Source organism: Acinonyx jubatus, chromosome B1, assembly GCF_027475565.1.
Source record: "Acinonyx jubatus isolate Ajub_Pintada_27869175 chromosome B1, VMU_Ajub_asm_v1.0, whole genome shotgun sequence".
Taxonomy (NCBI): domain Eukaryota; kingdom Metazoa; phylum Chordata; class Mammalia; order Carnivora; family Felidae; genus Acinonyx; species Acinonyx jubatus.
In genome coordinates, this window is record NC_069382.1 from 51,150,214 (window position 1) to 51,438,571 (window position 288,358).

Below are 288,358 nucleotides of genomic sequence, written 5' to 3' on the forward strand. Positions count from 1 at the left end.
TCAAAACTCCACTTTTATATTCCTTTTAAAATAGGTAACTTTTCAACAGAGTGAAATCACTGTGTGCATGTCGGGTAGTATTAACGGCACCAACTCTGGAACCGGCTGCCTGGTTGTGACCCCAGTTCTTCACTTGCTCTCTGTTTCATCCTGACTAGTTCTTACTTCTCTGTGCCTCAGTTTCCTCCTCAATAAAATGTATCTCCCTGAAAAACTGTAGGAGAGCTAGAGAGAGAGAAAGCCCGTAGGACAGTGCCTGGCAAGCGTAGGTCTTGTGTAAGCATTAGCTATTAGTACCTGTGGGGTGGTAGGGGTTTGTTACTCTTTTCATAAGAAAAATGCATATTGTCCAAGTGGTTTAGTTACCAAGTTGACCCTACTGGAATTCACAAGCCAACAGGAGAGGAAGAGAAAGTTCACTTAGCTTTTTAAACCCCAAACTTGCGCATCTGTGGTCTTGCTGTGTTCCTCGTAGGCCCATTTATTTATTCTGACATTCTGGATTACAAGAATCTTCGGGAGATCGTGGTAAACAACCGCATTACCTGGTTGTTTCATTATAGCGCTTTGCTCAGTGCCATTGGAGAAGCAAACGTATCCTTGGCCAGAGCCGTAAATATCACCGGTAAGTTTCTTGCCCCAAATGATCTGTTTGCCAGTTTTTTCAGTTCACCGGGAAGAGACTTTTCAGACTGTGACCATGTCTGTTCGTTTCAGGATTGCATAACGTCCTGGATGTTGCAGCAGAGCACAATTTGCGATTGTTTGTGCCTAGCACAATTGGAGCTTTTGGACCTACTTCTCCCCGGAATCCAACTCCCGATATCTGTATTCAGAGGCCCAGGACTATCTACGGGGTGTCCAAGGTCCATGCGGAGCTCATGGGAGAAGTAAGCATTGCTTGGCAAGATAACTCCGTGTTGCCTTTTCTGTTCGTTTTTGCCTCAAACACTTGCTGATTCATGCTTGGGGTGACTTTTCCCTGCCCCCACCCCTTCCCAGCCCCCAGAAGTGCTCCTAAACTGATTGTGTTTGCCAAGTGGCAGGTCCTGATAGCTCCAGAAGAACTCCTCAGCCCTTGGCCACATGATAACACTCAGCCCTTCCTAGAGGCCTCTCAAATGGCACCCTCTCCTCCACTGCTGCCTCTCTTCTGTGTACTGGTCCAGTCTTTCAAAAAGCTCCCAGTACTGGCAGTTACTGGAGGTGATTTTAAAACTTTGTGTTCTAGAGAATGTCAAATGACTTTGGGTTTTAGTTTTTTAATTAATCGTTGTCTTTATAACTCTACAGCAAATGTCAATTGGTGTTTGCTCCTTTAGCTGATAAATCAGTTATTGCTCTCCTCTCGCCCTGCCCCCCCACCCCCTGCACTTTCCAGTGCTGCATTGCAGGAACATGCCCGTGGAGAATTGTTCAGGACAATGAGCAGTGACTTGCTTCCAAACAAAGTCAGAAGCCCCTAGTGCGGGCTGATTTATTATTTACCGTGTTAATATGTTACCAGAGTGATGATTTTTTGAAGAGAAAAACCTCGGGATTATTTATTAAAGAAAAATGAGTGACTCTTAGAAATCCTACAGTCTCCTTTCCTTAAGGAATATTTTAGTAGAACTGCATGGAAAGATCTTTCACCAAAAAAAAGCGTTTTTTTGTTTGTTTGTTTGTTTGTTTGTTTTCTTTGCTCTATCTGATTGAAAAGACTGGTTTTAAAGTAGTTTTTCTCTTTTCTCTAGTATTATCATTACCGGTATGGGTTAGATTTCCGATGCCTGAGATACCCTGGAATCATCTCCGCGGACTCCCAGCCTGGTGGAGGAACAACTGGTAAGTGTTGTTTTCTGTTTCTGTCCCATGTGAGAAGGGCTTTCTTAGTGCTGTGAAGAGGTGAGGGACTGGCTGTCTTTTAACTGTGTGCTCACAGATGTCCCACATCCCCTCTGGGAGGTGCATCTGAAGCTCACGGAATCCTCTTGACTTGAACTTGTTAAGGGCAGCTCATGCTGGTGCTGCAAATCCAGCTCAGGATTGGCCACCCACAGTGCTGGAATCAGATCGGGTGTGAGGACATATTTGTCACCCGCGATGTAGGAAGACACCAAATAAGAAATAGCCTCTTTTTTTTTTTTTTTTTTTTTTAATGCAGCCTTTGTTTCTTCAAGGGTTGAGGTGTTTTTTTTTTTCCATTTTTTAATTTTTTTTAATGTTTATTTATTTTTGATAGACAGAGTGTGAGCAGGAGAGGGGCAGAGAGAGAGGGAGACACAGAATCTGAAATAGTACTGACAGCTCAGAGCTTGATGTGGGGCTCGAACTCACAGACCTTGAGATCATGACCTGAGCCGAAGTTGGATGCTTAACTGACTGAGCCACCCAGTCGCCCCAAGAGCTTTGTTTCTTAATGCAGAAAATGGACTGTATGCATTGCATATTTTATTTTATTTTTTATGATTTTTAAAAAATTTTTGCATGCAGTGCAATATTGGTTTCAGGAGTAGATGCATTTTATTTTATTTATTTATTTATTTTTAATTTGTTATTTTTTAAATATTTATATTTATTTTTGAGACAGAGAGAGACAGCATGAACGGGGGAGGGTCAGAGAGAGGGAGACACAGAATCCGAAACAGGCTCCAGGCTCTGAGCTGTCAGCACAGAGCCCGACGCGGGGCTCGAACTCACGGACCGCGAGATCATGACCCGAGCCGAAGTCGGCCGCTTCACCGACTAAGCCACCCAGGCGCCCCAGTAGATGCATTTTAAAAGGAGCTTAAGTATTATTATAATTAATTTGGACTCAAGCATGCATTATATTCAGTAACCCCTATATGAGGGGTCCTGAGATACAATATAAAAGATAAATCTTGACAAAATCTGAGGGATTTTAAAGGAGATTTTGGTTTGGGTTACTTTTGAAAAAGCTTTTGCCTTAATACAGTGCCTCTCCTAGGAATCCCTCAGGATCTTTGGTGTTTTTCAGGGGGTCTCAGTGGTCAAAACTGTTTTCATCTCAGTACTAAGATGTTGTTTGCCCTTCTTTCACTCCCTTCTATGAGGGCATGGAGGACTTTTTTAAAAGGCTGGGTGATGTGTGGTGGCCCAGTGGCCTGGACGCACAAGCAGGCCGCAGACCCCGGCTGTCTCCTTCTAAACCAAGCAGTGGAGAGATTGTCAAATGAGTAAAACATGCCATTTTTTTCCCTAAATTTTCTTTTGTTTGGAAAATATGTTCTTCATATAAAAAATATATATATGAACATGTGATGGGTTTATTGTCATTTTAAAATGTAGTAATATTTTTTTTAATTCTCAGTTAATTTCTCATGTGGTAGGTACTGGTGTAACTCCCACTAATAAGACCTCCTGGAGGGGGGTCCTCAGTGTTGTTTAAGAGCATAAAGAAGTTCTGGGGCACCTGGGTGGTTCAGTCAGTTAAGCGTCCAACTTTGGCTCAGGCCATGATCTCATGGTCTGTGGGTTCAAGCCCCACATCGGGGTCTGTGCTGACCGCTCAGAGCCTGGAGCCTGCTTCGGATTCTGTGTCTCCCTCTCTTTCTCTCTCTCTCTCTCTCTCTCTCTCTGCCCCTCCCCTGCTCATGCTCTGTCTCTCTCTGTCTCAAAAATAAATACAAACATTAAAAAAACATTTTTAAGAGTTGGATGCTCAGGGGCACCTGGGTGGCTCAGTCAGTTGAGCCTCCGACTTCAGCTCAGGTCATGATCTCACAGTCCAGGGGTTTGAGCCCCGTGTCGGACTCTGTGCTGACAGCTTGGAGCCTGGAGCCTGCTTCGGATTCTGTGTCTCCCTGTCTCTGTGCCCCTCCCCTGCTTGCACTCTCTCTCTCAAAAATAAATAAACATTAAAAAAATTTTTTTTTTTTTAAAAGAGCATAAAGAAGCTCTGAGACTAAGGCTTCTGAGAACCACTGCCCTAATGCAAGAGGTTCATTCAGTGTTTTAAGAAGACCCACAGACAGGATTCTCTTTCAGACTATGCAGTCCAGATCTTCCACGATGCTGTAAAGAATGGCAAATTTGAGTGCAACCTGAAATCCAGCACGCGGCTCCCAATGATGTATATTGATGACTGCCTCAGGGCCACCCTGGAAGTCATGGAGGCCCCGGCAGAGTCCCTGTCCATGAGGACCTACAATGTCAATGCCATGAGTTTCACCCCTGAGGACCTGGCCCAGGAGCTTCTCAAGCACATACCAGAATTCCAGATCACGTACAATGTGGATTCTGTTCGACAGGCCATAGGTCGGTACATTGTTGCAAACCCCATGACAACCAAAGTTAAGCTTCAGTCTGGGCTGAGAGTCCCCTGAGGACACAAAACGTGGGGGATAAGGAGGACCTGACACTTGCCGCAGAAGGAGCTGCTGTTAAGCCAACAGTTGCTATAGTTTGGGGAAATCCTACCTAAAGGGGGTGGAATAGTTCTGTTCCAAATAAACAGCTTATCAGCATTTTGCCATTTTATAGTTTAGACGTAAAACAAGCAGACAGTGTAAGAAAATATCCCTGGGGTTTCCAATGCTGGGACTCTGCCACTGTGGCCCTTGAGCACTGTTTGAGTATAAGATTCCTACCTTACAACTTCGTGTCACATTTTCATAGTGTGTCACAATTCACAGTGTCTGACAGGAGGCATGTTAAGAGAAGGTGGCTGTGAATGCACATGATGGCCACTCTGGTCTGCTCAAAGGAAGAATTTCAAAGAGTGAATTTCCTTGGTGTACCTTGTACAGGAGACCTTCATATAAAATGTTCTAGACCTTTTTGCAAATCTAGAGCCTGAGTAACTTAAGTTTCTGTTCCATGTCTTTTCCTAGCGGATAGTTGGCCGATGAATTTTGATGACAGCAATGCTCGGAAAGACTGGGGGTGGAAACATGACTTTGATCTTCCAGAGCTGGTGACGACGATGTTGAACTTCCATGGCTCTGATACCAGAGTTGCCCAAGCTAACTGAGAGAATCATAAGGGAGGACTCCTGTATCCTGGACATCTGTCAAGGGAAAACCATAATGACCCCAAGGTTATATACCCCAAGGAACCTCGATTATTAGGAGTGGAAGGACTAATTGGAGGAAATTTTGGCAGCTCATATTGAATTGCCAGATTGGAGAATCAAGTAGGCTTTTGCATTTTCAAAGTGCTATAGGTTTGGTGATAGGAGTTCTCAATCTTTGCTGTTTGCCTAAACTTGCCCAAACACGCATATCACAGAATGAAGGCTTAAGTCATAATAGTTTCCATTTAGGTTAATTAAGATGAAGTGACCATTTTGGGGAAGGTGGAAGTATGTGATGTTTGTCTTTAATTAAATTTAATTTTCATATCACTCCTAAGACTCCATTATTCTCTTGAGTAGAGACCAAAGATTACATTTTAAAGCCTATCCAAGATGATCTCCTAATTTGTAAGTATACTTTACTATCCCATCAGGACTTTAAAAATGTTTGACATATAATCCCATGTTCATAATATACGTGAGATTTTAATACTTCTTCAACAATTATCACTTTTCATTTATTTTTCTGTAAAAGACATATCTGTAGGAAATTAGGAGTATCAAAGATGATCTAACTAATAATGGGTAGCACCTCCTACTCTGATTACCTTCCCGGTCGTGAGCTAAGTGTTGATTACCAGGACTGTAGTTCTCTCACCTGGCCTTGTCAATCTCCCCGAGGAGCTTCTCTCAATGTTCAATGTCTCAATGTTTCTGGGCCCCATCCCTTCAGATGACTCAACAAATGGGGGTGGGAATTTCGAAAGGCCACTGGTTATTCTATTCCAGCTATGGCCTGCTGGACCAGGTCCAAACACTATTTTCTAAAGAGAACTTTTCTTGTGATAGCCTTTTTGTTACACACTTAGGCTGAGCTTTCAGAAGACCTGCTCTATACCCTCTGAAGCAATTCCTATGTGAATATATACAGGTTGGCTTTTTTCCAGCTACCTCCGGATACCTGTGGAATTACTGGAGAGTGAAATTCCAAGATTAATCATGAGCATAGTGGACAATAGCTGTCATGGACTAAAAAACATTTCTATTATGTGCTTACTGTCAATGTTTTGTATTTGGATTTTTTTTTTTAATGTTCATCTTTGAGAAAGAGAGAGAGAGAGTGTGAGTGGGAAAGGGGCAGAGAGAGAGAGAGGGAGACGCAGAATCCGAAGCAGGCTCCAGGCTCTGAGCTGTCAGTACAGAGCCCAATGTGGGGCTTGAACTCATGAGCCGTGAGATTGTGACCTGAGCCAAAGTCAGATGCTTAATCAACTGAGCCACCCAGGTGCCCCTGTATTTGGTATTTTTAACTGCAGGGTAGAAATGTGAACTTTTTTGGAGGTATAACTGGATTTAAAATCTATTTAACTTTTAACTGGAGAACTTCCAAATAATTGAATTATTGGGGGGCCTGGGTGGCTCAGTCGGTTGAGCGGCCGACTTCGGCTCAGGTCATGATCTCGCAGTCCGTGAGTTCAAGCCCCACATTGGGCTCTGTGCTGACAGTTCAAAGCCTGGAGCCTGTTTCAGATTCTGTGTCTCCCTCTCTCTGACCCTCCCCCATTCATTCTCTGTCTCAAAAATAAATAAACGTTAAAAAAATTTTTTTTAAATAAATAATTAAATTATTTAATAGTTATTTTGATATAGTTTTTTTCCCTACTTAATATAATGAAGCTTATATTGATGTGTATTATTTTCTAAAGCCAAACAGTAATGAGTTCTTTTTTAATGTTTATTTATTTTTGAGAGAGAGAAAGTAGAGGAGGGGCAGAGAGTGAGGGAAAGAGAGAATCTCAAGTAGGCTCTGCACTATCAGATCAGAGCCCCATGTGGGGCTCGAACCCACAAACTGTGAGATCATGTCCTGAGCCGAAGTTGGATGCTTAACTGACTGAGCCACCCAGGTGTCCCGTTTTTTTGTTTTTTGTTTTTGTTTTTTTTTACAACTTTATTGAGATATATTTCATGTGCTGTTGAATTTACTCATGTATAGTTTTGTTTGGGTTTCTTTCCAGTTTTATCGAGAAATAGTTGATGTACATCACTGTATAAGTTTAAGATGTACTGCGTGGTGGTTTGATTGGGAAGTGATTATGACAACAGGTTTAGCTAATAGCCATCATCTCATAGAAATACAATAAAATGAAAGAAAGATAAAAACGAATAAAGAAAAAAAAGTTCTCCTTGTGATGAGCACTCTTAGGATTGACTGTTAACACCTGTCCTATAGCTCATACAGCAGTGGTAACTACAGTCATCACATTACACATTATATCCCGAGTACTTATTTCTCTTATCATTGGAAGTTTGTACCTTTTGACCACTTGCCTCCAATTTCCCCTTCTACCATCTTCTACCTCTGATAACCACAATTCTGACTGATTTCTTTTTCTATGAGACTGGATGGGTTTTTTTCCCCCACTGTCCTAGGCTTTAAGTCTAAAGTTCTCTTTTGGCCAGCAAAAGAGCAGACACAGGATTAAAGTGAGAGATGGCTAATGTCTGGGAAAAGACAAGAGCCCCGAATAAGGGTCCTTGCCCCGTATTTATTCAGATCAGAAGGCTTACAAATGTGATGGACGTGTACAAAGAGACAACCTGGGAACATTAACTTGGGGACGTGAGGGGAAAGGGGATTTTTGAAGATATAGTGTTTGGGGTTTGGGTCAATATAAAACAAAATCTGGGCGCCGGGGAAGTCGGGAGGAAGGTTGTTAATGGCAGACAGGAGGCACCTTGCCTGTTATCTTAGCTAGCCTAGAGGATCTAGAGGATAAGACCGTGGGAATAACCTCAGGGTTAATAAGGCACCTGTTCTTTTGTTAACCATCTCCTCTCTGGGCTGATTTGCCTGCAGCGCAGTGGTCCATAATCCAATTCACCAATTTACCTAACCTGGTCCTATTCTGTGAAAGCAGCTTTTCTGCCACAGTACTAAATTGGGGGTGCTTCTGCCCTGAAAATCTAATCTTGTTCATTTCATATACCTGAATATTGGGTACCTTTGTGCCATTTCTATTTTAGGCCTTTGCCTCTCCCTCTATTTTGGGGGCTCTGCACCCCCTCTCTATTCTGGGGTGCCTTTGCACCTCCCTAATCCTGGCACCTTTGCTCCTCCCTACTCTTGGGGTGTCTTTGCACCCCCCCATTCTTGTGGTGCCAATCTGATTTACCCAAACTCAGGAGTGAGCATTTTATGACTTTGTATTTCTTTATGCCTTGTTAACCCATTGGTGTAAACCTGGGGGATTCCTAAACTTTATCCCCCACACCCCACATGTTAACTGAGGTCATACAGTATTTGTCTCTGTCTGACTTATTTCACTTAGCATAATGCCATCGAGGTCCATCCATGCTGTTGTAAATGGTAGGATTTCCTCATTTTTCATGGCTTAGTAATATTCCATTGTGTATCTATACCATAACTTCTTTATTCATGTAGCCATTGATGGACACTTAGATTGTTTCCATGTCTTGACTCTTGTAAATGATGCTGCTGTGGACATGGGAGTACAAGTGTGTTTTCAAGTTAGTGTTGGCTTTTTTGGATCTATTCTCAGAAATGGAATTGGTTGATCATATGGGAGTTGTACTTTTAATTTTTGGAAGGATCCTCCATACTGTTTTCCATAGTGGCTGCACCAGTTTACAATCCCACCAACAGTGCAACAGTACATAAGGGGTCCGTTTTCTCCACACCCTCGCTGGCATTTGTTATCTCTTATCTTTTGATGATGACCATGCTAAGAGATGTGAGCTGATACCTCAGTGTCGAGTTTAATTTGCACTCCCCTAATGACTAGTGATTGAGCACATTTTCATGTACTTGTTGGCCATCTGTATGTCTTTAAAGAGATGCCTATGTAAGTACTGTGCCCACTTTTGAATTGAGTTATTTGGTTTTTTGCTATTGAGTTGTATGAGTTCCTTATACATGTTGGACATTAACCCCTCATCAGATGTGTGCTCTGCAGATACTTTTCCCATTCTGTAGGTTGTCTTTTCACTTTGTTGATGGCTTCTGTTGCTGTGCAGAGCTTTTTAGTTTGATGTTTTTTATCTTGCTGCATGAGCTTTAGGTGTCCCTGTCACATCCAAAAAAAAGGAAATCATTATCAAGATGCAAGTCAAGGCTTTTCAGGTGGGAGGGGCCAGGAGCTATCCTCAGCCTTGGCTATGGATTAATCCCCCTGCCTGTATGTGTAAGCACAGGACCGTCCCATGTATGGTACTGGCTTTGCTCTGGGAGCAATTGGCTCTGCCCACCTGCTTGTCACTTCAATCACCGCTGGACCACATAGCTTCCAGCTTCTGGTCTGATGGGACTGCAAGACACTCTCCCCAGTGGGCGGGACTGTGATTCAACGCCTTGCCTGGGTGTGGGGAAACCAGGCTCTAAGGCTGGCAAATTTTCTAGTTTCAGGATCTATATCAGGCAGATGTATCTATACCCCGCCAAGGCCCTTAGAGTGCATCCCCAACTTGGTTCTGGAGGTGAGCAGTGCTGCTGGCTGGGGTTACTACTTGGGGACTACAGATATGACCTTGGTCTGCCAAAATCTGTGTGCTGCTGTGTTGCAAGCCCCTCTGCCCTCTGTCACAATCAAATTCCCAGTGGCTGAGCCCTGTAGATTCCCCAGCAATCCCTGTGGTGCAACATTAGAGTAGAGGCTCCTGCAAAGTGACCCACAATGCTGGCGGTAGCTGGTGGTTACCTTTGGGTTCTCTTCCTCCTGGAAGAACCGAGAGGCTCAGGGGAGGCCTCCCTCCATGTGGCGCTGCACTGGCCTGGGGAGGGGGCGGTGAGTTCAACGTGTAGCTGCCCCCCTTACCCTTCTAATGCAGCGTATCTTGGTCTGTGTGATGAGAGGTAGAGGAGAGGTGTGCTACTGCCTCAGCCCTCTGTTCTAGGATTCTCTCAGTGGCCTCTTGTTCTCGAAGAGTCGTTCGTTCTTATGAGGGAGGGTGAGCAAAGTCAGGAACAACCTGTGTTGGCATCTACTGGAGTTTATAGTTCAGTGATTTTTCAGTATCCTCACAGAGTTGTTCAACCATCACTGTAATGTTAGGCCATATCAACATCCCACAAAGAAGGTGCCCATTAGCCCTCTCTACTTTAGGCAAGCATGTCTTTACTTTCCATGTCTGTGGATTTGCCTGTCCTGGACACTTCACATAAGTGGAATCATAAAATATGTGGTCTTTTTTGGAGTGGCTTCCTTAATTTAGCATAAAGTTTTAGCATCCAAGTTCCTCCATGATGTAGCATGTGTCAATACTCCATCCATTTCATTGCTCATAGTACTACATTGTATGGGTCTACTCCATGTTGTCCTTCAGTTGGGAGACGTTTAGCTGGTTTGCATGCTTCAGTTATGGATTAATGCTGTTACAAATATCTGTGTAGATAAGTGTGTTTTGAAGCTCACTTATTATTGTTCACAGTTTGAAAAATAGTTCTTAAGCTCCCCTGATTTACTCTCTATTATCATAAAGGAACAGAAGTGAATTCTTTCCATGAGAAGGGAAGAAGCAACTGACTTGAGGCTGACCTTTGACTTTGAGACCTTAGTCTCCAGTGTTTCCACCAGCTTCCTTGAATGACCTCACAATTGGGACCCTTTGGAGGGATTTGTTCTAGAATGGCTTCCTTCAGTCTTTCTAAATCTATACGTGCACCTTGAGGAAAATCTGAGAGGAGTGTAAAAGAATAATGAATACTTAAAAATATAGGAGTTCTTCTGCACTGGCATTTTGCACTCTAAGACTAAAATTAGAGAGGCACCTGGGTGGCTCAGTCAGCTGAGCATCCAACTTTGACTCAGGTCGTGATCTCATGGTCTGTGAGTTTGAGCCCCACATCCAGCTCACTGCTGTCAGTGCAGAGCCCACTTCAGATCCTTTGTCCCCTCTCTGCCCCTCCCCACTTTCTCTATCTCATAAATAATAATTTTGGGGCGCATGGGTGGCTCAGTCGGTTGAGCGTCTGACTTTAGATTTCAGCTCAGGTCATGATCTCACGGTTTGTGAGTTCGAGCCCCACATCAGGCTCTGCACTGACAGCACAGAGCCTGCTTGGGATTTTCTCTCTGCCCCTCCCCCACTCATTCTCTCCTCTCTCTGTCTCTCAAAATAAACATTTAAAAAAATAAATAATTTAAAATGACTAAAATTAGAGTTGCCCTTTCTGTTTAAACATGCAATATCTGGGGCACATCTTGGGAACCCAGGAGATGACTCAATGTTGTGCTATAAAAGACTCCTTTCTGTTGGGAGAAAAGGTTTTTTATGGTTCATTTGGAAATGATCTGGGGAAGGAAGCCTGGGTGGCTCAGTTGGTTAAGTGTCCTACCCTTGATTTAGGCTCAGGTCACTATTTGTGGGATCGAGCCCCATTTGGGGATTCTCTCTCCTCCTCTCTTTTCTCCTCCCCTGCTTGCATTTGCTCAGGCTCTCTGTCTCTGTCTCTCTCAAAATAAATAAAAACATTAAACGTTTTTTTTAAAAAAAAAAAAAAAAAGGAAATGATCTGAAGAGCTTCTTAGAAGGGGAAAGTGGGGATTTAACTACAAAAATAGTGTTTTGATTTTAAATGAAAAAAGGAAGACTATAAAGGTTGACTTTGCTTGGCTGTCTTAGATCTTGAAGATTTCCCCAGACTACCAACGTGGTTGTTAGTCGTGCTGCCATGTTTTCCATGTGGCATGGCCGCAATGTGCCTTTGTGTCGCTCCACAGACGGCATGGCTCACAGCTGCCATCAGGAAAGTTCAAAATTGAGAAGCAGGCTCTGGGCAGAGAGTATTACTGCTGTTTTGGATATTTCCTGTAGAAGGGGGTGGACGCTAATAGTTTTTTAACTTGCATAGGCCAAGTTGCCGATCTGTTACTGTATTTTATGGTAAGGGCATGAGTCTTCAAAAACAAAACCCTTTTAGATCTTTTAAAAATATTAAGAATTCAAACAATTAAAGATATACAATGAAAAAAAAAGTTGTCTTCTCTAAACCCAATCAATAAGTGATGTTAACAGCATAATGTGTATCTATATTTCCCCCCTGTGCCTCTACAGTATAGTATCAGACAATCAAACTTTTTTTTTCTTTTTTAAACTGTAAAAGGGCTAAGACAACATTGCCAAACTTCTTGGGAAAGAATCGCTTGCAACCTTTGCCACCTAACATACTAGTTTTTTTTTTTTAAATATTTCCATCCAGTCTTCTCATATGTGTTCCAAGTAACTTAAATGTAGTTTTAATAGTTACCACTTAAAAAATAGCTGCTTAATAATCCATTGAATAAAATACCATAATTATGTAACAATTTTACATTTTAATTGCTTTGGAAACTAGAAATACAATTGCTTCTCGGTCTTTTGGCTAAGTGTGGAAACTAGAAATACAATTACTTGGCCAGAGTATGTGAATACTATTTGCCTCTTAATTTTATGTAGTCAAATGCTATTGAGGGACACTTCGGTGGCTCAGTAGTCTAAGCGTCCAACTCTCTTTTTTTTTTTTAACATTTATTCATTTTTGAGAAACAGAGAGAGACAGAGTGTGAATGTGGGAGGGACAGAGAGAGAGGGAGACACAGAATCCAAAGCAGGCTCCAGGCTCTGAGCTGTCAGCACAGAGCCTGATGTGGGGCTCGAACCCACGGAGTGGGAGATCATGACCTGAGCCAAAGTCAGAAGCTCAACTGACTGAGCCACCCAGGCGCCCCTGCGTCCAACTCTTAATTTTGGCTCAGGTCATGATCTCCCAGTTCGTGAGATGGAGCCCTGCATCGGGATTTTCTCTCTCCGTCTATGCCCCTCTCCCACTTGTACTCACTCTCTCTCTCTCAAAATAAATGAACATTTTTTAAAAATGAAAGAAACTGCTATTGAGAAAAAAATTGAATTAATGTATGAAATTAGAAATTCTGCTCTACCATCAACATTCCTTCTTGTGGTACATATTTATTTACCATGATATGGTCTACATTTCTTTAAACGTTTTGCTTTAAAAAAAAAAAAGTTTTATTCTGTAAAAATTTTGGGGAATATAAACTTAGTTTTTTGCTGGAGAATCTTAAGAGTCTAATTGAAAGAGATTTGAACTAATGTAATAAAGATAACAGATCTTGGGTAACTACCTCTAGCTCGGGGTATTGGTTCCATAAGCCACCCATGAGATAATAATCCTGTTTTTAAATCACATTTTATTAAGATAATTTTGGGTACTCACTTTTTTGAAAATAGACATATGTCAGGTTTTGTGGTTCTAATATGTGTGCTTGACCATGAGGGGACTAAATTAAACAGGCAATGCCTCATCTTTCCACTGTGAAGATCCCCCAAAGCCTTTCTGCCCAACTTAAATATATAGCTTTTAGGGTTGCAGATGAGATGATAAAATATATACCTTTAATATTAGTTGTGTGTTTCAAATTTGTTCATCTGTTAAGCAAGAAATGAGATTTTTCCTTGATATATTCACCTTTCATGAATGTTTTTCAAATATCAAATTCACTTTTGACATTAACTCTTGTGTTTTCACAAGTCAAGAGCAAATAATCTTTTGTTCCAATTTGTTTGACATGCAGCGTTGTTTCTGTTTTATTAAAGTAAACTCTACCCCCAACATGGGGCTTGAACTCATGACCCTGAGATCAAGAGTCACATGTTCTACTGACTAAGCCAGTGGGGCGTCCCTACATGCAGCCTTGTTTAATCCATGTGTGATGCTGTGGGTGGAAATTTAATCCCAAACCACAAGTACTCCTCTGCATAATACCATTCAAAATCCATCCTGTGATTGCCACACAGTCACTTACAGTATTGCTTTCAGGGATTTTTAAACACCTAACACTTGAAATTGTAGCTTCATGATCCCAGGGAGCATTCGCAAATACGTTAATTTACCGCCTTCTTTAAAGTCTGTTCCACCAGCACCAGGTAATTAGCATCGCTGAAGGTCGTCTGAGGCTAAAAATAGATTTCCCCAGACAGCATTCTGTTCAGGTTATTGAGGTGCTTAGGGTATTGAAAAGACTTTGTGATGTCTCATTTATAAAGCGACCCTCTCTAAGGGATACTTTTGGAAGAAAAATTTGCCTTATATGGGGACACGTGTAATATATTCTCTATTGATATATTTAAGTCCTTGAGAAAAAAAGATTTAGGAAATTTATTAACAAGAAACAAGCATTTTTATTTTTTCCCAGTTCTTTATTTAAATTTAAGTGTAGGGCTGCCTGGGTAGGGCTCAGTCGGTTGGGCGTCTGACTTCAGCTCAGATCATGATCTCACGGTTTGTGAGTTCGAGCCCCGGGAAGGGCTCTGTGCTGACAGTCCAGAGCCTGGAGCCTGCTTCAAAAATTGTGTCTTCCTTTCTCTCTGCCCCTCCCCCACTCATGCTCTGTCTCTCTCTGTCTCTGTCTGTCTCTCTCTCAAAAATAAACATTAAAAAAAAAATTTAAGTGTACTTCTCATGTAACTTCAGGAATCTATATAGATTATTGAGAAAAGTTTAAGGATAATTTACAGTGTGCAAGAATTCACCAGGGTAAGCTCCCCTCCCCCAAGGATTGTGCTTTCCCAATTTTTTCACACTCAAGGCACTGAGAAAATATATCATTAAAAGCATAATTTTAAAATATCATTAGAATATGCTATTTTTTGTAACACACCATTTTCCACTAAGAAACAAAAAACTTTTCCAACTGAACAGACAATGCTTTTACATTGCTTGGAGTTTTTATTTTATATCTTACTGGAGCACTCTTTTTGTACTAGATACAGATTTTTATCACTTGTGCATACATAAAAAGAGAAATAGTCAAATGCATCTTTGGTATACTTAAGACTTGGGGTCTGACTTTTCTGAATCTCTTTTGACTCAGTGTCTCTTTTTCTAACCAGCATTATTCTCTTTGCCAACAGGAGTATTGATGATAGGGCATTTCTTAAAAGAATTCATAAAAACTAAAAATCATTGGTGCTGTAAATCAGCTTTACAATTACACCAAGTTAGTGTACTTTTGAACCTACTTCAGGAATGTGGCTAAATAGATCTGATTCACCCCAACCTACACCCCTCTGGCTCCCAAGGGTTTGAAAGCTGACACCCACCCTGCAGATTTCTAGACTGTGCTTTTGAAGGTGGCTTGTAGGCGATGCCAACACTATTAACACTGTCACTGGTCAACAGCAGTTATAAGGTGCAGCCTGATTTCAAAGACATTACAGTGTGGAAGACAATGTGAGTCTTAGCACAGGTAGCTATGATGGATAGATATGGTTGCATTTGTACCCACTGGAGTCCAAGGGCAGCCCCCACCCTGCCCTGGGTGTCATTTTGAGGGCTGAAATGAAGAAGGAAGCTCAGCCATTGTTGGCCACTGTTGGCCACTGTTGGGCCAACTACCTGCCTTTGACATTGCTGGTGGGTGGACAGGTAAGGTGGGCACCAGACTTGCTAAGGATGCCACTTCTCTTGAGAGACATTAAAGTTATAATAAAGATGAGCCAATATTTCCATTTCTTTTTTTCCGTTAGTGTCAAAATACTTTTCTTAAAATTATTTAGCACGTTCCTATGAAAGCGAAATTATTTGGTGTCTTGCTGGGGAATACATAATTGTTAAATAATGGATTCCATTCAGTGAAATAGGTAGAACCTATTGCAACAGTTTGAAAATTCCTAGTTTCCTCCTTAAGCCCTAGAGTTGTTGGGGAAAAGGAAATTTGCTAAATATCTGCCATATGCTTTGAAACTAATTTTGCAATGTTTACCAAATTCTGGAAATGAAGTACTATGCTGACATATGTAGTCAGTCTTGAAACAGATGGGATTCTGTTTGAAGGGCAGAAATGAATAATTTTTGAGAATCTGTTTTAATAAAAGACTTAAAAACTGTCCCTGTTAGTGTTGAATTCCTGTCGTGTGGTAATAGTTTATATAATTGTACAGAAACTGTTTCCAACACTTCCCTTCAATAAAGCCAATTTACAATTCCCTGGAAAGACTCCTTCGCACAGATAAACAGTGTTTTTTATTTTGTGTGTGTGTGTTTTTTTTAATGTTTATTTATTTTTGAGACAGAGAGAGAGAGACAGAGCATGAATGGGGGAGGGTCAGAGAGAGGGAGACAGAATCTGAAGCAGGCTCCAGGCTCCGAGCTGTCAGCACAGAGCCTGATGCAGGGCTCAAACTCTCAGACTGTGAGATCATGACCTGAGCCGAAGTCACTGAGCCACCCAGGCACCCCTTTATTTTGTGTTTTAATAGTCTCTTTAGTAAGTGCTTCTGTTTTGCTAGCATTTTTCACAACAAATATCAGGGAACCCAGAATGACTTCATAATTTAAGAAATATATCACTTAACACCTATCCTATTCCCATAGACATTTTAAAATTTTGTTTGGTATTTCTCCCTTTTCACTTAAAAGATGCGTGCATATTTACAATCTTGTTTCCCCTTATTTTATTCACCTGTGTGCCATGTGTTGCTATTGACTCTAGTGAGGGTAAATGCGTATGTAATTTTACTAGATCCCAATATTCTTAAACACTTTTTATCAAAGTATAACATAACATAGTATATGAAGCTTATGTGTCCAGATGGATGCATTTTTATTTTTTTAAATGTTTATTTATTTTTGAGAGAGAGAGAGAGAGCATGCGAGCACGAGTGGGGAAGGGGCAAAGAAAGGGAGAGGGAGACAGAGAATCCCAAGCAGGCTCCATGCTGTCAGCACAGAACCCAATGTGGGGGCTCGAACTCACGAACCATGAGATCATGATCTGAGCCAAAATCAAGAGGCCGACGCATAACTGAGCCACCTTAGCGCCCCCAGACGGATGCATTTTTAAAGATGTGTAAATCTATGCAACCACTACCTAGAATCAAGACATAAAATATATGAGTTCCCAGAACCCCTCCCATATCCCCTCTTTGTCACTACCAATCTTGCCCCAGAGGTAACAACACCCTTACTTCTAACACTACAGATAAGTTTCGTTGTTTTGGACTTACATATAAATAAAAGTGTAGAGTCCTTTTTTTGGTGCCTGGTTTCTTTTGCTCAACACTGTGTTCATGAGATTCATCCATGTCACTATGTATAGACATAATAGTTCATTTCACTGCTGTATAGTTGCAGAATATGACAAAATCAACATAAAAAAATCAATTTTCCCAAAGACAATAGGCTTTTGAGTATTATAGTGATTTGCAATATGCCCCTCTGGGTTTGGACAGAGTGTGCCCTCCATTCCTCCTTTCTGAACCCAACACTGATTATCCTCCTTTTGCAGACCCCGGAGTGGGTCTGGGAGTAGGAGGAGGGACTTTCCTAGGCCTGCTAGACCTGGATACTCCCCCTCGATCCCCGTGGGCTTGGCCCAGCCTATGCACCACTTCTCAGATTCCCTGACACTTGAGCCTCACCCTCTTTCACTTGTTTTTCTTCCCCAAAAATCCAGGGGTGGGGGTTGGTGGGGATGAGTCCTGTCAAGGGGGGGCCCAAGGGAAGGGAGGGCAGAAGGCTCTCAGGAATCCTTTATTCCTATAGTAATAATAATACTAACACTGGGGAATTGGGTGGGAGAAAACCAGGTCATTAAATCCTCCCCACCCCCAGAAAAATCAATTTTAATTCTAATGGACATTTGGGTTATTTCCAGTTGGGGGCTATTATGAATAAGGGTGCCATGAGCTTTCTTGTATGTATCTCTTGGTGAATGTAAGTTTTCAATTCTGTTGAGTGTAGACCTAGGCCCTATATAGCATATGCTGGGTCTAGTGTAAGCTCACTGGGTTGGTGTATCCTACCTAACAGTGCCAACGAACAGGACGTGAGCTCTGCACATCCTTGCTGACATTTAGCATTGGCAGGGTCATTAATTTCAGTTATTCTGGTGAATGACTTAATAAGATCTCATTGTGGTTTTTATTTCTTTCTCTAATTTCTATTGAGATATATATGCACAAGAATGTACAAATTCTATGGGCAGAGGAGCTTGGTTAAATTTTTTTTTTAGAGCTTAATAAAAAATTTTTAATCACTTCAATAGTATTTATTATTTAGAGCAGTTTCAGATTCACAACAAAGTGGAGTGGAAAGTAGAGAATGCCCATATATCCTCTGGTCCCCAACATGTACAACCTCCCCACTATCAACATCCCCCACCAGAGTGGTACATTTGGCACAATCAGTGAACCTACCATATTGACACATCATAATGACCCAAAGTCCATAGTTTACATTAGGGCTCACTCTTAGCATTGCAGGTTCTATGGGTTTGTAAAAGTGTATAATGACAAGCATATAGCATTATGGTCTCATACAGAACAGTTTCACTGCCCTAAGAACCCTCTGTGTTCCACCTACTCATCCCTCCGTCCCGGCAACCACTGATGTGTGTGTGTGTGTGTGTGTGTGTGTGTGTGTGTGTGAGTCCCTGGGTGGCCCCAAATATGACTGATTTTTTTTAAGGTCTCCATAGTTTGGCCTTTCCTAGAATGTCATATAGTTAGACTCATAGGTATGTAGCCTCTGCATATTGGCTTCTTTCATTTAATAACACGCACTTGTTTCTTTCATGTCTTTTCACAGCTTGATAGCTCATTTGTTTTTAGTGGTAAATAATGTTCCATTGTGTAGATGTACCACAGTTTATCCATTCTCCTATTGAAGGACATCTTGGTTGCTTCCAAGCTTTGGCAATTATGAATTGGGATGTTATAAACATCTTTGTGGAGGTTGTCGTGTGGATGTTAAGTTTTCAACTCCTTTGGGTAAATACCAACCAATGAGATTGCTGGGTCGTACAGTAAGAATGTTTAGTATTATAAGACACTGCCAAACTGCTTTCCAAAATGGCTGCACAATTTTGAGTTCCCACCAGCAATGAATGTCACATCTTTGGCCGCATTTGGTGTTGCTAGTGTTTAGAAATGTGGCCATAGTGGGGTTCCCAGTGGCTCAGTTGGTTAAGTGTCCACCTCTTGGTTTCAGCTCAGGTCATGACCTCACAGTTTGTGAGTTCAAGCCCCACATTCAACTCCATGCTGACAGTGTGGAGCCCACTTGGGATTCTCTCTCTCCCTCTCTCTCTCTCTGTCCCTCCCCATTGTCTCTCTCTCTCTGTCTCTCTCTCAAAACAGACCAATAAACTTAAAAAAGATTAAAAAAAAAAACTTGACCATTCTAATAGGTGGTTAGTGGTATTGTCATTTTGCTTTTTCAATTTCCTAATGACATGTGATGTGAATATCTTTTGTATACACTTATTTGCCATCCATAGGTCTTCTTTAGTAAGGTGCCTGTTCAGGTCTTTGCCCATTTTTTAGTTAGATTTTCCATTTTCTTATCACTGAGTTTTAAGTGTCCTTTGTGTATTTGGGATAACAATCTTCTATCAGATGTGTCTTTTGCAAATATTTTCTCCCAGTCTGTGACTTGTTATCTCATTGTCTTGACATTGTCTTTTGCAGAGCAGAAGCCTTTAATTTCAAAGAACTCTTGCCTATCAATTATTTCCTAGAGTTTAAGAAATTTTTACATACACATATCCTATGGAGCCACCACCCAAATCAAGATATACAATATTTCCAGCACCCCAGAGGCTCCCTTCTGCCCCCACTCTCAAAAGTAAACCACTGTTCTAGGATTTCTCATGGTTAGTTTCCTAGATACTCCATTTTTTTTCAATGCAATTTAAATAGTATCTCTAGGGGAACGTGGGTGGCTCAGTCAGTTAAACATCAGACTTTGGCTCAGATCATGATCTCACAGTTTGTGAGTTAGAGCCCCGTATCGGGCTCTGTGCTGACAGCTCAGAGCCTGGAGCCTGCTTCAGATTCTATGTCTCCCTCTCTCTCTGCCCCTCCCCTGCTTGTGCTCTCTCTCTCTCTCTCTCTCAAAGATAAATAAACATTAGGGGTGCCAGGGTGGCTCAGTCGGTTAAGCTTTGGACTTCAGCTCAGGTTCATGAGTTCATGAGTTCAGGTTCATGAGTTTGAGCCTCAGGCTTTGTGCTGACAGCTCAGAGCCTGGAGCCTGCTTCAGATTCTGTGTCTCCCTCTCTCTCTGCTCGTGTTCTGTCTCTCTCTCATTCTTTCAAAAATAAATAAAACATGAAAAATTTTTTAAATAAAAATAAATAAACATTAAAAAATTAAATAGTATTTCTAAAATTTTTTATTTTGTTTTGTTTTTCTTCTGGAAATACAGTTGACTTTTGTGTATTGGCCTGTTGACATTCCTTATTAATTTTTATAGTTTACTTATAGATTCTTCTGGATTTTCTATTTTTAAAAAATCATGTCAGTTGTGAATCTTGACAACTTTCTTTCTTCCTTTCCAATCTTTATGCATTTCTTTATCTTGCATTTTAACACTGGGTACGACTTTGAGCATGAGGTGGAATGAAAGTGATACCTGTAGGTACATTTGTGTGTTCCCGTCTCAGCGGAAGGCTTTCAAGATATCACCATTCAGTATAATATTTGCTGTAGGCTTTTTATAGATATCCTTTATTAGATTAAAGAAAATCCCTTTCTGATTTGCTGTAAGTGTTCTTACTGTGGATTTTATTAAATGCTTTCTGCATCTATTAAAACAATTACATGAGTTTTCTCCTTTATTCTGTTGATATGGCCGATTACATAGATTAATTTTTGAAGGTTAAATCAAATTGCATTCCTAGAGATACTAGTTTTCTCTACATTTTTGGATTTGATTTGCTAATATTTGGTTTAGGATATTTGCACCTATGTTCATGAGGGACATTAGTCTATAATTTTCCTTCTTTGTATGCCCTCATAAGATTTTTGTTATCGAAATCATGCTGGCCTCACAAACATAAGATTACTCTGAAAGGTGTAGAGAAGAGGGCAGACTGACTTGGGAACCTGAGACCAAACAATGACATGGTGCTTAGTTCCCTGGATTTTCTTTTTGCCTTGCATAAGTGTTCCTAAAAAAAGTTAAAAAATACATTCAGATACAATTTAACCAATTTAAATACAACATATCAGAATTTGCTAGAGAAGCTGGCAACCTGGAAATGCCAATGGGTACAGACAAAAGAGGCCCAAGAAAAGCTTGCTCTCTCTAGCCAAAGAATCAGGAAAGAGGCAACCTAACAAGACAGAAAAAATTTAGAAAATAATCACTCTGTTGAATGGAAAAGGCCGCAGAAAAAAATGTGGCCCAGCTCCCACCCACACGAACAAATATCAAGTGGAAAGCCTAGACTTCCGCCCTTGTCAGACTATAAGAGAAACTCAAAAACCGTGTCAACCAACAGGACATAATTGATATTTATTGAACACTCCACCCAACAACAGCAGAATACACATTCTTTTCAAGTGCCCCTGGAGCCTCTAGCAAGATAGACCATATCCTGGTTCATAAAGCAAACCTCAATGTATTCAAAAGGACTGAAATCATATAGAATGTGATCTCTAACCACGATGGAGTCAAAGTAGAAATACATAACAGAAAGATAACAGGAAACTATCTGAACACTTTGAAATGAAACAACACACTCCTAAAAAATCCATGGGTCCACAAGGAAGTTTTAAAGAAATAAGTGATAGGGATTAAGGAGAGCACTTGTGATGAGCACTGGGTGTTGTATGGAAATGCTGAATCGCTATACTGTACACCTGAAACTAACATTATTGTATGTTAACTAACTGGAATTTAAATAAAAATTTAAGAAAATGTTAAGAAAAAGAAGATATAAGTGTTCCTAAAAAAATTTAAAAAATACATTTAGATACAATTTAATGAATTTAAATACAACATATCAGAATTTGTGGGAAGCAGGTGAGGCAGTGCTGAGCAGATTTATAGCACTAAATGCATATATTAGAAAAAAAGAGAAGCCTCAAATCTGTCATCTAAGGAACCACCTCAAGAACTTAGAAGAAGAAAAGCAAAATAAACCCCAAGCCAGCAGGGGGAAGAAAATAAAAATAAGAGCAGAAATCAATGGAATTGAAAACAGAAAAAAAAAAAAAAAAAGAAGAAGAAGAAAGAAAAGAAAACAGAAAGAAAACAAAAAGGTGGTTATTTGAAAAGATTAATAAGGTTGGCAATCCTCCAGGAAGGTAACAAATTAAGAGAGAGAGCAAAGACCCAATCAAGCAGCATCAGGAATGAAACATGCAAGGGGCGCCTGGGTGGCTTAGTCAGTTAAGCCTTGGACTTTGACTCAGGTCATGATCTCCCAGTTTCTGGATCAGAGCCCCTTGCTGGGCTCTATGCTGATGGTTCAGAGCCTAGAGCCTGCTTCAGATTCTGTGTCTCCCTCTTTCTGCCCCTCCCCTGCTCGCACTCTGTCTCTCGCTCTCTCTTTCAAAAATAAATAAGCATTAAAAAAAAAAGGAATGAAACAGAGGATATCACTACAGATCTTGCAGACGTCAAAAGGATACCAAGGAAACACTCCAAATAGCTCTACAAACATCAATTTGGCAAATCAGATGAAATGGACCAATTTCTTGAAAAACACAAACCACCATATCTCAGGCAGCATGTAATAGGTAATTTGGATAACCCTATAATTGTTAAGGAAGTTGAATTCATAGTTGTAAAAATCCCATAAGGACTTCCGGTTTCCGGTTTTGCATGTAAGATGCTGGAAGTCATGACTCTGTCCTCATAACAGAAAAAATCAGCAACTCTTACATCTGTCAGAGAAGTGAGGTCACAGGGCAAACTGCTGTCTCCAAAATCGGAGAAACTGACAGGTGAATATAGAGAATTACAACTCCCCAGAGCAGAAACCGGGAGCACAAACCTTTATGGCATTTGCATGAGGTAGGAAGCTTGCACTGGAATTGATGAGCTCCTGGAGGCTCAGCATGGGTGAGATTGGAAACTCCAGGTAGACTTAGTCATCAAGGGCCCCCTACTCTTGTGAATTTTACTCAGGAGCTTGATTGGGTTCTCACAAGAACATTAGAAAAAATTCCCCTCGTGAGTCTGACAGGAAGAGGGGGAAATGGAACAAATTTGAAATATGCCAGAGCATTCTGTTCTTCCTAACAAGGAGAAACTGGTTAGCCAGAGCCTGGTTCTATCAGTTAACTACCCTGGTTCTAGCCTTCCATATAGTTGAAGGGAAACACCCAGCTCCAGCCCACTCTAGCCAGCGGGTTCCACCTACGGGGGGTAGGCTGTGGGACTAAGAAGCTTTTGTGAAATTCACAGTCCAGAGGTAGGGCTTAGATAAGACTGAGACCTACTCACAGGACTATAGAAAGCTCTTTCCTCCCCCACACCTTACCAGCACTTTCCTGCAGGCCTATTTACAGCATTTCCTTTTACCTAATACTTAATGCTCAGTTACCAAAAAATTACAAGACGTACTAAAAGGTATAAAACACAGTTTAAAGAGCTGGAGTGAGCATCAGAACCAGATTCAGTTATGACGAGGATGTTGGAGTTATCAGATTGGGAATTTAAAATAGCTATGATTCCTATGTTAAGGGTTCTAATGGGTAAAAGAGACAACATACAAGAACAGATGGGTAATGTAAGCACAGAGAGAGAAATTCTAAGAAAGAATAAAAGGGAAATGCTAGAGATCAAAAACATTGTAACAGAAATGAAGAGCGCCTTTAAAGGGCTTATTAGTAGACTGGACATGGTTGAGGGAAAGACAATCTAAGTTTGGGAATATCTCAATAAAAACCTCCAAAACTGAAAATCAAAGAGAAAAAAAGACTGGAAAAAAAAAAAACAAAAAAAACAAAAAAACCAACAACCTCAGAATAGAATATCTAACAATCGTGGAACTACTGTGAAAAGTATAGCACACACATAATGGGTATGCCAGAAGAAGAGAAAAAGGAACAAAAGAAATATTTTACTTTAATTTGTTTTATTTATTTTTAATAGAATTTATTGTCAAATTGGCTTCCATACAACACCCAGTGCTCATCCCAACAAGTGCCCTCCTCAGTGCCCATCACCCACTTTCCCCTCCCTCCCACCCCCCATCAACCCTCAGTTTATTCTCAGTTTTTAAGCGTCTCTTATGGCTTGCCTCCCTCCCTCTCTGTTTGCAACTATTTTTTTCTCCTTCCCTTCCCCCATGGCCTTCTGTTAAGTTTCTCAAGATCCACGTATGAGTGAAAACATATGATATCTGTCCTTCTCTGATCGACTTATTTCAGGCAGCATAATACCTTCCAGTTCCATCCACGTTGCTGCAAATGGCAGGATTTCATTCTTCCTCATTGCCAAGTAGTATTCCATTGTATATATAAACCACATCTTCTTTATCCATTCATCAGTTGATGGACATTTAGGCTCTTTCCATAATTTGGCTATTGTTGAAAGTGCTGCTATAAACATTGGGGTACAAGTGCAACTATGCATCAGCACTCCTGTGTCCCTTGGGTAAATTCCTAGTAGTGCTATTGCTGGGTTGTAGGGTAGCTCTATTTTTAATTTTTTGAGGAACCTCCACACTTTTCCAGAGCAGCTGCACCAGTTTGCATTCCCACCAACAGTGCAAGAAGGTTCCCGTTCAAAAGAAATATTTTAAACAATCATGATTGAGGATTTTCCCCAAATTAATGTCAGAAACCAAACCACAGGGACTCAGAGACTAAGCGGAGTAAAAACTCCCATAAAGGAAATCTTCTGGTACAATCACTGGGGAATTGTGCCGAATGTTAAAAGAAGAATTAACACTAATTCTATACAATCTCTTCTGGAGAATAGAAAAGGAGGGAATACTTTCCAGTTAATTTGATGAAGTTAGTATTATACTGATACCAAAACCAGACAAGATGGCACAGAGAAAGAAAACTACAGACCAATACTTATAATGAATATAGATGCAAAGATCCCTAACAAAATATTAGCAAATAGAATTAAGCAGTATATCAAAAGAATTATACACCATTGCAAGTGTTTATCCCAAGGATACAAGGTTATTTCAATATTCAGAAATCAATGTAATCCATCCTATTAACAAACTAAAAAATTAAAATTACATGATCATATCAATCTATGCAAAAAAAATAACCCAACTTTAACAAAATTCAACACCTATTTATGATAAAATCTCTCCAAAAAAAACCAAAAAGGAGGAATAGAGAGGAATTTCTTCAATGTTACAAAGAATACTTATAAAAATTCTAATATTATTATATTATTAATATAATATTATTATCTGATATTATACTTAATGGTGAAAAATTGAATGCTTTTCCCCTAAAATCAGGAATAAGACGGGACACCTGGGTGTCTGACTCTTGATTTAGGCTCAGGTCATGATCTCACAGTTCATGAGTTTGAGCCCTGCATCAGACTCTGCACTGATGGTGTGGAGCCTGCTTGGGATTCTTTCTCTCCCTTTCTCTCTCTCTCTCTCTCTCTCTCTCTCTCTGCCCCTCTCCTGCTCATATGCTCTCTCTTTCTCTCTCACTCTCTCTCTCAAAATAAAAAAATCAATAAATAAATAGGAATAAGACAAGGAGGACTGCTCTCACCACTACTATTCCACACTCTACTGGAGGTTCTAGCCAGTATGACATAAGTCAGAAAGAAAGAAGCATTTAAAAAAAATGTATAGAATGCACAAGATCCTACTGGAACTAATAAGTGATTTTAGCAAGATTGTGGTATATGAGACTCACGAGCTGCCTTCATCACTCTGCTCCTAGTTTCATCTTCTTCGGACATGGGGCTCGAACCCACGAATCACGAGATCATGACCTGAGTGGAGGCCGGACACTTAACCAACTGACCCACTCAGGCGCCCCTCACCTCTTCTAATCAAAGCTTTGCACTGATAAGCATAATAAATCTGAGCCATACCCCTGATCAGAATTCTTCAGTTAACTTCTTACTGCCCACAGCATAACGTCTCATGCCTGGCTTATGGGACCCTCCAGGTTTCTGCTCCTATCTGCTATCCAGCCTTGTTTATTCCCACTAGCTCCCTTGCATTCAGCTCAAGTAATGCTGACCAATCTGTGGCTTCCCAAACATTTCCTGTTCCTTTGCTTCGGAACCTCTATATCCATTCTCTCTTTTTCCTGAAGCGTCTTTTCCTGCGTGGCCATTCCTACTTCTGCGAGCTCAGTCGCCCTAGGTCAATGCTTCCCTGATTTTCCAAGTCACTAGTTCATTAATTAATTTGTTAACTAATTTATTCATGACTGGAGTGGATACAGTTCATTACATTCTTATCATTCCAACCTCTTCTCTGACTTCCACCGTAGGACACAGAGGACCGTGACGTCAGCACGAGATTATCAAGTTCCTTATCAAACACTTAGGTAAATCTCAGAATGGTAGAACAGTGTGGCTGCAACCCTATCTCTCTTAAATGTTTTCTTGGCAAGGGTTTCTGCGGGGTGCTGGGGATCCTACACTAAAAAAAGAAATGGGCCCTCTTCTGAGTGCCTGAGAGTCTAGTGGAGAGAAACAGGAACAAGTCAAAAGGCGGTTACAAAAAACTATAATAGATACTAAATAATAGTTTTTTTTTAAGTTCACATATGGGGCTCCTGGATGGGTTGAGCGTCCGACTCATGATCCCAGGGTGTTGGGATCGAGCCCACATCGGGCTTCATGCTGGACTTGGAGTCTGCTTAAAATTCTCTCTCTCTCTCTCTCTCTCTCTCTCTCTCTCTCTCTCTCTCCCTCTGCCCCTCTTCCTCTCTCCCCTGCTTGTTTGCTCTCTCTTGGAAAAAAAAAAAAGTTCACATATGATTTATAGGAAGGAGTATATAGTCTTGTGGTTCCAGGGGGATGTTGGTTAGAAGCATTTTCCTCAAGAGGTGAAATGTAACACCCACCCGTGTGGCTCAGTCTGTTGAGTGTCCAACTTTGGCTCAGGTAGTGATCTCACAGTTTGTGAGTTCGAGCCCTGAGTTGGGCTCACTGCTGTCAGTGCAGAGCCTGCTTCAGATGCTCTGTCTCCCTCTCTCTGTCCCTCCCTGATCATGCTTTCTCAAAAATATATAAAAAATTTTTATTTTTATTTTTTTTTAACGTTTATTTATTTTTGAGACAGAGAGAGAGACAGAGCACGAACGGGGGAGGGTTAGACAGAGGGAGACACAGAATCTGAAACAGGCTCCAGGCTCTGAGCTGTCAGCACAGAGTCTGACGCGGGGCTCGAACTCACAGACCACAAGATCATGACCTGAGCCAAAGTCGGCCGCTTAACCAACTGAGCCACCCAGGCGCCCCCATAAAAACATTTTTAAAAAGAGGTGAAACATAATACTTAGCCTCGGTACTGCGAACTTGTACATCTAACTGAATTTTTAACATCTCCAGTTGGACATACAAATGGCATCTCAAACTTGGATTGTCCACAATAGATCTCTTGTTGCTGTCAGGAAAATTTGTGAAAGGACTGGAAATGGGCAAGAAGATTATTAGCACACTCTTCTGGGTTATCTGTGCCTTTAATTACTTTTTAGTTATTTCACAGCTCTGTAAATTAACTGCAAGGAATGCAGATTATTCTTGTCCATAGAAATGCAAATGGATTTTACTTGGAGTTACAATTGGTTTCCTTCATCAAGAAGCCAGTTTAAAAAAAAAAAAAAAAAGAAGCCAGTTTTGCATCTATTAAATTCATTTTGGCATTCTTTATTGTGCATGCACACGTGTGTGTGTGTGTGTGTGTGTGTGTGTGTCCTCTTTTGAGTCACCTGTAACACCTTACTGGTTCCCTCATTCATTAATGAATTAAACACAATCTTTGTGTATTTTATGTTTGTATGAGAGTCATAATTTAATCTTTTTCAAAAAAAAATCTTTCAATCGTATCAAAGGCCATCCACCTAGAGGTACAACGTATCCACGTGACAGAGCAAGGTAAACTGTGTAGCCAGAGAAGGGTACCTCTCTGCTGACATAAGCCTGGACATGTCTTTTCCAGATTTCCACAGGAAATCCAAACAGCGACAGAACTGTAAATGTGGTGATTCTTTGTTTCTTTAGTTTTATTTTTTCACCTCTCTATTGATCTTGTGTTTTCTTTTTATTTCTGGTTTCCATGTGGCCTGTAAACAATTCCCCCAGGTAGCAACAATGAGGGAATTTGATTTTGTGAGTTTTTTGAATCTGTTCTCTAGTGACTAAAAGACAACAGAGAATCTGGTTTGTTCGTCTTTTTCTAGTTTTTCTGTTTGTCTCTTTTTCGCTCAAGTCGGTCAAGAATTCTGTGATCATTGGGAAGAACAGCTCTTTACTATTTTGTACAAGGTTAACTGATACTCTTGTGTTTGTGCAATTTGATCTTGACCTGTAACTGAAATTGTGGAAACAAACAAAAAAACCCTATCAGCTCTCTATATGTTTGTTGTTGTTGTAAATAAGGAAATTGAGTATCTAATACCAATTCAGAAGCATTTTAGAATCCACATTTGTATAATTAAAATTAACCTTTGGCAAATGAGACTAGTTTAATCATTTTTGTTGAAAGTTTATTTTTTTATTAAAAAAATTTTTTTTAACGTTTATTTATTTTTGAGACAGAGAGAGACAGAGCATGAACAGGGTAGGGGCAGAGAGAGAGGGAGATACAGAATATGAAGCAGGCTCCAGGCTCTGAGCTGTCAGCACTGAGCCTGACGCGGGGCTCGAACTCACAAACCGTGAGATCATAACCTGAGCCGAAGTCGGACACTTAACCCACTGAGCCACCCAGGCGTCCCAAAAGTTTATTTTTGAGAGAGAGAGGGAGTAGAGAGAGAGGGGGACAGAGGATCTGAAGCTGACTCTGCACTGACAGCACAGAGCCCGATGCGGGGCTCGAACCCACGAATTGTGAGATCATGACCTGAGCTGAAGTCAGATGCTTAACCGACTGAGCCACCCATGTACCCTTAATCATTTTTATTTAAAAAATAGCATGTCACTTCACTTATTTATCAGGGTGTAGTGCAAGCATACATTTTATTTTAGTTTATCTTTCCCAAATGTAGATAAGCTTACTTATTAAATAATCTAATACTTAATGTTACTTAACAGGATTATTAAATATGTAGATTTGTGTTCAACTACATTCAACCATTATTCTGAAAAACTGTTTCTTCCAACTGCAATTAAGTTTTTGTAGGGGAAAGATAACTTTCCAAGATTTTAAGGCAATCTACAACCTTGGACTGATATTGTTGAATTAGTTTGGTGATAATCATCGGATATCTAGATAATGTCTAAACACAATAAAATACCCAAACATTGATCACTGACATAATTTTAGTTTTATATGCTGTTGCTTCTTATTTTTATGCTATAGAGAGGCTGTATCTTGGGGTCATATTAATGGCTGAGTTCATTTTTGCTGTTTGAAGACGTAAAAGGGACACGTGTGGCTGCAGAACGTTGCATTATGTGTGGTTGTGGGCTTTGCCATTCTGCTCACATGCTTGTGTAAGACAAACAGGTCTCTCTTACCCTCCTTTCTCCCCATCCTTCCCTCACCCCACCCAGTTTCCTCAGTGAAATAGAAGTTTCCTCTGTGCCTTCTATTTCAGATAAAAGTAACCTGATGGTTGGGGCCCTACATGGAGAAATAGGGACAGAGTACTACAGCTATACTTGGCTTTTGTTTTTTCAAGGAAAGAGCATTTTCCTCCCTAAAGCAGTGATTCTCAAACTTCTTGGGAGCCCCTGTTTTCCTCACAGGCATCGCCTCCCCCGCACAATACATCTCTTACACATCTAATCCCATCTTGATATCAGATGCTCAGAGGACCCAGACTACCATGGGCCCTTCTTCCCAAGGAAAGCATTGTTATTATTCACAAGTGTGCTTCCTGTTGAGATGTGAGCCAGCTCTCTGATAGCTGAGTGTTCTCAGTCCCCCCAAAACACATTTACGCATTATTGAACTAGATGCCAGGAAACAGGCGTGCTACATGAACATTGTGTAAAATAGTATTTGAGAGGATTGCTGTGGGAAAGGAATGCAAAAGTGTCGCAGAGCACAGTGCCTGCCACGGAGCAGATGCATGTAAGTTAAGTGTTAGTTCTTTGGAAGCCTGGGCACTCACCAGCCTCCAAGTGGAGCCAGTGAAATTCTGAGGGCAGGATCCAAAAGGGGCATTTCAAGACTTTTGCCTCTCAAGGAACCTGATTCAGCCAGGATGGAAAGGATGCATTCAGAGGCGAGGAGGGCCAGTCTTGTCCAGTCTGATGTGGCAGAGTCTGGGTATATTTCTTCCTGCCCGCCCTTGGCGACAGGTTGCCAGGCTCTATCTGTACAGCCCTCTGCCCCTGGGAACAAGTCCATCCAGTTACTGCCTCACCAAGGGCTCTCATGCTTGGCCATGTGCTGATACTCTCTCTCCGCTGCTGGGGAACAGCTGGCTTGTACTTAACGCCACAGGAGTCAAGATACCAGGATCCCTTAAGAAAGCTGGAGAGGATCACCTGGGTGGCTCAGTCAGTTAAGCGTCCGACTTCAGCTCGGGTCATGATCTCGCAGTTTGTGATTTCGAACCCCGCGTCGGGCTCTGTGCTGACAGCTCAGAGCCTGGAGCCTGCTTTGGATTCTGTGTCTCCCTCTTTCTCTGCCCCACCCCTGCTCGAGCTTTGTCTCTCTCTGTCTCTCAGAAAATGAATAAACATTAAAAAGAAAAGAAAGGTGGAGAAACCTGCTCCCAGCCTCCCATAGCGGCCAGCACCACACAGAGCCTGGGCTGCAGGTGCTGCTGAGGAGGTCTGTATAAAGGAGAATGTGGGTCTTAGGAGTACCCATCCCTTGGTCTAGGGTGTCAGCACAGGAGGCAGCCCTGGAGCATGCAGTGGGGCAAGTGATGAAGGGCCAGGATCGGGTTGCACAGGCAGGGGGACATTCAGGAAAAGGAGAAAGTCCTCGGTGAAGTCCTCCAGGTCTGTCCCCAGAACCAAGGACCTGTGCAAAGGTGTTCTAGGAGCCATCCAGGAGGGGGCAAGGCTCAGGAAACACCCTGATGAACGGCTTAAGGAAAGCAGCTCCAAAAAGGATGTCGTCCTTGCTGGCACTGTGCTCAGGGAGGAAAGAGAAGAGAGGGTGCTCCAAAGTGGGGATCAGTATCGGAGGCAGGAGGCATAAGGGATGGACCCGGAGGAGGTGGGGGCCAGGCAGTAGATGGAGGAAAGGAGACTCAGGAGGATTTGTGGGAGCTCAGGAAGCAGGAAAGGGAGAAGTAGCCCCGGGTGCTCAACCCCAAACAACCTTCCAAGGTCCCCGCCACTCTTGTGGACAAAGTTCCTGATAGAATGAACTCTAGGAGAGCAAGCTGAGCCTGGCGGGAGTGGTGATGGTGGAGGAATGTCTTCATAAAAGTAAAAACCTCCAACAAGGGAAAACATTGTCTCCTCTACTCTCAACACTTCTGACACCAAATAGATGGGTTTTCCACACCAAGTACCTCTGCAGTTCTCTGTGGACCAACCGGGTGTCCTATGATTTAGTTCAATTCTGACACTACCCAGAGTTGGTGTGGACCCCAGAGGTTAAGCACCCACTCCCACAATCCTGCCCTCACTTCAGATGTCAAGTGCAAGTCCAGACCTCAAGGGTCTCTCCCAACCCCATCCTTGGGTTTGATAATTGCTAGCATAGCTCGCAAAACTCAGGAATGCACTTTACTTACTCTTAATGGTTTATTACAAAGGATACAACTCAGAGGCAGCCACATGGAAGGATGCAGCGGACAAGGTATGGGGAAGGGGTGCACGGCTTCCATGCCCTCTCCAGCCATGCCGCCCTCCCGGGACCTCCACATGCTCACCAACCATGAAGCTCTCCAGACTCCTTCAGGTAGGGTGTTTATCGAGGCTTCATTTTGCAGGTATGACTGATTCAATCATTGACTGTTGGTGATCAATTCCAGCTGCAGCCCCTGTCCCCTCCTTGGAAGTTGGGCGGGGCCAAAGGTTCCAACCCTCTGGACACAGGTTGGTTTCCCTGGCCAGCAACCCCATCTTGAGGGGTTTCCCAAAAGCCACGTCATTCACATAAACTCAGGTGGCATTGACAGGGGCATGTTGCAAATAACAAAAGTTGTGTCTTTCATCTTTATCAGTCTAGAGCTATCTCGGGAGCTAAGGACAAAAATAAAATATTATAACCAATAAGATGCTCCCGTCACTCTTGTCACCTAGGAAATTATGAGGGTTTTAGGAACTCTGGCCAAGGTCTGGGGATGAAGGTCTATATATATATATATATATATATATTTGTCATATCACAGTATCATACTGCCCTACCCTGACACCCAGCACAGAGTCCTAGTTCTCCTTGTCTGGCTCTTGTATAAACCCAGTGAGTCACAAGATCTTTGCTCTCAGGAACTTGTCATGGAAGGCCTGATCTTGATCAACAGAGCCTGAGGGTGGAGTCTTCCACCCACACATGGAGCCCTGAAAACCAGACAGGGTATGTGTAGGGACACAAGCCCCCATTTGCCATCTTCAGAGCCTCTCAAAAGCCTTGATATTCAGACTTAAGAGGTTCCTTAGGTGGTCCGTTCAGCCCAGTATTTGTCTCTGAGACTGTAATGGTAGGTGTTCAATGATTGTCTACTGGATTGAATTGAATAGGAGCAAGAAGGAATGTTCTTGGAAAGATTAAGGACAGCCTTGAAGAAAAGGGGTTAGGGATCTTCCTGCAATATCACATTATGACCAGAAGCATTCTGCAGCCAGAAGACCAGAGTCAAGCCTCAGCCCTGTCACTTGTGACCTATGTGAGCGAGCAAGTCATGTAAGCAACCTGGGTTACTTTCCATCATCTGTCAACTCCCCTGGTCGTTGGCATCACAGTTGATGCCTAATAAATGCTAGCTGAATAGAAGAGAAGAAATACATCACTGAGTATTACACAGATGTTAGCTTTATGTAATAATGCCACGAATCGAAAGTTAAGGGGAAAACTGCCAGATCAGAGAAGGATTTGGTAGCCAGAATTCAGGTTGACACAAGTAATCCAAAGTTACATAAAAGCTCTCCAGATGGGTAGGGTTACTCAATCTGGACAACTCAGACTCTACTGAAGTACCTGAACAGGTTTTGCGGGCTGTGCTTCTGCAACCATCAGTAATTCCTGCACATCTCATCTCTATCTTGGGTTCTTCTGAGGATGAAACAAATCCAGGTCCCCTGAAGTCTAGATAGTGGCTTGTAATAACAGGTTTCAGGGAGAAGGTTTAGCTATAGAATGAATGCATAGGATAAAAGGAATTCTCTTCCAGTATAACGTCCAGGACTTTATAAATGCTAAGCTCAAGGCCAACATGGTGACTCCTGAGACACAACGAGAGACCATTTATCCGCGTCCTGGAATCTCTCTGCTTTTGTCAACTGATATGGACACTTCCAATCACTACAACCCAGGTACAGAAAGCCATTTATCTATTTTCTCAGGCCATGGCCATATTGGTTATCTATTGTTGTGTAACAAACTTAGTGGCTAAAACAAGGCATCGTTATTATCTTGTAGTTTCTGTGGGTCAGGAGTCCAGGTAAAGATCTCTGCTTAGGGTCACACAAAGCTGCAAACAAGGTGTTGTCCAGGGCTGGGTTCTCGTTGGGAAGCCTGACTGGGAAGGAATTTGCTTCTGAGCTCAGATGGCTGGCAGAATTCGTTTCCTTGAGATTATATCTCCAAGGGAACTGGCTTTTTGTGAGCTGTTGCTAACGGTCACCCTTAGCTCCCAGAAGGCACTCCCAGCTCCTAGAGACTTCGGGAAGTTTCTTGCCGCATAGGCTTCCCCAACACAGCCACTTATTTCATCCAGCCAGTAAGGAAGAGTCTCTAGAATAAGTCTGCTAGCAAGCTGGAGTCTTACATAATGTAACCTAATTAAGGAAGTGACATTCCTTCATCTTTGCTTGCTTTCTATTGGCTAGAAGCAAGATCTTGCTTACATTCAAGGGGAGAGGTTTTCCCCCAGGAGGCGTGGGTTGTGGGTACCACCTTCTAGTCTGTCCATTACAATGGCCAAGTTTGAAAGCCACAACACGGAGTTCAACATGACGTGTTAAATTACTTACTAAGACCCAAAGAGAAAAGGAAGTAGAGATACTTCACGTTACTCCCAAAGCCTTTCTTGAATTATGTTCTTCTTGGTCTTCTGCTGGAGTCTTCCCTGGCCAGGTGGTCAGGTGAGGACCATCCAAAAATGCGTTGCTAACACCTAACCCCACCATTTTAGGATATGGTATCCTTTCTATATTATTATTTTTTATTATTTCTCAGCCATGTCAGAGAGATGGTCCTTCCCATTGTTAAAAAGAAAGACTTCCTATCTTACCTAACTGCAGTTTTAGCCTCTCCCAAGAGAGAGGAATTTTAAACCCAATACTCCAGAATTTCCTCATCAGCGTGAGTGAGGAGTGAGATCATCTGCTTGATAAGACCCCTGCCCTTCCCCCTAAGGGAAGGTGAGCTCACCTGAAATAATCTTTTCTTCATTTGGCTCTTTACTTTCTTGTCTTCATTTCTGCCTATAAAAGCCTTCCAGTTTGAACTCCTCAGAGCAGCCTTCTGTTTGTTAGGTGGGAGGCTGCTGGGTTCAGGAATGGTTGAATTAAGCCAACTAGACCTTTAAATTTACTCACATCTTTAATGCCCTCTTTCCTGTCACCTCAGGGTTTAACCTTAGCTAAGGCTTCTCCCAGTTTCACTCCCCCTTCTCCAGGCTCTCGGAGACCTTTGCCAGCTTCTTGCCCCACCCTCCAAGTAGCCTTCCCACCCCTTGACGCTGTCTATCAACCAGGTCTCAAACGAGTTGAAAACCAAACTCAGCTGCACATTAGATGCAACACTTTTCAGGCAGAAGATGTTGGCTTTCCTCAGGTTCTCAAAGGTCCCCCTCTACCCCGGAAGGTAGAGAACGTGGTGTTCAGGGATCCTTACCTGTACATTTGGAAGAAAATTCAGACAGCTCATGTTTAGGGGCACGTACGGCTGTCTTCTCCCACCCTCTGGTCGGGGCCTCAGGCCTAGGCTGGACGATCCTCCACAGTCCCAGCTGTTGGCCAGAGAAAAGCAAGGTGGTGGGTCGTGTGCCTGTGCCTGGAGTGGTTCCCAAGCCCCACTTAGCTTATCAGCCACTCTGCCCTTGCCTTGAGGCTCAGACCTTGAGAGCTGATAGCATCCTCCCCTACTGCCAGAGTCAACACGGCCGGGGGCCTGTGAAGCGGGTGGCAGCTCCTGGAGAGGGGGTTGAAGGCCGAGGTGTTGCTAAGGCAGCAGGTGTGTTTGGCCTTCATCTCGGCAGGGCCGTTGGCTTCTCTCCTTATTTTTGATCCTCCAGACCCTACAGCAGATCTAAGGGCAGCATCTCTTTCCAGCCTCGGGCTCTCTTGGGTCTGTTGTCATGGAAGATCACCGTTCTTCTAATCTTGGCCCCATGGACATTTCTCCTCCCTGGCAGGAACCCCGGCAGGGCCCTGTGCTTCCAGACACCTGAGCCACATGTGGGAATGCGGCCTTGGCACCCGGGCAGGAAGCTTTGAACCCATGGTCAGCAAATGTCCCTGGACTGTGACAGGGGCAGGCTGCAGATGAAGAGACGGACATTAGCTGAGCATTGGCAGACTCAGGAGTTCTCTGCGGTGTCAGCACTGCAGAAGCCTTCAGCTGCGTGCACGTCCCACAGCACACGACGGATGGTTGCCAGGAGTCCACACCAGAGACCCTACCCCATGCCGCCAGAAGGAAGAAGCAAGTTCTGACCGCAAAGGCATCTGAGGGGAGTGTAGGCTACACGCCAGCACCGATGGGCGAGTTATCGCGGGAGTGATCTGTGGCAAAATCATAGCTCCGGAACTTAGAGATCTGAGAGGGCCCTGGAGTGGGACTGAATGGGCAGCCTCAGGGAGCGAGGACCAGCAGGTCCCCACCTCTGGTCTGAAAGCAACCCTCCGAAGCCTGAGCCTGTCTGCTGCTTTGGTCGATGACATTGATGACTGTGCCTGCAAATGTGCCTGTGGGCAGACTCTCCCGCTGGCGCTGGGCAGGCCCTGGAGGGGCAGGGTTAGAAATAGGGGCCTCCCGGGATCCAGAGAAGAAGCTCCTGCCCATTGCTGTGTGGCATCTCGTAGCAGGTTGCACAGATGTGGAGAACCAGGGCCTCAGGCCAGGGTACAAGAGAGGGGACAGAGTGATGAACAATTCTGGTGGGGGGTGGTGAGAGAGAGCTCACCATTCTAGCTCACTATTCTCTGTCCCCCGAGGGGGGACAAGAGCAGGCAGGGCTCCCTCTCTGTGGTACGGGGTGGGTTTGTGTTCTGTGGACCGAGCTTGGAACTCAGATCCACCTCCAGGTCACCATAAAGCCCTAAAAATGTGGGCTTTAACCAGTTACCACTAGGACAGATGGCATCAGTAGAATGTGTGGGAAATCAGTGTCCTCAAAGGGAGGGCAAGAATCTCCACCCAGGGCTTCTCAGCTGAGGTGTTGTAAATGCGACACAAATGGGCAGAGATACAGATACCCACGGCCCTCAGGGACCCTTGGGGACCCTCGGGGCAAGCACACCTCAGCTGCGGTGGGTGCATCCATGTGGCATGCGTATTCTCGTCTCCTTTGTGTGCCACAAGGTGGAAACAGTGGGGCGACACTGATCCTAGACTAAGCCGGGAAGCCACACTGCAAAAGGTGCTTCATAGAAGGGCCCCATGGAATCCTTAGGAATGGGACAAGGAGTTGGAGAAAGCCTGGAAGAGACAAGTAAGGATCGTGTTTTGTCTCTTTCTGTGGCATGTAGGGAGAGAATTTACATTAAAAACAACAAGGACAAACATTTGTAAAGGGCTGTCAATATTTTTCTTAGTGGAAGAGGTAACCAAGAGCATTTATTCCCCAGGACGTCAGAGACCTAGTCAGGGTAGATGCTCCCTGAGAGAGAAACTTCGGGAGCAGGGACTTGACCATGCCTCCCAGGGGACTACAGGTCCCAAGTGTGGCCTTCCAGAAAGGCAGCAGAGCTGAGGGAGACGCTGGCATGTGGCCTGAGACGAGCTTGCTCCCTGTCGCCTCTCACATTTATAGTGAAGTTCCCTAGGTCTCAAGTCCTCAGGGAAAGTGGGGAGAGGGCTGGGCTTTGTGTCTGATTGAACTGGCAGAACAGAGGCAGCATGGTGAGGGCACCACCAGACTGAGGGGGATCATCTAGTTACCCTGCCCTTACGTCTTCGTCTGATCCAGCTGTATAACAGAATACCATGGGCTGGGTGGCTTAAACAACACATACTTGTTTTTCACAGTTCTGGAAGCCGAAAGTCCAAGATCAAGGCAAATTCCCTGTCTGGTGAGAGCCCTCTTCCTGGTTCATGGGTGGCCATCTTCTTTCTGTGTCCTCACACAGCAGATGGGGAGAGGGAGCTCTCTGGGATCTCTTTACAGGGATACCAATCCCATTCATGAGGGCTCCACTCCCATGACCTAATTACTTCTGAGAGGCCCCACCTCCTAATACTGTCATATTGTGAGACAGGTTTTTAACAGATGCATTTTGGCGGGGACACATTCAGTCTATAGCACCTTAGCTTACCCACCCTTAAAATGGAAACTCCAGTGACTGCCTGGGTCCCAGTAATATGCACTTTTGCCTCTTCTCCTGTGTTACTACTCACAGCAAGGTGCACCGACCACGACCGTCTGGGATCTTGTTATAAATGCAGACTCTGAGGCCTCACCCCACACCCACCAAGTCAGAATTAGCAAGCTCCCAGGCAAATCAAGGGCATGCGAATGTTTTTGAGAAACGCTGCTTTACCAGATACTAAGTTAGTGATATGGAAAAGCATGGTTTCATGGGGGAAAAATTCTCAGGGAATTTTTCCCAGGGGGAAAAATGGCCCAGGGAGCCACAAGGTCGTGGTTTCAAATCCTGACTCCACTGCTCCCACCCATGTGACCCACTGCAAATTATTCACCTTCTCTGAGCCTCAGTTTCCTCACCTGCAGAATGAGGACAATCATGGCACCAACTTCATGGAGCTAGAGGAGGAATTAGATAGGTTGATGTATGGAAGTACCTGGTACCATAGTAGGTGTCTGGTGGATGAGAATTTTCTTTTTGGGGTTTCTTCTTGGCATGTCCCTCCCTGGTGGGCCTTGAGGAATCAGTGTCTTTAAAAGCACCCAGGTAGGGGCGCTTGGGTGGCTCAGTGAGTTAAGCGACTGACCCTTGATTTCTGCTCAGGTCATAGTCTCACACTTTGTGAGTTCGAGTCCCACGTTGGGCTCCATGCTAACAGTGTGGAACCTGCTTGGGAACTTCTCCCTCTCTCCCTCTCCTTCTGCCCCTCCCCCGAATGTGCTGTCTCTCTCTCTCAAAAATTAATAAATAAATCAAAAAAAAAAAAAAAGAAAAAAAAAGAGGGTTTTTTGGTTTGTCTTTCTCTCTCTCAGAAAAAAAAAAAAAAAGCACCCAGGTAATTCTGATGCGAGCGCAGGTATACTGCTTCATATCACTTACAGAACCTAACCCCTGGAATTGTGCCCGAGAATACCCTTGTACATCTGGATGAGGCTGACTAGCGTTGGGAAAGAGACACGCTCCTGACAGCCATGGCCGAGAGCAATGTGGTGGGGAATCAGATGCGTCAAGGCATGGCCTGCCGCCCATGATTGGCTCATCAAGAAGACAGGGGAGAGACAAGTGCCGGTGGCAGGTTTGGATTAGCCATCTGAGGAGCGTGGCTGGGAAAAAGAAGAGACTTGGAATAGTGGAGAATCAAAGGGATTTTAGAAGGACGAGAACTGAGTTGGTATGGAGCCGGGGGGGGGGGGGTGGCAGGGGGGAGGGTGACTAAATTGGCATTCATTCAACACTTAACATTTTCTTCTGTAGGTCCGCCTTTCTTGAATCACTTTTTTGGGGAAACTGTACAACAGAACGTACATATTAGAAACGTGCGTAAAACAAAAATGTAGTTTAATAATTATAAAGAAAAGTCCTGCAAGGCCACCAACTAGCTCAAGAAGAACCATGCCATTACCCAGAAACTCTCCTTCCAGGAGAGTGCACATATTCATGGTACTTTATTATGATTTTACACAGGGGGGACCCCAGGCACGAGTAGGGTAATACCTCCCTCAGGGTCACACACGGCTGGTAAACAGAATTCAAACCCATGTGCAAGCTCCTGACTGCAGGACGGTGCTAACCGGGCAGGGCTCCAGTGTGGGAGGTGGAGGGCAAGACTGGAGGTCCAGGCCCCAGAAGAGGTGGGCGGCGTGGAATAGGACTTGGGGCCTTGGGTTCTCTCCCTGAGCAGGGAAAGATGAGGGGAGAGGTAAAAAGCAGCTACTTCGGAGTGAAGGGAGCACACCCCCGAGCGTGTCCGTTCTCAGCACGGCTTCTCATTGCTTCCTGACCACAGGTGTGGTCAACCTTCAGTAAAACTCGAGACAGGGCTCCCTGGAACCTTCCTAGTAGTCCAAGAGGAGCTTGGCAAGCAGGGCCGGGAACTGGCCAGCACAGGATCCCCGAATGCAAGATGTCCATGGAGATGACAGAACGGCAAGGAGAAAGATGGAACTACCCCCAGAGAGAAGGTTCCCGGCTGAGCTAGCTCAGTGCCCCCTGGCCCCACGCCTCTCAAGGGAGCGGGACTCTTTCTAGAGAAAAGTGCTCTGCTGGGTTGGCTTGAAGGCTCGTTCTGGTTTTCAAGTGAGATAAGATAGAAAACAAGGCACTGGGTAATGACAGGTCAAGGTAAACCCCTGCCAGAAAGTGTTAGCATTCTGAGACCATGTGATCATTATATAACCCTCGAGTTAGGGTATTTCTGCTTTTCCATAAGCAGCTGGGAATTTCTGAGACCTGTTTATATAGAACTAGGACTTCTCAGAAAGGATACTGTGACAAGTGTCATAACTGCCCTGGTCCTCCAGCTGCCCAGTTCCCACACCTCCCTAGGTGAACTTTATTCTTAGTTTCGTAGGCATCTTTCCAGAGGTTTAAAAATGCAAGTCCAGGGGCGCCTGGGTGGCTCAGTTGGTTGAGCATCTGACTCTTGATGTCAGTTCAGGTCATGATCCCAGGGTCATGGGATGGAGCCCCGCGTCAGGCTCTGAACTGTTAGTGCTGAGCCTGCTTTGGATCCTCTCTCTCCCCCATTGGCCTTCACTCTACTTGTGTTCTCTCACTCTCTCTCAAAAAAAAAAAAAAAAAAAAAAAAAAAACATTCTCTCTCTCTCCCTCTGCCCCTCTCCCCTACTTACACACACACTCTCTCTAAAATGAAAAAAAAAAAAAAATTAAAAAAATGCAAATCCAAGCAAATCAAATACTAGATTCTTACCCACTCCCTGACACACTTTTTTTAAACCTAAAAGTAATCCATTAACATATACTGGTTTGCACCTTTCATTTATTCCTCAATTTAAAAAAAAGTGCAAAAATACACATAACATAAAATTTATCATCTCAACCACGTCGATCTTAACAATAAAATAGCCAGTTATTTTACCAGTGAAACGAGCTTATGTAGGAATAGTAGAGGAATTACACTCTGGGACAAGCAAACTCTGGAGAACCACAGGGAGGCCTGAAGAGGCAAAGGGAAGGTCAGATTTATTGGATTTTAGGAAGACATTAGGGGAAGGTTGCTTTAATCACAAGTTCATAGGGGAAGAACCAGAGTTCCAGGTTGTAGCAGTTTCCGTGGACTGCCGGCAGTGGTGAGTGCCCTGTTGCTGGAGCACGGGGTGGTGGATTTTCCTTTGTTTCCCCCCTTAAAATCAGGAGATAAAATTCCTACGTAAAAATGTCTTCCTTAATCAAGACAGTTACCTTCCTTCTTCCTGCTGGTTGTACAGAATGCGGGAGTGGTATACGCATGACAGTGCCCAGGTCAGGGCTTCCGGAGTCATTTCAAATGAGATTTCCTGTATTTTCACGACCGTGTTGCGACGTACAGTTCAGTGGTATTAGGTACATTCGTATGGTTTGCCACCATCACCACCATCCATCTCCTAGCTCTCTCCATCGTGCAAAACCGAAGCTCGACGCACTAAACGACAGCCCCCCATTCTTCCCTCCCCTCCTCAGCCCATGGTCACCGCCATTCCACTTTCTGTCTGTACGAATTTGACTGCTCTCGGGGCCTCACGTAAGTGGAATCGAACAATATTTGCCCTTCTGTGACTGGCTCATGTCACTTAGCATAATATCCTCAGAGTTCATCCATGCTGTTGCTTGTGTCAGTCTTTCCTTCCCTTTTAAGGCTGGATAATACTCATTTGTATGTATTTTGCTTATCCATTCACCCGTGATGGGCACTTGGGTCGTGTCCACTCAAGTGGGTGACTTGTGCATAATGCTGCTGTGAACATGGGTGTACAGATATCTGCTTGAGTCCCTGCTTTCAATTCTTTTCGTAGATATGCACCTTGCTTTTTTTATCCAACGGCATCTTCCAGATACTTCCTGAACAGCGTAAGACCCGTGTTATACATGAAAAGTCTGAGTCCTGGAGAAAGAAATGTTGTTGACACTGGAGCTGGGCCTCCAGACAGGCCTCCTACCCCCAGACCAGTGTTTTTTCTAGTATGCTGTTTTTTTTCCAGGCATTCTCTTATTTATATTAAAATTAATGCTGGTTCACAAGCTCAGGGCCTAAAAGATACCAATCTCTGAATAAGTGAAAACGAGGAAGTTGGAAACGTTTCCACCTCAGAGCTCTACTCTACTTTGCTGTCTCCCCCCCTCCCCCCCCACACACACACACACAATAGTGAGGCTGGGTAAAAGCGGCTATGAATTCAAACATGACGGACGGGACAGGCACCTCATAATTTATGTGCATTTTATTTCACATTGTAACATAGAGTCAAAGCATAAAATCTCCTCAACTCAGTGTAAAGGGAAGATTTGCTCAATAAACTTTACTGTTGAATGTACTGGCCAATGTTTTTATTATCTTCACGATGTTCCTTCTTTGGGGGAAGAAGGGAGAATCCGCATAGTACCTCACCTCTTGCCGTGGGGATGCTGTGTGATCCATTTTAGTGTCCTTGTCTCCTTGGCAACAGTGGTGTCCAATGATATCTGTTATAGGTTGAATTGGGTCCCCCCTAAAAAATTTTATGTTGAGGTCCTAGTGTACAGCACCTTAGAATGTGACCTTATCTGGAGGTAGGGTCTTTAGATAATCAAATTAAAATACAATCGTAAAGGTGGGCTCGAATCCAACATGAGTGATATCCTTATAAGATGGGGAAAACTGGACAGAGACAGACATGTATCGAAGGAAGATGATGTGGAGACACAGGAAGAAGACGGTCATCTACAAGCCAAGGAGAGGGGCCTGATGCAGACCCTTCCCTCACAGGGAACCAACCCCATTGATATCTTTTTTTTTTTTTTAATGTTCATTTATTTTTGAGGGACAGAGAGAGACAGAGTGTGAGCGGGGGAGGGGCAGAGAGCGAGAGAAGGAGACACAGAATCTGAAGCAGGCTGCAGGTTCTGAGTTGTCAGCACAGAGCCTGACGTGGGGCTCGAACTCACAAGCCGTGAGATCATGACCTGAGCCGGAGTCGGATGCTTAACCAACTGAGCCACCCAGGCGCCCGTCCATTGATATCTTGATCTTGGACTTCTGGTTTCCAGGACTGGGAGACCGTATATTTCTGTTATTCAAGGTCCTTGTTTTGCAGTGCTTTTGCTTTTATTTTCTTTTGAATTTATTATTGGCTGTTCTTGTTTATTTAATTATTTATTCATTTATTTATTTTTAATTTATATCCAAGTTAGTTAGCATAGAGTGCAATAATGATTTCAGGAGTAGATTCCAGTGATTCATCCCCTAGGTATAATACCCAGTGCTCATCCCAACAAGTGTCTTCCTTAATGCCCCTCACCCATTTGGCCCATCCCCCCACCTACAGCCCCTCCAGCAACCCTCAGTTAGATCTCTGTATTTAAGAGTCTCTTATGTTTTGTCCCCCTCCCTGTTTTTATATTATTTTTGCTTCCCTTCCCTTATGTTCATCTGTTTTGTACCCTAAATTCCACACATGAGTGAAGTCATAGGATATTTGTCTTTCTCTGACTGACTTATTTCGCTTAGCATAATACCCTCTAGTTCCATCCACATGGTTGCAAATGGCAAGATTTCATTCTTTCTGTTTGCCAAGTAATACCCCATGGTATGTGTGTGGGTATATTTATATATATACACCACATCTTCTTTATCCATTCACTTGTCAGTGGACATTTGGGCTCTTTCCATGGTTTGCAGTGCTTTTTTAAGGCAGCCTGAGCAAACTAATAATTCCTTTTTTGAAGAAGGCAAGTGGACAATGGAAAGAGAATATTCTTTGTTTGTTAAACTTGCTAAGCTGGAGAAATGTGAACCAGGGTGTTGGAGGTTTCTTTCCCAGATGTGGGAAGAAAAGCTGTCTTCAGAACTGAGCCAGGTAGACAGAGGTAAGAGATGGATGGAGAGGGAAAGGCCTGGAAGCTCTAAGGCCTTTCCTGTCCCTGAGGCCCTGTCCCTGAGCCCTTCCTTCAATCCTACATGCTCTCCAGCACCTTTCCCAGCCCTCTTGGAGTGGCTTGAGGCTGAGAGAAAGTCCTGACCACACTGTGTGGCCAGCATGCTTGCTCTCTGAAGACCACTTTTCTGCTGCCATTTGTAATGGGCCACTTCCCATGGGCCCATTCTTTCCTTGGCGCCTTATATCTTGCCTCAAAGATTTCTCCATGGCTAGTCCATCACTCAGCATTCCAAATCCATAGTCAGCCACACTCTGCCTCCCCGCCCCCACCCCAAACCAGGTCCTCCTCTCCAGCTGCTGGAATGAGGGGCAGAATGTTACCAGCAGCCATGGCCATGCTCATGTAGAGGAGAGGTGTCATTCTACTACCAAGAAAACCAGAAAATTGTTTCCACTTGCCTGACATATGTTCAAGAGCAGGCCTGGGACTGGGGTGAGGTCAATGAAGTACTCTTCTCAGGTGCAGAATTTAAGGAGGAGCCAAAAACCCCTTAAGTGCCAACGTGAATCATATTTTAATGCTGTATTTAAAAAATTGTGGTAAATTAAAAATAAAATAAAATAAAATAAAATAAAATAAAATAAAATAAAAAATTGTGGTAAAAAGTGTATAGTTCAATGGCTTCCAGTACATTTCACGTTGTTGTGCAATCATCACCACCACCATCTGAAGAACATTTTCGTCTTCCTAAACTGAAACTTTGTACCCATTAAACCCAAACAGCCCACTCCCATCCCCTGGAGACCACCATTCTGATTTGTCTCTATGAATGTTACTACTCCAGGAACTTTATATGAGTGAAATCAAACAGTATTTGACTTTTTGTGACTGGTTTGTTTAACTTAGCATAACGTCCTCAAGGTTCATTCATGTTACCGTGTGTGGCACAGTGTCCTTCCTATTTAAGGCTGAATACTATTCCATTGTATGGACATACCACATTTGTTTATTTCCACATCTGTCCATGGACACTTGGTTGCTTCCAGCTTTTGGCCATCATCAATAGCACTGCCATGAACATGGGGGTACAGATATCTGTTTGAGTCCCTGCTTTCTACTCTTTTGGCTACAGACCCAGAAGCAGAGGTGCTGGATCATCTGGTAGTTCTAGTTTTAATTTTTTGAGGAACTGCCACACTGCTTCCCACAGCAGCTGTACCGTATTGCCATCAGCGATGTATGTATTCCAATCTCTCCACCTCTCCAAAACTTGTTTTTTTCTTTTTTAAAATCGCTTTATTAATCCTGGTCATCTCAATCAATGGGTGTGAGGTGGTATCTCATTTTCAGTTTGATTTGCATTTCCCTGATGATTGGTGATGCTGAGTATCTTTTCATGCGTTTATTTGGCCATTTGTATAGCCTCTTTGGAGAAAAGTCTATTCAAGTCTTTTGCTCCTTTTTTTAAATTGGGTTGTTTGTTGTTGAGTTTTAGGAGCTCTTTATATATTGTAGTTATTAATTCCTTATCAGATATGTAATTTGCAAGTATTTTCTCCCATTTTGCATGTCTTTTTTTTTTTTAACGTTTATTTATTTTTTGAGAGAGAGAGACAGAGTGTGAGCGGGGGAGGAGCAGAGAGAGAGGGAGACACAGAACCCGAAGCAGGCTCCAGGCTCTGAGCTGTCAGCACAGAGCTGACGCGGGGCTCGGACCCACAAACCATGAAATCATAACCTGAGCCGAAGTCGGATGCTTACTGACTGAGCCACCCAGCCACCCCTTTGCATGTCTTTTTAATCAGATTAATGGTGTACTTGGATGTACAAAAGTTTTTTTATTTTGGTGAGCCCTAATTTATCTATTCTATTTGTTGTCTGTGCTGTTGGTGTCATAGCCAAGAAATCATTGCTAATGCAACTAGGAAATCAAAATTAATGCAAAAAACCCTGTATGAATCAACTATCGAAATCTAACCAACACAAAAGTCTACCTAGACTCAGCATCACTCCCCCTACTCACCTCACCCAATGTCAGACCTGTCCAATCCCGTTCTTACCTAAAATTTTTTTACTTTGTTTATCATGGGCTTGGGGATATTAATTTTGACCTTTGAAAAATATTGCATTAAAATACCAGTCATCTTGGTTACTGAGTTTTTGGATGCCTCCTAAAATTTTGTGCCTGAAGCAAATTCCTGCCTCATCTCACCATAGTGCCAACCCTGCTCCAGAGACAGCACTTAGCCAAGGCTTCCCAGGGCCATACAGTTATGTTCATACTGGGCCAGTTCTCTTTTAAGACTAGGTGGGGTGGGGTGCCTGGGTGGCTCAGTCGGTTGGCCGTCCGACTTCGGCTCAGGTCGTGATCTCGCGGTCTGTGAGTTCGAGACCTGCGTCGGGCTCTGTGCTGACAGCTGGGAGCCTGGAGCCTGCTTCGGATTCTGTGTCTCCCTCTCTCTCTGCCCCTCCCCCATTCATGCTCTGTCTCTCTCTAAAAAAAAAAAAAATTAAGACGAGGTGGGGCAAGCTGGAAACCTACCTCCACAGAGAAGCCCTGTCCCTAGTTAAATGGACAAGTGTCCATTATGCTACTCATCAAGCACTCCACTAGCGGTGTGCTGGTAATGAAAGGGCGGGCCTACGCCAGCCGACTCCATCTTGTTCTGTGTCCTTCACCTTGACCACACCTCCTCCCCTTGAGTAAACCCCCCCCTCACCTGCCTAACAGGACTTGACCCTCCCCCAGGACCCTTCCCCAGCCAATCGGCTGAGGCCATAGCCATTACCTCACCAACTGCCCCCAGGCCCCAATAAAACCTTTGTCCTTTTGAAACTCGCTCTCTTTCCCTGGTATCTCACCGCTGCGTCGGTGCAGGTAGGGGATTGAGCTCGAGCTAGCTCGAATAAAGGCTCTTTGCTTTTGGCATCGGACTCGGCTCCCTAGTGGTCTTTGGGGATCACGAATTCTGGGCATAACATTTGGGGGCTCGGCCCGGGATCCCCAAGAACCCCGAGGGACCCTGACCCGGAGAGCCTGACTGGCCACGGTTAGTGTCTGTTTGTTCTGTCTTTTCTGTGTGAGCTCATTTCTGGAATTCTGGTAGTGCCGGACGCGGTCTAAGTGGACGCACTGGAGGACCACGGGCCGGGAGTCTCGGAAGACGTTCCGATTCTCCCTTCTGGAGGGACGTGGAATCCCCTCAAAGGTCTGAGACGAGGCGGGTCGCTCCAGCTGGTCGGCGTGAGGCCGTCGTCTTTGGAGGGATGTGGAATCCCCTCATCGGTTTTGGAGGGACGTGGAATCCCCTCATCGGTTTTGGAGGGACATGGAATCCCCTCAAAGGTCTAAGCTAGCTTGCAGTTTTGCTTCCATGGAGTTGGAAGACTTTCTAGGGGCCCTCTGTTTGTCTGTTTTTGTGTTTCTCTGTTTTGTTCTGTGGACTTGCTGGACAGACGTTATGGGACAGACTCAGACTACTCCTCTAAGTATTATGATTGATCACTTTAAGGATGTGAGGGGAAGAGCTAACAACCTCAGTGTGGAAGTCCGAAAGGGTCGGTTGCAGTTTTTTTGTTCTAGCGAGTGGCCAACTTTCAATGTCGGATGGCCACCCGAGGGGACCTTCGACCTCCCTACTATCCACCGAGTCAGGAGTATCATCTCTCAGCCTAAGGCGGGCCATCTTGATCAGCTCCCTTACATTATCACTTGGCAGGACCTTGTAGAAGACCCACCCTCTTGGCTTAAGCCCTTCCTAACCCTGCTCCCTCCGGAGCCAAAACCCATTCTTGCTTTGCAGGAAACAGAGAAGAGGAAAAGTCTTACCCAGCCTTCAGCACCACTCTACCCTGTCCTACAGGGGGGTACAGGGTTAGAAACACTCCTTACACTCTGGGTTTTACTCCCTACGAGATCATGTTTGGCAGGCCACCCCCTGTTATTCCCAGCCTTCGTGCTGAACTTATTGCTGAGTTTAAAGATCAAGAACTTTTTCTTTTCTTGAGCGGGCTCCAGAGGGCGCACGAGGACATGTGGCCGCGCCTCCGTGCCATCTACGAGGCTGGCCCGATCCCGACACCTCATCAGTACAGGCCAGGAGACTGGGTCTACGTCAAGAGGCACCACCGAGAGACTCTCGAGCCGCGCTGGAAGGGACCCTACATCGTGGTGTTGACAACCCCCACCGCTCTCAAGGTAGACGGCATCGCGACCTGGGTCCATCACACCCACGCTCAGCCAGTGGACCCCTCCTCGATCCGGAAGGACGTTGTCATGCGATGGGCCATCAGTCGGGACCAACACAACCCGCTCAAGCTCAAGCTACAGCGCATTTGACCTACCTAATATTGGTAACTCTGTTAACTCTGCTTGTCATTGCTCATGCTGCCGGGAGTCCCCACGCCCCCCAAAACATCACCTGGCAGATCATAGACACCAGCTCGGGGACAATACTTAATCAGACGTCCCAGAGCCACCCCAGGGACACTTGGTTCCCAGAACTTTGCGTAAACCTCCAAACTCTGTTCCCCTTGTCACCATAAATGCAGCCGGTCCCATGATTGGGTCCCTAAGCTACATGACAAGGGGGGAATGAAAGGGCGGGCCTACGCCAGCCGACTCCATCTTGTTCTGTGTCCTTCACCTTGACCACACCTCCTCCCCTTGAGTAACCCCCCCCCCTCACCTGCCTAACAGGACTTGACCCTTCCCCAGGACCCTTCCCCAGCCAATCGGCTGAGGCCATAGCCATTACCTCACCAACTGCCCCCAGGCCCCAATAAAACCTTTGTCCTTTTGAAACTCGCTCTCTTTCCCTGGTATCTCACCGCTGCGTCGGTGCAGGTAGGGGATTGAGCTCGAGCTAGCTCGAATAAAGGCTCTTTGCTTTTGCATCGAACTCGGCTCCCTAGTGGTCTTTGGGGATCACGAATTCTGGGCATAACAGTAAATGTTCAACAACTGGCTTGGGGTGGAATGGGGTGGGCGGCGTGGGCCGGGTTCATAGCGCTTGCAGATTTCCATGGTGTGACCGCTCTCTTCACGGGTGGCTTCAAACCACAAACATGATGTTGCTGAAGGCAGAGTTGGAAAGAAATGGTAAATGGGCAGACTCAAGCTGTGGGAGATGTGGAAGGGGGAGCATGAGGCCAATAGGGGAGAGACGCAGAGCCTCCTCCTGGAATGTTATTATTTGGCTCTGAAATGGCCACACATCAGTCAAAGATTAACCAGGAAAACGCATGTATTGTAAAGGAGATTTAATGCAGATTTAAAAATTGGTTATCCAGGTGATGGAGCGGCTCAAAATGAAGCAGGGCAGTACAAGAACAGGAACGGCAGAAAGGCATTCCATCCCTAGCTGAAGGGACAGAAGGAAGACGTGATGAGGGTCCTCAGAGCCAGGGGCTCAGGTACCCTGGCAGAATCTGAGCCCCAGAGGGACTAAAACAGCTGATGAGATGCAGGTGCTTCTAGAGATGCCCCAGAAGCAGAGATGGAGAGAAAGAAATACTCTGGCTTCTCTCTTCTCCCACCTTTCTGTCCCTACTAGTGCCTCCCATTGGGGTAAACCCAGCTGACAGTGGAGAAGGAGTCTTGCAGGCTTCAGGATGCCCCCTTAATACACAGCAGAGCAGGGAGAGGGTGAGGAACGAATATGAGGGCAATCAGGCACATCCAGGCGCTGGGTACCTAGCATCGGTCCATTGGCACAGTGCCTATTGCAAGGGCAGTGGATACAAATGGCCTGGCCCCGTGCTTTTGAGTACTGTTTGGTGATGAGACAGTTTATGGAGGGAAAGGTTCTTTGGCTTTAACAGCTGAGGACTCTGGAGCTAAATGTGAAACTTACACTATTCCTACAGAGCAGAAATCTTTTCCAATGCATGGACCTACAGATAATGTGCTTAAATTTCCTAACAAGCAGAGGGGATATTTGAAGTGTTTAATAACCTTAAGGGATAATCTGACTTGTTAGTGCTGCAGAGCAGGCTGGAAATCACATTTAGATGTACAAATAGTCACTTACATAGAAACTGTGAAATAGGAGTGGTTACAAGTTTTTTAAGTTTATTTATTTTGAGAGAGAGAGAGAGACAGAGACAGAGACAGAGAGACAGAGAGAGCTCATGTACACGAGCAGGGGAGGGGCAGATAGGGAATCCCAGGCAGTCAGCCCTGTCAGCAGCATGGAGCCTGACACAGGGCTCAATCTCATGAATGGCAAGATCATGACCTGAGCCAAAATCAAGAGTCGGACACTTAACTGACTGAGCCACTCACAGGTGCCCTGGAAAAAAATTTTTTTATAAAAAAATAAAGTAATTATTTACTTACTTAAGTAAATAATATTGTACCAAAACTCAAAACTTTGTTCAGCTATATAAGGAAAATATTTCCAGTATTAAAGCTGATAGACTATTTTGATGAATGATAAAATAATTAACCTGTCAATCTAAATAGAGATAATAAGCGAAGCAGAAGATATAACAAATGAGGAAACAGTGAAGAGGTATGTCATTTTAAGATAAAAGAAGATATCAATTATAAGAGAAATATTATTAATCTTGAATTATATGTAAATGCATTTTTGATGACAAAAGTAAAAGTTGTAATGAATTTAAACTCTCTCAGTGTGGCTGATTAATGTTCACAAAGCTCTGTGAATCGCTGATGAACACGGTTGACAAAATTAAACCAAATCTTTAATATGACAATTCAATAAACATTTTTATGAGCTGTTTGATAATAGAAATATTGAATAAATAGGAATATCAAATAGTATTACATGTGCTAAGAAGTTCTTTAGTGAAGTTGCCATTAGTTTGGTAGAAGCCAAGAGAATAGTCAGCACCAAAAACTAAATTGTCGATGCTAAGAGAAATGTACTTTTTTTTGAGAGAGAGAGAGAGAGAGCATAGAAGTAGGGGAGAGGGGCAGAGGGAGAGAGAGAGAGTTTTAAGCAGGCTCCACGCACAGTGTGGAGCTCCATGCAGACTTGATCCCATGACCCTGGGATCATGAACCTGAGCCGAAATCAAGAGTCGGACATTTAACTGACTGAGCCACCCAGGAGCCCCAAGAAATGTACTTTTTAAGACAAAAACCCACCACCAAATATCAATCTAATGTGGAAGTTGTTGAAAGAGTTTCATGTGATTCCCTAAATTGAATTATAGCTCAGGCAAGAGTGTCATCTGGTAGCCATTAAAAAAAAAAAAAAGGAAATTACTGCAAAAACTTCTAAAAATGAAGACATGATTTGGAAACTACTAAAATGATTTGATGGTTTATTTTCATAATAAGTTATATCTCTTGATAAGCCATTGTGGTATCCATATAATTCAGTTTGTTTAGATATGAAACAGAAAAGTATTTTTGCTGATTTGATTTGCATATGATTTACATGATCATTCTCTCTGTTAAGTACTTTCAGACTGCAGCTGCACGGGAAGCTCCTCTCATTGAGGAGAGGCTGGGGCTGAGTTTCAATTGACAAGTTAGGAGATGGGCTTCAGCTACACACTGCACATGAATACGAGCAAAAACATGAAAGAACTGGGGGTGCCTGGGTGGCTCAGTCGGTTAAGCGTCCTACTTCAGCTCATGATCTCGCAGTTCATGAGTTCTAGCCCGGCGTCGGGCTCTGTGCTGATGGCTCAGAGCCTGGAGCCTGTTTCAGATTCTGTGTCTCCCTCTCTCTCTGACCCTCCCCCGTTCATGCTGTCTCTCCCTGTCTCAAAAATAAATAAACGTTAAAAAAACAAAATAAAACACAAAAGAGCCTACTAGACAGCCTAGTGTGGGCAGGAGAACTTACTCATCGTTTCAGTTACTCGTTCAGTCAATATTTATAGAACACCTACTGCGTGCCAGACACTGTTTTAACTGTAAGGGATACTTCAGGGAGCTAAGAAGGTAAAGATTATGTCTTTCATGGACCTTACATCAAGGCGGAGGACATAATCAAATACGGAGTGACTTAAAAAAGTGAACAGTTTTGGTGTTCGACAGTTATACAAATCTCTGCCACCAGAGGGCACCCCAGCGTGGATCAGGTAGACCCAACTGGAAAAAGCATTTAATGGGTTGGTGTTTGCCGAACTTGGCTGTGAGAAGACAGGCAAAGGTAATTTTGTGTGTCATGAGCAAGGGGTCATATATGCAGGGACCATGTGTGTCCGAGGAAGCCAAAACTCAGGTCTGTGTCATGCTGTCTGTTCCATATGTGTTTCACATGAAGAAAATGTACTGAAGGTTATCAATGTTACATGTTTTGACAGGAAGAAAGTTAGGTGTAGTTCACTTTTTTAATTTTTCAAATGAATGTGTGTGATGTGGCATCAGAGAATGAAAGATGAATGTGTAAAAACTTTAAAAAGGATCGAGGATCTCAAAAGCAAGGGGTGTCCATTCTGTCCTGATGGTACTACCTCTTGGTATGTGAGCTTCTCACCCTGGACAACAAGAATAACAACCTCTGCTCTCCTCCCCCTGCCTTCGGAAGCCTGGCCATAAATAAAGGGAATGGTGCTTATCACAAAGATGTCTCTCTACACCACCTCCTTTCCCAGAGAAATGTTTGTGATTTGAAACGGGTGTTTTAAAATTTGTAGGGGAAGACATAAGAAGACCTGTGGACTGTGTTTGCTTGATTTGGCGGTTATGTTAAAAAACAACCTCAGGGTGCCTGGGTGGCTCAGTAGATTGAGCATCAGACTTTGGCTCAGATCATGATCTTTCAATTCGTGAGTTTGAGCCTCGCATCTGGCTCAGAGCCAGCTTTGAAGCCTCTGTCTCCCTCTCTCTGCCCCTCCCCTGCTCATGCGCTCTCCTCTCAAAAATAAATAAACATTAAACAAAAACCACCCCAAACTGTAAAGTAACATTAGACATTCTCAAGTAGCTTGAGGATGTCAGACTTGAGGCTTACAGCCCTGTACAGGACAGCATTTTGTTCTGGATTCTGCACGCTAGGTCTGATTTAAATTACTCTGTCCTATGGTGGCCACCAGTGCTCTGGCACTTGTCCGATCCTGCCTGTGTTGTACTTCTTGGAAAACAGAAAATCCGGACGTGGACCCTTATCTTCCCCTTGTGTTCTGTGAGTCACTGGGAGTGACTCTGTGGGATTTCAGAAGCAAATAATAGTTGGTGTTAGGGCCACACCCAGGAGAAAACTGTCCTGAGCTGATCAGGAGAGTCTAGCACTGACTTTTGAGCTCTCAGAAGGCAAAGACCACGTCTCATTCATTGTTGACTGCCCAGCTTCTTTCTAATAATGCCTCACTCACAGAATATTTGTTGAACTGAAATACTAAGTAAAGCATAGTTAAACACAACAAGCAGAGTCATAGCCACTCGGTTCTTTGGGAAATAATGGGATGAACAAGAAAATGAACCTTACATCACAGCGCTACTTCTTAGATCTGTTATCACTCTGTTCTGTTAATGATACGTTGTTGCTTCTGATGATTCTAGTCAATTACATAACAACTGAGTTACTTTTTCCAGGGACAAAAGGATGGGCGGCGAAGCGTGAGAGAAAATGGAAAACAAAGTTCCTTGGCACTCGGAATTGAATCCAGGGTCTGCCGTGTTCTGTGTGATCTAGGGAAAGTCATTAATTTCTCCGAGCCTCAGTCTCATTTCCTGTAGTAATGGAGACCACACAGCCTCTTAGCCAAGAGTGGACATGAGGGTTGAATAAGAAGCATTGGTGAAGACGTCTGGCCACAGACCATCCCGTCCAATGCAGCTATGAAAGGCTCATGGTGATGGTGATTGTAACTGTGCATAGGCATGGCCGGCAACTGATAATGGAGAAAAAGCAGAACCTACACAGATGACCACACACAGGATCCTGTCCCTTGTGCCATGGGTATAACTGAGGCCAAGAGAGGGGAAAGGAGTTTCACAGAACTTCACTTGCTTTACGTCTCCTTTCTTCTGGCCCCTGTCTCCAGGACTCCATAAAGTGGTGCTTTTCCTTTTCATGTTATTTGTTAGTGTTTCCTAAACCTTCTTTTTTTCCAGAAAACCTTCTTTTTTTTTTTAAATTAACTTCATTGAGTTATAATTTACTGAGGTATAATTTATTATGCCACCAAACCCCATTTCAATGAGCTCAAACAAATTGATACATTCATACAACCACATCCAAGATACAGGATATTCCTATTACCTCCCAAATCCCCTGTGTCTCATCCCCACTCAACCCCTGCCTCTGCTCCAGGTAACCGCTGATCTGCTTTCTGTCTGCGAGTAATCTCGCAGGATTTCAGAAGGAAATAATAGTTGGTGTTAGGACCACACCCAGGAGAAAACTGTCCTGAGCTGATCAGGAGAGTCTAGCATGGACTTTTGAATTTGTCTTTTGTAAATTCAGTTCAAGTGAAGTCTTTTGTAAATTGAATTTGTCTTTTGTAAATGAAATTATGCAGCGTGTACTCTTTTCTGTTTCACTTCTTCTGTTCAGCATCACTTTTTTTTTTTAAAATATAATTTATTGTCAAATTGGCTAACATACAGTGTGTAAAGTATGGTCTGGGTCAGCATCATCTTTTTGAGATTCATGTATGCTACTGTATCAGTATCTCATTCCTTTGATTGCTGAATACTGTTCGATTGTATAAATATACCACAATTTTTTATCCATTCATTTACTAAAGGGCATTTTAGGTTGTTTCTAGGTTTGTTTTTTGGTTTTTTTTTTTTGCTATTATGAACAAAGATGCTATGAGCATTGATGTACGAGTCTTCGTGTGGAAATCTGTTTTCCTATCTCTTGGGCATATACACTTAGCAGTAGAGTTGCTGGGTCACATGGTAAGTATATGCTCAACAATGTAAGAAATTCCCAAAATGTTTTTTTTTTCCTTAATGTTTATTCATTTTTGAGAGAGAGAGAGTGCAAGAGAGGGAGGGGCAGAGAGAGAGGCGGACAGAGGTTCCAAAGTGGGCTTTGTGCTGACAGCAGTGAGCTGGATGTGGGGCTTGAACTCATGAACCATGAGATCATGACCTGCGCTAAAGGTGAATGCTTCAGCGACTGAGTCACCCAGTCACCCCCCACTCCCCCACGAAAATGTTTTCTAAATGTTTATATTTTTATGTTTATATTTTCTGGATACCAATTCTTTATCAGACACATTTATGAAGAATATGTTCTCCCAGCCCGTGGTTTACCTTTCCATTAACAATACCTTTCAAAGAGCAGAAGTTTTAAATTTTGATGAAGTCATATTAGTTCTTTTTTTTCCTTTTTTTCGGTTTATGCCTTTTGTGTTGTTTTTCTAAATAATCTTTGCTTCCTTGAAGGTCATAGATATTTTCTCTTATGTTTTCTTTTAAAGGTGCTATGCTTTTAGCCTTTGTAGTAGGTCTATGCTTTACTTCAAGTTGATTTTAATGTATATGTGAAGGCTAGGGTTCACTTTTTTTCTGTATGAATAATAGGAGTATCCAGTTGTTCCAGTCCAATTTATTGAAAAGGCTACACTTTCCCCCACTGAATTGCTTTGGCAAGTTGTTGAAAATCAACTAATCATATATGTGGGGGTCAATTTTTGTACTCTCTCTTCTGTCCATTGATCTATATGTCTATCCTTACACTGGTACTACAATGTCTTAATTACTGTTACTGCATAATGTCTTGAAATCAGATAGTGAGGGCCTCTAACTTTGTACTTCTACGTTTATTTTGGTGCTTCTAAGTCCTTTGTATTTCCTTGTAAATTTCAGAATCAACTTGTCGATTTCTACAGGAAAGCCCTCCTGGAATTTTGTCTGGAGTTGTATCATATCTGTAGATACCTGTTAGGGAGATTGAGTCTTCCAGTCCATTAAAATGGTATGTGTCTCCATTTATTCTGGGCCTCTTTGGTTTCTCTTAACAATGTTTTATATTTCTCAGTTATAAATCTTATTTATATTTATATTTGATATATTTATATTTAAATGTATCCCTAATTATTCATGTTTTGGGATGCCTATTAAAACTTTTTCAAGTTCTGATTGCTAATATATAGAAATACAATTGACTTTTGTATATTGACTTTGTAACTTGAGACATTGTTAATCTCATTTATTAGTCCTAATAGCTTTTTGGTAGGTTTTTTGGGGGTTTCTGTATACATGATCATGTACTTTGCACTAAAGACAATTTTACTTTCCACTTTTTCTGCCTTTTATTTCTTTTTCTTTCCTGATTACATAGGCTAGAATTTCCAGTTTAGTGATGAAAAGAAGCTATGAGAGCATTTTTTACCTGTTTCCAAACTGAGGATGAAGGCATTCAGTCTTTTGCCATGAAGTATGAGGTCAGCTCTAGGTTTTTCATATTTCTTCATCCGTTTGAAGAAGTCTTCTATTCTTTTTTTTGTTTTGTTTTGTTTTTTTTAACGTTTATTTATTTTTGAGATAGAGAGAGACAGAGCATGAATGGGGGAGGGTCAGAGAGAGGGAGACACAGAATCTGAAACAGGCTCCAGGCTCTGAGCCATCAGCACAGAGCCTGATGCGGGGCTCAAACTCACAGACCGCGAGATCATGACCTGAGCCAAAGTCGGCCACTTAACCGACTGAGCCACCCAGGCTCCCCAGAAGTCTTCTATTCTTAATTTGCTAAGAGATTTTAGCATAGATGAAAATAGAATTTTTGGGGGCTTCTGGGTGGCTCAGTCAGTTAGGTGTCCAAATCTTGATTACACTCAGGTCATGATCTCACAATGCGTGAGATCGAGCTCCCCTTTGGGCTCCATGCTGATGGCACGGAGCATGCTTGGGATTTTCTCTCTCCTCTCTCTCTGCCCCTCCCCCACCCCTCTCTCCATCACACATATGCACAAGCTCTCTCTCTCTCAAAAATAAGTAAACATTAAAAAGAAAGAAAATAGAAACTTTTCAATTTTTCTCCTACGTCTGTGAAGATGGTCTTTTTTTAAAAAAAATGTTTATTTATTTATTTTGACAGAAAGAGAGAGATAAAGTGTGAGCGGGGAAAGGGCAGAGAGAGAGAGGGAGACAGAGAATCCCAAGCAGGACAGCCTGACATGGGGCTCCAACCCATGAACCATGAGATCATGAACTGAGCCAAAATCAAGAGTGGGAGGCTTAACTGAGCCACACAGGTGCCCCAAAGAAGATCTTTTTTTTTTTTTAATTATCCTGTTATGGTGAACTATATGAATTAATTTTTTTAAATTTTATTTTAGAGAGAGTGTGAGTTGGGGAGAACAAAGGGGGAGAGAGAGAGAGAGAGAGAGAGAGAGAGAGAGAGAGAGAGAGAGAGAATCTTAAGCAGGCTCCGTGCTTAGCATGGAGCCCAGTGCAGGGCTCGATCCCACAACTCTGAGATCGTGACCTGAGCTGAAATCAAGAGTCAGGCTCTCAACTGACTAAGCCACCCAGGTGCCCCTGATTTTTGAATCTTAGTCAACCTTGAATAGCTGGGATAAATCTTATTTTCTGTATATTGCTACATTGAGTTTGCTAGTATTTTTTTAATGAGAGATATTAATCTATACTTTTCTATTTTCTTTTTGTAAGTCTTTGTCCAGTTTTGATTTCAGGATAATGAAGTTCTCATGAAATGAGTAGGAAAATATGTTCTCCTTTATCCTCTGAAAGACTGCATAAAATGGTCTTCTTTTTCTTTCTATTTGAAAGCATTCACTGATGAGACCAATGAGGCCTGGAGTTTTCTTTGTAGGAAGGCTTTTAATTAAGAATTCAATTTCTGTAGTACCTACAGTTACTTAGATTTTGTTTTTGTTTAGTCAGTTTCAATAATCTCTGTGTTTCAAGGAACTTTTCCACTTCATCTAAATTGTCAAATTTAGATTTGAGTTTTTTCATAATGTTCCATTATTATCACTTCCGTAGGAATCTATAGTGCTGCTCCCATTCAGTACTGTTATTTTTATTTTTTTTAGATTTTATTTATTTAAGTAATCCCTACCCCAACATGGGACTCGAATTTACAATCCAGAGATCAAGAGACACATGTTCTACTGACTCACCCAGCCAGGCGCCCCTCCCATTCATTCCTGCTATTGGTAATTTGTGTGTAATCTCCCTCTTTCTCTTTAACTGATCATTTTAGCTAGAGGCTTATCAATCAATTTTACTGATCTTTCCAATTAACTTACTTTCAGTATCATTGATTTTCTCTATGGTTTTTGTTTCTATTTAATTGACTTTTGTGTTAATATTTATTATTTGCCTCCTTCTGCTTATATTATATCGGGTATTTTGCTCTTTTTTCTTTCTTTTAAAAAAATATTTATTAATCTTGAGAGAGAGAGTGTGTGAGCAGGGGAGGGGTAGAGAGAGAAGGAGAGAGAGAATCCCAAGCAGGCTCCATGCTGTCAGCACAGAGCCTGATGTGGACGTCGATCTCACGAACTGTGAGATCATGACCTGAGCTGAAATCAACAGTCACTTAATGGAGTGAGCCACCCAGGCGCCCCTCTTTTTTCTAAGTTCTTAACATAGAAGTTTATAAAATTTATTTTGGAATTTTAGTCCTTTCCAGTATAAATATTTAAAGCAAATTTCCCAAACTCTAATTATTGCATTAATTGGAATATCACAAATTTTGATATATCATCCATTTCTCTTGGCTTGAAATATTTTCTAATTTCCCCTTGATTTGTTTTTTGATTCATGAGATATTTAGTAAAATGCTGCTTAGTTTTCCAATTATTTAGGGATTTTTCAGATAGGTCTAGGGAAGGACAGATCTGCACAGGCTCATTTGATTTGCCGCTCATGCCCTCTGGCTCCTCTAGGACGCGGGATGCTCAAGATGCTTCTTTTCAACAGCTGTCTCTAATATGTTCTAAAATAATGTTTTCTGTCTGATTCCTAAGCCTGATTTTTTCTGAGATTCAGGTGTGAAGTCTTCATACCAAGGAAACTCTGAGGTTGGCCATGCCTAGAAGGCCAAGTCTTGATTTGCCTTATTCGTGGACAAGTGGAAAGAGCACCAGCAGAGGGAGCCAGAGACCCAGACCAGGGGAAGTGACCTCCCACCCTGAATGCCCACTTCGGGCTCAGCTCAATCATAACCGTGGGACAATGCTATTCTTTCTCAGGATCCAGACAGCCAATTTCTGTAAACACTTGAGGTAGATGAGACATAAAGTAATTCTGAGGCTATTCATTTTCCTCACATTTATTGAGGGACCTGACCAGTCTGGGTACTGAGTTAGGTCCCAGGAGTTTATAAAGAGGAAAATTACAGTCTTATTGTGAAGTCAGCATAAGCACAGGAAAAGAACATCAAATGTGTAAAGGGGCAGAGATAAAATCACACACACATATTAATATATATTAATCACTTACCTAGATAGTTGTCAGAAATATTCTGATGTTAAGAGTTATTGTACAGTTTATTTGTGTAAAGTCAAGATGTTCACGGTTAACAACTGGACATTTGGTGACAAACTGCAGGCTGGAACTTGAGCTCATCCGGAAAGAGAATCACACGCCCAAACTCCTCAGGTTATAGAGGATGTTTATGTGGTTTTGATTGCTTATTCCTTCCTTTCAGTCATTTTTCCATTCAGGTTTTGAGAAAAAAGTTATAGGTATAAATTGCATTATTTCTTGAACTTAGGTTAATATTAAGCTTTAGAAAGCCCCTTCCCCACTCCATCCCCTTCTTTTAAACAAACTCTGTTAGTAATGTATCACATGGACTTTGCTGCGGTGCTAGTTTACATTTTGGTATGCTGCCAGGGGCAATGAAGGTGAAAAAATACTGTCTGTTAGAAAGGAAGGTGGCCATCTGGAGACAGGGGTGCAAATCAGAGAGGCATCTTCCCCTGAAAGGTTAAAAAACAACAACAACAACAACAACAACAAAAGCAAGCAAGACCATAAAATCAAAATGAATGGAGACATATCCAACTGAGAACAATCAGTCATGAGGAAACACACTATAAGGAAGGGAAAGGGCTTGTGAATGTAATCATTTTGTTTCTAACTCATGGGAAGAGAGAGAGCGAGAGCGAGAGCAAGAGAGAGAGAGAAAGACAGCAGACAGACTGAAGAAGCAAATTGAATTACTTGAGTCATGGTCTTAGAAAGTTCTCTCTCCTGGAGAGAAAGCCAGATTTTAGCTGCAGGCTGAGAAAGATGGCGGGAGCTTTGGAATCAAGCGAAAGGGGAAACTCTGGAGTAGTCCAGGAGTAGTTTTGAGAGAACAAGAGAGAACAACAAATGGAAAGATGCAAAACTTCCTCGCTTCTCCATTATAATCGGGAAGATGGTCACAATAACTAGGAACTGGAGCTCGAAAAAGTGAGAAGGAAAAGCACCACATGAAACAAGAGATTTCAAAACTTGTAGTGTTTTCAGGTTAATGGCTATTTTATTTTCTTTAAAAAGGATTGCATTCCGGAACGGAGATAAAACATATCATAGCATATCATAACATAGCAGGAAGGAAACCAAAGTGTTGTATATACGCTATCGGTTTCTACCATCTTGCTTCCCTGGAGCTGGTGCGGTGCTTGGCACCAACTGGATATTAAAATATATTAGCAGATTAATTAAATGGTGACAGAGTGCTCCAACTAGAGATTTTGGTTTCTGAGTGGTGGAAATAGCATCCGAACTTGGAATTTTTCAGCAAACATGGAAAGTGATGGCAATTGCAAACACCAAGAAAATAAGCAAATACCAAGGTGAAAATGATTGGTGTTGCTAAAACTTGGGGGCGGGGGGTGGGGGGAGGGGGGGCATACCACATGTAAATAGATTCCTCAGTTTCTCCAGCAGAGGGCACTTTAGGATTTCTTTAACACAGTTGGGTCTGGATGACAAAGGTCCAAAAAACCCGAGTGTTTACAGAAGGAAGAATTTCACAGATTTGTTTTCTCAGACCTCTGGAAGGTTCTGGCAAGGGGACATAGAGATGGAGGGGCTGCAGGGAAGAGAAGGTGTTGGGAAGTCCCGGAGGAGGATGCATTCCCAGCTCTGCACCAGCTGGGCAGCGACCCTAGTCACTTCAGCTCCTGGACCTGCTTCTGCTTCTTCTTTGTCTTTTTTAAAAAAATATATATTTTTAATGTTCATTTTTATTTTGGAAGGAGAGACAGAGTGTGAGCATGGGAGGGGCAGAGAGAGAGGGAGACACAGATTCCAAAGTAGGCTCCAGGCTCTGAGCTGTCAGCACAGAGCCGGACATGGAGCTCGAACTCATGAACTGTGAGATCATAACCTGAGCTGACGTCGGATGCTTAGCTGACTGAACCACCCAGGCGCCCCTGGACCTGCTTCTTTGTATGAGGAAAAGATCACTTTCTGATGGCTAAAGCTCTCTGACCTGACAGCATGTGATATACCCTGATGGGGTTCGTGAGCAAATGGCTAAGAAAGAATTCTTGAGATGTCTTTGGTGCAAAAAGGTGATTTTTATTAAAGTATGGGGACAAGACCCGTGGGCAGAAAGAGCTGCCCTGGGTTGTGAGGAGTGACTGATTATATACTCTTAAGTTAGTGGGGGTTAGGGATAGCGTAAGTCTCTAAGGAATTTGAAAGCAAGGCTTTGGAGGCCTTGAGGGGCTAGCTGCTGTTAACATAAGGTTACTTTTAGTCTTTAATAAAACAAAAACATTAAGTAAGGCAGCCATGAGCTGCTTGAGGAAGGTGTCTCTCAGTGGGATGCAAGCTGTAAGGAGAGTTAACGTAAGCTACATTTCTCTTGCCTTTGTTTCCCTCATCATATCCTACCTCAGCAGGGTGGGGTCGGTATAAGGCCATGGCTTCTTTTACATTTTGTATGATTTAATTCTGGTTGTAAGTTAATCATGAGTTCAAACATGGCAAGTCTGTGTCTCTCCTCTCCCTTCTCCCCTGAGACTCATCACTCCCCAAGGCTGCTCCTTGCCCTCTGCTTTGCCCCCTTGAAGAGGAGGCTGTCAACTCCTCGAAGGCCCAGGCTCCTAGTGTCACAGCCCCTGTGATGAGGCTCCTGGGTGTCCTGCAAGTTCAGCACATCTGTGATTGATGGCATCCAGCCTTCCCCACTGAAGGAGTCAGGCATTTGGTTTTAGAGACGCTTCAGAGATGCTTCCGTACTTCAGAATCTGTAAAGGAGTCAAGATCCCGTTCTTTGGAAGGCTTCTAGGCCCCGACCCAAATTGTCTACTCCTTCCTAGCAATCGCAGTGGGAGCTGGGGAGGACGGTCTTTGTCAGAGCCAAGACTCTTGGCTCACCCTCCCAGAGAGGAGTAGTTGCTGACTTGCCTTTCATCCACTTCCTGAAAGAGACCACTCAGGAGGCTTTTCTAAGGGAGACTCACTGTCTCCTCTGCTAGAAATAGAAGTGGCTGGAAACTTAGAAACTTGCTTTTAGAAAATCTAGTCCCGTCTCCTGGGGCCCCCTGGAACATTTTTATGATGGTTCGTTCAGTCTTGTCTTTCCTTAGAGTTAGCAGAGCTCAGGGAGCAGCCCCCACCCCAACTTCAGGTTGGAGGGGGGAGAAGGGGGTGGAGGATTCAGCAGATGACATTTTGTGTCCCTTTGTCTCCAGCAGGAAGCAGCAGTAGAGAACTCCTTCCTCCCTGTGTCTGGCCCCCAGGCTCCCCAGGGTTTCCAGGTGCCTCGCCCTCCGTGGGCTGAGCTCTGGTCATTTCAGCAGGGCCCCTGAGGAGCTGCGCGGGAGGTGGCCTGTCAAAGGTGGGACAGACAGTCCGAGCAGGCACTGAGATCAGCGGTTTTGCTCAACCTGGGGTGTGGACTCAAATAGGCTGTGGGGTGCCTGGCAATTCCTCTGGCTGCTAGGCCTTGGATCCACGCCTGCTCCCTGAGAGTCAACTTGGAAACTGTGATTTCTGGGCCCTGTTCTAAGGACCTTATGAAAAAGGGGGAGGGGTGGCTCCCCCCTGGGTGGCTCAGTGGGTTAAACATCTTGGTTTTGGCTCAGGTCATGATCTCACGGGTTCGTGATTTTGTGAGTTCGAGCCTCGCGTCAGCTCTGGGCTCTGCACTGACAGTGCAGAGATGCTTGGGATTCTCTCTCTCTCCCTCTCTCCCCTTCTCTCTTCCGCACCCCCCCCCCCACCCCGCTCTCTCTCACTCTCAAAATAAATAAATAAACTTTAAAGTAAAAAAAGGCAGGGGATTCAGTGCAGGAAGAGAAGGTTATTTCATGTTTTCTGACTTGATGTCAACACTGTGCTTTAGAAAATCCTCCCCTCGTTTGCTTTTTCCTTTGCCTTCTTTCTTTCTTGGCCTCCTCTCCCTTTCCTCTCTCCCTTCCTCTTCCACCCTCTGTTTTCTGCTCTGTGGTCAAGGGGAGCAGAGCCCAGAGCCAACTGGAAGGAATGTTGTATCTTTTACCAAAGGACTAAAGTTGCTGGTGCCCACAGAGGGACATTTGCCATAGGACCTACCTGTGTGACCTCTCAGAAGAAAAGCATCCATCCCTGAATCCCATCTGGCCCAGCGCAGGGTCCGGCAGCAGAATAAAGCCAGTACCTGTCTCTGCAGGCTAAGGCCGGATCTCACGCTTGTTTGATGTTGTGCCCCATCGGTAAAAAGTTTTGTGCTTATCCCCCCCCACCGCCGATAGGTTCACCCTTCGTACAATACATCACTGTACAAATGCATTGTGCACATTTCAAGCATATTAAAAACAGAAAGAGACTAAAAACATGGCTGAAGTTGTCCTGTCTTCTCACCCCCTCCTGCGTGTCTGATGCACTCCTGGGGGTCTGCTGGCCCAGGTGTCTGCAGGGCCACAGGCCGATGGGCTTTTGCAGGTCACTCGGGGTGAGGTGGGGAAGAATGGTGGGGTGCTCACTAATAGCTTGTTCCAAAACATTCCGGCTCGCCTCGGCACTGGGCGCACGGTAAGCTTGCACTGCCTCCTCCACTGGAGGCTTGGCTTGGCCACATGATTTGTTCTGGCCAAAGAAATATGAGCAAAGAAATAAGGGCAGAATCACTTCCGGGGGTGGGGGGGGGGGCGGTAAGCTGTAAGAACCAGGGATGTAGGAACAGGGAGGGACAGAGGAAGAGCAAGGGTCTTAGTCTGCTCCAGCTGCACAAAGGCCCACAGCCTTATGGCTTCAACAGCGGGCAGGTATGGTCTCTCAGCGCTGCAGGCTGGAAATCTGGGATCAAGGTGTCCACACGGTTGGTTTCTCCTGAGGCCTCTCTCCTTGACTTGCAGATGGCCACCTTCTCCCTGTGTCCTCACATGGGGGGACATGTCCCTTTGTGTGTGTGTCCTGATGTCCCTTTCCGGTAAGGACACCAGTCCTATGGGATTGGGGCCTATGCTAGTGACCTCATTTTACCTTAATTACCTCTTTAAAGGCCCTATCTCTACATAAATCACATGGGACACAACACAGCCTATGACAGCATTCGAAGCCGTTACTTTCCAGAGGAGGCACCGGCAAAAGAGATGGGCTCTAGAAAAGTCACCACGCAAGCCCTGCAGGAAGCCTTGGAAGGCGCCTGCCAGCTTGCGGAAATCCGGCGCAGTTTCAAGATGGCCTCCGTGAGCCACCTCGCCCAGCGGCGCCTTCCTGACTCTTCCAATCGTTCTGTAGCCCCCAATTCCCAAATCAGGTCCTTCCCTTCCTGGAATGCTGACACTTGCACTTTCCCACCCAAAGCCTGACTGGTACAGATAGGACAGGGCAGAGACCTTCCTTCTGCCCTCCAGCCCGGTGCTACCCATGCTACCCGAACCCAGCCATGGCACCCCCTCCGGGGAGGCTCACAGTGCAGTGGGCGGAGGCCTCCCCTTCGGTGCCTAGGAAGGCGAGTCTCCAGGAGGGAGATGAGGGGGGTGGCTTGTCATTTCCTAACTCAGGTTTCCCTTGGGACTCGGGATGTTCTTCAGCAAGTTAGCCTTTCTCAGTGCTTTAGCCGTCCCAGCGTGGAGAAACGGGTGGGAAGACGAGCGATCGATGAAATGGTTTAGGAAATACACTACATGAAGCCGAACCGGGCCTTGCTGGATTATTTCCCAGGGAAATACCACACAGTCCCGGTGCCTGTCCCTGTCAGTCAGGGACATGTCCACAGTGAACTTATCACCTTGCAGTGAGTGGTGGAGGACTGCTTTCCAGAGCCCTCAAACATTTGAGGTTTCCTTTCCTGAATCAATTTCCTTCAGCGACCGCCTCGCTGTCTCCATCACTGTTTGCTTTGAGCCTGTGAACAGGGTATTTAAAAATAGCCGAGTCTGAAAGCGTCAGTGTGCCTGAGTGGTTCCCATCCGAGAGGGCTTGAGGTGGTGATCGCCCTGACTGGGCTGGCAGGGACGTCTTTGGCCCCACTGCCTTCTTCCTCCAAGGCTCCCACCACAGCCTTCTTCTCTTAGCTGGCAAGAGCACAGGCTGCGTGGCTTTGATATAGAACCAGGACCAGGGAGATGCTTCTGCTCCTGCTGAGAAGCCAGAGGGAATGTCGTCAACACAGTTCAAAACCCCCTTTCCGAACAAGATAGTTAAGATCGGCAGGAGGCTCTGGAAGCCTCTGTTTTGACTGTCGTCACCAGTCCTTGAGACATACACTTAGCTGGGGCCACGGGGCAGCTAATGTAGCATCAGGCTGTGTCCCTGGAGAAGCTGAAGAATACCTGAAATATCACTTCTGCTCTCCCCATACTCTGGTCATCACCTTCCATTCAGTCTCCAGACCTCTAGATGTTGGGGTCCCAGGATGCTGTACTTAATCCCTTTCTTTTATGTCCTCTCTCTCCTCCTTGAAGAATTTATCCAGCTATGGTGCTCTAAAAATCATCCACATACCCAGATCCAGAACCCCCAATTTATGTCTCCAACATTGGCCTTTTCCTGAAGTCAAGGTCCCTTTATCCAACCACCTACTCACTCCCCACTTGGATGTCTAATAGGTGTTTAAATGTACCATGGCTGAGACCTAACTACTGGGGCTGCCCCTCTGCCCCAATCATGCGCCTCTCAAAGTGTTCTACATCTCAGTAAATGGCACCCCCTCCATCCAGCTGCCAGCCAGAGAGCTGTTCTTAATTCCTCTGTTTCCTTCACTCGCCACATCCAAGCTATCAGTGTGTCTGGTTGGCTTTACCTCCAAAGTAAATCCCAAAGTGTGTACCAAAGTAAATCCCAAATCCATCCACCCACCCACCCTTCCTTCCTCCCTCCCTCCCTCTCTTCTTTCCTTCCTTCCTTCCTTCCTTCCTCTCCTCCCACCCTACTACCCTCTCTCCCTCTGTCCCTTCCCTTTCTCTCTTTCTCTTTCTTTGTGTGTCTGCTATAAAAGGAACAAGGTAAAAGAAAGAAAATTTCTTCTCCTTACATAGTATCCTCTTTTGAAATATTTTTATTTCACTTCTTCTAACAGCAATATAGAAACAAATAATCATAAAAAATAAGATTATAAATTGTCCATTGATTATGTAATAGCACTTGGTATTGCTACAGGGAGGAGGTCTGGGGCTGGATCAGGCCAGCTCAAGCCTACCCAGGCTCTCCAGGCCTCTGTGATCTCTGCTGAGTCCATGAAGGCATCACACAGTGCCGTGCACAGTAGTGTCAATGGAAACCGCACGTTTTACACCCAGGGTCCTCGGGGACGACAGAGAGATGGGCAGATAATGAATGAAACTGCAAACAGTATTGTATACACACGGTAAGCCAGAGCATTGTCCTAGGGTGCTGGCGACACAGGGCCTGCAGCTGATTCACAGACATCTCTTGGCCCCCCACAAGGCAGGCTTTTCACAAAACTGAACTGACTTGTTGAGTTATTTGTGTTCCCTGTGAAAATAAGGGAACTAACAGACATTGGATGATGAATAAGGAGATGTACCTGGTCTCTCCCCCTCCACTCTTCCTCTCTGGTCCCCTCCTCTTTCTTGTCCGTCCTTATTCCAAAATAAAATTCTCTTGGGGTGAACTAAGCGAAAGAGCTGAGACCTATTCAAAAAAGTATGCCTTGATCTCGGTTTCCTCTCAGAGAACAAAGCAAGGAAGGGACCATTAGGTTAACCGAACAACTAAATTGCCCAGTTGACGCCAATTCAATTCGGTTGACAAAATCAACAAAATCACTCAGCTTTAGTTGAGTCCAATTTTTTTCAATTACTGTAATGATGGATTTCTAGAAAGAAAAAAGCAATTTGGCATTATTTGCTGAATATGGAATGGGCTTTCCTGCGTAGTTCGAGTATGTGTACCTGTGTGCCCTTCCAGAGTGAGTGGTGAGTGGGGTGTGGGCCAGCCCACTACCCCACCATCCCCAGGACTCCTCTCAGAGAAGCCTGGAAGGAATGCCTCTGGAGGGCTTGGCAGTGTTTGTACATAATCCCTGAGGAGAGACAGTGTGGGGTAGAGAAAATCTCCCTCCTTTCCTGCCTGAGGGGAGCTGGTCTAAAGGGCCAGGCATTCCACTGAGGTCTTTTCTGTGGACCAATCCTCTGGGCCTCAGACTTCCCTCACTGCTTAGAGAGTCAGGCTGAAAACAAATCTTAGCTATGTTGATATACCTTCTTCGAAGGAAGTATAAATCCTCTGGCTCTTTGAAATCACAAGAAAGTGACCATGTTCTTTCCTAATTAGGGAACATTCATTTACATCCTCTCACTGCCCGTCCACAAAAGAAAAACAACCTTCTTCATGTGGGTCAGGGTGTGTGTGTGTGTGTGCACGCTCATGTGTATAAGTGTGCATGGGCCCTGATGAGACTATACAGGAAGATGAAACATGAAAGAACACTTTACTTCAACTATGGAATTGTGATTGGTAATATGTGTTCTGTGGGTCCACTTTCCAGCCATTGCTCTGAGTTTGACCCAAATATTCTGAATGGCAAAGTGAGAGCTACATATGGGGGCTGAAGGAGGTGGAGAGGAGAGGGGTTGGCAGTTTGCAGGTTTGGCAAAGCATTAGGACCATCTTTGGGGTTCAAGTTCATTAATAAATGATCTGTCTAGGCATTATTAATAATGATTAAACCTGTCTATATTCTATAGCTGCTAAATTGCTGTGTAACCTAAGGGAAGTCATCTGCCTTTCCTGGCTTCACTGTACTCCTTTATGAACAAGAAGGCGTGACCAGATGATGTCAAAAGCCAACCCTCCCCTCCCCCCACCCCGCTGGTGGGAGAACACGTGCCACGTGGCATTCTACCAGGTTCGCTTTCCTACCCTGTTGAGGTCTTAGTCCTCACCTTCCTGATCGTCATGCTTGTTGTTAGGGAGAACCTTTTAAAGTCAAATCCGTAACTTCTGGACCTGACCTACCCAACTGGCATCACCATTTGGACAAAAATCAAACAGTTATTAACAAGTTAGCAACAGATTAGTAACAGTCTGATTCAATTAAAATTAGTTATTTAAATCAGGCACAGAATCTCAGAGGAAGCTCAGGGCAAGCTTCTGAGGTCCCTCCAGTCTTTCTGGGGAGGGCAAGAAGGACATAGAGGTGACACCACCAGGAGAATTCGGGTTGTGGGAAATCTGCTGACAGACTTGCCTAGTCCATTTAGCCACGCCCCTGGAGGAGCAGGGTGGTGGCAACAGGGCTCTTTGGAGACTGGGATTGGTGTGTGTGGCCAGGGCAGGCAACAGAGGGCATCTGTGCTTGCCCCCCTCAAGCTGCACGGGCGTGTCCTGGCACACGCTAGAAACAAGTTACATGGCACTGGTAGGGCCGAGGTCTAAGACCGACAGCAGCCTGGCCCAGCCACTCACCGGAGGCACTGGCTGCAGCTGTGGGGCCTGGGTTCCCAAGCTCCACTTCATCATTCCTTCTGGTTTTCCCTTCCTGGTGGGTCCCTGTCAGGGCTGCTGAGTCACCTATTTAGGGTGAATTTGAGCCAGTACTTAGAAGACGGCAACAGGAGATGGGCTCATCTGACATACCTACTCATCTCCTCCCTGGATGCCCAGTGCTCTTGGTGAAGCTTTTGGCAAGAATCACAGCTTTTGGGGGTCCCCTCTGGGATCCCAGATCATAGCACCAGTGATTCTGGGAGACAAGAATGTAGGTCAGTGAGGGGAGGATGGAGACATATTATCCTGGGAGCCAGGTCTCACTGAACATCTGGATGGAGATGAACACCGGGGTCACAGACAGTCAAGGGTTGTTGGGTTCCACAGCAAGCTGGGACCCCTGAGAGAGCACCTGCCAGGAGTTTGGGGGTCCACGGTTCACCAGTCACAGGGAAGCCCTTTCTCTGGGGAGACCCACTCAGGGTGACTCAGCCTCAACTCCTTTCCCGTGTCCCCTCCCCACCTCCCGAACACTCTCTCCTAGCTCCTCTGCCCCCTTCTAGGGCTTCTCAGCACAGAGAGAACCTCCGGGAGTTGATGTTCATCTTGGTGACTCCAATGAGCTTGAGTGGTGTGGAGAGACTGAAGGAGGAGGCGAGCGGGGAGTCACAGAAGAGATCAGACAGCTCGTCCCGTTCCTCCAGCTCATAGGTGGCATCGTTGAGCATCCTCCTGTGCAGGTCACAGGTCTGCTCGATCTTCAGCTTGTTGATGTCACTGCGCAGGCGCATGAGCTGTCTGGCCAGCTGCTGGTCCTGCAGCCGCATCTCCATCTGGAAGGGAGGAAGGGAGCATCAGCAGAGAGCTGGGCTGGGGGTTACAGCTCCACAGTCCCTGACAAACACAGACCCACTGATAGGAGACCTAATTAATAGCTTGCATCATCAGTTGGTCTACCTGGAGATATTAGCACGTTCCCTGCTCTGGGAGGTGAAAAGACATACATAGCAAGATGACAAATGGGGACAGATGGGTTTCCCAAACAGTACTTTGTGTTAGGCTAGATTCAATGTCTAAATCCTGGAATAGATGCATGTCAGTCCTGGCTTAAAGTGCAGTCTCATTGTTTACAGGTACATACGGATGGAGTAAGAGTATAATGGAATGCATGGGAGTGACAAATACCAATTCAGGAGCATGGTTACCTCTGGGTGGGAAGGAAGGAATGTGATGGGGAAAGGCAGATGGGGGCTTCAGCTGTGTTGGTAATGTTCTATACCTTATGTCCGGTGGTGGGTATACTATTATATTATTCTGCAAACCTGTAAACAATTTACAATGCCTGCAGTGTTTCTTAACAAAGTTTCAAAAAAAGCCAGACAAAAACATGCTAATGTTTGTTGAATGTCTTACTATGAACCACATTGTTCTAAGCTCTTCAGGTATGGATTAGTCTGGTCAGGCTGCTCTACAAATTACCATCTCCTGGAAGGCTTAACCAATAGATGTTTATTTTTCATAGTTCTGGAGGTCTGGAAGTCCAAGATCAAGGGGTGGGCTGATTCCGTTATTACTGAGGGCCTCCTGCACAGCTTGCAGACGGTCACCTTCTTGCAATATGCTCACATGATGGAGATAGAAGGCTCTGCTCTCTCTCTCTCTTTTTTTAATGTTTATCTATTTTTCAAGGAGAGAGACAGAGTGTGAGTGGGGGATGGGCAGAGAGAGAGGGAGACACAGAATCTGAAGCAGACTCCAGGCTGTGAGCTGTCAGCACAGAGCCTGAGGTGGGGCTTGAACCCACAAACTGCGAGATCATGACCTGAGCCGAAGTCAGACGCTCAACCGACTGAGCCACCCAGGTGCCCCTCTGCTCTCTCTTTTTATAAGGACATTAATCTCATGATAGGGGGCCCTACTTTTATGCCCTCAAATCTAACCATCTCCTAAAGGCCCATCTCCAAATACCATCACACTGCGGGCAAGGGCTTTAACATATGAATCTGGGGGGTGGGTGTGGGCCCAAAGATTTAGTCTATAAAAAGTATATTAACACGCTACAGTTAATCTTTACTACAACTCTGCTAAGCAATATCACCATCATCATCTGCAATTTAGAAATGAAGAGGCAGAAGCTCACAGAGTCAGTTATTATGTGATCACAAAGGTCATAAATGGCAGAGCTGAGATGAGAAACCCAGACAATCAGACTCCAGAACCCAAACTAATGACAAGGAAGTTCTGCCTTTTCAGGTATTGTTGATATGGAGCTAGTTCTGTGCTCAGTGAACTAATAAAAGGCTCATGATATCTGGTCTAACACCCTTACAGTTTCCAAAATCCATTCACGTGCTGACTTTGTCAGGACAGTACAGCCAGCCCTGAGGGATCAGCCTGGCAGTTTGGATGAGCATTTTACAAGTCTGGAAGGGTGTCAGTGAGTTGCTCAGTCACAGTTATGCCATGGCAGAGATGGGGGCTGGAGCTCACAGGACATCCTCAGGCTCCCAGCACAGAGCACTTTCCATTAACAACCCTGGGACAGGTTATCAGCTGTTCCCACATGACATGATAGTTGATTCCTTCTCACTGTTTACTCTGCCTATAATTGCAAGTGGTTCTTGTTTTAGTATTTTTGTGTCTTCAAGCTCAGCTATGCCTTTTGCCTGGTGCTTGGAACCAAACTGATTTGGAGAAATCAACCATGAGATCCCAGAGGGAACCTTTCCGTTGTTACGCAAGTGAACACAACTGTTTGCACTTGTCCCGTTAAGGTTTGGAACCCAGTGTCCTCCCTGGTGGAAAAGTAAGTGACTTTGCCAGTAAGCATTTTATTGTTCTTTTTTTTTTTTTTGGCTCTCTTTCATTTTTAATGTACTTCTATGGATCCCCTTTCTCTCCATTTCGTAGATGAGAAAAATCAGGATAAAAAGTCTTGCATGGGGATCAGCAAAGTTTTTAATGGCGAAATTGGTATTAAAGTTCATAGCCCCCAGTCTACTAGCTAACCTCTCAATCCTTGGACATAAAAACCCAAATTTATTGCCAACCAGAAATTCTATTGATTTAGAAGAGCACCAAACTAATGATGGCAGGCTCATCACAGGGCAGTTGGTCATTCATTCATTTGTTATGCAGCCCTTAGTCATGCCTGGAACGGGGCCAGGTGTTGTCTAAAACCCTTCTGAAGCAGATGGTGGTCAAGTTTGTCTGAAAGATAGTGTCAGCTCACTCTCATTGCTTCTGGGGTCTTGATTGAACCCCTCCCCCCCCCCCCGCCATTTCTCCTTGGGGGTATTCTGTAATTTGGAGATAGAGCTCTTTGAAAAGATAGGAACTTCATGTTTTAGGTTTGAACTTTGTCACCAGGAGTTGGATCTTAGGTCTGAAAAGATCCTTTAAAGTTGGAGAATTTCAGGCTTGAGCAGGTGTCCGGGAGCATCTGTGAGATGCAGCCCACAGGGGTGCCTAGTAGAGGAAAAGGTCTACTTTTCTATGGCCAATTGATCCAGTCAAAGGTCAGAGAACAATTTAGGACTGAAATCCCATCAGAGTCAGCTGGAAAAAAGGAGTGACAGGAAGGCACATGTCCCGTTCCCTTTGACTGGACAAAGTCCACCTTGGTGGAGTCACTTCACAGACTTATTTAGCTTGGATTCATTCAACTCTGCATAAAGTAAAGAAGAGAAATAAAACCACGCTTTCAACAGGGCTGAGGATTCTGGCCATCGTTGTGCCCAAAGGAACACGAGGGGGACTGGGAACCTGCTGTTTCCCCAGCGGTCCCTGGTTCTGAGGGTGCCTTAGTGTGAGTACCTGCTTTAGGAGTCGCTCAGAGTATATGTTTTGTTATGACCCCTGCATGTAAATCAGCTACTGCATCTGAGGCACAGAGAACCAGCGTGTGTTCCAACACCACAGGGAAAATCGGCGGTGTTGGCCCTATTCGCACTAAGGGATTTTCCAAGGGTGACTCTGTGCCTTAAACATCAATTTGAGGCCCCACTGAAGAGGGAACTCCGTTGGGAATCAGACCAAATCCATACAGAAATGAGCTCCCATGGCTGAAAAAAAAAAAAACCTAAGCAAAATGTGCAGGGCTAAAAGGATTTTTGCCCCCCGAAATTTTTTTCATTGTAATAAAATACGCATAACAAAGTGTTCACCATCTTAATCACTTTGAAGTGTGCAGCTCAGTAGCAGCAGGCACATTCCCATTGACCTGTGGCCATCACCACCATCCTGAGACCTCTTCGTCTTGTAAAACTGAAACTCTGTCCCCATTAAACACTAACATCCCACCCCACTCCCCACCCCCGCTCTACTTTCTGTCTCTATGAATTTGACCGCTCGATGTACCTTATGTAAGTGGAATCATACAGAATTTGTCCTCTTGTGACTGGCTCATTTCACTTAGCATAATGTCCTCAAGGTTCACACGGCTAAGAGGCTTTCTAATAAATGAAACTTTCTCAGAAATGTTTAGGGAACGTCAGGAGAATGGCATATCCTGAGGAGGGTGCCGAACGAGAACTGTGACATGGTTACAGAGCAGGGTCTGGGCTGGGGATGAAGGCCCTCCTTCCTTTTTCTTTCCTGTCTGCCACAGATGCACGTGGGCAGCAGTGACATCATCCCCCATCTCCTGCCACATACTGTCAGGTGCAGGTCATATAGATTATTTCGCTGCATATGCTCACAGCTCTAGATGATAGGTATTTCTATCTGTTTCACGGACGAGGAAACCCAACTCAGGGAAGTTAAGGGACTGTTCAGGATCAGCCAGGCTGGGCAAGGTGCACTCGGATCACCCGGGGGCCCATCAGAGCCCAGAGCTGGTGACCTCCCCATGGTTCCCATTTACCTGGAGGTGGTCTGGGTCCCAGAGGCAGTAGAAGGGTTAGAATCTGGGGTTCGAATCTGGATTCCAGTGGAACCCCCTCCTCACTAGTTGTGTGGGTTTGGGCGAATCACTAACTCTCCTTGAACTTCTGTCTCTTCATCTAGAGAAAAGCGATAATGCCTATTTCAAGGACTATGAGAAGCATATTAGATAATAAGGGATATGCCAAGTAAGCTGAATAGTGCCAGTCAAACAAAGGTAAGAGGTTCACCGTTTAAGCTCTTTCTCTCCAGGCCAAGGTGTAGAATGTGGAAACTGGCCAGAACTTCCCACTTTTAAGACTTTATTAAAGAGACTGAGACACTGGCCCTAAAATCTGGTGCTTGTGACTCAACTATCAGTGTGAGTTTAATGCTCTTCCTGGCAAAGACTCAACTGTAGGACGTGCTGATTTCCAATCCCCCTTCCCAGGGTGGTCTGTTGTTCCTGCAGAATAAAGGCATTTGCTGGATTTTCAGAGGAGCGCCTACAATTCCAGTAATCCTGTAATTAGGGCATAGTACTTGGTGAAAGGGGGAGAAATGTCAGCACATTGTGGTAAAAGGTTGTGTCCCTACCGGGTGAGGAAGCTCACGAAGGAGCTGGTGGACAATCGGTGGCCCTGCTGCAATAGCCAATGAATGTAGGATGGCCAGCCGAGGAAATTCACAGAAGTACCTAATGTGAGAGGGCTCTGCTGTGAGGTCTCTGTAGCCAAGTCTCAGGGGAGTTGGAAGAGGGGCTGACTCCTGCCTCTGGGAGGGGTGGAATAAAAACAAAGGCTGCAGTAAACTCATGTGGAGAACAATATGGCAGTTCCTCCAAAAAGTAAGCATGGAGTTATCACATGATCCAGTAATGCGTCTCGTGGGTATATCCCTGCACGAATTGAAAGCAGGGACTTGAACAGATACTCGTACACTCGTGTCTATAGCAGCATTATTCACAATAGGGGAAGCAACCCGTGTGTCCGTCGACGGGAGGGCAGATAAACAAAATATGGTCTGTCCATACGACAGCCTATTATTCAGCCATAGCAAGAGATGAAATCCGGACACGTGCTACAGCATGAATGAACCTTGAGGATGATATATAAGTGAAAGAAGCCAGACACAAAAGGACAAGTACTTTACAATTCCACTCACATGACAGACCTAAGTAGTCAGACTCACAGAGATAGAAAGCAGAATAGGGTTGCCAGGGGCTGGGTGGGGGGGGGGGGGGCGGATACAAGAATGAGGAGTTAATGTTTAATGGGGACAAAGTTTCAGTTGGGGGAGAAGGAAGCACTTCTGGAGATGGACGGTGCTGATGACCGCGTAACAATGTGACTGTCCCTAATGAGTTGTACAGTTAAAAATGGTTAAAAGGGGGGCGCCTGGGTGGCTCAGTCAGTTGGGTGTCTGACTTGAGCACAGGTCATGATCTCATGGTTCCAGAGTTCAAGCCCCATGTCAGACTCTGAGCTGACAGCGTGGGGCCTGCTTGCAATTCTCTCTCCCTCTCTCTCTGCCCCTTCCCCCACCTGCTCTCTCTCTCAAAGATAAGTAAACATTAATTTTTTTTAATCTTTAAAAAATAAAGCAATGGTTAAAATGGTAATTTTATGTTATATGTTATATTTTACCACAATTAAAGAAACAGAAAAAACTACAGATTTGGGGTGATGATTCTGACTTGATTTGCCCAGGGCCTTCCCGGTTTTTGTCCCCAGAGTCCCATGTCCCAGAAGCCTCCCTGTTCCCCGGCAAACAGGGATGGCTCATCACTCTCCCTTCAGTAAGTGTGGATGTTGCAGGCATTGGTGATGAGGACCTATCCTGGTGGTCAGAGGCTCATCTGTGTGATGGGTTCTTTTTTTTTTTTTTAATTGTTTTTTCAACATTTATTTATTTTTGAGAGACAGAGAGAGACAGAGCATGAGCAGGGGAGGGGAGACACAAGATCAAAAGCAGGCTCCAGGCTCTGAGCTGTCAGCACAGAGCCTGATGTGGGGCTAGAACTCACAAACCGTGAGATCATGACCTGAGCCAAAGTCGGATGCCCAACCGACTGAGCCACCCAGGCACCCTGTGTTCTTTTTTTTTTTTAAGTTTATTTATTTTGAGAGAAGAGAGCCCACACGGGGGAGGGGCAAAGAGAGAGGGAGAGAGAGAAGCCATGCAGGCTCCATGATGTCAGTGTGGAGTGGGGCCCAACACAGGGCTCGATGCCACAAACCGTGAGATCATGACCTGAGCTGAAATCAAGAGTTGGACGCTTAATTGACTGAGCCACCCATGCTTCTCTGTGCGATGCATTCTGTAACTTGAGTGGCACTGGGAACCGAGCAGATCCTGAAGGAAGCGGAGTGGTCTGGGAGGTTAAAGGCCTTTCTGAGGTAGGTTGGAGGAGCAGTGGCCACAGGAAGAGGGGCTCAGACCACCTCTGGGAGGTGGAGAGAGTACAGTATAGCCTTGGTTTGTGAGCATGATTCGTTCCGGAAATGCTTGTAATCTAAAGCACTTGTATATCAAAGCGAATTTCAAGAACCATTGGCTCCATTGTGATCGTGTGACCTGCGGCGTCACATACGACTAGCGTTGCAAGACATCCCACGTTTATCAAGTTAAAATTTATTAGAAATGTTTGCCCGTCTTGCAGAGCACTTGCAGAAAAATTTACCTGCAAACCAAGGTTTTACTGTATTTTGTTCTTTGGCAATGGCCCTTGCAGCCTTTGGGAGAAGCGGCATTTTTGTGGCCATCTGGAGAATTTGCTTCCTTCCTCAGCACACCTTGCCCACTGGCTCTGTGTTCACTTGCTCAGTCTAGAACACTCCTTGATGCTTTGGCATTCCAGGGAAGCGAATGCCTTCGTTCCCAGTTGCCACTGGGATGTGCTCGAATGCTTTCTTGGGCCTGCTATCCACGGGTCTAAAATGTCCTGAACATTTAAGGAGTTTGAAAAAATACAAAAGGCATGTAACTGTCAGGCTATTGGGAGCACAAGAAGCAATTCTTCGGAACATACCACCTTAACCCACAGCAGCCTCTGCTTCCTAACACGAGTGGTCACGCCTGGCCGGTCAGACACAGCCTCCTCCGTCCACACAAGTCGTCCTGGCAGCCCTATCTGTGATCTGTTTCATTTCTATTCTCTAGTCCTTCATTTTCTGGAGGATCCTGCACCTTTGCCCCTGAAAGTTTCTGTTCCCTTAATTTGGAGAAAACAACAAGACGGGGCAGTGGCATGAGACAAGGCCCTATGCACACTTGTAAGCGCATTTGGGGCAGAGGTTTGCAAATCTGTCTCTAAAGCTCACCCCGAGGAAACCCAAGCACCAAGGGCAAACCAGAGGGGATATGACTGAGCTGGATTGAGGACCATTGGGATTAGCACAAATCCAGGAAGACAGAAAGTATCCCAAGGTGATCAAGGGCATTTTGTTTAATCCCCATTTCTGAGGCTCGTATCTAAGCCACCCCAACCCAACAGTTACAATTAGTCTCTGAATGAGGGTGAAGAGAGGCAGAGTATAAAATCCGGGCTATTTTCTCAGCCGTGCATGAAAGGACAGCATGCGCTCTATTCTCCACGAGTCTTAATTCTTGAACCTTAGAAATAGTTTTTGTAAGCTGTCTGGTGATTTTTATATAACTTAGCTGAAAGGTCCAGATTATTGTTTTAATCAGCACTGTGTAGGAACACACTTAGAAGCCGGGAGAAAATATTATGCATTATTTGATCTTGGATTTGGCCTCTGAGAAAGAGCCAGAATAACGTTGTTAGGAAAGAAAGCAAGTGGTGTCGTTGAAATGTGCTGCTGGAGGCAACTTCAGGGTCTGGGAAAATTTTTTTCATTTTTTTTCAAACGCCCCTAGAAACCAAACTGTGCATGGACTGATTTTCAGGCAGAGCTGTTGACTCAAGTGTTTCTCAAAGTTCCCTACTCTGGCGGCAGTGGGCCACCGTTCCCGGCAAGTGGAGGCTGCATTCACAGGCCGCCACACACTCCCCGCGGCTGCTGCCTTTGGGCAGATGCCAAGCTGGACATGAGTTCTCTTGGATGCCACTGGTCTGGGGTGTGAGTGGCCTGAAGGGCACCATGGCTCCCATCCCCTGGGGAAGAATATGACATGTCTGTCTGTCTGGGCTCCTCCGAGGGGCTCTTGTGCTCCCCTTGGAGCCATTGTCTGCTGGGAAGGAAAGTTCGAGCAGACCTCAGAGCCAGCCCAGAGAGCAGGGGGCGCTTCAGGCCCTGCCAGGGACTGTCCATCCTCTGTGGTAAGAGTCAAGCTCTATGTATATGATAAGGTCTTTGGTTTTCAAACTTGAAAGGTCCTAGGCCAAACTGCATGTTTACTCATGAGACCGGCCTTTGGGAAGGACAGAGTGATATACTCTGAACAATTCCCAGATCTGTCCCAAGAGGCTCTGGGTTCTAGCTGGCTTTGGTCTCGATGCTTGCATGACATCAAAATTCACATGTTGAAATCCTCATGCCCAATGTGATGGTATTTGGAGGCGGGGCCTTTGGGATGTGCTTAAGTCATGAGGGGTGAGCCCTCATGAATGGGATTGATGATCTTATGAGAGAGTCCAGAGAGATCCCTCACCTCTTCCACCACGTGAGGACTTGGTGAGAAGTCTGTGACCCAGAAGAGGGTTGTCTCCTGACCCTGCTGGTTCCCTGATCCTCGACTTGCAGCCTCCAGACTGTGAGAATTAGAGGTCTGTTGTTTATAAGCTACCCAGTCTGTGGTATTTTGTTGCAGTGGCACCAAGGGACTATGACACCGTCTTAGATCAGCCCTAAGGAGATGAGTGGCTCTGGGCAGGTGATGCGACCCCTATATGGAAAGGGGATGCTGATTACCTTCCCCTACCTGATAAGACTGCATCCTGGACACGAGGTAGGCCTGGGAACTGTACATCTGAGAAAGGAATGTTGGGAAGGACAAGCCCAGACTCGCATATTCACTACTCACAGTCACCCCGGCTCCTTCCTGCCTCCTCTCCCACTGTCTGTGCTGGGCCCTACACTCAAGAGGCTGATGGACAAGTCTCTCCCCTTCTTCAAACCTTTCAAAGGTACAACCAGCCTTCCTGGCTCCCTTGCTTTCTCCAGCCTCAGCTCTCCCATTCTGAGCCTCTTCCCCTCCACAGCAGCCATGCTAGGTCCTTATTCCCTCTCCTAAAACCACTCTTTCCCCTCCCATCATCCTTCAGGCCCAGTGTTTGCCCCTAAACCCTGCAGGCCTGGTGATATTCCTCACCATGAGTGCCTCCTACCACGGCACCTACACAAGGCATCGATTGTGTTTGTTTACTCATCTGTCTCCCCACCAGGTGGTAAAACAGCAAGGAAAAATGAAGACTGTGTTCATCAGGCCCATCCCAGTGCCTGGTGCATAACTCTGGCACTCAAAAGCCATTTGTTGAATGAATAAATGAATGAATGAATGAATGAATCAATCAATCAATCAATCAATCAATGGGTGATACCTCCTCAGAGCCAGGTTTTGATTTTCTACAGCTGGGACAATCCTAGGGCAACGATTCTTGACTTTCTCACCCGTGCTACCCTCCAGGCCTTGGAGAGGCAGTGAGTAGAATGAACAGTCTTGGCTCGTGGGTTCCAAGTCCTTCACTACTACTCACTAGTGGTGCAACTCTGGCCACGTTGCTCAAGCTGTCTGAGCTTCAATTTCCTTATCTGTGAAATGGGCATAGTAATAATATCCGCTCTGAGAATTCAATGAATAACACATATAGAAGGCACTTTGTATAGGACATGAGGTTCCAGAGGTTTTAAGTTCTACTTTATCCCTTCTTCACGGTCAGAGCTGCAGGGCTCAGCATTTTGTTATTTCCCATATGACACTCATCACTCCTACTGTTATAGGAATCCTTGAGTGCCGAGGCCCTGTATCATTCTTCTTTGCTCCCCAACAGGGCCTGGAGCAGAGCTAGTCACCAAATCATGCCTCCCACACACGTTGCAGGTGATTGCTTGCACCTGACGCCTGTGCTGTTTTTCACATGTAAGCACAGCCCGGTGGGGCTGGTAGGGGAGTCTTAGCATCTCCTTCATCACATGGCTTGTCTGGGTTCCCGGAGCTGGTAATGCCAAAGCACTTCAGGGTTTGAAACGGAGGCTGGGGATCCTTCCAGGCAGGGCGATCTTAGTTTGGCCAGTGTGGGGCCTTCCCCAGCTTCCCAGCCACTGCCCTGGACGGCCAGCGGGGGCCTCGCTGGGCCAGCAGCCGGTCCTAGAACTGTGCCACTCACTCTGGGCTGCAGCGGGGCCTCCAGCCAGACTGCAGGAGGGCTGGCTTCCTCCAACACGCCCTGCTGGGGTGTCTCTGGGTGAGGGAGCTGACAGAGAGGAGACATGCCTGCGGGGACTGTGTTCCTGCTCTTCCACGAGCTCCTTGCATTGCCTTCAGAACTTGTACCTACAGGAAGCACTAACTGTTCCAGGCAGGGATGTCTTCCTGAAGAGACTGCCTGGAGACCAGCTTCGGCCGGGACAGTTGTCAATTGAATGAAGGGTGCTGCTGAGGCACCCTGGCATCCATAGAGAGCCCCGAGGAGACCTATAGATCGCCAGTGTTGGGACTTCTAGACTTTTCCTGGGTTCTGGGCCTCCCGGCTTGAAAACTGATAGAGTGGGAGTTTCACGCCTGATGCCAAGCAAGCTCACGAACCAGACAGAAGCACTGGCTGACCACGAGTGTCGGAGAGCTGCTGTGGGGACAAGAGCCCTGCGGAACTGGGGCTTGTGTGTGTAACCAAGGCTCCCAAGCACCTGTAGTTTCTATCTATAGAATCTCACTGTGCCTTCAAGAGGAAGCGAAGCCACTCTATTCTCTGCCCCACCTTCCAGGCACGATTGAGGCCATTTTGCTCTCCAAAGTCATTTCACACTCCATTACCCTGGAGCCTGCCTCCTTAGGAAGAACAGATGGTTTGGGCCTCATCTGCCTGGGGACCTCACAGCAGCCTGTGGCACTGGGGTGAACTCAGAACCCACCTCAGGAGAGTATTTGCTGTGCCTGGGGAGCGTCTGGAACCCACCTCCCCTGTCACAGTCCAGAGTTAGGGCATGAGGCGGGGGTGCCCCCTCCCCCACATGCCCCAGCGGCTTAGGAAGGTCACAAACTGGTGAGTACGGTGCACTGTGGCCAGCAGTGGCTACAGGGGCTGCCAGCAGAGTGTGAGCTGAGGAGCGGGTAGGTTGGAGAGGGCCGGGCGGGGGCCTGTGAGAGCTGACTGATGGGCACACTCTCTACATATGTCCCTCCCTCACTGAAAGACAAGGGTGATCCGCCCTTTGGCTCCCTCCTGCTCTAGCATTCTGCGGTCCTGTTCTAGCTAGCACTATTAGAACGAGCACTGGTAGAGGAGTTTGCTCCTCCTCGGGCCCTCATGCTCGTGGGCACGCCTGCCCTGCGCGGGGAGCCGTGCGGGAGGCAGAGAAACCAGAACTTCCGACTGGCTTTGGACTCTCCTTCCCCCCTGGCTCCTGAGCTGCCCGCGGGCTCCGGCTGGCCCAGCAGCTGTGGGCCGTGGCTCCTGAGTGCCAGGCCCTTGGTGCAGACCTAGAAACTGTTTCTGCTCCCAAAAGCTCAGCCGCCTTGAGGGAGCCTCTCTGTCACCTTTCCCTGGCTTTTGCCTGCTCACTGGCTGTGTCTGGCTCAGGCTTGTGCCCCGGGACGTGACCAACAACAGCCTTTGGGCAGTGCTCTTTTTTCTTTTTTCTTTTTTTTTTTTGACCTGGTGGCAGCTTGGGGACAGGGGTGGTTCCAGAAGCTTGTAAAATAATACATCCCTCAGAAAGGGGCTGTTCAGCCTGGGCTTGAACAGCCTCTTCTGATCCTACGTGGCCTTTGTATTAGAATAATGAAGACTTCTGGGTGGGGGGGGAATTCTTGGAAAGAGTGCAAGATCAAGTAAGCTTTGGAGGATAATTGGCCAGAGTTCCGGGAGTTGAGAGAATATGTTGAACGAGCATAACACTTCATGAAACACAAAGTGCGTTCGTGCTCATTTGATCACAGGAGGAAATCTGTATTTCCCCTTCAAGGCAGAGGTTCTGAGGTCAGGCAGATCTGGGTTCAAACCCCTGCCCTGCCGGTTGATCTTGGCCAAACTACTTTACCTCAGTTTTCCCATCTGCAAAATGGGGCTGGTGCCTACCTTAAAAGAGCACCGTGCATATGACATGGTGTGATGGATATAAATGTACACATTTAGTACATAGTACCTGACTACTTTAGGAACTCAGTAAGTGCTCACTGCCCTCCCACCCCTGTCCTCCTCATGTTCCCTTTATAACACTCGGCCAGGTAGGTATGTATTATCTCCATTTCACAATGACAAAACCTAGGGTTAGGTTAATTCGTTTTCCTAAAGTCACGCACCTAGGATATAGTAGAACCTGACTGGAAGTCTAGTTTAGTTACACATTTGATGCTCTTCCCACTTCACCTGTGACTGGTTAGGGACCCAGTTGCATTAGAACCCCCCTCAGGCACTTGTCACGCTCCTGACACCACCCTAGCTTTATGGAATCTGAATTTCCATGGAGGGCTGGGAAGGATCTGTAGTTTTAACAAATACCCCGGGGGCCTCTTCCAACCGTTACTACACAGTAATGTATTGTAACTGGGAGGGTGCCCATCAGAGGAATTGGGTTTTAATTACTATAGGAAGAATGTGAATGCGGACTCAGGAGAAGCCTGATGTCAGTCATGCTTAAAGCCAAGCATTCACTCGGGTGCTGACGAAGCTAGGGATCTGTGTATGTCCCTTTGGTTAATTTCACCGTCCAGCATGCCTGGAACACAGTGACCACTCCGCGTGCACCTGAGCTCCCTAAAGCCTGTTGAAACTGTATTTTCTATACCTCTAGTATAGCTCTTGCCACACCGTGTCACTGTGTTTTGGGTCTGTCTCCTCCACAAAGGGGGGCACCTGATAGAGAACCCTGGCCCATTCCCCCTGGCCCCCACCCGCACACAGCCTCTAAGCGCAGGCATTCAGTGGACTCTGGCTATCCTGGATGAAGAGAGGACTGGATGAAAGGAACCCCGCCTGTCCCTTACAGCTGCTATTCTGGATGGGTGCCACCATCAGGCCCCTGCTTCTGGCTCCTGTCTCCCTTTCCTCTCTACTGCAAGACAGTCAAGGGAAGGAAAGAGACAGGACCTGATTCTTGGGCTTCATCTCACTGGTCAACCCCCGTCCAACCCCACCCCATCAGCTCTCACCTTGACAGGGGAATTTCTGGGGATCCAGACCTTACTTTTCTTACCTCAGTCTAGGAGATTCTATGCCTTTTTAGAAAAATCTGTAGATTACAAAGTGAGGAATGTGTACCGATTACACTGGCAAGACAGGAGCTTGGAGCTTTTCTTTCTTTTGCCTTTTATGTTTAAATCTTTTTTCTTCCCAATTATATGTAATATATTCCTTTTTTGGAAACCTCAGAAGCTACAGAAAAGTCCAAAGAATAATATTGGCACCCAGAAGGAAAGATCGTTGATGTTTTGTCCTATTTCCTTTGCTGGTGCCTTTGTTTACAAATACTTTAATAACCACCGAAGGGCCAGTGTGTGGCCAGATTAACAGAACAGAATCTTCTCTTGCAGGCTGTTCGTGCCGGACGGGCTGAAAGCCCCCAGCTACATGGAGAAGACTTAGAATTGGGCAAAGGAACCCTCGGACTAGAAACTTCTTGTGACTCAAACCCCAGCTCAGCCAGCACCTCCCTGGATGGCTGTGAGCAAACGATTATCCTTATCACGGAATGGCCACAGCTGCCCCAGTCCCAGATAAGGGTGATTATGAGGCATTGCTAATAACTCTCTGTAACCCTTTACATGTGTCCTGTTTACACATGTAATAAGCAGGGTTTGAAATATAGACTTTCTGACAACTCCTGGTCCCACTGACTAGAGCACTGAACGTGAGTACCTATATCTGGTACAAGGTGAGTGATCTGGATCCAGATCCAGGAGATGTGGATCTGTGTCTTCATTTGGCCATGCCCTTGCATTATATGACTTTGGGGTTAAGTCCCTTAACCTCTCTGATCTCAGGCTTATCATCTTTCTGAGCCTCCATCTTCTCCTTTGTAAAATGGGAATAGCAAATACCTCCAAGCCTTCTCACAGGATACTGCCTGTAAAAGTGCTTTGGGGACCATAACATGCTCCCTGGATGTTCCCTAGAAGCATTATCGTGGCTTCACTTTCACATTTCTCACTTTGTGTCACCAGAAGATGCTTCGTGAGTTTGAACTGCCATTCGGCTGTATGGCTCAGCAGAAATGGATAACCCCGGCCTTGTCAGCTGTGCCTGGGACACACCAGTCATGTGCTTGCCAAGCAGGCAGCACAGGCAAGAAAGGGTTAGTCAGGAGAGGCTGAAATCAAGCTGTGGCCACGGAGGGCCCAGCTGAGTTCAGGTCCATGACCTCCTGCCACCTGCCACGGCAGGCCCTAGAATTATTAAAACTTGTCAGGTTCCTCTTCCCTTTTTCTAACAACCATAAACACCTTTCTGGGGGGCTTTCTGCAGGGATCAAACACCTGCATGAAGCTGAAAAAAAAAAGATCTGCCAGCGCCCAAGGATTCTTGCCACGAAGACAACCCTTTAGGAAGCTGGAATGTTTTGTTTTGTTTTTAGTTTGGGCACCACACAGGCCAAGAGAAGATTCCTCCCTTTTCTTTCTCTTTCAGGTTGGCAAGGGGAACATTTTAGCAGGGTTGACGAGAACATTTTAGCAGGGTTGACGAGAGAAGGCAGAAGGGAAGGTCCCCTTTCCCCTTGTGCTACAAGCTCTGGGACCAAGCACAGTCGGAGAGGTTTGTGAAATGTTCTGAATTCCAGACTCAGCTAGAGAGCTGAGTCCCACAGCGTCAGGCTCAGGCTCGTCCCAGCTCACCCTTTCCTGAAGGAATGACCCACACTAGGCCACTTGGCCACCTCGCGAGGCCTCCCCAAAGGCAAGACGCCAGAAGCTGGGACTTGCTAGCAACACGAACAGTCTGGAACCAGCAGAGATGCACCACGGCCACTTGACTGGCATCTGAGTCAGTCTCCTGCAAACACAGAGCCTGCCATAGTCAGAAGGCCACAGGGTCCCTGGATACTTGGAAAGCCAAGGGCCAGGCCTTTCTAGCTGGGAGGGGTAACACCAATGGGGTTTGAGGATCTCCACCTTCCTTGTATCCTCCAACACAGGAACCTGAAGGAAATGTGGGTCCTGCCTCCAGATCCCCGGAGCATGTCAAGAATGACTTGTCATTTTCCCTGTGGTGAAATTGGAGAGGAAGAGTGTACCCCCAAAGGAGCTCTTAGGACCCTTTCTTGCCCTGAAAATAAGATTCAGGCAGTCACTCTCTGCCTTTGAGCTGGCCTCGTAGGAGGCTGGGGGTGGACTAGTCTGTCCATCCAGACCCAGCACGGTCTGCCTCTAGAAGAGTCAACATTGACAACAAAGCCTCACTGAGTTTATTAACTGTTCCCGGGACAGCCCTGCGGTGGTCATATGGCTGTTCAGGCCTGCCCTCTCCTGGGCACAAACCACTACTGAGCCAAAACTTCCATCAAATTGAGGGTCTGGCATCATGTAGGGAAATCAGCGGCCTGATTGACTGAATTACAGATTTTTAGTCTGTTACCTTGGCCACATCGAGAGAAAAGACAAATTTGCATAGAAGCCTGACAAACTGGCAGAGAGCCTGCCCAGGTATAGAGAAAACTTAATTCCGGGCTTAAAATAAAACAAAGGTTATTTGAAACCACTTTCACTGGGTTCAGAAAACAGGTTAATTTTTAATGACATCTTCAATGACTTAACAGATGACAAATTAGGAAAACAAATGGCATGGAGATTACTGTTTTGACTAGAATTTTAAAAATGTGAGAATGGGTTTGTTGTTCAGACGCTGAACTCTGCTCAACAGTCCAAGGATTTTACAAGTGGCCTTTGTTACTATTTAATCCCCGAAGATAAGCGGGCAGAAGTGCACGTTCAAGCTGGCTTGCCAGTCTGCATTCGAGCTGCTTTTGACCTCAGACATACAATCTGATGGAATCTGGTTCTCGGACAGCTCAGTGTGGGATGCTGGGACTTCCTTCTCAGAGGCCCTTTTACTGTATGAGCCCCAGGCTATAAAGGTGGTTATGGCAGCAGCACGGCTCAGGGTGCAGGCCTGGGGATCCCTGGGGCTTCCCTCTGAAGTCCCTTCTTGGTCCCTTGGCCTCAGTCTTGCATGCCTCTCAGTCCTTGGATCTCAAAGTGTGGTCCATGGATCAACAGTGTAGCATTTCCTGGGAACTTGTTGGAAATTTGAAATCATGGACCCACATCCCAGACCAATAGGATCAGAATCTTCAGTTTAACAAGAGAGCCAGGCAATCTGCGTGTACATTAGTTTGGGAGTCACTGCTCCAAGAGGTGCTCCAGAGTGATTTCTGGAATACAAATGCACCCCTGTCGTTGCTGATTCAGCATGCCCAATGGGGCCCTTTGCGGGAGGGCCGCCTCTCCTGCCTCACCTCCTGCCTCTCTCCCCATAGCCCTCTACTCTCAGTGGTAAAGGCTGAGTTCACGCTCTGGCTCTGCCACTTACGAGTCATATCATCCTAGGCAGGGCATCTGGCTTCTATGAGCCTCACTTTACTCATCTGTAAAATGGAGACGATAACAGCCATCACACAGGTCTGATGTAATAATGGTAGGAGGACCGGACTCTCATTCAATCTCGTTTCTTCCCCCACCCTCCCCTTCCCATGCATTCTGTTGACTGCTAGCATCTTTGTGAACACACATTTTTAGGAACCACAAAGCAAAATCAATTGCCTTTGGAAGATCCTAGGTAGTATGGTGGCTAAGAAAAGCACGGACAATGCAACCAGTCGGGCCACGGTTCAAATTTCTACTCTCTCGCTTATTGCCACATTTCTCTTTGAGCCTCAGTCATCTCCTCTGTAACACGGGGTTAACAGGAAAGTGATGTGACAATCCAAAGAGGTAAGTAATGCATGTGAAGTGTCTGACACACAATAAACACTCATCTGGTGACAAATCTCAGAATTGTTATTATTATGATTACTGTTACCCACCCCCATTAGCACAGAGAAACGGTGGGGAGGGTGGAAAATACCATGCAAATAAACTGTGTGGCCACTCTTCAAAAAAATATGGAGTTTCCTCAAAGAGTTAATAATAGAACTACTTACAACCTAGGATTGAGTACTATCTACTCAAAGGATACAAAAATACAGGTTTGAAGGGGTACATGCATCCCCATGTTTATAGCAGCACTATCCACAATAGCCAAATTGTGGAAACAGTCCAAGTGTCCACTGACTGATGAATGGATAAAGAACAGACGCTATATACATAGACAATGGAATGTTACTAAGCCGTCAAAAAGAATGAAATTTTGCCATTTGCAATGATGTGAATGGAGCTAGAGAGTATCATGCTAAGCGAAATAAGTCAGTCAGAGGAAGACAAATATCATATGATTTCACTCATGTGTGGAATTTAAGAAACAAAACAAACAAGAAAAGGGAAAGAAGAAGAGAGAAGGCAAACCAAGAAACAGACTCTTAACCTTAGAGAACAAACTGATGGTTACCAGAGAGAAGGGGTTAAATAGGTGATGGGGGTTAAGTAATGCACTTGCTGTGTGTGATGAGTACCGGGAGTTGTATGGAAGTGTTGAATCACTAGATTCTATACCTGAAACTACTATTGTACTGCATGTTAATTAGCTGGAATTTAAATAAAAACTAATACAAGAAAATGGGGTGCCTGGGTGGCTCAGTCAGTTAAGCATCCGACTTCGGCTCAGGTCATGATCTCGCAGTTCGTGAGTTCGAGCCCCACATCGGGCTCTGTGCTGACAGCTCGGGGCCTGGAGCCTGCTTCGGATTCTATGTCTCCCTCTCTTTCACTACCCCTCCCCCGTTCATACTCTGTCTCTCTCTGTCTTTCAAAAATAAACAAACATTAAAAAAATTAAAAAAAAAAAAACGCCTACCACACTGTATATAAAAAAAAAGGAAAAAGAAAATACCACAAATACAAAGCACTATTTAATGCTGATATTCCCTGTACTTCTTTAAGACAGCCTTCGGCAGCCAAGTTAGTCCTGACAATTAGCGCGTCTCTCTCTGCCTACAGAGCATTGCTCTCTACGTTACCCGTGGTTGTCCTTCACCTGGCCCACCTGCCCTCTCTCAGCACAGGCTGGCGAGGGCACTCATGCTACTTGGTTTGCAATGGCTGGGCAAGAAAAAGGAGCACAGCCTGCTCATCTGTAGCAATGCTTTTCGATCAAGGCTGCAGTTTGGAAGCACCCGGGGAGCTTTAAAATCTACTGATGCCTGGGTCCCGCCCCACTGACATTCATTTGATTGATCTGAGGCCTGTCTAGGCTCTGGGACGTTTTGAGCCTTCCCAGGTGATTCTAATATGCAGCTGGGGTTGAGAGACACCTCTCTTATCTAGAGGACAAGGACAAGTTCTAGAGAACTCCCTACTGGTTTACACACAGGGAATTCCTTCTCTAATCTCCGCCCCAAAGGGGGGCCCACAAAGAATCCTAAATTTATTTAGAAAGCAAAAGCCTCCACTCCCAGAAGCCATAAAACCTCAAATGGACCCAAAGCCAAGTAATTGAATCCTTTTGATTGATGGGGATATTTTTGTTCTCTTTATGAAAACAAATTAAAGCAGTTCAGCCTCAGGAATTTAAAGAGCAGTTTCCATGGGCCATTTTGGCCACTGCGTGTCCCTCTTTCCTCACCTGTTAACCGCCCCCCACGCCCCCATGAGTACCCAGCGGCAGTGGAGCGCCCAGAGACGCAGTGTGAATCCACAGGTGGCCTGCCTCCTACACAAGCCAGCTCACACTCCAGTTACTAAGGACAGACACAGCGGAATGGTGTGTTTGAGAAGGAGTTTCATCATTAAAGATTAAAACCAAAAAAAGATTTCCAATTAATCAGACACCTGAGTCCCTGATCCTCGCTTCCCCCTACCCCAATTATTTACTTCACCCCATGAGGAATTCCAGGCCCCAGTGGGGATTTATTTTTCAGGACTTTGCAGAACAAACCAGGCAGGCCTCCGCCTACCCTGTTGACGCAGGAGTTATGAGTGGCTCTGGAAGTCAGTTGGCCTTTGGGTGCTGGCTCACCTGTGGCCAGAGTGGCCTGACGGGACAGGTGTGACCTGGGCCACAGGTGATGAGGAGGCAGAGGAGTTGAGATTATGGGGACAATTAGCATCATGCCTGGACCAGTGATTCTCCCCTGGGCTATGGGTGCAAAGCTGTGAACACCATCCCCTTTCTCACCTGCTCAGAGGTGCCACTGATGGGAGCCTGCTGTGCCCGTGGGCAGAGAAAAGGTCAAGCTGTGAACGCCCCAAACATACCTGTTGCTCATGCGCATTCCCCCAGCCCTACCCTCATCCTGACTTCTGGGCAGATTCCCACTCATCCTGGGGGGGGGGGGGGATGGGGGCAGCCCAGAGTTTTCACTGCAGGCCTGATCAGCCACGCCACCCCCTGGGCAGTTCTTCACACACTGCTCAGTAGGAACAGAGCACCTTGGGCTGAACCTGAGCCACTCACAGCAGCCCCCAGCACGCAGCCCTGCACTCCAGCACAGCGCCCTCAGGAGCCACCAGCCCCAGGCTGGATGGAGGGTGGGAGGGTTTCAGAGAGGAGGGGCATCACACTCCAGGAACACCCTTAGCGGTCCAGGGACGAAAGTATGGGACTCTGCTCCAGGGGGCAATGGAGAAGGTGGGGGTCACAGGGCACACTTGCTTCCTCCATAAGTACCTGTGAGGAGGGGCTGATTGGCACATGGTTACCTCATGTAACTGCACAGTAATGAGGTCTACCCTTGGTAATAGGAAAATGGACAGATATGCAATTGGGAGGGATAGAGATAGGGGGAGAGACAGAGAGAGATGAAGAGAGACACAGAGGAGAGACAGAGAGAGAGAGAGAGAGAGAGGCATCTTTTCTGGGGATTCTTGGAGGGGCACCCACTTACCAGTTCCTTCCTGAGCCAGGCTATCGCTTCGTCGATACTTTCAAAGCCTTCCAGCTTCCCAGCGGGCTGCGGCCCAGCAGCCCGGCTGGCACCCCTGTTACGTGGGGCATGCTGCCCGGGCTCTCTCTGGGGGGACGAGGGCTCCTCCTCTCCACACTCCCCCTGCTCAGCAGCTGGCCTTGGGAAGGGCCACGTCTGCTCCTCTAGCCTGGCCTGCCATTCCAAGTAGGAGGGCCTTCGGGTCTCCAGCCTCAGTTTCTCTGTGAGGGCCTTCAGGCTCCTGAGGTGGTCATCGGGAGGCAGGGCGGCTCCAGGCTCTTCTTCCCCACCTACCATTTCTTCTACTTGGATCTGGGGCACGGACATTCTAGAGTCTGCTGGGGGAGCCAGACATGGGAGGTGGCGGGGGGCGCTGCGGAAATCTTGGTGGGTGGCAAGGCTGGGTCCAGCTCTGGAATGATCTCATCCAGCTGGGGTGAAGGCGCCTGAGGGCATCGCTAGGATGTGAGTAGCTCCCGGAGCCGAGAGGGACTGTGGATGAGCCACGCAGAGTTCCCTCCAGAGCGGCTGTGGAGGTTCAGGATTTAAGATTCTTCCCGGAGTCCCGTGGCTGCCATGCTTCACAAAAGGCAGGAATAGACAAGCGGTAGCAGGAATCTTTGGGGGGCAGATTTGCCAAGAAGATCTGTCAGTTCTGGAGGCACAGGAGGATCAGAGACTGGCAGGGAAGCAGGACTGGGCTCCCTCCACAGGGGAAGGGCAGGAGGTGAGCAGCTGCTGCTGGTGGGAGGCCCTGCAGGAAGGATGAAATGATGTCAGGATGGGTCCCTCCCCTAGCAGGAGGCCTGCCTCATTCCTGAGCTCCTCAGGAGGGGAAATTGAGGCTCAGAGAGGCTAGGTGACAAGGCTGCTGATTACTGGCTCGGGACTAGAAGCGAGGCAACTGCAAAGCCTTAACTCAATGCAGAGAAGTTAATAAGGACTCAACGCTCTGTACAGTGTTTCACCATTTATGAAACGATTCCACCTCCATTATCTCCTGTAATCCTCACCACTAGTCTGTGGTTACTTCTTTTTGTCCCCATTTTACACGCAAGGAACCTGAGTCTCTGAGAGGTTTATGACTCACCAGAGAGCTCCTGGGGATTAGCAAGGACGAAGGTGGGTGGTCGGATTTTGAAGGCTCAGGTCTCTCCTCTGAGCAACGGCTACCTGTGGGTCCCCAGGCAGACCCAGTTGTGCCGCCTCTGGGACCGCTGACCCCGCCCCACCCTGCCTACCACAGCCCCCGTCCACTGGCTTTTTCAGGTCTTACTACACACTCTCAGCTTCTTCCTCCAAGAACAACACCTTACCTCACCTCTTCAGAGGAGGAAGCAAATAAACCTGCAGCAGAGGAGGGAAGACCGACCTCACTCAAGGAGGATTACTAAACCCAGCCAAGCTTGTGACTCACCATTCTAGAAAGATGGGTCTAATATTCACCTGAAATGCCCACACGGCAGAGCCTTATGGACAAGGGTGTGGCTCTCTGATCTGCTTTGGCCTTCCCAACTCTGGAGAGGTGGTCTGAGCTGAGGCTCTTGCCTCCTGTCAGAGCGCACGGTAGGGAAGCAACCAGGCGTCAGAGTCTCCCAGCCATGTCCCTGTGCCCACAAGGTCCAAGCAAGTGGCGATGGGCTCATCAGAGCAGGGCATTTGACTTGGACTGGGGAGAGAAATCTTTGGCTCTCAGGGGAGTTTTAAAATTGTGTGCAGAGGGCATGCAGAGAACGAATGAACTGGCACGGAACGATGTCCAAGACAAAGCTTACATGAAAAAAATACAACGGGACACTTATAGTCTGGAGAGCACACTGTTGGTGTGGAAAAGGAAGGGAAGGGACAGATTTTTTATTGACTTGTGTGCGCCTAAAAAGATCTCTGCAAGGAGAAAAACTAAAACAAAGAGTTCTGATTACTTGTCTGGATGATGGGAACTGGGCAGGGGTTTGTGGGTGGGCAGGCACAGGAGGCGGCAGAGAAGTGGGGAGGGGGAAATAAAAACACAGGCTCAGTCCTCCAGGGGGGACGTGGGGCTTCTTTCCCACCTGGCAATGGAGACACTCGAGGCGCTTGGGTGCCTGGGTGGCTCAGTCAGTTAAGTGTCCGACTTCGGCGCAGGTCATGATCTCACGGTTTGTGAGTTCGAGCCCCGCGTCGGGCTCTCCACTCTCAGCGCAGATCCTGCTTTGGATCCTCTGTCCCCGTCTCTCTCTGACCCTTCCCCACTCATTTCCCACCCCCCAAGATAAACTTTAAAAAGAAGAAGAGAGATTGCTGTCTTTCTGGACTGTTTCTACAATCCCCACCTGCAACGTGATGTGACTTAAGGAAATCTAGCGGCCCTCCCCTTGCTCGGAGCCTGGCCCCCGTTTTGGGACATCCCTGAGGAATGAGGAAAATATTCTACCCCAACTAATGGCGGAGAAACCTAGTTCTCACCTCTAACCACACTGTTGGGAACCCCCGAGGAACTTCCACTAAAATGGATTCCCCAGGCCCCACTCCTAGGGGCTCTGGGGTGGGACTCAGGCATCACATATTTGTAAAGCTCCCTAGGTGATGTGAGTGAGTGGCCAGGGTCGAGAACCACTGGTCTTGAGATAGAAACACTAGGCTAAGGATCAGATGGCCTAGCTGTAGGTTCTGTCAGGCTTGCTCAGCCTCAGTTTCCCCGCCTATAAAATGGGGGTGCTAATAGCCACCTCCAAGGTTTGGGGGATTTGTGGGACTAAGGTTTGTTCACACTTTCTGCAGGTTGAGCGGCTCTGCAAATATGGGGTGTTCTCTAAGGGTGTTTCTGGGCAGCCTCAAGGTCACACAGACTTCTTTAGAATCTCTCTCCAAATCTAAAGACCCATTGGCAGCCCCTCCCAGACACCTCTGCCTCTTTGCAGAGGTACCAGGATCTGTTTTGAGCGGGCCTCTGAGCGGTGCTACCTTATAGGACTTCTCTCCACTGACAGGGGAGCTCTGATTATTTCCAGTGAAGATTTTTGGAGAGGATCTAATTGCAGACAAACCATGAGCAGCGCTCCCCACACCGCAGCTGTGTTAGGAGACCATGTGGATTCCAAGTGCCCCTTTTCTCTCCCCGAGCTGCACACTCACCGCAGAGGGCAGGGGCATCCGTGGCCAGAGGGAGAACCTGTAAGGGAAGGGTCTTCCCTTTGGGGTGGGAAACAGCTAGGACTCGATGACTTTATGTGGCCGCCTCTAAGGGCAGGGGGAGTTTCTCTTAACTCACAGGGAAGGCCCGTGAAGACGGTGTCAGAATGACTTGGAGGAGGCATCAACAGGAACACCAATGCGCTGTGAGTCAGCTAGTGATGATCCTTTGATCCTCTGAGCTTACTCGTGTGCGTGTGCATCCTCTCCCTCAAGCCTCATGATGGCCCCAAGGATCAGAGGGGATCATCCCATTTCACAAATGAGAAAATCAAGGCTGGGAGGGATGGAGTGAGTCACCCATGACCACAGAGAGTCCCAAGCAGTGGCACTTGAGCACAGACTTCTGACTCTGGTCAGCCTCTCCACTCCAGACGGTGTGGGCGTTGGGGTTAGATGCCCCCCCGCCAGGGGCCCAGTTCTGTGATCTTGGGCCCGTCCCTTCACAACCACTCTGTGCTTCTGTGTCCCTGTGTCCTCTTCTAAGAAGCGGGGGTAACCAGGACTGTCTACGTAATTTGCTGAGCTTGGCGCAAAATGAAAATGCAGAGCTCCTTGTTAAAAAAGTACTAAGAATTTGAAGATGGCAACAGGAGAGCATTAACAAGCCCGGGCCCAGTGGGGCTGCCTGGGTTCCTCGCTCATGAAGCCGGCCCTGAGGGTAATAATGTCCACTTCCTCAGTCATTTCAAGGACTAAAGTAACAAATACTGAGCCCTTCATGGTACCTGCTATACAGTAAGCCCTAGACAAAGTTATACTTTAAAAAATATTCTTCTTTTTTTTTTTTAATGCTTATTCATTTTTGAGAGAGAGAGAGACACAGAATGGACACGGGGGAGGGGCAGAGAGAACAGGACACAGAATCCGAAGCAGGCTCCAGGCTCCGAGCTGTCAGCACAGAGCCCAACACGGGGCTCCAGCCCATGAATCATGGAATCATGACCTGAGCTGAAGTCGGACACCTAACCGACTGAGTCACCCAGGCGCCCCCCCCCCCAAAAAAAATATTATACCTAAGATGATGAGAGCTATCAGTGCTACATCAGTCAGATTACCACATAAACCCCTCTGCGCTGCACTGAGCAGTCACCCTGTTGGTCCCTGACCTGCACCCTACATCCTTCCCTGGAAGCCAACTGAGATGAAGTCAGCCGGCCCCACCTCCCCCCAGAGGTTCAGGGCTCCTGCTCAGATTCTCCCCATGCGGTGGTGACTAGCAGGCCTGTGACAGGAAGAAAAACAGCCCAGCTTAGGAAAACACCACTCTGTATCCCCACTCCCTTCCCTCCCTGCTCATATTTTAAACACCCCTGTCCACAGCTCAGGATCCCCAGGGGGTGATCCAGCCTTGACAGTGTGTTATCCACTTGGTAAGAGCAAGGGCAGGGGGCCGAATACCTCAGCCCTGGTCCCAGATCTGCTACCCATAAACCCAGTGCATGGGCTCAGCTCTCTCCTCTAGGCCTCAGTTTCCTTCTCTGTACAAGGGTGCTTCCTACCCCAACCGGCCTTATGAAGATGGTGGGAGGATCAGTTGGATTGTACATGAAAGCTCTCTGCAACCTTTGAAGAGCTGTACCCACCTGAGGATTATTATTATCATTGAGGCATGTGTGGGGTGTGGAGAGGTCTGAGTCAAGGACTCATTCTGGGATCACTACATCCCTGTCGCATATAGCAGGCAGGGACAGAGCCCTAGCCTGCTTCCTATGCCCCCAGCACATCCAGGTGGTGAGGATTTGCTGAAAAAGGATCTGTTCTCCGGTCTCCTGGTCATCAGACGTCCCAGGGAGCGTACCCTCTGGATGCCCTGGTGCCTGAGAGCCCCATATGGAGCTGTCCCTCCCCTCCAGCTGGGCTGCTGCGAGCTGAGCCGGAAGGTCACCCACTCAAGTCACTCCAGGGATGTGGGCACTTAGTGGATGCTGAGCTGGTGGAGAGGTGCCAGCCGAGTGCAGGGGAGCAGAGGCCAGCACTGGACAGCTTTCTGGTCTGAAAGGGCAGTAGGGACAAACCAGGGACTCTGGAGTGCAGGCCCTGGGAGGAAGAAGCCTCTGACACCTGGGCAAACAGGCTTTCTTTACATCTAAACTAAGTCCTTCCTGCTCCGAGGAACACATTTTCTCTCACTCTGAGCTTTGCAAAGGCAGACAGCTCAAGGAGGAGGGAAGCCAGAGGATGCACCCAGAAGAACAAGGCCAGACACTAACCCCACCAGGCCCAGGCGTGCCCTGCCAGGCGGGCCACCCGGCTGCAGGGGAACATGAAACTCCCCGCAGCAGAGGACAGGCCTCGGGGGCGCATCAGCCTTTTTGGGCGGTGACATGCCAGCGCCTGGGGACGTACACAGCACAGGAGGACCGCTGCTCAAACACGCTCCTGGCTCACTCTGGCCCATCGTGGTTGCCACGAAGGAGGCTGTGCCCGCCTTAAGCTAATTCCTGAGCCCCTGGAGGAGCCAGGTGGGTGCAGCTCAGTCATTCAGCCAATTATGACCTGGTCTCGTTATGACCTAATCTGTTTACTTGGACGACTTTCAAACCCACTTCCTAGATGGACTCCGTGGGCAGGGAAGGGTACAGGGACTGCTAACCCACTCTCTCTGTCTCTGTCTCTCTCAAGGGTGAAGGTAGTATGAGCCTGGGTAGTTTGGTGGCTCCCACTCCTTACTGCTCTCCATTCTGAAAAACTCAGAAGCCGCCCTCTCCCTGTCTGGATCCCCAGACTCGTGCCTGGCCCTTCCAGTCCGGGGTTCTTTGCCAGAACTGTTCCGTTTCTTCTCCAACACCCCTGTCCCAGTGAGTACCACGTTCCCTGGCACTCTCGTGGCTTTGTACAAGCCGGTCCCTCAGTCTGGAACACCCTTCCCTCCCTTCTACCCCGCATTGCTCAGGGGTTTTCTTTTTCCGGAAGTCTTACTTGACTTGCCCAAGCTGCGTGTGCCTGGGATGCAAGGAGAGCATGTCGGAGAAACAATTATGTCATCACAACATTAGCGGACACTTACTCAGAGCGGACCACGCCAGGCATTGTTCTAGGAGCTGTACATGTACTAACACATTTAATCATCACAGCAACCCTATAAGGCAAGGATTAGCATGGTCTCCATTCCACAGATGAGGAGACTGAGGCACAGAGAGGTTGAGTAGCTTGCCTGAGGTCACAGGACTAACGAAGGGGAAAGCTGGGATTTAACTGCTGCGGCACAGCTCCGGGCTGGCTCACAACCCAGCCACAGCACTTCTACAGGACACTTTCCTGATGGTTCCTCTACTGGACTCTGAGCTTCATGAGGGTGAGAACCAGGCTTCGTATCCTGGATCACGTAGCACTTGACACCATGCTGCTCTCTCTAAATGTTTATGGAATGGGGACGCCTGGGTGGCTCAGTCAGTTAAGCGTCTGACTTCAGCTCAGGTCATGATCTCACGGTTCGTGGGTTCAAGCCCCGCATCAGGCTCTGTGCTGACAGCTCAGAGCCTGGAGCCTGCTTCGGATTCTGTGTCTCCCTCTCTCTGCCCCTCCCCAACTAGTGCTCTGTCTCTGTCTCTCAAAAAAAAAAATACAATAAAATAAAAATGTTAAAAATAAGTAAATAAATAAATAAAAATAAATGTTTATGGAATGAACCAGCCAAAAGAACAGATTCCTCCCGGCCCCCACCTGGTGCACTGTGGCCTATACTTGCTCAAGTCTGAGCCAGTCTGGATGGGCTCAGAGAAGCAGAGGGGACCTGGTCCTGGTACCCTCACCACCCATCCTATGAGACCTGCCCTGACCTCAGAATCCCAGACACAGGCTGCCAGGCCCTAGGAAGACAGGAATAGCTTTGTCTTGCATCAAACACCAGGACGGGGAGCTGGCACGAAGGGCATTCCAGCATCACAGGTGTAACTGGAGGACCTCTCCTGTGTCCAGCCTCACGAGGTGATTTCTACCCAGGGTCCTTTCCCTCTTCTGGAAAGAGAATTTCTTTGTGTGTTTCCTACGGGATGGGCATGCCCTCTGTCCTGAGTAGGTGGTCACCTGGCTCAATCTGGGCTAATCAGAACTCTCCTAGGTTTCTGTACCAGAATTATCCAGAAACCAGCTGTGTTCCATGCTGACCTGGGGTTGCTGGGGGCCATCTTGCTCACCACAGGGAGAAACTGTGTTTCTGACATTTATAACCAACATAAGCATGCGTTGGACAAAGAATATAAAACAACACAGTGGATATTTGTTGGTATTTGTCTTGTTTGTTTGCCTTATCCTGTTTTCAGGGAGTGCCTCCTTTTGTGCTGGACAGCAGGCAGGTTGGGTACCTCTGCTTCACTGGAAGGGGAGGATCAGATCCTCCCTCCTTCCTGTCCCGTGCCCTGACAGCCAGGTGTGAACCTGTGACTTGAGCCTGGCCAGTCAGATGCCCAGACCCAGGCCTCAGGATCTGGTGTGTGTGAGGCCCAGATGGAAAAATGGTTAGGATTCATTTGTGGCCGCATGAGCCTTGGAGGCAGCTGTGCAGTGCAGATGAGGTAGCATCCTCTTAGCCAGACCATCCCTGCTAAAGGATTGTTGGAGGGTGTGACATATAATAAGAAATATATACAGTGTTTGGTTTCCATCCCCAGTTTCTGATACAGAGCTCCTAAAACCCTTGGAATTTCCTAAGTGATAAGAGCATAAGAATATTTCTTGTTGACATATCTGGGTTTTGTTCTTAGTTCTTGAAGTAGCTCTAGAGCCACAGAGGTGAAAGGGGTGTCTTATTATTCATGACAAGCCCACTTTCAAACCTACCCGAGTTTATGTTAATGAGGCGACTCTTGGAAAGCTCCCCGCCCCCCCCCAGCATGGGGCTGCTTGTCACTCTGTGATGAGAAGGTTGGAAATTTTAGCCCCACCCCTGCCCTGGGCAGGGGAGGGATAGGAGATTGAGCCAATCACAAGCAGCTAGTGATTTAATCAATCATGCATACCTAATGAACCTCCATAAAAACCCTAACTGAAGGGGTTCAAAGAGGGGTTGGTGCGCATATGGAAATTCGGGAGGGGCACACCTGGAGGGGTTCTACACCCCATCCTCACACCTTGCCCTATGTACCTCTCCCTTTGGCAGGTAAATGTAAGCAAATGCTTCCCGGAGTTTTTTGCTAAGCCATTCTAGCAAACTTAGTGAATCAGAGGTGGGGGTTGGGGACAATTCCCAACTTAGAGCCAGTAGGTCAGAAGTACAGGCGACAGCCTGGGACTTGCAGTTGGCATGTGAAGTGGCTGCCGTAGGTGGGACCGAGCCCTCGCCTGGCAGGATCTGACACCAACTTCAGCTAGATGGTGTCGAAACGGAGCTAAATCCGACGACACCCTGTTGGTGCCTGCAGAGAGCCGGAGGGTTGTCTGGTGCGGAAAACTCACACATCTGGAGTCAGAAGTGTTTTGGGGATATCGTGTGAGTAAAAACCTAGCACCCCACCGAGTCTGTCTCAGGCAAATAATTTAATTCACAGGGCCGTGCCTGCCACTCTTTGTGTTTTGGAGCTGTCTTGGCTCTCCCTGTTTTCTCCCTTGGGTCTTTGCCTCCTGCCAGTTCGGGAAGGGCCATGGGTGACACTGTTTTCTGTCGCTCACAACCAAGAGCCCTGACTGCAATGAGGGGGAATGCAGAATTCATTTGGGGAGACAAAGTACATAACTGAGGGCTAAGCAGTGTCATAAAACAGCATGACAACCACAAAAAAATCTCCCCTCCCCACATTTCCATGTGTCCCTCAGAGCAGGGTGGTCCCTTCTCTAGTTGAGAGTCACAAGGGCCCCTGTTTGGAAAGTGAGGCTCTTGCAGTGTCCTCCTTACTGCAGAGCTGTGGTGAGGCTGAGAAGAGGGAGAGTGAGGGAAAGGGCTTGGTAGACGATGGCATGTTCAATAAACTTAAATTAAGGGTGGCCCAGGCCACAACTCACACCTGAATTTATTTCTTTCCTTTTCTAAAGCAGCTAATTCTTCCCCCCAGCACCCCCCTCCCGCCCCCGCAGGTGGGTGAGGGGTCAAGAGGTCTGGGACGTGGAGGCGGAGCTTTGACAAGGCAGGCTTTTCCGGCTAGGTTTAACCATAAAACCTTGATGGTTATCTTAATCAGAGAGCCCAGGGCCCCCACTCAGGCCTGACCTCCGGGTGGTGGTGGCCCAGGCAGGCGGTGAAATTCTAGTCCGTGTTCTGCAGACTTGCAGGAGTGCTAACACCCAGGCTGAGAGGCCCGGAGGGGGTGGGGGGTACACAGCCCTGCGCCCTACAGAGCTGCCCAAAGGAGCCAGGGAGCTCCAAGGAGCTGCCAGAAAGCCCGTGTTTTCTCTCCTGTCAGAGGTTGCCATGGTGACTGAAGCAGGAGGGGACACCCGCTGGTCTGGCCCTACATAGCTCATCTTTATGCCATGTCTTGGTCTGAGTCGGTGTCTGGAAGGGAGCGCCTGAGATGGGGGAATGACATCTTGCACAGACTGGATGGTGGGTAGGGGGTGAAATGTGCTAGGACATTGTGTGGGGTGTGTGTGCGTGCGTGCGTGTGTGTGTGTGTGTGATGGGTTATATTGCCGCATGTGTGTTCTGGGCATGTGGTTGGGGATGACGGTAAGGAAGGGGGATGTATCCGGGGTGTGCACATCAGTGGGGTCTTCCTCAATGCCCCCATGATCTACGGACAGCTCACCTGCAGGGGGAGAACCCAGAAGAACCCTTCATTTTCTACTTCCTGGAAGTCGTCTGTCTGCTGCCTGGATGACTCCTCCCGGCAGCAAGCAAGCCACTGTGACAATCCAGCCATGTCTTCTAAGAGTCTGGGACTGTACTCCCTGCCCTGCAGCCTCGGTTCCATCAACTGACTTCTGCCTGATCTCATGCACCCACTTCACTCATGTCTGCTCCGATGCTAGACAGAGACCGCACAGAGACCGGCTCTGACCATCCTATGGAGATATCCTCCCTTCATTTTAATTTGTAGCTGCTATCACTCCCCATATAACTCTGATGTTATATGTTGATTTGTTTACTTGTTCAGTATGTTTCACCCACTAGAATGTAAGCTCCGTGAAGGCAGTGATGTTATCTTGTTCACTACTGTGCCCCTAGCACTCAGAACGTAGTAGGTGCTCAATAAACTTATTGAATGAATGAATGGCCTGCCTGGGACCTCCCTGCTCCTCACAAAGACTAAAGCTCTGCTTTAAAGCTCAGCTGAGGGGTTGCTCCCTCTCAAAAGTTCTCTAGGACACCTCACCTGCCGGGTCATTTTTTCTCTGAATTCTCCCGGCACTGGTTTCTGGCATGCTTGCTCACAATGGCCTGTTCAACCTTAAACTGTGGGAGTGTCCCATTTCCCTGACCAGATGTCTAGCTCCTCAATAAGAAGAGTGTTACTTTCTCTTTTGTGTCCTGAACACAGGCTCTGCAAACAGTAGGTGCTCCATAAATGCTGAGGATGACGATGTTGTGAATTGGTGAACACATTCTAGCTGGAGTAGCTCTACCTCCACACCTGTCCAGTAGAAGACCTTCTGCAAGATCATAGGTAAGACTTTCAAGGTCAGAATGAGTCTGAACTGGTGAGCAAGTAGCTTGGGGAGCTGGCCTCAACTCTATGTTTTATCCTTCCCCCATGACCTCATGTATGACTATGACTAAGTCTTTAAGCCTATTTCAAACACCACCTCATTCTACATGTTCTTTCTGAATGGAACTGATTGCTTCTTCCCCTAACAAAAATTTTTTGAACTTTTCTGCACCAACTAGGTTTTAGGTAATGACCATTTATCTCCTTGGACCACATTACTTTGTTACATTTATGATGTACCTGTTAGATGGACAAAAATGTCTTCAGCATCCCTTCTGTGGGGACTATTCCTGTGTCATTTCAGTGTTCAGAAGGGACTGTGAGTCATAGATCCCTGCCCATCACCCCCATCCCCAGGGGTGCTCATGTGACACAGACTTAGACATTCATTTGAGCCCTTACTCTGGCAAGAGTGACTGGTCCAATGGATGTGTGCATGGCCAACCAGTGCTATTCTGAATATTTTCATGGGATTTAAATATAGGCATCTGAAGAAATAGGGTGGCTTTTCAGCCTGGAGTTTCCAAGGTGCATCTTCTCAGCCTCATGGAGAAAATCATTTGCATTGAGAAGGAATAAGCCTTTAGGAAGGAGAACCAAAGGAGAGACAGAGACAGAGACATGACATCTTCAGAGCCATTGACCCAACAGTGCCCAAAGACGTAAACCTCCAATTCTATGCACTAATAAATCCTCTCCTTTACTTGAGCTAATTTAAGCTGGACTTCTGTCCCCTGCCACCAAAAGGGGACTAAGTCACCTCCCTACACTAACTGGGATCTGTCTAGGCACAATCTGATTCCAATTCTTCCCCATGCTTCTTACAGCTACTTGCTTGGTATCATCAGTTCAATTTTATTGCATATTTTCTGTATAAATAAAAGAAATATATAAGAGGCCATTTTCTCTCTTTCTGAATGCAGGAATAAAAATATAAATTCCTAGGGGTGCCTAAGTGGCTCAGTCGGTTAAGCGTCCGACTTCAGCTCAGGTCATGATCTCACTGTTGGTGGGTTCAAGCCCCACATCAGGCTCTGTGCTGACAGCTCAGAGCCTGGAGCCTGCTTCCGGTTCTGTATCTCCTTCTCTCTCTGCCCCTTCCCCACTCACACTCTGTCTCTCTGTGTCTCTTGAAAATAAATAAATGTTATATATATATATATTTATATATATTTATATATATATATTTGTATATATATAAATATATATATTTATATATATATTTGTGTGTATATATATATATATATATAAATTCCTAGAATCAAGAGGAAGAGGGGGAAGAGAACCATTTTCCAGTGGCTATCATGTACCAGGCACTGTGCAAACATCTAGCTAAAGCCTTGAAATGGCCTGAGATAGGAATAATATTATCTCTACCTGACAGATCATACACAGGTAAGTGAAGAAACCACCATTTCAGCCCAAGTTTTTCCTACTCCACCATTGTGACCATGTCCCCAAAGTAGCTTCATATGTAGAAAAGTAATAGGAACACACACATTATATAGTTTCAATGTTTCAAAGCCCAGGTTCTTAGGAATCCCAGGGGCAAATAACAACATTTAAATATTCTTATGGGGGCGCCTGGGTGGCTCAGTCAGTTAAGCGTCAGACTTCAGCTCAGGTCATGATCTCGTGGTTCGTGAGTTCGAGCCTCACATCGGGCTCTCTGCTCTCAGTGCAGAGCCTGCTTCAGATCCTCTGTCCCCCTCTCTCTGCCCTTCCCCTGCTCATGCTCTCTCTCACTCTCTCAAAATAAATAAACATTAAAAAAAGATAAAGTGGATATTACTATGGCAATGCTTTATTTGCCTAGAAAGTTGATCTGGGCAGTTGAGGGGGACGAGACCCGAGCACCTAGACTGCAGTCCCTCTCTGTTGACGCCGGTGAGCAAAACTGCTGCGGCATGGGGGCTCTCTCCTGGGCTAGAGCCCCCTTCTGAGGGCAGGGCCTGGCAGTGAGAGGACCTGAGCCTCAGGAAAGTTCTGCTGCATGTGACTGTGAAACTCTCCTGGACAAGTTACCTGACTTCTTGGAACCTGAGTGAAGTGCCTGGCATGGGAGCATGAGAGACAGAACTCCTTTCTTTCGTCTGTGGTGTTTCTGTTGGGGGGCACGGTGGCTCCCAGGCCAGTCCCAGGGGCAGCTGGGATGCCTGGACCCGAGGCTTCCGGCAAGGGAGGGCGGGCCGATGGATGTGGATCCCAGTCTGGGACCCCAGCAGGTGCAGGGAGGCTCAGTAGCCTGTGTTCCTCACTCCCCTCCACCTTCCTGCTCCCATCCAGGGTCACAGTGCTGCTGCTGGCAGATGGGAATGAGACAACCATTTTGGACAGACCCAGCCCAGGGTGGGAGAGAAAAGAGTTCCTGGCCTGAGAGTCAGCTCCGGGGACCCTGTCCCCATCCGGAGCGACTGCGGCAACTCACCTCCCCCGCCGCCGGGCTTCTGCTTCCCCCCTGCAAAATTTGCAGTTTGGGTGCTGTGGCCTCTACGCTTCCTTCCCCCTTGACATGCACAGAGTCTAGACCACAGCAGCTCATGGGTTGTCACCATGTCACCAAGCTGCACCCATGAGGGTAGGGGGCAAAGCCACCCACTTACCCACGCTCCTCTGGGAGTGTCTCCCAGTGAAACTCGGTTTCTCAGGTCCAGTGCTAATGGCTGCACCTCGATTTATCATTCAAAGCTTCTGTTTCCATACCTGAAACCACAAGAACAATCACAAACATTTTTGAAGTCACTTTCTTAAAAAAAAGTTTACAATTTTTCCCCCACACATTATGGTCTGGGCTTGAGAGACCTTCCTGAGAGTTCCACACAGACAAACCGCAAACCAGAGACACTACGAAACTTGTCTGGGGTCACACAGCTTCGTGAGTGGGGTTGGCTGGGCCTGGATTCTTCCTCTGATTCAAATTGAGCTTCTATTGTCTAGAAGACGAGGAAACCTTGTTTCATGTCGTTGGGATATAGTGAGGCAAGAAGCTATAAAAAAACTCTTGTTAAGACCTTTGCACATTCAAAGTGCTCAGTCCATGCTGAATAATTGATGGGCTCTGCTCCCGGCTGCTCAGAGCAGACGCACAGGCCTCCTGCTACACATAAGGCTGGGAACATGGAAACCTTGCCTATCATTCTGCCCAGTGCAAGAAGTTGCCGAGAAAATCACCAAGAAAGAGTTGTGCTTTCCTGTTGCTGTGGGGAGAGGCCACGTGGCTCCAGGGACCTGCAGATCTAATTTATTGTCTCACTGAAAGCAGAGAGTTGCTGCAGGGAGGGGGCTGCGGGGCCACCCAGAGTCGACGCCACAGTGTCCTTTCCAAGGCTGTGAGGCCCTGGGAAAGGGCTGCTGTGCTCTGACAGGCAGGGAGAAAGGTGCCTGAGAATCCTGGAGTCCCATGGGGAGCGGGGGAGAGGGCAGAGCGGGAAACGGGGGACAGAATTAGCCATGGGAAATTCGGGAGTCTAAAGCAAAGGTCCTCCTCCGTGAAAATGCCTGACAAGGCAGAGATGCCCAGGCGGGGGCCAAGGCGGCCTGTTGTCCCCCCAGCCGAATGCCACATGTGACCACAGCACTCTTCTGGCCAAAGGCCATGGTGTTGGGGATTAGGGGGCAGAAAGCAGACACAGAGTTGCCTTTAATGCAATTTGCAGAGATCAAAGCAGAACACGGTTCAAGTGGGTGTTCTGGCTATAAAAGTAGGGAACAGTTCACAGTTGACTGAAACTCAGGGTGCCATTTCACAGCTAAAGGCCCTGGGGATGTGCACCTTCTCCCTGTGGGGTGCGGCCCACCGAAATGTCCCCCGACTGGGATTTGTCTCAGCCCTTAAGGCAGATTTAGGATTCTCCAAATCCACAGGATAATTGGCTTCAACTTCAAATAAAACAAACTCTAGCTCAAATGGGAATTTGTTTGGAGGATGGGCTTTCTATTTCACTCTGTGCTACAAGTTCCAAAGCCTAATGATTTAGCAAGGACTTCCTAAGAAATTTCATGATATGCTCTGTGCTTATGCAAGTCAGTTCACTTCATGCTCTGTCTGGGAGTGCTTACCCCTCCAGGGATTGAAGGGTCTTCAGAGTTTCCCTGTGTTTGGGCAGGGCCTGTCCTAAGGGGCTGGGGCTGGGGTGGGGGATGGGGTGCCTCCAGCATGGATTCAGCCTGCTGAGCAATGTCCACGCTGTCTGGTGGACAGGGGTTGATAGCCCAGCTCTAACACCTACTCATTCTATGACCTTGGGTAACCCTCCAGGTCTTAAGTTCCTCATCCATGAAATGGGGTTGGTTCATAATGGAACCTACCTCAAAGCTCTGAAGGATCCAGTGAGATAGGGTATATGTGGATTCTTAGTTATGCCTCTGTCTAATAGGACTGTCCCCTCCCGTCCATATCAACACTTGGCTGGGCCTCTCCTTGGCCTGTCAAAGTGGTAAATGGCGACCAAACCATTAAAGTTAGTTCATGTACAACTGTGTGCTCCAGAATGTTCAGAACATGACTTTATTGTCAGCTCAGTACTCTAGGCTGCACAAAGTGTCTTTTCTAATGTGCAACTCTGATCAGAAGCCACATTCCTTGAGGGCAAGACTATTGTCTTATCTGTGATGCAATGACCATTATTGATCTTAAAACCCTTTGTAGATGGAGTGAGATGTTATGTGGTTTCACTAGGCTAGCTGCAACAAAGGTGCATTTAACAAGGGTGCATTCAAATCAGGACTCCCCGCTCCTGGCCAGCAGCCCCAAGCACAGGGTCGGCGTTCCACAGGGGGCTGTGGCAGGTGCTTTGGGTGTCTTTCTTGCTCTCTACTCAACACTGGGCTTGATAATTAACAGAGGAAATGTTAGAAATGCATTCTCCTTAGTGAAAACAGAGGTATTCAAGATATGTGGGTTGGTCAAAATTATTTGAGGCACTCTTGACCTTGAAAGGCAGGGTGAAACAATCTCGGGAGCTCTCGGGGAAGGTGTGGCCAGGGCGCCTAGAGAGACAGATGGCTGTGACCTCACTGAGTCCACAGAATGAGCTTTATGAATTCTGTGGGACTTGTCTGCAAATAAATAGTTGTTCAAAAAATGTGTACATGTGTGGCAGAGTCTGGTCTGAGGCTTGCCTCCATCCAACCTGTTAATGAGATTTGCCTTCACCTTCACCATAGTTTTTAGTGTTTTTTTTCAAACAAGTAAACAAACAACACAGCAAAACCTAAAGTTATGACCAAATGGGCTTAAGGACCAGACGGGCCTCAGTGTCCCCAAGGCACAGCACGCGTAAATGCTCACAGGACTAAGGAGGTACTGTCACTTTTAACTCTCTGGGGGGTGAGGGTAGGGGCACAGTGAGGGCTCTAAGTGGCCTCTCAGTCAAGGATCCTGATCCAGGATCTTCCTGGGTCCTTATCGCCCTGAGAGTTCCCCAGCTTGCCTTGCAGGGCTGAAGTGCCCAGCTCATGTTCAGAGGCTCTGTTGGCTTCCTGGAATGAGGAAACGCTGCTCAGCCTTCAATAAGCCCTGAAACTGTGGCCACAGTGGAGGTCCCTGTCTGGGCCCCTTATGTACCCGGAAAACCAGCTCATTGCTGGACCTTCCCTTGGAGGTCTCATGGGACAAGCCCTATGAGGAAATCTTTTGGGACCTACTACCAGCTCCCACAGTTAGATCAGATACTGGGGAGGGGGATTTTTGGCTGTACTGGAGAGATTGCCTTGAAGAAATAGGGCTCAGTCTGTACCTCTGGATAAGCCGAACCCCTGCCCCTTCCTGGGCCTCTGCAAAGGCTGCTCGGCAGGGGCCTTGGGGTGAGAAGTCCCCTGTTGCTGGAGTGCTTGCTACTCCTCTACCCCTAGGGATGAGAGCCTTTCCTTGGACGGCAGTGCCCACAGGGAACCGGGCTGCTGCTTTATGCAATCTCGTCTCTAAGGGGTTTTTCTGGGTTGAGCATTGTTGCAGGGTTGGGGTAGGGGTCGGGTAGCATTCAGGAAGAAAGCAGATGGTGTGGGGAGTGCAAGCCTCTCACTTCTCCTCTTGCCCACTTCTTTCTCCTTTCCTTTCTCTCCCTAGCTTCTCCAGACAGACATGGGGGGAGGGGTGGGGAAGCTCTAGGCGTTCACGCACCAGGGCAACTGTCCTAAAAGCTGACATTTGCAGCCTTCCAAACTCCTATGGGCAACTGGACCCTCTAGGGCAACCCAAACTCTACAGGCTGATTGCCAAGTGCTTGCTAAAGCCCTTTCCCTCCTCCAGGCTCACCCTTCCTGCTCATACCCTCTCTTTAGACCCTCCCCACGCCTTCCAGTTGTGCCTGAAGACGGCTTCAGAATTTGCCTTGAAGCCTTCCTCTCTTCTCACCCCAATCCAAATCCCAGTGTACATTTGCGTATTGAGAGCCATCCTGGCTAGTCCTCAGACATTTCCAATCAGGAAGCACTCCCTCACTCCTATTCTGTAAAACGGGGAGCCACGCATTCAGAGTATCATTCATCTTTCAGCTTTGCGAGTAGTTCAACATCCCAGTCAAGCAAAGAGCCATTGCCAGTTAAAGCACAGCTCCCAGAGGAGTCTGAAAATTCCAGATGCTCTTGTGGGGCCACGGGAGTTTTCCACTAGCAAAATTTACCTACAGGAAACCACCCGAGTGTGTGAGAAGCCTAACAAGCGGTTTCTTCCCCGTGGGCCTGAGGCTCTGTGGGTCTCTCTCAGCAAACAGTTAGGCACCGACTTGATTTACTTCTCCGCCAGAGTCCCTTTTTTGGAGGAAGGCCAAGCTGGTAGGCACAGAAGCTCGACTACTAATTTTGTGGAAATCTATGCGTGTATTTGGGAGGACAAAACAGGAACAAGTGTATGAAAAGTTGGAGGACTTCGGGCGGGCAAAGAGGAAAAGGGGGTGAGGCAGGATCCGTCTCTCCACTTGGGGCAAGTGGGGTTGAAGCGAGCCAGGCCTCACTGCAGGGACTTTCAGGCTACTGATGCAAGAAATGGGTTTCCTGGCTCCACAGGACGGCAGGGGACATTCCCAGGACACAGGATGAGCCCTGACAGCCAGCTCTCGTTTTCTCTGGGTGCCACTGGTTTCTTCCCCTCTCTGGGCCTCTCCCTCCCGATCTCCTAAAGCAGCCTTCCTGTGAGAGCACTGTCTTAGGAGTCAGGCACATGAGGCTGACCCTCCCTGCTCTTTCACCAGGCACCTGAGCTGCACAGAGTTAGTGAATCTCTTGGGGTCCCATCAGCAAAATGGGGATGCGATGTCCTCTCCAAGGGCGATTGTGAGGATAAAATGTCCAATGGATGCGAAGCATTCTCAAGCGGTGCCTGACTGGTAAGTGCACTCAGGAAAGAGCTGTCGTCTTTATCCACTCTAAGTACAGCTCGTGGTTGCTTTGCCAAACCTCTGAAAAACATGCTAGCAGAAACTAGCGGACGTGGTCAGGCTAGAGGCGCCATGGTCACCTCCGCTGTCCCAGGACTTTGCCCAGCACTCGCCATCCCTTGCCTGGTGGGTGGCAGGACCATCTCTGGGGCATAAGGAGGAAAGCTGCTTCCCGGCCATGTCTCCCTTGGGCACTTTGGAGATTTCCCTATTGATGGGGACCTGGGCTCACCCCACTTGGGATTCACCAGGAATGGCTGGGAGTGGATGGAAACTTGATCTGCGAGAACATGCCTGTGGGCTAAGATGAGGTCACCGCCCACCAGCCTGGAACCAACCTGCCTTCCGGACCTTCTCCGGAGGAACCATACGCCACAGGGAATGAAGACCAGATATAGGCAATAAGGGATTATTTTAAAAGCAGAATATCCAACCTGACTTGGTGGAAGGAGACACCTGTCTACTAGCCAAGGACCAAAGACCTTCCTGCCTTCTCTCAGTGAGGGGGTGGGGTGGGGGGTGCAGTCTCAAGGCTGAGCTGCTCATTTCTCTGGGGCCCTTTGGGCTGCGCAGTCCCCTCTGATCACACTGGCCTCAGCCCTTCAGAACACCCAGGGCCCAAGTGCCCTGGGCCACTTCTTCTGAGTTAGGGAGGGCAGGAACTTCATGTCACGGAGCCTGAAGTAGGACAGAAGGGACAGGGTGGGCTCAGAGATGATAAGCAGTCTGGGAGTAGACCTGGAGAGACTGAGTGGGGCTCCTCCCTCTCAGACCGTGTACCCCAAATCTCCATCCAGATCTTAACCGCAGAACGGGCCAGCAAGGAGAAGGGAGATAGAATCGGACAGGCTGTCCCATTCCATACGAGGGAACTGAGCCCCCAGGGGCCGGCAGGATCGGTGCTCCCCAGCCCCGGGCCAGGCTGGTCTCTGCCAGCGCCACTGTAGGGACCTGCGGCCCCGAGCCCCCGGCCCATCCCCAGCCCGACGCCCATCCGCGACCCCAGCCTGGACCCCAGCCCTGGGAACGTTCCCGCCCCTGTTGCGAACCTACCTTGCGAGGCGCTCCGAGGCCCTTTCCAAGGGTGTCACAGAGATCCCCGCCTCTTTCTCCGGACGCGGGCTACCCTCGCCACAGCCTCCTGGCCCCAGCCTGCGGGGCTGAGCCGGCTCCTGCCTCCCTTTCTCTCTGCTCCCGTGAATTCTCAGCACTATTCTTTTTTTAAGGGACTTTTTTTTTTTCTTTTGCGTTGCGTCAGGGCGGTTGCCTGGCGACGGCGGAGCTATTTCACCGCGAGCGGTTTCAGCCCGATCCCCTCCAGCCTCTCATTCGAGCCTCTCCGCGCGCCGCTCCCGGGACCGGGACGCGCGGGGTCCCGCAGACGCGCAGCCGGGTCCTAAAGCCCTTCCAGTTGCTCGGTCCCCGCCGGGACCTGAACCAGAGCCGCCGCCCAGCCGCAAGTAGAAACAAACCACAGGCGTTTGCCAAAGCCTAGACGAAACCAAACCCAAATATCCATTATTATTATTATTATTATTATTATTATTATTATTATTATTATTATTAAAGCCGAAACCAAAGCAGTTTTTCCCCTAAGCATGGCAACGTGGCTTTGCCAGTGTCAGCAGTTTGCGTGCGTGGAGGGGGCAAGAGAACGAACGACCTTCCAGCGGGCCTGAGCGAGCCTAGAGCCTACACCCCATCCACAGGCGGCTTGAGTTCAGACTACCAGCAGCAAATCCCGTTACTGAGGACCTAACCTACGCCACACCGTCACAGCGACTCTGCAGGACAGATGTGGGCATTTCCAGCTTACGGGTGAGAAAACTGAGGCTCAGAGAGGCTAAGTACAAACCAGAGGTTAAGTAGAAACAGACGTCTTCCAGGTCTGTCTCCCAGACCTGCCCCAGAGCACGTGTTTTCCCCACAAACCACAGGGTGCCTGATGACACGTACTAACTACTATGTGCCCTGTCAACCACTGGAAAGAGTTATGGTCTAAGAACCAGTCTGTGCTCCACCAGAGTCTACAGGTCCAGGCACCTACAACACATACAGGACAGCAGCTCGGCTGCCCCATCCTGGCCTTTGGGGTCAGTCCTGACTGGAGACACAGGGCTCTAGTCCAGAGTGGAAGGGCTCCACTTCCTTCTGGAACCCCTGACCTCAGGGCTGATTACTGGAAGTTGGCTTCATTCTTAGGGCAGTCTGGGACATGGCCAAGTTCCTTTCCTAAGACTTCCTAAGACACTTGAGGTTGGCAGGATCCTCCAAAGTGATCTAATCTGCCATCACACTCATACGGGGGGTGCAAGGCGGGTGTTGTTTCCTCCATGGACAGATGTGCCCACGCACAGAGGTGTGGGGCTGCACAGTGACTTGCCCCAGGTCCCATGGGCTGGGCTGCTTGGGACGACTCAGTCCCCACAGATGCCCAGCCCCTGGTGCTGCCCCCTGGTGCTCTGTCCTTCATTGTGGTTCCCCATCTGGGCTCCATCCCACTTCTTCCTATCTGCCTTCGCTAGGATGTCTGCAGAGGGACTTTGTCCACAGAGACGTCCTGCTAATGCGAGCACCATGCTCACAGGTTCATGCTTCTAAGCTAGCAAGTGTATTTGAATGGGCATTTTTTAGGAGAGTCCTGTCATCGACCCAACCTCTTGATCCTAGAGATATCAATCCGGTCCTTCCCTTTCTTCCCATCCCCTTGGCCATTACCCTGGCGCAGGTCGCCATCAGCTTGCCCCAGCTCCTGCAGCAGGCCTCTTAACCGGTTGTGCTGTGTCTACTCTTGCCCCCACCCCTTGGCCAGTTACTCATCCACAGCCGGAGCAAACTCTTCCAAAGGGAAATCCAAGCCCCACTCCTCCCTGCTTACAGCCCTCCAACAACCCCCATTCCTCCCAAGATTAAAGCCCAGCATGGCCCACCGGGCCTGGCTCTGCCCACCCCTTGGGGTCCATCCTGTGTTGCTGCTCTGCTCTCCAGACACTCTTCCAGGTCCTTCTCTGCACCTGCTCTTTCCACATGGGGCTGGCCACACTTCTGCCTCCCGAGGGAGCCCCAGGTTACATGTCCTCTAGCCCTACCTACCTCTCCCTTGTGGAAATGTGATCTTTATTTGTGAAGTTATTTGATTAATATCTCTCTCCTTCTGAGGCTGTAGGCTCAAAGGGGCAGGAACCATGTTTGCAGGGAGACGGCTTGGTCCAGACTCAGCATTCTCTTGGGCTGGCCGGACCTGACCACACGGCCCTGTACTGGATACTGATCATCTGCCCTGTTGGCCGCCAGTGTATTCTGGCCCCGGCATGTGATAAGTGCTCCGATGTCTTCTTGGTGGAGCCATCCCATCCCATCTGGAAATGCTTTCAACTTTCTTCACCCTATCAACCCGTCATTCGGCATGGGGCTCCTGTTCTGCTTTTTTGTGAGTGCACTGTTTCTGTCTTCACGTACACAGGCAGCCTGTCCGGGGCAGGGATGGGGTCTTTCCCCTGTGCCTCCCACTCTGCCTGGCACATGCCTGGGCAGGAGGGTGGTCAGTCAGTGCTGAAGACCAGGACAGTCAGTGAGTGGGGAGAGAGGAGAAGGAGAAGGAACCAGGTCTCTGTTGGAAGAGTCTTAACCCTAATGTCTAACCATATGTGGTGGTCAAACGAGTTTATGTGTAGAGCTCCAGCATAGGGTAGTAAGTAGGCATACAAAAATATTTTCAAAAAATATACTGATGTGGGAAAATGCTGCTGATTTCACGCCAAGTAAATACGATAGGAGTACCAAATGTCTAAGTAAATGAGACATTATGAAAGCTTTAATTCTAATATCTAATGTCTAGTTTTTTTATATGTGTAGGAAAAAAAAAAGACTGGGAGGACATATGCATATACTGGCTGTGGTTATCTCTGGGTGGTAGAAAAAACAGGCTTTCAAATATCTTCTATACACTTGCATTAATTTTCTTTGTTGGCTGCAGTGCATAGTTTTTGTGAATGGCAACATCAGGAAATATTACTACAGACTAAAAATGGTCCTGTGTTCGGGGTACCCGGTGTCTCCTGCTCTGCATGGCCTTTCATGCCTTTTATGTGGGGTCCTGTGGGGCTGGGCTGGAGTCCAGTGATGGGCGGGGGATCCCCATGGCCCAGAGCAGCAGGGCCATCTGGGGGCTCTTCCCCTCCAGTTGGCCATGCGGACTAGGGAACACTGGGCCAAGCCTGGGAGGACGAGTCCGGACTCTGAGACAGCACGCTGGGTCTAGGGCTGCCTTGTGGGTCGGTCCAGGTATCCAATTTGACCTTCAAGGGGCAAGGCGTAATGATGTGTGGGAAGTCTGCATCGCCTTGGCGAGTGTGTGTGTTGGTGGACAGCAGCCTCGCTGACATTAGCAGAGCACTTTACAGGTTATCGAGCAGCTTCCTTTCCAGCAGTCCCAGAATGGGTGAGATGACATCTCTCCTGTTTTTACAGAAAACCTGTGCAATAAGGGGGTCAAGAAATAGTCTCCCTCTTACCTGCGAGGGTGCCAAGCTTGGAAAGGTTAGGGGACTTACTCAAAGTCACACAGCAGGTAGTGGCAGGGCTCCCAGAATGATCTGACCCCAGCCTAGGGCACTTCATGCCACTGCACCAGTCCCTGGACGCAAACGGCAAGGCCGCCTCAGTGACCACAGCCGATCGCAGCACACAGGGATGACTTCATTAATAAGGTAACTTGATTTATTTATTTTTTCTGATGTTTACTTATTTATTTTGAGAGACAGAAAGCACGAGCTGGGGAGGGGCAGAGAGAGAAAGGGAGAGAATCTCAAGCAGGCTCCATACCACCAGCACAGAGCCCAATGCGGGGCCGAACTCATTGAGTCACGAGATCATGACCTGAGCTGAAATCAAGAGCTGGACGCTTAACTGACTGAGACATCCAGGTGCCCAAATAAGGTAACTTTAGAAGAAAGATTTGAAGGAGATGAGGGGGTTGGTCATGAGGTATCTGGGGAACTAGTAGAGGGAACAGCCAGGGCAAAGGTGCCTGCTGAGCAAACATGTCTGACACAGTCAAGGAAGAGCAAGGGGGCTTCACGCTGGAGTGCAGTGATGGGGGAGGGTCACAAGGGCTGTGGGAGACGACACCAGGGAGGTGACAGGGTGGAGGTGCTGGGCCAGATCCGGACCATCGCCAGGCCTCGCCTTTCCCCCAAGGGACTGTACAGATTGCACAGCTGGGCAGGGCCTCTGCCTTCTTGGCCCTCCCACATCACAAAGCTTTATCTAAATTAGTCTCACCGGTTCCCACTGGAGTTTCTAAGCTACTCCAGGGCAAACTCCATTGTCTGAGGCTCCTATGTATCCCTCTTGGTGATTGAAATTTGGTGCCCGTTCACTGAATGAGAGCAGGAAGGAAGGAAGAAATTTGTTTGGCCGAGGTGCACGGAGGACACTCTCCTCCAGGGAGCAATTAGGATTTGTAGGCGTGAGCCAGAGTCCACTAGGCTCCACCACTGGCCTTTAGGAGAGACTTTTCCAGCCAGGGGCCCAGGGTTTCAAGAGGATCCAGGAAGCGTTGGTCATTTGGCATTGGTGCTAGCAACAATAATGGCTTCTTCCTGCCCGTATCCCTCAGGAGGGGATCATTCAGGCTGAAGCACGGGAGGGAGATGGAGACCAGCTTCCCCTCTTGTGGGGAACTCATTAGTTCAATGAGCATATGTGGGCAGCTCACCGTGTCACCTGGTGCTAGGCACCGGGGTACAGCACCTGCAGCTCATTAGTGTAGGCCGGTAATTAGCAAAGCATTGACCTGAGAACTGGAGTCAGGGAGCTGATGGCTGTCATCTAAGCCCAGATGAGCAAGATGAGTGGGAGCTGGGTGGGAGAGGTTTGGGGGAGGCCGGAGGTGGAGTGAGGCAAGAGAGGGAATAGTGTGGACCGGACAGGAATGCACTTGAGCAGACTACAAAAGGGCATGATGGGCCAGATAAGGCCTTTGGATGTGATCCTGAAGGCAAGAGGTTAAGAAGGGAGCATGTCCTGGCTTTTATATCTCAGAGAGACTGGATGGATGTGGGGACAAGGCAGGAGGCAAGGATACCAATAAAGAGGTTGTTTCCATTTTACTGGTGCTAAGAGGCCATGAAAGTCTAGACCCATGGCAGGGAGTGGCTCACTGCCTTTCCCGGGTGAGGATGGGTGGTGGGGAAAGGAGCGTGGTGAAGGGGAACAGCAGGTGTCTGGAAGCAGGCAGAGTCAGGTTCAAGCCCTGGATTTTCTGGTTGCTGATGTGTGCCTGTAAAAAGTCACTCAAGTTTTCTGAGCGGCACTTCCTTCATCTACAATATTGAAATATTTTTTTAATGTTTATTTATTTATTTTTGAGAGACAGAGACAGAGAGAGGGTGAGTGGGGGAAGGGCAGAGAGAGGGAGACAGAGAATCCCAAGCAGGCTCTGTGCTATCAGTGCAGAGCCCGATGTGGGGGTCGAACTCATGAATCACAAAATCATGACCTGAGTCAAAACCAAGAGTCAGACGCTTAACTGACTGAGCCACCCAGGTGCCCCTAAAATGGAAATAATTTTAATAGTCCTGTCCTTATAGTGGGCAAGAGGGCCTGCCTTGGATCATGTGCTTTAGAGAGCCCTGCTCTGGACCTGCTCCAAGTAAGGTGGCCATGGGGCCAGGGACATGCCCTCTCAAGGTCCACACCTTCCCTTCTACTCAGAGCTCTAAGTATCCAGGACCCAGGAATTTCCTGCCCAAATTTGAGTCTGTGCAGGCCTCTTTCCTGGTCTATGGAATGTGGGAGAGGGTTGCAGTGTCCCCTGCTTAAGCATAAGGGCCCTCATGTAGGAAAAGAAAGAGGGAGGGCCATGGGTGGGCAGCCCCCAGCCCCCAGCCCACCTTGTTCCAGGAATCCAAGGGTGTAGAATTAGAACCTGCCTTTGAGGTTGTTATAAAGGTACATTTGTCAAGGCAAGAGGAAAGAACAAATATTATCTAACAGTTTGTTAGCCTGGTTTATAACTCTCAAATGTTTAGACACATGGCATGTGGGCCTCCATTTATACATTTGCTTTGGACCTCTCAAATGTTAGCAGTGGGCCTGATTACAGGGCTACCTCTCTGGTTTAAGATGCAAAGCAAATTGCATCCTGCACTCAAACAGGAGCCACTGCTGTTGGGAGTACTCTCTCCCCCATCGTGGAATCACGGTATCTCCTGCAGAGTTTGTCCCTTTATCTTTTGGACACTTGTAAGAATCATCATCTAGAAGATGCTGCAGAGAGTATTTCCAGGTGCAGAACCAGCACATTCTAGTGACAATGGAAGAAGGCATCCCTGGGCATGGGCAGCATTTGATGGAAACCAGAAATGATTCCACTAATGATGGCAGTGAAACAGCCCTGATGGGTAGGGGAGAGCTTTCTAGATTCTTCGAAGCATTACCTCACCCAACGAGCCTGGTTCCTTTGAATGATCGAAAGAGCCCTGGAAAAGAACCAGGAGAGCCAGGTTCTCATCCTGGCTCCGTGGCAAATTAGACCTGTGTCAAATCACTTTCCCCCTTGGTTGGTTTCCTTCTCACCAAAATGAGGGGTTCAAGCTCTGGCATCTTCTGACCCATGATTCCATGATACTTCCTACCCATCTGTCATGCTGGGCAGTGGCAGGGAGCAGGACCAGAAACTGCGAAGTGGGAGGGTCTGGCAGATACTGGGCCAGTAAGAGGTCAAAGCCAGCTAGACAGAGGCTGGGATGAGAGCTAGCAGGTAAGACATACATGAACAGCTGTACCCCCATATCCTGGAGGAGAGCCTGCTTATTCTCTGCCCTGCTTTAAACCAGTTGGGGGTGGGGTGGGTAGTGAGGTGGTCACAGAGCCACAGGCAGGATGAAGAAGTCCCTAGAGCCTGCCATAGAACTCTCCCTCTAAGGAAGAGAGCACAGAGATGCCCAATTGCTTCACAAACTGAACAGCGCTCCTAGAGGCCAATCCAACAGCTACTGCTAATTGAGTTTATTCTTCTCATTTCCATCAGCCAACATCTGATGATACCAGAGGTCAGGGGTGGGTGTCAGGAGGAGATGTTGTCACACACAGGCATGAAGTCCAACTTAATCATTCTATCACTAAGAAAACCTAGGCCATAAGCATGGGTTTTACAGGCAGATCAAGACCTGGTCACAAAAGATAACAGAGTCCTGGTCATCTGTCACAGAGCACTGGGGAGGGATTCTAGGAGAAGCCTGTCTGTGGATCTTCATATTCAGCCCCTTTTCCAGGAGTCCTAGCCAGAAGACAGAACTCCCTACTTGGGGACAGAATCCCCCTTATACTTCACTGCTTTCCTAACATCAGTTCAAACCAGCTGTCCCCATAGATGCTAAAGCAAGTGGGATACACACTTTTTCTTGCACCCCATCCTGACCAGTGAGGTTGGAAGGAAGTATATTGTAGTGCACACTTCAGGCTTCGGGGACCTTGGGTCTAGTCCTGACTCTGTCACTTGTGGTTGGGCTTCCGAGCCTCAGTTTCTCACTTACACATTGGGGGTAACAGTATCTTCCACAGTGGGTTAGTATGAAGATTAGAATTAACGCCTATAAAATGCCTGACATAACATTTGGCACAGAGTAGGCACCTAATATATGATGTTTCTTCTGTTGTCTGTGTGCCAACTGATTCTTTGACTGTGTACCATCTGAAACGAGGTGTGCCTTTTGCTCTTCGTAGTCTAACGCACAGCGTGAGCAAATGTTAAACAACCAGGCTGGCAGTACTCCTGAATATCTTAGCTGCCTTGTTTGTCTTTGCACATGAGTTAGCTCTGTTTGGAATCTGACACCAGGAAAATAGGACGGAGCATGGGGCAGACAAATATGCCCCGTGGTTGGGCCACGGGTTTTAGGCACAGATTCAGAGCACTTTCTGGTGGGGAATGTAGGTAGCAAGCTTGAGCTCGGCATGGTCAGCTGCCATTCTGCTAACATCTCATGACTAGGACTGCTCCTGATTCACAGAGAGAACTGGCAGTGGAGACAGAATAGCACACAAAGATGGGCTTATACTGCACTCAGGGATGGGAGAAGGCCAAGGTGCAACTGACAGATGGATGAACACAGAGAAATCACCTCTGCAGGATCCCCTGATAAATCACTTTCAGGTTAATGTTTCATGATCGGCTCAAAATGTTTCGCAAACAGAATCAGCCCTCCTTGACTATGGTTGGTTGTGATGATGTCATAAGCTGCAAGAAGGAAAGACAGAATAAGAGAGAGACAGAGAAACAGGAGGAGGGAGGAAGGAAGGAGGGAGGGGGAAGAGAGAGAGGGGGAGGGAGAGAAGGAGAAGGAGAGAGGAGGTAAAGAAAAGGAAGATGTTCAGAATGGTACTACGGTCTGCATGTGTCCCCCCAAAATTCATTATGTTGCAACTGTGATGGTATGAGGAGGTGGGCCTTGGGAGGTAATTAGGTCATGAGGGTGGAGCCCTCACGAATGGGATTAGTGTCCTTATAGAGACCCCAGAGAGCTCCCTCTCTGCACCTGCCATGTAGGGACACAGTGGGAAGACGACCAGCTATGAACCAAGAAGTGGGCTCTCATCAGATACCCAATCTGTTACTGCCTTGATCTTAGACTCCCAGCCTCCAGAACTGTAAGAAATAAATTTCTGTCGTTTATAAGCCACCCAGTCGGGTATTTTGTTAGAGCAGCCCAAAAAACTAAGACAGTGGGACACTTTCTTCCTCAGTGGCCTGGTCTTCTGGAGTCAGGAGCCTGTGTAAGTGAACACAACACAGCCAGAATGAACTAATGAACTAATGAACTTCCTCCTGATTTTCCCCCTTGCCCCTCCGATGAAGGTCTTGGTCCATGCAGGCCCAGGTAGTCTAACTGTTGTAGGAAGGGCCGGGTCAGCCTGGGCCAAGAGTTGTGCAGCGAAGCCTTACCCATGGTGTACCCCACCTCAAGACAGCCTCAACATACCTTCTCTCTGTAGGACCCACTCTGTTCTCCTTGAACCTGACCTCCATTTCCAGAGCCAGTTCCCTACATAGGCATTTCTGCATCCTTGCAAGTCAGGGCTTATGGTGCTGAAGAGTTGGATTCTCTTTGAATTTTACCAAGGGGGAAAAATGACCTGTTGGCAGTAGGGAGAGAAGCGCAGCTTAGAGCGACTGCACAGAATCCTCTCAACCCCATCCCACCCCTCACTGGCCCTTCTTACCCTGAAGTCCAGCTGTGCAAAGGACTCAGGCCTGTGCAATCTCAGAGTCTCAAGTTTAAAATAAGAACCAAACTTTAAACGTCATAGTACTTCTGAACTATGTCTTTACAAAAGATTTCTTGCCATCAGATTTTAAAATTTTTTCAACGTTTATTTATTTTTGAGAGACAGAGAGAGACAGAGTGCAAGTAGGGGAGGGGCGGAGAGAGAGGTAGACACAGTATCTGAAGCAGGCTCCAGGCTCTGCACTGACAAGTTGACAGCAGTGAGCCCGATGTGGGGCTCGAACTCGTGAACCGTGAGATTATGACCTGAGCCAAAGTTGGATGTTCAACTGACTGAGCCACTCAGGCGCCCCAGAACCAAGATTTTTAAAGCCCACTCACATATAAACATGTCTATGCAAATATATCCTGCACCTGCAAAATATGAGGTTCTGGGCTATTTATACTTGTGTGATCTACCTTAAGTGTTAGAAGGGAGTAGAGATGTTTAATAAATGTTTAATAAATCTGTTCAGATGTACCTATTTGCAGATCCTAGAATACATAGGTTTTCCAATCTTTCCCCAAGGGTATTAATCCTGTCTCTCTCTCCCCTTCTCCAAGTAGCCACTCCTCTAACTGGAATTGGTGCCCCTCATCTATGCTTCCCTGTCCCCCGAGGCAAACAGCTATTTAACACTTCACTGGGAGGTCACTGGTCTCTTGTCTGTCTCTCCTACTAGATTCCAAACCCTGTGACGTGAAGGATGGTGTCCTACTTCTGTTCCCAGTGCCTGGGACAGGGCTGAAATTTGATGGGCCCCTAATCAGTGATGCTTGTCTAAGTGAACAAATGAATGAATGAACGAGCATATATTCTTATAGGAGGGAAATGAGCTAAATCAGGAATGCCAGGAATGTTCTGGATGGGCAGCTGGCTATGGGGTGGGTGGTTTGAAAGCTAGGACATTTGTCCTCTCCCACCTGGAAATGAGCTTGATGGGACTCCCTTAGTTCACTTCAGGCGTGGCCTGGCCATCACCTGCCTCACCCACTCTGACTTACAGAAAGACAGGGAAGGATCTCTTCCCTGTTATTTTAAAAAAAATTTTTAATGTTTATTTATTATTGAGAGACAGAGAAACACAGAGCATGAGCAGGGGAGGAGCAGAGAGAGGGGGAGACACAGAATCTGAAATAGGCTCTAGGCTCTGAGCTGTCAGCACAGAGCCTGATGCGGGGCTAGAACTCAAAAACCGCCGAGATCATGACCTGAGCCAAAGTCGGATGCCCAACCGACTGAGCCACCCAGGCACCCCGCGTTCTTTTTTTCTTTTAAGTTTATTTATTTTGAGAGAAGAGAGCCCACGCAGGGGAGGAGCAAAGAGAGAGGGATAGAGAGAAGCCATGCAGGCTGCATGGTGTCAGTGTGGAGTGGGACCCAACACAGGGCTTGATGCCACGAACCGTGAGATCATGACCTGAGCTGAAATCAAGAGTTGGACGCTTAACTGACTGAGCCACCCATGCTTCTCTGTGCGATGCATTCTCTAACTTGAGTGGCACTGGGAACCGAGCAGATCCTGAAGGAAGCAGAGTGGTCTGGGAGGTTAAAGGCCTTTCTGAGGTAGGTTGGAGGAGCAGTGGCCACAGAAAGAGGGGCTCAGACCTCTGGGAGGTGGAGAGAGTACAGTAAAACCTTGGTTTGTGAGCATGATTCGTTCCAGAAATGCTTATAACCTAAAGCGCTTGTATATCAGAGCGAATTTCAAGAGCCACTGACTCCATTTACCTTTTACCTCCCCAATAGGATTTGACGCTAATATAGATTGATCTGAGCCACTTGGATCCACTCCCTTCCTGATGGATATATTTCCATTGTTCCCAGTCACAGGAGGGCAGTATCATCCTCATCTACCTGTGCTTCTCCAACATAGGTTCCTGGGGGTGAAATTGTGGGGGACTAAGCTTTTTTCCTTTTTGCTATATACTAACAGATTCCCCTCCATATGGAGATGTAGTCTTTTGCATCCCAACTGGTAGGACCCATTTACCCATTAACCAAGCCAGCTCCTGATATTGTCTGATATTTTCAATGATATGGAAGAATGGTATCTTGCTTTTACTTTTTGTTTCTGTGGTTGCCTCTGAGGTTGAGCATATATATTTTTTTCCTATATGGATGCCCAAATACTCCATAATTTATTGAATCATTTATCCTCTTCCCACTGGTTTAAATGCCAACATTTTAATATATTTTATGTTCACATATGCACAGATTATCCTACTCAGTTCTACTGATCAAGTTGTCTATTCCTGGATCAGTCAATACTGCACTATTTTAATTATTATAGCTTTATTATATATTGGTATCTGTCTGTCATTCTGGGATGCTATAACAGAATACCATAGATTGGATGGCTTAACAACAAACATTTATTTCTCACAGCTCTAGATGCTGTGAAGTCCAAGGACAAAGTGGTGTAGATCTGGTGTCTATTGAGAGCTTTCTTCCTGGTTTGTAGGTGACCACCTTCTTTTTATGTCCTCATTTGATGGAGACAGAAATGATCTCTCTCTTGTTTCTTATTATAAGGGCACTAATCCCATTCATGAGAGCTCCACCCTCTTGCCTAATCATCTCCCAAAGCTTCCATATCCAAACACCATCTCTTTGGAGGTTAGGATTTCAACATATGAATTTGTGTGTGGGGGGGTAGGGGTGGGGAACAAACATTTAGCCCATTACAGGGCCAATATTAGTTTGCTAATCCTCATAGAAATTCTGTGAAGGTAATTATTATTCTCTTTTTTTTTTTAATTTTTTTTCAACGTTTATTTATTATTTTTGGGACAGAGAGAGACAGAGCATGAACGGGGGAGGGGCAGAGAGAGAGGGAGACACAGAATCGGAAACAGGTTCCAGGCTCTGAGCCATCAGCCCAGAGCCCGACGCGGGGCTCGAACTCATAGACCGCGAGATCGTGACCTGGCTGAAGTCGGACGCTCAACCGACTGCGCCACCCAGGCACCCCTATTATTCTCTTTTTAAAGATGAGGAAATTGATGCCCAAAGAGTTAAAATGATTTGTCCATGCCCTGTCTCACCCAGTACCGAAGGCTGAAAGGGGCTTCAGATGGGATTCTGTTGATTACTCTGCCTGTTTTGTTTTCCTCGGCCTTGCCACTCTTTGATGTGACCTGAACTGACCATGGTGCACTGCAGAAAACAGCCTCATCCCTGAGATTTTGTGAGGAGCACTGAGGAGTTATGTCCTACATGACATAGTGTCCCATTGCCCCCTCCTTCCCCAAGGGGACCCGCTGGATAACTCCAGAGCATGAATGGACTATTTGTAACCTCAGCCTCAGAAGAACTGAGGTTCTTTCAGCAACTGATTTGTTTTTCTCTTTTGGACATTGTGATTCTTGAGCTGTGGTGCTCTTTATTCTGGGCCCTCTTCACTCTGGGTTCTAGAAAACTCAGAGCCAGGTGTGTGGCCCTCCTTAGCAAGTAGAGAGGACTTCATAGCAGGCTTTGGGCCTACTGTCTTCATTCTTGGCTCTGTCTTACTTTTCTACTCATTCTATCCTTTGACTCATTCTTCCCTCATCTGCTTTTAAAATGTTTTATTTTAGTGTATTGTTGATGTGTATCTTTTTACTTAGACTTCAGTCCTTTTTTTTTTTTTTTTTTTTTGTAATATAAATGAAAAGATTTTTGGTGATATAAGTGAAAAGTTAAAGCATTTCAGATAGTGGTAGGAGCTATTTGGGGCCTGATCCCAGTGAGTTAGAAGGTTCCCAAGTTGTGTGGGGGCCTCTCCCACCTCAATGGGGAGAATTCCCCAGATTCCATCCCCTATAGCCACTGTGTCTCCCAAGCCTCAGCCCCAGCAGTGGCCTGTTTCTCCATGCTTCTGGGGCTTGGTCTGTATTCCACGGAGTTGCCTGTCTCAGTCTCAGCTTCTGCTACTGCCCTGCGAGAGGCCAGGACCCTTCTGGGCACTCATCCCTGAAAGAGCTTCCACTGACTCAGCCATGACTCACCAGCAGTGGGCCCCCAGCAGGCCTGGCGGCCTCCAGGGGTGGTCTGGGGAAGGCCTAGAGTTGCCAAGCTGGAGATGTTGCTGACCTCTCTAAACTACTGAGAAAGTTTGATTTGTGGCAGCTCAGCCTTCAGGGTTTGAAGCTCCCAGAACATCTGCTCTCAACTCAAACCAGTAATTAGTGGGACTGTGGAATGGAAATCTGGGAAGAGTTTTCTAAGCAGTGAAATGTTGGAGAGAAAAGAGGACTGGACTGTGGGTCAGGAGACCTGGAATCCAGTCCTGCTGTTACTGCTTGCCAGCTTGCAGCCTTGAGCAGATCTCTTTCCTTCTCTGAACTCTGTAAAATGGGGATAAGACCCGGATGGGGATTCCTTCAATTATTCAATAACAATGACCTAGCACCTTCAATGTGCTAAGGACTGTTCAAGGGGCTGTGGATACAGTGATGGATGAGAAGATAAGCCCCCTTCTTGTGGGGCTTATCTGTACTCTAGTGTGAGCAAAGACTGTCAGTAGCAACCTAATAAACCAATGAACAAGGTAACTTGAGCTTTTGATAAATACCATCAAGCAAATAAAATGGTGACTCAAAGGAAAATACTAGGGAGAGGGGAGTTAAAAGTGCCAGAGAAGGCCACAGATGCCTTGTGCTGAAGTGACAGCCATGGGAGTGGAGATAAATGAGCAGATTCTAGATCACATTGGAGATAGAGCCCAAAGGATTTGCTGATTGGGATCAAAAGGATGACTAGTGGGCATTTTAGATTGAGTAAGAGTCAATGGCAGTGTTGGTTCATTGAATTGGGGAAGAAATAAGTCTGGGAGGGAAAATTGAGAGATTGGTCATGGACACGTCAAGTCTGAGATCCTAGGTTGACACTCAAGTGGGGATAAGATGAAGGCAGTTGGGCACCCTGTTTCAAAGTGTGGCCTAGAACTATAGAGCAGACTCAAAGGGCTCACACATGGTGAAGAGGTAGCAGAAATGTGGATGCAGCTTTCCAGGGCACTTTACACATGTTCCACCCACTCCATCCCCTTTCGAACGTCCTCTAACTGGCCCCCTCTCCCAGTGCCTCAAGTATCCCAGTGCTGGTCCCAAAGTTCCTCCATGGGTGGCTCTGGGGCTGTTCGCACTTCTCGGCACAAAATCCACACCAGTTACATCCTGGGCCCTTGGGCACATTTCCCAGTTAGCTGACAAGTAGGAAAGCAGCCACAGACTACCTTTCACTGAGGTATCAGTGACACTGGGCCTCTTTTTCTCTGGTGGTGTATTTTTCCTTCTCTTTTTTGGGGATAGGGAGAGGGTTCATGTAGGTGCAAAGGAACAATGTCCCAATCCAAAGGTATTGGGAAGTTGTTGGGGTGTGTTAGGTTGGGGGCTGGCTTTGAGCAGTTCAGAACCCTCTGAGGCCTTAGGATCTCCATGTGAGGAGCTTTCTTGGACAGGGGAAAGCCTTTTGTCCTGAGAGAACTTTAGAAGACAAATAGGATGCTGGCTTCTGGTAAAGGGGTGCCCCAAAGACCCCACATGGCAGCTCTTATCCTTGCATCAGGCATGGAAATTATAGGTTTGTGTTCTGGTGACACAGCTAAGGTCAGTGCACTCTGGGATAAAGAAACATCTTAGCAACTGTACAGATAAGCTCCATTTGCTCCAGGTTGATACTAAAGTGAACGGGGTCCCTAATGAGCATCTGTTCCTTGCCCAGTATGAGATCCTTTTCCCTGTCAGTTCCTTTTAAAGCCCACAATCAGTCTATCTAATAGATACTGGCATCTCCATTTGCAATTGAGGGGCAGGATGGCTGATTAAGGAGGGACCTGGGACTGTCAGCCAAGTTGGGATCTTTACCGCATCTCCAGGACAAGGTCTGGGATCTTGGCAAGAGGGCAGATGAGCTCTGACTTACCCAAGGGTCCAGCAGAGAACAGTTCATGCTCAGGGACCTAGCTTCTTTGTGTTCTGCCTTGTGGGAAAAACACCCATCCAGTGGCTCTAGCCTAGTGTCCTCAGCAGAGAGATGGGTACTAAGGCCAGACTCTCTGGGTATTTATTCAGCTCAGCCTTTTACTAACCCAGTGACTTTGGGTAAGTCACTCAGTCTCTCAGGGAATAGTGAAAGAAACCATCTTGTAGAGTTATTTGAGAACTAAAGGGTGTAAAAAAAGGTGGCTATAGTAAGGTGCAATCAAAGTCAGCTGTTATTACCGTTATCTATACAGCAATCAAGGAGCTCTTGTTGGCCATGCTGGGATCTAAAACCAATCCTTGTTGTCAGAGAGGTAAGGTATTATGGCTGGTCAGGCCCTGGGTTGTTGCCCTCCCCTGTGACTAGGGAACATGTCTCTTACCAGAGGTAGAGAGATGGGAAATTTTGAGAGGCAGTTAGAAAAAGTCAACAAAACAAAACGAAAACCAAAGCAAAAGTAAAAACAACAACTTCTACGTCATCCACAGGTTGCTCCAAACTGTTTTGTCTACTGTCTTAGACAATAGTAGTCAACTTAAATGGATATCTCAGGAGCACTTAGCCTGTGGCCATCTAGAGTTGAGTGTCATGGAACTTTGTATTGGTTGGCTAGAGCTGTCATAACAAAATACCACACACTGGATTGTTTACATAACAGACATCTATTGTCTCCATTGTTCTGGAACCTGGAAGTCCAAGATGAAGGTCAGCAGGTTTAGTTCTGAGGCCTCTCTTTTTGGCTTGCAGATGGCTACCTTCACCCTGTGTCTTCACATGGCCTTTTCTTTGTTCATTTGCATGTCCTGAGTCTCTTTTGTGAGTTTAAATTTCTATTTCTAATAAAGATACTAGTCAGATTAGAGTAGGGCCCACCTCAATGGCCTCTTCTTAACTTAATCACCTCCTTAAAGGCCCTGTCTCCAAATACTGTCACATTCTGAGGTTCTGGATATTAGAGTTTCAACATATGTATTTTGAGGAGGATGCAGTTCAGCCCAGGACTAATTCCATGCACAGAATTCTGGAATGTACAGAATACAGACTTTAGGAGGTTTTCGGAAATCACCAACAGGATCTCAAGAGCAGTCAGATGGAGGAGATGCATAGGGCACAATAAGGTGAAAGGGGTTGGAGCTTCCATGCCCAAATCTCCATGTCTTCATCTACCTGGAAGCTCTCAGAAGCCTGTCCTTCCGTTTTTTTTAAGGAGGCTTCATTACCTAGGCATGATTAAGTAAATCATTGGCCGTTGGTGACTGAACTCAATCTTCAGCTCTCCACACCCCAGAGTTTGGAGGGTGGGACTGAAAGTTCTAAAGCTGTAATCACACTGTAAAATCACGTGTTGGTTTCCCCGGCAACCAGCCCCCATCCTTAGGCCACCTAGGGGTTTTCCAAAAGCCACCTCATTAGCATAACAAAAGACACCTTTGTCATCTCACCACTTAAGAAATTCTAAGGATTTTAGGAGCCTGTGTTAGAAACTGGAACAAAGATCAAATATATATTTCACAATATCACATGAAGACTTGAACATTTGCCAGCCATCTTTATCCTGTGTCGACTTCTGCCCTGCCCGCCCCCACTCCCAGCAACCCCTGTTATGCTTGTTGTGTTTTTCAATCAAGACTTTCTGCTGCAAAGAACTAAAAACTCAACTAGAGGGAATTTACAGTCTTGCAAAACTGGAAAGTCTTGAAGTAGGGAAGACTTCAGGCTTGGTTTAATCCAGCAAGCCAACAACATCAAAAAGGACTGATTTCTTTACACTTCTCTTCTCTTCCATCTGCACTGTTGGCTTTACTCTAATCCTACTCCTCTATGATCCTAAGGTAGCTACCATGAGCTCCCATATTGCACAGAGAGGGGGAATTAGTGAAAGTAGGAAGTTCAAGTCAAGCCCTCCTATCTTATAATTCCAAGCAAGAACTCTGTTTTTCACCCTGGTTGGATCCACTTAAAACAATTTCCACCATTTAACTGATAGCTATGGTCTCAGGGATGAAATATACTGATTGGTTCATGGGTAGTTTGGGGCCAGATTTCCTCAGATTACTTGGACTTGAAGGAGAGAAGAGTATTCCTGCACAAAAATGAATTTTATTAGAAGGGGGAAGGAGAGTGGACATTGGCTAGGCAACTACAGATATTATGACATTTTCCAACCCTCTCAGCTGCCCACTCCTGGTAGTTAGGCAATGATGGGGGTCCTCTCACCTCTGTCTTTTGGGCATGAGAAAGTTACCAGTGCAAACTTTGCTCCAAACCCTTCTCAATTTTCCCTAGCAGACATCTTTGATGACTTTCTTATATATACTCTACATCTGCCACTCATTTCTTGCCTGGTTCTGATGGATGAGTGGGCCAACTGCCCAAATCCATACTATAGTTCAGATCCTAGGACAATCTGAGTGCTTAGAAAATCCTAAACAACCATATCAAGGCTCTGCCCATCCTTGTTTTTGCATATTACTCCAAATTGGATTCTACCTCATGTTCAGCTTTCTCATCCCTGGCAGGGAGGGCAGTTTGAGGGGGTTGAGAGGCCTTTCTAAGCAAATAGGTACAAGTACAGTTTTTTGTTTTTTTTTTTTAGTTTATTTATTTATTTTGAGAGAGAGAAAGAGCACAAGTGGGGGAGACAGAAAGAGGGGGAGAGAGAAAATCCCAAGCAGGTTTTGCACTGTCCCAACATGGGACTTGAACTCATGAACTGTGAGATCATGACCTGAGCCAAGACCAAGAGTTGGACACTTAACTGACTGAGCCACCTAGGTATCCCTATAGTGCGTTTCAAAAGATTTGAGACCGACAAGTCAATATAGTGTCTGGCTGCAAACCATTAGTGCAGCTGTGCCAATGTGGACATTCCAAATAGTTCGTGCTCCCTGCCCTCCCTGGGGGACTTGGATTCCCCCTCGCTGTCACTTGTTTCATAAGCCCAGCCAACACAATTGTGGTGATGATGGTAAACTTCAAGTGTTGTTAATGTGGTGATGATAAATGTCTACATAGCATTCATGTGTCATTATGATGATGATAGTAAATATGTGCATGGTATTCATATGTCAGGAATCATTCTCAATGCTTTGTATATATTGGCTCATTGAATCCTCACAAAACCCTAAGAGATCCTAAGGCATTATTATTGTCCCCATTTTAAGGCAAGGAAACTAACCCCAGCTAGGTTAGACATTTGCCGAAGTTCTTGGGGCTGTTAAGTATCTAGGGCAGGGTCTGACCCAGGTAGTCTTGTTCCAGATTCCAAGGTCTTAACCCTTAAGCTATTTCAGGGATATGTGAGGACTTACTTGTAAGGACCCACATTCTTGGGGGCATTATGCTTTTGATTTAAAAGAGAAGATAATGGACATTTTCTGAGTGCCTATTGAGGGCTAGGCACTTTGCATATCTGCTGCTCAAGAACCCTCAGAGCTGGGTTTCGTTATGTTAGTTTTAGAGACGACAAAGTTGTAGCTGGGGGCAGTTAAGTGACACAGCCAGTAAGTTTATAAAACTGGGATTTCAGCTCCAAACTGTGTGGTAGTAAAGCCTGTGCTCTTCACTCCGGATCCAGCTGCTTCCCAGGCTAGCAAAAGTCCCTTCATGGTCCTTCATGCCAGTGTTTTTGGCTCCTTGGGACTCAATGACTGAATGGTAGTGAGAATCAATTTAGTATGTCAAAACCAGCCTTTTAAAAAATGAAATAGCTCGGAAAAGAATAAAGCACGCAGAAGAAAGAAGAGATAAAAATAGAATACAGTAGAATAAAATAAAACACATAAAAAGAAGTGTTTTTTGGTAAAACTTTGCATTTAGTTATTCCCATTTAGATACTGAGCTGTAATGTAAACTGAGTCACACTAAAAAAAAATTGGAAGCCACTGCTCTGTGCTCTTCTGACCATTTGGTTTCAGGCACCTTCTCTATGACCCAGGAGTTATGACACTTATGATAGGCCCCGAACCCTCTCCAGTTTTGAATTGAGCTATTTCTGAAACAAGTTCATTTCCTGTTGGAATTCCCAAGGATTAGGGACAAGACTACCAATTTGGTCAACTTCAGGATAGCTACTAAAAAACACATTCCCTTGCTGCCTTTTGCATCCAGTGCTCTGCAGTTTTTCTCAGAGCCACAGTCCTAGATTCTCCCTTTGTGTCTGGGCACTAGTCCACCTGTGGGCAGAGAACATTTCCTCCCCATGTTCTGGGTCATCTCTCTTTTGATTCTTCTTTTTAAAAAATCTAGTTTTAGTGTTTATCAGGGTAATACATGTATGTGGTTTAAAGACTCAAGAGAGGCTTGCTATGAAAACAAAAGCCTTTTTTTTTTTTTTTTTGCCTCTGCCAACTGCCTGCCATTTTCTGCTTCCTAGTCTTAGCATTTCCAACTGATATGTGTGACATTTACCTCCATTTTGCCAAAAAGCATGCTTAGACTGTTATTTCTTGATTTTTCAGTTTCGGACAAGACCTTTTTACTTCTTACTATGAAATAAATTTAGCTCTTTGTCTGAGACACCCTGTTTATAGCACCATCTTTCCAGTATAGCTATATAATAATTTTTATTAGATAAATATTCATTGTTTGTATTATGATTATATAAACCCTACTCACAGTTGAAAGATATAGTATACTATGCTTATTTTTTTAAAGCACAATATTAAGTTTTCCCTGGATATAACTGACTTGATTTTTCATTTGCTTAATTATCTATGTGCTTATCACTAATTTAGCCCCCTCCAAATTAATTGTCACTAGTTGTGTAAATCTCTTCTCAACACGTTCAAACATGACAAAGCAATATGGTAATATCTCCTTACTGGAGAAATCCCCCAGAGGCCTCTGACCTTCTCCAAAATGTATGGGTTTCTTCCTAAGCCTGTTTCACAGCTGTTTTCTTGAGATTTCCCTGCACCTCACCTGAGAATCAACATTTTAAGGTGTTGCATGCCCCCAAATGTCTTTATTCTACTCTCACACTAATTAATAGTTTGGCTTAAGACAGAATTCTAAGTTGGAAATAGCTTTCCCTTAGAATTTTGAAGACATTATGGTACTTTCTAGCTTCTAGTGTTACTTTGAGGAGTCCGGAGGTATTTTGGCCATTGGTCCTCTGTTCACTGATTTTCTCTCTGGAAATGTGTGGATATTCCTTTTACTTCATTGTTCTGAGATTTTGTGATGCAGTGCCGGTGTAGGTTTATCTTTATCCACTGAGCTGAACATTCAATGGGCCTTTTCAATCTGGAAATTTACGTCTTTCAACTCAGACATTTTCTTTAACTAGTTCTTTGATAATTTCCACGTTTCTGTTTTATTTTTCTATCTTTGTGGGGTTTTTGTTCTTGTTGTTATTTGAAAGTTGGACCTCCTTTATGGTTCTTTAATTTTCACTTTTCTCTATCTTCTTTCTCTGAGATTTCTTCAGCTTTATCTTTCAGCCCTTCCATTTCTTTGTTGATTCCTAAGACTCTTTTTATTTTTAAAGTCTCTGTTTCTTCTTTTTTTAAACATCCTGTTTTTTCTGGTTTCATGGTTCAGTATTATCTGCTAACTCTCTAAGAATATCAGTAATAGTCTTTTCAAAGTTGCCCCTTCCTGCATAGGCTCTGTTTCCTCCAAGTTGTTTTCTTTCCCCTCCTGTTTGCTTTGTTTTTGTCTGATGTAGTGAGTAGATGCTTTTTTTCAAATACTTATTCTTGATTGGTTGCTCATATTTCAGAGTGGTATACCCAAAAACCTCTTTGGAAGCACTGAGCCCATGGGTGGGGGCAGGGGGATTGTTCTCAATATAGAATGACAGGACTTGGGATGTTTCCATGAAAACTCTTCATGATAGCATCTTTAGACTCTGGGCTGGTCAGAGTACCCAAAGAAGACCTTTCTACTCTCCAGCTTGGAAGCACAGGTCTGGATGCCTGTGCTCTGCATACAGCGTTGGGAAGAAAGCTGAGGTTGGCAGTTCTCAATCTTCAGTAAGCAAATTTTCACTTAATCCCTCTAAGATCAGTATTTAAGTTGTGTCTTCAGTTGTGCCTGGAGTTTCCCAGTACAGAGTCTCTTTGCTGTAACCTCAACAGAGAATAAACCTCCAGTCTTTTGCTGGGATGAGGAGAGGCAAAGGCCAAGGTGTGCTGAGTAGGACAGAAAAAGCAAGAGGGTGGAGTCTAACTGCTTTTTAAGTAAACTTTCATTAATTATTTTTTCTTTAGTATACTTTTACCCTCATTTTAAATTTCTGAATCTTCTGGAGATTCTGTATTGAAAATGGGGTCTTTTCTTTACTGATTGCTCTAGCTAAAGGCTTATCAAAACTACCTTTTGGTTTCATTGATTTTCTCTTTGTGTTAGTTTGCCTTCTATTTCACTGATTCCTACTCTGATGTTTATTATTTCCTATTTTCTGCTTACATCAGATTTGACTTACTCTTCTTTTTCATTGATTTTAGATATTTCTTTTCTTCTCTTATGTTGACATTTAAAGCTATAAATTTTTGTTGTGGCCATAAAGTTCGATGTGCATTTTTAAAATTTTGATTCAGCTTAAGATATTTCCTAATTTCCCTTCTAATTTCTCTTTTTTTGAAGTTATTTAGAAATGTGTTGTTCAATTTCCACATATTTGGAGATTTGCCAGATTTATTTCTATTATTGATATCTAATGTAATACCTCTTGTGGTTGGAGAATGTACTTTGTATAATTTTAATCTTTTCACAGTCACTGCAGGCTTGTTTTATGGCCTAGCATAGAGTCTCCTGATAAATGCCTCATGCTGACTTAAAAAGAATAGGTATTCTGATGTTGCTGGGTGGAGTGTTTATACACATCAGTTAAATTGAGTTAGTTGATAGCATTTCTCAGATCTTAACCTTACTGATATTCTTTCTACTTATTCTATCAATTCCTGAAAGAACACTATCAAAATTTTCACTATAATTTTTGTATTATAAACTACATTAAATTTTTTTAAATGTTTATTTAGTTTTGAGAGAGAGAGAAAGAGAGAGAGTGAGTGGGGAAGGGACAGAGAGCAAGGGAGACACAGAATCTGAGACAGGCTCCAGGCTCTGAGCTGTGAGCACAGAGTCCAATGCAGGATTCAAACCCACGAACCATGAAATTGTGACCTGAGCTGATTTGGACACTTAACCTACTGAGCCACCCAGGCACCCCTACACTACATTTTTTCATTCTGTCAGTTTTTACTTCATACGCTTCAGGGTGTTGTTGTTGTTGTTGTATAAGTGCATACACGTTTATAATTTTGTACATCTTCTAGCTTTACTGACATTTTGTTACTATAAACTAAACCTCTTTTGTCAGTGACAGCCCCTGCCTTAAAGTCTATTTTGTCTGATATTAACATAGACATTCCAGTTATATTTATTGTTTGCTCATATACATTTTTATATCTTTTAATTTACTTGTTGGTCTATCTTTAATGTTGGTCTGAATTTAAAGTGCATGTTTTGTAGCTAGCTTGCTATTTCTTTTCAGTCTTAAATGACCTTTGCCTTTTGATTGAAGTGTTTAATCCATTTATATTTGATGTAATTATTTGTATTTAGAGCTATGACTTTACTGTTTGTTTTCTACTTGTGTCATCTCCATTTTGTTCTTTTGTTCATCCTTTATTGCCTGCTTTTGTATGAAAAAATATTTTTGGTATACCATTTTAATACCTCTTTACTTTTTCCCTCAGCTTTATTTAGCTGTTCATTTATTTATTACCATGTTGTTACAAATGGCAGGATTTCCTTCTTTTTAATATATATTAAACTTTTCTTTATCCATTCATCGATTCAACACATTGTTTCCATATCCTGGCTATTGTGATTTTTTAATGCTGAAATCAACATGGGAATGAAGATCTCTTTGAAATACCGATTTAATTTTCTTTGGATATACACTCAGAAATGGGATCGTAATGTAATTTAATTTTTTTTTATTTTTTAAGGAAACTCCACAATGTTTTACATAATGCCTGTACCAATTTACTGTCTCACCAACAGTGTACAAAGATTCCTTTTTCACCACATCCTTGCCAACTTGTTATCTTTAGTCCCTCTGATAATAACCATTTTAAAAAATGTGAAGTGATACTTCATTGTGGTTTTGATTTGCATTTTTGTGATGACTAGTGAAGTTGAGCACCTTTGCATGTACCTGTTGGCCATTTGTGTGTCTTCTTTTGTGAAATGTCTATTCAGGTCTTTGCCCATTTGTTTTTTGTTTTCTTGTTTTGTTTTATTTTGTTATTGAGTTGTATGAGTTCCTTATATATTTTGGATATTATTCCTTATCAGACATGGCTTGTGAATATTTTCATCCATCCCATAGACTGTCTTTTCACTTCATTGATTTTTTCCTTTGCTGTGCAGAAGCTTTTTTCATTTGATACAATCCTCTTTAGCATGTTCTGTTTCAATCTGAAGAACCTGAGCATTATTGTTAAGTCATGTCTAGTGATGATGAACTCTCTCAGTTTTTGTTTCTCTGGGAAAAACTTTATCTCTCCTTCACTTTTAATGGATACTATACTGGTTATAGTATTCTTGGTTGGCATAGTTTTCTTTCAGTACTTCAAATATATTATCCAGGTCTCTCTGGGAATGCAAGATTTCTGCTAAGAAATCCACTGATAGTCTTATGGGGATTTCCTTATATGAGATGAGTCTCTTTTCTCTTGCTGCTTTCAGAGTTCTTTTTGTCCTTGACTTTAGACAATTTGATTATAATATTTCTTGATGTAGTCCTTTTTAGGTTAATCTTACTTAGGGACTTTTGAGCTTCATGAATCTGGATGTCCTTTCTCCTCCCAAGATTTGAGAATTTTTCAGCCACTATATTTAAAAATAAGTTTTCTCTCTCCTCCTTTCAGAAATCCCATAATGCATAAATTGATTTATTTGCTAGTTTACTGTAAACTGCATAAGTTTCCTTCACTTTTGTATTCCTTTTTCTTCTCTAGATAATGTCAAACTATCAAGTCTTTGAGTTTGCAGATTATTCTTGCTTGATCAAGTCTGTGGTTGACACTGTCTATTGAATTTTTCATTTTGTTAATGATATTCTTCAGCTGCTGAGTTCTTTTTAATGATTTCTATCTCTTTGTTAAACTTCTGATTTTATTTATGTGTTGTTTTCCTGATTTCACTGAGTTATGTGTCTGTATTCTCTCATAGCTTCTAAGCTTCCTTAAAACAGTTATTTTGTTATCATAGATTCATAGATTTCCATTTCTTTGAGGTCAGTTATTAAGAAGTTTTTGTGTTCCTTTCATCGTGCCATGTTTCCTTGATATTTCATTTTCCTTAGAGCCTTATGTTGATGTCTGCACATTTAAGGAATCCATAACCTCTTCCACACTTTACAAACTGGCTTTAGTGGGGAAAGAACTTCACCTCTGGGTGGGTTCTAGGGAACTGGCTGGGTGAGGTGCTATGGCTCCAGCTCTGGGGGCATAGTTTTAGCTCCAGATCTGGAGAAGACACAGTGGTGTAGTCTCTGTGCAGCTCTGGAAGCTGAGGTCAACATCACCAAAGACTGTGGAGGTTCTTAGCAGCCAAGGTGGCAGGTGTTCACAGTGATGGTGATAGGTCTTTATGTATTGGGGTCCATCTTAGCAAAGGTTGTTGGGGTCCTCCTGTTCTTTTTATTCCCCACAGGGCAAAGTTGTGGCCCAGAAGATCTTTCTTGGTGCTGGATTTGACGTGCAGTCATGCTCTCTACAGTGATGGTACCAGTGTCTGATGCACATTCAAGTGATCATAGTGCCAGGTGTGGTGTGTGAGCATGTGCAGGCCACTGTAGCTCCAGGGTCTGGGATGCAGACATGCTTGTTGAAGCAGGAGTACTGGTGTCTAAGATGTAAGCACATGTCAACTGACCGTGGCTCTGGGATCAAGGACACAGGTACAGTTGTTGTAGTGGTCATGCCATTGTCTGAGGCACGACTATACATGGAGCAGCTGCTGAGCTAAGGTCTGAGGCATGTGTGTTACTGTTGGGTAGGGGGAGTGGGGGATACAGCAGTAGCACCTTCTCAGGGAAGGGAGTATGGCAATGGTTCTCTTGGTGGGGAAGGGCATAGCAGTGGCTTCTTCTCTGGGTGGGGGGCACAGCAGTACCAACAGTATCAACTCCAGGCATCTTCATCATCTGAAGGCAGCACCAATAAATACTGTGGGAGTCTTTGATGGTGAAAGCTTTGAGTGTCTGCAGCAGTGGTAAGGGGTGCTGGGATCCTCTTGATCTCTTTTCCCCCAATGTGGGGAGGTCATGTTGAGGGAACCTCTCTTGGTACTGAGTTATGTCAGACTGGAGCATAGAGTAGTCTAGATAAAATACTTTCTATGCTTTTCTATGCAACCATTTTTGGATTTGTGCTCCACCGAGTTGCTGCAAATTCTTCATTGTATTCCAGACTTCTCCCAGTGCTATTTTCATCTGTTTGTATTTCTTTACTCTATACTTTTGTGGATGTTGTCTTTTACGGGAAGGACACACACTGAGATGTCCTAGTGTGCTAACTTGCTAAGATCACTTCTTGATTTACTTTTAACTAAGTTTCTTTGAATTTTTTTCCTTTGGTCGCTGCCCTGGGGATTACAATATGCGTCTTCAATTTATCACAATCTACTTTAAATTAAAACTGATTTTTTTTTTTTTTTTGGTGAAAAAAGAAACTTGGCATTAGTCTAGCTCCATTTCTCATTCCCCCCATGTTATTATTGTCATATTCATGTATAGGTGTTATAAACCCCCAGTGATGTTATCATTCCTGCTTTGAAAAATCCTATGTGTTTTTAAAAATTTAAGAGAAGAAAACATAATATGTATTTATATTATTGTATATGTATTTTTTATTTACCTTCATGCTTGCCATTCCCAGTAACTTTCATTTCCTTTTTGTGAACTGGTTACCATCTGGTTTCTTTCGGCTAGAAGAATTTCTTTTAGGTTTTTTTTTTTGTAATTTAAGTTAGATAAAAACAAATTCTCTCAGTTTTCTTCATCTGGAAAAGGATTTATTTCACCTCCATTTTTAGAGATAGTTTTATTAGATAATAAATTCTTAGGTGGCAACTTTTTTTTTTAGCTTTTATTTATTTTTTATTATAGAGAGAATGACAGAGAGCACATGAGTGAGGGAGAGGGGCAGAGGGAAAGAGAGAGAGAGTCTTAAGCAGTCTCCATGTTCAGCGTGGAGCCCAATGTAGGGTTCGATTCCACAACTCTGGGGTTGTGACCTGAGCTGAAATCAACAGTTGGACACTGAACTGACTGAACCACCCAGGCACCCCTCCTTTAGCATTTTAAATATGTCATTCCACTGCCTTCCAGCCTCCATTATTTCCAAGAAGAAGTAAACCATGAGTTGTATTATTGTTTTTTTTTTAATTTTTTTTCAACGTTTTTTATTTATTTTTGGGACAGAGAGAGACAGAGCATGAACGGGGGAGGGGCAGAGAGAGAGGGAGACACAGAATCAGAAACAGGCTCCAGGCTCCGAGCCATCAGCCCGGAGCCTAACGCGGGGCTCGAACTCACGGACCGCGAGATCGTGACCTGGCTGAAGTCGGACGCTTAACCGACTGCGCCACCCAGGCGCCCCTGTATTATTGTTGACATATATGTGATGCATTAGTTTTCCTCTTCTTTCTTGAAAGACTATCTTTTTTCTTTGGTTTTCTGTATTTTAACCATGAGGTTTGGGTGTGGTTCTCTTTGTGTTTATGTTATATTAGGTTCACTCAGTTTCTTTCCTTTCTTTTTTTTTTAATGTTTATTTTTGAGAGAGAAAGAGACAGAGCACGAGCGGAGGAGGGTCAGAGAGAGGGAAACACAGAATCTAAAGCAGACTCCAGGCTCTGAGCTATCAGCACAGAGCCCAGTGCAGGTCATGACCTGAGCCAAAGTCAGATGCTTAACTGACTGAGCCACCCAGGCGCCCCTAGTTCACTCAGTTTCTTGCTTGTCCTTGTCTGTTTGGGCTGTTATAACAAAATACCATAGACTAGGTGGCTTATAAGCAACATAAACTTATTTCCCACGGTTCTACAGGCTAGGAGGTCCAAGATCAAGGTGCCAGTAGATTTGGTGTCTAGTGAGGGCCTACTTCATAAGTGGTTATGTTTTCTCTGTAACCTCACATGGTGGAAGGGAGGAAGAGGCTCTCCTGGGGTATAATGGCATTAATTTTCATTCTTTTCCAGGTAAATACTACTGAGGGAATTTGATTCTATCCAACTTACATGAGGCTCCACTTTCATGACCTGATTATTTCCCAAACGACCCATCTTTGAATACCACCGCACTGGGCATTAGGTTTCAACATATGAATTTTGGAGAGACACAAGCCTTCAGATGATAGCATTAACTCTTTAAGTTAATGTTATTTATTAACACTGAGGTATTTTCAGCTATGTTTCCTTCGAATAATTTTTCTGGGTCTTTTTCTTTTTCCTCTCCTTTGGAGCTTCTATTAAATTTATATTTGAACCCTTTACATTGTCTGGCAGATCTCTAAAGCTCTGTTCATTTGTTTTAATTTTTCTTTTTTTGTCTTTCTTTTTGCGATTGTTATTTGGATTGGATAAGTTGTATTCCTCTGTCATCAAATTCACAGCTTCTTCTGCTATCTCAGATCTGCTAGTGAACCTATCTAGTGAATTTTCAATTAGTTTTTGTAATTTTCAGCTCTAGAAAATCCATTTGATTCTGTTTTTATAATTTCCGTTTCTCTGTTGTGAATCCCTTTTTCTTGGCTCTTTAACATAAATTATTTTCACTTTTTGAGCACATTGTCCTTTTGAAACTTATTTATTTATTTATTTTAGTTTTATTTCTTTAGAGAGAGAGAGAGAGAGGGAGAAAGTTCAAGCAGGGGAGAGGGGCAGAGGAAGAAAGAATATTAAGGAGGCTCCATGACATGGATGGAGCCTGACATGGGACTCAAGCTCATGATTGTAAGATCATGACCTAAGGTGAAATCAAGAGTCTGATTCTAATCAACTGAGCCACCCAGGCACCCCAAGAATATTGCTCTTTAATTCCCTGAACATAAATATAATATTTGCTCTGAAGTCTGTCTGCTAAATCCAACATCTGGGTCCATTTGGAATCAGACTGATTTTTTTTTTTTTCTGGTCACAATTTCCTATTTCTTTGCATGTATGGTAATTTTTAGTTGGAAAATTGGAAAATTGTAGTGACTCTGAATTCTATTTTATTTTCCTGAAAGCTGTTGATTTTTTGTTGTTGTTTGTTTTACTAAGTTAACTACACCTAAATTGTGAAGTTTTTTTCCCTCCATGGTGTGCAGCCACTGGCACCACTGTGCATTTTTATTTTTAGTGTTTTATTTTGTTTTTTAGTCTAGCTTTCTAAGGGTAACCCCTGCTTCTGCAATGGGGTTTAATGATCAGGCAATTATTTGGACAGAAGTTATTCTCAGACACCTTGAATATGTAAACCTTCCACCTTCTGCTGCCCCAGCTGTGTGTGGTTGGAGGAAAAAATTCAAATCTACAGAAAGTCCTTAGGTTTCCCTTGACTTTCACTTTTTGCTTCACTCTCTCAGTTCTCCCCAACTCATGCATATTATAGCAGTCAGTCAAATATGTATGGGGTGTTTATTAGCTCAGCCCTTTCATGGCTCTCTCACTTCCAGAACCTCCCCCTTACATTTCTGGGTGATTTTCTGCCCACTCTGAACCGAGGATACAAACTCAAGCAAGTAAAGCTGCAGATTTTCATTTCCTGTCTAGAACTGATTCCATGACCTTTAACCCATAAAACTACCAATTTTCATCTCCCCATCACAGACCGCATCTGTCACCACTAGCTGGTAAAGCCACTGGTATCACTAACTAACAGCCCTCAAACCAAGCCCACCATTCATTCCCACTAGAAAAGCAGTAGAACACATAAGCAAGAAGACCACAGACTCGCGGTCATTCTAATGTAGTAGCAGTTTTTCAAGTTTCTTGAGTTTCTTTTCTTCAAGTTCTTCAAGTTTCTTTTCAAGTTTCTTCTCTTTTTTTAGTGTTTATTTATTTTGAGAGAGAAAGAGAGAGCATACATGTGCACAGGGAAGGGACAGAGAGGACAGAGAGAATCCGAAGCAGGCTCCACACTGTCAATGCGGAGCCCTACGTGGCGCTCGATGTCATGAACTGTGAGACCATGACCTGAACGGCAATCAAGAGTCAGACGCTTAACCAACTGAGCTACCCAAACACCCCAAGGTTAAACCTTCTTAATTTGTTATCTGCCTCTGCTCATTTTCCAGTGCTCTGAGATGGTTGGTTTCAACAACTGTGTCTAGTTTTATACTTGTTTTCTTCAAAGGGAGATCGCCCAGCTTCTCACACCACTATTCCTGCAGTGAATCGTGGACTGGATTATTTTAATGTTTCTTCTACTCAAATATTTTATTGCACACAGCTTTTGATTTTGATCAGAAATGTACTGGTGTCAGGAGACTGGTATAGATCCATGGAAGGAGAGGAAATTTTGCATGAGTCATCTCAAAAGGGCAAAAATAAATGGGGGAGGCAGTGAGGCTGAACACTAAATGGGGGTTTCAGAGTCTAGTCTCAGTGCAGCCATAAAAGCCCTCTCTGAGGTTCTCTAACAAACATGTCTAATAAGGACACTCTTAGTCTCACCTGACACGTTTCACTGCTTCCTATCTTCTCCCCTGGGTCCTGCCCCTGCCTCCCCTCTGCCTTTCTGGTGGATTCTATGACTCTGTGAGGGTGAAAATGGCTGAAATTAATTTTCACTTCTGCTCAGACATGTGAAACCCAAGAGCAAGGTCATTTCCTCGTTCTTTTCTGAGTGGCTGCTAGAATCCATTTTTGGTTTTTTTGAACCCCTGTCTCTTGGAGGTGGATAGAAAGGTGACAATTTTTTCTCCAGACCACAAAAACATCAGCTTATCCTCCCTTCCCTGCAAACACTCACATCCCCTTGCACTCCAGTCTTGAATGGATGACCCAGAGTCAGAGGAAAATAGATTTTTTTTTCCTTAGGAAGATGCATCTCTTATTCCCCACTATGCTCTCAATATAAAATTTTGTCCCCAAATCACTTATTTAGTCATTTCTTTAATTATACATAGTTGGACATAACTCAGCATCACTGAGTCCTTGTTCAGTAGAAGACTCAACCTAGGTATCTGCCTCTGAGAATTTGAAGGATTCTTAGTCACAAATCATGTTCAAAATCACTCCTTGGTAACTCCCCCCAATAATCCCTGATGCTCCTATAGCTCCTGCCTCTGTTCTACTACTCTGCCCTGTTGGGCTTCTATAGCCACACTTATCATACCCCATTATAATGTCTGTCGACCAGACACCCTTCCCAGGTTCCCTAGGCTGACTCCCTCAGAGGAAGGTCATGTTTATTTATATCTCTACCCCTAGCCTCTGGCGTGTGCTTATCACAGAGCAAGCATTCACAAAATTTGTTGTGTTAATTGAATTGAAATAAAAAGACTAAATAATCTCATCTCAAGTCAGCAATTTTTTAAATCATATGCTTAAGGAGTTTGGGATCCTTTCAACTTGCATTTAACACTTAGATCCAACTCTCAGGTGTCAGGAGATGAATAAGTAATAAATTAACAAGAGCTATGATGCACTGAGCACAAGTGGTTCTGGACACTGTTTGGGGCTCTTCACTACCAAGAATAGAAGACAAAGCGGTGATAAGGATTAGATTTGGAACTTAGATTAGGTGTATTCACATCAGCTACCGGTTATTTGGAGTTTACTATGTGCTAAATACTGTAACAGATATAATGTTTTATGCATTAATCCACTTACTGTCACAAAAAATTTTTGGAGAAATTAAGAAGATTGTTTCCAAGGAGGCTTAGAACCCAAAAACTCTGTGTTGCTGCTGCTGTTGCTTTGAATATCTGTCAAAAAGCTCTTTCTTACTGAAAACTCACAGCAACTTATTGTCTTAGTCTTAAAATCCATGAGGAAACTGAGATCTGGACTGTGGTCCCAGGCCAGGAGTAAAGCAAGCCTATCTGAATTCCATCCCTGCCAAGGTTCCCAGACATAAAGGCAGGAAAGGAGCTTGCCCAAGGGCTCCCTTCTGTCCCTGGATCACAAAGCAGGTGACCAGTGGCTTACCATGTCTGGCTGGACCCGCAAGCCTCCTGAGGTTGTCTCAGCAACTTGGTCCTGTTGGTCCCTTAGCTGGTATAGTACAGGACAGGCACCACCTCACCATTCCAGATTGTTAGGTCCATCATTCTCTGCTCCCCTGAGTGTTCCGAGTCAAGTGAAGTGGCACTACTGAAAGGATTCTGCAATCAGAACCAATGACTGGCTAGAGGACCACTTGTTTTAGAAATGAGAATTCACATTTATTGAAAGCCCATTCTGTGCCCGTCACTCCCACCCATTCTATCATTTGTGCCCATAGTATCTCTGGGCTGGGTATCATCGGCACTATTTGGAAGACAAAACAAAACAGACAAGGCTAGAGAACAGCTGCCCAGGCTCATACAGATGGCACAAGGCATCAGAGACCAAGCTCTTTCTTGTCTTGCGGATAAATACTGCTAGGCAGAGCTAAATACCCTGTAGAGTTAGCTTGGAGGTTTACTAACTCTGCCCAGTTTGGTGTAGGAAGGCACCACCCATGTCACTAAACCAAAACCCCATGAGAAAACTTTAGTGGCAGAGAGTCATCGGGACCAGTGGAGCCCAGGGCCTGAGAAAGACCAGCTGCTTGCGGTCCTTCCTCACAGGTTTTTCTGGGTCAGCAGTGCCCACTGGACCTAGTGAACCCACAGAAGCCTTCAAAGAGCTCAGCGAGAGGGGCGGGGCTCCTTGGGGGAAGCTGGTGAAGCTCTGACCACAAACCCAGGAGCCGGCCACCTCTGCCTGGTGCTCGCTGCCAGCAGGAAGCCACAAGCTACGTGAACTGATTGAGACAACAGGCATGGGTTTTTTCTTTGGGATTGCATCAAGAGTTGCTGGTTATAGCTAGAAAGCTGTTGCATCACAAGGGTGACGGGATTTAAAAAGCCATGGTGAAAAGCTACTGAGCATTTGTCAAGGTAAGACTGCATCTTCTACCTTTTTGACCATCTTATTCTTTTAAACTGTGCAAACAGTGTTCTGAGGCCTGTGGTTGGGAGAGTGGTCAGGAACATCACTTTGGATGTTACAGAGAGAGAAGACATTAACATGATCTGAGCTATAGCTATGAATAGATTGTCCGATCATTTGTTGGTTTCTACTTTGGAGAGTTTTTTAGTTGTGTGTGTTTATGTGTTTCTTTATCTTTCTTTCTTTTTTTCCCCATATTTTTCTATGTTTATTTATTTTTGAGAGAGAGAGCACACAAGTATGGAAGGGGCAGAGAGAGAGAGAGAGAGACAGACAGAATGCGAAGCAGGCTCCAGGCTATGTACTATCTGCTCAGAGCCCAGCGCTGAGCTTGAACTTATGAACTGTGAGATCATGACCTGGGCTGAAGTCAGATGTTTAACCGACTGAGCCACCCAGGAGCTCCTCATTTTCTTTCTCTCTCTCTCTCTCTCTCTCTTTTTTTTTTTTTAATAAAAGCTTATCCATCCAGGTAGATTCTGCTTCTTGGGTTTTCTAAGCTGGAAAAGTCAGTGAATGTGCCACAGGAAAGGTAGGAGAAGACTGAGGGGTGGGAATATGGGTGGGCACACACATACCAGCTGTGGGGCTCCAAGCAAGTTACTTGGCCTCTCTATAAACCAGGGTAATTGTACCTAAGAGGCAGACATGATAGAGATTAGCAGTGATGGAAGGGGAGTGTCAGTTTGGCTCAACGTACATGATTGGTTGTTGCCCTTTCTAAATGTTGTTTTTAAATAAGGTTATCCATTTCTCAGACATCAGGGGTTGGGTGATGAAATAGGTTTAATGATGACTTTTTTGGCTAAGAGAGCCATTTCTGAGAAGGAAAGAACAGTTGATAACATATTTTGAGAGGATTTTTAAAATTCTAAGTTTTTGGTTTTTGGGGGGTCTGTTTTTGCTTTTTTGTATTCAAGTTAGTTAACATACAGTGTAGTCTTGGTTTTAGGAGTAGAACCCAGTGATTCATCTCTTACATGTGACACCCAGTGCTCATCCCGAAAAGTGCCCTCCTTAATGCCCATCACCCATTTAACCCACACCCCCAATTCTTAGGTTTTGACAACTGTTCTAGTCATTTCATAATTGACCACTGCTTTCAACTATCCACATTACCAAGAAACTAAATAATTTTTATCATCGGGGAGCCTGGGTGGCTCAGTCCTTTAAGTGTCCAACTCTTGATTTTGGCTTAGGTCACAATCTCGTGGTTTGTGAGTTCGAGCCTTGTGTGGGGCTCTGTGCTGTCAGCACTGAGTATGCTTGGAACTCTCTCTCTCTCTCTCTCTTTCTCTCTCTCTCAAAAATAAATAAATAAACATTAAAAAAAGAATTATTGCCATTGTGCTTCCATTGTTATAGAGAAAAATTCCACATGATATGTGTAGATGCCTCTCCTCTCTAGTTGGAGCTTGACTCTGCTCACCTTGAGTGCAGAAGGGACTTAGAATGAAGTATGGAAAGGGAAAAACAGTAACTCTGTAGTGGAGAACATCAGCAGACGCCACCTTAAGCAGGTGGTCAAGGTTAACGTCTCGAGGGATGTCATGTTATATTGTGTAACTTTGGCTGCGGTGAAAGAAGAAAAGTGCTTCCCCTCTGCACTGTTCTTCCCCCAAACCTTTAACCCTGGTCTCATCATGAGACAAATCCAAAGGGAGGGACAATCTGCAGAACATTTAACCTTCACAATTGTCAAGGTCATGGAAAATGAGGAAAGATGGGGAAACTGTCACACATCAGAGGAGAGTAAGGAGACCTGACAACTAAATCTGGAATTAACATCTGGGATGGGATTGGATGCTTCCTGGCGGTGTGACCTTGGACAAGTCACCAAATGTCTTTGTGAAAAGTCCTTAATGAAAATAGGTGAAATCTAAATAAAGCCTGGAGTTTAATTAATACCATTGTGCCAATGTGAATTTCTTAGTTCTGCCAAGTGTACCATGGTTAAGTAAGATGATAACATTAGGGGAAGCTGAGTGCAGGGTATATGGGAAGTCTCTACACTATCTTTGTAACTTTTCTATAAACCTAAAATTATTCCAAAATAAAAAGCTAAAAAAAATTATGCTCCTGCCCTAAAGCAGACATGGTCAAAATGTGAACATGCTTGGAGAAACCGAGCATGGTCCAGTGGTCCCTACGCTCACTTTGAAGTTTCTGGAACATAGCAGGACTTTTGATTTTTTTTTTTTTTTTTACCATTGTCTCTCCAAACCTTAGTCCTAGAAATTTCTATATTTCTCTTTGTGGCATTACTTATCACTCATTTATTCTTTCATTCAGCACACATGTGTTGAGCCCTCACTCTATGTCAGGGGCTTCAGGGTTAAGTACCCCATCCTCTGTTTGCCCAGCAGAGCTCACTGTGCTGGGTCAGGCTCTCAGGCCTCCAAGTGCATGCCCAGAGACCCAAACCTGACCTCTCCTCAGTGAGGAAGGAGAAGGCCAGAATGGAGGCAGGTGAGAGCCCCAACCCTGTGTGGAATACCAGGATGGGATCTGCCATCCTCTGGTCCCAACCATCCCCACAGAATCTGTGGCCAGCCAAGCAGCCATGAGCTGTGCTGGAAAATAATTCCCTGAACTAAGCTGTGGCCTGAGGAACGTAGAACCAGCTCCTGATGGAGTGACGCCATGGCCTTGGGAGCTCACCGTGTTGCCCTAGAATCTGCAGCAGCTGGACAGAGCCATCAAGGGCCAGCATCCTTGTTTGGAAAGTTCAGGTGTGTGGGGAGGTAACAGGGGAGACTGAGAAACCTTTATCCCACCCCACACCCACACATGCCCCCCTCCACCAGGCCCAGTAGAGCAGGTGTGCCCTCGTTCTGGGGTGATGTCCCAGCCAGATTAGAGAAAGCAGGTGAGAAAGAAGAAAGAATCGTGAAGCTGTAGGAAGACAGCACCTAGATAAAAATCACAACACTCAGATGAAGATCGAAACCAAGAACAGTGATTACCGCTGGGCCCAAAGTACCTTTCCTGTCATATCTCCTGCTGCCCCCACTGCTTACCTATATGCACTTTGACTGGGCCGGTCACTCACTTCTCTGAAATGCATGGGGGCCCGGGGTGGGGGGACGGGGTGGGTGGCACCTTCTCCTGCTGCTCTCTTGGCCTGGGACCTCCTCCCCACTTTCTCATCTGGGCAAGGCCCACCTGTTCTAATTCTCTTGACCGATCCCACTCCTTCTCTTCTGTCACCAGTGTCCAAATCCTTTCCTTGTCCCCGTGAACCTCCAACAATATGCTTAGGGCTACTTGTTTGTAAGAGTTCTGGATCTGAGCTCCTCCAGGACAGGGAGCTGTCCCCCTTTCATCCTTCTTTGGGTCCTAGCACTCAGGACAATGTCTGGCTCAGGGCAGGTACCCTGCAAAATGGTCCTTGAGTGAAAGAAACAAGGACAAGTTTTTGAATGCAAGTGAAGATTAAACTATGAGGAAGAAAGCTCAAAGGAGGAAAAACGTGTAAGATTTAATGATCGCCCTTAGCCCAATGAACTCCAGTGCCATGGTCATGCCAGGGTTTTAATAGGGGCCCCTGAAGAAGAAGATGCCTGTCAGCAGGTGTCTGCAAGGCGGTGCTGGCCAGAGGAAGATGCTGGGCCTTGGGGCCAGCCAGTTCTGCACCAGGACCTGGCTCTGCCACTTCCAGCTGGAGGGTATGAGCAAATGGCCCAGTTCTCTGTAAGGGTGCACCCAGCTTCAAGCACAGATATGAGAATTAAATTGAACCAGATGATTTGAGCCAGAGACGGAGGCATAGAAGAGGCTATGCCATGGTCCTTGCTGACCCTGCATGACCTTCACTCACAACAGGCCACTGTGTACACCAAAGGGCTGATGTTTCCCAAGCCATGTGGTAGAAGGAGGCTCCTTTGGGTGCCTTGTCATCACCACTTTCTTCTGGCTTCTTTGTATACCTTGATACCTGGGCTGCTGGGCTAGGACAAGGGTGAGGCAAGCAAGGCACCTGGGAGGCAGAATTTAAGGAGGCCCTCACCCTCAGGGGTGCTCAAGTGCAGGAAATGTTTGTGCATGTTTGTGTAGTGTCTACAAAGATATGAGATGATTTGTGCTTAATGGGTCAGGAATTCTGACCTCCAAGATCATGGAAACTTGATGAGTTCCATGGGGTCTATGAGCGCTGTGAAGTTGTCTGCAAGTTTTTGTGGACATTCACACTCTTCACTCTTCTCCACAGAGTGCTCCTGGCTTCTATCACAGTCCTGAAAGCATCTGCCAACCCAAAATATTTGGAATCACCAAGTCAAATATTTAGTAATGATAATTTAATTTTATCTCTCAATGTGTTGTGGATCCCAGAATTGGGCATAGGAGTATGACAAAGCAGGTGTGGCTGAGAGGTTCTCTTGCATAGAGAGTGGATGGCCAGCCTGTGAGCCAGAAGGCTTGGTTCAATGTTTAGCCCTGATGTGACCTTGGACAAGTCACTGAATGTCTTTCTGAAATAATAGTTTGACCTCACTCTCTACTGGCATAACTCAGGTAGGTTACTTTTGCCCTGGAGTCTTAGCTCTTTACTTGTTGGTAGCAGCCCATCATAGGGTTATAAGAATAAACTCTCAATGCCCTCTAAGGTTAGTTGAAACTGAAGAGTTTCCACCTAGATTCTATTCAGTTCTCTGTGTGAGAACCACCAGAGGAGTCCTTGTAATTTGAAAAAGCTCATTTCAGGGGCGCCTGGGTGGCTCAGTCGGTTGAGTGTCCGGCTTCGGCTCAGGTCATGGTCTTGCGGTTCGTGAGTTCGGGCCCCACGTCGGGCTCTGTGCTAACAAACAGTTCAGAGCCTGGAGCCTCCTTCGGATTCTGTGTGTGTGTGTGTGTGTCTCTCTCCCCCTCCCCTGCTCATGCTCTGCCTCTCTCTGTCTCTCAAAAAATAAATAAATGTTTTTAAAAAATTAAAAAAAAAAAGCACAGTTCCTATCGTAACTTTTAACATTTATTTTTATGCATGATATTTATCTTGAAATCTGCAAAAGGGAGACCATGGGTTTGTTATGTTTCTCAAAGAGGCCATGAGGTCAATATGACTGAGAAACATAAATCTAGATATTTGGGGTGTTCCTCACCCCTCTCCCCCTACCGTGAAGCTAGTCAGTCTGAGAGCTGTGTGTCTGGATCTCAATGCTTGGAGTGTTCAGGGAATTGCATTCCAGAATCAGGCTTGGCACCCTTTCCTGGTGAGGGTATGCCATCCTAGGCTCCAGCTGAAGGCTGCTATAAGACACAAGGTAGGGACCTCACTGTGTCATAATTGCTGAGATGCCACTGAGACTGCTGTCCACCATGACACTCAGGATCACCCTACGAATGGCTGCAGGATGATTACTCTCAGGCTCCAAACCTGGAAAACCCACGCTTCTCCGGAGCAAAGGATGTCTTAAAGACACTGACTCTTCAAACCGATGATTTCCCACTCTGTGCTTTGGACTCCAGGACACTGAGAGCCTAATTTGCATCCAACCACTAGCAATTGGGCAGCGCATCTCATAGTCTGTATTCCTGTGTACAAGCTTGACGCTCAGATTTGTTTTCCTGCCCGAATTTGTCCTTTGGTCTTGATTTCTTCATTTGCTTTCTTCTGCTATCATTTCATACGTATTTTTATAAGTGGCTTCAAATCTTTTTGGAAGCACCAGAAAATGAATAAGTCAATAAACAAAAACAACAGCATTTTTGAAAGCGCTTGATGCATGGTATGGGTGCTCGATAAGAATTAGTTTCCTTTCTGTGTACAAAACATAGACCAATTCTTTGTGTTTTTTGTTTGGCTTGTTTTGTTTCTACAAGGATGCCACCTATGGTGAGATATTCAGCTGTGGGTCTGTTAGACATACACAAGCAGCTTGTCTCACTGCCTATTCTTACAGATATTCCTCTTGGTACTGCTACAAAGATTAGATGTAGTTATTCCATGGGAAAAGTCCGTTAATTCCTACCATTTCTATAGTAGAATCAGATTTTTAAAAAGATGTTTATTTTTAAAAAAAAAACTATTTCATTTGAAGGGTGCCTGGGTGGCTCAGTCGGTTGAGCGACGTCTCACTCTTGATTTTGGCTCAGGTCATGATCTCATGGTTCATGAGTTTGAGCCCTGCAACAAGCTCTGTGATGGTGGTGCAGAGCCTGTTTGGGATTCTCTCTCTCTCTCTCTCTCTCTCTCTCTCTCTCTCTGCCCCTCCCTTGCTCTCTCTCTCTCTTTCTCAAAGTAAACAAACAAACAAACAAAAAAACCTATTTCATTTGAAGATGGGATCAAAAACAATAACCCATTTCATGGTTTTATTTGGGTAGCTTTATGGGAAAGGCTCAAATCCCTTTTTCCCATGTGTTGACGTGGAAAGGAATCATTTCCCCCTTGTGGTGTCTGTCTGATGGACATCCTGCCATCTGCCAGTACAGCAGGGGGAGATTAGGTTAAGATAGGTATCTCCTAGACTGAGAGCAGTCAGATGCTGGTAAATATTCAACAACCAGCTTTCCGGGAAACAAATGTACACACATATGTACACACATAAGTTTATTAAACATTTTACTGGTATAAAGAATATGTAACACATAATTTACAAATAAAATATGTGACGTCCTTGGGGCCCTGGGTTAAGTCAGTCGGTTAAGCTTCTGACTTCGGCTCAGATCATGATCTCCCGGTTTGTGAGTTCAAGCTTCATGTCGGGCTCTGTGCTGACAGCTCAGAGCCTGAAGCCTGCTTCAGATTGTGTGTCTCCCTCTCCATCTGCCCCTTCCCTGCTTGTACTCTGTCTCTTTCTCTCTCTCTCTCAAAAATAAATAAACATGAAAACAATTTTAAGAAAATATTCATTATAAATACCATAGAGCGATCGATTCTCCACAGAATGTTTTTGTTGACTTTTGCCAAATTCTCATATCCATGGGCTGCAACTGATGCACAAATATAGTGTTGGCATGAACATCCATTGGTATTTTCATTTATGTTAAGTAGACCAATGTGACAAAGACATGTTGGAATTGCACTCATGAGGCAGTGAGGTCACTGGCTTCTTTGTTACATTGGCTAATAGTTTTTAATTACTCAAAACACTTTTCTCAAGTCCTTTGTGCTATTAACAGATATAAATAGGGCACATTTTAAAGGATTACCTACATTATTTTAACATTTTCTCCATCACGGTATTAAGTCTGAAAAATCAACAAAAAAGCAAATCAACCCCAGAAGCCCTTTCCTATTCCTGTGGTGTAAACACTCCTAGATTGCCAATTTCAAGCTGCCAACGTGACCTGGCTGGACATGGGGCCGGGAAGAGATGTGCAACAGCGCACCATTATACAGCATTTCCACTGCACACACAACTGATGTAAATGACCTCAGTGATAATAGAGAAATGTAGTGAAATAGCTGGGAAATGATGACATTTGGGTGTTTACTACCTTCGTTTTTAATATAACTCATTTAATTGTATTTTATATAATTTAATTTTGATTTTAGATCATTTTCATTTTATATGGTTTGGTGTTGAATAATGAGGTGCTTAACAAACGGCTCATAAAGTTCCCCCGAATTTAACAACTGGCTCTTACAAACCTGCACGAGTTGGCCCCAGCACATTGCTGATGAGAAGCAGGATACCTCAGTTTCAAACCACAGATCAGCGTCCTGTCTTCATTTGGCTTTGCGAAGCAGGGACCAGTGGAGAAGAGCTTGCCACCTGGGCTTTCCTGAGTCCTGAGCCTTGCAAAAGAGGCCCAGGTACCCAGAGGGTCCTGCTGTCTGCTTGGTGGCAGGGAAAGAGGGGGAAGTGTATGGCCCTGGATAGAGACTTTCTTCCCACAATGGTCATGCCCCTGCACCAGTTGCTGGTGCTGGTGACCTAACTTTGGGAGACCATAGCCCCTTGAGGCGTTTCATGGAGCTTATAAGCTTCTTTAACTTGCATGTAAACTTTTGTGGACACAGGCAACCCTCTACAAAGAGCATTTCTGGCTTTCATCAGATTTCATCCATCCAGGAGGGTTTGGGACTTGCTGGTACAGAAAGAATTGACTTCTGGTTAATTCCTGGGGGGAACGTGGCTTTCCCATATGCTCTTGAGTCAACACGGGATTCTCTTCCTGCTCCAAGAATCACTCCTGGGAAGCCTTTGCCACCAGAGTCAGTTAGACGTAGAAAGCAGAGACATTTCCTCAAGTGGAAACAGGGCTCTGTGAGGTACAGAGTGCTTGTTGTTGGCAACTGTCTGAGGCTGAGACTGGCAAGGAGATACCTGCTCATATCGACCTTAACAACCAGACCTGGTGGCTCTGTCACAGGTGTGGAGGAGGTAAGGGTGGGGTGTCACTTGTACCCATGTTTCTGCTGGGACCTTACTTCAGCTGAAGCTGCTAGCCTCTTGGGCTGTCAGAGAAAGGAGCCAGCTCCCAAACTCTCCTCCTGGTCAAATAAATCTTCCGAGGCTCCTTTGCTCCATGTTGTCACTCAGACAAGCGGCCTCTGAGAACGAGCAAATGGGAAGTGAAAGTGACACCCCCAGAGAGGCTTCTGGCTCAGAGACGAGGGACAGGCCCTGTGACTGATGTCTTCCTCAGAGCTGGGACTCTGGCCTTTAGAGAGATCTCATTTGCTTGCACAATAGTTTCCTCACGGAAAGGTCATACTCCTTTGTGGCATAGGAAAAAGGGTTTAAAATCTTTCTCCATGAGGCCCCTTGATTAGGGTGTACATGGCTTGCAATGCAACGTTCATTGGATTCCTACAAAATGACTCTGCGACATTCATCCCAGTGGGTCTGGAGCCTTCTGTTTTCAAATCAGGTTCCTCTAATTGCTGCCTGCACATAAAGCCACTCTCTGATGACGTGTGCTCCACCTTCCTGCCAGCTCCCCCCTCCTATTTATTTGTGTGCTGTCCAAACCGCCACGGAGAGACAGCCTGTATGTAAGAAAGTTGACATCTCCATGTTTGGTCCTTCCTTTCCTGTCGAACTGGAAAGCCTGTTGGAAATTGAATGAAGAAAAGGCATGAAAAAGAATGGGGAAGAAGTGTGGGCTCTGGGGAGCTGACTTTGTCCCTATAGAATGTTGTCATAAGTTTGATATTTAAGATCAATGAATCTTAAATGGACTTCTGTGAATCTTCATGGTTCCATGCCTTTAGTTCCTTGCACGTGGGAATGGCCGCCAGCCAGCCTCCACTGAGCACGTGCTCAAAAATGTCTCCAGTGTGGTGGTTTGCTGTTGGAGATTGCCCGAGTGACTGAGGGTGTCCCCCACCTCCCACCTGCCCCACCTGAGATTCAGTCTGAGAAGGGAGTGCTTCTACTTCCAGCCTGGGATGTCCTGGAGCTCTCTGGCATGTGGTGTTTAGGGGAAGTTGTCCATTTTGGACCCTGTTTTAAAGATGTTATAACTAGAAAAACAAAAAAGAAAATCTCTCCAGGGGAAGAGGTTATTGATGTAGGATATGCTCTCTCTCCATCTCACACACACACGAACACACACAGCCACACAGGCACATGCACACACAAGCACATGCACAGATACACGGAGGCACACAAACAGAGGTGACACACATACCTACCAACAACAACAAAACATGCCCAAACTCACTGTTGCCAAGGCCATTGTGACAGAGTAAGGAATAAAGTCTGCCCCGTAAAGAGGTTTCCAAGCTCCATCCATTTTGTAGCAATCCTATTGCTAAAGCACCTTCCTCCCTAAAGTTCTTCTCGCTTGTTCTCATCAAACAAAGTTCTCTGCTGCCAAATGGCAAGAAGCGCCTGTCTTCTAGTCTGAGTGGGTCTTGAGAAGGGAGGGAGCATTCTCCTCCTCCTCCCCTCAGCTCAGAGCCCAGAATGGTGTGTTGGCGGCCAGCAGCTCCATGGGGATGCTGGGATGGGGGTCACAGGAGGGGCCCCATCTCCTTCTTTCTCTGGGGCTGGCCTTCCTTCACCCGACTCCACACTGAAGAGGCAGGGTCTGAAATCCTCAGGATCTTTGCCTCATCTTCCACTGCCCTGCTAAGGGTGACTGAGTCCCCCCTGTCCCCCGATCCCAACCTTTACCCCATCATCTTCTGGAGGAGGCTCTGTTCCCTGTGGAAGAAACCTAAAGTGCGGGGAAAGTGGGAGCCTTAGCAAAGGCCAGAGGGTGGGCTAGAACACTCACTGGTTTCCCTGACTGAGGGCAATGCTGTGATAACATCTGTGATAATATCTGTCTCCTCCTTTCTCAAATTTGTCCCTGGATCTCCACTGCTTTAACTCAGGCCCTTCCTGCCTCTAGACTAGATGACTGCCACATCCATAGAGCTCCTGTCTTCTCCGCAGTGATTTGCACTGCAGTCCATCCTCTCTGGCTGGCAAGGTCTCTCTGAAGCTCAAATGTGGCCCTGGCACCCCCAGAGGAACATCTCTGTTGACTCCTCAGTGCCTGAGAACAAAACCCAGGCCTCCTGGGACCAGATGTCTTAGTCTCCTGTTCCAGCTTCTCTCCTGGTGTTCTTCTTTAGGCACGTTGGGCCCAGCAGTCCTGTCCCCAGTGACTCCTTGTTGCCCATCACACCTCAGAGCTTGTGCTGAGCCCTCTTCTCCACTTGACATGCCCATCTCCATGAGGAAAGCTCCTGTGCATCCTTGAAGTTCCAATCCCAAGGTCTCAGCCTCCACAAGTCTTCCTATAACTGTGCCACCCTGGCCCAGGCACCAGCAGGCATGGCTGATGGCTTCTTCTAATGAGCGCAGCAGGGGGCTGGGGTAGCAAGGGCCTCATGCCAGGCACATGCACACACAAGGACACACCCTCATTCCCTGTTTGCACAACCCCACTGTATCGCCAGTTCCCAGTGGCACACCCGGAGAGCAGAGTTCCTTTTCTGAGGTCACACAGATAATCAGTGACCAGGCTGACCCTCAGGCTGGACCTCCTAGCTCCTCACTCTGTCTGGTCACACCATAGGGTGTCTCTAACACAGCCTTCAAACCACCCTGAAACTCTCCCATGACCCCTTTGCAAATCTAAGGGGTAGACAATGCATGGCTGAATTTGTCCCTTTGCTTTATTCCCTTTTACCTTCCAAAAGTCAACACTCAGAAATATGTATTTTGCTCATTTGTCATTCATTTAAAAAGAAGAAGAAGAAAAAGAAGAACGTGCTGATTGCGAGAACAATGAGGCTAAGGGGGAATCTTTGGAATTGTTGATAAGGACACCGACTTCAGAGAAAGTGGAAGAGTAGGTTGAGTGAGTCTGTTACGAAGGTGGTCCTGGCCTCTGGAAGAACATCTGGAGGGCTCAGTGAAGTCATGACAGAGCAAATTCATGTGGGGTGAGTGTAGACTTGAGTCCACACTTAGTGAGCAAAAATAGAATATCTAGTCTGAACATCTTGATTTCTGCTGGTAGTGGAAAATAGCCCCAGTGAGCTCAGTGCTCTCTCCCTTTCTCCAGGGCTGGGCCCCAGTTCTGGAGGGGGGGGGGGTGGTGCTAATGGGTCTTAGGACTTTGGGGCAGTGCAACACATCTGGTCTTCATCATCAATCCACACAGGCCACTTCTAGGATGTCTAGTTCTGGCCTCTGACCTGGGTCAAGCCCTCCTCCAGGACTTCTGTGCCACATCATGGGTCCAGCAGTCATCACACTGCTCCCCTCCAACTTTGGACCAATGGACCCTGGTGAGACCACCTGGGTCCCCGTATTGCCCAGACCAACTCACCACATTTCTCTCAATCTGAGCCAGGAGAGTTCTCTTGTTTCTCCTTTCTGTTTCCCTGTGGCAGTGGCTTAAACGTGGGCGAGGAGGAAAATAATAAATGAATAGAAGAAGAAAAAAATCCATTCACATCTCACAAAAACGTTCTGCTGACAGAAACCCTGGGTAAGCAACACTGGACTTGTTGCTTTGATTTTTTTTTTTTCCAACATAGAGTACAAATGTAAATCTTGTTTCCAAACTGTGTCCACAAACTTAGGGAACTGTGAGAGTGCCCATGGATCAGGACGAATAGGGGAAGGGGACTGAGGCAGACGAGGGAGGACGGATGGTTTGCCAACCAGCTCCAGCTGTGGGAGGAATGGACACGAGAACTTGGAAAGAAAGCAGAGCACCCTAGCTTCCTACCTGTGGTAGACCATCCAGCCTGGACCACCAGGAGGATATCGAGATGCAGGTGGCCACTGATGGCTCCTGCTGAGGTGGGGGCCTGTCGCTGCCTCTGAGGAGGACAGATTGCCCTGATTGGAAGGGAAGATACCACCCACCTCAGCTTCTGGGAGCCATCAGAGGAAGGGAAACAATACTCTAAAGGAACTTTAAAGAGACAGGAGCCTAGTGATCCCAGTGGAGATAAAGGATCCAGCTCAGGAAGCCAGATAGTACTCGGAATCTAGAAGGAGCCAGAGAATTCCAGTGGGCAGACTTGAGAGTTTGGGGAGGGGGAGATCCGAGGGTTCGTGTGGAGGTAAAGCAGAATGGGTGCCAAAGATCAACCAGGCATTAGGGGTACAAATGACTTTAGTAAGACAGGATAGTGACCTCAAGTTAGGACTGGAGGAGGAGCCTGAAACCAGTGGGGGAAGAAATTGGGAGAGCTGAGATGAGGATGCCCAAGAATGCCAGCCTGTGCCAAGCGGGTTCTGTCCCTGAGGCTGCGTTTCTACAGCTGGGCACTGGTCTTGCCATCTTGGCTGGGGGACTTCCTCTCTCTGGTCTTCAGGTTCTGACCCTGCCAACGAGGGGGTAGGCTAAGTGGGCTCTGGGCATTCAATCCAGTCAACCCTTTGCTGGGTCTACTGGGCACATAATGCATATCGATCAAATGTGGAATAGCTGCCAGTACTTGAGCGCCAAGAAATGTGCCAGGTGCTTTGTGCAATGAACTCCTTTAATTCCTGCAACAGTCCCGTGTTGTCATCAGGAACCCACCGAGGGCCCCGGGGCCAGAAGGCCAGAGCCCAGATGCAGACTCAGGTCTGTGTGACTCCAAAACCGGTGCTCTTCGCTTTCAATTATTCAGTCTATCAACCGCCCACTGTGTGCAGAGCACTGACCCAGGCCAACAGTAAGGGCAAGAGAAGCTTATCGCCGGTATCGAGGCAGAGGCCAAACCCTGCTGTGAAATTGCAGCTGGCCCAGCCACACACAGCAACTGAGCAGAAATGGACCGCCAAGCATGGAGGAGCGCAGCGTCACGCTCACTTGGCATCTGGGAAACCTCTGCCCGAAGGGGCATCCAGCACAAGCTTACTGTCCAGAGAATGCCTCTCTTGTCTTGTGGGCTAGGTCAGCACCTGTCAACTTGCCTTTTCCCTTGCTGGCTGAGCATCGCTCCTGTCTACCCAGGAGCTCCAGCCTCAGTGACATCACCTTTCATTTCTCTGTTTCTCCCCACATCTGCCCACCCTTAGGGATCAGTCATCTCCTGAAATTCCTCCTGCCCCATTGTCTCCCTGCCCTGGAACTGTCAGTTGTCCATTGTTACTTACTGTGACACGCGCTAAGCCAGATACATGCTAGGCCCCGAGGACACAGAAATGAGAGTCGCTAAGTCAGACGTGAATAGCCATCCTCCCCACCCCCATCCGTCTGTGACGGGGCTGTCACCGAGGTCCTGCCACACGCTTTGAGGACATCAGATGAGGAAGCCACTCATTTATCCAGGGGCCAGAAGAACTATGATAGAGGAGCTGCAGGAGGAGGGGTTTCGCAGGGCCCAAAACCCCTGCGTGCAGCTCTGGGGCGGGGACTACCGCCCCCTACTGTTCACATTCCCCAGCGGTAAGTGCCCAGAGGAGAGGGAGGCAGTTTGGGGCTCAGCCCGGGGGAAGTGAGCCAGAGTGCAGACCGCTTTTACGTGGGAGGCTCTGTGCTAATGACTAGTATGCTGACCACGACCTTTAAGAAGGTCAAGTGGCCTCCCGACGCCCGAAGCTGCTGCCCCTCCAGCAAGCTGCACTGCAGGAAGCTTTTCTGTAATTTTCTCTTCGTGTCTGTTTGAGAGCAGCCAACCTCCCAGCGCCCACTGGGACCCCTTGGGGACTCCATGCCTGTTTACAGCATCAGCAAACATCAGACAAGTCATTTACCTCTTACTCTGTGGGTCAGTCCACTTGTGCATGGCATGAATCTGAACACCAGAGAGGCTCACATGGATTTAGACACGGAAGTCCTCAGGCTGCTTGGATGAACCAGTCTCCCCATTGGCTGGACTCAGATGCCAAGGACCTAACGCATGGAGGGTCCGCCAGGGTGGGTGATGGAAGGCGGGAACAATGAATGTGTTCTCACTGCTCTTTCAGTCCCTCGCTTGGTTTTGTGTGTAGGAGGGTCTGGCGGAGCTCTGACGGGGTCTGCCCACCCTGCCTGCCTTCTCAGCCAGCTGAGAAGGGAAGCCACAGAGAGAGCTGGCTGCTTGGAGGCGGGACAGTGCCACAGCCATTTGGAAGAACAGGCAAATTTTGTACAGATTTATCATTTATCTCCTTACCTCACAACTGTAAACTTTATGTAACACCAAAAAAGAAAATTGAAAGCAGCTACAAACCATCAATAATTCTACTAACCTCACATTTTTACCCAAGAGCTACTTGTCTTGGTTCACATGATACAGTTTTTAACGGCCGGAATCACAAGGGATGTGGCAGTTTGGATTCTTGGATTCTTTGGAAACGCATCTTTTCCGTGGCTGTATGTCTTCACAATGATCATTTCTATGGCTGCATAATTTCATTTCACTGTGTTAACTCTAATTTCACCATTTCAACTGGACATTGGCTTGCTTTTTTTTTTTTTAACATCATAGAGGGCTTTGATTAAAAACGAAATAACATGTAGTTTGCAAAGCCATGCTGAACCCCATGACACAGCTGAAGGCTATTCTTTCCTAATCCCTCCAAGGACGGACAGACAATTACACAGGGAGCCCAAATGCTCATTTTGAGGGTGGAGTCGGGTGGATTTGGGATTGCATCTTACGTCATGGTGATAGTGGCCTGAATTCATCCTCTGCCATCAATTCCTTGTTGTCAGCAACCATATTTGCTGGCCAGGGTGACCGATGTGGTCTTTGGCCAGAGAACAGGCTTTCCTCTCTATGAAATGAAATGACTCATGAAGAAAGAAAACCCAAGGCTTTGGCCTCATCTGTCCCAAGGTTCTTAATCAGAGGTCTGTGAAGTGCTGTGGGAGTTTTTAGGGGGAAGGGTGCTGAAATTGGGCACAAAATTTAATATGTATGTACGAAAGTGTATTTTCTGGGGAAAATCTGTACTTTCACTAGATTCTCAAAGAAGGCTGCGACTCCAAAAATGTTTTATTTATTTAGTTGAGAGAGAGAGAGAATGGGGGAAGGGAAAGGGGCAGAGAGAGAAAGAGAGAGAATCCCAAGCAACCTCCACCCTCAGCGCAGAGCCTGACACAGGGCTCAGTCCCACGATTTTGAGATCATGACCTGAGCTGAAATCAAGAGTTGGGTGCTCAACCAACTGAGCCACCCAGGCACCCCGATGCCAAAAATGCTTTAAAAGACAACTGATCTCTCTCTCTCTCTCCCCACCTCCTACCCCAACTACTGCTCCTTTTGGGAGTCTGGGATTGAAATGAAAGAACCCTAATGATCTATGTCTATATACAGAGGTCCAGTCATGGTATGGAGAACCTATTATCCCCATATTAAGGATGAGGAAATTGAGGCTCAGAAATACTTCTAGGGTCAGGGTGCCTGGGTGGTTCAGTCAGTTAAGTGTCTGACTTGGGCTCTGGTCAAGATCTCACAGTTCGTGAGTTTGAGCCCGGCTTTGAGCTCTGTGCTGATAGCTCAGAGCTTGGAGCCTGTTTCAGTTTCGGTCTCTGTCTCTGTCTGCCCCTTCCCCACTTGCACTCTGTCTCTCTCTCAAAAATAAATAAACATTAAAAAAGGTTTTTACAAAAAAAATAAAATACTTCAAGGGCTAGCTAGAGCTAGCATGCAGGGAGCCTTGGTTCTGAACCCAAGTCTGTTCCACTAGCAAGTCTGTATGTGCGTACCCATTTTACTAAAGTGTCCTATGGTTAAAAGAATTGTTTCTGTTTTTATTTCTTTAACCAAAGCTAATTGCTAATGCATTTAGAGTGAGAGACTCTGCTATGATTATGGCCATCCATGGTGCTTAACTAAAGGAAATGTTTTGGCATTTTTGAAAGTCTTGCATTTTTCTCCAGGGAGGCAGGCGGGTACAGAAATATTTGTGGCTGGCTAATTGTTCTTTCCTGCTACAAGCATTAACCATAGGAGGTGAGCTGTTGTTTATCAAACTGAAATGTCACTCAAGGCTTAAGGAGCCAAAGAAACTTTGAAATTCAAGAGACCAAAGCCAACGGTGGGAGATTTCAGCTCATGATTCCCTGAATGTCACTGGGCCTTTTTGAACAAACGTTTTTATTAACAACAAAGCATTTGGCACCAGTAAGTGAATTTGGCTTCCTAAATGTGTTGATTTCTTTTCTCTGGGTATTCCTGGGCTACATCTTCTTAAACTCCAGCACATACCTGGGTATGTGTAGATGGGGCATAATTCAACTTCGCTCTCCTTGCTTCCTCTGGGAATCTCTGCTAAATGAGCCACTCGTTACTACTGCAATGACAGCCCTTAAAGGGGAAAGGCTTCCTTAATGGTTTGTGTGGTGACAGACGGTAGCTCTACCTGTGGTAAGCAAAGGGGACCGTATAGATTTGTCAAAGCACTATGTGATACACCTGAAAGTAGTGTAATATGTGTGTCAACTACACTTCAATTAAAAAAAAAAAGGTGAGTGGCTCAGTCGGTTAAGCGGCCGACTTCGGCTCAGGGCATGATCTCGCGGTCCGTGAGTTCGAGCCCCGTGTCGGGCTCTGTGCTGACAGCTCAGAGCCTGGAGCCTGTTTCAGATTCTGTGTCTCCCTCTCCCTGACCCTCCCCTGTTCATGTTCTGTCTCTCCCTTCTCAAAAATAAATTTAAAAAAAACGTTAAAAAAAATTAAAAAAAAAAAGTGAGCGGAAGACTTCCTGAAATATGGGAAATAATTATGCGATAAAAGAAAGGAAATTATAATTTAATTTGGGGTATCTTAGATGTAATACAACATTAAACATTAAATCAATGTGCTTTCTTGGCCCCAAAATATTGGCTAATGACCAATAATCGGTATTTAGAATAATACTGGCTTTAGTATAAATGACACCTTTCTGTCATTGTCCAGGTAAATTAAACTATGTTTTATGGCAATGGAGTACTGGGGGGAGATGGATAAAAAGGCATTTTTTTCTTTCTTTTTTTTTTTTTTGATGTTTATTTATTTTTGAGAGCGGGGGAGGGGCAGAGAGAGAGGAGAGAGAGAATCCCAAGCAGGCTCCGCACTGTCAGCACAGACAGACGCTTAACCGACTGAGCCACGTAAGCTCCCCAAAAGGCATTTTCTTATGTCTGGGCTTCTCTGATTAATTCATCCATTTATTCAAAACAAGAGAAAGATTCACTGCATATCTAATATGTTCTAAGTCCTGTCAATGGCCCTGAAGATACAAAGGTTAAAAAAAAAGACTACCCCCTTCCCTTGAGACACTCACAGGAGTGTAAGTTAGGAGACAGGCATTAAATCAAGGGCCTAATATACTATGGTTGGTGGTGTAAGAGGTTCTGTGGGCACAGGGGAGAGGTGACTGGATACAGAGTGCCAGGAAAGCTTCCCCAGAGCTGCTGATATCTGGACTAAGTCTTAAGACTAGTTCTTCAGGCGCCCCTGGGTGGCTCAGTCGGTTAAGTGTCTGACTTTGGCTCAGGTCATGGTCTCACGGTTTGTGAGTTCGAGCCTCGTGTCAGGTTCTGCGCTGACAGCTCGGAGCTTGGAGCCTGGAGCCTGCTTGGGATTCTGTCTCCCTCTCTCTCTGCCCCTCCCCTGCTCATGCTCTGTCTCTGTGTCTCTCTCAAAAATAAATAAGTACTTTAAAAAACTTAAAAAAAAAAAAAGACTATTGTTCAATCAGGCCCAGGGAACGACACCCAAGAAAACCATGTTAGGTGTTCTTTAGCTCTTTTCCAGAACCTATTATCATTTCTTAACGTGGTCTAATCAAGATTGTTAGCATGCAAAAATCCTCACTGAAATCAAGCTGATAACATGTCAGTTACCCGACAGAAATGTGGATAGTCTGGAAGACTGATGGTTCTAAACTTTTGGGCTTTTTAACTGTGGTCTCAACAGAGATTTTTTAGATAGTACTTTATAGTTTACAAGTTGCCTTAATGATTTCATTTGATCCTTTAAGGCAATTGGGAAACCTAGTCTTAGCCCCATTTTATAGACAAAGCAACGGAAGCTCAGAGCGATTTAAAAATCTTGTCCCAAATCACACAGGCTTCTAAATAAATAAATAGGATTTCTTGATAATTTGGAGTCACCACTATAATATATTGTTGTGCCATGTTATAATAACAATAACTGACATTTATTTAATGCTTACTATGTGGTAAAGCACTATTCTAAGTACTTTACATATTTCATCTTATTTAATATAAAATCATTGAGGAACTTCCCTTCATAAAAGCATTTTTGGCTTTTCAGGGCTTTTCAGTCCTTGCCCCATCTTACAGATGAATCCAGATTATTCACTTTCAAGATTTTCTGGGCAACATAACATGACTGCCTTTCTAAAAAATTGGTTATTTCTTCAAGGAAGGCTGACGTGAGTTTCTCTCAAAATTTTTTGGCCCTTGATAGAATATTTATTTTCATGTTTTATCATAATTTACCTCCATACCCTCCGCCTGGATTTGCCCTGGAGTCGAACCCTTCCAGTGCACGTCCACATCCTGGGTCTGGCTAACACTGCTGATGTCACTCTGTGGCTGGTTCGGGAACCAGGACCCTGGATCTTAAAGTGAGTGTCACAGCAGGTTGGGAGATAGAGATGTCAAAGGCAGGGGAACAGCCTGAGCGTGGCAGAAATAAAGATGGAGTGATTCACGGACCGACGTGATGAGAGCAGAGAGGGGATTGAAAAGGGAAGAGAAACCAGAGAACCATTCTGTGGGACCTCGGAGTCACCACCTTGGACTCCTTTGGGCAATGAGAATGTGGGGGCTAGACCATCTCTGTATTCCATTGTCATTCTAGGGAGTCCTCAGCAGAACCCAGGTTACCCCCTAGACCCCACTGTTCCTCTGCACCTCCAGAAATCTGCAAGGGAATTATGGGCCCACCACATTAGGGCTGGGGGCCACGTGGTGATCATCCTTCCAGAGCCCTCGTCATACAGACGAAGAGGGGGAAGCAAGGAGGTGCGGTGACTGGCCAGAGATACACCATGGGCTACTAAGTTGATACTGAATGACCCAGTGAGGCCCTGAAGGCATTACAAGATGCAAAATTGCCTTTTGCACACTCAGAAAGAGGTAGGACATGCTTGGAACAAGTGGGGAGCATTTATTAAATGCCAGGTTATTTGAACTTGGTCAGTTGGCTGGCCACACACCCTGTGTTGTATATGGAGGCGTTGCATGAACAAGACTTTGGGTAACCAGAACAAGCCACCACCCAGCCAAGGTGAATTTTAGAGTTTACCAAAGTGGTCATTCCAGCTCGGCCGGAAAACACAATTAAGTAATAGGGCCACGGTCTATCCACGTGGTTCTCCCATCACAGCTCGGTGATGAGAAAGCCCAGTTGTCCCTTTGTGAAGGAGGCATTCATGTCTCAGTTCCGCTCTGAAGTCATAGTCATAAGCAGAACTAAATATGGGGACAAGTGTGTCCGGGTGCCTTAGGGAAGAGATCTGCAAGGGTGTTTTGAGGGTGTCTGAGGCCCAGCAGGCCCCTTCAGTTCTGCCAAGACTTGAGGAGCAGAGTGAAGGCCTTTTCTGAATGCTGAGCTCTGAGGGGTGGGAGGTGGAGAGGGGAGAAGTGTGTGGGGGGAGAAGTGGGGTGGGAAGCAAGCCTGTGCGGAGACACTCCTGGCTGCCCTGCCCCTGTGGGCCTTCTCTGCCCACCCAACCCCCTGCGACCTTCCCATCTGCCACCTCTGAGCTAGGGTAACCCCTAGACCGCCGTCTCCTTGCGGCTTTGCTGGTGAATGTGCCTGTGGAGCTGGCCACACATAGGGTTGGGGGAGCCGGAAGGGCTTTAAAAATACAGATTCTTGGCCCCACCTCAGACTTTCTGCATCGTGTGAGGAGCGCAGGAATCTGTTACAGTCCCGGATGGTACCTAACACAAGCAGCCAGGGTGCTCTCCCTGCACAGGAATAGGGACCCACTGGCCTCACCTCTGCCCCCTCCTGGCCACCTCCTGTTCCAGGGTCAGTCACACATGGCCTCAGCTTTCTTTGGAATCCTCCCACCACTCCCTGATCAGGTGTCTTTTCTGGGAATCCTTCCCCTGCTTCCCCCATATGGGCCCAGCAGTCACCACAAACACCCACCGTCCTATGCACACGTCTTCAGGGTTTTGCTGTCTTGCCAGTAGGCAACATGAGGATGGGATTCCTCCCTGGTTGAGCAGTGGAGGTGGCCATAGCAGAGGAATGATGGTGGACAAGCCCTGGTTTGCGGCCCTGCTCGACTCCACATCTGGCTGAGGGATCCCAAGCAAATTTTGCCTCTGTCATCCTCAGTTTTTAATTTGTAAAGTAGGGTAATCGATGCCTGCTTCCTGGATGGGGGGTGGTGGTGAGGACTAAATGGGAGCTAGAACACAGTGCCGAAAGGCCAGGGAGCATGTCTGCGACTTCACTCTATGCCCCCAGGGTCTAGTGGAGTGCTCAGAACAAGTGGGCACCTGGTACCCATTGGTTCTTCCCTTGCTGCTTTTAATTTGGCATATTTCTCACAACATTACTTTCCTCTCCTTTCTTTGTTTGCTGTTGCCCTAATGTGTGCACTTTGTTTTCACCTCCCCTCCATTTTCTTTGACTTCATTCTTCTCAGTCAGCCCATTCATGTTCAGGTCCTTGCCTTTTCTAATAGTAGTATATGCATTTAAAATAAAACTTTTCCGGGGTGCCTGGGTCAGTCGGTTCAGCATCCGACTTCAGCTCAGATCATGATCTCATGGTTCATGAGTTCAAGCCCCACATTGGTCTCTGTGTTGACAACTCAGGGCCTGGAGCCTGCTTCAGATTCTGTGTCTCCCTCTCTCTCTGCCCCTCACCTGCTCTCTCTCTCTCTCTCAAAAATACATAAACATTAAAAAAATATAAAATGTAACTTTTCTCCGAAGTACAATTTTAGCCCTTGGCACTCCTTTCTACCTGGTATTCTACATAGTCATGTTGAAAGAGGCAGGGAGCTTGCGGGGGACATCAAGTCCCTGAGCTGCTTCATTTACCTCTGTTTTCTTCAGAGCAGTGGTTTCAAATGGGGAATCGTGGACCTTTAGTTATTCATAAAATCAACTTAGTGGATTGTCATGAGCCTTTCAAAAATGACATAAACAGAGTGAAAAGACAGCCTACAGAAGAGGAGAAAGTATTTGCAAATCATATATCTCATAAGGGATTAATATCCAGAATATGTAAAGAACTCCTACAATTCAAAACTAAAAAACAAATAACCTGATTAAAAAATGGACAGGGGCACCTGAGTGGCTCAGTCGGTTAAGCGTCTGACTTTTGATTTCAGCTCAGGTCACGATCTCACAGTCATGCTGAGCATGGAGCTCTTGAGATTCTCTCTCCCACTCTCTCTGCTCCTCCCCTGCTTGCTTTCACTTTCAAAGTAAATAAATAAACATTTTTTTCAAAAATGAGCAAAGGACTTAAATAGACATGTTCCCATAGAAGAAATACAAATGTCCAACAAGCATATGAAAGATGTTCAACATCACTACTTGTTGCGGGAAATGCAAATTAACAGCACAATGAGATATCACCTCCCACTCTATAGGATGGCTACTAATGAAAGAAAGAAAGAAGAAAGAAAGAAAGAAAGAAAGAAAGAAAGAAGAAAAGAAGGAAGGAAGGAAGGAAGGAAGGAAGGAAGGAAGGAAGGAAGGAGAACAAGTTTTGGCAAGGGTGTGGAAAAATTGGAACCCCCATGCGCTGCTGTTGGGAATGCAAACTGGTGTGGCCACTATGGAAAACAGTATGGCAGTTCCTCAAAAACTTAAAAATAGAACCACCTTATGATGCAATAATTCCACTTCTAAGTATATACCCCTAAGAATTGAAAGCGGGTCTCAAAGAAAATTTGCATATTCATTTTCATAGTGGCATTGTTCACAGTAGCCATGGTTGGATAAACCACATGGAATAAACAATGGACAGGTAAATTCTTGCATATCCACACAATGGAATGTTATTCGGCCTTAAAAGGAAGGAAATTCTGGGGCGCCTGGGTGGCTCAGTCGGTTAAGCGTCCGACTTCAGCTTAGGTCACGATCTCGCGGTTTGTGAGTTCGAGCCCCACGTCGGGCTCTGGGCTGACAGCTCAGAGCCTGGAGCCTGTTTCAGATTCTGTGTCTCCCTCTCTCTCTGCCCCTCTCCCGTTCATGCTCTGTCTCTCTCCGTCTCAAAAATAAATAAAACGTTAAAAAAATTAAAAAAAAAAAAGGAAGGAAATTCAAACACGTGCCACAACCTGAGATGAACCTTGAGAACATTATGCCAAATGAAATGAGTCAGTCACAAAAGGACAAATTCTGAATGATTCCACTTACCTGAGGCATTTGCAATTGTCAAATTCATAAAGACAGATAGTAGAGTGGTGGTTGCTGGGGGCTGATGGAGCGGGAGGGGGAGTTATTCTTTGATGGACATAGAGTTTCAATTTTGCAAGATGAAAAAGTTCTGGAATTGGTTACACAACAACGTGAATATACTTAACAGCATTGAACTGTCACACTTAAAAATTAAGATACTAAATTTTATGTTCTGTGTATTTTACCACAATTAAAACTTAAAAAAAAAAAAAAGTAGAATAGGAGCACCTGGGTGGCTCAGTAGGTTCAGTGTCTGATTCTTGATTTCGGCTTAGGTCATGATCTCATGGTTCGTGGGTTCAAACCTCGTGTCAGGCTCTGCAATAAGAGTGGGGAACCTCCAAGGGATTCTCTCTCTCTCCTTCTCTCTCTGCCCCTCCCTGCTCCCTACGTACACACGCGTGCAGTGCACTCTCTCTCTCTCTCTCTCAAAATAAATTAATATTTTTAAGTAGAATAGAATATATCCAAGTGCATTGCTTGAAGTAAGGATAAAAAAAAAATCATGAACCTTTGTTTCATGGCGGGTATATGTGTATATGTGGACCTGGGTATGTGCTGTCTTACAGATGTACAGTATTTCTTATTGAGGGTCACTGTGAAAAAGGCAAAGAATTTTGATAAACACTGCAGTGGTCAACCTCAGAGCACACAGCGCAGGGAGGACACCTGCAATCTGTGTAGGGAGACCTCCCTTCCTGGTGTGGTGCGGGCACAGAGCCTTCAGCAGACTGGCTGCTGGTGACCTATTGTTACTTCCCAGGGGTCTTCCTGATCTCAAGAAACACTTATTGGTGTCTACTGAGAAAGAGATGATCTAGTAGGATTTATACATTCTCCACCTTCTTCCATTTTTCCCAAGAACTAAAGCCTGAAAACTCAACGGATGTGGAAGGGAAAAGAAATGACAAGTATCTAGCACACTTAGTAACTGTGGACGGAGGGAGGGAAGGAAGGAAGGAAAGGATGGAGGAATGGAGGGAGGAATCGCAGAAGGAAGGAGATAGATGGGAATAAAGATGGACTGGTCCAGATCTCTCAGGTATGCAGATTTTACGTAAACCCTCTGTAACCTCAGGAAGCTAAGAGGCTCATTGGAAGCTGTCCCGAGGCTTGAACAGGGGTCCCGAAATCTCAGGCTTGGTCTGTAGGAGCAACGAGGAGAAGCACCCCATTCTGCTGGGTGTTCAGGGAGTACCCCCTAGCTCTCCTTTTGGGGAAGGAGAAGTGGCTGAGAACTGCCCTACAGGCATGCCCAAAGGGAAGCGTTCTCTCTCTCTAGCAATTATGGAGGGGGACCGATTGAAAGTGAAAGTGTCTGGCGTGCTTAATAAAGCAGCTACCATTAGCACCGGGTTTATAACTCCCGGAAAGTGCTGTGCACAGAAGATGCCAAGAGCTCCCCCACCCCCACCCCCAGAGTGGCCCAGGTGAGGAGAGTGCAGTTCCAAGAGGAAGGGGCAGAGCTGGGACTTCAACGCCTTCACCGTGATTTAAATCCCTACTCCTCCTGCTACCCCCTGGAAAGTGACAACAGTGGCTCTGGGCCGTGAGGAGAAGCAAAAAGGCAATGGCAATGCTCCCAGTGAAGGGATGCGATTCCCATCCTCACACATTTGTTAATGACCCCAAGCTCGGCACCCACCCCCCAAGGCCCCCAAGGCTGTTGCAAAGACCACGTTTCATGACACACTCACTTGCCAGCCACATAGAGGACGGAGGCCATGTTAGAAGAGGGGCCATCCATTCAGTGACTCAAAGACATCTGTGTGCTTTTACTACGTGGTGCGGGCACTGCAGTTATACCCAATGAGGTCTAGCCTCACGGGGCTCACCCTCTACTGGGGGAAGACAGAAACTGAACGAATTAGTAAATGCAAAGTGTCAGGTGGTGATCCGGACTATGGAGTAAAATAAATCAGAGTGAAGTGCCTGGGATGGGGGTAGATGGGGCTTGTGTCATCTTCAGAGGTCAGGGAAGGTCCCTCTGCTACTCGGGTGACATTTGAGCAGAGGCCTGAAGGAGGTGAAGGGGCTGGCAATATCTGGGTAAGAATGTTCCAGGCAGAGGAAGAACAAGAGCAAATACCCTAAGGTGGGAGCGTGTTTGCTTGTTGAACAGCCAGTAAGGAAGCCAGTGGGCTGAGAGCAGAGTGGGCAACAGGGAGAGTGGAAGGAGCCAAGGAGGGAGAAGAGAAGGGTGTGGCTCCTAACGACTCTGGAGCGTGTGTGTGTGTGTCTGTGAGTGGTAACATATACATAACATAACATTGACCATTTTAAGTGCACAGTTCAGTGACACTAAGCACATTCACACTGTTGTGTGATCCATGACTGCCATGGACCTCCCAGCTTCCAGGCACACGTGGACCTTCCAGACACCTCTAGACTTCGGACAGCCTCCTGCTGTTGCATCTTACACCTTGCTCCTCTGTGCCTCACCTGCTTTTGGAGTCATATTTGAGAGAGAGCTTCTTTTGGGCATGTGGGGGTGAGTGGCACCGTGTGGGGGCAGAAGCTAGCTGCCCAGCTCCTCAAGACCATGCTCCTAGCTCAGCCGAGCGCTTGCAGCCCGAGTTCTGCAGTCTGGGCTCTTGGCCCTGTGACACGGTGGCATCCTATACCCCGAGAATTGGGCCCTGAGTCAAGGGCCCCTTCTCAGAGCTGAGAGGGGCTTCTGGAAAGCCAGAGAAATACCCTTTCCCTGAGCTGAGAGTAGCCCAGCTCTGTGCCCACAATGGCGGGAGCTCCAGGAAGAGTCATCAGAAAGATGTGGGAGCCAGCATCCTCAGATGGCTGGCTGTCAGTGAGCGCCATGGATGCCAGGCTCTCAAAACTCACTTTACAGAAGAGGAAACTGAGGCCAGGAGAGGGCAAAGGAATGTGTAGGATCCACAGCAGGTCGAAGGTGGGATCAGGCCTAGAACCCGGTTTTCCTGGTTGCCCCCACTGAGCAGCCCTGTGGCTTCACACAGATCTTGGGGGCCCTTCATCCATTAGGTACAGACCAACTTTCAAATTTGGGCTCCAGCTAAGGCTTTAGATGGTGGGTGCTCCCGGCAGAGCTTGGCTTCCCAGATCAAATACCCACTTGCGTGTGTATTTATGCAGCGTGTTCAATTTTCACAAATGGATCTGTCAAATCCCTGCTGGATGCTGGTTTCTGAATTCTGAATGCAGAGGCCCCGCAGCAGGGGGCTGGGAGTGCAGCCGAAGGTTCTAATTCTTCTGGAGGATTGAGGGGTATCTCTTTCCTCTCCCCTCCCCTCCACATGTGAAGGTCAGCCCCACCTTGTCATTAGCACCTCAGGCTTTCTATGCATTTCCTCCATTTCCACTGACAATACCCTGTCCCACCACTCCTCACTGGGCCTCCTGCCAAGGTCTCCTGCCTGGTGACCCTGCTTCCGGCTCACGCCCCACAGCCTCATCCACACAACAGCCACAGTGATCTTTCTAAAAGGTAAGTCAGCCTTGCTTACAATAGTTAAATGGGGCATTTCAAAAGAAAGCCCAACTCCTCGCCTGCCTCCCTCCTTTGCCTTCACCTCCCCTGGCCTTCCTGACCTTGCAAGAGCTGCCACCTCAGTTTAAGGCCACCACCCCCTGGGAGAGGTCTTTCCTGATCCTCTGAATAACCCCGTGCCTCTGCGGTGATTCTATCACACTGTCCTCTACTCTCTGCACAGCGCTTACCTCTTTTGGAAAGTGATAGGCCATTTACTTTTGCTTATTTGCTCTACTGGCCATCTGTCAACTAGAAAGCGAGCTCTGGAGCAGGAGCAGGAACCTGGTCTGTCTTGTTCTCACTCGTGTCTGATGCTCACCCCAGGGTGCCCTGGGGTAAAAGTATTTGCTGGGGCGGGGGTGGGGGGAGAATGAGGTGCTCTTAGGGAGGAATTAGATAGTTCTAGCCTGTGCTGGGTGCCAGAGGACCGTGCTCATTCTCACACGCGGCTGCTGGGAGTCCACAGTCTTTCTGGAAAGCAATTTGATAGTTTGGATCAGGAATCCTGAAACAGTTCCATACAGTATTTGTCCCAACCAGTTTTCCTTCTGAGAGCCAAAACCAGGGTTGGGGGCGGGAATCTGAAATGTAGGCGGCAATTTTATACACAAATATTAGATAAAGCTCTATGTGTGTGTGTGTGTGTGTGTACGTGTGTGCACACACATACAGGAAGAGGAAAAGTTTAAATTGTGTTTATTGTAAGTTTGAATGATATGAACAAAAGCCTATGATGTAGTGTTTGGTGATAAGAGGAAGACAAAAGTGTACATACCGCCCGATAAGAACTAATATGTATTTAGAGGCTATTTGTACCAGACGTCATGCCAAGGACTTTACTTATATTTTTCTGCTTCTCTCAACAACGCTTGTGAGGCAGTTATTATTATTTTACTGGCTGGGAAAGTGAGATTTCAAAAGATCAGGGATATTCATGAGTGTGGTGTAGTTTATAAATCATAAAGTCAGGATTTAAGTCCATTTCAAAAATTCCACGTTCCACCATGGTCCCTACTGATGTCAGCTTTGGAAAAGCTCCCTCCCCCATGCCCCAAAAAAGACTAAGGAGAAACACACCAAAATATTCGCAGAGGTTGCCTCTGAGTGTTGGGATTATAGGAAATTATCTTCTTTGTAACTACTTACATTTAAATTTTTTTCTATCATGAGTACATGTTATTTTTATACAAAGTTTTGAGATTTATTTTAAAATAAATTGTCACACACATATCTATAGGTAAATTCAGTTTATCAATACAGAAGCAAAAGTATTTTTTAAAATCAATTTGAGTCAAATATGATATTTAATATATTGTGACTAAGTAGAATTCATCCCATTGTGAAAGGAGAATTCAACATTAAGAAAAGTATTAGTGTAATTTGTCACACCAGTAAGTCAAAATAGAAAGGTAATTGTTGACAATTGTCCTGGTAGGTATTTTAAGAGACATTCAACAGAATTCAGTGACATTCTTGTAAAAGCTTCTTGTAACCCAGTGAAAAGGAAAACTTTCCAGATTATCTACTGAAAGCCAACAGACAAATTCAAGATAAATGAGATGTGCCTAACACTGATATTATTTAACTTTGTTTTGGAAATTTAGCCTGTGTAATATAACAAGAAAAAGCAGTAAAACTACATATATAAGGAAAAGACGTAACAGATGATATCTTTTCTTCCTGAGAAATCTAAGACAAGTAACTCAAAAACTATCAGAACTAATAAAAATAACTCAAATATACAAAAACCAATAGGTTTCTTTTTCTAATATTAACATTAGCAAACCAATTTTTTGAAAATAAAACATGGACTTAAATGTAATACCAGCAAAAACTAGCCCAGTCATTTTTAAGTTGTCAAAATTATTCTTTTTTAAAAACTTGCTTTAATGTTTATTTATTTTGAGGGAGAGAGTGACAGAGTGTAAGGGAGGGAAGGGCAGAGAGACAGGGAGACACAGAATCCAAAGCAGGCTCCAGGCTCTGAGCTATCAGCCCAGAGACCATTGCGGGACTCAAACTAACCAACCATGAGATCATGACCTGAGCCGAAGTCAGACGCTTAAACAACTGAGCCACCCAGGCGTCCCAACTTGTCAAAATTATTCTTAAATTATATTAGAAAAATGAGCAAGAAAGAATAATAAAGTCTTTTTTTTAGAAGTCTTCTTTTAAATTTATTTATTTATTTATTTAGAGAGAGAGGGAGGGAAAGAGAGAATCCCAAGCAGGCTCCACACTGTCAGCGCAGAGCCCTATGCAGGGCTTGATCCCATGAACTATAAGATCATGACCTGAGCCAAGATCAAGAGTGAGATGCTTCACCAACTGAACCACCCAGGCACCCCAATAAAGAAAGCCTTAAAGGAAGAAATTGAACTGTATTATTAAACTGGAGTAATTAATATTTAGGAACAAACAGAGTCCAGAAACAGGCCCATGAATATGTGGAAATTTAATATGTGATAAGGGAAGCCTTTCAAATCATTGAGAAAGATGGACTTAAAAAAGTTATTATATAATACTTGATTTGTCAACCAAAAATTTCTCTTTATTCTTGAGATATTCTATACATTTTTTAAAAAGTTTTAATTCTTGCTTTTGATATTTAATTCTTCCATCAGTTTGGATAGGACAGTTGAGAGTGATTATAAAGTAAGGATACAGTTTCATGTTTTTCTACATAGAAAACCAGTTGTCCCAGCATCATTCATTGAATGGCTCATTATTTTCCTGGTGATCTTCCATGTCTCTTCTGGAATGTACTATTGCCCATGTGGGTGAGGGTCTAGTTTCCCTGTATTACCTGTGTATCTCCACTCTTAATTGCTACAGTTTTTAATAACTGTTGGTATCTCATAGGGGTCTCCTATCTTATTCTTTGTCCTCAGGAATATATTTTCCATTCTTGGGCCTTTGCTCTTGGGTAAAATTTTAGAACCAATTTATAAAGTTCCTCAAAAACAACAGGTGGAATATTGGTTGAAAATAAATTCAATTTTTGAGTGATTTGGGGAGAATGTACATCTTTAAGATAGGAGTCTTCCTAATCTTGATCAACGTATATCTCTCCTTTTCCTTAGGATACTTCTTTAATGTATTTCAATTAAATTTATATCATCATGTAAACTTGCACATTTTTGTTACATATATTTCTAAGCAATTCTATTTTTAGTTGGTATTAGAAATGAGCTCTTTCTAAAAAAAAAAAAAATTGCACTTTCCTAAATGGTCAAAGGATATGAAGGTCATACACAGAGGGAAAACCCATATAATCAAAAAACATCTCAAAAGTAATTAGGGAAAAAGAAATGAAAACAAAAAAATTCCATTTATCACCCATGCAATTAGTTAAAAGTAAAAAAAAAAAAACAACCCTGGTCTGATAACACCAGGTTTGGTGGGAATATGGAGGAAATGAGAATTCTTAGGTATTGCTGGTGGGAGCATAAATTGGTACTTTGGAGAGCATTTTGGGAATTCACAGTAGCTCTGAAAGAGCTCGCCCTACTGCCGTTAAGTCTACAAAGTAAATTAAAGCCACATTGGTGAGCGAAACTCTCATAGATGTGCACGAGAGGACATGCTCATCACACGGCAATTTGTAAAAAATGAATGAATGGATAAATAAAATGAGGTTTATCCACTTATTGGAATCAAATCACACAAAAATAGAAGAACCAGAGATCTATGTAGTAAGATGAGCAAAGCTTAAAAACACCATTTTTTTTTAAAGCAAGTTGCAAAAAGGTTACATGCATTATGAAGCCATTTTTGCAAAACATACTGAACAAGAGTATATATATATTGTTTGTGGCTGTTTATACAGATGTCACTAATGTACAAACCCGTACATGGTAATAGCACTCACTAACTTCAAGGTAATGATTACTTTTGGATACAAAGGGGGAGAAAATAATGATCAAGCCTTAGTTCTGTCTGTGACATAAAGACACAGGAACACAGATCCCCCTGAGATCAGGAACGTGACAGGGATGTCCACTCTGACCACTGTTGTTTAATATAGTATTGGAAGTCCTAGCCTCAGCAATCAGAAAACAAAATGAAATCAAAGGCATCAAAATTGGCAAAGATGAAGTCAAACTTTCACTTTTCACAGACGACATGATACTCTATGTGGAAAACCTGACAGACTCCACCAAAAGTCTGCTAGAACTGATACATGAATTCAGCAAAGTTGCAGGACACAAAATTAATGTACAGAAACCAGTTGCATTTTTATACACCAATAATGAAGCAACAGAAAGAAAAATAAAGAAACTGATCCCATTCACAATTGCACCAAGAACCATAAAATACCTAGGAATAAACCTAACCAAAGATGTAAAAGATCTGTATGCTGAAAACTATAGAAAGTTTATGAAGGAAATTGAAGAAGATACAATGAAATGGAAAAACATTCCATGCTCACGGATTGGAAGAATAAATATTGTTAAAATGTCAATACTACCCAAAACAATCTACACATTCAATGCAATACCAATCAAAATTGCACCAGCATTTTTCTCAAAGCTAGAACAAACAATCCTAAAATTTGTATGGAACCACAAAAGACCCCGAATAGCCAAAGTAAACATTGAAGAAGAAAACCCAAATGGGAGACATCACAATCCCAGACTTTAGCCTCTACTACAAAGCTGTAATCATCAAGAAAGCATGGTATTGGCACAAAAACAGACACATAGATCAATGGAATAGAATAGAAACCCCAGAACTAGACCCACAAAAGTATGGCCAACTAATCTTTGACAAAGCAGGAAAGAACATCCAATGGAAAAAAGACAATCTCTTTAACAAATGGTGCTGGGAGAACTGGACAGCAACATACAGAAGAATGAAACTAGACCACTTTCTTACACCATACACAAAAATAGACTCAAAATGGATGAAGGACCCGAATGTGAGACAGGAAACCATCAAAACCCTAGAGGAGAAAACAGGAAAAAACTTTTTTGACCTCAGCCACAGCAATTTCTTACTCAACACATCTCCAAAGGCAAGGGAATTAAAAGCAAAAATGAACTATTGGGACCTCATGAAGATAAAAAGCTTCTGCACTGCAAAGGAAACAATCAACAAAACTAAAAGGCAACCGATGGAATGGGAAAAGATATTTGCAAATGACATATCGGATAAATGGCTAGTATCTAAAATCTATAGAACTCACCAAACTCCACACCCGAAAAACAAATAATCCAGTGAAGAAATGGGCAGAAGACATGAATAGACACTTTTTCAAAGAAGACATCTAGATGGCCAACAGTCACATGAAAAGATACTCAATGTCACTCCTCATCAGGGAAATACAAATCAAAACTACAATGAGATATCACCTCACACCAGTCAGAGTGGCTAAAATGAACAAATCAGGAGATTATAGATGCTGGCGAGGATGTGGAGAAATGGGAACCCTCTTGCACTGCTGGTGGGAATGCAAACTGGTGCAGCTGCCCTGGAAAACAGTGTGGAGGTTCCTCAAAAAATTAAAAATAGAAATACCCTATGACCCAGCAATAGCACTGCTAGGGATTTACCCAAGGGATACAGGAGTGCTGATGCTAGTGGCACATGTACCCCAATGTTTATAGCAGCACTTTCTTTTTTTTTTTCAACTTTTTTTTTTTTTTTTTGGGACAGAGAGAGACAGAGCATGAACGGGGGAGGGGCAGAGAGAGAGGGAGACACAGAATCGGAAACAGGCTCCAGGCTCTGGGCCATCAGCCCAGAGCCCGACGCGGGGCTCGAACTCACGGACCACAAGATCGTGACCTGGCTGAAGTCGGACGCTTAACCGACTGCGCCACCCAGGCGCCCCTATAGCAGCACTTTCAACAATAGCCAAATTATGGAAAGAGCCTACAGATCCATCATCTGACAAATGAATAAAGAAGATGTGGTTTATATATACAATGGAATACTACTTGGCAATGAGAAACCATGAAATCTGGCCATTTGCAACAATGTGGATGGAACTAGAGGTATTATGCTAAGTGAAATAAGTCAGGCAGAGAAAGATAGATACCATATGTTTTCATTCATATGGGGATCTTGAGAAACTTAACAGAAGACATGGGGGAGGGGAACGGGGGGGGGGAGGGAGTTACAGAGAGGGAGGGAGGCAAACCACAAGAAACTCTTAAGGACTGAGAACAAACTAAGTGTTGATGGGGAGTGGGGGAGAGGGGAAAGTGGGTGATGGGCATTGAGGAGGGCACTTGTTGGGATGAGCACTGGGTGTTGTATGGAAACCAATTTGGCAATAAATTATGTTTTAAAAAAAAAGAGAGGGGAAGAAGAAAAAGGGAATTGAAGTAAATGTACAAAATATAAATATCTGTTTGACATTAGTGCTGTTACATTAGCTTCTGTTCTTTTCATACATATAAAATATTCATAATTAATAGTGAAAAAATTTTAGACTGCTTGTATATTCCTGTCATATTGGGATGGGGAAGATATTCCTAAGTGTGAACAGCAGAGGCAAAACTTGGTAAGAAAGATTAATAAATTGACATAAGATGATAATCTTTTGTGAACAACAAATACCATAAAATTAAGAAGCGAAAGATAAGTTGAGAAAAATATTTACAATATATGTGACAAATTAATGTAGGAATTAAATATATTTATCGTCTAAAGAGGCCCTGTACATCATCAAGAAAATGATAAACACCGCAATGTAAAAATGAGTCAAGGATATGGACAGCCAGTTTATCACCTGAGAAATACAAGTGGTTGACAAATACAGCATAAATATTATTAGAAAATGAAATTACAACTATGTTACCATTTTAGTTGAGCAGATTGACAAAGATTTCTTGAAAACTTGATAAAAGCCACTGACGAAGGGCCAGATAAATGAGCTTCTTTCCTCACTGTGAGAATGTAAATCAGCATTACTTTTGTAGGAATCAACCCACCATCAGAGATGAAGATCCTTATGTATGTGCATCTTCTTTGACTTAGTAATTCCACTTATAGAAATACAGCTTTAAAAATGTTAGACCAACAACTAAATATATATTTTATAAGGATGTTTATTACAGGTTTATTTGTAATAGTTGAAGGGTGCAAATAACTTATTTGGCCAATAGTGGTTAAATAAATTAATGTTGAGTTTATATAGTGGCATACAGTTAATAATATTGGCTTCAAAATTGTATTTATTTATATATAGTTTACTATACTGCTTACTGAAATTTGGGCCCGTTTTTTAAAAAGTGTATATGCATCTGTAAAAACTCTGGAAATTCATCACCAAAGCGTTCATAGTGATTCTCTACACGTGGTAGGATTACAGATGATTTTTATTTTGTTCTTTGCATGGATCTGAATTTTTCTGACTTTCAACATGCATGTATTACTTGCTTATGAAAAACTAGGTTAAAAAGTAAAAGACAGAGGCACCTGGGTGGTTCAGTTGGTTGAGCATCCAACTCTTGATTTCGGCTCAAGTAATGATCGCAGGGTCGTGGGATCAAGCCTTGCATCAGGCTCCGTGCTGAGCGTGGAGCCTGTTTAGGATTCCCTCTCCATCTCTCTCTTTGCCCCTTTCTCCTGCTCATTCGTGCTCACTCTCTCTCTCTCTCAAATAAAATAAATAAACAAAAACTTTTTTAAAAAGTAAAAGACAACTTCTTAAAAATAAATTAACTTTGTGAGTATAAACAGAATAATAACCTTTATCAGAGAAAGTACAGGGAAGGACATACTCACATTGTGATATGAAATACCTGAAGGCTGATTTGGCAAAATCTGTCAGAAAACTAACATGTTATGGTCTTGGGCCTACCAATTCCACTTTTAGGACTTTTAACCTCAACCCGGATTAATAGAGGACATGAGCAAAGGGCATCCTTGCAGCTCTATTTCTGATACTAAAAAGATGGAAACAGCTTGCGCGTTTCCAAAAGGAATGGTACAAGAAGTATGGGTGCCACTTTCCAATAAGACGCCTTGCAGCCTTGCCTGCTATGTTACAGGAAAAATGGGTCCTGACATGAACAGATGGCCACGATACACTCTTTTAAAAGCAGGTCACAAAACAGGATGTAGATAATGATCCCAGCTTTGCTTTTTTAAAAAAACTGGCGATGGAAAATTACATACCAGAATGCTGATAGTGGTGATCTCTGGATGATGGTGTTGTAGGCAATTTTTACCTTCCTCTCTGCCTTCTGGATTTCCTGTAACAAAAGCAAATTATTTGTGTAGAGAGGAAAGCATATTTAACGTGATTCTTAGGAGGAGGCTGAGTCCTCCAAGCAGAGGTGGAACACATAAAGGATAGAATTCTGTCCCCTCGTTCATCCTTTCTGACGTCACTCAAGGACACACGTCCCCATGTATTTTTAGGTAATTGGCTAGTTTCTTTGTTTCTTAACTTCACATTTTAAGATGATGTTTAATGGTATCACGTTTTTGAGTGTATTTAATACATACGTGTGTGTAACATGTATCCTGTGTTAAGTGTGTTTAAGCCAAACCGCACCGAGGTATGTAAAGCAAAAACATAAAGTCCTCCAGTCCTTTGGCTTGTGAATTTCATTCTCAAGAAGTGGCTCTGGTAGCAGTTTCATTTATACAAGGGCTTCCAGACATTTTCATTTGCAAATATATTTATACACCTCCCTGCCAACCGCCACCCCCCCGCCACGCCTCGTTTTTCTTTTTTTTTTTTTTTAATTTTTTTTTTCAACGTTTATTTATTTTTGGGACAGAGAGAGACAGAGCATGAACGGGGGAGGGGCAAAGAGAGAGGGAGACACAGAATCTGAAGCAGGCTCCAGGCTCTGAGCCATCAGCCCAGAGCCTGACGCGGGGCTCGAACTCCCGGACCGCGAGATAGTGACCTGGCTGAAGTCGGACGCTTAACCGACTGCGCCACCCAGGCGCCCCTCGTTTTTCTTGTATACAACAAGGATCGTACTATACAAAACATCCTGCAATCCTAGTCTTTCACTTCACAGTAATGTATTCTGGACATTTGCCTTGGCTCGTTAGATCTCTTCTTCTTCTACTAATTTATCTACCCACTCATTTACCGAGCTAGATTTTATTATTATATAAGTTATCCATGAGAATTGTTTTTCAAAATGGGAACAGCCCCAAAAGGTCTCAGTTGAAGAGTAGAAGTTTGCCTCCCCTGCCATCACCACAAAAATCAGCAACGAGGAAAGTTCTTATGGTTGGGGCGCCTGGGTGGCTCAGTCAGTTCAGCGTCGGACTTTGGCTCAGGTCGTGATCTCACGGTTGGTGAGTTTGAGCCCCGGACCGGCTCTGTGCTGACATCTCAGAGCCTGGAGCCTGTTTTCGGATTCTGTGTCTCCCTCTCTCCCTGCCCCTCCCTTGTTTGTCCTCTGTCCCCCTCTGTCTCAAGAGTAAACAAACATTTAAAAAAAGAGAGAGAGAATAGTTTTTGTGGCTGAATCTCTTTTTTCATTACCTTTACAACTTTAAAGAATACCAACACTTTTAAATATATCTCTGGGCTAATTATATTGATTTCCACCATGAAAGATGCAGAGGGCACTTCCTTACCTTCCTTCTGCCTGCATCCTCTCCTCTCCTACCCCTAAGCTTTTATCAGTTATGTTTCATCCTTCTCATGATTGACTTTATGATTTAAACTAATATATTTAAGTCTTTGTACCTTGATTCATCAACTTTAAACTGTATCTACTGACCCCTCCCTCCCAACACATACACGTCCTCCTTTCAACTTCACATCCTACTTTTTGTTCTGTTCCTATTTTTACATAGGTTCCCAATGTGTATATTCTATTCTGTGCCTTTATTAACTTTACAGTACCTTATTGACAGGTTAATACTCAAAATTTTAAAAATTGAAAACCAGGCATTATAACAATTTGATTACGTGAATCATTTCTGTAGAATCAAGCCCAATAATTGGAAACACAGAGAAGGACCTATGACACCCTGTTATTAAAATTTGTCATTTGAGGAGGAATTTTCCAAATATAAAAGTTTAATGAAGCCTCTTTTGTTTTCCTTTATGTATCTGGAGTCACACTCGGCTGCCGCTATTTCTTATATCTCACACGCCATCCTCTGTCTTCGAAACTTTTTTTCCCCCATTTTTTCTAGAGTCATCTATTTCATATCATAGTGTCATTGGTTTTCCCCTGTGTATGCGTGGGCTTGTACATGTATGCGAGGGGAGATTTCATTGTTATCAAGGCTTCATTTAAGATGCCTGGACAGGAGTAAGTCTTTTCTGTCATGCTATGAACTCAACCCCACACCCCACCCCACCCCCCCGCCCAGAATACGCAATGCTCAACACCCTTCAATAGATTTTAAATGCTCTTTTTTTAAAAAGTCAGCTTTAATAAGGTATAGATCATGTTTCATAAAATTCACCCATTTTAAGTGTACAATTATGAGTTTTACAAATATATTCACTTGGATCAACACCACAATCAAATGTGAAATATTTCCATCGCCCCTCCCAGTTTCCTTAAGCCTCTTTTGGTTTAATCCCCTTACCCCATCCCTTTGCCCCTGGGAACCACTGATATGCTTCCCGTTACTATAGTTTGGCCTTATACAGAGTTTCATCTATATGGAGTCATACAATGTGTTTTCTTTTACATTTGATTTCTTTCTCTTAGCACAGTGCTCTTGAGATTCACGTATGTTGTTATAGTATCAGTAGTCTGTTACAGCCACAATTTTAAAAATATTTGGAGAGAGAGAAAATCAGGGAGAGGGGCAGGGAGAGAGAGAGAGAGAGAGAGAGAGAGAGAGAGAGAGAGAGAATCTCAAGCAGACTCCATGCTCAGTGTGAAACCTGACTGGGGGCTTGATCCTATGACCCTGGGATCATGACCTGATCCAAAACCAAGAGTCCTACACTCAACCGATTGAGCCACCCAGGTGCCCCCAGCCACATTTTTTTAAATTCATTCATCAATTTCACTTGGGAGCTAATATGAGTAAAACTCATAAACAGAGGCGTACAAGTCTCTCTGTGGTCATATGGTTTCATTTTTCTTTGATAAATACCAGAAATGAAATATCTAGGTCACAGCATGAGTTCTGAACCTGTTATGTAAAGTTTCTGTTCCATTTCACCTTCGCATCAACATTGTAAGAGAATGGCGGTTTCTTCGCAGCCTTGCCAGCACTTGGTATGATCAATCTTCAATTTTAGCCATTCAAGTGGGTGTGTTGGGATATCTCATTGTGATTTTAAAAGTCCTTTTCCTAAAAATCGATACCCTTGAGCATCTTCTCATGTGCCTGTTTGCCACTCATGTATCTGCTTTGCTCAAGTATTTGTTCAAATTGAATTTTTGTCTTCTTTTATGAAGTTATAAAATGTATTTATATATTCTTATATCAGATATATGTTTTTCAAATATTTTTTTTCCCTATCTGGGGTTTCCATAGCAGTGTCTTTTAAAGGGCTGACATTTTTAGGACTCCTGGGTGGCTCAACTGCTTAAGCCTCCGACTTCAACTCAGGTCATGATCTCATGGTTTGTGAGTTCTAGACACACACCGGGCTCTGTGCTGACAGCTCAGAGCCTGGAACCTGCTTCAGATTCCGTGTCTCCCTCTCTCTCTCTGCTCCTCTGCCACTCACACTCTGTCTCTCTCTCAAAAATAAACATTAAAATAAATAAATAAAATAAATAAAGGGCCAACATTTTCCATTTTGAAAAAGTCTATCGATTTTTCTTTTATAGTGCATGGTTTTATATTCTAAAAGATTTTTTTACCTAAGCTAAAATCAAAAAGATTTTCTGCTATATTTTTTTCTAGAAATATAATGTATATATTTTTTAGCACCTTTTAAGATTTTCTTTTCCTTTATGACTGGGTTTCAGCAATTTGATTATGATATAACTTAATATAGTTTTCTGCATACATGAGGTTGATTGACTTTTTTGAATCTTTAGGTTTATAGTTTTCAACACATTTGGAATTTCCACCTTTCATTTCTTCAAATATTTCTTTTTCTCTTCCAGCCTCTTTCTGATAGTCCAATTACATGGGTTTTTTTGGCCACGTAATACTGTCTCACAGCTCACCAGTGCTGTTCCTTTTTCCCAGTATTGTTTTTTTCCTCTGTGCTTCGCGGTGGATAATTTCTACTACCATACAAGCTCACTGACATTTCTTCTATGGGTCTAATGTGCTATTAATCCCCTCTAGAGGTGATTTTTGGTCTGTTTGTTTTACAGATCTTATTTTTAAAGGTCGATTTAGGTCTTTAGGTCTTTCTTTTCTCTTCTCGTTATAATTCATTATTTTCAGTTATATTCTTGAGGCTATTTATATAATTTGTACGACTGTCTTAAGGTTCTCGTCTACTAATTATACAGTCTGTAATTTCTAGTTCTGTTCCTGTTGATTCATGTTCCTGCTGGCTACACGTTATGTTTTTCTGGGTTTTTTTGGCATGACTAGTAATTTTTCTTCTCTTTTTTAAAAATTGTATAATTAACCTACCGTGTTATATTAGTTTCAGGTGTACACTATAGTGATACAACAATTCTATACATTACTCTGTGCTCATCAAGATAAGTGTACTCTTAATCCCCATCACCTCTTTCACCCATCCCCCACCTACCTCCCCTCTGGTAACCATCAGTTTGTTGTTCTCTGTATTTAAGAGTCTGATTTGTTTGTTTGTTTGTTTGTTTCTCTTTTCCTTTGTTTGCTTGTTTTGTTTCTAAAATTCCACATATGATGGACATCACATGATATTTGTCTTTCCCTGATTGACTTATTTCACTTAGCATTATGCCCTCTAGGTCCATCCATGTTGTTGCAAATGGCATGCCTACTAATTTTTATTGGATGCCAGGCACTGAATTTTATGAGTGTTGAATATTGGTGTTTCTTTAAAGAGTATTAGGCTTTATTATGGCACACTATTAAGTCTTTTGTGGACCAATTTGATCATTCCAAGGCTTGATTTTAAGCTCTATTAGGGCCTGTTCAGAGCCTTTATTTTACAGCCAATTTAGCACCACTATTAACGCAAGACCTTTCAAATGACTTTATCCAATGCTGTATGTAGTGTAAAGTCTCTCTACTCGGGATGGTGGGAAGTTGAACTATTTCCAGCCCTGTGTAAACTCTGAGAATTGATAAGACTGCTGTTTGCTAGTGGTTCTTTCTGGTGGTTGCATGCATGCATAAATTGATATTCAAGAGAAGGTCAAAGAGTGCACCCCTCAGTGATCTGTGGCTTGTGTGCTCTCTCTGTGAGCCGCTCTTTTTCCCCCTTCTGCCGGCAAATTCTAGACAATGTGGCCTCTTCACACTCTGATCTCTGTTCCCTCAACTCAGTGAATCCCCTGGGTTCCTCAAATCTCTGGCTTAGGAACTGCTTTCTGGCAGTAATTGGGGCAATTATAGGACCTCATTAGTTCTCCCTTTCCCAGGGATCATAATTCCATGCTGCCTGTTGTTCAATATCGGAAAATAGTTTTCTGTCTAATTTTCTACTCATTTTGGGGGATACAGCAATTCCTGTAGAGTTAACTACTCATGAGTGGAGGCAGAAATCTCTTGAGATATATACGATGTAGTCTTGATGATTTTTCTGAATTCTTGCATTTTCAAAACTGTCCTTATCTTCAAACTGGGTTGATCATTTTACTAGGTATGAAATTCTAGGCTTGAAATATTTCCCATGAGGAATCTTCAAAGCCTGACTCCATTTCTAGCATCAAATCTAATGAACATTTGATGCACATTCCCTTATAGGAAAACTCTTTTTCTAGAGAGAGAAATAGAAAATTGTAGGGCCTCATATGTATTCTTGGAGCTCTAACATTTTTATCAAATATGTTTATATATTTTAAAAATCTTTTCAGTTATCAGAGGGATCTTTCCATTTTAAGACTTTTTTTTAATTCTTGTAAATTTCTTTCATTATTTTTACATTATTTATTTTCTATAGTTTTTATTCCTGTTCTGATTCTCTCCTTGTATGAGTGGAACTCTTAGTGTTATTTTCCTAATGAGTATTTCTTAATTTCTCTTATATGAATTGATCATATATTCATTTTTTTTTTTTTTAGTCAGTAGACTTTACTTTTTGTAGCTTTAGGTTTACAGAAAGATGAATGGAAAGTAGGGAGAGTTATCATATACCTCCCTTGCTCTCTCCATTATCCTCCATTATTAATATCTTACATTCATGTGGTACATTTGTTACAGTTGATGGACAATATTGATACATTCTTATTATCTAAAGTCTATAGTTTATATTAGGGTTCACTCTTGGTGTTGTTCATTCTATAGGTTTTGATAAATGCATAACATGTATCTACTATTACACTATCATAAAGAATAATTTCACTGCTTTAAAAATCCCTTGTGCTCTATTTACCTCTCTCTTCCCCTCCTGAATCCCTGGCAATTACTGATCTTTTATTGTTTCTATCACTTTGCCTTTCTAAGAAAGTCATCAAGCTAGAATCATACAGTATGTAACCTTTCAGATTGGCTTCTTTCACTTAGCAATATACATGTAAGTTTCCTCTATGTCTTTTCATTGCTTGATAGCTCACTTTTTTTTAATGTTGAATAACTTTACATCATCTGTACCATAGTTTCATGTCATTGAGGGAAATCTTGGCTGCTTTCAAGTTTTGGCAATTATGAATAAACATGCTATCAACATGCACATCAACATGCACATCATGTTGCATGCACAACATGCACATCAACATCAGCATGCTATCAACATGCACATGCAGGTGTTTGTACAGACCTAAGTCTTCAACTCCTTGGGTAAATTCTGAGAAGTATATTTGTTCAATCATATGTAAGAGTATGTTTAGCTTTGTAAAAACTGTCAAACTGTCTTCCAAAGTAGCTGTATCATTTTGCATTCTGACCGTTAATGAATGAGAAATCCTATGGCTCCACATCCTCACCAGCATTTGGTATTGTCAGTGTTTTGGATTTTAGCCATTTTATTAGTATCTTACTGTTGTTTTAATTTGCAGTCCTCTAACAACATATGATGTTGAGTATCTTTTCATATTCTGTTTTGCCATCTGTATATATTTTTGTGGTGAGGTGTCTGTTCAGAACTTTTGCCCATTTTTAAGTTGGGTTGTTTTCTTACTGTTGAATTTTAAGAGTTCTTTGCATACTTTGAGTACCAGTTCTTTATCAAATATCTTTTGCAAATATTTTCTCACAGAATGTGGCTTGTCATTTCATTCTCTCAATAGGATCCTTCACAGAGCAGAAATTATTTATTTTAATGAAGTCCAATTTATCAATTTTTTTCTTTCATGGACAATCATGTCATCTGTGAACAGTTTTTTTTTCTTCCTTCCCAATCTGTATACCTTTTATTTCCTTTTCTTGTATTATTGCATTATCTCAGAACTCCAGTATGGTATTGAATAGGAATGGCGACAATGAACATTCTTGATTGTTCCCGATATTATACATAATCAGGCTACAAGTATAGTAAAGAAATCAGTGCCTCCTCAGATCTGAACCAATAGTTTCCTCATGTGAATCATTTTCAAGTTTGGCAAAGAGGCACATCTGACTTTGCTAGCAATAACTGACCTTTAGATTACAGTTCTAAAGGAGCAAGGACTCAGCATGGAATTCTTTTTAAAAAGGAATGAAAGGGATACCTGCATGGCTCAGCTGGTTAAGTACCTGACTCTTGGTGTCAACTCAGGTCATAATCCCAGGGTCATGGGATTGAGCTCCACGTTGGGCTCTGCACTGAGCATGAAGCCTGCTTAAGATTCTCTCTCCCCCTCTCCTTCTGCCCCTCTCCCTTGCTCATGTTCTTTCTCTAAAATTAAAATAATAATGGGGTGCCTGGGTGGCTCAGTCAGTTGGGCATCCAACTTCAGCTCAGGTCATGATCTCATGGTCTGTGGGTTCAAGCCCCGCGTCAGGCTCTGTGCTGACAGCTCAGAGCCTGGAGCCTGTTTCCAATCCTGTGTCTCCCTCTCTCTCTGCCCCTCCGCCACTCTCACTTTGTCTCACTCTGTCTCTCAAAAATAAATAAATATATAAAAAATTTAAAATTAAATTAAAATAATAATAATAAAAGGGAATGAAAAAGTGTCCCTCTTCTCTGAGTAAAAAGAAAAATTGTATTCATTCTGACTTTTTAACTTTTTGGCTCCATTCCCTGTAAGTTTGGAAAAAAATAATAATGTTTTTCCACTTGGCATCAAGGAGGACAGAAGCATCTCAGTTTTCATTAGCATGATGTGTAGAGTGTCCATCCCCTAACTGGACCTCATTGCCATTGAGTTCCTTCTGAGCTTCATGGAAAGATTTTTTTGTTAATCAGACTTCAGGAGCCAAGGAGGCCATTTATCCAATTGACTAAAAATACAGTGACTTCCATTTCAAAGTCTCTTAAGTTTTTATGCTTAAAGAAGTCTTGAGTAGTTGATCAAAAAAGTTGTATTACTTCATCCTGAGTTAAGTTGGGTGAAATGTGTGTTTAGTTTCTACTTACTTAGAAACTGCAAAATAGGACAAGGCTGCTATGGAAGAATCCCTTTCCCTTCTTTGGTATATGTAGTTCAAATATTTTTGTTGTTGTTGTTACATTTAAACTATATCCATGTACATTAGTCTGTTTTGGACCCCTCTGCTTGCATTAAACATAGAAATAAAATCATTAATTTGAAACAAACAAAAAAAAGGGAGTCATCACCAAGCAAGGTCAACTAAGTTTTCTTCTCTATTATCTTTTAAGAGTTTATAACTTCATGTTTTACATTTAAGTCTATGATCCATTTTTAGTTAATTTTAGTGAAAGGTATAAGGTCTGTGTGTGTGTGTGTGTGTGTGTGTGTGTGTATGTTCATATCATATTCTGGCATGTGGATGTCCACTTGTTCTAGCATTATCTGTTGAAGAGAATATACTTTCTTCATTGAATTGCCTGTGCTCCTTTGTCAAAGACCAGTTAGCTATATTTGTGGGGAATCTATTTCTGTGCCTTCTGTTCTGTTCCATTGATCTATGTATCTATTTGTTCATCAATACCACAGTGTCTTGATGACTCTAGCTTTATATTAAGTCTTAAAGTTGAGCCTTCTAACTTTGTTCCTCAATTTTGTATTGGTTATCCTGGATCTTTTGCCTCTCTAAATAAATTTTAGGACCAGTTTATTAATATTCACAAAATAACTTGCTGGGATCTTAATTGGGATTGCTTGAAAAGTGTAGATCAAGTTGGAAAATCTAACATCTTAATAATTTTGAATCTTCCCATCAACGTACATGGAATATTTTTTCTTTTATTTAGGTCTTCTTTGATTTCTTTTATCAGAGTTTCATAGTTTTCTTCTTGTTCATATTTTGTTTAATTTATAGTTTATAATTTCATTTGTTTGGTGTAAATAGTATTGTGTTTTTAATTTTAAATTTCAATTATTTATTGCTGGTATATAAGAAAGCAATTGACTTTTCTATATTAACCTTTATTCTGCAACCTTCCTATAATCATTGATTAGCTCCAAGAGGGTTTGTTGTTGTTGTTGTTGTTGTTGATTCTCTGGGATTTTCTACATAGACAATCATGTCGTCTGTGAACAAACAGTTTTTTTTCTTCCTTCCCAATCTTTATACCTTTTATTTCCTTTTCTTGTGTTATTGCATTATCTCAGACCTCCAGTATGGTATTGAATAGGAATGGTGACAATGAACATTCTTGATTGTTCCCGATATTATACATTGGTCTTTTTATGTTATTTTCTAGGATATTGCTTGACTTTATATTCTAGATCATTAACTTGGAACGTCCATTGTATCCATCTTAATATTTTTCAATCACATTTTTAATTTACAATAATTCCTCTTTTCTAACAATAATTTTTGTTTTCTCACATCAACATATTCCACTTAAATTTATACACTATCCTGTATAGTCTCTCTAAGGACACTAATTAGAGGTTTTCTTAAAAGTCACTTTCTGCATTCTGTCTCTGCTTTCTCCTGAACTATTCTACTTGTTTATTTTTAACCCTATTTTTAATATTGCTCACTTTCTTCTGATTCTTTTGACACTTGGGTTGCTGTTTATATTTATGGATAAATCACTTTGTTCTGTATTGGTAGTTGATATGGATTTACTCTGCAGCTGTGCAAGACTAGTTCCCCACAGGCCCCTTCCCTGAATGGAATGACAGACTGTATGCATCTTGCATAAGTTGTATGGGACCTCCCGAAGGTGTGAGAAATAAGTAAGAAGGCAATAAGATTGGTATTCTAAAAAAGCCATACAAGGTTTGTAAAGCTAATCATAATGCTTGGCACCAATATTCGTGTTAGTTACTATAACTGTCCATGGTGGTCATGACGGTGGTTGTACCCAGATTTGTAAACTTAATGCCTGCTGGCACTTCTAAGTCCTTTCCAGTCAAAAAGTGCTACTTTTATGAAGCACAAACTACATGCCAGCCTCTTGGTTATACGATCTTTATTCCTTGCAATAATTCCTCAAGGTTAGCATACTATTTCCATTATGCAGGCAAGGAAACAGAGGTTTGGATTAATACATCACATCATTCTACCAAACGGCTATTAAGCAGCAAATCCAGGAGTCCACACAATTCTGTGAGTTTCCAAAGTCGGGAAGTACTCTCTGCATCACACCGCCACATTGTCCCTCACACACTATTAAGGAGTCAGGCCTCTGTGCTATGACACCTCGCTGGCTGATTTTTTTGAGCTTAAATTGCATGCATTTTTACTCTTATTTTAATTCAACTTGTTAGCTTCAGGCAATCATTCCTGAGGGATTTTTTTTTTAATCTGGCTCTGTTAGTTTTTCCTCTCATTTTATGTCTTCCGAAAATCTAATGAACAGAATTCTTGAGTCTGCACACAAATTGCTAATAAAATATTAACTAAGAGAGGCTGAAGATAGAACTCTGAAGCATGCCACTATAGTCCTTCCTCAATGTGAGATCAATCTATCCTTTAGCACTACTCAGTAGGGTGGCTCACTCAGACACAATCGCCTGACCCTGGGATAACAAACCTGGCCCAAAATGAGACTTACAACAGTAATTATAAATAAATGAATCTCTTGAAATTCTCCAAGATGCTCTTCCTTTAAAATTTTTTTTTAATGTTTATTTATTTTTGAGAGAGAGAGAGGGAGAGGGAGAGAACACAAGCAGGGGAGGGGCAGAGAGAGAGAGAGGGAGACACAGAATCAGAAGCAGGCTCCAGGCTCTGAGTTGTCAGCACAGAGCCCGACACGGGGCTCAAACCCACGAACCATGAGACCATGACCTGAGCCGAAGTCAGATGCTTAACTGACTGAGCCACCCAGGCGCCCCACCAAGATGCCTTCCTATCCTAAAATCCTACCAGAATCCACCTTCTCTTGTCTAGCACTCCTACATAACTTTCTAATCAGTTTCATGTTTTTCACAGATGTCATCATAAGTGTCTTATTTTCATTACTTCCCATACTTTGGAACAGAGTGGGTCAACCAGCCTTTAAAGACAGATAGAATTGTTTTTTAAATATATGGCTCCCTGTGTGGTCTTGAGCAAGTCCTTACACCTCACTGAGCTTTGGTTTCTTTGCACGTAAAATGGGAGGGACTGCATCTGCTGTCAGGCATAGACATACTGTACATAAAGAACACAGCACAGTGTCTAGCCTTGAGCAGGAAAGAGTACAAGGCACTGTGCTAGTCATCATTAGCATTCATATTTTCATGTATTGGCAAATCCTGCAACAAAGACTTTTATACATTAATTCTAAATCTCTGTATCTCTAGCTGGACATCTGTGTCTCTAGATCCATTCAATAATCACGATTAACCCAAAGATGTCAGAGGCCTGAGACCCTTGTCGTCTTTTCTTTTTCTGTCTCTAACCTTTTCCAGGCTCATCTTTGAAAGTATAAAGTAGAGCCAATGTTTCCAGTCCAAGTGTGCACACCCTACCCCCAAAACCTGGTAGATAGAGGTGTTTCTCTGCACAAGCCTGCCTTCTTTTTACAAATTCCGTCTCTGGGTTGTGCTTAATCAACGTGGGGGAGGTGGCTCAAAAAGCCTGAATAATGGATAGTGTCTTTTTAAAGAAGTTCAAGTCGTGAACATATAGATCTGAAAAGATACCTGTGAGCTCAGTGGGAGAGAGCAAGGCTTTGAAGGCAGAGATGAGACTCAAATCCTTGTTCTGCACTTTAGTTTCTGTACCTCTTTCTTCAGTCTTCTGTCTGAGGACGAGGAGGAGGATGGTGAGTCTGTTTAGCTCATAGGCTCATTTTGAGGTTTCTGAGATCCAGTGTGTGAAAGTCAATTGCAAATTGCCAAGTATCATAGAGATGCCAGCTAGTATTACAGAAAGGGAAGTTATTTCCCCCTTGTCAAAATCTTGTAGAAATATATTAATATGTAAGGAATGTATGTAGGGAGGATAGAAGAAATTCATTTCATTTAAAGACAAGCAGATCACTGGCAGGAGAACTATAAGCATTATTTATGAGGCACTCATATGAAGAAATACCCAAGGTCGGCAATACTTCTAATCCTTTTTACAAGTGATACTCCAAAAGTGCAGCCAAATTAAGAAAAGGTCTTCGTGGGGCCCCTGAGTGGTTCAGTCAGTTAAGTGTACAACTCTTGATTTCAGCTCAGGCCATGATCTGACTTTCTGAGATTGAGTCCTGCGTCAGGCTCTATGCTGACAGTGTGGAGCCTGCTTGGTATTCTTCATCTCCCCCTCTCTCTGACCCTCCTTTGCTCTCTCTCTCTCTCTCTCTCTCTCAATAAATAAATAAAATTTAAAAAAGAAAGAAAGAAAGAAAGGGTCTTCATGAAGCAGGGTTGGTGAGCCTGTCTGCATCAGCATCATTGGGGACACTTGTTAAAAATGGAGACCTTGGAGCCCCACCTTGGCCGCAATATCAGAACTGCTAGGCCTGGGCTTCAGGAATTTGCAAACTCCCAAATGTTTGTAATGCAAACTGAGATTTGAGAACAGTTAGGCTAAGGAAGCGTAATGGACTCCATTAGACAGTAGTGAACTCATGATTTGCTTTTTTTGGTTAATTTTTTTTTAAAGGAAAACAACGCAAAGAAATTTAGAAATTACAAAGTAGATTAAGGCTCATAGTGCCATGAATACAAAGCACAACAGTAGTTGTATTTATGTTTTGCCATATTGGTGGCATGTTTTAACTATCACTACTGTGAGTGTTTTGAAAATATAAATTTGCATGGTGCCTCCAAAACAAATAGTTTTATTCACAGGTTAGTAATTATAACAAGAACTTAGACATCAACATGGTGCCATTTTTCCTCATAATTGTCTACCAAATTTCAAGCTTCTCTATGTCAGCAGAATCAAATGTCAGTGACTCAGTAAACACATGTCTGTAGTTTACTTAACACAGCTTCACAAGAGTGCTGTCTTCCTTCCTGAAGCTTTGCTCAGCACCCTCAAACTTTTTACCACTTGAAAATCTTCTTTATGAATTTTACCATGGTGCGGAGCAAATTTCCACAGTGGAAAAATTTTCACTCTACAAAACTGAAATAGCCACATGTGTGTCTCCTCCTCACTGTGCCTAAATTGGCAGCCACTTTGACCAAGAGCACAACCACGTCGCAAGGTGTCACTGCTAGCTTGCCCCCTGGCAGGGGTTTGTATGTGCCCAGGGGCTCCACCTACTCAGCCAGGAGTTACAGCTCTGTATCAGGTCCTATACCAGTGGTGGGCAAATATGCTACTGGTATTTAAAAGTATCACACAAGGTGTTGACTGAGGTTTCTTGAATAATTCTATCATACACTCTACAATCCAGCCAATGGAAAAACTCTGTTTCCTGAATTAGGTTCCTATCACCACGTCTCTGGGAAAGCACTGTTTCTCTATATCCAAAAACTATTCAACCCTGGTGGAATTACGCATGGCATTTTTTCTTTCTGATCTTTTACTTTCTCAACTAACAAACGTGGAAAGAATGATGGAATGAGAACATCAGTATTTAGTAATATTTAGTAACCCCCAATGGAAACATTAATTGAAGTGCTGATGAGAAGCTTGTCAATGGAGACGTCAGACCAGCATCACTTGAACCCAGATCTGTCTTAGCATCACTAAAGTGGTGCAGCCAGACAGTGTGAGCCTCCTGATAGTATGCGATATTGAGCACGTGCTCCCTCCATAAGACATCCCCATGAGAAAAAGATGAATCTAGGTCTATGGAGCCCATAGAGTTATTTCTATGTACTACGAATAGGGAGATAGAGAAACAAGTCAACACAAGGAAGCAAAATTTAGAATGTAGAACCTTCTATAGGACCACCAACGTGTTTTTTTCAAATTGATGGCACGAAACTAACCCAAGTAGAGGCTACTCCAGTTGAGGGAGAGACATAACAATCATATGTGATGTAGGAAGCTTGTTTGAATCCCGAATTGGACAAACCAACAAGAAACCACTTGTGAGACAATTGGGGGAATCTGAATATAGACTGGACGTTAGATAATGCCATGGAATTATTACTAGCTTTGTTAGGTGTGATAACAACATTGTGGTTATGTAAGAAACCGTCTCCACATTTTAGAGACACGTGCAAAATATGTGGAGGTAACATGGCATGTTTCAAGCCATTCATTTCATTTCGTTTCAAAAAGCTCCAATCTTTTTTTTAGAAAATTATTTGTCCTCAAATATTTCAAACAAGAAAATAATTTTTAAAGATAATTATTGAATATGGGTGATGAGTATGCAGGTGTTCGTTATACTCTTTATTTTTTATATTTTGAAATTTTTCATTGAAAATAATTTTCACCCAAAAAACTGTATCTGAATTGTCCTTTAAGGTCTAGCTAGTGTTTCCTCCCAGGTGGAAGTGATTTCTTCTTGCTGAGTTCACAAAACCTCTCTTCTTTATATAATCCTGCCTACCTTGAATTGCTGTGAGTTGCGCATACGTCTCACCTCTTTATCCTACCATGAGGGCAGATTCCTTCCTTATTTCCTCTCTCTGTCTTTGCCTGACACAGTACATAGTTGGCAGTGACTGAATGAACACAGCGATATAGAGTTCTAAGAGCCAGCACTGCTGTTTTATGTTCGCATGTGGAGCGATCCATATTATTCAAGTTGAGCTATCCTGAACTTGAGACTCAAAAAATGGGTTTCAATTCAAGTTCTTTGGCTTCTTCTTTGATTAAGAGTCACAGGGCCATTACTATAGTTTTCTCATCTAGGAGGTGGGCAGGACTTGGAATGCCGAGACGTTGGCAAACACTCCGTGAGGACTCCACGAGAGAACTCACTGAAGGGAAGACACTATCTCAGCATGGCAGCCAGCACCCCGGGGTGAGACCTGGCTTTGCTAATAGGCTCAATGCTGTTCCACCTCAATGCCTCCCTTCCATGTCTGACAGGTCAAGTCAGAAAGATAAAGCTTTCAGCTAATAACAAGGCAAGGTGTTTCCAGATTGCAGACTTAGGAGCTAGTCAGAACTGGAGGTAAGGCCATCCGCACAAATTACTAGCTGTTTGACCTGGAGAGACACTTCATGTCCCAAGTTCATCTCATCTGTAGAAAGAAGGTAGTAACACCTATCTTACACAGTTACTGAAGAAATCATTACTGATAATTTGTAAATGTGGAATAATAGTAAAACCTTTATTAAATACTTACTGTGGTCCAGGCACCATTCCAAGATGTCCTAATAGCCTGTAATAACTAATTTAACCTTTACCACACTCTGTTGTAAACTGTTATCTCAAGACTAAGAGACAGAAGTTAGCAAGTTAAGCAACTCGCCCGAGGGTACCCAAGTAGATAATAGCAGAACCAGGATCCAGAGCTCAGCATCCTTATCTAGTGTGCCATGTGGTGTCTCTCCAACATGACAGTGTATGTAGCATGTCTGGCTTTGGGTATGGCACATGGGGAACACTCAACACGTTACAGCACCTGCTATTGAAAAAAGTAAACTAGAGGGGCACCTGGATGGCTCACTCAGTTGAGCGTCCGACTCTTGGTTTCACGTAGGTCACGATCTCATGGTTCTTGAGTTTGAGCCCCACCTCAGCCCAGAGCCTGCTTGGGATTCTCTCTCTCTGCCCCTCCGCCACTAGCCCTGTCTCTGTCTTTCTCAAAATGAATAAATAAACTTTGAAATAAAAGGTAAACCAGAGTTTACCTGAGTTTTCAGTCATAAAATTATATGCACTTCACAGCTAACTTCATGCATGAGACTTTTTTTCCAACCAAATCATCCCCCTGCCTCTAAAATAACATGCCTGGAACAGCCAATGCGGATAAAGGGACTCAGAGGCGTCAATACTCTTCTGGGCCACACAGCACCCACCATCCACATTGGCCTTTGTCCCCCTGCCCATCTCCACCACCAAATACCCTGACTTCCAACACCAGGCTCTCGGCACCCTCCTCCTAAAAAAAAGGTAGGAAATCCCAATGGATCCCAGGGCCACCTTTGGGCATCATGAAGCCCTGGGAAGGGAAAATGTCACCCAAGTTGCTCTGAGTGGCCTCTAGTTAACATTTATTTACCACTCTCTATGCTCTGTTCCTTTCTCTCCCTCATCTTGCTAGTTTGCATGACAACCGTGAGAATTATGTACAGGCTGTCGGTCTTGACCTTTATAAAACATACATCTTTGTGTGTCAATATCCCAAAATATTTTCCGTATGCTGCATTTGAACCTGAGCACGTCAGCTGGTGAATGAACATTCCCAGCCTCACGGGGGCCTGCAACTGCCTGCCAGCAGCTCGGTCTTGGCAGGACAACCCTTTTCGCCTGGGTAGTAGTGTTTGCACAACTGTTTTAATGTTTTGGTGCATTTTTGTCTAATTTTACACAAATTAGTCAAATAGTCATTGAACTGATGCCCACGATGATGGGTGAGTGCATCATTAAAAAAACATCTGCGAAAGACTGAAAATAGATTGTGAAGATTTGCCAAATGGGCGAGACGTAACTGAGAATTTCGTAACCTGGTTTAATTCTGTAGAAAACTGCTCCCTCCCCACAAAACAGCAAAGTCGATCGTTTTGCTGTTTTTGGCATTCACCTTTGAGTATGCTTTTGCGGGAAGGCTTTATGTACAAAAACGAGGAACAGTTTCATACCTCCCCATTTTTGTAGAGGAGACTGAGACTCAGAGACATTAAAGGGACTTGCCCAAGTTCACACGGCCAATGCCTAGCTTGCTTTCGAGTCCAGGTTCCTTGAACCGCTGTCTTCCCCCCACTGCACCAGGGAAGGGAGAAATGTGCTTGAGTGTGCCTGAACTCCAGAGCAGCCCACAGGCCTCCCGGCTCCAGCAGCAACCCCCGAGGTCTCTCCTCCCAGTCTCTCCTCCAGATGGAAGGCTTCTGAGGCAGGTGGCAGCCCCCACAGAGGAGAGGACTGGGTATCTGAACCTGAACCTGAACTGTGGGTCAAGGGGGATGGAACCCTAGGCAGGGATACCTGTGCACCTGCTTTGAGCAGCAAGTTCCAGGCAGCACTGGGGCAGAGAACACCCTCCGGCTCCTGGTTCTGCCACCTTCAGTGTGACCTTAGCAAGCCACCTTGCCGCTTTTATCTTCAGCCATAAAATGAGGATAATCGTAATCGAACTATGGATGCCTTCCTGAATATCACATAAATCGTATATACCAAGTGCTTTTCTACCTGTGAACTGCTGGGCAACTGTAAATAAAGGGTTTCTAGTTTCTCTATTTTTAGTTGCTGTTCCACCACATCCTCTGTCAGGCTGCGGCTGTGTGTTGGGCTTTGAGCATCTCCCCTGGGGCAAACACTGATCTCCCTGCTCTGGTCAAAGTCTGCACAGCAGGGATGAATCCACTCCAAATAAACAAATAGAAGCCCCCTTCCCTCATCTTCCTCTCCTCTTGCCACCCCCCACCCCACTACACACACACCCACAAGCACACACACATGGGTACGTGCACATGCTTGCTCTGTCATGCACACACACAGGTGCACAAGTGCGCGCTCTCCCCCCCACCCCTCTCCTTTTCCCTCCTTCTCCCCCTTCCCTCTCTCTTTCTCTTTCTCCCTCTCTCTCTCTCACACACACACACACACACACACGAACTCACACCTTTCTCTCATCTGTCCTTCACCACTGGAAAGGAGACCAGTGCCTTCTCAGTGCAGCAAAGCCATCTGGAACCACTGAGGACCTGCACATGTCACACTTCAGTTTTGCAAGGACTTCTGCATTTGCTGGCTCCACCCAGCCTGAAACTGCTAAAATATCACAGCAGGGTGGCAGCCCAGCACCCAGACGCGGCTCTGGTGATCAAATGGCCTTCTGAGTAACTCTAGTCTCCAGTCAGAACCACTGGGGTGGAGGGACCCATAGCAAACCTATGTATTTATAAAAACCATGGAAAAGCATCCGTATATATACTGCTAAGGAGTCAAAGGACAAAGAAGTGTGAGTAGTGGGTGATTTCATTTTAGGAATTTTACTGCGTGTCAAGTTATTTAGATGATCAGTTGTGTTGTTTAAATGGACATAAATGTTTGCTCAGGAAGTTTAAAATTGGTGGCAATATGGAGTCCAAGCTGGGAAAATTCTAGAAGCTGTTGCCTGCTGACACTTCATTAGGCCAGGAGGCTGGGAGAGGTCGGAAAAGGTGTGAGTCTCAGGCAGCCCTGGGGGCTGCTCAGTGGCCATTCTTGAGAACAGGGGCTGGCCCTGCCTCCAGGCCTCATGACTCTCTGTGGCTGGGCAAGTCGTCCACATTCTCTTGATTTTTCTGCTTGTAACGACAATATATGCTTACTATTAAAAAATTCATGGAACATATGAAATTATAAGAAAGAAGGTAAAAGTTGCATGAAGTCCTGTCACCTGATAAACAACATTAATATTTTCGGAAAGATCTTTTGGGGGCACTGCTTTGCATCGACACCTACAACACGCTATGCACACACACACACGCACACACGGTTTTTGTAATTCACTTTTGTTTTTTGTTTTTTGTTTTTTTACCTTTCCACCTCCCTTTTCTGTTTCTACCTCCCCCATCAATAACGAAAGTAAACAAGTTTGTGTTTATCCCCCAAATGTCTCTCCACATAACATAAAAACATATGCATATGCCTACCTATAGAGGTTTCTTTTCTCATTCTTTGGTATTTCCAAATATGGGATAACTTCATGCACTTTTTTGAATCTTGCTTTTGTCATGTAACAGCATGTTGTAGAAATTCCTCTTAAAAATTTTTTTAATGTTTATTTACTTTTGAGAGAGAGAGAGAGAGAGTATAAGCAGGGGAGGGGCAGAGAGAGAGAGAAATACACAGAATCCGAAGCAAGCTCCAGGCTCTGAGCTGTCAGCACAGAGCCCAACACAAGGCTCAAATCATGAACCACGAGATCATGACCTAAACTGAAGTCTGACGGTTAACCAACTGAGTCACCCAGGCGCCCCAGAAATTCCTTTTAGCTTTACCTGTAAAGATCTAGCATATTCTTTTTAAGAATTGCATAATATTTAGTCACTTTGAGAATGCAGATTTATTCAAATGGTGAGCAGTTACAAAATTTTGTTTTGTTTTGTTTTTTGCAGCTATAAATATTGCTGCAATAAGCATTTTTATATCTCATACATTCGTATATAATGATGTTTTGATACTCTGTGAGAATACCGGAAGTGGGATTGTAAACTGAAAGGTATATGCATTTTTTAAGTTTTTTAAGTTTATTTATTTTGAGAGAGACTGAGAGAATGAGAGAGCAAGCACAAGTGGGGGAGGGACAGAGAGAGAGGGGGAGAGAGAATCCTAAGCAGACTCCGCGCTGACAGCACAGAGCCCAACTCGGGGCTTGATCCCACAAATCATGAGACCATGACCTGAGCCAAAATCAAGAGTCAGATGCTCAACCGACTGAGCCACCCAGGCGCTCCTGTATTTTTAAGTTTTAATAGAATTTTTAAAATTTCTACACGGTTGGTAACATTTCATATTTTATTTTTCTAATAACTATTTATTATACCCTTACCCCTTGCCTGGCACTGTTTTAACAATTTGGATTCAACAATGAGTAAGACAAAGATCCCAGCCCTCATGGAAGGCTCATCCGAGAAATACAGTGGAGAAGAAGAAATGAAATAACCATAACTATAATAAATACTTTAATTACAGAAATGTATGAAAACACAATTCTCCTTTGATTTACCATCAACAACTGATATTATCACTCCTTTTCTTTTTTCCCCAAACTTACTGATAGAATGTGATATTTTATTATCTTAATTTGCATTTTCCAACTGGTAAGTAATTTTAACATTCTCACATGTTTATTTAGCTATATGGATTTGTGTTGGATAAACTGCCTATTTATATAAACTTTACTCATTTTTCTATCGAGTAGATTGTATGCTAGACCCATACTTCTTGTTAATTTTCATGAGCTCTGTGTATATTATAAATAGACATTTATCTGTGGTATGGTTTGCAAATCTTTTCCCCAATCTGTTGCTTATGCACTGATTTCATAACGTTGGTGTTTTTTGTTTTTTTACCATAAAATACCTTTTGTGTTTGTAAATTTGTCTTTATGTTATCAACATGTCTTTTTGTCCTCTCTTAGCTTCTGGCTATTCTATCTTTGTTAATTGCTATCTCTGAACTCTGGATCATATGTATAGTCTCCTAAATTTTCTTTCAATTAAATTAAAAAAAAATTAATATATTTTTTAGAACACATGGAGTTTATTTTTTAATATGGTGTGAGGTAGGGGTCTGATTATATTTTCTTCTAGGTAGACAACCATTTTCCTAATACCATTTATTAGAAATAAACTATCAGTTCTCCATTGAAGTAAAATGCTACCTTTTTCATATATGCAGTTCCAAATGTACTAGAATCTGTTTACATACTTATTATTCTGCTCCACTGATTATATCTCTATTCTTATTCCAACTGTATGCTATTTTGATTACAGTGTTCTTTTTCATAGTTTTAAAGCTAGATTAAAATTGTATTTGGCCATAGAAAACTTCAGATGATTTTATCCAATTAAAAATTGTAATTATTATTGAAAGTACATTTAATTTATCTTAGGAATGAGGAAGAGGACATAATCAAGAAAGAGAAGAGATTAAAATAATTACAAGACAATACTACCTAAAACTTTATGGCAACAAATTAGAAAATGTAGAGGAAATCAAAGGTCTCCTAATAAATCATATAATCATCAAAATGGTGCAAAGAGGAGGAAAAATGGGAACCAACAAATTCCTGTAGAAGAATTGGAAATGCCCTTGAAGATCTACTTTTTGGTTTTCTTTAACTTTTTAAATTTATTTTACATTTTTTTCTTTTTGAAGATTTTACTTATTTATTTTTTAATTTAAATTCAAGTTAGTTAACATACGGTGTAGTATTGGTTTCAGGAGAACTGAGTCATTCATCTCTTACATGCAACACCCAGTGGTCATCCCAACAAGTGCCCTCCTCAATGCCCATCACCCTGCCTCCATCAACCCTCAGTTTGTCCTCTATATTTAAGAGTCTTTTATGGTTTGCCTCTCTCTAGGTTTTTATCTTTATTTTTCCTGCCCTTCCCCTATGTTCATCTGTTTTGTTTCTTAAATTAAAGATCTACTTTTTAAAAGGACTTCAGAGCAGGGCACCTGGGTGGTTCAGTCGATTAAGCATCTGACTTCATGTCGTGATCTCACAGCTCGTGAGTTTGAGCCCCACGTTGGGCTCTGTGCTGATGGCTCAGAGCATGGAGACTGCTTTGGATTCTGTATCTCCCTCTCTCTCTGTCCCTCCCCTGCTCATTCTCTGTTTCTCTCTGTCTCAAAACTGAATAAACATTAAAAAAAAAAAAAGGACCCCAGAACAGATGACTTACTGGCTGAGTTCTATCCAGCCTTTAAAGAACAGAGAGTCTCAGTGTTATTCAATGATTCAAAGCCATAGGAAGAAAGATGGAGAACCCCCTAATATTACAAAGTCAGCATCATCTTAATGTTAACTCCTCATAGACAGACCCCACTTGGGAATATTGATTTTCATTTGAAATAAAACATTAGCAAATAGGATCTATCCACATATCTAAAAGACTAATGAACTGTAAACAAATAGCTTTTATTTCAGAACACAAGGATTTCAGTAGCAGAAAATTTATCAACATAATTTATTACATCAACAAATTAAAGAAAACGATCATATTAAAAGACACTAAATAGGGTACCTGATAAGATTCAGTATCAATTCTTAACAGAAATCCATAATCCCTTTTCCAAAATTCTGATAACAAGAAATCTCTGAAAAGTAAAATGTTGGCCTGTAACTTTGGCATTTCATTTGCTGCTAAGGTTTATGCGAACTGACATAAAGAAACTACTTGAATACAGAGAAGTGCTGTTCTTTACAAATGTGAAGTATTACGTGTTTTGTACGCGAAGCACGCTCAAAAAACAAATTATGGATTATTTGTTATTGGGGATCTCTCTCCTATATTTAGAATTACTCCAGTCTTCCTTTTTTTCAAGATGAGTTTGAGGAGAATTAATATGAGACATGTGCTTTCAACTTTCTAGAAGAAAACATCACTGCGTTTCAGTAAATCTAAGACACTGCTGTTTGGAAGACTAACATTTATTCTATGTATCACTAAAAGAGAGGGAAAAGGATGCTGCTATTTACTTTATGAATCATCGTCGGGTGTAAAACACAACGCAGTTTCAAGAGATGTTGAGTGAAAAAAGGTGCATCCCGGAATCGATGAAATATGAACACATGCGAAAGCAGTCAGGAACTCTCCATCAACCACATGGCCCTTCCGACAAGAACAGGGACTCAAGGTCCTTTCCTCTATAAATGTCTGTGTCTTGGGGATAGGCCGGGTGTGAGGTGGACTGTAGTGGTCTGGGGTCAGCCAGGGGTCCACAGTTGGCTCTTGGTTGGTTACTGGTTTGACCAGGAACCAGCTATTTAACACCTCAAAGCTCAGTTCTGGGACAGGGATGATGCCTACTTACACTTACTTTAGAGTTAAAAGGATGACATGAGATAGGCTTTGTGAAGTTCAAGAGTAAGTCCTTCCTAATAGCTGCCCCTGGAATGAGGGCGGCGCTGATGTGGTGGTGTCGGCTGTGGTCTCTGGCATCTTTGCCACTTCTATAACTCTATGATCCTTTACCCAAGAAAAAGCTTGGCCGATCTCTCTCACTTATGGAAGACTCTCTGATATTACTGAGAAGACGCTGTTGGCCTCAGACGCCTATACCATCAGTGTGCCCTGAATTTATAGCATCTCATCTGAAAATCTGAGTGGGAAAGAACCTCAGACATGTCCTAACATGGACCAAGAGAGGAACTTGACCTTCCCAAGTAATACAGCCAGTGGCAAAATGAAGGCTAAACCCGGACCATCAGGCACGTTGGTCAGACTCTTTCTAGATGGTTCCTATCCCCAAGGCACTAAGGCTCACCCCAGCAGTTTCTGGCAGTTCGCTCAGACCTGGATGATCTCTGTCCTAAACCCAGTCATTTGTCCTCTCTGGTCTACTTCTTCCTGCTCTGGGAAAAAAAGATGGATGCAAACTTAGCCTGCCCAACCGCTTACTGGCTTCATGTTCTGATTTTGGCCTTCACTGCCCCTCCCACTTCCGCCCCGCCTTTCTAATTGGCCACCTGGAAGGAGTTGGGGGAGCTCTTCTGTACTGAGGCTCTGAAGACCTACTCACATCACCAATCTGCTGTGTGCTCTCCGACAGGATGGGAGTGGTGAGCAGCAAAAAGCAGGTGAAGGAGAAAGGTAAGGGCCTCTGGAGCCCTGTGAAGGTCAGCACCCAGAGCAAAGATCCCCCACCACTGCCTCCCCTGGTGAGTGATGGCTGTTCCCAGCTGGGGAGGGAGGGGGAGGAAGAAGAGCAGGGAGCAAGGGCGGCTCCCTGGGGGCTGCTGCTTGTTTCCAGCCAGCCCAGAGCCACCTCTAGAGAATTCAGGGCTCTGACAAATCAGCCCCCTGTCACTGCCACCAAAACGTGGCACCCACCTCATGTTGGTGTGGCAAGATAGTGGAACATTTAGCAGCCAGATTGCCAGTGTTTACATGGATTTGTTGTGTACTTTGAAGCAGGTTACTTAACTCCCCCATGCCTCAGTTTCTGCATCTGTAAAATGGGTATAATGCAAGTGCCTTTCTGACAGGGATGCAACAGTACATGATGTATTATACAACTGTGCAATCCCATTATATATTACCTTTACACGGGATCGGGTTAGTTTCCAATAATTCTTACCCAGTTTTCATTTCGCAAGGGGAGCCTTGAAGAGAAAAAGAAATCAAAAAGGTCAGCTTGAGAGGAGGGTGTGGTGGGAAAGGGTCTGGGGCATTTAGCAACATCTGCTGCCCCATTCCTACCCAGAAGCTCCTGGAGGTCATTGTCCCCTTCCTGGAGCTGGTGATGCAGTTCTGTCTTGTTTACAAAGCGTTTAGCACCCTTGCATGGAGGCTACTGCATTCCAAAAGTGCGTTTTTAGATGATTGTTTGTGACACCCCCCTCCCCCACCTAGCCCCCTACCCCTTTTTGGTTTGGGCAGGGGTGAGTCATGCCTGGAACCTGCTTTCTTGCTCTCTGCCTCAAGGAGCACATTCAGCTGGTCATCACTTTACTCCAACAGTGACCTGATGAGGGGTGGGGATTGCTAATCTCATTTCTTAGACCACTAGGCATTTTATCTGTGTCCCAACGTAATCCAGGGCTTGGCACAGAACAATGAAATGTTTGTTGAATGAATGAATGATGGCGGGGTAAACTCAGATTACATAGAGTAATATTAGCATATTACTTATGCTAATAAGTAATAGAACCTGGAATGTTTTTGACTTTAAAAAGTCATATAATATATACTAATTATGGAGAAAAATTGTAAATAACTCATTATCCCACTCGCCAACGACACCCAGAGTTCGCACTCCAGAGCTCCTGCCGCCAGACCCTTTTACTCAGTGTTATTTATATTATGTGTTTGTGTTTTCTTTCTTGTTTAAATGTTTATTTATTTATTTTGAGAGCGAGAGAGGGAGAACGAGCAGGGGAAGGGCAGAGAGAGACGGAGTGAGAGACAATCCTAAACAGGCTCCGTGCTGTCAGCGCAGAGCCCAATGTGGGACTTCGTCTCACAACCGGGAGATCATGACCTGAGCCGAAATTGAGAGTCGGACACTTACCCCACTGAGCCACCTAGGAGCCCTATGTGTTTATATTTTCAATTGAGCCAAACTATACATACCATTTTGCAAAATGCTACTTCAAAATTATGTTCGGTAAATATGGAATACAAAAAAAGAATATTCATAACATGAATAAGCTGGCGCCCCCCACACCCTCCTCCTCTAACCCTGTGTACGGTCCAGGGACTGTGTGAGATGGCAGTGGTACTTGAGAGTGGTGGCACCGTGTGCACGATTTACCTGTGCAACCTCCTGCTGACAGCAGCACCCCTAACACCACCCAGCTGCCGGGCCCAACAGCCTTCCTGCCACACCAGGCCTGCCCAGGCCTCGGGGGCTGAACTAACGCAGCGTTCCTGTGTCTCTACTCCAGGTCTTGTTTAACCACCTGGCTCCTTCACCTCCAGACATGCACCCAGACCAAGGTAAGAAGGGGCTGCTTTGGAAGCTGAGGCTTCACAAGCCATCTTCCCCTCCCGACCATGAGCAGTCAGCACAGGGGCCCAGTAGGGGGCCACTTCCTGGAAAGGACTGGGTGGGCCTTCTAGGGTCAGAAAGAAGGCTGGGGCTGGGGGTGCTGAGCCCAGCACAGCTCTGCCCCAGTCTTCACCTGCCCGTAGGGGCCTCTCCAGGAACCAAGCACCAGTTCCTGTATCTGAGCCTGGGTGGGTTTTCTTTAAAAAAGGACTTTACAGACTATAAATGGGACAAAAAGAAAAGCATTACAGTAAGTACAAATGGCATACAAACAAACCTAAGTTTTCAAAGATTCTAACTCCTAACCTCAAAGGGTGAGGGCCCATAATAGGTCTGCGTCTTCCCTCCTGCCCTCAGTCTATTCCGTGAATGGAAGCACCATCTTTTTTTTTTTTTCCTCCGAGAGATAGAGATAGAGATAGATGGATAGATAGATAGATGATAGATAGATAAATAGATAGATAGATAGATGATTGATAGATAGATAGATAGATAGATGATAGATGATAGAAGCAGAGAGAGAGGGAGACACAGAATCTGAAGCAGACTCCAGACTATGAGCTGTCGGCACAGAGCCCGACGCGGGGCTCGAACTCCCAGACCTCAAGATCATGACCTGAGCCAAAGTCGGATGCTCAGCCAACTGAGCCACCCAGGCGTCCCATCACCATCTTTTTTCCCACTTCTTCCCCACTATTCAAGGCCACTGCTGACCTTCTGACCACTCACACCATCCTCCCTCACCCCCAGTCTCTACTTCCACTCTGATGGATAGGACAGTTGGGGGTCCCATAATGAGTGACCTTAGCCTTCCTGGGTCAGGGCTCTGGACCTTGGCTTGGGAGCACTCACAGGATGTAGCTTCATTCAGAATCAGCTTACAGGCACTTATAACCCACTTCTACACGGCACCAAGAGCTCTGTCAGGGCCTCAGTCACTCATTCCCTCACACAGCACGCACTGAGCAAATAGTACCCAGAGACTGGCCGGGTTCGAGTCCTGGGGAAACTGTAGAACTGAGTAAGACGTGCCTCCTCCCCTGAAAGAGCTCAGAGTCTGTCAAACTCATGAGCAAAATGCTAAACAGAGATTAGTTCTCCTACTTGGTGTTCCTCATCCTATCCTACTGGGGATCATGATTAATTACCATGATTCACCATTAATTACCAGGGTTTACCCTTCACTTCCTGCCGGGAGCTTCATATCTCCAGTAAGGAAGCCCAGGGGGCGAAAAATAAATGAACTGCCTTTGGTGCAATAACTTGAATCTCAGGACTGGAGGGGGCCACTGTCATCTATTCCAACTGCCTCTTCCCACCATGGGGAGGTGATGAGCCCAATGTCACACCACACGTTGGTGACAAAGCTGGGTGATCTACTCCCAGGTAAACGAGGTAGTCTCCAGCTGACCTTTTCCAGGCGGGTCTTGGCTCCCTGGAGCTTTGCAGAAAAGCCCTCCTCACTAGCAGTGGTCATTTGAACGTCCATTCCAGGAACCACTGGCAAGTCAGAGAGACTGCCTGCCAAGAGCACTGGGACAGGGCATTGGGCATGGTTACAGGTCAAGGTTACAGTGGCCATGTTCCAAGACCACTACCCTCTTTGGAAAAGAGGTGGGAAGGGGCAGGTGGGGAAGAGGAAGAGTAGGGAAGCTCATGTTCTCTGAGGCAATAAGGAATCAGCCAACACTCGTTTCCAGACTTGGGACTGCAGCCATCAGACCCATGTGGCCAATCTCCCTAGATCTTTGGGTTGTCCTTTCCCTTAGACCGTACCCTTCCAGGCCTTAAGGCTCCTATGTGGAGAGCAGAAGAGAAGCCAGGATGGGCTCTGAGGGGCAGCCCTTTCCTTGTTCCCAGCAGCAAGGTCAGGAGGTCAATCTGCCGGACAGGAATTGCCTGTGCTGCACCGGTGAGCAAGAAAGCTCACCACAGCCTCCCCTATGTCCCTGCCTCATCCTGACCCCTTAGCAGCCAGAGATGGCCCATTGCACCGACTTACCTGGTGGGCCCGGGGTGGGGGGGGTGCCCATCTCTTCCTTGTTCACTCTAGAGGAGCATTTCGTGGTGGCCCAGTATGACTACACCTCAGTGAATGACAGGGACCTGCAAATGCTGAAGGGGGAGAAGCTACAGATATTAAAGGAGTAAGTTTCTGGAAGGCTGTCCTGTGGTCAGAGGCCTCGGTGGCTCCCTGTCATGGCAGGACTCCCACCCCGCCGTCCACCTCCCCACCCACACCCACACCCTCCATGGCTGCGTCCAGAAGATCTTCTCCATTGCCCTGCCCCAGCCCAGTCACCCACTTTTTTTTTTTTTTTAACTTGACCCAATCGTCTTCCTTCTAGCTACCATTCCAAAGTCTGCCTCATGTGGTGGTTTCCATTCTCTATCCCCTGCTCCACTGCCAAAAGCCTACTCTTCCTTCAAAACCCACTGCTAACATCACCTCCTCCATGCAGCCCTCTGACAGTGTTTGCCTAGCTGCTCCACCACAGCTTTGTGTGTCTCCCTTGCTGGACAAGATCTCACACAGGATTCCACTCGTGAAATCAGCTTTATTTCCAGACTTCCTTCTCAGAAACTCCTCCAAAGCCGGTTCTCTCTCAAACATCTGGCTTGTCCTGTGGAGCCCTGGGGGTCTGCTTTTGTTCTTGAAGTTCTGCAATGGCCTTGAACCAAAAGCACGAAAACCCGGGACTTCTGGGTCTACGCTGCGGGGAGCCCGGCTCCTCCTCTGAACAGCTCTCCTCCTGCTTTTGGCTTTCCCGTCCAGTCCCAACTCACTCACTACATTCTTCCTCTGTCCCATTAATCCAGAGAAAGGCTACTCAGGGAAGATAGGGGCCCTCTGGGGTGGCCAGGCCGTGTGGACAAGCCGCACCATCTCCTTCCTCCCTGGGCCGGCCTGATGCTTGGCAAGTTAGCAACCCCTCCCTGAGCAACTTGCCCAGATTCCCTCTCACCAGCCCTCTGAATCCTCCGCCTCTGGGATGAGATCCTGCTGGGGTTGGGGGGGTGGGGAGGAGGGCTAGGGGCTGCCCCCTAGGAGAGGCCCGCAGGAGCCACGATCTCATTTTTGTTTTTCCTCCTCCTCCGTAGAGTTGGAGACTGGTGGTTGGCCAGGTCTCTCATCACAGGAAGAGAAGGCTATGTGCCCAGCAACTTTGTGGCCCGAGTAGAGACCCTGGAGGTGGAAAAGTAGGTGGACCATCGGAGGGCCCTTCAAAAGCAGAGGCTTGCTTGCTGCTGCTGCTGCTGCTGCTCTGGGGGTTGCTGGGCAGGAAGGGGGCCAAAAGGGGTGAAAAGAGAGCCTCTGTGAGCCCAGCATGGAGGGGACAGGAAAGGGAAAGGGAATTAGGATTGTTGGGGAAGACTTGTCCACCATTCAAGATGACCCTCAGGTCATCTTGAGTGTCTGGTGCTGTCTGGTGTCTGGTGCTCAGGGAGCCGCCCCGCCGTGCTCAGCACACTCTTCCCATGTGTGAAATGGGGCCTTTCCTGGCCCCTTTCCTGGCCCATGGCCTCGCAAAGCTAACATCAAGGCACAGCCATCAGCACTTTTCCTCCAAAGCCTCCAGTGGGCAGGACTCAGGATCTCAGACCTCAGGGGGGCTCACAGAGTGGTGACCTCATTCAGAACTGGGTTACAGAGGGCAGCGTTCCCCAACGTCCTCATAACCTACTTCCACACGACACCAAGAAGGTCTACCTCAGCCAGTCAGGGCCTCAGTCATTCATTCCCTCACACAGCACGCACTGAGCAAACAGTACCCAGAGCCTGACTCTGCCCAAGGACTGAGAAAGCTGTAAAGGTGTGGGACCATGGGCACTTACTTCCACATTGACTGGTCCAGGCTTGAGAGGAACACGGCAGGAATCTGTGCTCTGAGAGTCTCAGCACTTTGTCTAATCCAGAGACTTGACCTCGAGGAGGGTGTGCTTTTTAGAAAAAATGTTTTGAATGTTTATTTATTTCCAAGAGAGAGAGAGAAACAGAAAGCAAATGGGGGCGGGGCAGAGAGAGAGAGGGAGACACAGAATCTGAAGCAGGCTCCAGGCTCTGAGCTGTCAGCACAGAGCCTGATGCGGGGCTCGAACCCACAAGCTATGAAATCATGACCTGAGCCGAAGTCGGACGCTCAACTGACTGAGCCACCCAGGTACCTCAGGGTGTCCTTTGAGGGATGGTGGTTGGGTGCATTTTCCCAGAATAGAATTAACAAAAGGCACCCCCCCCCCAAATGTTCTCATTTCAAGAAAATAGTAAGTCCATCCCCTGATGGGAAGTGAGAAGAAAAGAGAGGCACAGGGACCAAGGGGCATTTCATGAATCAAGATGTGAGGAGTGTTGTTAGTTCATGGTTAAGTCGAAAACAGGAGGACACTATTTTATTTCTCGGGGTGAGGCATACGGCTTAGGAGGGAGGTTTGGAAAAGAATATTCTGCGGAGCATGACCAGCCTCTGAGGTTTGTCTGCCTTCCTTTTTCAGGTGGTTCTTTAGATCAATTAGCCGGAAAGATGCTGAGAGGCAGCTTCTGGCTCCAATCAATAAGGCGGGCTCCTTTCTTATCAGAGAGAGTGAAACCAACAAAGGTAAGCATGGCGCCCAGCATGTCCTTCTTGTGCGGTCCCCGGGAACCCCGACCTGAGGCTATGTCTGGGAGGGAAGGGCAGGAGGGAGACACCAGCCAGGAGAGCCCAGCGGCTTCCAAGCCTCTGGTCTCCCTTCCAGTTCAGGCCCCGCCTGGACAGCCCATCTAGTGCCTAGTAGTTGAGTGGGAGGCTTCAGTGCCAACAGGTGTCCCTTGGCCAGGCTGGAAATGTACAGGGTGCAAGTAGGAGGTGCAGTTGGAGAGCTGTCTCCACCCAGGGCCACTGCGCACCATCTTTGGCTCAGCGGGGGTGCTGAGGCTGGTGGGGTCTGAAGAAGGGGCACAACCCAGAGCCACATTTGGAATCAAAGGATTTGAGAGCTGAGACTCCTTAGAGATAATCTCAGCCGAACGCTGTGACCACAGACACTTCCAGGAGCTTGGAAGATAACATAAGTTTGCAGAATGGCCTGTGGCTGGAAATGAAGGAAGGGGGTGGCCATTGTGGAGAGCTGGGAGCACTCGTGGATTCAAACCCGCTGACTGAGAGACACAATTCTGCCACCATCCGCAGGCCACTGGGCTTTCTCGTTGTCTTTCATTTAATTTTCTCTCCTTCTTTCCATCTTAAAGCTCCTTTTGTTATAAAATATAGAACATATAAAAATTGCATAAATCATAGATGAGTCCATAATTATACATACAGAGTCGTAATAAGTAAATGCCTGTGTAACCACAAGAGAGAGAACATTCCAGACATCCATAACCCCTCTCACTGCTCCACTTGTGCCCCTTCTGTATTCAACAACCTTCCCCCCGCCCCCCCAGAGAGGTCACTGCTATCTCAACCTTTGGGGAAATCCTTCCGTGGTTTTCCTTACAGTTTTACCATCCATGTTTCATCTGTTCTTCAACTTTATGAGAGTGGAATAGTACTATTTTTGTGTGTGTGTGTCTTGTTCCTTGCACTTGGCATCGTGAGATTCGTTATTAATTTGCCAGGCTGCTATAACAAAGTACCAGAGGCTGGGAGGCTTAAACAACATAAATGTACTGTCTACAGGGCTGGAGGCCAGAGGTCCAGGATCAAGATGTCAGCAGGACTGATTTCTTCCGAGGCCTCCCTCCTTGGCTTGTAGATGGTCCTCTTGTCCCTGTGTCCTCACCTGGTCTTTCCTCAGTCTGTGTCCTAATCTCTTCTTCTTACAAGGACACCAATCATATTGGATTAGAATCCCCCAATGGCCTCATAGTCACCCCTTTAAAGATCCCATCTCCAAATATAGTCACATTCTGAGTACTGGAGGTTAGGAGTTCAACATAAGAATTCGGGGGTGGGGGTGGGGGGGGGTCACAATTCAGCCCATAACAGGTCCACTCATGTTGTTGAGTATGGCAATAGTCTGTTCACTTTCACTGCTCTCCAGAATCCAGCATGTTAATATTCCATAAGCTATTCCTCCTTTCTAATGTTGGTAGACATGTGTTGTTTCCACTTTGGGGCTGTTGTGAACATGTTGCTCTGAACCTTAATATATATATGCTTCCTGGTACATGTCTGCCATCTTTGGGGTGCTGAGCCAATACCCCCATTTGGAAGATGAGGAAAATGAGTCCCTGAGGGAGGAAGTGACTCACATGAGGCCTACAGTGAACAAAGCTCAGATCCCAACTCATCTAAGAGGCTTCAAAAACTCTAAAATGTGGGGCGCCTGAGTGGCTCAGTTGATTTAGCATCCGACTTTGGCTCAGGTCATGATCTCATGGTTTGTGAGTTTGAGCCCCACATTGGGCTCTGCTGTCACTGGAAAACCCCACTTCGGATTGTCTCTCTGACCTTCCCCCACATCCTCTCTCTCTCTTTTTCTCTCTGTCTCTCTTTCCCAAAAATGAGTAAACATTTAAAAATTTTAAAAAGAAAAAAAGGCTCTAAAATGTGTCAAGCTGGCCTAACCTGGGGTGATGGAAGGGAATTTCCCAAGATGTGTAAAGTAATCATTTGTTTATCAGGATACAGCACATAAGGACCTATTACGTCCTCGTGGCCAATTTTTAACTAGAGAGAAAGGAGGTGGTGACAGTGACATCAGAGGAGGAAGGCGAGAGAGGATGGCTGGATTGTTAGTGGATACCCTGTGGTTGGGCAATGAGAATAGGCAGGTTTGGGTAGTAGGAGCCCCTCCACCCCCCATCCCCACCCCAGACTCATCCCTCAGCTCCATTCATGCCTTGAGAACTGCGGCGAGTGAAAGCACCAGAGCCGCAAAAGCTGGACAAAGAGAGATGCTCATTACACCCTGTGAGGCTCAGGGGCGATCCCTAGGCCTCCCAGCCCTTCAAAAGGTCAGGGCCGGGGTGCCTGGGGGGCTCAGTCTGTTAAGTGTCCGACTCTTGGTTTCAGCTCAGGTCATGATCTCATGCTTCTGTGAGTTTGAGCCCCACATCTGACTCCACGTTGATGGTGTGGAGCCTGCTTGGGATTCTATCTCCCCCTCTCTCTCTGCCTCTCTCTCTCTCTCTCTCAAAATAAATAAACTTTAAAAAAAAGGGAGTCAGGGTCAGGTTGAGGAGAAGGAGGGGTGCATTGGTAAGTTGGGTGCTCTGTGCAGAATTTCTGGAAATGCACCAATGGATGCATTAAATTATACACACACACACACACACACACACACACACACATTAAGATATTGCCACTATTCCATTTTAACAGCAAAGCACCTATGATCAAAAAACAATATGGAAATCACTGGAGATGACATAATGTTTTGTGGTTGTAGAATATTTCGAACATATACAGAAGCAGAGAAAATAGTATAATGGAAGCCTTGGTATCCAACACTCAGTTTCAACAAATGATCACTCAGCCAATCTTACCTCATGTATATCCCCACCCATCCCTATTATGTTGAGGCAAGCTCCAGAATCGTGTCATTTCACCCTGGAAATGATGTTTTAATCATTTCCTATTGCTAAGGTGCCCAGTGGAGAGAAAGGGACTCATGACCTCAGTATGGAGGAGGGGGTTCTCCAAAGGTAGGGGTATCCCCTCCTGTCCTTGTTCACACTAGTCTAAGCTGGAAATTGGCCAGATAGAGCTGGAGCTGAGGACCGTCCCAGCATCACCACCCCCACACACATACACACACACATACACACACAAACGTGCACACATACTTCTCGGAACTCCAAAACAAGTGCATCTGAAAGCCACAGCCAGGGGATGCCAGACAGGGAAGGAATGCTGCCCTCAGAAGCAAGGGAAGTGAATTCTAGCCCCTTGTGGCCTCCAGGACGTCCCTTAACCTCTCAAGCCTCAGTTTATTCATATCTGTATGAGGACCAACTAGTTTCCCTGTCTGAAGGCAGGCAGTTCTGCCAGTGTTAAGAAATCTCAATCTCTGGGGGCACCTGGGTGGCTCAGTCGGTTGAGCATCCAATTCCTTATTTTGGCTCAGGTCATGGTCTCATGGTCGTGAGATCGAACCCCGTGTCTGGCTCTGCACAGAGCATGGAGCCTGCTTGGGAGTCCCTCTCTCCTTCTCTCTCTGCCCCTCCTCCACACGCAGGGCCCACACACTCTCTCTCTTTCTCTCAATAAATAAACTTAAAAAAAAAAAAGAAATCTCAATCTCTAAGAAGCCTGAACCGGAAGCTGATTAGATCTGGAGGTCCCCTTTAAGAAGAACACTGAGCTGTCAAAAGATACCAGGGGCAGGCTGTCAGATGAACCGGGGCAAGAGGGAGGCCCCAAATCAAGAGCTTGGAGAGCAGTCCTATGTGGATGAAAGCAGGGTCTCCTTGGCTACTTATGATGCAGCCTACGCAGGGTGCAGCTGACAAAATGAGGAGAAAGACCCTTTTCCTTGCTAGGATGACGCGAGGATAAATGAACTTACTAGAGCCACTCTCTGGTTTTATAGATACTGGGGCACAGTTGCACTTACCAAGGGGCATGGGGGAGACCGTTTGCAGCACTCGGGCTGGGGCTGGTGTCATGGGCAGAGAATGGGCTTAGCAGCGGCAAGGTGTGCACACATCTTGCATCCTTTTGCAAGTAGGTGATGAGAGGTGTGATACCTAAGGGAGATGAGAGGGAAAGGGAGTTTCAGATGGAAACAGCACAGTGAAAAATCAAGGGTCCACACCGGAAAAAGAGGTGTCCGAGCCTGACACCTGGCGGGGCAGAGTGGTATTGCTTGCGGTAAACACGTCCTCAGGGAGGCTTGGGAGCCCTGAAGCCTGCTGCTAACCAGCAGAGTGACCAGGAGCAAGCTGCATTCCCCTTCTTGGCCTCAGTTTCCTCATCTTCTGCATAAGAGTGGCAGGTGTGGTACCCGGAGAGCTGGACAGAGGCATTTTATAAAAACACCAAGTTTGTGAAAGGAAGTTTCTCCATTGGAAACTCTTGCTTCCTAAATTGTTCTTAACTTTTAGCACCTGCTACCCCTTGTACACGACAAAATGCATAGGTGTGTGTATAAATTTGTACAGAACTCCAGTAAATAGCTGCTTATGTTCTCCTCCACAAACATGAGTGCTTCAAGGTTGGGATTTGCTATTGCTTGTGGAGGTAAGGTCAGCCTTTTCAGCTAGAATGAATGAACGAATGAATCAATGAATCAATCAACCCCCTAGTCCCCCCAATAACTCTACATTTCTCAGTAGTCCATGGCAAAGTGTCCCTGAATGACCAGGGGCCCATGTGAGGGACATCGTGTTTGCTGGGAGAATATCCTGTCTGCTCCAGAGTTCTGTGATCCCATGACTGAATTTTAGGAAACTGGGGGAGGAATATCAAGGTCAGAGTTGGGTGGAGATGATAGTAAAGGTTTTTTGGAGGGTTGAGATTGAAGTGAAAGAAAAGGTAACTTATGGTGGAAGGGGAGCAGAATTTCCAGTGGCAGTGAAATGAAGCCCAAATCCCAATCCTGATTTTCCCTCTGTATGCCTTACTTCTCATTCATGTATCTCTATTACCCGTCTAGGTGCCTTTTCTTTGACTGTGAAGGATGTGACCACCCAGGGGGAGGTGATCAAACACTACAAGATCCGCTCCCTGGATGAAGGGGGCTATTACATCTCCCCCCGCATCACCTTCCCCACTCTCCAGGCTTTGGTGCAACATTATTCTCGTAAGAGAAGAGGATGTGGTGGGGGTGGGGAGTAGAGGACCCCTTGTATCTATCACTAAGATCTCATGATCATGTGACTCACTGGTGCCATCTTGGGGGTGAGGGGGTGGATTATCCCAAGGCTGGACAAATGTCAACATAATGACTCAAAGTCTATGTCCTTAATTCCCTCTCCTGGCTCAGCATGTGACCACTTGGAGAATAACAAGTATTTTCAATCTTAGAGAGAGCAGGTTAATGATAGCATGCCTCACTTTATACAAAATGAATGCAAATAGCTGAGTGTGTGTGTAGTATGTGTGTGCCCGTGCACATGTGTACTTGGAAATGGGAGTATAGTTGGCAAAAATGAGAGGGGGACACAGCTGGGAAGGACATGGTTCCCAAGGGAGACATGTGATCTGGCTGCTCTGGTAACCTCCAGCCCCATCTCTTCTTCCCTAATGCAGAGAAAGGGGATGGCTTATGCCAGAGGCTCACCCAACCCTGTGTCAGCCTGGCTTCCCAAGACCTGTGGGTCCAAGATGAATGGGAAATCCCCCGGCAGTCTCTCAAGCTGGTCAGGAAACTCGGGTCTGGGCAATTTGGCGAAGTCTGGATGGGTGAGTATGTGGCAGCCAGAAGCCTCTCTCTCCCTGCCCTGTGTCCCGAAGCACAGAAGGCTCAAGATACGCACAGTTCATCATGCTTCCCCAAAACATTTGTTCGGGAGAGGGACAGAGGCCATGATACCCATTTTACAGATGAGATAATGAATGGCAGGCTAGGACATTGAAGTCACTTGCCCTCAGGACACTGTGATGATGCAGCAGGAATAGAATCCAGCTCTCCCAAAACCTTGGTTGGTTCCCTCACTCACTCTTCACTGTCCAGGGCTAGCTTGCAATTGACAGGTGTGTGAACTTGAACATAAGGCTATCTCCTCTTAGCTTTGGTTTGCCAGACAGAAATGACCTGTTAAACATAGTAAGCAGTGAACCAGGGGCTCCAGGGGTCTGATAATAGACCAAGCCACTGCTTGTGGCTGTGTGACTCTGGCCAAGTCACTCAACTTTCAGGTTCCTGTGTGTATAGTTGATGATCACTCCCCTGTTCACCATGGGCACTATCAGACTATAAAAGACCGTGTTTTATTTTATCCCTCGGGGCAAAGGTAAAACGGTCCCCTCCCAGGCAAGGTAAGTTCTTGAGGTTAACTGCCTGAGGTTCCAGTTGAGCTCGAGAGGCTGAGACAGGCTGGCATCCTGTCAAATAAGCCAGCTCACCCTCCGAAGCTGTACATTCTAGCCCAGGGCTTCTTCCTAGGGGGACAGCTCTGGCCTCAGTCCTGCACCTGTAGAATGAGGAGGGATCCTGGAAGCTTATGTACATTTTGGTTAAGGGATCGCCTTCCACAACCTCTGGGTCTTCTGAATGGCTTCTTTATTCTCTCCCCTACCGGTGCTCAGGTTATTACCAAAACACCGTGAAAGTGGCCATCAAGACTCTAAAGGAGGGGACCATGTCTCCGGAGGCCTTCCTGGGTGAGGCCAACCTGATGAAAACTCTCCAGCATGAGAGGCTTGTTCGTCTCTACGCCGTGGTCACCAAGGAACCCATTTACATCGTGACCGAGTACATGGCCAGAGGTGGTGCCCTGAGTGGGGCTGCATCCCTCAGGGGTGGGGAGGGAAGGACAGGGGTGAGGCTGGTGTGCCACAGTGGGTCTGCCGGCGAGGGATCTCCATGGGGGATCACTCGGCCACGGGCTGGAGCAATTAGCCAACGTCCACTCTGTTCCGTGTGCCTGGGGAGCAGGAGGGCAGATGATCAGATACAAGATGGGTCAGTGGTACTTACAGAGCTGTGTCCTCCATTCAGGAGCACTTCAACCCACACTTTTGGAGGGCATCTTCTGTGCCCAGCACTGTTTGATGCCCACTCGGGAGGACACAGCATCACAAAGAGTAGCGAGCCGGGCATCCAGACATGGGTTCTGGTCCCAGTTCTGCCACTTACTAGGCGTGGGACCTTTGACAACCATATGAGCATTTGACATGGATGAAAAGAGAAATTGGTCCAGCTGGCCATTGAGGTCCATGGTGGGGTCAAGGTTTCATAGGTCAGTGGGCCAGGGGTCGGGCCTCAGCCTGTGACCTCCTTCCTACCCTTCCTGTGATCCTGATTGCCCATTGCTTCCTATAGGATCCTAAGGTGCCATGATAACACAGTTCCTTAGAAATCGTCGTGAAGGGGACCCCACATTGAGCTGGGAGTACGATGGCTCCCCTGCTCACCTCTCAGCCCCACCTCAGGTGACCGTCCCTCCCAGCTCTTAGATGCCAAAGAGGAGCTGCATTGGTCTCCTGCACCAAACCCCGGGGACAGGTCTCTCCATTCGCATTTTCTTGCCCCCTTGGTCCTCGGAGGCAGAATCTCTACCAACAAGGGATGAAGGGGCAAGGAGACACTTTGGAAAGTCACGTGAGGAGGAAGCACTGAACTTACAGTCAAAGAGCAGGTTCCGTACCTGGTTCCCTGGCTGGGTGATCCCGAACCTGGATGAAACCCAACCTCCTCTGAGCAGCTGGGAATACATTTGCTGCCCCCTGGGGTGTTATGAGGACTGTGGGTAGAATTTCTGTAAAGCAGAAAGCACTCTGCAGCAATGGGTGGGTTTCTTTTGACGTACTAGAGATCTGACAGGGCGCCCCGTACTTCCTGACACCAGGTGGGGAGCATTCCACGCTTGGGAGAGGCTGGCACAGCCAGGTTTGGATCATTTTGCAGAAGGGCAGATGCCACATCTCTTTCCGTAGGATGCTTACTGGATTTCCTGAAGACAGATGAAGGTAGCCGACTGTCCCTCCCGAGACTGATCGACATGTCAGCCCAGGTTTGTGAGCTACCGAGGGCAGCGGCCCCCGAGAGTCGTGATGCCCCAAAGGACCCAGGACCCAAGGCCCTCTCCTCTGTGCCCTATGGCTTAACAAAGTCAGCTATTTAGAGGTTGTATCCATTAAATTTAAGTTGGGCTGTGAAGGACAGAAAACCCAAAGCAATAATGGTTTACATGCATAAACATCCAGAGGTGGGCAGTCTGGGGCAGGTAGGTGGGTCCGTCCCTCAAAGCCACATGGTTCTTCCACCTGCTGGGTACTTAGCATATGTCATCTTATTGTCCAAGACGGCTCTTTACACTTCATCATCTTGTCCTCTCCTCGACAGGCAGGAAGAAGTAAGGGGGAAGAAAGCCCACCATGTTCCCTGTAGAGACGTGTCCCTGAAGTCACCTACTATACTTGCTTTAACACCCTCCTCTTCCCCCCCCCCCCCCCGCAACCATGTCACCTGGCCACATCTAGGCTGCAAGGGAGCTTGGGAAATGTAGTCTCTACTCTGGGCAGCCAGGATGGGATGAGGTGAGTCCTATTACTAGAGAGGGAGAATGGATGGTGTGGGAAGCCCATCCGTTCACATGAATCCCATTTAACACTGTAGGCAGATGTTTTGCTGTTACCTCATTTCTTCCTCTGATGGTGCCCAGAAATGCCTTCTACAGCAGGTGAATCACAATCCAGACTTCATGAAGTGAAGAGTAAAATGGAGAGGAGGCATCTTTCCTCCCCGAGGATTCCTCAGTTAGCTGAGGGTTCTAACTGGCAGGAAAACACATCTGGTGGCCCTGAGTGTGTATGTCTGTTAAAACTGGGACCCTCAGCAGAAAAGTTCTGGTCTGTGGTCAGCCTGTGAGACACATAAACACACCACACACACACACACACACACACACACACATCCGGCTACAGAAAGGAAACCTCCCCCTCACCCCACACCGCCCCATCTCCACCTTATCTGGTATTATCTGCTGTTAGTATCAGTTCAGGAACTGATGTCACGATGCCCTTTTTCCACTGAGGTAAGCACAGATGGGTTTGAGCAAGCTGGTGAGTGGTCTTGGAAAATTCACGCTGCTAACCAGTTTCAAACCACATAACAGTGATAAACCTGTCCACCCCTTTTACTTTCTTTCTTTTCCTTTTCTCACTCTCCTCTGTCTCTTTCTCAATCCCTGGAGAAATCTTGGATCACTAAGGGACGAAGGATATGAAAAGCCACCTGCATTTAGACCTAGATGTGGCCTTCCAGGTAAACGGCTTCTAACCACATTCTCATCATGCTAGCGCCTCACCATGCATGCGTGCACACACACACTACCCTTCTGGGCACTCCTTTTCTTGCTTTGCAGGATGTAATGCAAACCTCCCCTACAACCACCACCCACGTGCCCTACTTGGCAGAGTCACCAAGGTCCCAAATGTGCTGTCACACCTGTGAGCTCAGGCTCCCCCTCTGCTCAGAATGCCTGGGCAGAACCCTGGCATTCTCCTGATCAGTGGCAAACTCATCTGGCAAACTCCTGATCGGTGTTCAAGACTTAAGTTAAATTAAATTAAATTTCCCTGGACGGGAAAGTGGCACAGAGCACTTGGTGCACGCGTTTCTGTTGGCATTGAGCGCCGTATAGTCTTCTCCTCGAAAGCACATCTGGGTCCTTCTCAACCTTTTTAAAAAAAATCATTTCTGGTACTGCTGAATACATATTTGGTAATGGGATGAGTACCAGTAAATGCTGTCTAGATACCAGGCATTTGGTATTCAGCTTCATAGCCCCCTGGCCAGAACCATACCAATAAATGTATATTGATGGAATGATTTAGCAAAAGAATAAATAAGTGAATGGCTTCACAAATAAACCAATGCAAACAGACACATAGGGAGAAGTGGGATAAATTCCAGTGCTGGCTTCCTGGCGATAGCAGGTCTGAGGAGGGAAACCGGCATTCTAGTCTCAGTGTCTTCATCCGTCAACTGGGAGCACAGTGGATAAAACCCGAATGAGTGTCCTCCACTAAAAGACACACGAGCAACTCAAGTAGCTAGTCCTGGCCCAGAGCTGGCGATCGGGGACAGAAACAGAAACTGCCTGGGTGCCACTGGAATTCTGCGTATGCTCTGAGCGCCTGCCTCGGGCGGTGCTGGGTTAGGGCCTTGGCCACCTAATGCTCACCTCAACTCCGTACCCTGGAGCCCCCTTCGCTCAATTCTTAGTCAGGACAGTGACCCCTCAGAGAGTTTAAGCAACCTTCCGGGGGTGGAGGTCAAGGACTCCAATCCAGGGCTCGCCGCTCCAGGAACAGGGAGTCCAGTGTGGCAAGGAGATGAGACCCTTTCCTTCCCTCCTTCCCTGTCCTCTTCCCCTGCCCCCTGAGAGACCTTCATTTTCTCCTGCTTCCATTCTGCTATCTTCCTCCCCTGCAGACACTTGCAAGGAGAGAGAAGTGGGTGGGGGTTCAGGTCTCTCTGGCTCTGACACCAGCAGATATGCTTTGCTGGGCTTTTAGGCGGCTAGAGTTTTTGGCTTGTCTAACGGAGGAGTGGTTGAAGCCATTTTCCCTCTCCACTCAGGGAGCTGCTCCTTCCCCAGCAGCAGAACCACCCTCTATGCACCTACCAACAAGCCCGACACACACTCCCAAGCGTTCCTGCCCCTTCCAGGCTGTGAGAGGATGAAGGCTGGCCTGCCAGACAGGGTCCTTCCTCTGCTGACAGGGGCTGTGCAGGGGACGCTGGGTGGGCTCCATCCTCTCACAGAGGTCCCTCTGCTGTCTTTCACTGTGTGACCTGTTCCCTCAGATTGCCGAAGGAATGGCGTATATCGAGCAAATGAATTCAATCCACCGCGACCTGAGGGCGGCCAACATCCTGGTGTCCGAGTCCCTGTGCTGCAAAATCGCTGACTTTGGCCTGGCCCGCATCATTGACAGTGAATACACTGTCCAAGAAGGTGAGGAGAGCCCCCATCTACAGGGAGACCTTGGGCCTTACTTTCCCCACCTCCCTAAACCCCCTTGGACTTCTCCTCGTTGCTACAGGGCAGAGCCTTGTGTGAAGAGATCTGAGAAGCTTTGTGGTTTTCACAGTTCTGGCCTTACACCCACCTAGATCAGCGTTTCCCTAGAGGCGCTCTGCAGGGCACTAAGAGGAATGGTTTTGGGTCAAGTAGGTTTGGAGATGCTGCATGGTCCATCCAGGCCTCCTTCAGAGATTCCTGATGCGCACCAACGTACGAAAGGCCCTGAGAAGTCTTGCAGCAAAGGAACGGCGTACGTGGGCTTCGCCTGGTCGCTCCCAAACGAATTGGAGCCCGAGATACTTTTTCCGTCAATGCCCCACAGAACTAGCTTTTCGCAGAACACACTTTGGAAAACACTTTTCTGAAGCATGAGCAGCAAACGCTTATAGCTGAATTAGGGTTCCCACAGAGCACTCTGCTTTAGTTCCTTAGTATACCCGAGGTGGGGCTTCTCTTCCCAAGGGGACTTGAAACGGCCCAATACATCGATCAAGTAAGCTGGCAAGCAAGCAATATTAGCTGAGCATGTTAATCAGTTGGCACGGGAGAAGGATCAATAGGGCTCGTCAGCTGAGGAAGCTTCAAGCTGGCTGGAGAGACCAAGAAAGCGAGGCGAGGTAAGGGGAAATCCAGTGCCGAGCTGTGCAATTTACTCTGAATGCTGACCAGGGCTGCAGCCGTCCACAGGGCTTCCTGGGACAGCAGGATTGGAATCCCCTCCTCACTGGGACCCTAGGTGGGACATGAGTCATCCGTCATCGTTTCCATTTGGCAGGAAGGGATTAGCTGAGGCAGGGACGAGTTAAGGGGATTTGCCCAAGCCGTGATTCCTGTGGTTAAACACATGAGGCGGAGAATGACTCTTCTGTCCCAGGTGGAAACACATGTTGGTGGCCCTCTGAAGCCCACTGGGCAATGACCCAATTGGGGTGATGGAGGTGGCATTTGTGTCACGTTGTCCTTCTGAGCTATGGAGCCCTAGTAGTGTCTGCACGTGCCTGGCCATGTGTCCTAGTGGGGCTTAGTGGCTCTCTGGGAGCATCTCCGTTGCATACAGTGGTCCAAGCCCTGCCAAGGGGAGGGAGCAGGTGCATAGGGACAGTCAGCCATGGCCTCACAAAGCTGTTCATGGCTTTTCTCACAGGCGCCAAGTTCCCCATCAAGTGGACTGCCCCAGAGGCCATCCATTTTGGGGTGTTCACCATCAAAGCAGACGTGTGGTCATTTGGAATCCTCCTGATGGAAATCGTCACTTACGGGCGTGTACCCTACCCAGGTAGGTGGCTTCATCCTGTTGGGACTAGGTGGGCTCCCTGCTGTCCTGAAATGGCTGTGATGACAGATATCCCATGCTTAGTGCCTGGGGCTGCCCACACACGTGCCAGAATGGAGTCCCCGCTGTCCGAACAGAGACCCATGCATGTCACTCTGGGGATGGAGGTTCCGCCTCCTTCCTCAACGTTGCTTCTGGCAACGGGGCCGCATGCCCTTTGGTCAGCAGAGGTCAGTGAGCCTCCGAACCCTGGAAGTAAGGACAGGTCAGGGTCTGAACTCAAGTTTACCCTGAATTGGTTTGTTCTCCGTTGGGGGCGGGTCGTCTCCCCCTTGGCCTTCCACCTTGGGTGGATTCCCCAAAGCCCTCTCCTGACTGTGAAATCTCCCAGTCTCCCTGTCCCATGTCTGGAGGGCGTGGGCAGCTTAGCCGCCTGCCGAAGAGCCGTGTCCCTGGGCGGGCTGGTGCGCCGTCATGAAGTGCCTTCCCAGTGAGTGATGGGCTTGGACCGCGGCGGGGAAGTCCCAGCTAAGCAAGGCAGGGTTCCCCACCCGGAGGACCGGCCCCACAACCTCCTCTCCAGCTGTCCTCCAAGCGATGGAAAGTGAATAGAGGGATGTTTAGGGGTGGCACTAGCCAGACAGCCAGGTGACCTGCCAGGGAGGGGACGCCGGTCTGTGCGCCTCACCTCGGCCCCGCCCTCAGCCTCGCTCTCCATCTCCTCCGCAGGAATGAGCAACCCCGAGGTCATCCGCTGTCTGGAGCGCGGCTACCGCATGCCGCGCCCCGACACGTGCCCGCCACAGCTGTACCACGGTGTCATCACCGAGTGCTGGCGGAGCCGGCCGGAGGAGCGGCCCACCTTCGAGTTCCTGCAGTCGGTGCTCGAGGACTTCCACACGGCCACCGAAGGGCAGTACGAGCTCCAGCCCTAGGCCCGGCTCGAGGACACGGGTCTGGCCAGCGGCGGAAGGGCCCGGAGATGGCTCGCGCCCCCCGCCCAACCTGTAGAACTGACGAGGCGTGTTCACCTCGAGGCTCTTACCCCAGCCCCAGGCCGACTGGAAGGGCAGGGAGGAAATGATAGTCCCGTTTCTAGATGAGGGAAGGAGAGAGAGAGGCAGCCACACAGGTGGGTCACGCAGCATGGACTCTGGAGATCCCATCGCAGTCCCACCCTTCTTGGGCTGTGTGACCTTGGGCAAGTTATTTAGCCTCTCTGTGCCTCCACTGTTTCGTTTGTACAGTGGGGGAGAACCATAATAGTACCTACCTCCTTATGTTCCTCCAGAGGATTACATTAGTTAACCCCAGTAAGATGTTCAGAATAGCGCCTGGCACACTCCTGGCACACCGTTAAGTGTTTGGCATCGTTGTAAGACTCCCCTGTGCTGGCGCCCAAAGCGAGAAGTCCGCGGCAAGTGGCTGGGAATCGCTCTGCTCCCACCTGTGCGGACCGCGCCCCGGCGCGGCTCCCTCTCTACTACCCCAGAAGCAGGACTGGGTCCCCCGAGATGTCCGCTCCGAGAAGTGTCCACCTGCTTCGGCTCTGGGCAGGTAGCTCTGACCTAGACTGCACTCCAGCACTTTGGGACTCTTCTGTAATAAAGTCACAAGATCTGACCTTTGCCGTGTCGTTACTGGTGACAAGCCTGGACATCGCTACATGACGTAGGTGGTTTGCATGAGTGGCGCAGCAAGGGACTCGCTGTTGGCCCCGGGTTTCCGGTGGAGCGCCCAGCTCCAAGGACAACACCAAAGAAGACTCCACGGTCATTGCCTTTAGGGGAGACTTGAGCACGGCCAGCAGGTGGCGCCCTCACCTCAGCAATCCTGGCCTCCGGGATGCTTTGCTCCGACAGCGGTAGCTACAAGGGTGCTGGGTGCACACAGAGAGAGGAGGGAGCGTCCCAGGCTCCAGTCTCGGGACCAGGCGCATTAACGATGCGCAGATGATCAGGCGATGGTAACACCAAAACCGTTCAAGGCTTCGCACTGCTCAGGCGGCTCGCTGTTTATTTTTTGTTTTATTTAGAGTAGATTTATTATAATAGATTATTATGAAATAGATTTATTATTGTAGATTTTTTGAGCTTTTAGGTTTACTGAAAAATACACGGAAAGTGCAAAGAATGCCCATCTACCCCTCACCCCGCCCCTCAATTTTCCCTGTTACTAACATCTTGCAATAGTGTGGTACGTTTGTTACAACTGATGAAACAAATCGACACGTTATTATTAACTAAAGCCCATAGTTTACATTAATACATTATTAGGATTCACTCTTTGTGTTGTGTTCTATGGGTTTAGATACATGCATAAATGATATGTATCACTATATGTATCACACTATCATATGTAGTTTCAGTGCCCTAAAAATCCCTTGTGCTGGTATTCGTTCTTCCCTCCCACCCTTTGAATCCCTGGCCATCCCTTTGCTATGTTTTGATGCTTCTGATCCTGTGATAACCCAAGAAGGTAGGACTATTACCATGCCACGTACAGAGGAAGAAACCCAGACACAAAAGAGCCTGGGTAGTACTCCCAAGGTCACACTGCTCATGAGTGCTGGGATGGGGATGTGGACCCAGCTGCACTGGGCAGCAGAGTACTGGGGAGGGGAAGGGCCTTGCTGCTGGCCTGGGAGAACCTCACAGAGGGGGCTGCCTCTGCAGGGAAACAGAGGTGACTAGGCAAAGAAGGACACGTGTCCGTATAGTCTTTGTGATTTCCAGAGTACATTCCCAAACTGTCTATAGATTCTTGAACAGCTCTGGGAAGTAGGCATCACCAGTGTCATTATGCCTACACTCTTCTCCACACAAGAAGTAAATGGCAGAGACTCTACACCGCCAGCTTGTCCCAAGGCTCTTAGCTGGCCAGTGCTGGACCCCAGATTTGAACCCATTCTTTGCCCTCGGCCCCTTGCCATAAGCTATTACGTAGGGAGCACAGCACTCTCAGGAGTAGGAGGTGTTTGTACCAGTAAATCAGGCAGGATCACCGAGTAAGTCTCACGTGGAGACCTGTGTGTGTGTGTGTGTGTGTGTGTGTGTGTAGCCAGCAATGTGGTCAGACTGGGGCTTGGACAGATCTCCCCTGGGCGGTCCAGTATTTAGGAGGCAGAGGGCTCCAGGAACAGGGAACTCTGTCCACGGGGCAGTGGGGGCCCCCAGAGAATTGTGGCTCCACCCCCACCCCCTTGGAACCAAGGGCTCTTGGGGGAGGTGGCTGCTGAGTCTGTCAAGAAAAAAAAATGTGACTCGGCCTTCCCCACCCTGGAGGGGGCTTATGGCCACACCTCATCTCCCCCAGAATCTCTGGAATTGGGGCTGTCACACCCAGACCCTGGGATGAGGGGGCATGGCCGGTGGGAGCTAAGCTGGAATTTAGGGCACCAGAGAGCAAACCGCCCCTGTGGAGGGTCAGGGGGAGCACCAGACGGAGACAAATCTGACCCTCAGGGCTCACAGATGAGGAGGACTTTGAGAAGACCTAAGGGTGCCTTTGGAGGTAGGACTGAAAAGAGCTAGGATAAGAAATGAGTCCCTCCTTCTGGCCTAGCAGCCTGGACCTACAGCCTGGGCACCACCACCCTGCCTCTCATGGTCCCTCTGAAGTGCTTTCCCAAGACCCGGGCCCCAGCTGGCCATGAGCTGCAAGGCCCAGGGCTGGCTCATCACCTCCCAGGACCCCACCACCTTCCCCTAAAGATGAAGATGGTCTCCCAGGGCTTTGCCAACCTCACGATTTATAAAAATCACCTCAGGTCTTCGTTTTAGAAAGCAGGTTTCTAGACCGCCCTCTCTCAGATTCTGATCCAGCAGGTCTAAGGTAGAATCTGGAAACCCCATCTTTCCTAAGCACCCTAAGTGATTCTATAGTTCTCCGCCCTGGCTGCAGTTCAAATCACAGTGCAGTGGAGGTCAGATGAGGACATGGGGGAGGCCACATCTGGAAATACCAGTGCCCGGATTTCCCAGCGGGGCCACGTTGTAAGTGTCCCCAGCTGGTACTACAGTTCAGCCAGGACTGGAAACCCCCCGCCCCGGTCTAGGCTGTGTGGAGTTTGGAGGTATCCTTCCCAGGAGGGCAGGCTGCAAGGTACCTGGGGTTCCAGTGTGAGGCTCAGGTCCTGCATTTGCAGGACCAGCTCATGTCTGTGGCTCTTCCCAGTTCTACATGCAAGTTAGAACTTGCAGAAAGTGGAAAAGAAGCCCACAAGATCGGCACATTCTCAGAGGTTTCCTGGGGGTCAAACTGGAGGCAAACTTTGAAGGACCCGTGAGACCTTTCCCCACCAGGGGGCGCACTTGCCTCGGCCGTGCCCAGAACTGAGGGGGGGGTCCCCGCGGAGGGGGGGGGGGGTTGTTAGGCGTTTACATATGTTTATAAAGCACAAGGAGCCTTTCAGTTCCCAGCCACAAAGTGAAGTGTGAGAGGATGTGGAGAGAGATACAGCAAGACAGAGAGAAACACAGAGATAAAAACAGAGATAGAGACAGAGAGACAAGATGCAGAGAACCAGAGACAGAGAGAGTATTGAATGTGCAAAAGCAATGTTTCCTGCTCTGTGAGTTTGTCTTCTGAGTGGAAGGGGAGCTTACTCATGGCTGTGGAGGCCGTATTCTCCCTGCCATGATCCGCATGCGTGAGGAGATTGCAAGCGGGGCCGGGGCCTGAGACGCCCGATCGCTGCCCTTCACCCAGAGCCCTGGAGAGGAGCATACCCAGCCTGAGACCCCAGATGCCTTCTTGCCCATGATAGAGACTGTGCCTTCCCTTCTCTCTCCTTCCTCACAGCCAGGACACATTTGCATCGCTATTGGAAAATGAACAACAACATCCTTGGGGTTAGATAGACCTGGGTTCAAATCCAAACACTTCCTTTCCCAGGACATACAACCGTAGATTCTTTGCTTGATTTCTCTGAGCCTCAGTTTCTTCATCTATAAAATGGACATACTAAAAACATCTGAAATATAGGCTTGTCTCAAGGTTTAGACAAATTAGTATTTTATCACAGTGAGGCATTTATCACAGTGCCTGTCTTCTGGTAAATGCTCAGAAATGTTAGCTCTTAAGGGCCCCCAGGTGGCTCAGTTCGTTGAGTGTCTGACTCTTGATTTCAGCTCAGATCATGATCTCATGGTTCTTGAGATCAAGCCCTGATGTCTGTGCTGACAGTGCAGAGCCTGCTTGGGATTCTCTGTCTCTCTCTGCCCCTCCCCTCACTCACACACTCTCTCAAAATAAATAAACATTTTTAAAAAGAGAGAGAGAGAGATGTTAGCTCTTATTATTGTTAGTATAGCCCCCAAAGAAAGGTCTTCAAACACAAACTCCAGCACCCTTAGCTGGGTTTCCCCTGTCCTCAGTGATATGTCTCCTGGCTTGGAATTCTAGTTGTACCCCCAGTGTTTTTCTCTATTTGTTTCTTTGATTTTTCTTTGCTTTCATGCATCTCCCACCCTCGAGCAGAACTGCAAAAAGAGCACACAGAATTTGAAGTCAAGGACCTATGTTTATCCAGCACTTTTCAGCTGTGTGACCTTGGGCAAAGAACTCAAGTTCTCTGAGCCTCAACTTCCTTGTCTATAAACAGGAGAGAACAATGATTCCCCTGCAGGGTTGTTTTAAGGATATAAACAGTGCTTTAATTGTTTATTTTTGAGAGAGAGAGAGAGAGAGAATGAGTGAGGGAGGGGCAGAGAGAGAGGGGGACAGAGGATCCGAAGCAGGCTCTGTGCTGACAGCAGCAAGCCCACATTGGGCTCAAAGTCATGAACTGTGAGATCATGATGTGAGCCAAAGTCCTATGCTTAACTGACTGAGCCACCCAGGCACCCCTAGGGAGTACTTTTAAAATGGAATTGTATATTGGGCTGCCATAACAAATACTACAGACTGGAGGGGATTCCACAACAGAAATGTATTTTCTCATAACTTTGGAGACAGGAACTCCAAGATCAAGGTGTTGGCAAGATTGATTTCTCCTGAGGCCTCTCTCCTGGGCTGGCACATGGCCACTGTCTCCTGCGTCCTCACGTGGCCTTCCCTATGTGTGTGTGTGTCCTAATTTCCCCTTCTTCTAAGGACAATAGTCATCTTAGCCCATCCCAATGACCTTGTTTAATTTAATTACTTCTTTAGAGGCCGTATCTCCATATAGTCATATCCTAAGGTACTGGGGGTTCAGGCTTCAACACAGGAATTTGGGAGGAACACAATTCAACCCATATCAAATAGTAACACGTAAAGTTAATAATTATTTCTTCTTTTGAATGTTCTCCTATCCCTACCCAGTACGAGGCCCACAGTAGATGTCGTGTATTCTAGTGATCAGTTTCAGAATCAGGAATATTTGATGTGGATAAACTCCCAGCTACAAATAAGTAAGATCCAAAGCTAAGTTGGAATACCAGTGGAAGAGCTTTATTTATTTATTTATTTATTTATCTATTTATTTGGAGTGAAAGCACAAGTGGGGGAGGGGCAGAGAAAAGGAGAGAGACAGAATCCCAAGCAGGCTCCATGCCATTAGCACAGAGCCCCATGCTGGGCTCAAACACGTGAACTGTGAGGTCATGACCTGAGCCAAGAGTAAGAGTTGGACGCTTAACTGACTGAGCCCCCCCCAGGGTTTTTTTTAAGGTTTTATTTTTAAGTAATCTCTCCACCCAACCTGGGGCTCGAACTCACCACCCTGAGATGAAGAGTTGCACTCTACTGACTGAGCCAGCCGGGCACACCACTGTGGGCCAGCTTTAAGCAAACTCATATATGATAGTCCGGATTTCCACAAAAGAGAAACCTGTCCTTAATGATGTATTTTATAAAAGTTTCTACCACATTTCTTTGAGGTACTTTCAAAGTGCTATTCAAGTCTCCTCAGGGCTCATGCTGTCAATTTTTTTTTTTTAATTGTGGTAAAACACGTAGCATAAAATATACCTACCCCTGTAGACCTTTCTAAGTGAACCGTTCAGAGACGTCAACCACACTAGGTGTGGTGCAGCCGTCACCACTGCCCGGCTCCCGAACTTGCTCATTTTCCCAAACTGAAGCTCTGTCCCCAGTGAACCCCAACTCCCCATTCCCCCTCCCCCAGCCCCTGGCGACCCCCATTCTCCTTTCTGTCTCTAGGTCCCTCACGTAAATGGAATCACACAGCATGCGTCCTTTTGCGTCCCCGCTTAGCTCGCTCAGCAGAACCTCCCCCAGGGCCATCTTGCACACTGTAGGCTGCATCACAACGTCCTCCCTTTTTCAGGCTGAATGCTATTCCACCGTGTGTTGTAAATACCGCACGTTGTTCATTCATTCGTCTGTGGAGGGACACTGGTGCCGTTTCTGCCTTTTGGCTGTTACGAGTAATGCTGCTCTGAACGTGAGTGGACAAATAGCTCCTCAGGACGTAGGGCTGGATCAGAGAGCAGTTCTAGTTTTCTTTTTTCCTCCCCTGTTTTTAATGTATTGTTTTGTCTTCGGTCTTTAGAGAGCAGTTCTATTTTGAAGTTTTTGAGGAGCTGCCCTACTGTTTTGAGTAGCAGCTGCACTGCCGTGCGTTCCCAGCAGCGCACAAGGGGTCCCGTTTTCTCGCATTGATATCTTCTGCTGTTTCAACATCGCCCTCCTAGCAGGTGTCAGGCGAATAGTGCTATTTAACAGCAATAACCCAAATTCCTCCGACGTTGGGCCCCGCAGAACCCCAGCGCTCTCGGAGACACCCTCAGGGGATTCTGAGTTTCTAGGGGTGTGTTTTTCCCCAGTATGTGCTCATGACAAACCTCTTCAGGCCGATGCTTCTGCTGTCTCCCAATGGGCGCTGGGAGTGAAGGGGCTTCGTGGGCCTGGCTGAGAGGTCCCAGCTGGGTGGAGGTGCCTGGGCGGGGAACAGGATTCTATTCCGAGGAAAGTCTTTCAGCTTTCCCCCTGGGTGATCCCCCACCCCCAACACCCCAACACACACACAGCACCACCTCAGGGGCTCCTGGAACCTGTCAAAGGCTCTCACCAGACGTCTCCAGGTGGGCCTGCACTCTGGTGGGCACGTGCTCAGGCCTCTGCCTCGCAGCGCTCACAAGGATTTGCGTGACACACAGCATCTCAGTCGTCACCAGAAAGAACCATGTCCAGTTTGGGGCGCTCAAGCACAGAGGTGACGAGGAGAGAGCAGAAGGCAGCCACCACCGTGACCCCAGGCAGATCGGGGAAGGTGACGGACACCGGGACCTCTGAAAGTTTTGCCGGTGCACCCTGTGGCCAAGCTGAGCTCTTAAATTCTTCTGGAATAAAGAGCCTCCCTTGATACTATGTCTAGAAGCTTAGCTGAATAAGACCTTCATGATCAGTCAACATTTATTGGGTCTAAACCGCCGTCACAACTTGGAAAGGTAGGTCCTGTGAGCCTCATTTCATAGATGAGGAAACTGGGGCACGGAGAGGGTGAATAACTGGCCCAAGGCCACACAGCTGATAAATGATGGAGTGAGGACTCATCACTTAACCGTGCTTCCAGAAAGAATCTGGTCTAGATGTTTCAAGCGGTGCCCCTTTTGGAGCCTTGGGGATCTATGCTGGGGTCTCAGGAGTCGGAAGCTCACAGTGGGATGGAGGTGGGAGTCGAGAAGGCTCCACCCACTCACTTCAGGCACTGGCCCCTCTTGCATCTGTTTCACCGTTCAGCTGCGTTACAAGGGTTGTTTGAACACAGTGCGGCTCTCAAGTTGTTTCGCAGATCAGCCATCTAGTCTAACGCTCTGTCCACCCTCTCCATCTCACACATGGACACTGAAGCCTCGTTAAGGGCCCATAGCCAGACAGGGCCCGTACACCAGGGCCCAGCCCTCCAGACACTTGGCCAGGTCCTTTCTCTGTCCACCCAAACGCCCTCAGCTTCCTGGTAGACAGAAGTTCGTTTACTCCAGGGTTTTCTGAAAATTAGAAATCCTTACTGAGAATTCTCCAAATCAGGTTCCCTGGTTCCCTGGAAAACTGCATTCCTTGGCCATGCCAGAATAGCTACTTATGTCATGGAACAGAGCACAGGGCCTTCAAAACAGCTACTCACATGAACGGGTGCAGCACTTGCCACTGTACCAAGGGGTGTCCTGTCTCTGTGTTGCCTTGGGTGTTTGCTGTCGTTTCTCTTTGTTCAGGACAGGAGGAAGGCAGCGATGCTGGCCTGTCACTCACCATCACAGCACTAGAGAGTGGAGGGGCAGGAGCACAAATCCTGGGCCCCTGGCTCTGTGCCCAGCACTTGAGGGACCCAGCAAATGCACTGAGATTAAAAGTGCTCTTGAGAAGTGGGGAACAGGGCCTGTGGAGTGGCCCCCACGGGGCAACCCTTTTAATAAGGTTAAGCAAACCGTTCGGAGAGGATGACAGGGAGGTTTTGTGAATGTCCGGTGGAAAAGAAGCAGGGAAGAGAAACATCTGGCACTTCTGAGGCCACTGGGCTTAATGGGTTCTCATACTTGCGACAGTAACTGCCGTCCCTGGAGAGGTGAGGTGGCCAGAGTCCCCATGCATGAGGTCAGGAAATGTGCTGATGATTCACAGCATAACAACTCTGCCTGACATCAGCCGAAGACCTAAAAATAGCCATCGGGGAATGTCCAGAAGATAATGGGGGAAAGTTTGACTTTGTGGGCAGAGGGGTGGGTGCACATGGAAAATGTCTAACTGGCACCTGTAGGGACCTAGTGACCTCAGGTCATCTCTTGACCGTGTAGGGATATAGCGATGAGTAGGACAAGAACCTACCCCGAAAGAACTCTTAAATACGCCCTCGTCCACAGAAGCTGAAATCTCACATCACCACGCTCACAACCGAGGATGGTGGTAGCAACATCACCTACCTTCGTTATGTGTCGGGCGCTCTACTTACGCTCTATGCGCACAAACTCATTTAGCCCACAAGACAACCCTCGGAAGTAGGTTCTACTGCTGGTCCCTTTTGTAGATGAGAAAACCAAGGCTCTGAGGGGTGAGGTCATCTGTCAAGCTCACACAGCTGAGACTCGAGCCCAGATCAGCCTCTCTGCAGAGCCTCCCCCAGCGAGAATTCCTTAGCAGAGGGAGGGAGCTAAGGCTTTGAAGGCCACCGGCCACACCACAAGCTGAAGGCAGAGCTGGAATGGGCTCCAGAACCCACTGGTGGGGGCTTTGCCCATAGCCCTTTGACCTCTCTTCCTTGACAGTTGCAAATCGTGTTGTAGACAAAGAGGCTTTGGAGGAATCAGGCAGTGTGTTCACTTTACCTCTTGGCTCTACTCCTCTAACAAATTATCCAAACTCTCTGAGCCTCCGTGTCATCATCCTTAAAATGGCACAAACATACCACAAACATATGAACTGAGATAATATAGATAAAGCTTTGGGTACAGGGTCGTGCATGCAGTAGGATGTCAAAATATGCACACTCCCTTGCTCCTGTCAAGGCTCAGGCCAGACAGCATCTTCCCTGGGGTCACCTGAGAGCCAGTGTGGGAGCCCAGCCTGCCCATCCCCATCCCATCTGCCTCCATCTGCAATCAGCAACTTGGCCCCTAGGCCACCAGGTCCCTGTGGGCAGCACAGGATGACAGGGGTTGATGGGAGCCAGTCCCAAGGGGTCTGAAGGCAGATTACTGAGGACTGATGAGGTGGAGAGGGCCTGCTTCCATGAGCTGACAGCACGGCCTGGGAAGATGGGGAGACAGGAGGGTAAAGGAGTTCCCTAATCTCAGCCTGATGTCTTCTAGGAGGGCAAGGGTACCATCTGGGGGCTTCTCTGCTGGAGATTTGGAGGCATTTCCTTCTGTGCCAAGGTCGCTCTGCATCTCTTGGTTAAAATTAGCTTCCTGCTCATTGCTCTGGACTGAATGGCCTTTTCCCGTGAACCACCAGGACCTGACCTTGTACAGACAGAGCCTAGGCCATGCCCTCTGCTCTCCAGACAGCAAACAGAATGTGTGTTTCCATTCGGGAGACTGGACAAGAGGGTGAGGTGTGTATATGAGGGTGTGTACGTGTGTGTGCATGGATGGACATGCCTACACACGTAACTAACCAAACCAGGGCCCCCGGGAGGAGATGTAATCACAGAATTGCGCACGCTTTTCATCATTGGTATCATTCTCCGTGTTGTTTCTTTCTTACTTCCAAGGCTCCTATGTGACGTCTGATGACATCATCTTACTCATTTCTAGTTCTTAGCATTAAACAGCAGGCCCAACCCACCCCATGCACCGCACCTGAATCCCAGGTGATTCACACATACTTATTCAGTGAGGAAACACATGATAAAGCAAATAAAGAACGGTTTGTCTAGACTGTCCCCTCTCTTGAGCTGGGCTATTCTTTTTCCCATCATGTCCCCAGCTCCTGGCACAGGGCCTGGAATTGGAAAGTGCACAATGGTTATTTGTCAAATATATGAATGAACAGGGACAAGCTGCCATCTTGCTCTTTGCTCACATCCCATAGATAGTAATGGATAAGTCAAAACATGCTCCCTCTGGGCTAGGCAAGGATGGTTTGAGCCATATTTGACAAGGAGTCTGAGACTGGGGAGAAAAGAACACAGGGGTCAAACCTCTGGAGCCTCAAGTCCTGCTCAGCTGGGTGGCCGATTCCAGCTCGTCAAGTGCATCCACTAGTCAGAGGCCCTGCCTGGAGTGGACGAGTCGGTGGCTCCCCAGTCCCTCCACGGGAAGCCTGCATGCAATGGGAACTCAATAGAAGGGTAACTGTTAATATTTTTACCAGATTCCCGCAGATGAAATGTGGGTTAAGCATCCAGAAACGTAAGATACAGAGGAGAACCTCATGCAGGACAGGCGAAGGAGTTCAAAGCAAGCATTAGACAGGCGAAAACACTTGTGGTACCCATATCAAAAGCATTACTGCAAAGAACACTTAAGGAGTTCTCCCCATTCTAAACAACTGGAAACAAATGGACAAATGGTAAGACCCGGGAAGGAACTGCACCAAAGGAGAACTCCAAACAGCTAATAAGCATAGGAAAATGCGCCCCATCGCAGCAGTACGTGGAAAAACGCAATTTGAATGGCAGTGCAATACCTTCTGAATGACAACATGGAAATACTGCTAATTCCAATAATGCTGGTGAAGTCACGGGGAAAGGGTTACCCTCATCAAGTGTTGCTGGAAGTGGAATCTGATAAAGCCTTTTTGGGGAGCGTGTTTGGCAGTAACACCCCAAATCTGAGATGCATCTACTCCGTGATGGAGCAGTTGTCCTTCCAGAAAGTTTATCCACCTCCCAAACATGCTCTTGTTCCCAAACATATACGTACGATCCCCTTCATGGCAACAGGTTTGCCAACAGCAAACACTGAGAACCACGTAAAGGTACAACGGTGGAAGATGTAAGTAAATTGCGGCACATGTATTTCGTGGACTACTGTCGTGTCATCAAAATGAACAAGGCACTTCTATAGGCACCGATAAGGAAAATCGTCCAAGACACGTCAAGGGGGGGAGAGAGGCGGAGGAAAACACACGTGGCATGATTTTACACACATACGATTTTACATTTATCACACACACATTTATGTGTATGTAGAGGTGTGGCAAGGGGATCCAAGTGGTACCCACCCAACAGAGCCCTGTGTGACCTTCCAGGGGCGGGGTGTGGTTAATAGGACAAAGGCGGATAAGGGAGGGAACTTGGCGTTTCATCCTGTCCTTCGGAACTGCTCCAAACTTTTAGTATGAGAATGCATTAATGCATTTGGAGGAAGAAAAAAAAAAAAAAAAAAAAGACAGGCAGAGGTCAGTGATGGATTGCTCGGTGCAATTGTGCCTGGTGGCAGAGAATGGATGACATGACCCCTGGGGTTGGGTCCCGCCCTGGGGCTGTAAGCGGCCTCCTGATGTTGGGCCTCACTTACCTACCCGCCCCCCAACCCAGCCCCAGCCTATTTCCTCTCCAGATAGCACCCTCCACCAGGTTATCACCGGCCTCCGAGCCCCGCACCACGCCTTTCATGTGCCATCACGTGGCTTATCGGCTTATCGGGCCAGCACTGAGCGAGGCCGGTGGGAGGTCCAGAGACTGCACGTCACAAGCGGTAGACTGGCGTTGCCGGACGGTGAGGAGCCCCCACCTCTCAGCCCAGGGCGGCTTGCTAATGGGGTGGGGGTAGGGGAACAACTTCCGACCACCGGCATCTCCGCCTTCTACTACTGTGACATCCCTGTGACATTCTTCAGACAGCCCTCTCTTCCTATAACAGTAACAGCACCTAACACTGATCGTATATGCCTACTACAGACCAGCCACTGCGTTAGGCAAGGAGCATACTTTGTTTTCTTCTTAATATTTACACCACACTAACAGGTACCGGGGTGCCCACATCGCAGATGAGGAAACACTCAGACCTATGAGTGACCAAGGCCACCAACAAACATGTGACAGAATCAGGATTTGGACCTGGGCCACTGAAGGGATTTCTGTCCAGAAAGGGGCTCCCAGCTGACTTCATCAGTTCCAGCCTTGGGTCGCCCCCAGGTGCCTCACACCCCAGAAGTGACTCATTCTGCCTCCTTATCCTTAGTGGTTAGTGAGGGACCCTCTCCATGGGGGGTGGCTCACACAAATGTCATTAAACTTAGCCCAGCTAATTGAGAATTTTTGAGGGAGTGACTGGGGTGAAAAGAACACTTCCCAGGATCAGAGACCTGACAGGCCTCCCTGAACCTCGGCCGTGCCATTTGCCAGCCTCGGTTTTTCCATCTGTAAAATAGGTATAATAAAAGTACCTGTGGGAGTAAAGGAGGAATCGATGTACATCATGCCCTTAGGTGTCAAGTAAATGGGTATCAAGAACTGTGGTATCATCATCATCACCACCATCACTACCACCCTCATTTGTGCCAATCTCTGAGCCTCAGCTTCCTCATTTGTAAAGTCAAGAGGAAAGGTTAGATGATCTTTTAGGGTTCTCCCAACTATATTTATAATCATGGCCAGCCAAGGTAAAGTTTCTTTGGTACCTTCTTTGAAAAAAATAGGATTGGCCAAACCAGAGTAACGAGACTGCAGGGGAGATACTTCTGAGTATTTGAGGAAACAATGTGCCTAAGTCTTCCAAGAACCTCTGGAAAACTGTAGAACGTGCTTTCTACTTGGAAAGCAATTGCCTGGCAATTCCATTAGCCTCCTTCCTCAAGTGACTTTATATCCCTGAAAGTATCAGGACAATCTTACTTTTTTTTTTTTAACTCATTTTTGAGAGCAAGACAGACAGAGCGAGAGCCAGGGTGGGGCAGAGAGAGAGGGAGACACAGAATCCAAAGCAGGCTCCAGGTTCTGAGCTGTCAGCACAGAGCCTAACATGACCCGAGTCAAAGTCAGACACTCAACCGACTGAACCACCCAGGCGCCCTGGGAAAATCTTACTTTTAAGATCAACTTCCCACCGCAGAGCTTTTGTGAGTCAAGCTCACCTTTACCCCACTAGAAAGGGTTGGTATAACTGAACAGGAGAAGGAGTCTGTTGTGTGGCGTCTCGGGGAAATGTGAGGGAGCTTGGGATTTAGGGAGCTTTGGAAATTTTTGGAAAATTCTGGACAAAACCCCTTCATGGGCTTAGGGAGCAGGAATTTGGAAAAGTTACCTGGATTTTCAGAAACTTGACCCCTGTTCCTAGCTCCATCCCTACTTGGTCATGAAACTACAGCTTTCTTACAGGTTGTGATGTCATTTGCAGGTGGGGAAAGTTGTTGCAGGCTTCAGCATAGAGGGGGCCTTTAGACCGTCAGAGCTGGAAAGGCCGAGTTCCCCTAATCTCTTGTGCCTGGGCCCAACCTCCAAGCAATCACTGGCAACTTACCTAGATTCCCTGTGCCTCAGTTTCCTCTTGTGCAAATTGTAGCCACTCCATCTCCTGAGGTTACTGGCAATGCTGAGTGCAAGGCCAGCATGGAGAAAGTCCTTACCTAGCGCCCCCTAGCGGCTGAAGATGCCGATCAAGACAGAGGAACTGATTGAGGAAACATGGACAACTCCTTGGCTCTCCCAGAGGCCTTTGGTGACTGTGCTCCGTTCCGCTGGGATCATTTCCCAAGGCGACTAAAAGTGCTGGGAACCCTGTCCCAGGGTTCAGGAAGAAGATCAAAGAGTGGTGGGTGTGTCATGGGCACATGGTGAGCTTTGGGGAGTGGAGTTTCATGGAGGGATGGGTGTGTTGGAGGTGTAGGTGTCTTGGTGTGGGGATGTTTGGGGGGAGGTTAGGGAAGGTTGGGTGGGTCGTGGGGGTGTGTCTTAGAGGGCATCAGTCTCCTCAACCTGGAGCCCCACCGGAGGTCAGACATGTTTGTGAGGCCTCTGGCAAGACATCCATGCAGGCTGGTAGAAGAGATCGGAGTGGGCAAAGGAGATGGATGGAGAAAGGCTAGAGTGGACACAGGCAGTAACCAGCAATCGCTTCAGGAAACTGCAGGTGTCCCCCAGCTGGAGAGTTGGGGTGGCGGTGATCGATGCCAATATGTCCATTCTGGGGCATGCATCTTCTGAGTTGAACATTGTTCGTGGTGACTCAGATTCACCCAACACACCCTTGAAGAGCACTCACCGGGAGCCTGGCATGGAGCCAGATGCTTGACATGTCTCATTGTGCGTAATGGTACAGAAACCCTATGAGAAGGCACAGATGAAGAAACTGAGGTTCAGGAAGGTTGGGTGAATTGTCCACCGTGGCTTTAGACATCCAGTCTTGTACCCCCTGTAGGACCGTGACCCAGCTACTCACAACACAATTGGCTCTGGAGAACACTGTGTCAAGAAGTCAGCTGGGTGAGCAAAGACTCAGAGTAGAGTCTGATTTCAGACTTCCAATCAGGGGCTTTCCAGAAAAATTTTTTTGGATCAGTGTGACCCTCTCAGGTATTAAGTTGGGCCATATGAAACTGCCATTTTTTGTTGGTCAAAAATAGTTGAATATTAGCAATCTCATGTGGATCCACCCAATAGTAGTTGGGAAAATTGTGCAAAAAAAAAAAAAATGGACAGAGACAGGGACTGGAAAGAAAGACCTCTGTCCAGCTCAAGGATTCTATGATTTGTCCCTGGAGTTTAATCGCCATTATGATCAGTCTTGCTGAAACGATGGCTGGGCCTCAAGAGATACCACCTACACCATTACCACCCCACCTCGAGGAGGCGGTGCCCGGTCTTGGGCAAGTTCCTTCCCTCGTGGCTGGAAGAGCCCTAATGCTAATGTGCTGTGGGTTGATGGTGATGCCGGGAGAGTGGAGAGTGGAGCCGGGGTGGGAACACTGGGGGGTGATCTACTCACCAACGCTGGAAACACTCAATCCTTACCTCACTTGTCTCTCTGTGTTTCTTGTGTCCCACAAGGATTTCTGACCCCAGACACTGATATAAATAAAGTCATGGAGGGAATGCGGGTGGGCTTCAGTCCAGGGCGGCAGAGTGAGATAAGCACTCTGAAGGCCAGCCCACCTGGATCACCGTCCTGCTGCTGTCACTTCCCAGGTGACAGGGAGTATTAACGGTCCCTCCGCTGCATGCCTCAGTTTCCTCAGCTACAGAACCTGGCTGGTAAAGGAAACTACCTCAAGAGCTGTTGAGAGGATACATGGGGAAACGTTTGTAAAGTGCTCGGCAGATGGTAGCCAGTGTCTGGGTTACTGCGCATGTCAGCAGTGGGCATTTATTTATTCAGCACCTGTGTGGAGCCAGGACTGGGACCACGGGCCTGAGGGATCCTCCCCTAGTTTCCCCCTTGGCTCCATCACTGCCCTTGTCCTGGCTGCATCGTTGGTGGTCCTGGGCCCACCACAGGACTGTCTCCCTGTGATCACTCTGGGGTCATGGGGGTCAGCCTGGGGCCAGCAGCTGGTCAGGCATCTTCGATGTCTCCTTGCTCCCTGCTCCTGGGGGACCGTGCTGGAGGCTTGAGGCTCTCGTCTCAGAGACAACGTTGTAAACACTGAGAGGGACACGACAGCACCCGCAGCAAATCTGAATGAACCAGGAAGCACCTCTCCCTCTGGTGGAAGCCACAGGCGCCAGGGGGAGGAGATGCTGGCCAAGAATGGCAGCATCCCAGCACAGGAGCACCTGTGCCAAGGACCCAGTGTCCCACAAGTGTGCCCAAGGTGGGTGAAGGGATAGTCTCCAAAGCCTCCTTTCCCAAAATACTGCCCCTCTGGCTCACTTACTCCTGAAATTCCCTGTTATACTCCTTTGAATTCTGTGGGACCACTGTGAACTTCAGTCTCTTCTTCTGTGAATGGGGGCTACTGTGTCCTCTCTACTTAGCCGGGGGCGACGGTAAGCACGGACAGTGCAGTGCCCAGCACAGAGAAGCATTCAGTACCTTCCTGTTGGGGCTTCTGCCCTCTCCAAAAGTCCTTTCCCAAGTTGTTAAGATCCCTGGGATGGGCCACAGAGGCAGCCTGGCCTGTGATGTCTCTCAGCAAAGAGAACATGATGGCATTTCAGAACGTTGATGCTGAAAGGCCCCTGCAGAGCTGGGCTGGCCCAGTCACATCTTTCTACTTTATAAAGGTCCCCTGGCTCAGGTCGGATCTGCGATTTTAAGTTGTATGGACTTCAAGCAGGCACTCGGCCTCCGAGCCCCAGGGTCCTTGTCTCCACTTGGGGGGTAATAACAAGGTCTGCATTGCCAATCTCACATAAATGAGATGAGGTAAAAGGAAATGCCTCGTAAATTTAAAGTTCCTACTAGTTATTTGTGTTGTTTTCTGGGGTTCAAGTAGCTAAGTGCTCCCCCAACTTAGCTTGGGATCAGACTTCCCCAGCCTGACCTTCGTGCCTCCTCCCTTCCCTGGCCCACAGAAATGGTGGGGTGGCCAGTGCGGGGATCTGGGCCGTGCAGTCCTGGGGTCGAAGCCAGGCTCCATCGTTGCCGCTCCTAATTCAGTACTAACAGCTGACATGTGGGGGCCGCATCCTGCGTGCAGGCCCTGCACCTTCCCGGTGAATCTGTCCTTCTCCCACCATCCCCAAGATGCAGATGCCCTGACTTCCCTTCCAGCCTTCCTGTGTGCCTCACATGCTGGGTATTGTGTTGTGCTAAGGGATACACACATAGTCAGGCACGACCCTGCCCACCAGGAGAATATGACTTCATCACAATTGTGACCACAAAAACGATGGTCACTGCCAGTTATTGAGTGCTCACTACACCCCTCAAGGTTGGTCTTATGACCTCATTCTGCCCTTTGGCAATGGGGCCGATTCTTATCCCCATTTGACAGATGAGAAAACTGAGGACTAATTAGACTGACAATCAGTTGAGATGGGACCACAGCGTGGGTCTTTCTGACTTCAGAATTCTTGCCCGTTTTCTACCATTTTTCTGAATACTCTTCCTGTCTCCTTAGTCCCGTGGATTAAGCCTCTGTTCCATGTACATCTTCCAGCTTCTTGTGATTCTAAAACTTTGAGCCATTCTTTCTGGCCCTCTGTATAATCTTGCCCTGTTTCCTTTTAAACCACCAATGTTGAATGGTCTTTTCAGAGTAAGGCTGCTTGGGTTTACTTCTGAACAATCCTGTCAGCTTCTGAGCTCTGTTGTCAGCCATGCCCTAGGCGAGCCAGATCAGAGTCCTGGTGGTGACAAAGAGGCTCAATCTCCAGCCCCCACTGTGTGTCCTTCTCCAAATACAGTGCCTCCTCGATTCCTAGCCTCTCCTTCCAATTCCCACAGGAAATCAGTGGTGTCACAGAGGAAACAATTCCCCTTCTCTACCGACTTAACAACTCCACAATTAACTAGTTGACAGTTAACGCATGAAAGAGAAGGAGGGAGGAAGGGAAAGGTTCTGACCCATGAGGTCTGAGGGAACCCATCTTGGCTTCCAGAAATCACCACACATTTTCTAAACATTTATAAGCTACCTGAATGTAAGCTCTGTGAGAGCAGCTGGTTTTGTTCCCTGGCCTAGAACAGGGCTTGGCACATAGTAAGTTCTCAGCAAATACTTGTTAAATGAATAAATTTGTAACTCTTTATCCCTGTTTCCCTCTGCCATGTTTGTTCTGGGTCCCTGTGGCTCAAGGACTTTCTCCAGACTTTGTCTTCTCCTCTCTCCCTATCGCCTAGCCTGCTTTCCTGGGGTTCTTCATGCTTCATGCTTCCTGCCTCCTGCCTTGAAACATCCCCTGTACAGACCCAGAATCCCAGGTTCATTGACCGAGACTCCTCCTGTTTGAGAGGATAGAGAGTCAGGAAAGAATTCTAGTGATCGTTTAGCAAATCAAAATCTTCACATGCTCAATTCAATCTTTTTTATTTTAATCAATTCACCTTGGTCAAAACTCTTCATAAGAGGGGCGCCTGGGTGGCTCAGTCAGGTAAGTGTCTGACTTTGGCTCAGGTCATGATCTCACAGTTAGTGAGTTCGAACCCAGGCATTGGGTTCTATGCTGACAGCTCAGAGCCTAGAACCTGCTTCGGATTCTGTCTCCCTCTCTCTTTCTGCCCCTCTCCCATTCACACTTGTCTCTTTCTCTCTCAAAAATAAATAAATATTAAAAAAATTTTTAACTGTTCCTAAGAATCTCTGTTAAAAGATTTACATTTCCCCTCATTTCTTTTCCTCTGCACATGTCTTAGAGTAAGTAGCAAAGGGGTGGCAAGAGACGTTAGGATGAGAAAACCGGAGGTCTGGAAAATCCCCAACTAACAATCAGGACTGAGTTTCCAGTACTCACAACGACTGTTCTAGTAGGTTTGTGGGCTGTCGTATATAAGAACTCTGGAGCCTGGTGAAACTTGATGTTCCATTTCTTCAGCCTCTCTGTCCAGTTACAGAACGCTCTCCAAGGAAGGTCTTGCACTTGCCCATCAGCTCATATTCTTTATTGTGCTCATCTGGCCTCACTCACCTTGAGGGGATATGGGGACCTTCAAGCTAATTTCGTGTTCTGTTTCACAGTTCCTTCCTCAGGCCACCTCTTCACCAAAACTTGCAAGACCCACTTCAGAGGAGTTCAGAATCTGCCTTGAAGTCTCTTATCTTCTATTTCCTGCCTCTCAGTTCTGCTGGCATGAGACTGAAGCTTTGATACATGACATCCTAATTTGCCTCGTGTGATTCAAGGAGGCTGTCTCTTCCCCTTGCTCTTCATGGAAGTGGTGCATGCCTGTGTCATCACAGTAAAATTAAAGTTGGCTGGACACCCTGTTCACCGAAGCATTATTCACAATAACCAAAAGGTGGAAACGACCCAGAGGTCCATCAACAGACAAATGGATAAACAAAATGTGGTATATCCATACAGTGGGATACATCCAACCTTTAAAGAAAAAAAAAAGAAATTCTGATACATGCTACAGCATGAATGAGCCTTGAGAACATTATGCTAAGTGAAAGGAGTCAGTCACAAAAAGACAAACAATGTATAATTCCACCTGTAGTTGTCAAATCCCTGGAGACAGAAAGTACCTGTGATTTCTAGTGGCTGGGGGAGGGTGATCGGGGAGTTACCATTTAATGGGGACAGAGCTGCAGTGTGGGATGGTGAAGAGTTCTGGAGATGGGTGGTGGTGATGACTGCACAGAAATGTGAATACCACAGAACTGTGCCCTCCATAATGGTTAAAATGGCAAATTTTACATTATGTGTATTTTGCCACAATGTAAAAAAAAAAAACTAAAGAAAATTAAAGTTGGCATCCAACTTGGTAAATAATAGCCCTAAAAATTTTTGTCGGACAAGTTATCTTTGTTTCAGAATCTGGAACAGCCCTCCAGATGTTTGGAGAGAGCCAGCCAAAATGCTCACTGAACTATTCTCTGGGCCTTAAGCAATGCCTGGCACATGGCAGGCCCTCAGCAAATAGTGAATGAATCAATGAATGCATCCATGAATGCTGTAGTGGAAACCCTGTGTGCCTTCATTCCTACCTCCCGCTCCACCCGCTACCTTCCCTTCCCCATCCTTGTCAGAGACTGGTGGTCAGCCGGCTTGGTTTTGATGACCCATGTGGAGGGGACTGTCAGAAGTCATTTGTTCCTGCTCCTTCCTCTAGGAATAAATGTTTCAGACAATCAGTGTCTATGTTCTTGAAGGCCTCCAAGGAAGAGGTCACTCTAATCCCCGGGGTCATGTTTTAAACACTCTTTGATTGATGGGACATTCTTCAACTTTTTTTTTTTTTTTTTTGCTCTGATATAAACCTCCCATACCCCTGAAGAGATGAAGAGACGTGAGAGGCACCTGGAAGAAACAGGTTGGGGGTGGGGGAGGGGAGTGCCACGCTTGGCTAAGGGAGGATATTGGATAAGAATAGGACTCAGCCACCTTTTAAGTACTATCAGCCCAGACAAAATGTTATGAGGGTTGGTGAGGTCTCCCCTGGGGCTGGAGATGGATTGCATGGCCTCAGGAAGTTCCCTTACCACGTCATGGAATTCCTTCAGAGTCTGTGAGGCCAAATGAGGCCACCTTTGAAGACCCCCAGTTTGTGTGAGCTGCCATTTTGGAGACTCTCTCCGATAAGTGTGTTTCCAGGAGCCAAAGGGAGGCCAATTAGTGATTGCTGAGTCTCACTGAAAACCCAGAGAAATAATTGTACAGCGAAAGGGCACCACGGGAAAATATAAACAAGTAATGTCAAGACTCACAACTTAAGCAAATGATTTATATCTGGCAACAAGAAGGAAGAAGGTCCCTGACTAAGGCAATGGCCTGGTTGAAAATATAAGGAAATGATGAGATGGCCTGATCTCCCAATGTTCTCTTACCTTATTTGAAATTTAATCAGTTTTCCATAGATCTTAAAGATTATGAATAACCAGTATTACTAGTATAAGAAGACAGTAAGAGGGGCACCTGGGTGGCTCAGTCTGTTAAGTGTCCATTTTTGGCTCAGGTCATAATCTCAGGGCTCCTGAGTTTGAGCCCTAAATCAGGTTCTCTGCTGTCAGTGCAAAGCCCGCTTCGGATCCTGTGTCCCCTTCTCTCTCTGTCCTGTCCCCGCTCATGCGCACTCATGTGTGCTCTCTTTCTCTCTCAAAAATAAACAAATAAGAATAAGAAGACAGGGGTTCCGGGGTGGCTCAGTCAGTATGTGTCTGAATTCGGCTCAGGTCATGATCTCACAGTCTGTGAGTGCGAGCCCCGCATAGGGCTCTGTGCTGACAGCTCAGAGCCTGGAGCCTGAGTCAGATTCTGTGTCTCCCTCTCTCTCTGCCCCTCCCCCACTCATGTTCTGTCTCTCTCTGTTTCTCAAAAATAAATAAAACACTAAAAAATGTTTTTAAAAAGAAGAAGAAGGAGGAGGAGGAGGAGGAGAAGGAGAAGAAGACAATGACGACAGTATGTGTAGAGGACACATGGTTAATTAAACATTTCAGCAGAATAAACGTCACTATGGCCATGTGACTTTTCCTGCAAAAATAATCACACTGTTGTCTTCCAGTCAATGTGCTTCATGTGAGAATTGATACAGGAATTATGTCAGATGTTCCCAAAGGATGTGCTCTACAGCCCTATATAATGAGACCTTTTGAAAGAACAATACATATTAGCATATTTTAAAATATGAAAAAGACTTCAATAAAGAAGTAATCTAACCCAAGTACTTTGCCTGATGTAGCATTTCTCCAAAATAATTTTCTACAAATACAAAAACCTCTGCCTACCAATATCTATCATTCTATGGAAATAGAATTTCTTGGAATATCTTTAGGAAAATGCTTAAGTATATCATTCAAATATCCTTAACACACCCCATGATTCATTAAACAGTTGATGCCTATTCATAAAGATGGACTGTGCTGTCCAGACACAAGGAATGCAGAAATGCAGAAGAGGCAGTCCTTGTCCACCAGAAACACACCACATAAGAGATGCTATGGGCAGTTGGTTTAGCAGGGGCTGTGTAATTCCACAAAACAATCCAATAGGAGCTGGAATAGAAGATAGCATAGGGTGCTGGAGACACACAGGAAGGAGGAAGGCACCTACGCCAGGTAAGCAATTAGGGAAGGCTTCCTGTTAAACATGCTGCTTGAGCTGAGCTCTGCAGTCAAGTAGAGGAACTAGCCAGGTTTATACTGGGAGAATGTCCTAGAAAGAAGGAAACACTTATGAAGGACTCAGAAACACAAGCAAAAAGAACTTACCCAGGAGATGGAAAGGAGTTTCTGTATGACTAGAGCAAAGTGCATAAAGAAATGAGGAGAGGGATGGCTGGAGAAGAAGATGCGGAAAGATCGTGGAATCTACCATCTCCGTTCCTTAGAGTGCGTCCTTCATCCTAAAAGCGATGTGGCACCAACAAGGCTCCAAGCATGCGACGGTCACGCCTCACGATATTACCAGCACAAGAGTTTTAACTGCAATAGCATGGGGGGCAGATCAGGAAGAGCAGGTGCTAAAGAGACAATCCTAGCACAGGGGATGGGAGAGATTTCAGACAAGACCTACCATCTTGGTCAAGAGCAGTATCCAGGTAAGCAGTTTTCATCAGAGAAATCAACAATGGATGGCATTCTTTACATAGGCAGTGACGTTCAGGAAGTTCTGGTACCAGGTGTAAGGCCCGCGGCATGAGACTGGGGGACAAGACTCCAGTCCTGAGGGTAGCGAGGAGAGATGAGATGGAGATACAACAGTAACCTAGGGAAGCTTTTTTAAGAAGAGGAAGTAGCAGTTAAGAGGCAAAAGAGGGTGGTGGGAACTGGGATGAGAAGTTAGTATCAAGGACACAAATCAAAAGCTTTGGGGATACAGTAATAAGATCAGAGGGTAAGCATGAAAACCAGAGCTCCTTAAAACTCTGGTAACTAAGATCAAGACTGGCTTCAAAGCCTGGGGTGCAGGTAGTGATTGAATGGCCTTAGCGGGGAGGTGGAGAAGCTTCATGAAAGCTGGAGAGCAGGCAGGTCCTGACAGGAGCTGCATCTTGCCTCCACAAGCTGATGAGAAAGCAACAAAACTGTTCTGGTCTATGCTGCCGCCTGGTGGTTGGCAATAAAAACTGGGAGACCAGATCTCCAGGGCGGCCATCTCCCGCTTCTCTCTTGAAGGAACGCATACACTCTGCCCTCACCTCTTTGCAATGTTCTTTGTTTCTGCGTCCAGAGCTTAGCACATTCCCGATCAGACACGTGCTCACATATACACACGTCCTCTCTTAGCTCCTGCATCTCGGCCTTAGCTCTCACCCAATTATCTCAGAGGAAAGCTCCCTCCCCCATGTCTGATCTTGTTTTCTCTTGTGCTTTTCTGCATTTTGTTTTGGGACAGAAGGAGATTGTCTTAAATGACCCCAATCGTAATTGGGAACAGATAGCAAAGGGTCTGTATTAATGGAAGGAAAACATATTAGGTTTGAAGCTAAGCACAATTTTAAAAAACAGAACAACGTCATCCATCTTCATAGCACAGCACTAATTGGTGCTCAGAAGCCCCCTCAGATGAGTGCCCCATCTATGTCTCCACTTCGGATTAAATCTATCTCTCCTCGGGAACTAGCATTTGGGGAAGGAAAGTGACCGCTTTATCAAACTTGTTCTTTTGTTCACTTAAATTATGAATTTGCGATAGCATTCACTTTTCATTGCAGATATATGGCCTTTGAGGCCCTGGATTTAATAGATTCAGGGGGTTGGGAGGATGGGAAGGATTACGTTGTTTTTACAGGGAGGCGTGTCACGATTTGCAGATAAAGCCACCCAAAAGCAGGGGCTGCCTGTGCCATCACTCCACTAGCTTTGCGGTTGAGACAAGGTCTGCGGGGATAGCTGGAGGTACAAGGGGGACCGCAGATCCTGACCGCTTCACATGAAGAAGACAGAGAACTCGGTGATTGAACTTCTCTTTCTAGAAATACTACCACAAGACCCGTGCTGGACAAAGGGAGCCAGGGGCTGAGGGCAAAGCCAGAGCAATTGTGAAAACCAGCTGCTCTCCCAGTGACTGGGCTGTCTTCACATCCTGGGCAGAGCACCTTCAGAACAAAAGGCAAGGCATGGCCACAGGTGGGACTTTCAAGTGAGAGGTGCAGCAGGAAGCCGGGTCTGGTTAGCCGGAAGAGACTGTGCAGTTCCCAGGAGGCTCCCCTGGAAGGCACACGAGTTAGGAAACCAGAATAATGTTTGCAGGCACCGGTACAGTTCAGCAGCTCCAACTGCAGTTTCCCAAAACTATGAATTTCATCTTCTGTGTTCCTGGTCCTGGGAGAGCAGGAGCAGGGTGCCAATGTCCGCCTGTCTGTCCCTGTGTCTATATCTGTTTCTGTCTCTCTCACATGCATACACACACACACACACACACACACACACACACACACATATGCATGCAAGCATATTCTCACCTAGGACCTCTCATTTGGGGTTTGAAGGTGGTGGCCTGTGTCCTCCCAAAGGCCACAAGAGCTACAAGCCACCCCAGGGACACTCTGCCCCTGCATTCATAGAGTGACCTCCCAGAAAGCCAACGCCAGTTGAAAGTCTCTTCTCGGCGGGGCTGCAGAGAGCACATTCTCGCCCCGCCGTGGAAGAACCAGAGCACAGTACGGCGACTACAATAGTGACACGCGTGACGACAGGTGAACTATGCGGTCTTGTGATTTGTAAAAAAGAGTATCGATGACATTGTTTTGGTTTTTTTTTTTCCTGGTCTTTTATTTCTTGTTTCTTTTCTCTACCCTCCCTTCACTCAGGATTTCCCATCCCTATTCCATGCCTGTTGATTCTGGAATGTCCACATAGAAGGGTCTCTGGGTTCTTGGAAAGGCACCTTGAACCCGACTTTCTGCACAGCTCTTTTTATAAGGCTGCTTCAGAGCCTGCGGGTACCTGTGGAGATTGGGGCATCTGCATCCCCTGTTTGTCCTGGCGCAGCTCGGCTCTGGTCCTCTCAGCCCCTGTCTCTCCTGGTCCCTGTCCCCCCCACCCCCACCCCGCCCCACAGGATGCCACCCTCTGCTTCACCGCTTGCCGCTCTCCTGTCCCCCAGGGTGGCTATCTGGCCGCCCATCAGCTGGACAAAGCATTTGTCAGCTTTAATGGATGTACAACTCCCAGCCCTGACATGTTTTATGCACCCCCGGGGGGCTTTGATCTCCTTGTCTGCATACATAAATGAGAGGATTACTGAGACATCCAGAACAGGGCACCAAAAATGTCTTTCACTGAGGTGCTTTTGCCTCCGGCAGATAAGAGCGACAGGCTGCAATCCCCGGGAGCCATTAGGGCCCTAAGCTGCAGGGTAACTTCACTCAGGAAGAAATGGTTTAGGGAGACTGGCCTAGAAGGATCTCCCTGTCATGATTCCCCGATATTGTTTATATCTGGGTGATGTGGATAAAGAAACCGATCACTTCTGGCACCGCCTTACCTCCCTGGAGATTACAAGCAGCTGTGGCTGACATTTGCCAAGGTTGCTTTGACTGACCCCGCGGTGGCATATGGTCACTGTCAGGACTTCCGGACGTGGGGGCCGGGCTGGGACCCTGGGCTGGGGACTGGTATTTTTAGGACACTTGGAGCCCACGGCTAGATTTAGGCCAGCTCTTCAGACTGTTATGAAGTCTCAATGTCACTCCTGCTTTGCCCCATCTCTGAGAGAGAAAGGAAGGGCGATAGAGCGTCTGGGGACTGTCGCCCTGACCATCTTTTGTCCAGTGGATGCTGGAGGCCACTGTTTGGAGGTGGGGGTTCTTTGAATGCACACCCAAAGTTTCAAGGTGGCAACACACGTAGGGTAACTAACCAGCAGAGAGATGGGGTGGGGCCTCATTAACTAGATCAGCCAGGTGACCGGGGACCTCACATGTGGCTCACCTGAGCAAGCAGCAGCCCCAATCCTTATTCTCTGACCCTCATTTGTTGAATAAGGCTACTGTATCTACTGACATATTTATTATATGTGCCCATAAGTTCTAGGGATAGTGAGTCCATGACGAATAAGGCACATTCCTTCCTTCAATGAGCTCAAGATTTTGTCATCATTTTCTTCTCAGTGAAATAACTGTGTAGGCTCTCTGGGTTGGAAGAGATCCTGAAAGACTGTCGAATCCAACCTTATCTAAAGTTTGAGGATCTTCTACAATATCCCTAGGAAAGAATCATCTGCTTGAAAACATCTGGTGATGGGCACCTCACTACCACAAACCTTGACTATCATAAAGCTCTTTCTGTGTTGGACCAAAGTTTGCTTTCCCTTACCATCCACTCCCTGGTCTTCCCCCTTGTCTCTGAGGCCGAGTAGAACAAGGGCAACCTACCTCCACAATCCTGTGTGAAGTAGTCTCTAACCCACTGGCAGGTCATACTCCACACCTGTCAAATGCAAAGGAAAATTAGGTAATGTTGAGTCCTGCCCCTCACCCAACCCCAGTACACCCACCAACCCGTACAAGGCCTTTGTGTGAGTAAGAAAGTGGCGGCTCTCTCCAAGACTCATTACCGCCACCTGCTGGAAGACTACACCAAGCTCCTGTGTGGTGGACAGAACTGCGCCCCACTTCCTGGGGACCATGCTCCTGCCAGCCCACGGCACTGTGGCTCTCTATTTTCTTCCATTTACTATGGGATGTGAGAAGAAAGAAGTCTCAGGAGTCTCAGCACAGAAAGGGGGTTGGTGATGTGTAAGCTAAAGCCAAAGTGATTTCTTGAATTTATTTTATAAGAACAAACAAAAAATTCTTAAGCATCTAGATCAATCCTCCTAAATTTCAGAAAGCATCTCACAGTTCCAGATACTTTTAGCCTCTGTTCTTACCCCCTTTCGCTTTCTTGACTCTGCCTTTTTTATCTTCTTTCCTATGTTGATGCCTCATTCCCAGGGCCCGAACCCCGGCTGCCTCGTTCAGGATTGAATGGAGAGGGTGAGATAATGAATTATGGATCTTGCTGAAGAATAAGCCAGCTTTACCAATCTCTAACCCTGAGCCATGAGGGACAATCCGGAGAGAGAAACTCAGTCATCCTCACTCCCTCAGGCTCTAAGGGCTGATCAGGGGACCCATGTGGTGCAGACAAGAGGCCCAATCCCATCCTCCAGTAGTTTCCAACCCAGTAGAGTATCTGACCTGGACTTGATACAGACATTTCCTTCTTGGGAGAAAAGGCCACTCTATCAGTCTGATTTATTCAGTTGCTTTCAACAAATGACCGTCAGTGCCAAGAATACAGTACCACGGCCCGATTAGCCACAAGCTTTGGGCAACATGCAGACCTTTGTTGTCTATCCTGTTCAGGCCACCTGGGGATGCTGGGTGAGAGAGGGCCTGCCTGCCCAGTGCTCTCATTCTCCAGTCCCGCACGTCTTCAGCAACTCTGTGCAGTGCACTTTCGTGGAGATGACATTTGAGCTGGGCCGCGAAAGGTAGGTAGATTTGCAGAAGCGAAAGCAATCCGAGGTACCATGAACAGACGAGTGGATAAACCAGAGGTGGTCTACCCACACAATGGAATATTATTCAGCCTTAAAAAGGAAGGAAATTCTGACACGTGCTTCAAGATGAATGAACTTTGAGGACATTTGCTAAGGGAAAGAAGCCAGGCACAAAGGAACAAACACTGTACGATTCACATGAGTCAACTTCAGAGAGACAGAAAGTAGATCGGGGGTTCCCAGAGGCCCGGGGGAAGCAGACAGGGGAGTTAGCACTCAATGGGTGCAGAGTTTCAGTTTGGGATGATGAAATAGTTCTGGAGATGGATGGTGGTGATGATTGCACAACACTATAAATGCACTTCAAGCCACTGAATTGTACACTCAACAAGAATCAAGATGGTACATTTTAGATCATGTATATTTTACCACGGTTTCTTTTATTTTTTTTTATTTTTATTTTTTAAAGTTTTTTTTTAGCGTTTATTTTTGAGACAGAGAGAGACAGAGCATGAACAGGGGAGGGGCAGAGAGAGAGGGAGCCACAGAATCTGAAGCAGGCTCCAGGCTCTGAGCTGTCAGCACAGAGCCCGACGCAGGGCTCGAACTCACGGACCGCGAGATCATGACCTGAGCCGAAGTCGGACGCTCAACCGACTGAGCCACCCAGGCGCCCCACCACGGTTTCTTTTAAAAGTTAGGTGTATTTGGAGATTGGAGGCCAGTGGTGGCAGCACTCAGGAGGTGCAGCAAAGGCACGAAGCATCTCTCTGGTCTGTACCGGAAACAGAGTTTGAAATCCTCGGTACAAGCATTTACCTAGAGAAAGTCACCCCACGTGTCTACGCCTCTGCCTTGTCCTCGGCAGAGTGTGGCAATGCTAATCCCTGCCCGCTCGCTGTCGATGAGGACCAAGTGGAAAAGCCTCTGTCAGCCTTCTAAGCCACAGGAGTGTGAAGCGGTGGCAGTGAAACCACTGCTGGTGGCTGTGATGACAAGGACTTGGGCTGCACACTCACCAGATCCAGGTTCAAATCCCAACTTCTCCACAACTGGTTATGGGACCTTGATCAAGTCACTGGACACCTCAGCTTAGGCTAATCTCATCTGTAAGGTGGGGTCAACATTAACTGCCCTCGGGAAATGCATCAGTCGGGGTCCAACCTGGAAAAAGAAATCTGTTCTGAGACTTAAAGCCATGGGACTTTTTTTTTTTTTTAAGTTTATTTATTTATTTTGAGAGAGAGTGCATGTGTGATCAGGGGAGAGACAGAGAGAGAGGGAGAGAGAATCCCAAGCAGGCTCCACGCTGATAGCAGGGCTCCATCCCCTGAACCATGAGATCATGACCTGAGCTGAAATCAAGAGTTGGACATTTAACTGACCGAACCACCCAGGTGCCCCATGGGATTCTACACTGAAGATTTGGTTAATCAGATGATGGAGTTGGCGACAAGCCTGACAAAGGGCAGCGAGGTCCCCGGAGCTGAGCAGTGCAGGAAGACACCACCCTACACCTGGGGGGTCAAGGAGGAAGACATGTTCCTGGAGCCCAGGAACCAGAAAGATCCAGAGAAAACGGGAATGGAGTGGGCCTGTTCAGAGGGAGCAAAGGCATGGAATTGAGGGCAAATAAGATAGGACAGAAGTGGGGTCTGCTCAGCACCTATCTTGCCCTGTACTGCTACTGAACTCTCAAACAACTTTGCCTGACGTGGGCAACTTTCCCTCATAACCCTAGCCCATCAGAAGCCTGAGGGCACAGAGGTGGCCAATGTGCATGCAGGTCCACTCCTGGAGCAGGCCAGGTGGAGAGGGGAGGAGTACAGAGGGGCCACAGAGAGGTGTCTTGCACGTGGCATCCTGGAGACAGCACTGGGCCCTTGAACCTACAGGAGGGGCTGGAACCCTCTGGGTTCTCTGTCTCCACACGGGTCTGCACTGGTCAGGTCCAGCCTTGGATTGGAAACCACAGAGGTGAGATCTGGTGAGTCCCGTCCACCCTAGAAGTTGATCCGGGGCTGACAAACTGGCCATCAGTTCTTGGACTTGGTCAGGGCTTGATGTGGCCCCACCTCTGCCTCTGACTCCCATTCAGTGCTGCCCGAGTGATCCACCTAATGGGTCACTTCCTCAGCCTCAGCCTGGTCACCTCCAGAGGCCCACCCAGCAGGGCTTTCAGCTGACCCCCAGTCTGGGTCCTTTCCATGCCACACAGGACTAACCCAGAGCCTCTCTGCACTACCATCCCTGCCATCGGAGGCTTTTCTCTGATGTGGCTTCTCCATGCTGGCTCCTCAGTCAGTACCCTGAGAGGCGGCCCCTCCCACAGCACCACAAGAAGCAGAACAGGCCCTAATGATGTCACCCTCCCTAACTCACCAGCCCCTCTCGGAGCCTCGTGGGCGAGAACAGGCTGGTGTAGACCATCTCACCACTGGCTTCCTCCCACTCCTCACTCCTTCTCCAGTCCTCCAGAACCCTGGGGGCAGAAGGCATCGGCCTGCCCTCTATTGGGCCAGGCCACTCCCTGGGGACATACTTTCCTACTCGTGAGATGAGAGCCACCTCCCCCTGGCCCCCACCCAGTGCCCTGGAGCGTGAGGTGCAGGAGCAGGAAGCCAATGACCAGTAAGAAAAGAGGAGTCAGGAGGAGTTTTGTTCAGGTGATGGCAGACCAGCCGAGGCTGGGACCAGAGGGCAAAGGCACTGAAGCTGCCGGCTCACCAGCTAGAGGATTCTGAAGCTTAGCTACCTTTTCACAAGGGTCTGGGAGCCCTTGTGAAGGTAAAAGTGTCTTCTTTGCTTTGGATTCAAAGATTTGAACTGGGTGCGTTGGGCCTATATGTATTGAGGCAATGGATGTATGTGTTAACCAGAGAAGGTTAACGCATCTCCTTGAAGGAAGATCTTGAATGACCCGGTATCACAGCAGGCTCCAGCTTCCAGAGGGCCCTCACCCACAAACACCCGCTCAGGCCCAGCTAAATCTATCTCAGTTCTCTGAATACCCTGATACTAACTGGGACCATGCCATCTTCCCCCTCCCCTCCCTGCCCATGTCCCCCCCTCTCCGGACCAATCATGCTCCCGGGAACCCTTCCCTCCTGCATTGGGGGCATTCTTCCTTCTGCCACAATGCCCGACATGTGCTCTGAGCGGACATTTGAACCAAGCCATCTATCCCCTAGAGGCTGTACCAACAACCACCATCGGGGACCATCACAGCACACCAGGCATCCACCGATGCAGTTCCTCTGGGGTGTGGACAGCTTTGAGGGGCCCCTCCCCCAGACACAGAATTAGATGACCTGTGTTTGAGTCCCAGCCACAATGCTGAACCACCCTGCATATGTCACCTAGCCACTCAAAGCTATAGTTCCTTCCCTCAATCAGGACACAGGAAACAGTGTACCTGTCCTGCCTTTCTCCCCAGACGGTGTCAGAGACCCAAATGGGATGACAAATGTCACAGGGCACTGCCGATCATAAGTCAGCTGGCAAATAGGAGGGAGCACTCTTATTATCCTTGGTGCTTTAACAGTGTCATATTGTTATGAACAGAAAGCTCTAAGTTCCAAAACTCAGCTCCAAAACTCTCCCGTGGACATCTAGCTGGCTGACAGGCTTCATCCACAGGCAGAAGAGTGAATTAGGAGGGGCCTTCAGATGCCATGGATTCTTCAAAATATGTCTATTTCAGTCACTGAATTACTGTTTTAAATTTCTGAAATGCCGGAGAAGCAAAAGCCGCCTCTGACCACATGTTGCTGCCTCCCACCCTGTCTCCTGAACCGTCTTGCCCGAGGGGCCCCTCCTGGGTGAAGGGCAGACCAGGGCCTCCCTCTGCGGCTCCGCACTGCGCCGGGCAGGCCAAAGCCTGGCGCTTGGACCCGGTCCAGCCCGGATAACAACACAGCTCTCCTCTGAGCATTTGAGCCAATTAAAAAGACAAATGATCACTGGCTTATCTTCCCTCCTTCTCTGCCCCTCTCTCCCTTTCCACCCCCACACTTTAGGCCCTCCCCTCCAGGGAAATGGGGCTAGGGACCTCCAGGCTGTGATTCCCTTCTGGAACAACTAGGCTCCCCCGACCTTCTCTCCTCCCTGCCTCCCCCCCACCCCCCCAGACCTGCCTGGGGCCTTTCAAGGTCTTGATGGATGGGGCTTCTCCAGCCTCCTCATGGAGCTTCTGAGTGTTTCTGAGACCTTGCGCTGGTGGGCAGACAGTGGGGGCAAAGGAGTGGCCTGGGAGAGATCAGAGCAGAAAGGCCACAGGCTCAAAAAAACTTTTTAATGACAAAGCCCTAGAGTTTATTTTCAAGGTCTGGCCTTGGGGCCTAGAGCTTTCAGACAAGGCTCTAATTCTGGAGGGTCATTTGATATATTTACCCCGTGGTTAAGATGACCAGGTCCTCTGCTCTGAAGGAGGGCCAGCCTTCCCAGGAAAGAATAGGAGCTCTGGGAGGTAGAAAGCCCCTAGGTCTCATCCAGCCTCCAGCCCTAGTGAGCGCTGAGACCCAGAGTGAGTTACTAAAGCCCCCGGAGCCCGCACTCCCATTTGTCAAATGCCTACCTCATGGGAGGGTTAGAAGGAACAAGATATCAGGCATTAAGTGCCTGGCATAGCACTGGGCACAGAAAAGGCATGCTATTAATATCTTTTCCCCACTGTGGCAACCTCAAGACATTTATTCTAATTTCTCTACGGCTCACACCTTCACCTCCTGTCATAACTTTAAGGGACTCATAGGCATCATCAAGAGAAAGTTTATCATGAAATCTAACTGAAAAAACAAACAAACAACCTTTTGTTACATTCACGCCCTGATGAACCACTATTAACTCTTCAAAACTCAGTCCAGCTGTCACCTCTCAGGCTTGTGCCTTCTCCACTATTCTCCCAGAACCTTGATCACACTTGCGGTCTTACTCCGAAATATTGTCAATTGTTCCATTCAATTAATCAATATTTAGTGACTGTTTGCCACGTGCAAGGGACACTGCCAGTTCCAGAGGACATCTTGTGAACAGGATGCAGGAAATTGTCATTCTCCTGCAGCAAATATTCCAGTTGGAGGAGACAGACATAAAAAAAAAAAAAAAATTCTAAAAACTAAGCAACTTGTCTGCCTCCTAGACAGTAGACTTCTCGTCTTCTTCCTCTTCAAATTCTAAGAAACCACGCAGTGCCGACAGAGTAGAAGCCCAGCAGATGTTAATTCTCCTCTCTAGACCACGTTTAATTTTCCATGTTTCTCTCCTCTGGGAAGATGAGTAAGGCCTGTTCACAGGCCCTCTTGGCGGTCAAGGTCCCTCGCTCCTTAGGTCTGAACAGCTCTGAGCGCCCTGTTTCATGGACACACAAGCAGACTCAACAGCCTGCCCTGATACCGTCAAAGTTCCACCAGACTCTCGCTGCCTCTGGGGTAGAGAGCACAGCAACGAGTCTCACCCACTGCTCCCCACGGGGATGGGACCCCAGACACGGACACAGGGTAAGGGTTTGCTCCAGGGTTGTGTGTGCAGGCTGGAAGGGACTCCTGCTGACAATCAGAAACTGCCTGCTGAGGCCCGGAGCCGCTTCCCAGAGGACCCCCGCCAGGCAGGAGCTGGTTTCCTTCCTGTTCCCGGCTGCAGCCAACTGTTTGTAGAGGAGCATTTGGGGTAATGTTTGGCTCGGCCAAGGCACAGAGTCGCTGGGGTCCTAGCATGATGAAACTAAAGAAAAATTCGGAGGTCAGCCGGCTCCGCTCCCCCATTGATAGAGAAGACAACTGAGACCCAATGTAGGGAAGAGTCATATTTTAATAGGATCTTGCAGACCACCTACTTCAGGAAAGGAAAACTCCTGGATTTCAGGCTCCTAATCCATTTTAGCGCACATCACCTTGATCAATTATGGCACTCTCCCTGCTGAACCGTGACAAGGTCCCCAGTCTTCTCAACACGAACCCAGGCACGCACTGCCCACCTAGCACTGGGAACAATAATGACAATAATGATCACGCCTCTGTATACTGGAAACTCACTCTGTGTCCGAGGTCCCCCAGCTAGTAACCACCGCTCACATAGCCTTTGGCCCTTGGTCAGCCAGCAAGGAGGACAGGAGTGCAGAGAAGCACACACATCAACCCAACACCTCGTTCTGAGCCACGGGCACCAACACATTTTCTCAGGACTGTAGTACATCAGGGACTCAGCCCCCACCATGCTAATCACCTTCATGTTAGTTACTATTTGCTGAATATCTACTGCACATCAGGTATAGTGCCAATAATTGATATACACAATCTCATTTTCATCCCCAGAGCAGTCCTACAAAGTAGGCATTATTGCCTTCATTTTACAGGTGGAAAAACTGAGACTCGGAGAAATTAACCAACACCCACAAGGTGGAGCAGCTCATCCGTGGCAGCATCAGAATCTGGACTTGAATGTGTCTGACTCTCGAGCCCGTGTTCTATTTTCCCGTGATTCATGTCTCTTCCCAGGAGTGGTCACCCCCAGCGGAAGGTGTTGGGGAAGGGCAAGGTGCTCCTAGGTTTGTGGGCCCAAGAGCCTCTGCCAGCACAGACCCTGGCTCATTGAGGAGATGTAGCAGCTGAGGAAGGGGGTGGATGGATCAGGCCCCTCGCCAGGGCGTACGCTCCCACCTGCACCCCCTTCCATTCCTTCCAGCCACCATTCATCTCAAGCAGCTGCACTGTAAGCACATTGAGGGCAGGGCTTGTTCCCAAACCTGCTGGGTCCTGCCCATCCCAGGCACGGTGGAGGAAACAGTGCCCGAGATCTAAGTCAGGAGAGTCCGTTTAAGTCAACTCTGCCACAACCCTGTGTGATCTGGAGCACCCACGAAATCCCCAAGCCATCAGCTTCACCTGAGAAATGAAAAGTGCCAGAATCTCCTGTCAGGCGTTGTTGAGGCGATCAAAGGAGCCCATGCGGGCAGAGAGCAGCCCGAGGGCTTGTTCCTAGATGCAAACACACCGCCTAACAGCTGAGCAACGCTTGCTGAACCTCCGTTTCTTCACCTGCAAGATGGGGGTACGGACGGACGGTCAAATCTGCCCCACCCTCTACCTTGCAGATCCAATGGAGGGATGTCTGTGAGGCAACTCTAGGTCATGAAGCACCAACCACATGGTGTTCGCCACGTGCTGCATAAGTAGCCACCGCCTGACAAAACAAAACCTCCTTTCCAAAGTAGCAGTGTTAATGGCACAAGACCAGCAGTTAAAAAATGTTGCCAGCTGCTGGTGGTCCTGCGAATGTCCTTGTGCATTCCCAGGATCCCAGATGATTGGCCCCTTGGGAATGGGGCTCTCAGGCCCTTCCCCAGATTGGGCTGTTTGTCAGGACCATCCCCTTCAATGCACTACAAGCAACTAGAACCTTCTGGCTCTCCCTGGGCGGCTGCAGCTGCTGCCTGAGACATCTCCTTGCCCTTGAGAAGGTAGCTTGCCAATGCAAGTTTAGTCTGAAATTCCATCCTGGGGCCTCCCCCTGCGCTGGGCGTGAGGCCTTGAAGATGCTGTGTGCTGTGTGGGCTGGACCAGGCAAAAGTAACAGTGCAAGGGAAAGAGGGACAAGAGGGAGAGACCGTGAGCACAGCGAGAGCCAGGGGTTCAAGGCCGGAAAGCACAGTGCAGACTGGAGGCTGCCAGGATCCCTCTTCTGGCTGAAGCAATTGTTAGTGGTGATGTATAAAAACAAGCCTCTTCCGTAGCCCCTTCATCTTATGACCTCAGATTGTTTTCCCAATACAAGTCCCCCTCACATCCTTTGTCCTGGAATAGCAGAAATGCCCTCGTGACTCCAGCTGAGAACTTTTCAGGCCTTTGCCCACATGTCATCCAAATCTTTTAAATGGGGGACACCTGGGGTCGTTCCTCACCACCTTCCAAAGCCACAGCCTGCTCCGGTTTAGTTATGGACTGAGTCGTGACTCCTCCAGATTCTTACGTTGAAATCCTAACCCCCAGGATATTAGAATGCTACTGCATTTAAAGATAGGGTCTTCAAAGAGGTGACTGATGTTACATGAGGTCATGGGGGTGGCCCTAATTTGACATGACCAGTGTCCCGGAAAGAAGAGGAGATTAGAACGCAGACATGTGCAGAGGGAAAGCCGTGGGAGGACCCAGGGAGAAGATGGCTACCTGCAGGCTAAGAGAGAGAGGCTTCAGAAGAAACCAGCCCTGCCGATACCTTCGTCTCGAGCTTTCAGCCTCCAGAACTGTGAGAAAATCAACCTTTTCTTTTTTTCATAAAGGTCTATTGCATTATTGGTGGGAAGTGCATTTAACAGTTAAATACATTTAAATAATGTATCGGTGACTGCACGACTGCAGCATTGGTAACTAGATAGATAACCGATTCAACTAGAAACCAGCTAACAAGTAACTGTCTAAATATTTAAAATACAGCTCTTGTTTAGATGATCCTTTGTTTTGATCACCTTCTTGGGGGAGAAAAGCCTGCTGATCAGTCACACTGGAAATATATTAAGGCCAAATCTTCTGATATCCATTCCCAGAGGTTTCTTTCAGCTGGATTAAGCCTCCAACTCCAGGGCAAGCCCAAGTTTGTGGCCTCCAGCATCAATGCTCTTCCCGTCTACCAGAGCAGACGCTGTAAGCTTGACACCAGGCCTCGAGAAAATCAACTTCTATTGTTTAGGCCACCTAGTCTGTAGTAATTTGTGACAGCAGCCTGAGCAAGCTAAGAATGATTTCACTCAATTCAAGAGATACAAGCTGCCCGGCCACGGTTTGCCAGGTACTGGGCCAGACAGTGTAGATTGAAAGACGAGAAAGTCACAGTCCCTGCCCTCGGGTGGCTCACAGTCCAAGGCAGAGGCAGATAATTTCAAGGAAAGAATTCATTTTGGGGGGTTCAGAAGAATGAGCACAAAGTATGAGGTGATTAGTTATGTGGGACTATCAGGGAATACTTCTTAGAGGAGGGGAAACCTGAGGAAATTTTAGAAGGATGGAAGGGCGCCTGGGTGGCTCAGCCAGCTGAGCATCTGACTCTTGATTTCAGCTCAGGTCATGATCTCATGGTTCTTGAGTTTGAGCCCTGCATGGGGCTCTGCACGGAGCCTGCTTGGGATTCTCTCTCTTCTTTTCTCTCTGCCCCTCCCCTGCTTGTTCTCTCTCTCTCTCTCTCTCTCTCTCTCTCAATAAATAAACATTTACAAAAACAAATAAAAGGATGGAAAAGGCTGGACCATTTACCAGGCAGAAAAGAAGAGTGACTGAGTGTTTGGCGGGCACTGACACATGAAGAGACGTGGCAAATTTGGGGAATTATCCAGATTACAGGAGCAAATGAAGCACAAACTGGGGCAGATGATGGAAAACCACATAACCTCTCTGAGCTTGGTTTCTTCATCTGTAAATTGGGAATAATAATATTTCACACAGTTGACATGAGAGTCAAGTACAACAATGGAGAATATTTTAGGGCTGAGCACTCAAATCTTACTTCAAATAAACTCATCATAAACCCCTTAAATTTCAAATTCTACTCACCTCCTCTCACTACCACCTGTAATCTTCATTTGGCATGGGCATTCATTAAACCAAGCCAGGCCTGATTTTTTTTAATAAATAAAAAAATAAAACTTTAGATTTAGATTTGCAGCAAAGTTGCAAAGAAGGTACAGAGAGTTTCCATATACCCCCACCCACTTTCCCCCATTGTTAACATTTGATATGAATATGATACACTTGGTACAATTAAAGAACCAATATTGATACATTATTATAAGCTATTGTTATTGATATGTTATTATTAACTATAATAAACTATTATTAATTTATTCAAATTTCCTTAGTTTTTACCTCCTTAAGATCCTCTTGCCTGTGACAGTTCTGGCCTGATTCTTTTATTCCAAAACTATAACATTTGCTAAGAAAAGTACCAAGGCCCAGAGGTAGGGAGTGGGGGAAAGAGGTGGAAGATTTTCTGAGAAAAATGTGATCTCTGTCAGTATTGTGTCATTTGGCTTATCAGCAACGTACATCGGTTACAAATGAGACTTCTCCTTTCACTGAAAAATTGTCTAAGAACCTGTTCTGGTTGTATTCCCAGCTCATTTTACCCTTTGCACCAAATATAATAAATAATTTATTTTAGTAAATGCACAATTTTAGGATTCTTCCCAGCCTGAGTCCTTTCTGCCTTCCCAATAACCCTTCTGTGGTCCAGGTGTCCTGGGTCCTCGGACCATCTGAGCCCTCCGGCCCCCACTGGATGGAGAGGTGAAAAGCCGCCTCCCTTCCTGAAGCCCGATGCACCAATGGGGTGGAGGGAGAAGACACAGCTGCGCATGCTCAGTGGCGTCGATTCTCTCTCAGGACCTCCACTGTAGCCCACGGGTCCATGCCCAACGCCTCATGGTTGGATAAGAAGCTCCCACTCTAAACCTACCCAGGTGGCCTCAGAAGTGGAGTGGGCTGGCGTGGGAGTGTTACTGGTTGTGCCTCATAAACAGGGTGGAGGAATGCCCGTTGCAGGCATGGGCTCTGGGTTGCTCCAGGAAGCACCTCCCCCAGGTTGCAAGAGTGACCATAAAAGGAAAGTGCCTCACTGGTTTGCCAGAACAGCCTTCTCTGTCCAGAACACTAGGTGCTAGGACTCTGTCCATTTACAGGTTCCACGTCAAGGCCACGTCACAGAGCCCAGGAACCGGAGAAGAACTTGCTGGAGAGGCAAAATTTATGAGCCTGGAGCTTCAGAGAACAGCAAACCCCGCCTCCCACTCCAGCCACACTGGCTGGCTTCAAGGCTGTAAGGAATCACAACATCACACCCTCAGCTGAATGCATTCCCCCCCCCCCGCTGCCCCCCGTCTTTTGATGTTGTTGCTGAAATGAAAGAACTTTTTAAATGGTTTGAATCATTGTAAAAAGCAGAGAAGTGAAAACTCTTGAACACTGCTCCACCTCTGTCCCTTCCCAAGGGTAACTGATGCTATCGGCTGAGTATGTGTCCTTACAGACATTTTTCAATGGATTTACATGCATGTATGAGTACATTTAGAAGTAGAGTATATTTCTAATATACTTCACTAGTATGTGAGATAAGCTATTCTAATATACTATTCTCATCTACTAGAAATAGAGTATAGACATAGGGTTTCTAAAGTAAGAATGTCATATGATTTATACCACTTTTGCTTACAGAAATTTGGAGGGGTTCTCATTTTTTTCTATATAAACCATACTGTAATTGAATATGTGCCCCTTTTTTAATTTTAGACAAGGCTGGTGGGTGTCCATGTCCCCACTAGGGCCAGATGACCATGCATCTTTCTCTTTGTGCTGGAAGCAGCAAGAGACCACCTCTTGCTATGCATATTTGCCCAGTGTGGCTCGTGCGGAGTGGCCAACAGCACCCAATGTCCTTCCCAAGTTGTCTCTGCTTCCACAAATACAGCTCAGGAGTCATTAAAAAGGTTGGTATTGTTGAATGGCATTCCCAGTTTAGGCTGCAGGGTGTTTAGCCTGAAGATGATCATAGAGATAATATAGACATTGCATTCCTGTGCTGTGACTGTCCTAAACAAATGATCATTACCCTGTGACAAACAACAGAAATGTATTCTCTCACAGTTTTGAAAGCCAGAGCCTGAAGTCAAGATTTTTGCAGGGTCATGCTGTCTTTGAAGGCTCTTAGAAGAGCACTTTCTAGCGATTTCCAGCCTCTGGTGGCTCCAAATGTTCCTTAGTTTTTGCCTATATCACTCCATTCTCTGCCTCTGTCTTCATGTGGCATTCTCCTCTATGTGTCCATGTCTTTTCTTCTGCCTCTTATAAAGACACTTGTCATTAGATTTAGGGTCTACCCAGCCTTATCCAAGATGACACGATCTCAATATCCTTAAGTGTATCTGCAAAGACCCTTTTTCCAAAAAAAGAAATTCACAGATTCTGGGGGCTAAGACCTAGACATATCTTCTTTAGGCCACCATTCAACCCACTACAGGGATCATTAGCTCAGTCCTCCACTTCACAGATGAGAGCACCCTTTCCTTCCAGAGGATGATAAGTGCTATGGAAAAAAATAAAGCAGACGAGAGACACAGGGAGGTGTCAGGCTAAGGGTGGTTTTCCTCTTTCAAATAGGGTGGTCATGGAAGGTCTCTCTGATAACATGACATTGACCAAAGGACTGCAGAAGTAAGGATGTGAGTCATACAAGTGTCTGAGAGGAAAGCCTTCTAAACAGAAGGGACAGCAAGTGCAGATCTAGCCTCTGTGTTCCCTTAGCATTTTGTTCCTATTGTTGTAATAATTTTCCACATTACTTTTCCTTTAACCATATACATATTGGTCTCCAGGATTAGGCTGTGGGTTCTTTGAAGACAAAAACTGTATCTTTCTCCTTGTAGCAACCCCAGCACCTAGCCTAGCACATAATGCATGCTACATGGTCAGTAAATATTTGATGAGAAAGCAAATGAATGACAAAAAGAATAAAGAGATGCATGGCTTAAATGGCTTACCACAGAGGTCACAGAGCTAGTCAGGGGCAATGCCAGGACAAGAACACCAAAGCTCCAGTTCTCATGAGAAAGCAAGGTGATGCATTTCAATGAAAGCTCATTGTCTAGCTGATTTTCCTTAAAGAATCAATTGTATCAATATGGATTGAGACACACAGAGTAGATGTGAGCAGATTATGGGACAGAGCCACAAGCCTCCTCAAGTTATGGGCTTTTTTGAGTAAGAATATCCCCACTGCTCTAACCCCAGGAAACAGTTCATAAATGGCTAGTCATGGGGCCAGAAAGAAGAATGGACAAAATCAACAAATTGGGTGTCTCCTGGAAGTCAATCAGATTCCAAGGAATAACCACTCAAGAAACCAGGTGGCTATGGGAGGATGTAGGGGATATGACCTGCAGTGTTGGACAGTTGGGTCAGCTGATTATCAGCAGGGGCAGTGGTAGTTAAAAGTGAGACCTGGACCAGCTTGGAGGGTGGGAGTCAAGGCCATCATGAATAGAGCCAGGTGAGCTCAGCTCAGCAGGACCTAGAAAATAACTGCAGGTGAATGTAAATGAGACAGGAAAGGGTTTATGAGGTCCAAAGCCAGGAAAGGGAAAGTCAAGAACACAGGTAGAAAGATGGTTGATTACACAAAGCACAGGTCAAAGAATTTGCAGGACCTTGGATAGCTCCACGGGAGGTTCTGTTGAGGGGCATTGGATGACTAGGCTTTCAGCCTCCAAGCCCCAAGGGTGAACATTTGGAACCACCTCTCAGAGCGAACTCTGAGATTTAAAAGGCCTTCAACAGGGGCGCCTGGGTGGCTCAGCCGGTTAAGCATCTGACTTCGGCTTAGGTGATGATCTCACGGTCCGTGGGTTCGAGCCCCACATCGGGCTTTGTGCTGACAGCTCAGAGCCTGGAGCCTGTTTCAGATTCTGTATCTCCCTCTCCCTCTGACCCTCCCCCGTTCATGCTCTGTCTCTCCCTGTCTCAAAAATAAATAAATGTTAAAAAAATAATAATAAAATAAAAGGCCTTGTACAATCATGGTAGATCTAACACTTTCATTGTGAAGAACAGAATGGCTGGTACTCTCTGAACACATTTTCTGAAAGTAGTGTCTATTTCATCATGTTTAAGATGTGTTGACCTGACTGATGGTAGTTAAAACCGCAATGAGATGCCAGAGAAATTAGTGGTCAAAGGAGGGGCCTTAGCTAAAGTTCCAGATCTCCCACCCTCAATGGTACAGACCCCACCCCTGGCTTGCCTGCTCCAGTTGTTGGACCCTGTCTATGTCTTCAGCATGGGGTAATCTTCACCTCTGCAGGAATCCCCAAGCATCTATCTCCAGGCCATGCTAGTGCATCTGTGATGTGTCAACATGAGCACAGACTTTGAAACCACGTAAAAGCAGAGCAAGTTATTTCACTTCTTTGAGCCTCTACTTTGACATTTATAAAGTAGAGACAATAACATCTTGCAAAATGATTACTAAAACTACACAAAGGACCTGGCATGTAGCAGAGGTTCCATGAGGAATCACTATTGGTAGGATTGAGGCCACTCCCCATCCTTCTTAGGGTCACACTCGGGGTCCAGTGTACACCTCTCAGAGGTGGCATTGTCTTTCTCCCCAGAATTTTCATCCCTGACACATCCCACCCAAGTGTGAAGCTCAAGTCCAGGTAGGATCTTGAGACGTGATAGAAACAGATAGCCAGAGGTGGGATTTTAAAATGCCAGTGGAAGAACTCAGTTGCTTAAGAATTGCTTCATACACCAATAAAACACAGACAGCAATAATTGCATAGCCTTTGAGAATGGCTGATGAGGAACTCAGTGACAGTATCATCTCAGTGATAGTATCGCCTCAGTGACTGTATCACCTGCCTTCAGAACCAGGCTAGTTCACTGGGGTGCCTCCTTACCAACATAAAAATTCTGGTGGGATCATTTGTGACTAAAAACTTTACCCCTGTAAGGAAAGGAAGCCAGAGTGCCCAAATCAGACAGATCTGAATCCGAACCTGTCTCTGGTTCTCATAACTCTGTGGCCTTGGGCCTCACTGCACCTTGGCTTCCCCATCTGTGAAATGGAGGGCTAATCCCTACTTCAAAGAGCTATGGTGAATACTAAATGAGAAAATATGTCTACAGTTCCTATAGATAGTAAGCAGTCAACAATCATTAACTCCTTATCTTCCTTCCACCAGGAGTAAATATCAAGATTTTGAGAGGGGTGGGGGAAAGCTTGGCTTTTAGATTTTGTTGTAAGCTTTATTTTTTCTTCTTTTTTTTTTCAAACTTTTTTAGCATTTTTTATTTTTATTTTTGAGAGAGAGAGAGAGAGAGAACACGCAGGGGAGGAACAGAGAGAAAGGGAGAGAGGGGATCTGAAGCAGGCTCCGTGCTGACAACAGAGAGCCCAATGCGGGTCTAGAATTCATGAACTGTGAGATCATGACTTGAGCCAAAGTTGGTCGCTTAATGGACTGAGCCACCCAGACACTCCTTTTTTTCAATTTTTTAATTATTTTACTTTTTATTTTTTCAATTTGAATCGTAAGCTCTCTAACTGAGCTGGACCATGTTTTCTCACTTGTCATAGGCAAAAGTAGAATCACAGAGCTGAGAAAACGTCAGCAATTATCTATTTCAGTACCCTTATTTTAATGAATAAAATGAATCAACGGGGTGCTAGGGGTGACATGGTCTTCTGTTTTGCAACTCCTTTAGCTGCAAGTGACCAAGATCCAACTCAGACAAAGTTAAGTACGAGTGAAATATTTGAGACATCATATGCTGCTGGACCTCATGCAGGGTCAGGGTTGGGGGTTAGGGAGAGGCTGGGCAGAGAACACTGCCCCTCTCCACTGTTTGCCAAGTCACCCAGCTGATTAGTGGGTATGCGCTCCAGCGTTCTGGTTCCTAATCCAGTACTTTCCCTTCCATCTGCTCACATTCCTAGACCCATTGATAGACCTTGTTTAGACAATGATTTGTGCTATTTCAACCCCTTAGGAGATGTGGGGGCCAACAGCTCACATTTGGAGAACAGTCAACCAGAATTTGTGGTGAGATCCACCTGCAGCCATGGTCAAGACTGGGGGCTCCTTAGTACTCCCTGTAACCACTTAGCTGGCCCGCCCCACACATCCAAAGGTGTGCTGGTGGCAGTATTGTTCTCGACATTCCAGCTAGCAATGGTGTCAACACTAAACTATATCTCCTGTCAGGAATTCCAGAGCCTCAAAATAGACACACTAGACAGGCACACTATACACTCACACTGTTATCTGCCTGTGAATCCAGCTGTGCCTAAGAAAACACATCAGGTTGATTCTTTAAAGTGACTGTTCATGCATCTGGTGCTATCTTCATAGTTTATACACCTTCCAGCATGGTCAATCCAATCCTCCACTCCCATCAAAACAGCCAAACAGACCTCAGCACCATCTGATTTGGACTTGTGGTCAGTCCACGAGGAACTCTTGGATGGCTGGTATCGTAGAATGTTAGAGCTGAAAGGAGCCAAAGAGATTGTCCAGTCTTTCTTCCATTTTACGGATGCGGAAGTTGAGGCACAGGGAGAACCATGTTACTTCAGGGCAGCCTGGTCTTGCCCAAGTGCTGGCCTGGGGGCAGGGTGGCCACCACAAACAGAACACTCAGGCTTTTCATGAATTCCCTCCAAGGCCATTCAAGTCCTGGGGGGTGCTGGACCTGAAGTCCTTCTGTCTCACATGGACCAGGAGTGGGAAAGTCATCTGGCCTCAAGGGAAGTCCAAGCAGAGCCCTGGTGTCCAGGGTCCCCTGATCCTCTGATGCATCCCCTACCACCCCCTAGAACAAACTGTTGGGGCACTTGGGAAACCTGGCTTGGCCAGCTGTTCCTTGTCTATCTGAAGAGCTGAAATTCTAGTAGGGATGATTTATGAGTTTCTGAGCGAGGGGAATAGGAGCCGCACTTTCCCCTGACATAGAGCCTGGTCCCGCGGGTGCCGGGATGAATGATGCTCTCCTGTGGGGCAAAGGGCTCTTGTCTGAGTCAAGGGATGATTTAACTCCTCAGGGAGCCAGCATTCCCTCCAATAACTCACCCTCCTTGAGAAAGGGAGTGGAGTCCCCCTGTCCTGTCGGCGTCTGCACCCACTCACGAGCAATCAGTGAGGAAGCCCCATGGTTGGCATCCTTCAGAACAAGGCAGGGGCCAGCAGGCATGCACAGGGAGCAGGCCAGTGTGCTGATGGCTTGGGCAGCGGCTGACCCAGGCTGCTGAAGGGAAACACCCAGGGAAAGAAGGAGCAGACTCAAGATGGGCTGATTCAGGGCCAGGCCAGGCCAACTGTAAAGGATACAAGAGTATTTGAACTCTGGATAAAAGAACTTCCCAACAATTAGATTTGCACCCGACCCCCTATAAAGAATAAACTCTCTTTTGAGGCACCTGGAGAGGATGTGGATACTGCTGGTAGAGTGTAAAATCACGCAACCACCATGGAAAAGTGTGACGGTTCCTCAAAAGATTAAACATCAAATTACCATTTGATCCAGCAATTCTAGTTCTAGGTATATGCATAAAAGAATCAAAAGCAGAGGTTTGGACAGATATTTGTACACCATGTTCACAGTAGCATTAGTCAGTAGCCAAAAGGTAGAAGCAACCCAAGTGTCTACGAACAGATGACGGAGAAACAAAGTGTGGCCTATCCATGCAGTGGAATATTATTCGGCCCTAAAAGCGAAGGAAATTCTGACACGGGCTACAATGTGAATGAACCTTGAGGAAGCTTATGCTAAGTGACATAGCCAGTCACAAAAGGACAAATCCTGTATGATTCCACTTATATGAGGAAGCTAGAGATGTCAAGTTCACAGAGGCCGAAAGCAGCAAGGGTGTTGCCAGGGGCTCTGTGAAAGGGGGAGTGGGGAGTTAATGTTCAAGGGGGACAGTTTCACGTGGTGCTGATGAAGAAGTTCTAGAGATGAACAGTGGTGATGGCTGCAGTCATGTCAATGTACCTAAGGCCACTGAACCATACAGGGAAAAATGACTAAAATGGTAAATTTTAGGTTATATCGACTTTACCACAATATTTTAAATGGGAAAAAGAATTAAGGTCAATAATCACAAAAGAAGGGACTCAGGCTTCTCAGGGACCCAGATGACTTTGAAATTAACAGGGGTTTTTTGGGGTTTTTTTTTTTGTTTTTTGTTTTTTGGTTTTTTTTTTTTTTTTTTTGATTACTGGGGAGACTTACGGTTAACTTGAGAGAAAAATGGGATGGGAACACAGACTCTGGATTGTGTCCAGTGCGGGTCCTCTTGCCCAGGGCAAGTGTCGCACGGTCTTTGGAAAATAGATGCAAATTTTGTACCAACTCTGACAATCCACTTCCTCAAATCACTCTCTTGCGAAGCGTCTCCTCCTGATAACTTTTCTGTAGTGGTAATAATAATTATCAAAATAATCATGGCTAACATTTACCTAGCATATACTCTGTGCCAGTCACTGTGCTAAGCACGTTGTATGCACTGTTCCTTTAAAACCCACAACAAACCTAGAAGGTACTGTTATGATCCCCTTTTATAGATGAGGAAAACTGAGACGCAATGCAATTGAGTACCTCGAGCCACGGGTGTGGTCCAGAGCTTACTCTCCCACCCAGCACGTTCTCCAGACCAAGGGGCTTGAGAGAGGGGGATGAAACTGGTATGAGGGTGGCATTTGAACTGGGCCTTCAAGGAAAATGAGGCTCTAGCCATGAACCTAGGCATTGGACTCATTACTTAACTTCCCTGAGCCTCAGCCTCCTGTCTGCGAGTTGAGGATGATAATCACACGCTTAGCACAGTTGGCGGCTAAGCATCAGCTCTCCTTGTGAGCATCCACCTCTCCCTCCCCTGAGCTCTCAGAGTGCTCTCGTGTTCACCCCTCTTGTTGCACTCAGCAATTGCTACCATGCATTAGATAGAGCACTTGAACTCAGTCCGGTGACCTCCCCACTCCCCACAAATTACATGCTGTTGGAGGGCAGAGGTGGCATTTTGCTCATCTCTGGGTCTCCAGCAGCAGCGTAGGAAGGGCACGGTAAATGTCTGAGGGAACGGTGACATAATGAATGGATGCATGATGCTCTTTCGCCAAAAAACAACCCCTCCCTTGGTTATAATCAGAGCCACAGCCAGCCTGCTAATGAGCCAGGCCAGAGCACTGTCCCGCCCCATCCTTGGTGCAGACAGCCAGACGACTGACCGACCCCTGACCAGCCGACCAGCCGCTTGGGGCAGGGCTGATGTCTACAAGGATAAGAGAGAGCAGGGAGCAGGGGGCTTTACGGAGGGGACAGCCTTGGGTCTACGGGTGCTGGCCTCCTGGCAGAGAGTCCCTGAGGAAGTGACAGTCCTGGGCCTACAGGCCTCAGGGCACAGAGGTTCCTGAGCACTAACTGAGGTGGAAAAGCGGAGCCTGTAAAAAAATGAGAGTGGGAAATGAGAGTCAAGGAGCCAAGGGAAACGGCAGATCTGTGAACAGGCTGTTTTTGCTTTTGTCTCTGGAGAAGGAAGAGGATGGAGAGTAAAGAGAGGAGAGTCACAGACCGGCTTCCTGCCCTGCCCGGCCAGGGTGGGATCGCGCCAGATAATGGCTGATAGCAGTGGAAACGGGGAGACAAGATAAAGGGGAGGCCGGCCACAGGCAGCAGACCCCCGGAGCCAGGGAGGAGCGCCGGAGGGACACGAGGAAGATGGTGCGGAAGCACAGAGGAAGCGCGAGCAGAGAGAAAAGAAAGGCCCTCGCTAAGACACTGAGACAGCTGACCAAAGCCCAGGCCTTGGGGTATCAGCACTGAGCTGTCGCTGGCTCAGGGCTCAGAGCCGAGGGCAAACTTCACACTCTCCGGAAAGTTCCTAACCACCCTGCATGTCTGTCTCGTCTGCGGTAAAAATGGGGGCTCTGGAGGGTGGGTTATTAGAAACCTACCTTCCTCCACTCGTGTTCACTAAGAGAACTGAGATGTAGCAGGTTAGGCTGGTACAAAGTGAGTGCTTGGTTAAAGGGCCTTTTCCTCTTCTTCCCTGAAAGTGGCTTCAGGGATGGTCCTGTCTCCAACATCTTCTGGCTCCTGGTCTAGGAGGCTGTGACATGGAAAGAAACCACACTGCCACCTTGCCTACAAACCCTCCCTGCTTGAGTTCACACCCGCTCCTTCTCCCCTATGAAACCCACCTTAGAAACTCCAGACAAGGTCCATTCTTCCCAGGATCGGGGGTCTCTGCACAGCACCCCGGTTCTCATCAGCTCATGCATTCATTCAGCCCACACTTACTGAACACCTTCCAGGTGCCAGCCCCGTGCTGAGACCTGGGGAGACAGTGGAAACTCAGGTGACCTGTCCCTGCCCTGGGGGGGCTTGAGATATAGAAGAGGAGACAAGAAAAGAACAAACAATAGTGACAAGGCATAATAGGTGCTATTAAAAGTTATGTGAAAGATACAAATTGGGGGTGGGGTGCGTGATCAAGGAAGAATACGTCATTTCCTCATCGAGGCCACAGACTCCTTGGGTGAGTCGTAATTTCACCTGCAAAGCCACAGACCTCAAGGAGAAAGGAGAAAGGTGAAGGACAGACAGAAGGGAGAAAGGAGAAAGGGGATGAACCAGACATTGTATGCTAAGATACTATTTGTAAAGCCCTGATAACTCTCTAAACAAAACTGTTTACCTGGGAGGGGAGGGGGTGCTTCAATGTATGTAAGAATTTTCAAAGAAACCCAACTAGACCTTCTAACTTCCTGAAAACCACACACTGAAATCATCACAGCTTAAGGGGCCCAGGACTGAGCACAGGCACACCCAGAAAATGCTGCCTTGAAACAAAGGAATACATGTACCAAACAGGAAACCACCCAGTGAAAAAAAGTGGGGGCACCCAGGTGGCTCAGTGGGTTAAATGTCTGACTCTTGATTTTGGTTCAGGTCACAATTTCATGGTTCATGGGTTCGAGCCCTGCGTCGATAGCGTGGTGCCTGCTTGGGATTCTCACTCCTTCTCTCTCTCTGCCCCTCCCCCAGTCGTTCTCTCTCTCTCAAAATAAATAAACTTTTTAAAACAGTGACAGGTCTAGAAGAACAGTCAAGTGGATGGCTTCTGTTTCTGTACCCCCTTTCCTCTTGCAACCTCTCTCTCAGTATTTTTAGTTGGCATCTGCACTCTTAGAAGACAGCATGTAAGTTACTCCTTCACACTAAGGTGTTCATGACGTGCGTTGGCCCACATGGAAATATTTGCACCTTAAAATGGGATAAATGGAATTTAGTGAAATGTTACCCAGTCTCTAGAAGATAGATTTAATATGTATAGAAGCCCCTCAAATCCCCTGAGGTGAGAGAATTTACTTTGCTCAAAGCTGCCCTTGAAAATCCCATTTCCCATCCCCACAGTGCATTATTCCTGCCCAACCCCCCCTCCCCGTGCCCGTCGTCCTCAGCCTTCAACATTTGGAACTACAAAAGTGAGACCTGTCAGGAAAGAGGAGGTGGAGACCATGTAGTCTGGAATTGCAGTCAAGGAAGACTACTCTTCTCCTGAACTTCTGGTCCCCTTCATCTTGGTCTCTGGGCCAAGCTCCCCAAGATGGCGGTACACATGAGAATCCAGCAAGCCCCTCATGAGTGAAGATCACACAGTAAATATAGCCACAAAGTAGACAGTCCCTCACCCCTATTTTCTAAGCATCTTTTCATCCCAGGAATATGTGTTAGAGGGAAAGTATTCCCTCTTGGACCCCTGACCTTTAGGGTATCAGCCTGGGGTTGGGGGGTGGATGGATGGGAAGGCTTTCAACAGTTGTATTAAGCAGCTCTTCCATGAGCCTTGGTGAGGGGACTGGTCTCTCCATGGCCCCTGAGCTCTGCTATGTTCTGGGTGTCACAGTGCAGGCCTTGAGCCCCACACTCTTGCAGACAGCAATACCTGTTTGCAGGGTTTGTGGGTGTGTTCAGTTAGGTTAATGTGTTGAGGCCACTTTGCACAGGTAAAATCTGCTTTCAAATGAAGCTTGCCGACCATATTCCAAATTCCATTTTCTCAGGAACACTTCAAAACAGACACCTTATATATAAAGGTTGACTCCATAGAGGATGGAAGTCTCCAAATGATTACAACCTGCATTTATTTTCTGCTTCAAGTTCAGGAAAGAACTTGAGATCCTGCGGGCTTTCTAGCTCTGGCAGAGCCACACTGGATGGCCTACCCCACAGGAGCCCACCAAGGGGGCTCCAAGGAGGGGGCCAGGAGAACGACCTCTCGCCCCCACTAGTTCCTCTCCTCTGCCCTGCTCACCAGTTCCCCACACCAGGCTTTGTGCAAAGCCCACATATAGCTGTACTAATAACACTCACCATTTAATGTCCATTGAATGTGTGCATACTATGTGCCAGACAGGCAGCTAAGCACCTTAATTATTTCAGTCCTGGCCTCAGGACAATCCCTTGAGCAGCAACCTTATTGTGTCAGCTTAATGGATGAGGAAACTGAGTCTTGGAAAGGTTAAGTAATTTACCAAAACAAACTGTAGCGGGGCCCACCCCATCCCAGAGCTCACCACGTTCTCTCTGAACCAGATTCTCTGAGGGGTATTACAACAACCAAGCACAGAACACATGCGTGCTTGTGGGCGCACGCGCACACACACACACACACACACACACACACACCAGTTTCCTGTGCTCAGGCCCCCACTATGAACAAAGAGAATCAGAGAAGAACTGAGCACAGTAGGGACAGCACAGATGGTGTTTTAAGACTCTCCCTAGGAGTTGGCACAATTTGGGGAGGCAGTTGTTGGGAAGGAGGGGAGATGTAGTGTGGATGAAGACGGATCTTGAATTTTCCATCTGCTTTCAGACTGGACCTTCCCAGCTGGCTGCACGTTGATTTAATCCTGCACATATTTATGGAGATCCTACTAAGAACAGGCTCAGCGGGGGCCTTGCAAGAGATTCAGAGAACCAAGAGCCACGGCCCCTCCCCGTCCAGAGCCCAGAGCCCAAAGCACAGAGGGACAAAAAGTGGCCCACAGCACCCTGGCCACCCTCCTCAGCATTTCAGCTTTGAGGGAGGCCAGCGGGGTCGAGAAGCAGGCACAGAGAGAAAGGCCAGGAATTGTGGCTGGGAACCCACCCCACCGTGGCGCCCTTGGCGGCCGCATTGGAAGGAGGAAAGGGGTGAATTCTCGTGAGAATTCTGATAAATGAGCTCCTCCACCCCTCCCCCTCCCCCAATTAAAGCGAAGCAATCCCAGCGCCGCGCTGCAGAAACCACTTCCAAGCCAGGCATGACATCAACATTTCAGTGATAAGGGGTGGACAATGGGGTGTTAGACTAATAGAAAAACACCGCTGGATAAGGCCGGCTCCTGATACCCAGGCTGATGGGAAATACCATTGTCTGTCCGCTGTCAGCTGAGTCCCGGGGCGACAGGGATTCCAGCGGCCACAGGCAGCGGCGGCGGCGAGGGCGGCCCGCGGGACTGGACAGGGGAGGGCGCCGCGGGCGCGGGGAGGGGCGGGGTGCAGGGGCGGGGGGCGAGGACACGCCGGGCAGCCCGGCAGAGAAGGCAGAGTGCGGCGCCGGCCCGGGAGGGCGCGCAAAGGGGTCTCCGGGATTTGCACCTGGGCGTGGCAAATCGGGGAGACCACCTCCGCCTCAAGTTCGCGGGTTCAAGTTTCCCTGGCCCGCCTCGCCTCGGGTTAGCAAGAGCCTGCAACCCCGCAGCTGTACCTGAAGTTCACCAGCCTTGGGCCTTCAGCCGTGAAAGACAAACCGAAAAACCGGAGGGAGAGGTGGAAATGGAAAGGGGCCCACAATTCTCTCTTTGTGGTGGGACTGTGTTGCTTGACCGTTCAGTGTGCACAGGTGTATTTGTTCCATTGAGTCTCGGACTTTTTATTGTATCAAGTAATACAGAGTTCTTATATTTTAAGGTACTCAGTAAGAGGAGAAAGTTCAACAACAACAAAACTGGTTTCCTGCAGTCTGCCTCCCCATCCTGTCCCTGTGCCGTGTCCTGCTCCCCAGAGGGAACCAAACCACCGTCAACGCCTCGTGCTGCTTCTGGCGTTTGCCGCTCTATTTCTGAATAATGTGCTTATGCTGCTGTTTTTATTTCTCAGTTTTAGACATCATCTACCGGCTTTTTCATATGGGAAATGAGAACTCAGCAACTTTAAACTGCTCTCCCTTTGACTTATCTCTCTCATCCTTCAGTAATTATATACAATAATCTTTGAGTAAATAATGAATAGTGACTACTCTGACAGTAAAAATATTGCTGTAACTTTCCTAGATCCTGTTTCCTCTACTTTCTTAAGATACTCCTTGGTCTTGTTGGAGCATCTCCTTCAGTACCTTCCTCAGAAAAGGTACTTTTTTTTTTTTAATTTGGTAAGGTCTTGAATTCTAGATCAGAAATCATTTTTTCATAGTACTGTAAAAAGTACTTTGTCAGACTTCTCAAGACACACATTCCTCTTCCTGAGACTCTGTATGGAATCTTGTCTTAGGAAGCTCTTAGGAAATTCTCTCTATGCCTGCTGTGGGAACATTTTATGATATTTCTTAATGTTTTTTTTTTTCATTCATTGTCTTGGATAATCAGTCAATAGGCTGTTAATCTGGAACTCACCTCTTTTAATTCTGGGGAAAATTCACCTCTTATTTCTTGGCTATTTACTCCTCTTTCCCATTTTCTCTATCCCTTCTTTCTAGAACTTCTATTAATTGGATGTTGGATATTCTAAATTGATAGTCTAAATGTCTCATCTTTTATTTCCTATTTCCCTCTAATTCTTTGTCTTTTTGTTCTACTTTCGGGAAGATTTTTTTCACCTTTATCTTCCTACCCTCCTATAAAATCCTTTTTTTTTTTTTTCTTCAGTATTTTAATTTCTGAGAGGTCTTTCTTGTTTTCTGATTGTGGCTTTTCCATAGCTTCTAGTCTTACTTCATTAGGCAACATCTTATCATCTGAAATATATTAATTATAATTATTTTTTTAAGTTTCCATCTGCTCCTCACATTGTTTGTTACTTTCAGCTTCCTTGTCTCTGTTAGTCTTGGTCTCTATTTTTGATGTTGGAGACTTTCCTCAGATGTGTGGTGATCTTTGGCTGTGTCACTAAAGGGTCACTGGAAGTTCTGAGTGCACAGGGGCTTGTGCCCTATGGGGCTTCATCCTGGTGACTGGGGGAAAACCTGGTCATTTACTTGGACTAGTCAGTTTCTCTAGCTTCTGTCTTGGGACCTACAGGAGGGTCTTGCATTTCTGGGATTTCAGGCAGAAGAAAGCATTTGTGTGGGTCTGATGGTTCAGTCTGCCAACTTCTCATCCTCATCGTTAGAGCTATTCCCAGCCCGCCTTCCACTCTGCCAGGTGCCCCTGAGTCAGGGGCCTCCCCAGTTCAGGGTCCACCAGAAAGCACTTTATTTTGCACCTAAAACACCATTTAGTGCATGCCAAATCCTAGGGTTAGGCCTGAGATCTTATGGAACCCCTTCCTTTGGCAAAAAGAACTCAGAGAGAAATGATTCACCTTAGACCTCACATGAGGGGTGTCATGGTGAGCCCAGTCCATGACCTGGACCTTTCCCAAAGCGAACACAACTGGTAGGTTTCCAGGCCTCCCTTTCCTTCCATCTCTCTGTGTATTGCTTTCTATACATCCCTCTGTTTGTCTTTCCCCCTCCACTGACAGGTCACAATAGGATAAAAACATTTAGTATGAAGGAGTGCCTTGGATATTATATATATATATATATATATATATATATATATATATATATATATGATGTAATGAGATAGAAGAAAAATTTTACAAAAATAAATCTGTAAAAAAATAAATAAATCTGTAAATTAAAGTTAAGTAGTCCTCAATTTATATATTTGACATTCATATACCCTGTGTTTTCAAAAAAATTTTTTTAATGTTTATTTATTTTGGGGACAGAGAGAGACAGAGCATGAATGGGGGAGGGGCAGAGAGAGAAGGAGACACAGAATCCGAAGCAGGCTCCAGGCTCTGAGCCATCAGCCCAGAGCCTGACGCGGGGCTCGAACTCACGGACCGCGAGATCGTGACCTGAGCTGAAGTCGGACGCTTAACCGACTGAGCCACCCAGGCGCCCCTACCCCGTGTTTTCATACATAGATACTTAGGAACTCCTTCTTCTATGCCTATCTCGGACCTTCGTATGGCATTTCTTGAAAGAACTTTGAGTTTCACATGGTGGTGCCGCCTGGCTACAAACAGATTGCTTTTGGCCATGTCGCCATCTTTGTCTGTTTAACAGTGCACATTACCACAATTATTTGTATTATATTAGCGTATTTTCCTTCCTTATGTTATGTAACTAAATGGAAAACAAAAGTGAAAGTGCGATACTAGTGATAAAAAGGGTTGGGTCTCGGGAACTTAACTCAAGTGAGGCAAGAAGCTGCTAGCGTGGCCAGCCAATCTTCAGCTTTCAGCTGAAGCATGTTGAATTAACCTGGCTGGTGGTGTTCAGTTTTAAAGGAAAACAGGACAATTAGAGAACAAGGTGTAATTGAAGCGTTCATAATCTTTTTTAGATTTCGGGAAATAGAATCCCTTTCTTTTTTTTTTTTTTAATTTTTTTAACGTTTATTTATTTTTGAGACAGAGAGAGACAGAGCATGAACGGGGGAGGGGCAGAGAGAGGGAGACACAGAATCTGAAGCAGGCTCTAGGCTCTGAGCCATCAGCCCAGAGCCTGACGCGGGGCTCGAACTCACGGACCGCGAGATCGTGACCTGAGCTGAAGTCGGACGCTTAACCGACTGAGCCACCCAGGCGCCCCGAATCCCTTTCGAATATATAAATCTATTGCCTTGTTTTGCATATTTGAAATGATCTGTAGTTTGTTGCTTATTTGGAGAGAGAAAGTGGATAAGACAATGGGACTGTCAGCGCCTCCTCAATCCCTGAAAGTGCACTCGGGATCAGCGTCCCCACCTGTGTTGGCAGCTGGACATATACGAGCCCACTGAAAAAGTACTTGTGGGTTTGGAAAGGTCATATGCAACCCTAGTGCATATGCGCAAGGGTCTACCCATTCTTCCTTGTCCCCGGATGGTTTGCTTCCCTCAAAATAGCACTCTTGGTGCTACTTTAGGACAGAGGGCTCCCGTGCTGAGTCCACTGTCTGTCTGGATCCACCCACACTCCTGCGACTAACCCAGCCCCTTCTTCTCTACGTACACATCCAGAGAATCCAGGTGCATCGGGGCCCAACCAGAAAAGTCAGCCTGACTTCTTCCTGCCCCCTGCCCCATTCCTGCACCCTCCAAAATATCTTGACCATGTTCTCTTAGTCACTAAGCCAAAGGTCTGTGAGCCATCCTCAACAACTTCGAGTCTTACATCCAAACTTTTGCCACATTCTTTATCCATTTGACATGCAAAGCCTCCCCTGATATCCCCACAGCAACTGCCCTGGGACAGGCCACCACTGTGTCTTGCCTGGGGTATTCCTATCACCCCCAAGTGGTCTTCAACCCCAACGTACCCCTTCCCCAGTCTATCTTTCACAGTGCTGCCTGAGTGATCTTTCCAGAATGCCACTCTGATCAGCTCCGGTCCTAAATTAACAACCTCTCAGGACATCCTTATTGCCAGAGTCCAAACTCCAAAGCATTCATCCCCCACCTACCTCTCCAACTTTTTTCTCGCCTCCTCCCCACAAATCCCAAGTGGAAACCACAGGATACCACTTGAGTCTCCAGACTTTTGGCCACGGTACTCCATGGCTTGGAATGCCTTCATCCCCGTGGTGATGACCACATCCTTAAATGTCATATTTTCCTGGTTGCTATTCCTCATTCCTTCCTCAGGAAGAATTCATTACTCCTTCCTCCATTTCTACAACTCTTGAAAGTATCTACTCTCCCTTTAAACTGGTGTTATAATGATCACGTTGTCTCTCTTCTTCCCCATAATCTTCTCAAGTCAAAAATGTGTCTTCCCTCTATCTTTAGTGCCTAACTCAGCCTTGGCATGGAGTTGGCACCTAATAAATACCTGTTGAATTTCTTTCATTAGACTGAAAATATGTAGCCCCTGACCACATATGGTCTACTGTCCAAAAAGTGGTTAGAGAGCTACTTACATAGAGTCAAAGATACATTTTCAAATACCAAGACAAAGCTATAATTATTTCAGGAAAGATTGAAATGTCAAACACCACCAAGCTCTGTTTGTCTCTGTCCCCGTATCCAGCCTTTGCTTGCCTCATACACTTGATTCTTACAAGAGTCTCAACAAGATAAGAAATATGCTATGGGAACCTCTGGGTGTCCTCATGTCCTCATGAGCTCACAGCTCATGATCCAAAAGTTTTTTTGGAGTCCATGTGTCAGACCTCCCCAAAGGATTCTGACTGGGTCTGCTCAGGTCACATGACCACCTCTGGACCAATCACTATGAAGACTGGAGTAAACAATTAGAATTGGAGCAGCCTAGGTCATATGCCATTCCTAAAAAAATTTTTTAATGTTTATTTATTTTTCAGAGAGAGACACACACAGAGCGCAAGTTGGGGAGGGAGACACAGAATCCGAAGCAGGCTCCAGTCTCTGAGCCATCAGCACAGAGCGTGACGCGAACCCACAAACCGTGAGATCATGACCTGAGCTGAAGTTGGTGGCTCAACCGACTGAGCCACCCAGGCACCCGGATCGTATGCCATTCTTAAGGCTTCTGTGTTTGCTACCCCATGAGAGCCACATGAAGTTCATGTTCTGTTTCCCCCAGTGAAAGCTTCTTCTCAGATAAAACCTATCCCCGATAGTCATCCACACAATAGACATCTCATGAACACCCTCTCAGAATAAAGTACCATATTAGGCTTTGTGGGGGAAAGCAAAGATTAATCAGACTCATCCTGGCCAAAAGGGGCTTAGAGTCAGTAAGGATTTAGTTATGCACATAAATGTCAATAGTAGAATGCAGATGGGCCCTAAAGGCACACACAGTGCTCTTAGAGGCCATAGAAGGGACATATCCAAGAGGTCACCCGTGAGAGCCAAGGCAGAAGAATAATCCAATAAACATAGTGGTTAATTGGAGTGGTTAATTGGATAGTGGTTCAGGATGAGGGAGCATCAGCCCTGTTTACCCAGAGCTGGCCAGATGCCTAGACATGAACTTTCAGAGGCCCATCTGTGATGCTGTTTTCTTTCAGGTCCAATCTCCCATTCTTCTTCCATTCACTCAGCTCATGTAAGGCCCTGGTTCTTCCCTTTACAATCTACCAGCCTGGTCCATCAATGGCCACTTTGTGCCACCATCATCACAGACATTTCTACTACTGATTCCTGAGCTTTGTGAAGCGATCTGGGTAGTGATGGTTTTTATATCAGACTGGGCTTTGTTCTAAGGGCTTCTATCAAATGCTTCAGTCTCTCATCTCTGGACTTCTAACTGGTCCTCAGTCAGTTCGCAAGAACTACCATTCCAATCCCGGCCAACTTCCTGCCTGTGGAAGTTCAATTTAATAAGGTATCCCTCCCTTTTCATCCCAGCTTGCTTCGCATCCCAGAATTCCATCCAGAAGAGGGAAAATGGATGTGGTGCAATGGATAGGGACAATGCTGCCTGGAGGCAGGGACACATCTGGCTAGAGGGAAACTTTCAGCCTGCTAGCTCGACTGGCCTCTTGGGCTCAATCAGTTCATAGTTTCAGATTATTCAGTACATGTGTTTCACAACTCTGCATGCTCCAGAAAATGCATGTGGGGTTTTTTTCCCCCACACTGGCTAAAATGTGAAAAGTTCGTAAGAAGCATACAGGAGGCTTAAATATTTTTCTTTCTTAATTACTGTCTGAGTGAATTAACTAGTTTTTCCCATTCAGGAGAAATTCACATAAGATAAAATTAACAATTTTAAGGTGTATATTCAACAACACTTAGTCCATTCACAGTGTTGTGCAGCCTCAACACTATCAAATTCCAAAACATTTTCATCATCTTAAAGAAAACTTCACACCCCTTAGGAAGTCACTCCCCATTCCCCCCTTACCTAAGCCTCTGGCAATCACACACCTTCTTTCTCTCTCTCCCTCTCTCTATATATACTTGTTCTGGATATTTCATTTGAATGAAATCACACAATATGGGATCTTTTGTGCCTGATTTGTTTCACCTAGCATAAGCTCTGCAAGGTTCATCCACATTGTAGCATGGTAGCATTTAGCATATAGCATGTAGCATTGTAACATTGTAGCATGATACTGATACATATCAGTACTTTGATTCTTTTCTTATGACTGAAAAGAATATCGTATGGATATACCACATCTTGTTTATTCATTTGTCCGTTGATGGACATTTGAGTTGTTCCTACCTTCTAGCCATTGTGAATAGTGTTGCTACAATCATTCATGTAAAAGTACTTGTTTGCATACATGTTTTCTACTATTTTGGGCATATACCTAGAAGTGGAATTTCTGGATCATATGGTAATTCCATAGTTAATTTTTTTTGAAGAACTATATTCTATCTCCCATGGCAGCTGAACTATTTAACATTTCTGCCAGCAATGTACAATAGATCCAATTTCTCCACATCTTCTCCAATGCTTGTTTGAGAATAACAAAATAACAAATAATGAAAAAAACCTTATTTTTCATTACAGCCATCCTTGTGGGTGTGAAATGGTATCTCATTGTGGTTTTGACTTGTATTTCCCTAAGTACTAATGATATAAAGCATCTTTTCATGTACTTGTTGGCCACATACAACTTACTTACAACTTACACTTACAACTTACTTGTTGGGCACAACAACTTACTCCAACTTCTTTGGAGAAATGTCTATTCAAGACTTCTTCCCATTTTTAAATTGAGGCTTTTGTTTTTTTGTTGTTGAGTTGTAAGGGTTCTCTATATATTCTGGATCCTAGATATTTATCAGATTTATGATTTGCAAATATTTTCTACCATTCTGGAAGTTGTCTTTTCACTTTAATCCATAAGTTTCTAGTTTGATGAGTCCAACTTCTCTATTTTTTCATTTGCTCCTCTTGCTTTTGGTGTCATATGTAAGAGAACATTGACAAATCCAAGTTCATGATGATATGTCACTATCTTTTCTTCTAAGTGTTTTATGGTTTTAGCTCTTATATACAGGTTGTTGATCTATTTTAAATTAATTATTGTAAACGGTGTGGGGAAGGGTTCCAACGTCATTGTTTGACATGTAGATATCCAGTTGTCCCAGCACCATTTATTAAAGAGACTATTCTCTCCCCCACTGAATGGTCTTGGCGCCTTTGTTAAAAATCAATTGGCCATAGATGTATGAGTTTATTTCTGGATTATTTTAATTTAATTCTATCTCATTGCTCTATATATTTATCCTTATTCCAGCAACACACTGTTTTGATTACTATAGGTTTAAAGTAAAACAAGGAAGTATGAGCCCTCCAACTTTGTTCTTCTGTTTCAATCTTGTTTTGGTGAATTGACTTATTTCAATTACAGGAAGAGCTCCTTCCTGGGTCGTCCTATGAGGCAATTTCTTATAGTAGAGGATCCTTGGAGAAAGAAACCGGAGACCTGGATTCTGATTCTGGCTTTGCCACCAACTCTTTATCTGTCTTTTGTAAACCACATCTCCTTTCTTAGGTCTTGCTTTACTCTTCTGCACAATGGAGACAAGGAGGGCTCAAAGTTACATTTTCTGCTTGGTGTGGGACCTGAAGCTCTTTAATAAGTTCACCCTGAAAACTACTTGGAATCTTCCTATGGAGGCCCCAGTTATCAGAGAAGTGACTGCCAGACAACTCCCCTCCCACAAACTCCACATCTGTAGCTACCAGGCCTCTGACTGCTCCTTCCTGGGTCATCAATAAAAGTGTTCTAGAAAGCACTAAATTGTCAGAGAGGTGAGAAGTCTGGGTCAGAGAGATCATTAGAGATTGGGTCACCATCAGTTCTTCCTCCAAATGTCATTGAATTATGCTTGATATTTGCTAGCATTTGTATAATGAATAAAGAATGCAGGCTCAGGATGCCTGGGTGGCTCGGTTGAGTGTCCGACTCTTGATTTTGGCTCAGTTCATGATCCCAGAGTCGTGGGACTGAGACCCACATCAGGCTCTTTGCTGAGCATGTAAACTGCTTAAGATTCTTTCCCTCTGCCCCTCCCCGACTCATGCATGCATGTGCACTCTCTTGCACTCTCTCTAAAAAGAAAAACAATGCAGTCTCAAATAATTTAGATGGCACACGTTCATCTTATTCCAAAACATTTATATGTGCTAGGCATTATGTTGGGTACAATGAGTCCCACCTGCTGGTAATCAGTTGTACATTTGAATAATATCAAGGAGAATTTAAATTATTTTGAAAATTCCTAGTTTTTCATTGATTTGTGTATTGCTTTCAATTTTTTAAATTGATACTCCACGTGTTAATGGCCTTACAGGAAATCAAAGCCTTGTGCATAAAAGTTCAACTACTTACACACCTGGATGCCACCTTCGATACCAAGCACAATCTGTGTTATCTGGCTGAAATCAGGGTGCACTTGCTCCATGTTGACTTTCTTAACTTGATATAATTTCATAGAATTGTGTTCTTGTAGAGATATAGTCCAAATTCTAGAATGTGTGCTAGAATGTCATCACTTCAGTAGTCAGGCCACATTTGTCTTTTGTCCCCATTTCAATTTAACTGCCCTATAGCTCATGTTTTAATATTGTAGTGTGGATAGACCATCAGGAGGCTGCTGAGGAAATGATGGTAGTTTGCACAAGGCTGGTGGACCAGATGATGGATTGCATATGGTGAGAGAGAGCAAGAAAGAGGCATAACAAGCATGACTCCAATATTTCTGGGCTGCAATACTGTTTGACTGGTTCTATTCAGTGAGTTGAGGAGCACAAAGAGGACCAGATGTGGGGAGAAGAACAGGACAACACTTTGCTCAATAGTGTCTGGCAGAGTTATACAGCATGGGAGTCCCAGGGAAGATGTCAGCTTCAGATTTTGACAAGTTAAGTTTGAGGTGTCTTTGAGGCATCTAAATGACATCAGTAAGGAGGCAGATGGAACACAAAGAAAAGGTCAGGCCTGGAGATGTGGGGGTAGTAGTAGAAACAGTGGGTCTGGATGGGATTGCAAAGGAAGGGAGTGGGGAGTGGGGAGAGAACCTAAACTTGAGTCTTGAGGAACGCCAATCTTCATAAGCACTAAAGCACTACAGACAGAGATGTAACCAAAGTAGTCAGAGGAAGCAAGGATCATGTGGAAACACAGAAGCAAAGGAAGAGAGTGCTTCAAACTGAAGGAGGGGATTATGTCAACAATGTCAAATACTGCCGACAGGTCAAGATGAAGAGAGAAAATGTCCATCAGACTTAGTGACATTGAGGTCATTGGTGACCTTAAGAGCTGTTTCCATGGCATGACTGGGGGAGGAATGATTGAACAGGACTGCAGAGCAAGTGACAAAATGGAGAAAGTCAAGGCAACTCCTTTGGCGAGTCTGACTTCCAAACACAGCCCATTTCCAGTCCTTCCCCATCTTCACTGAGCACTGTGTAACTTTCAGTAAATCTCATCACCTCTCTGGATCTGTTATTCCCCAAAGAAGCTGGGGGAAGCAGGGCGATACGGTATCTCTAAGTACCTGGATAATCTTTTACAAACCAAAGTCAGATTATGTAATCTGAAAAAGAAAACTAGGCACTTACAAAGACAATGGATCAAAAGAAGTTTGGGTGGTATCATTTCTCTAGGGACTCCCCCATTTTCTTTGAGTTAAAAGGGGCACAGAGCACTTTAGGGAATGGAAGGTACTGAACAACCTCCAAGGGTCAAGTGGGCAGTGAGTCTGCATAAGGAAGAATGAGGAACAGGGATGAGTAGTGGGCAACAGAGGAACAGGCATAGACCTGATCTGACAAGCCCCGAGAACCAGTTAGTGCTGGGGGAGGGGATCCTGGTCTTGCCAGTTTATTCTTTCCAGAAACTGCAGAGGGAGAGGGAGGGAGGCACAACTGCTCCCCTGCATCCACTGCAAGCCTGAGGGAAGGCAGGGCTGGGCTAGGAAGGGATGAGGAAGGTGGAGAGGAAGGGCAGGAATAATTATTTGAGCTGGCAGCCAGCCCCAACTAGAGCGTGACCCCTGGGACCCCAGGGTAGAAAAGAGTGAGGGTTCCTTTTATGGCCACAGGTGTTGGAGTAGAAAATTTTCCATGAAAAGGGGGCTGTTCCACATGATTAAAATAACCACTTGGGCCCTCTTGGCAAGCTCAGGCCTTGTTTTTTTTCACACTTCGCAGCATGTCCTTCAACTCCTTTTGGAGGCTGCTCCGAGGATAAATGGCAAAAGAAATTCCTTTTCTTCTCAAACACACACTAATAAGGAAGGAGTGGGAGAAAGTGGGACCCCCAAGGGCAGGCTGGGGAGGCAGAGGCAGGGCACTGGGTTTCTGCTGCAGATGGAGGGAGGCTGGGGGCTGTGGTATGAGGAGGGGCCGTGCTGGGAGTGGAAGCCCCAATGCTAGACAACCAGTTGGGGTGGGATGGAGGCTGGTACAGAGACAATGCCTGGTTGGGGGCTGCTCCACAGGAAAAGGTGTAGAGTGATAGAGACTGAGGCCCTGTCCAAGAGAAAGAACTCAGGACTGGCTCCTAGTGGTCTTGAGGTTACTTTGACCAGGGCAATGTGCTGGGAGGGAAGCTGAGAAGAAGACAAATTTATACCTTCTGGGGTGTTTCGAGATCACCCCATCTCAAGGGAGAAGCCAAGACCAGACACAGCCTAAGAGCAGGTTTGCACCCCACTTCCTACTGTCTGTACAAGTAAGTGGATGGCTCACTGTTCTGGCACCCCCTCTGTAAAATCTTGGGGATTAATGAGGCATTGCCCGGAAAGCACATAGCAGATAATGTTAGTGATGATGACAATGACCATCTCTCAGTCCTCATTCGACCCAAGACTTCCAGGGTTCCTAACCGCTCTCATATTCACCCCAATCCTAATTGCACTTGAGTTTTTTTTGGTTTCTTTAGTCCTGGATCAAGTATCAAATAACACCCCCCTCTTCACCACGGAAAGTCCATGTAGCCCCTAGGAATGAATGTAAGACATTACCCACTTCCACTGAAGCAGTTGGTGACACTGTTCTTGTTGCTATCGTGGCATTATTGTTAATGGGAAAAAGAGAACTATGCCCTTTTCCTACCATCTTGCTTCCTACAAAACACCCTCTGCCCCCTCATGGGCATGCCTTTCATTATCATGGGAAGATGCTTGGCCTTGCCCAGGCTTACTACCCCTGAATCATTCTCCTCTTGCCATGCCACTTTCTCCCAGGGTTCCCTAGGCCCTCTCAGGGGATGTCAGAGTGCCTGGCCTTGACCCCACATCATCTTCCCTGACCATCTCAGGGCTCACTGATCCTCTCCTTGTCTGAACAACACTGTCCAGACAGCTGTTTTTCAGGGTGTGTTTGAGGGTCACATACATCAGACACCTTGGGGAAAAGCAGATTCCCTGAGGCTCTCCCCCATTCTGAATTAGAATACCATGGATGGCACCAGGGAATATGTATTTGCAATGCTCCCTATAGGTCAATCTTAAGAGACACACACAATTTAACACCTGATCATCTACTTTCCCTCACTCTCTGTACCCAATTGGCAGGACTAAAACACAATGCCATGCCTATCATACTGCCTTCCATATGGCAGGGCTTAATAATGATGATAGATGATGAGATAGATAGATAGATAGATAGATAGATAGATAGATAGATAATGGATGGAAAGATAGACAGATAGATAATGGATGGAGAAATAGGAAGATAGATAATGGAAAGACAGGTAAGAAGGTAGAGGGATGGATGGATAGATATATAAGTATATGATGTATGGATAGGTAGGAAAATAGAGAGGATAGAGAGATAGGAAGATGGATGAATGGATGGATAATTACATAGATGATGGATGGATAGAAACCTAGGAAGATAGATAATGGATAGAAAGAATAATAGATGGATAAATAGAAAATGGATGGATGGAAGAATGATGGATGGAAGAATGGATGGATGGATGAACAAGTGAATGAATAGATAGATAAACAGGATGATAGAAAGAAAGAAAGAAAGAAAGAAAGAAAGAAAGAAAGAAAGAGATAGACAAACAATAGAGCAAAACCTGATTACAATTTTGGTCATAGTTCTTCTGTTATCTTATGGAACCGAAGTGTGGGATGCCTGGATCTACAAAGCTGCTGAGAGCAAAGGCAGCAGGAAGGTTACACTTGAACTCAGTAACCTGGCAGGACAGGGTTCAAGTCTGCCCCTCACTGACCAAGAGTGTTTGGGTGAGTTATTGAACATCTCCAAGCCTGATTTTCCCATCAGTGCAAGCATATAGTAACAACACATACTCTCAGGAGTGCAGTGAGCACTGACTGATGTAGATGCTGCAGGCAGCCAGACCCCCTATAAGCCCAGGTTGTGTGCTCCCAGTCCGGCCTCTCTCTGTGTCGTTTCTTCCTTCTCTCTCACAGCCTGGCTTCCATGGCTTCTCCCTGCTCGTAGCCAGCTCATAGCTAGTTTACATCTCTTTAGAGGCCAATACCCTGAGATGGAGACCCATCTCTCCCAGTTCTAAACCCAAGTCTCCAGAGAAGAGAATCTGGAGAGCCTCCAGGGTCCATCAAAACCCTAACCTTCCACAGCCAGGTATAGGAATCCACGTGGATACAGCTCCACCACCCTTGCCCACCCCCACAGGGAAAGGAATAGTCCTCAGAGAGAGGGGAGTTGGGTGGGGACAGGCTGAGCAGACACTCCCAGGCATCTACTGTGACTCCCCAGAAATAAACATCCTCCCAGCCCTAACCCCATGGCTGCTTTTCATCCCAAAGAGCTTTCCTTCCACAACTTCCTGGGATTAAGTCCTTCAGCTTCAGAGCTGCCCACCTCTCCCCCTGCTCTGCCCCCTATTCCCACATGCTTTCCTACCTGTATGATCCTCCCAAAACTAACACTGTGCCCTCCACTGGTAGGGTGGCGAGGGAGGTCCCAAAGTGTAAGCCTTGCGCACAGAGTGCTGACCCTCTAGTTGGTAATGTCAAGCCAACATACCCAAACTGATTGGAGATGTGTCTTGTACTAAGGCACGAGCAATGGCTCTGAGGGCACTAGGAATCCAGAGGAAGGAGAGTCCCATGTAGGCTAGAGTGATCAGGGAAAGCTTCCAAAGGAGGAGGAACCAGATGGAAGGCTGTGGGGGTTGGGAAGAACATTCTGGGCAGGCACTGGAGGAATGGAGAAAGCCCTGCTGATAAGCTGCCCAGGTGAGAACAATTGCAGGGGAAAGGGGTGGCAGGAAGGAGAGGGAGAAAAGGCCAGCTCGGCGGGTGCTGTAATTAATGGAGGGCCTCGTTGGCCAAGCATGGGCCTCAAGACTGCATGCTGGAGGTCCGGTGAGCCATGGCCTCCGGCCCACCCAGCTCAGGCAAGCTGACTGTCAGGCCTTCTCACAAGTCCCAGTAACACGGGGGCTGCCCCATTGATTGGCCTGTGAAAGGCCACTTGATGGGCCGGTTGCTGAGAGACGGCCACAAGGGCCAGGGCTGGGATTAGCGAGTAGCCCTGTTTGCTCTCCTTGCTGGAAGGAAAGAGGACTTTGGTCTCAGCTTATCAAACTGCCCGGGTTTGAAAGCCCAGGAATGCAGCCTTGGGCAAATGTGCAGGTTCACAGGACACCCATTAATCAAACAGTTCCCTTCTCTCCACCCCTAATAACCTGACTCCCACTGTACACACACACACACACACACTCCCACTGCACTTTTATATGTTCTTTTGGAGGTCCAAGCCCAGTTGACAGCTGTGGCAGGTCCCAGTGGAGGTATTTCAGGAAAGCAGGTTGGCTTGGACAGTGTCTTTCCCCTAGTTTGCCTGGTGGGCCTCCCAGAGGCAGCCCCAAGTCCAGCTGTGGACTTCCACAAAGGTGTGCAGGGTTGGCCCACCCCTTTCCTCTTTGCTTCATACACATGGCAACACGCTGTTTCCCCAAGATGGAAAGAAAAACATTCTAGGTGGTAACTTTTGGAGAACATTTTTTTAATCATAAAATTCTGTTTTTAAGCCTTGTGGAATGAAAAATGACATTATTTGTTCTTGTATATAGCAGATGAAATTACAGTAGAACATCACATATCAGTCCAGAAGTCAAATCTCATGGCTTCTAACCCAGTGTTCCTGTCTTTTAAGGACAAAGCAGTGGAGATGGGGGCATTGAATCTAAGAAAATTGAATTTCTTAGGAATAAATGTAGGGGTGCCCGGGTGGCTCAGTCAGTTGAGCATCCAACTCTTGGTTTTGGCTCAGAACGTGATCAGCATCATGAGTTCAAGTCCCAAGTTGGACTCTCCACTGATAGTGCTGAGCCTGCTTGGGATTCCCTCTTTCCCTCTCTCTGCCCCTCCCCTGCTCATGTGCTCTCTCTTTCTTTTTTTTTTTTTTAATTTTTTTTTTAACGTTTATTTATTTTTGAGACAGAGAGAGACAGAGCATGAACGGGGGAGGGCCAGAGAAAGGGAGACACAGAATCTGAAACAGCTCTAGGCTCTGAGCCGTCAGCACAGAGCCCGACACGGGGCTCGAACTCATGGACCGCGAGATCATGACCTGAGCCAAAGTCGGCCGCTTAACCGACTGAGCCACCCAGGCGCCCCAGCTCTCTCTCTTTCAAAACAAATAAATAAACTTTTAAAAGAAGGAATAAATGTAAATAAAAATTATAAATGTAAGTTCCTGTTAATTAGGTTCTGGAAACCAAACACCAAATTCCCAGATGGGGTGCGTAGCTTTGAAATAGCCAGTGTGGAGAAGGTTCATGGCCTTGAGAACATGGTTTGAGTTACCTATGGGCCAACTGTGGGCTGTGGCTACCAGATCGCTGATGTCAACCTTCGTGGCAGAAAGGATAGAGACTAGAAAGAGGAGATAAAGAGCCGAGATACTCGACACTGTTCAGATGTTGTCTAAAATACTGTGCTCCACTCTGGGCAGCATACTCGAGGTTGCCCTAAATTGCAAAGGGGAGCCCAACCCAAGAGGGTGAGCTGGCCAGTGAGGGGCTTCAGAGTTATGTCAGATGATAACTGTGTGTGCAGACCCTGGAGATGCATGTCCAGAGGTTTGTCAGCTCGCCTGGGACACACATGTTACCATCTCTCAACTCCACCTACTGCCCTCCACCTCGTGGCTGCAGCCTTAGTGCAGGCACCCAGCCCCTCCGGCCTAGATGCTTCCAGCAACCGTTCCTGGACACTCTGCCCAGGGGAGAGGACTGCCCCGGAAATGCCTTCTTTATTCCACAGCCAGGGTGGACTCATTAAAATCCATACCTGATCCTGCCTTTCCTTGCTTAAAACTCTGGAGTATGCTCCCACCCACTCCCCTTGCCATGGCCTCAGATTAAGAGCCCAGTGATGCCCATCCCACAGCTTTCTGGGACCCACATGCTCTAAGTTACCTGAAGATCGGGGGTGCTATGCTGTACCCCCAGCCTTTGCCTATACTGTTACCTCTGTCTGGAGTGCTTATAGCCCCGGGACCCCCAATCTGAGTACCCCCTGCATGACCTCCAGCACATGGCTTGCTGCCTTCTCCTCTGGGCAGTGCAGCCCCCCATGCTCCCCCAGCCCCACAGGTTTATCACTCTATGGGGCCTGCTCCCCTATCCTGTCTGCTGTCTCCACTAGACCACCAGCTGCTCGTGGCTAATCACATGTCTGCCCCCAGTCCCCAGCACCAGACCTGGCACCTAGCAGGTACCCTATCAGTATTTACCAAATGTATGAATGCCAGCTGTTTTCAAATATTTGAAAGGCTGTCATATGGAGGAAGGGTTAGTCCTAATCTGAGTGGCTCAAGAGGCACAGTCAGGACCAGTGAGTGGAAGTGACAGAGAGGCAGAAAACTGGTGGGCTTCACCTATAACATAGATGGCTCCCGAAAGAGTGAGTTCCCTGGACAGGATGGCCCCTTAAAGAGGGTGGCAATAGAGGGGATTCAGTTTCAATGAGATCACCTGCATGGCCTTCGAGCTCCAGGATTCTAAGGGTTAGTTCTATTTGGGGTCCCCTCCACATATACGCACGAGTCATGGTATAGATTTGAGCTTTCCTGTTGAAAAGCCTCAGAGCTGTTGAGGAACAGGACACAGCCCCAGCTAGGATGGAAAATCGGTCACCATTTTGGAGAGGCATGCTTTGTGTCTTGGGAAGGCAATGAGATCAATGTTTGGCCATTAGCCCATGGGCCCCTAAGAAACAGCTGGACTCTTCTCCACCCCAAACCTGTGGGGCCAGCGCTTGGCTCTCACCCTCTCCTGGAGAACCAAGCATTGTGTTCCTGCCCAAAGCTGGGACCGGGGTCTTTGACATCAGATCCAACCCAGGTGCAGCAGGGGAGGGGAAGTGACCTCAGCTCAGCCAGCACGGCTCCTTGGCCTCAGCTGGGCTGTCCTCCCTCACCAGCAAGGTCACTGTTATCTGCTCTGCGAATGCACTCCAAGGGCCTGGATGCCCTCCAAATATGTGGAGGGAGTTTTAACCTAACCCAAGACTGAAAGGCCTCCCACGCCTGACATTTTCCAAGTGCCGTAAACTCCAGGCAAGGACGAGAAAGCACTTGAAAGAACTTCTGTAGCCAGAGGCTGTCGACATTACCCGCACGTGTGTGCATGCGCGTGTCATTGCGCGTGTCTGTGTGTCCGTGTGTATGCATATGCCAGCGCGCGTGCGTGTGTGTGCCTATGTCGATATGTGTCTTGTGTGTAAGTGAACACTTATTCGTGTGTGTATGTGTGTGTGTGTATTGGGAAGGCGTAGAGAATCCATTTGCTTTGATTGTAAGGCTGGACTTATAGAAACATTTTGTCCAGAACCCTCTCCCAGGCGGGGAAGACAGAGTAAAATGGCTCCAATTCTCAATCTCTGACTGCGTGTTGGATGTGCTCACCAGCAGTCCCCTCTGTCCCTTTGAAATCCTTAACTGTGAACCATGTTCATCCTCCACAGAAACTTCTGCTTCCCTGTGGCTGTCAGAGGTGCCATTGCTTTTTGAGGGTCTAATCCTCAAAGCCACAGGGAAAAAGTGAAATGCGATGTGGGACAGTCTTGAATCCCCACCATCCCATTGCCTGTTGTGTGACTCGGGTGATTTAGCCTCTCTGTGCCTCAGTCTCCCCGGCAGTCCAATTTGGAGATGGTCTGACGAGATGATTCATATGCAGCACTGTTACTCGTGGCTTCCCAACCGTTGTGAACCTTCCCTCTACATTTTGTGTAGTTCCCCCCCATTGTAAATCCACTTTCCCAAAACAAGAAACAAAAGAGCTCTTTCCCAACTTCCCTTCCTGCGAGGGCATAGGCCCATGACCTGTGTGGCACCAAGCGATGCCCCTGTGTGAGACTTTGAGTTGTTCACAGGGAGGCAGGTGGGGTGGACACCTGTGATGGGGTGTGAGGAGCCACAGAGGCCACTGAGCAGTGGCTCCCTGACCCGGCCGCCTCTGCACGGCCCTGGGAGTTGTTCCCAGAAGATCCGCCAAGCCTGGAGCTCGCCCATGGTCTTAAATAAATTCTTTCCTGCCCTAACTGCTAGCTAATACTGATTCTGTGGTCTGCAACTAAGCACCCACCAACTTCTGAGAATTCACTACCACCTTAGGCATCAAAGTGGGAGCAGCTATGACTATGTTAAATGAGATTAGATGTACAAAGCGCCCAGTTTATGTCTGCTTCTCTCTGTGTAAAGCCTCTGGCATTCAGCCCTCAGAAGACAGCCAGGCTCCTTCTTGAAGCACAAGCCCTTTTCTGAGCTTTGCAGTAAAGCCTGAAGGACCAAGTCCCAGATATGTGTGTGAGGTCTCACGTGGCTGATGGCAGGGCCTGGCCCTGCCCTGTGCCTCCCGCTGTTGGTGTCTGGGAAAGAATCCAGAGGTGGGGTGTTATGGAGACTGAACTACAAGCAGACCCTGGAAACCAGCCTAATCACCTTATTGTCTCACTTGGAGATTTTCCTCCATGGCTAATGAAGACTCAGTAAGCCCCAGGTTCTGAGTTAAGTAGTTTGAGGAGCGTTTAAAACAAAACAAAACAAAACAAAAAGTAGCTGATCCAGTATCTAGTCCTAAAGAAGTTAGTTGGGCTGGGGAGACACCTTAAATGTGTGGGAGAGAAGAATGACTAATAAAAAAAAGTAGATTTGATCTTTTATTATTGAGAGGCACCAACTGTACCCCTGTCCCCTGTCAGGGGGGTGAGATGGGTTTTGCTGGAGCAGAGGTTTTCCCAAAGGAAGCTAGACAGGGCCTGAACCTTTTTAAAAAAATTTTTTTAATGTTTATTTATTTTTGAGAGATAAACAAAGCACAAGCAGGGGAGGGGAAGAGAGAGACAGACACACAGAATCTGAAACAGGCTCCAGGCTCTGAGCTGTCAGCTCAGAGCCCAACGTAGGTCTCAAACTCACAAACTGTGAGATCATGACCTGAGCCGAAGTCAGATGCTTAACTGACTGAGCCACCCAGGTGCCTGATCCTGAGCCTTAAAGCATAGGCAGGAGCTGGAGGGACAGAAAATCAGCAGCAGGGGTCCTGGGATGAGAGGTAACATAAGCAGAAGTAGAGTGGGGAGATCCTGTCTGCTAGAATGGACACTAGTGTGGAAATAGAGAGAAATCTATCGAATTCCCTAGGACCATCAAAGCCCGGGTAAGGAGCTTGGGTTTCAGTGCAGGATGAACACGTGGTTGGGTTGAAATAGAGGTGACATTGACTGCACCTGTTGGGCCCTACTGTTTTAACTCAGAGTATTTTTA

The 288,358-nt window shown here is 46.2% G+C and overlaps 3 protein-coding genes and 1 long non-coding RNA gene across 10 annotated transcripts in view; 2 read left to right on the forward strand and 2 right to left on the reverse strand.

Annotated features, from left to right (window-relative positions):
* Positions 1-5,347, forward strand: part of LOC106975805 (L-threonine 3-dehydrogenase, mitochondrial) — a 19,454-nt gene extending 14,107 nt beyond the window's left edge. For both annotated transcript variants that reach the window (XM_027069421.2, XM_027069430.2), the window contains 5 exons: positions 476-625; positions 718-890; positions 1,737-1,827; positions 3,991-4,260; positions 4,836-5,347. In XM_027069421.2, coding sequence (XP_026925222.1) covers positions 476-625; positions 718-890; positions 1,737-1,827; positions 3,991-4,260; positions 4,836-4,975 — 824 coding nt within the window. In that variant the 3' untranslated portion in view covers positions 4,976-5,347. The remainder of the gene's footprint in view (positions 1-475; positions 626-717; positions 891-1,736; positions 1,828-3,990; positions 4,261-4,835) is intronic.
* A 60,427-nt stretch (positions 5,348-65,774) lies between these two features.
* On the reverse strand, positions 65,775-139,851 carry FAM167A (family with sequence similarity 167 member A). 4 transcript variants are annotated; one of them, XM_053216690.1, is made up of 6 exons: positions 139,717-139,851; positions 117,306-117,459; positions 116,448-116,563; positions 102,547-102,646; positions 89,151-89,943; positions 65,775-69,023 (listed from the first exon to the last, which is right to left on the reverse strand). In XM_053216690.1, the coding sequence occupies exons 5-6, from the start codon at positions 89,514-89,516 to the stop codon at positions 68,760-68,762; spliced, it is 630 nt and encodes a 209-aa protein (XP_053072665.1). In that variant the 5' UTR covers positions 89,517-89,943; positions 102,547-102,646; positions 116,448-116,563; positions 117,306-117,459; positions 139,717-139,851; the 3' UTR covers positions 65,775-68,759. The 4 variants fall into 4 exon arrangements, with proteins under 4 accessions (XP_053072665.1, XP_053072666.1, XP_026925206.1 ...); XM_053216691.1 differs by lacking the exon at positions 117,306-117,459 and having other exon boundaries at positions 139,717-139,737; XM_027069405.2 differs by lacking the exons at positions 116,448-116,563; positions 117,306-117,459; positions 139,717-139,851 and adding an exon at positions 108,373-108,691.
* A 31-nt stretch (positions 139,852-139,882) lies between these two features.
* BLK (BLK proto-oncogene, Src family tyrosine kinase) lies at positions 139,883-219,742 on the forward strand. 3 transcript variants are annotated; one of them, XM_015073148.3, is made up of 13 exons: positions 139,884-140,651; positions 198,705-198,813; positions 200,542-200,593; positions 202,699-202,792; positions 203,748-203,846; positions 205,140-205,243; positions 210,228-210,374; positions 210,824-210,976; positions 211,823-212,002; positions 213,173-213,249; positions 216,051-216,201; positions 217,415-217,546; positions 218,273-219,740. In XM_015073148.3, exons 2-13 carry the CDS (start codon positions 198,706-198,708, stop codon positions 218,476-218,478), a joined length of 1,503 nt encoding a protein of 500 aa, XP_014928634.2. In that variant the 5' UTR covers positions 139,884-140,651; position 198,705; the 3' UTR covers positions 218,479-219,740. The 3 variants fall into 3 exon arrangements, with proteins under 3 accessions (XP_053072664.1, XP_014928634.2, XP_026925201.2); XM_027069400.2 differs by lacking the exon at positions 139,884-140,651 and adding an exon at positions 196,624-197,789 and having other exon boundaries at positions 218,273-219,741; XM_053216689.1 differs by lacking the exon at positions 198,705-198,813 and having other exon boundaries at positions 139,883-140,651; positions 218,273-219,742.
* LOC128314407 (uncharacterized) lies at positions 157,063-175,236 on the reverse strand. The gene is made up of 3 exons (XR_008296021.1): positions 175,055-175,236; positions 159,475-159,654; positions 157,063-157,388 (listed from the first exon to the last, which is right to left on the reverse strand). It is a non-coding gene; the product is annotated as an uncharacterized LOC128314407 (long non-coding RNA).
* Positions 219,743-288,358: the final 68,616 nt, after the last annotated feature.

What these genes read in the sequence shown, in the direction of transcription:
- FAM167A (XM_053216690.1), bottom strand. Translation starts at nt 89,516, where the DNA reads ATGTCCGTGCCCCAGATCCAAGTAGAAGAAATGGTAGGTGGGGAAGAA. An exon ending in CCTGGCTCAGGAAGGAACTG is followed by an intron (nt 69,024 to 89,150) that starts GTAAGTGGGTGC and finishes CCTCCCTTCCAG; the next exon opens with ATGGAGATGCGGCTGCAGGA.
- BLK (XM_027069400.2), top strand. Translation starts at nt 197,677, where the DNA reads ATGTTGAGTGAAAAAAGGTGCATCCCGGAATCGATGAAATATGAACAC. An exon ending in AGAGAGTGAAACCAACAAAG is followed by an intron (nt 205,244 to 210,227) that starts GTAAGCATGGCG and finishes TTACCCGTCTAG; the next exon opens with GTGCCTTTTCTTTGACTGTG. An exon ending in GACCGAGTACATGGCCAGAG is followed by an intron (nt 212,003 to 213,172) that starts GTGGTGCCCTGA and finishes CTCTTTCCGTAG; the next exon opens with GATGCTTACTGGATTTCCTG.